General features: G+C 31.1%; 18 protein-coding genes and 1 pseudogene across 30 annotated transcripts; 10 read left to right on the plus strand and 9 right to left on the minus strand.

Moving 5' to 3' along the window:
- Nucleotides 1-58,728: 58,728 nt before the first annotated feature.
- Nucleotides 58,729-67,529, minus strand: LOC113520531 (signal recognition particle receptor subunit beta). Its single transcript, XM_026905886.3, has 5 exons — nt 67,321-67,529; nt 62,283-62,449; nt 61,387-61,526; nt 60,560-60,691; nt 58,729-59,856 (listed from the first exon to the last, which is right to left on the minus strand). Exons 1-5 carry the CDS (start codon nt 67,421-67,423, stop codon nt 59,646-59,648), a joined length of 753 nt encoding a protein of 250 aa, XP_026761687.2. The 5' UTR covers nt 67,424-67,529; the 3' UTR covers nt 58,729-59,645.
- Nucleotides 67,530-67,675: 146 nt separating this feature from the next.
- LOC113520610 (histidine protein methyltransferase 1 homolog) lies at nt 67,676-69,311 on the plus strand. The gene is made up of 4 exons (XM_026905994.3): nt 67,676-67,848; nt 67,927-68,169; nt 68,414-68,580; nt 68,666-69,311. Exons 1-4 carry the CDS (start codon nt 67,785-67,787, stop codon nt 69,065-69,067), a joined length of 876 nt encoding a protein of 291 aa, XP_026761795.2. The 5' UTR covers nt 67,676-67,784; the 3' UTR covers nt 69,068-69,311.
- On the minus strand, nt 69,052-71,167 carry LOC113520611 (pyridoxine/pyridoxamine 5'-phosphate oxidase-like). The gene is made up of 5 exons (XM_026905995.3): nt 70,674-71,167; nt 70,436-70,592; nt 70,125-70,224; nt 69,790-70,049; nt 69,052-69,311 (listed from the first exon to the last, which is right to left on the minus strand). Exons 1-5 carry the CDS (start codon nt 70,744-70,746, stop codon nt 69,146-69,148), a joined length of 756 nt encoding a protein of 251 aa, XP_026761796.1. The 5' UTR covers nt 70,747-71,167; the 3' UTR covers nt 69,052-69,145.
- A 1,511-nt stretch (nt 71,168-72,678) lies between these two features.
- On the plus strand, nt 72,679-76,947 carry LOC113520613 (proteasome activator complex subunit 3). Of its 3 annotated transcripts, none has more exons than XM_026905996.3 (5): nt 72,679-72,884; nt 73,176-73,313; nt 74,150-74,368; nt 75,273-75,488; nt 75,838-76,947. In XM_026905996.3, the coding sequence occupies exons 1-5, from the start codon at nt 72,864-72,866 to the stop codon at nt 75,979-75,981; spliced, it is 738 nt and encodes a 245-aa protein (XP_026761797.1). In that variant the 5' UTR covers nt 72,679-72,863; the 3' UTR covers nt 75,982-76,947. The 3 variants fall into 3 exon arrangements, with proteins under 3 accessions (XP_026761797.1, XP_026761799.1, XP_026761798.1); XM_026905998.3 differs by lacking the exon at nt 72,679-72,884 and adding an exon at nt 72,903-73,045; XM_026905997.3 differs by lacking the exon at nt 72,679-72,884 and having other exon boundaries at nt 73,167-73,313.
- Nucleotides 76,948-77,324: 377 nt separating this feature from the next.
- LOC113520680 (coiled-coil domain-containing protein 181-like) lies at nt 77,325-81,717 on the plus strand. 2 transcript variants are annotated; one of them, XM_026906085.3, is made up of 4 exons: nt 77,325-78,721; nt 78,868-79,117; nt 79,680-79,826; nt 81,400-81,717. In XM_026906085.3, the coding sequence occupies exons 1-4, from the start codon at nt 78,158-78,160 to the stop codon at nt 81,459-81,461; spliced, it is 1,023 nt and encodes a 340-aa protein (XP_026761886.2). In that variant the 5' UTR covers nt 77,325-78,157; the 3' UTR covers nt 81,462-81,717. The 2 variants fall into 2 exon arrangements, 1 of the variants encoding a protein (XP_026761886.2); XR_008252480.1 differs by lacking the exon at nt 81,400-81,717 and having other exon boundaries at nt 78,868-79,432; nt 79,680-79,747.
- A 21-nt stretch (nt 81,718-81,738) lies between these two features.
- LOC116413119 (E3 ubiquitin-protein ligase MIB2) lies at nt 81,739-87,876 on the minus strand. 2 transcript variants are annotated; one of them, XM_031910318.2, is made up of 8 exons: nt 87,738-87,876; nt 86,498-86,572; nt 86,282-86,409; nt 85,893-86,093; nt 85,083-85,287; nt 84,243-84,394; nt 83,370-83,579; nt 81,739-82,544 (listed from the first exon to the last, which is right to left on the minus strand). In XM_031910318.2, the coding sequence occupies exons 2-8, from the start codon at nt 86,544-86,546 to the stop codon at nt 82,365-82,367; spliced, it is 1,125 nt and encodes a 374-aa protein (XP_031766178.2). In that variant the 5' UTR covers nt 86,547-86,572; nt 87,738-87,876; the 3' UTR covers nt 81,739-82,364. The 2 variants fall into 2 exon arrangements, with proteins under 2 accessions (XP_031766178.2, XP_031766177.2); XM_031910317.2 differs by lacking the exons at nt 86,498-86,572; nt 87,738-87,876 and having other exon boundaries at nt 86,282-86,491.
- A 41-nt stretch (nt 87,877-87,917) lies between these two features.
- Nucleotides 87,918-112,212, minus strand: LOC113520751 (uncharacterized). 4 transcript variants are annotated; one of them, XM_031910316.2, is made up of 15 exons: nt 112,039-112,209; nt 104,743-104,951; nt 103,158-103,313; nt 102,369-102,567; nt 94,369-94,529; nt 93,775-93,906; nt 92,699-92,878; nt 91,600-91,959; nt 90,924-91,503; nt 90,535-90,668; nt 90,090-90,248; nt 89,822-90,000; nt 89,605-89,737; nt 89,416-89,530; nt 87,918-89,284 (listed from the first exon to the last, which is right to left on the minus strand). In XM_031910316.2, exons 1-15 carry the CDS (start codon nt 112,115-112,117, stop codon nt 87,921-87,923), a joined length of 4,140 nt encoding a protein of 1,379 aa, XP_031766176.2. In that variant the 5' UTR covers nt 112,118-112,209; the 3' UTR covers nt 87,918-87,920. The 4 variants fall into 4 exon arrangements, with proteins under 4 accessions (XP_031766176.2, XP_031766175.2, XP_052747678.1 ...); XM_031910315.2 differs by having other exon boundaries at nt 104,734-104,951; XM_052891718.1 differs by lacking the exon at nt 104,743-104,951 and having other exon boundaries at nt 112,039-112,158.
- A 3,347-nt stretch (nt 112,213-115,559) lies between these two features.
- Nucleotides 115,560-118,260, minus strand: LOC113520752 (uncharacterized). Its single transcript, XM_026906160.3, has 5 exons — nt 118,021-118,260; nt 117,812-117,942; nt 117,684-117,741; nt 115,929-117,596; nt 115,560-115,719 (listed from the first exon to the last, which is right to left on the minus strand). Exons 1-5 carry the CDS (start codon nt 118,145-118,147, stop codon nt 115,592-115,594), a joined length of 2,112 nt encoding a protein of 703 aa, XP_026761961.1. The 5' UTR covers nt 118,148-118,260; the 3' UTR covers nt 115,560-115,591.
- Nucleotides 118,261-118,901: 641 nt separating this feature from the next.
- LOC113520754 (putative gustatory receptor 28b) lies at nt 118,902-134,552 on the plus strand. 3 transcript variants are annotated; one of them, XM_031910428.2, is made up of 10 exons: nt 118,902-119,179; nt 119,896-119,964; nt 120,041-120,156; nt 121,921-122,109; nt 124,134-124,250; nt 124,376-124,444; nt 125,220-125,300; nt 133,575-133,643; nt 133,844-133,933; nt 134,324-134,552. In XM_031910428.2, the coding sequence occupies exons 1-10, from the start codon at nt 119,011-119,013 to the stop codon at nt 134,384-134,386; spliced, it is 1,032 nt and encodes a 343-aa protein (XP_031766288.2). In that variant the 5' UTR covers nt 118,902-119,010; the 3' UTR covers nt 134,387-134,552. The 3 variants fall into 3 exon arrangements, with proteins under 3 accessions (XP_031766288.2, XP_031766289.1, XP_031766287.2); XM_031910429.2 differs by lacking the exons at nt 133,575-133,643; nt 133,844-133,933; nt 134,324-134,552 and adding an exon at nt 125,515-125,683; XM_031910427.2 differs by lacking the exons at nt 118,902-119,179; nt 119,896-119,964; nt 120,041-120,156; ... (2 more) ...; nt 124,376-124,444; nt 125,220-125,300 and adding an exon at nt 131,895-132,957.
- On the minus strand, nt 125,713-131,373 carry LOC113520755 (malate dehydrogenase, mitochondrial-like). The gene is made up of 8 exons (XM_026906162.3): nt 131,118-131,373; nt 130,242-130,405; nt 129,744-129,851; nt 129,102-129,365; nt 128,565-128,774; nt 128,043-128,168; nt 126,987-127,133; nt 125,713-126,068 (listed from the first exon to the last, which is right to left on the minus strand). The coding sequence occupies exons 1-8, from the start codon at nt 131,278-131,280 to the stop codon at nt 125,862-125,864; spliced, it is 1,389 nt and encodes a 462-aa protein (XP_026761963.2). The 5' UTR covers nt 131,281-131,373; the 3' UTR covers nt 125,713-125,861.
- Nucleotides 134,553-135,909: 1,357 nt separating the features above from the next.
- LOC116413111 (gustatory receptor 68a-like) lies at nt 135,910-138,351 on the plus strand. The gene is made up of 5 exons (XM_031910264.2): nt 135,910-135,913; nt 136,630-137,138; nt 137,507-137,575; nt 137,662-137,751; nt 138,295-138,351. Exons 1-5 carry the CDS (start codon nt 135,910-135,912, stop codon nt 138,349-138,351), a joined length of 729 nt encoding a protein of 242 aa, XP_031766124.1.
- Nucleotides 138,352-139,999: 1,648 nt separating this feature from the next.
- On the minus strand, nt 140,000-142,863 carry LOC113520759 (uncharacterized). Its single transcript, XM_052891706.1, has 4 exons — nt 142,090-142,863; nt 141,298-141,363; nt 140,577-140,666; nt 140,000-140,080 (listed from the first exon to the last, which is right to left on the minus strand). Exons 1-4 carry the CDS (start codon nt 142,861-142,863, stop codon nt 140,024-140,026), a joined length of 987 nt encoding a protein of 328 aa, XP_052747666.1. The 3' UTR covers nt 140,000-140,023.
- A 4,256-nt stretch (nt 142,864-147,119) lies between these two features.
- LOC113520499 (interferon-inducible double-stranded RNA-dependent protein kinase activator A homolog) lies at nt 147,120-156,287 on the plus strand. Of its 3 annotated transcripts, XM_052891687.1 has the most exons (9): nt 147,120-147,203; nt 147,288-147,334; nt 149,062-149,256; nt 149,561-149,714; nt 150,435-150,552; nt 150,940-151,070; nt 152,047-152,207; nt 153,523-153,657; nt 153,833-156,287. In XM_052891687.1, the coding sequence occupies exons 2-9, from the start codon at nt 147,326-147,328 to the stop codon at nt 154,079-154,081; spliced, it is 1,152 nt and encodes a 383-aa protein (XP_052747647.1). In that variant the 5' UTR covers nt 147,120-147,203; nt 147,288-147,325; the 3' UTR covers nt 154,082-156,287. The 3 variants fall into 3 exon arrangements, with proteins under 3 accessions (XP_052747647.1, XP_026761647.1, XP_031765986.1); XM_031910126.2 differs by lacking the exons at nt 147,120-147,203; nt 147,288-147,334 and adding an exon at nt 147,454-147,645; XM_026905846.3 differs by lacking the exon at nt 153,523-153,657 and having other exon boundaries at nt 147,170-147,334.
- Nucleotides 156,288-158,502: 2,215 nt separating this feature from the next.
- Nucleotides 158,503-206,629, minus strand: LOC113520760 (probable ATP-dependent DNA helicase HFM1). Its single transcript, XM_052891707.1, has 21 exons — nt 206,616-206,629; nt 204,717-204,901; nt 204,480-204,560; nt 203,653-203,778; nt 202,447-202,576; nt 198,708-198,879; nt 198,045-198,238; nt 196,832-196,982; nt 196,095-196,229; nt 194,989-195,109; nt 193,844-193,917; nt 192,278-192,379; nt 171,378-171,609; nt 167,024-167,166; nt 165,350-165,534; nt 164,502-164,599; nt 163,738-163,973; nt 162,931-163,166; nt 161,968-162,074; nt 159,651-161,511; nt 158,503-159,342 (listed from the first exon to the last, which is right to left on the minus strand). The coding sequence occupies exons 1-21, from the start codon at nt 206,627-206,629 to the stop codon at nt 158,577-158,579; spliced, it is 5,349 nt and encodes a 1,782-aa protein (XP_052747667.1). The 3' UTR covers nt 158,503-158,576.
- Nucleotides 172,092-173,815, plus strand: LOC113520757 (dynein regulatory complex subunit 2-like). Its single transcript, XM_026906165.3, has one exon. It carries the CDS (start codon nt 172,160-172,162, stop codon nt 173,558-173,560), a length of 1,401 nt encoding a protein of 466 aa, XP_026761966.2. The 5' UTR covers nt 172,092-172,159; the 3' UTR covers nt 173,561-173,815.
- LOC113520834 (cuticle protein 10.9-like) lies at nt 181,388-191,311 on the plus strand. Its single transcript, XM_026906245.3, has 3 exons — nt 181,388-181,539; nt 186,982-187,089; nt 189,807-191,311. Exons 2-3 carry the CDS (start codon nt 186,982-186,984, stop codon nt 190,020-190,022), a joined length of 324 nt encoding a protein of 107 aa, XP_026762046.1. The 5' UTR covers nt 181,388-181,539; the 3' UTR covers nt 190,023-191,311.
- Nucleotides 206,630-207,437: 808 nt separating the features above from the next.
- Nucleotides 207,438-210,187, plus strand: LOC113520619 (uncharacterized; annotated as a pseudogene).
- A 171-nt stretch (nt 210,188-210,358) lies between these two features.
- LOC113520621 (geminin) lies at nt 210,359-212,138 on the minus strand. Its single transcript, XM_026906008.3, has 6 exons — nt 212,078-212,138; nt 211,913-211,997; nt 211,699-211,820; nt 211,490-211,624; nt 210,976-211,102; nt 210,359-210,633 (listed from the first exon to the last, which is right to left on the minus strand). The coding sequence occupies exons 2-6, from the start codon at nt 211,931-211,933 to the stop codon at nt 210,535-210,537; spliced, it is 504 nt and encodes a 167-aa protein (XP_026761809.1). The 5' UTR covers nt 211,934-211,997; nt 212,078-212,138; the 3' UTR covers nt 210,359-210,534.
- Nucleotides 212,139-213,432: 1,294 nt separating this feature from the next.
- On the plus strand, nt 213,433-227,472 carry LOC113520524 (inositol polyphosphate 5-phosphatase K-like). Of its 2 annotated transcripts, XM_026905878.3 has the most exons (10): nt 213,434-213,732; nt 215,599-215,718; nt 216,075-216,300; nt 216,717-216,892; nt 217,262-217,507; nt 218,745-218,898; nt 222,138-222,335; nt 222,968-223,111; nt 224,032-224,227; nt 224,826-227,472. In XM_026905878.3, exons 1-10 carry the CDS (start codon nt 213,719-213,721, stop codon nt 225,020-225,022), a joined length of 1,671 nt encoding a protein of 556 aa, XP_026761679.2. In that variant the 5' UTR covers nt 213,434-213,718; the 3' UTR covers nt 225,023-227,472. The 2 variants fall into 2 exon arrangements, with proteins under 2 accessions (XP_026761680.2, XP_026761679.2); XM_026905879.3 differs by lacking the exon at nt 222,138-222,335 and having other exon boundaries at nt 213,433-213,732.
- Nucleotides 227,473-232,302: the final 4,830 nt, after the last annotated feature.

Here is a 232,302-nt window from a genome sequence, read left to right on the forward strand (position 1 = left end):
TCAAAGAGCCTTCGTAAGCATCTGAGTAATCGAATTTTTCAAGTTCTTACTAGTAGACGAGTACAAGATTGTTCTTTGTAATTCCTGCGTCAAAGATCAATGTTTTTATTTCAGGCCACCGTAGAGTTATAGAATGAAAAACGCATCGATAGGTGGTCGTTCTGTGGTCCATATATACCTCAAATTGCAATCAGGATTGACCACCAACACTCAGAAATTTCTGGTATTTAGTTATTTGTTGTTGAATTTTAAGTAACTTTCCCAGAATAATGTCACAAGAACCGATTGAAATAACAATCATTTGGACTAATTTCTAATTTTTATCATCAGCAGTTCACTGTAGTCTGCTGCTGGATATAAATATCCTTCAAGGCATGAATGCAGTCTAGTTTCTTATTTATGAACATTACTCAATATCCTACATAATAATTTGCTTTTTTGATTCGATGTTTAAAGAATTATTTATTGTTATAATAGATGTATATCATTGCATCATGTCAGTACTTTCAGTTTCTTGGCGAATTTTTAGGTTTCGTATTCAATACCTCAGAGAAAATTCATGCATAGTTCGTTCTAAATATAATTCGCTGAGCGATTTTGAATTGGTGAAGTAGTTGTATCGTAGGAATCGTTACGATGAATTTATTATAGATTTTTATTCTAAGGATATGTGCCAAGACTTTATTTATATCTTGATTGCTTAAAATTCTATGTTGTACATGACAGAATTTAATTACATTGATGAAATTGAAATTGAATTATTTAATTATTGAAATCTTTAGGAAAATTTAAGGACCATCGCTATCCTCGCTTTTAATTGCTGTGCCCAAAAGGGTCTACAATGTACTATATCAATTATTAACATCTTTTATAATAATATTGTAGAATGCAATAAATAAATTGAATTGAATAGATAGGAATTCGCAACATAAAGGAAATACACAGAATGTACATAAGCGGATTTATCTTAAATAGATATATCTTCTAGTCAATTTTCACTTAAATTCTTTAAAAATTGTTCCTAACTGTCCATATTACCTGTTTGGTCGCGGTATAGAATAGGCCACCCCTCTCTGTCCCGTGGTGTTGTAAGAGACGATTAAGGGAATTAAATGATCGAGGAACGGGCAGCAGCGATCCTCTTATAAGATCGACGAAGCCAAACTGCGATTGACAACTCGCCTGCCACGCGTGGCAGCTATTGGCAACACCCCCGGATAAGGGTATCAGGGAGGCCTATGTCTAACAGTTAAGGGTTGATATAATAATAATATCCATATTATATATTAATACATATTAGACATTATATCTTAGGTAAACGTACTTCTGTACAATCTCGCGAAAGCCTCTAACTATTGAATATTAATATCTATATTGGAAACTGCTTCTAGGTTGCAGATAGATTTGTTCCGATTGTAGAACATGATTTGTATCAGCTAATCTCTTTCCAGATAATATTCGAGATTTTAAAAAATCTAGCATTGAATAGTTTCAGACAGTACCTACCTACAATTTGTAAACATTGGATTGTAAAACAGTAAATATTTAAGCGATTCTCGAATGAAATAATAGCGTATTAAGAAAACCGGGTGGTCTTCAATTGGGCCTTTTAATAATGGCAATTTGAACCAGTGAGCCCAAATCGGCAACCTCCGGCTCCAAACTTATAATTTCTACGGGAACTGTCGAACGATTTTTGTGATCAGAAAATTTAGTTATTATCAGACGAGTTTTTAATTAAGTCATTTTAATAATTGATTGTGTACAATTTTAAATCGATATTTGTATTACGATCAACTTAATAACTGGGTTTTGCAGTATTAGTTAGGTGCCAATTATCTTCTCTTCGGAACAATATTTTTTGGAATAATTTTTTTTATAAATTGTGTAGATATAAACTAACAAGTACATAGTATATTATATCGTTATTTTACTATCTTGGTGGTCTACTATGGTTGTTTATATAGGGATTATATATTGCGTTAGAAAAAAAAAAGCTAAAAACAAGACCGAAAACCACCCACGTCGGGCGAAACTCGCACGTGTGGTCAGTAAGATGCGATTTGACAAGCTGTAACCCATATTTTAGACCTTCGAACACATTGCAAAACACCATACAGAAAATTATTCAAACTCTTCAGGAGAAATAATTAACGTTTCTCTTATACGCTTTATAAAATTGTTTCGGTTCAGTAATAATGACATTCATATGATCTCACTCATACCTCGGGGGGAAGAAGGTTGTTAGTAATGGGGATTAGCAGCTCCATTGCTGACAATAAACCCTATCAGGTCGGCCATCATATTAGGAAACCATCATGATTGATTTATTGTTGAATTTATCACGATGGGCTAACTGACCTGCTTTATCTTTACCTGTTATCCCTCACTGGTACTCCGCCAGTATAGTATATCGATAGCGCAGGCGGGCTTACCATTCCATTATCATCAATAAGAGACACTCGTCCTTCATTTCAGTCATCTGATGGATTATATCCTACCTAACTGCAAAAGATGGCACACAGTTGATGTATCTAATTTTAAACTAGATGTATTACGTGGTTTTGCTTACATGAATAAGCACATAAAGTATACTATAGCTAAGTTAGGATATAACCTACACGTGAACCGAATTTCATTCATTCAAATAAATAATTTTTGCGTGAAAGGATAATAAACATCTATCCATCCCTTTATCCCCGTGACCAGGATATATTTACTAAAGGGGATAAGAGTAACCTATATCCTTTTTGATCCCATATGGTGTGTGTTTACTAAATTTTATAGTGAGGTAACAAATAAACAAACAAACATAATCACTTTCTCATTTATTTACCTTGAGTAAAACTAACAAGAACATTCTTCTTCTAACTTCTTTTTCAGCTTATTATGGATCAAGTTGCGATGATGTTTTACTCTATCGATGTTAAAACATTTATTTTTTTGAAGAAAAAATTGTCTATTCATTACGACATGATTTTGTAGACTATTTTGATTGAATATTTTTTTAATGCAACTTAGAATGGCAAACAAGCTGACGGCCCACCTGATGGAATGTGGTAGCCGTCGCTTATAGACATGAGCAGTACCATGGACATAAAAAAGTATACTGTTTCGCTCATGGTACCTCCCATGCGTTGCTATTCCTGAGGACTAAGATGTTATTCCTCTGTACCCTGTAAATCCACTGGCATATCCCACCCTTTAAGCCGAAACACAGCCATGCAAAAACAACTGCTTCACAGCAAAAACAAGAATGGGAAAGGGGTGCCCAAGCAAACGACTTTTGTACAATGTTTCCCTTTGGTAAACAATACAACATTCTATATGCAAACATTTCGCCAAAGATATTTATGAATAATCTAGACTAGCTTCTATGGTTAATTACGTTTATTAAGTGTTTTCTATCACTGGAGGATTCATTGGAATTTAATTGATAGTATATATACAACTAGACCAAGATGTTTTAAACTAAGCGAAAAATTAAATAAAAACTTTTTATTTAAAAATTTGAAGGTATTTACCGTGCTGCCATACTTAGTGTAAAAGGTTATTGTTCTGTTGTCTGACTGAATAAAGTATAATGGCGACAATTATCTCGAAACTACGACTTGTTTCTCGTTGCAGAGTAAAATATTTTCTATTGGAAGCATTCCGCACGTGCTGTTAACATGTTCGATCACAAAGAAAGAATCGATTTCAATGCCAGCTTTTAATCGTCTCATCCAATTACCGCGGCACGCCGCCGCGTCGATCGAAAGGTAGAATCCCTTCAAATTTATCGAATTTATAAACCAATTGAGTTTGATGCAATTCGGTTTTGTTCGTATCGTATCGCGCGACAAGAATAACGGAAACACAAATCTGTATTTCATGAGACACATTTTATATAGTTTAAAGTCTGTATTTTTTGCGACTTGAAATTTATTTTATACAATACACTGTGGTGTAACTATATTTCTGTGTCAATTAATTATTCCTAGATAGTAGGTAGAAAAGGACACAAACAAGCTGACATGACGGAAACGGTAAGCGACGCTTATAAATATGAACAGAATCATGGATATTACTACATATAGTATGACGCCCTTAATTTTGCCGAAACAATATATAGGTATCTTAGGTTATATAGATAAAGTCTCTAGACTCAAAAACGGGTAAATTTTTTGTCATCTAATTATGAAATTAGCTTTTTATACAGGATATTGATAAGGAACAGTACTTACATAAGCACAGTTATTTAGGGACAAAGATAATAGTGGAATGAAGTGTCCACGTAGATGTCTTTTTTATACTTTCGAATGTCCGTACCGTAAAGTGTTTGCTAAGCTAAACACAATATTGAATTGAATAAAAGTTGTGAAATTTTGTATTCTTACTCGATTATTAATCATTATCGCCACATAATAAAAATCCTAACAAACATTATCGATAATTTATTATTTACATAAATAAGGTTTCATTATTATTTAACCTTTAAATTGGCAAGATATATATAGATGAATATATAAATAAATAAATAAATATATATATATATATATATATATATATATATATATATACATATAAAATGGTCTTATATCTTAAAAAATAGAATAATGAATCCAGCTCTTCCAGATTTCAAGAAAAACTATGTACTCCATAGTGTACATTGCAATTACACGCTGATACACAGTACATTGCAAGGGGCATCGCCAAGCTCCCAGTAATATTTTTTAATAATAATTTTAGTTTTTGCTTAAATTTTATATAAAAATAATAATAATAGAATATAGATGAAAAGCTGGAGATGAAAGATGTTCTTAGAATTTAGGCATCATAGTCGAACAATTTTAGCGTCATCTACGGAGTTGAAATGAGTTCTGTTTAATTTGCAGAACTGTTTAGTAGGTTCAAACCTTCAATTAAATGAAAGTCTGAGTCATCCTCAAAGTTTATATTTTCATTTAAAAGTAATTTTGTTTTTAAATAAATGTGTAAGTATTTAGTTCGGCAGGTAAAACAACAAAAAAAAAATTCTATAACAAAAAATGTAAAAAAAGAAATAAAATTTGATATCTTTAACAAAATATTAACGTACACTGTCATCTACATAATTTATGAATGATACTTTATCGTATTATTGACAATGGTAACCATAATGCACACACAAGTTCACGAGGCAGCAAACACGGTTAGATTTCAGTTACGTACTTATAAGTACGTATATTATAGTACGTGGAGTACTTATACTACTTATATAGGCTAGAATATACTATCCTCTTTATGTCAGAATATAATAACCATCCGAATTATGCAATAACCAGTCAAAAATATAAATTACTGACGTCAAAAGTCTCGCTGTTTAAAAAATAAATTGAGCTTTTACGTTTATTTTATGGTTTTATCAAGCTAAATATATTTTCTATCCATCATATGATAGTTCAATATTGTTTAAAAAATTTAAAACCAAAAATTTATTTGCATTATAACGTGGAACATTTTTTTTTTTCAATCTTTGTATTTTGTGATGTACAGGATTGAGTCTGTATAAAAATGAAGTAAATTTATAATTTTTTCAAGTTATGGTAAACATGGAGAATGTTTTTTTTTCATGGTAAAGGTTGTACATGTATCGTTAATAGGGCGTGTTGCAGAAGTCATTACTTAGGGCGACGCCTGTGTACAGAATGGCGGCGATGCTTAATTACCGTCGCTGTTAATGCGCGCCTTAAAATAAAACGGCCAGACGGGAATTTTATCGAGGTTCGTCGAGTTCCAGTTACAGTCTTCAATAGTAAATGATGCTCAAAGTTTTGGAGAAAGGAAAATTTTAAATAAATTATTTCGATATATTTCTCTGAGTTAATGTGTTTTTTTTTACTTTTTGTTTTTTAATATCTGGTTTAGATATCAGAATAATATGTATCATAATATATCAGTCTGTAATATAATTGTCCTTTATTTGTTTAAAAATCAGGTTAAAGGTAGGTATTACATCATTTTATGAATATTAAATAGATATAATTTTAATCAAATTATATGAATAGTGAATAGTTTAAAGAAATAATAAGTAACACTTAATAAAATAGAGTTTCATTACTTACACTTACTTCTTAAAATTCCTATCATTGATAGGAATTAGCAGCGAACTTTAAAAAAGGGCGAGCACAAAAGATCATGAAAAGGTCGCAGTGTCTCAGGTTTATCTGCTTTAATAATAATAACTATACTTACTTACAACTTTGTTGGCAACATTACCCTTCACTAATTGTTTATTTTACAGGGGCTCCTGTTGCCAGGATGAAATCACTCAAAGACCCTGATTCTAAGTTGCTTAAAAAAATATTATTTTGTATATTTATTGCTGTTAGTTGAAATTTAAGAGTGATTTTCTCAGTAGGTATGTACACCATATTGACATAACAATATAACATTTGATATAATATTTGAGAACCAATGACTTGGTCATTTAGCACATTGTATAAACAAGGTAAGTAGGTACTTTGTAAGATTGATAATTGTCGTATTAAAACTATAAATATGAGCAAATATATTTTCCATAAAATTACATCGTATAAAAATAGTGACAATGTGCTAAATGTCAAATGCGTTATCAAGGCCTTAGTCTGGATTTATTTTTGCAAGGATTGTTTTATGATCAATTTTATGAGTCAATAAAATTCTAAATTTACGTATACGATGCTAATTATAAGCGGGATAAAGTGGTTTGCTCTGGTATACTTAGTTATACATAATGATTACGTACCCCGCAATGATTTTCATGGTTGTACTTGAGCATAGTTTTCAAAAACCATTTAAGTGTTTTTTTAATTAATAATATTATTTTAAATAATAGTTTTTTTAATTAAAAATAAAATTTTTACAAACTTTCACATTTATAATATTTGCAATATTATAAATGTAAAAGTTTGTAAAAATGTTTGGATATTTAGTACTCAATCACGCTGAAATGGTTGAACGAATTTGTATGAATATTGAATCCCGGGTAGATTATACACTATAAGTTATATATTAACACTTATGATATTTTAAATACCGATTCACACGAGCGAGACCGCTTAGCTAGTATATACATACATATATAGTATGTCTTAAAATATATCTTTCAGTTAAAAATACTATTACCTTTAATATTATTGAGATATAAAGAAGATATTAGATTAAAACTTAAGTCGGTACTTCTGACCACCCCGTCAGGAGTTATCGTTATAAGAGATGATACTTTACAAACATATATACTTTTCTTCCATAATGGGTTATTTTCCATTACATCACATATACGAGTATATTCCCAATATCCTTTTTGTAGAAGAGTTTTATTTTTAAATGTTAAAAAACGTGTTTTAAGACACACATATACATATATTTTTATACTTGAATGCGTTAAGATATAGCAATTTCCTATACAATTTTGAAATACTGCCATTATCAATACAGACGAACTAGTCATTATAGTGCACAAAGAGTTGCTTCCTTAATTTATTGTACACATTATTTGCTGCAATAACAAAAATTGCAAATGTCACAAATAATATAAACATATATTTTCCAACGAGCTGTATAATTATATTAATTTTACCATGTCTCGACACTTATGACAGTACTCGAAATTAACGTGTTTAGTTCTGTAAAGTTAGCATAAATGTAGATTTGTCACGAACCGAATAACTTTATCTGAATTATCACATCTAGTATCAATATATGTTTTAATTTTTATTTACAATTATATATATTTACTTATATTTGTGGCATTAAGAAAATAATAAATTTTTTACAAGAAAATTATAAATAAATCGAGTTTTTATTTTAAATATTTTTTAACAAGTAAGCAGTCCTGAAAAAAAATAACAAGCATTCGGTATTTCAGAAACCAATATTGTTAGGATTTTAAGTAGGTACATAGAATATTAATTAAATGACTTTATATAATACAATACCTATTATTTATTAATACACTCTACATAATATTGGTGGGTGAGACATGTTTTTATAAATTTCAAACAGTGAAATAAAATAAATTGATTGGTGCACATAACGTAAGGCAAGCATGATACAGAAGGCATCTGTTTCATATTTTGTTTGTTGCTTTCTTATTATCCGATGCACTCTATTTCAGTAGGCAGTAAATAAGTATGAGGTCGCATAGGTGCTATTTAGCCCTCAAGGTGGTACGGGCCGCTTCGTGACTTACCGGCGTGCGCGCACAAAAAGAAATATAAGAGGCGCGCATGCGCACCGCGCCGCCGCCTTTAAAAATGTTAAAATAAATAAAATGCACACGTCCCGGCTTATCTGCGCTGGCGCTGGACGAGGACAGCAAAGGGCGCTCGCTTACTGAAATCATTTATATTTTTTGATAAATTCACTATATAAGAATGCTCTGTACGTTCCAATGTCTGTATGAGATTATATGAACTTATATGGTGTATTTTTTTTCTAGATTGGTTTTTTTTTTATATAGATGGACTTAGATATAATAAAAAATTCTTAGAAACAATAAAGATATAATAAAGAATATAATAGTGATATAGTATAATGTTTCCAAAAATTTAGATTGAGATTTAATTCTGTTTACCTATTTCTTAGGTAATCAATAACTATTAAGTGTATGGTTATTTATATAAAATTAGAAACAGACGGCTATACTTTTTGTAATATAGATACGAGTATATTTGTTTATTACATTTTAAATTTGAGAATATGTATATGATGGGGTACGCGCCTTATTCGCGAACAACGCGAAAGTTTAAAATTAATCAATCTATATGTTTATAAAATATGCTGGTTCTTGTTGTTATATGTATATTATTATTTATTAATTATATTAATTGTAAGTAAAAATGCCTTCTGTTGACTTGATACAATATATATTTTGTTATAATTTATTTGTTTTTCAATTTTCTATATTATAAAAAAACTACAATTTATTAATACTATTTAATAATAATACTACAAATTATCAATGTATCTAAAAAGGTTCATTTTGAACAGTATAAATGCAATAGTGGTGCTCTCAACAGTATATATATTATCAATTTTCAAAAACAATTCTTTTAATGTAAAAATATTTTATAATCTTTTAAAAATATTACTAGAAGCGTTTTTATCTTTTTTGCAGAGAGAATAATGCAAAATAGATATTGTGAAGATAGTTCTCGGTGCAACATACGTATTGCATCTTATATTGCATGTAGCACGAGCGGCGTGTGCCCGCGGCAGGTGCTACGTCTGCGCATGAGTGCCTCCCTCCCCCGCGATCTATCCTCACTTTATCACTATACGTCTACCTTCTGGATTGAATCTATTAAATCCTATCGAAGCTGGTTCATACCTATTGTTTAATATAAAGCCCTCTGATGATTGTGTCTGTATTTTCTAACAATAAACGAGGAAAGCAGATTTTCTTATCAGTCTTATTATTTTTTTATTATTTTTGGAAAAATATTTTTGTAAGCAATCATTACTAATATTATGCACTTTAAAATGGGTTTGTTTTATATGCTCATATTTATGTCGAATTTCTTACAGGATAGGCATAGAGAATCCAAATGCTTTTCTAAAACATATTATATTATCATTCATACACTTTTATACTTTATCAACTTTTATAATTTATCTCATGCATACACGCAGATGTCTTTTAATTCATTTATTACTTTTATTTATTCTTTTACATATGTTATTATTGTTTAATTTAAATAAATATAATTAAAAAAGTGTATATTATAATTATCATTAAAAAAATATTAGCAATAGTCATTAACTTTTTTATGCAACTTAGAATGACAAATAAGTTAACGGTTCACCTGAAGGTAATTGTCATAATTGAAATTCTTCCGAAACATAAAGGCACTTAGGAGTTTGTTGACAATTCTTTTTGCAATCAATATGGTTTACTTCCGTGTTGATTCCATATTGACATCACCATGATTAAGTCGCCATTTTCTATCTATTTCTTTATGTTGTAGTTTGTTGCTATATATTAATAAGTAGTATGATGTAGTACGTGAACGAGTTTATGTCTTCAACACCTTCATTGCAATAATTTACAGCATTATAAAATTGATATTTTTAGCCGCGCGCACGTAGTACAAATATACCCCGCGTTCCTCCCGTAAAATAATTACGCTTGATTAAATTGCCATTATTAGTGTCACGTGAAAAAGTTTAATTAAAAATAAAAAGTGACATAAAGTGTAAGCTAAGACGCCGACTGAGGGCCTCACTTAACTCCACAAATCCGGTTTTGCGAAACGGCGGCCTTCCTACGACTCTTCGTTTGTTTTTTCATTCGCAAAACTGTCTTATTTACGTTAATTAAGTGAAGTATAAGTTCGTGACTAGCACTGTGGGAGAGCTGCGGAGTATCGAAAAACGTGACTGAAACGAACATCTCTTTATGACACACGGAAATTTGCACATTTATCTGAATATGTTATTTGTTTCTCATATAGTTTCAATTCCAATTTTATATATTATCACAAATAACTAAAATGATTATAGTTTGTATATGTATATAATTGTATGAAATGAGGCTTAGAAAACCGCGTTCTATTTTTATATTATTTATACCTAGTTACTTAATATAAGTAGGTGTATTAATCGTCGCTACAAGGACCTAATTGCAACTATTATTTCTTATAAGTCTTATAAGAAGTCTTTTTTATATTTAAAATTATTTACAAGAACGCTTTGTACTTATTATAAAAATATTATATTTTTAACGAATATACTCAAATAAATAATAAAGAGTTTTCATTCATTTATTTATTCATATTCACACGTCTCATATCATCATTGCTTTGCCTTTTCCCATTTATTTGGGGTCGACGCTCATATGTATTTTTTAAATTAAATATCGTATTTATTTTATATACCCAAAATAATTAATAATTAAAAAACTAAATAAGAAATTTCATAACGTTCGTTACATTGTTATTGATACATTGTATTGAGAGCTATAAAACTTTTAATATTGTCAGTTAATTCGCGTATTTTCATAATGGAGCCACGGCTTTATGGCGAGCCCAGTGACTTATGGAGCCCGTAGTATGTCTTATTACAGTTATTATATGCTCGAGGCCTCAACAAATTATAGAACCACTCTGAGAAATATTTTTTATCAGAATCGCTTCTCCCCAAGGGAATATAGGTACATGAATACCTTTCAACGTGAGTTTAAAATGATAGGTTTAAAGGAATCGGAATGACCTAGATATTGATTTTTATTTAACGAGGCGAAGATAACGGAATATTTTTGCCTTTTAAACGAAACAGAGCTTTTCATAAAGTATATATTCAATTGTTATTAAAATATTCTCGACTTTTATCCCACATGTAGTAGTTTGTAGTACTTTGTCGTTAAGATAAAAGTGACGTTGTACTTACGCAATTTACTATAAATTAGAAATATTTATTTATTACAGATTATATACCTGTAATTACAAGATTTCATCAGGCACTCTAGGCTATGGTTACCAGTTATGGTCAGGTGGGCCATAAGCTTCTTGGTCCTTTATGTCATATAAAAAAATTGCATGAATAACTACAAACAACAAGTCAATAGATCGTTTTATATCCTGGATCTAATTGAATCAAAAAAGATAAACTTTTATATATTTATAAGAGCATTGAATATTCTTATAAAAATATAATGCTTGCATATTTTTCAAATAATTTCGTTCTGAACGAACGATTCTCATAAAATTTCATCGCTCCAGTTTACTTGAGTTTGAAATGGCTGTTTGGAATTGAAAAACTAGGACTTTATAAAAGTTCAGCATTACTGAAAATATTCGTGAATTTAGCCGTGCAGCAAGAAAGAAAAGAGACACAATAATCTTGTTAAAGTTCTCAATTCGACGGTATTTTTTGTGTACATGACATGTGTCCACAATTGGTCCACAATTCTGAGTGTTAAATCTCTTTGTAATCTATATAGTTTATTCCTATATTGGTTATCAGTATTCTATATATTTACGCATAAAATGTATCTTGACGTATTATTTAATAAATAAAATGAGTGTTTTTTATGCATTCAAAAGATGCAGAAATTATAAAACAAAATAAATACAGAAGTTATAATGGAATCACTCAAAAATATTTATCACGCAAAATTCTATGAAAAAGTTGACTCGTTTTTCTCGATCGATCTCTATCTATATAATCTAAGGGAACAATATACTGAGATAATAAGCGGATAGAGTACAGGCTACAAAGTAGGTAGTATTTTATCTACTCCTCATTAGTACTCACCTATAAATAACGCACAGCTTTTATCGTGCACATATATACCATAAGTGATACTTAAGAGAAAAAAAAAACTTACCTCTAATGTGGTACAAGTCTGGGAAATTGTAAAGGCAGTCATAAGTCTGTACTCGTAATAAATATAAATATTTTATCTGAAGCACTCTCTCACCCATTTTCATCATATATTTTATTTCATTATATGAGGAAATATTGTCTTTCGCATCTTCAACAGTAATTTATTAATATTTCCGTAGAAGTAACTACATATATAGGCAAATTTTTTAACCGTATGTCCGTAAATAAATGATGTCAGCTTGTTATTTTTGTTAAGAGTATGTCTAAGTTAATGTATAATTTTATAGCCACTCTGTCCTTGGTAGTACTCTGATGAGTCCTTTCACCGAGATGAGCGGTATTTACACGCGTAAATGGGTAGTCATTTGAGTAAACACTTGTTGCGCATTCAGTAGCTTTATACGTACTTAATCTGATATGATTATTTTGAAATAATATTTTCGTAATATTGCGATTACATTGCCTCTTGCTAATGTCAACTCAGTACTCGTTAGCTTAATTCTGGAAATAAGTAAAGTAACAAAACAAATAGAAATAATTTTCGATCTCTGAAAAACTATACATTATCTTGTAACTTCACTAATTATGAATAAATTGGTAACTTATCTTTTTTATATTTGGAGATTTTAATTTAACAACGCAGTGATAGGTACATTGCCTTCCTCATGCCTCTTTGTAGTTATTTATGCGATGGTTTCAGGTGGTCGGAGTCTGAGTATTTTGGGTCGTGCTCCTAGATATTCGTTTACACCCATAAACCGCTATAAAGAACGGTCCTGAGCCACCCGCATTTACTGACTCTCTGCAATGCTTTTGCGGTCGTCACTTCATTTAATAGGAGATCGTCATATATAGCGTTTGCCCGTACAGGATGGCCACTCAAGAACCTTCCTTCTCCATCGGTTGTAGGTTCTAAGGGTAAACATCGTCATCATAATAGCCTTTGGACACTGCTAAATATAAGCCTCCCTATTAGGGGGTTTTGCCAGCAGTTTCCATGCTTGACAATCGGATGTGCAACCGTAGTTAGGTTTTAGAGATGTTTCAAGAGGGACGCTGCTGCCCATCCATCGCTCTTCCTTAGTCGCCTCTTACGACACCCACGGAAAAGGAAGGGGTGGCCTATTCTATGCCGGGGCCACACTGCCAAGGATTTAAGTGTAATCATCATCATCATTTCAGCCATTATCCGTTCACTACTGGACATAGGCCTCTCCCATAGACTGCTATAAACAACGGTTCTGAGCTACTAAGGGTATTATAATATGTTAATTATTTAATACGGTAATTAGTGTGAATGTATAGCACCTATTACTATTACTCGTAATCCCTTGTTAGTTTCATACAAAGGTCAAAAGTAAAGTCACACTTTGTAACGTTGTACAAAATCTTAAAATATTATTTTTTTTTGCAGTTGCAGCTACAAACAATAAAAACTTTAGTAAAAAGTATACTTAAAGCATAAATAAAGCGAAGTCACTGAAAATAACAAGTAATCGCGTCATTACAACTCGATGGAGATAATTCTCTCGATTGTACAGTGCACAGTCAAAGGTCCGCGGTATAATCACCTCGAATATAATGAGTGGGTGCAATTTTGTTTTCGAACATCTATTGCATTTGAGGACGTTGTATCTTGTACTGCTACCGTATTACTATTTTCGCCGACCATGTATAGAACGGTAATTATGTAAAACTATGTGACATATGGAAATTAATTGCAATTTTTGAGATGAAAACAATTCTAACAATGAAAAATTTAAAAATGATCGTTGTATTTATTTATCATCCCATTTCATTAATTGACGTTGAAGTTTTAACTTGATGCGAATTAAATTCGACATTTTAGAGAAGAACAGAAATATCTTAATAAAATTTTTGTGTCTGTCTAAATGATATTATTTTTTTTTGTAACAAGTTTCATACTTTTAATCTTTAGAAGGTACGCTAGAAGTAGAAGACTTTCATTAGGTATTTTAGAAAATGAAACATCATTCATAAAAATAAATTAATATATGTAGTTCTTTTGCCATAAAAAATGCCATATGCTTTAGAAAAATTCAACAGAAATACTAAAATTATGTATCGTTAGGTTAAAATTAGATATTTTAATTCGCAATACTGCAGGTTCTGTAGCTATATTAAATTTCATTTAATTTATCAAATGAAATTTAACATCTACAGACATGCTCTCATTAATATTATAAATGTGAAAGTAAGTTTGTTTGTTATCTTATAGAGCCTTAACGGCTTTATTAATCACTATGAAATTTAATATATATGTATTACATGGGATTAAGAAGGATATAGGCTACTTTTTATTCTGGTCAGGCGGATTTAACATGTCCCAGGCACGCGAAGTGGTTGACAAAAGTTAGTAACTCAATATTCATGCTAATTTATCATTTAAATGACTTCCAGAAGAAGAAGGTTTTAGTTGGCCTGGCCTGTTTTTGATTTTTATACATTATACGATATGTTGCTAACTCTGAACAGATTTTGACAATTCTATTAAAAATTTTCCATTTGATAGATTATTATGTTTATAATCGTTTTCCTCCTCATGTTTGTCCTTTATTCATTTTGCTGCTTTTTGGTAGTACAAAATTCTGCTCGTTTAAGTTACAATTTGGTTAAAAAATAATATGTACAGAAAGAGAACTGGCATTGTCGAAACAAGTACAATTTTATTTGGGTACCTACGCAAATAATATGGAAACCACGATCCATAACAACAACTTCCTACTCAGAGCAAAAACCCAAACATAAAGTCAAACATTTCTTATATTGTTGTTAAGTAAGCATAGTTTACACAGTACACAGACAAATCAATCAGTAACGGCTGACGTAGGCCGCTTATACCATACAGAATGCCTCCGCTGTATTTGTACAGCGTGACTGAGAAGTCCTCACGCATTGCCACACGTGCTGTGATCTCTTGCCTGTTAATATTGGCCCGAGAACCTTCAAGCTGTGGTTAGTGAGAGGTGGATATTGAAGGGTCAACGAGTTTTGGTCGCTTGGATGGATTCAGTCGCAGCAGGATCTAATTCTCGGTCGACTACGAGCGTCACGACTCATCAGCGTAGTGCGGGCGGCGGCTAGCGGTGCGGGCGGTAGGCGAGGTAAGCACGATCGCGCATAAATTATAAATGATACCCGTCGCAGCTGTAGCCTGTGAGATGCGCAAACTCACTGTACCTATTGTAGTAAAGAAATATCGAATGTATAAATTGAAGAAATAATTTGTAAAGGCGTAGACAACTGACGTCTATCTGTTGTCTAACTTGTAACTAGAATATATTGAATAATGTATGTCGATTGGCAAACTGGAAAATAGACTATGTAAATTTGAATAAATTAAATCTGTCACTTAAGTTTTAAAATAATGTAGGTGTATGATTTTATATATTTTATTATATTATTTTATTTTTGGATTTTTAACACCTACATTTCACTACAGTAATGAGTTTATCAACAATCAAAAAATTACTTGTTAGTAAATTTAATAAAATAATGCATTTTCTTCAACACAACGTCACTTCCTACTGTTTTATTCATTCAGTCATTGTATCACAATTTCTTTTCTGTGTACACAAGCAGGCTTAGTGGTGTGGCGGCGGCGGCGGCACGGAGACGCGACCGCGGCGACCTCGCCCGCTAATGCCGTTTCTGTCGGTCGCTGACGCTGTATGTGTACACCCACTGCAGACACCCATTTCTCTTGCAGTAATTATATTCTTATCATATTAATTTATTATAAATAAAAATCAATTGCCGAATGTATATAAGCAACATCATTTGAGAACAGCTACAACACCTTTGAAAAGTCATACCGAAAAATAAAAATATTGGGTTAAAAAATCACCATATACTCGTAAATATGTCACCATCGTACCGTTAAAGGAAAGATTTGGTCCAATTACATAATTAATTACTTATCACTGTCATTTCGGTCGTTAACTGTCCACTGTTGTTGACCGTGGACAATACTGTTGAAATTGTCCACGGTCTTTCCCATAAACTTTCATAAAAAACGGGTTTGAGTCACCAACATCCCAAGACTCCCTGAAATACATTTGAGGTTGTCGTTCCATCTACTGATAGGTCGTTCTACAATACATTAGACTGTACGGGGTTGCCACTCAAGAACCTTTTTTTTCCATCGATTGCCGATTCTTCGAGCTATGTGATCAGTCCATTGCAACTTTAGCATGCTTATATTTAATAATTATTAACTATATTTTTGTACTAATAATTACCTATTTCTTAGTAGGTAATATTTAATTTTGAGATATCCATGGTGCTATTTATATCTTATTACTAGTTACCCGGCTTCGCACGGAAAGATAGAATCTTCAAAAATAATAATAATATAAAATCAATCTTACTCGTTGATAATGTAGCTTTTTGTAAGTAAATTTATTTTTAAAATCGTTTGAGTAGTTTTTTGAGTTTATCCATTAGCAATAAACAAACAGTTAAATAAGAAATATCGGTATAGATATAGGCGATGATTACCAGTTTCTATTCGGTGGGTCGATAGCCATACATATGGCAAATACCATTACATATTCCATAATATAAATATATATATATATATATATATATATATATATATATATATATATATATATATATATATATATATATATTAATATATATGTTTAAATATGTAGTGAGATGTTACGCAAGGTCAGGCTCTTCGTCTTTCATTTTCAATACTACCTAACACCAATAAACATGATACCTGCAGCGTGTATGCGTGGTCGCGCGCTGGTCGCGGGCGGCGCGTGCCTGGGAACCGGCGGCGCGCGCGCGTTCTCACGGCCCCTTTGACCTGCACCACACGCCCTCTCCCCTCCGCCCCTCCCGCGCCTTGTACACCTCCGCACCACGTCGTGCCACACCGAAACTGCTTTTCTACTCCTCTCACGGCGCAGCCTCAGACGCTTCCTAATACCATAATACCGCCGCGCGGTTCGAGTTACGCGAGTAGTAAATTATTAGATGCCGGCGACATGAAAGTTTTTCCGGAGGTTTTAGATAAGTAGCTAGCTTAGCTAATACAGCTTTCAAGATACGGTACCTACTTAAATACATAACTAATAAGAATAAGAAATAATATATAAATTCTTCCTTTTCATTTAAGAGTTTCTCTCTCTCTTACCGGTGCAACTATTTCATGCATTTTATAGATAGATAGATAGTTTATTTGCATTACTTTTCTTTGCATTTTCTTCCAGCCAGCTATATCATATATTTCTCAGGCTATATCTTTGACCTCCCGATGCGACATGACACCTAGTTTAGTTTCCTTTATCTGTCCCATGTAATTTTTCATTGGTTTTCCCTTTCCTCTTTTGCCATCTATTTTTCCTTCTTCTAATTTATAGATTACCTATACAAAAATATATTACATGAATTTCTTACGTACTTCCATAAAAAATTTAGACAATAAGTAACTTTAGTTTGTAAGACCTGCACCGACGAAAATTGAAGCTGAATATCAACATAATTACTCTTATGCGATGAAATTTACTTTAATGCAGCTTCCTATATTTATATAAATCTCTATAATTTCGTATAAGTTTCTTTATTCAATCTCAATACATTACGTACAGAACGTTAAAGTAGCTACATTACTCAGTGTAGGTATGTAAAATGCCATAAGAATAATGCATCGTGTTTTAACTTTTTACGTTATTATAACCATCATTACGTGCAAAATGGCCTTACTGGTAGTTATAATACACTTTGATGGAACTCAAGAAATTCGTACTGAGCGCAACAAAAGATACCTACACATAATCAACTGCTATCAACTGTACAAGTCCTGCTGCTACTCGAGTTCCTTCATAATGAGTGAAGAGTTTCGTATTTTTTATACATAAAGCAGTTTCTAGACATCCTTCGTTCTCCATAAAGAATTTTATGGACTTTCCCACGGGCCCGCGGTAAGAGTATAACGCAGTTAATAACTACAAGGCACTCTCGAGTCTCGAACTTTTCCTTTTTATTTGTAAACCTAAATGGTTTCGTTTTGAGGGTATGGTATTAGCTGTAAATAAAGCAAATTGTATTAATGTTCTTTGGTTGATTGGTTTGATTTGAATTTAATAAGAAAAATGCATTAAAATTGTTCCACCTGTTTTTAGGTGCTACGACACGCACATTATAGAAAAAGGTTTCAAATTTAAAGCATTCTACATACGTATGTTTATATGTACCATATATTGGTACATAGTTAATAATTTCGTTTTTAAAAGTTAATATGTAGGTACTTATAATTATTTTTCTTAATTTTCTTAAGTTCTTATTTCAAAGTTCTTTAATTATACAATATTATTTTTATTTTTTAAAATAACATACAATGTACATGAAAAAGTTTGCTGGAAGAAATCTCTTATTAGAGATAAGCTCGCCTTTGTACATTATGTTTCAAATGAATTGTGGTTAACATTATATTTTGCGTACAATAAAGAATAAAGAGAGAAAGAATTATTATAAATACTTGTAACAATTACCCCGTTACTTTAAGGTTGCCTCGAAAACATTGCTTTCAGAAATAAGACCGCCTTACTGTATTTATACAACTGTATCGTTACATTTATTAATTGTCTTACTTATTCCCTATATTGTAGAATGAAAATATAGTATACTCATTCATTCATTCACTCTGTTTTTATGTTCTATACTTATTAGATCATGCATCTTCTATTATAAATACGAAAGTTTATGGGGATGAATGAATATTTGTTATTCGCCATTAATATTTAATCGTTACGTTAATTGGTATAGAGAAAGATATAAAGCAAGATATAAGCTATCTTGGTCAACATATCCTGGTCACGAAATCGCGTGTAAAAGTTAGTTAAATTTATTATTAAATACTTGCATTTTATAGGTCTGTACAAGTACTAGTAATATATTTTTAATTAATTTAATTTCATTTGTATTCATTGTGAAATTTTAGCGATACAAAAGTGGAGCTTTAATTACCTAACTTTTTATTTGTTTCAACGGCTAAAAATAAAACGTTTTGCATCTGCAAGTAAAAGGTGCCGACTTTACTATTTAATTGCATAACAATAATCGGATCGGGCTGGTTCAGATATCAAAGTGCACAATTGCATCCCCAGTATCTTATTCAATTGTAGTGTTACCAAGTATTGTGATTAACGCTCGGATGACAGGTAAAATACAGTCAAGTGGGAATTATTAAAGAAACACGTCAAGGTAACAAAATTATAAAGTGGCTGTATTTATTTTACATTAGTCATTATAAACCAATTTTGAAAGTCCTCTTTTTATCTCATAGGATATACTTGCACATTGATTATGTAGAAATTTTACTGTATTAGGTTCAGGAGTTTAGTTTTTAAATCAGTTTATCATTAGTTTTCTCACAATTGAAGTCTGTTTTTTATGAGTAGGAACACAATTTTAAATGACACACACAAACATTAGACAATAGTTATGTCCTATATGCTATTAAATTTCTGGGTGACCTATTTATTGTTATATAGATACCTACAAGAGTTATTATTAAGTATATACAATAGTTGAGGCGGCACGTACCACGACGCACTCGAGATGCAATCAGTTTGCTTTATGTTTCGCTAGCCGGCATGTTTTATGTTATTCTAGCTTCAGTTCTGCAAAGTATTGGATGTATCTATAGATATATTCACGTACTTATTATGTAAGTATAAAGTCCAGTTCTGCTAATTTATTAATACATAAATAGTATTTTTTAGTAGAAACTTTTCTGTCAACAAACGACAATATAGATTGTTATGTTGATATATTTGATACGTAAACTCTATTGACAGTTTGACTCATCTATTACAAAAAACTATTTCATCGACTCTCTGTCGATTACTTACATTATGTGAAAAACTAATTAAATACTTAAATGTATCAAACTATGAAACAGGGTATCTGTTTCATAGTTTTATATATTAGATGCGTAAAACGATTTTTTTGATGCTCTGTTATATATTGCGCATTAGTTGAGGAATATAATTAGCTAATCTCGTTTATGTACTTATATCTATACTGAGTTCATTTATAATAAGTTCTCCGCAATTTACTATTTAAAACAATTGGACAGCACCTTGTGTAAAAGTAATATAATAGTTTATATAATCTATAAATATTATTTAAGAACAGGTCTTCTTTTCTGTACAGCTGACAATTTAGTGTCATTCTTCGTAACACACATTAAAGGAACCAGTATTCGGTCTTAAAAATGTCTAAAGACATTCGAGCCAGAGCAGTATTTACATAAACAAAGTTTGTGACAGCGCTGCGCAGGGAACAATAAGTCGGCACGAACGAACGGCAGTCGGGGCACGTACTCCGCTGCACCGTCTTCATCTGCATCGCATGGAACACCGCATCTCCCTTAATTTACCTGACATCTTGTGCAATAATGCACGGTATCGTGCATGCGTCCGACTTAACTGCCTCCAACCTCTGCACAGAGATCTGACGATACATAAAATGCTCATTATCCTCGCAGCTTTACATATAAGTAGGTTTGTGTAAGTCACGTGTCCGGCTCGTGCGAGGTCACAAAACAAACAAAAGAATAACACCCGACTTGAAATTAAGTGAGTGAAGCCCGCAAAAACATGCTACCTGCGCATCACGTCATTTTAGGACCGCATTATAAAGACACCGCCTTATGCATCCAAGGAAGATGATGAATTCAGAAGCGTCAACGAACAAACGAAAGAGATAAATTATACGATCGCTTTTGTGATGGAATGAAAAGAAAAATCCCATCTGACCTAAGGGTTATGTCAAAGGCAGTGGAAGGCCGAAACGAGTTATTCGAATTTGTTTAGTTATTAGTTGTACGCCTACTCGCCGCAGGCGAGAGCGAGTCTTTGGAAAAAAAAATATTGTTTATGATACCACAAAGAAGAGGAAGCCGGCATGTCAGTTATGATCACAATGTAATCAGCGTCATGTTCGATGTCGCGCGTCTTGTTAAAATATGGCTTGATGTGCGTGCGACCAATAAAGTAATCATCGGGATGGCCTGGCCAATTACGCTGCTGCCGACTCATACGTTGGCGATCGAAAATTAAAATTTAATTGATGGCATACGGTGGATCATAACTTGTGGAGAGGCGTGCGCCCGCCACCGCTCCGCACCGCCCTGTCGCGTTCGCTCGGTGGCTTTCCTACCATTTATGCAAAATAGATGGTAATTCAATTTGCGCTTTTGAACATGCTATATCGGTCCGTACTATGCTAATTTACCACCATATTTTGGTACATATTATTATTTCAAAAAGGCATTTTATAAATACTTATTTTAAATTATTTTCGCCCGCTTATGTACAGCACCTTGTCGAATTGGAATATTGTTGGACAAATAAATTAAATACTAGGTGCCTGTAAGTGCAAATTAGATATAAAGAAAAATTACGCAAAATATATTTACGAGTATGTACAATTTAAAGAGTTTAATATTTATGGAGCTCAAGCAGCTCGGGCGGCCGTCGTCGAGTCGTTTGTTTGTAGAACTTATAAAAGGACTCCCATATAATGACACGGTAAGTGGCTGAAATCGTGCACCTCCTCTATATGGGTATGTAAATTCAACTTTTCAAACAAGGTTCTTTTACGACAATGATTGACTTTTAAATGGGTATAAACACTCGGCAAATGGACGTATCCCTCAGCGGTCAAATACATTTGGATCGGTGAGACGTCGACGCGCGGGTAGGCGGCGCATCACGTAGGTTGATATCTTCGCTCTTCTTTACATATAACAAATGACACAGTTTTTTTTTTTTTTATAAATAGTTGATACGGGCTTAACAGGACTACGTTATTTGGTAATATTATTAAGCAACTTCTGAAATGAGCATAATCACAATATGCCTATTTTTAATCTGTGTAACACGACGGTTTCACGATTTATGAACCTATTGTAATTATTATTTCTGCAATCGATAGTGCAGTTATGTTAGTTGTTATATTAAATTTGTCACAATATTGTAATATTATATGGTTGCGTAGAAAAATCCTTTCTATTGTTACATTACAATGATTGTGATTCTATAATTGTTTGTCTTAAAGGAAATCTAGAAATATCAAAAATACTAATTATCATCTAGTAAAGGTTCACATGTTAGTACTTATTGTTACTTATTGTTAGTTTATATTATAATTTCATAGATCGTATCCCTTTTGTTTTTTTATTGGATGATAATGGAACGGTGTCCTCGCTTGCGCTAACGGTGTACCCTAGCGGTTCACCAATGAGGCATGATAGGTGAGAATGAAAAGACAGGTCAGTGGGCTCATCGTGATGAATCACCAGGAATTCAGCACGATGGTTTCCAGGGAGGATCACGTGAAGGTCGAGCTGACAGAGAATATTGCCAGCGATGGGATTGGTAGTCCGTATTACTTACAATCCCCCCGTATCCCTTTTGTTAGTATAAATCGGCCCTTATACTAAATTACTAAAGCATTTAGTTTTATAAAAAATAAACGATATGTCGGTTTTTTACCAAAGAGTCCTAGCCGCGTTCTATTTTCACGGTCTGTTTGAAGCAATTTGTTTTAGATTGTGCGGCGTCGACAAATGGTCCAGACACACTAGTCAATAAGTAGCACGCCGCGTAGTCTATGCCTATGCGCACATATTCATATAGGAAAAAGTAAAAATTTATTTCTTGGTACATTAGATATGAAGAATGAAAAGTTAAAAAGCATAAAATTTTAGGAATTAAAATGTAGGAATGTATGAAGGAATTACGATGTTTTTTTTTTAATTTTTATAACACAGTCAATCAGTTTAAGTATCAATGTTTCTAAGATGTTTTTAAATAGTATTAATTTTATGAAACACACATAAGCGTCTTATGTTTCATTTTCAATCTACTACAAAAAGAAGGAGGAGCTCGATCTGTTTTTTTTTGTATGTTACTTCATAACTCTTTTAGTTGTAAGAAATTTGTAAAATTCTTTTTATCTGAAAGACTATTATTCTCTGTAAGTAATAACTTACAGATTGGTCCATTGATATTTTGTCAAAATCAGTATAACAGTTTTGCCACAACTGAAGCCGGTTTTTTTTTTTGTGGAACGCAATCTTATGATATATAAAGTTATTTTCAATTAGCACACACAAGTCGTAGACCCTATCAGTTATAAAAAAAAAATCTTCCTATGCACTAAATTCTTTTTTCAATAGATAATTTAATCATTTTTGTTGACTATCAGTTTTATAATTTAGAAAATAGGTAAGTAAGTGAAAATCTACTTACCAATCTATTTTTCTAAATTGTAAAGTCAAGGAACCTAAAGAACTTTGAAAGGTGAGACATATGTAAAAGTCTATTGATGAATTCAGCTTTTTACCTAAATCTATGTAAATAAAACAAATTTGGGAATTACTCATTCATGAAATTTTTATTTTTTTATTTATGACAATAAATTTAACTGTATTTTGAAAATATGATGCGTAATTTAATTCCTCCATTCATAATCTATATAACGATATGCTTAATTAATGATTGAAACTGCAAATAATAGGATAATATTTACAGACGGTTATAATGTTTATAATCGGAAATAATAAATAGTGCTTTTTTCACTTTTGATGGATGTCTATATTTAAAAATATTTAATAGGGGCAACACAAAAGCGTTTTAATGCTTATATGATTGATCATAAATAATTTTGAAATCATGAGTGTATGTAAATGATGTAAAAGTATGATTAAATTGTGTGCAATTTACTCTCATTGCGCACGGATATAATTTAATACGTGCGCTCGCGAAGTGAAAAATAAGAAGCGAATGGGAATTTTCAAAAATCGATTAAGAGAGACATGATTAAAGAGCCGAGTTTTGCATCCGTGGTGCGATTGTGTATTCTGGCTTAAGTTAAAATGTTTGCATATGCACCTATAAAGCAATCCAATGGTAAATAATTACATTAACCGGGTCTCTTTTTGTTGGTCGAGGTACCGTCATAATTATTTGCATTCAGGTGCACTGTCAGGTAGTGTATAATATGGCGACGTTCGCGCAATACAATGCACACGGGTTGTTACTACGACGACAACATACAGTGATATTAATATCCTGAATAATTTAAAGTAAATTAGCCAGTGTGTCCTGCTTTTTATTCTGATCGTTTGTTTTTCTGGTTTGCTACGACATGGTTTTGTTATGAATCTAGTTTTAATATAAAACTAAATGTTTGCATGTTTACCTTCGAGATTGTATATACTTCTATATAATAAAGAAGAAAGATTTGATTGTTTAATTATTTATTTGAAAAACCCAAAAATTTCTTAAACAAAATTTTAAATTTTATCTGCCTGCGTGAAGCTAAACTGGATCGCTAGTTAGGTAGATTTCAGTGTTCTACATAACTTTTGATATATTATGGAGTTAAAGATATTTAGGTATTAACTATAATGACATTTAATATTGCAACTAAATATTTACAGTATTAAATGCTAAAGTATAACGTAAGCATTTAATATTTTAGCTCTTTGTTACATTTACACTTAATCATTTTTTCTTATTAAATCTTAATGGAACTTTTATTAAGTTATAAGTCTTGAATTTTGCGTGATATGTCTCCATTCGATTAACTTCGAAGCACTCGTGATATGTCTTAATTTGGATATATAATCGATTATCGCTGAAAATCATGAATGATAATGATTCATATGTGTCAGTTTGCGCGGACGCGCCCACCGACGCGATTTAATTATAAAATCAATAATCGAATCGCTGGCGAGTTAATTGATTTAATTGATTGTCTACCGATACGACGAGCACCGTCGCAATTTGAATGCATGAAACTGCATGAAATCATACTTGAGATTTATTTGAACAAAATCAATTATTAGCTATAATGGCTGTTATTTAGTTTTAAAATGAAACACATCGATTTCCGCATTAATTTTTTTATACATATTAATAAATAATATTATGTATGTACAGGTATATTTTTAGTTTAGCAAGAAATAAATATAGTTGTATTATTATTTCAATAATACATTAAATTGAAAGAGTAATTTAAAACCAGTTCATACTATTATATGCAGTGGAAACGTATTTTTATTATTTAAACTTTAGTGTAACGTAATACAGGCCCTTGTGCATTTACTGCAATTGCGTGCAGATCGAGCAACTCGTGCGCATATTTGCACATGTTCTATTTTTAAACGTTTTCTTTTTAGTTAATCCGATACGCGACGGTGATAGTTTTGTTTATACAGAAAAAATGTCTTTTACTTTGCATTTCGAATCCTTATCGTATTCAATATGTTTCGGATCGAAAGGATTAAAGCTGGTAAATAATTCTTTCGGGCCTGTATAAACATATCTATTTGTTTTACTATAGTACTCTCTTTTTTTAATATAGTATAATTTCCAACCTGGCCTTATAATATAGATACATATAATGTGACATTAGCATAATTTAATGTCACGACTAGGTAGTTAATACATCCAATTAACCTGAGGAGCTTACTACTTGCTCGTCCATCAAATCTGCTTTTTGAGGGCGTATGCCACATCCTAGAAACTAGGCGGTTGTTTCAGCGAACAGGCAATAAAGACGACTAACTAAACATTGTCTAACTGGTTGTCGTTTAATAATGCCTTGGATACAGAACGCGGATATGTGTTAAGGTGCCGTGGATCAAGGTTTGATAATATTTGACAATGCAGTGATATATTATATTTTTTTTATCATAATAGCAGCCAATTCCACGTTTGTATTGTAAGATTTCAGTACGACTGATGATGATCTGAATATAAAATAACATAATAATAATAAGTAACAAATGAGATAAAAGAAACTACGCTACCTACTACAGAGTGAAATCGAAATCATCAGCGTCCTTTTAATAAGTATAGAGTGACATGAGTCTAAAATCCATAAAAAGATTTTAAAATTTCCATATTAAAACGGCGAATCAAGTGTCTAGTTAATAGGTATCAGAAACATTTAATTTTATTTCTCTTATCATGATTGAAGTTTCTCAAACTATATATTACTATATATGTAGCCATATTACTCGGTCATGTTGTTCTTTCACAGGTGCTACTTTATGTGTCTTTGTTTATCCTTCATAATATAATTTCGTTTGTGACTTCTACATATAAATTGTGGCAAATAAATTTGTCAGAACAAGCCGAGCGGCGGTCGTATTGGAAACAAATAGGTACAAGTTGCAATATTTTGATATGTAATTTCATTCTCATTATTCTCTTTTCTTTATTGTTTTCTTCCTTTTTCTTTTGTTTGTGCTTACTGCTTACTGGGTGTTGGAGTTTTATTATTAATCATGTATATATTTTTTCACATTCTTGTACTTGGCGTTTTTCGTCTCTACTGCGTCTTGTGGTCATTAAAAGCACATCAGCGTCCAATATATTTTATTAAATGCCGATTCACACCTTTGCCCCTGGTGGACCATGTCTAATCGTCTGGGCCTTGTACGTGTTTTACGACTTTAGATATTTTGTTGTTGCGGTGAGCAACCAGAGATAATGTGACTACACTGACTGTACTTTCAAGATTTGTTTAAACAATGCGTACTAATTATTAATTATTTTACCTATAATATTGTTTGTCTATTTAAAATAGATTAAGAACTAATATTTGTTTTAATGTGTCTCCTTGAAATCAGTTGGGTCAATTTAAAAAAGTTTAATAGTTTAGTTTTTAGTAATTACAGTTTTTAATGGTAAGGGAAGTATTGAGATGTTGACAGTACTAGATTTTTTTTTGTTATCACACACATGAGTATGAAATAATAGGAGAAAACGAAACTGTATATATAGTATAGTGTATATATAGTATAAATTATTATAAATTTATTGATAAATTCGATTGCCCCCCGTTTTAGGGCACATATGTTATTTTATGACTGCAAGTCTATTAAAGACTCTTCACTTGTGTTCATGATGCATGAAACTTGGTTACCCATCTACTTAATTTCAGTTAAATACACCTAAGCAATCAAATACTTTATAATTGAACAATACTAACTAATAACAATAAGTATGTAAAGAGACATTTTATAATGAAAATAAAAATATTCAATGTTCATTGTATAGAAAAAGGGATGGTCAATTTTATAAAGAACAATTTAATAGGTATGCAGTTGTTGATTCGTATTATAGTCTTGTTAATTGCCTGTAATACGATACGAAGATAGGGACATGTACATTCTTTAGAAGACAATCTGTTATTTATTCAGTTTTACATCATCAATTTATTCTCTCAATTGGGTTATTTATGATTTTTTTACTGCATTGTGATCCCCAGAGGTATTCAGGTTATCCGGTATCTCCGAGTCAGCTCTGTAGCGACGATATTATGATACGACCAAGTGTTTTATTTATACGAAATGATTGTTATCCAGCCTTCACAATGTGTTGGACACAACGTCTATATTAAAACTAAAGACTTGAATTGGTATTAATTTCTATTGATTTGGATGTATTCATTAGCCATTGGCGTTTTGGCGATTTGACTTCAAAGTTTTTTAAGATTTTTGTTATTATTAATGCAATTATAATGTTTTATTTGTTTTAATTCAATTTGATATAATTTTAAAATACATAATATTAAACAAATTTTGAAAAAAATGTCTTATTAAAAATTATATGAGTATGTTGCTAGTATATTTGACAGAACTTTGAAACTGCATATCTAGCATAATTTAAAATAAATGTTTTATATACCTATTTATATCAATGAACGCATTCAAAAAACAAAACAAATCACGGCAAAAATGTCAATTTCTATTATTAAAGGCATTAAAAGATAATAAAGTCGTAGAAAAGTCGAGGGTAAATATTACCTACAATTTTATGAAAATGTTGTCCACTTACACGTGACAGGATGGTGAATTCAAACACTGATGAAAAGTCTATTTCTGCAGCAGGATAGAAGGTGTTATCTATAACTAGCAAGATTTCATCTATGTTTGATAGCATCAAGAAAGGCTGCTGCATTTCAACATATAAATCTAGATTCGTATCTTGTTAATTGAAAGCGTCAGTTCCAACGATATAAATAACTATGAACAAAAAATATAAGCGTATAATGAGTTTTAAGTAATTGAAATTACTTTCTGTTAAAATGCAATACATATTTCTGTCCTCGTAACTACAAGTTTAGCACTCCAGCTAATGAAAGACATAAGATAATGATAATTTATTTAAAACTTAATTAAGTTGTTACTATTTTGTATATAAATTTGTTTATAGTTTGTAATATATGTTATGCAATTTCTTTGTCACCTCTGTCAGACTGACTTTGGTAATTTCTTTTGTAATGGATAGGGTTTACTTCCATGTTAATTTTATATTAATTTTATTACAATTGGACTCCTCTTTTATTTTTTGTCAACATAATCTTAAAGTATTTCATATGTACCTATTATGAGATATCACGGAACATTTTTGTGGACTACTTGAAAAATGTTTTATTTCAATTCAAATTATTAAAAAAAAAAATTAATAGTGCTACGCTATATTGGTCTCATGTTATGACAATTATCTTGCCTATGTAAATATGCACCAATATTGTGAGTAACAGGCTGCTTAAGCTATAGAATAATTATTACTAAAACGTGACATACGGATTCTAAAATACATTTGATTATGTGAAAGTATTCATTATCATTCTTTCAGATTGATTCCAAACTTCTGTACGTGTAACCTTCTTCTGTTCTGTGTAAACGAGTACAAAGCGTGGTGTTTAAATAGTGTTATTTTATGTATGACTAGGTTTTCTCGTAATTAACATTGACATTACTACCAGCTAGCGGCACGTCGCAAATAAATATATTTAGCATTATAAATCGTTCTGTGGTACAATCATCATTTGTTAGAGTACAACGCCTGTGGCTTTATGATCCGCGGCCGCTTTAGCCACTATTAATTAATGCGTCAGCTACTTCGGCGCACTAACATACGTTTGTAACGGAGAGGACCACAAGTCTAGGAAAACGGTTGTTTAGTTTTTTTTTTTTATTTAATTTACTCACTTCATGTACCAAAATGTAGTGAGCCATAGGGCCACTGTACTATCTTAAAAGAATTTAAACGACATTAAAATAAAACTTATCTGCATAATTTTGCTAGTTATTATCTACGACTTCATCCACATTACCAGGACATGACTGGCATAAAAATAGTCTCTATCCTTCTCCAACCCATTTAATACGTATATATAAAATTTCATAGTAATTGGTTAATGCGCTATAAGGTTACAAACAAACAAACAAACTCACTTTTACATTTATAATATTCGTAAAAATTACGGATCCTATCTAATTGCAGATAGTTTTAGAAATTGAAACTAATTTCTTTAAATAATGCAAAAACAATAGGATAATAAAGTGTGGTGAAGTACAAATACCATGTAACACCATTTCTTTTCATCAGCACGATATCAAGGTATGTATGTTTAAACATATATAAAAAGATGAGAAAAAGAAAGTAACTTCTAATACACAATATTTTTATTTACCAAGCCAAAGGTCAATATGGTAAAATAATAGAGCTAATTTCTTTTTATGGGAAAGACCTTTTATCCAGCAATGGGAAGTTTATGGGTTGTTATACTAACGATAATAATTTTCTTTGATCTTATGTTTAGTACACACTGGCTATCGTAATATCGTAACAAAAAGTTCCATCTTATTATTGCCACATACTATGTGTCAATGGTAAGATAACTTTTTGTTTTAAATACTTTTTTTTTTATTTTAAGGACTTTTACCTTCTTCAGACCCCAAACTGATTTCTCAGTAAAATTAGGTATAAGATGGACATTCATATCAGCCTTTAACTCTCCACTACTGAACTTAAGCCTCCCCTTGGGGAGTTTCGGCAGTAATGCGGTTGCAAGTGTGCCACGCTTTAAAGATGTTTTAAGAGGTACGCTGCTGCCCATTCCTCGCCGTCCCTTAGTCGCCTCTTGCGATACACACGGGAAAGGAAGGGGTGGCTTATTCTATGCCGGGACGATACGGCATAGAATAGGCCACCCCTTCTTTTGGGCATAATTTAATTTGTCCATTTAATTTGCATATATTAAAGTTTTATATTAGGCCTATAATTTATTTTAATATTTTACAAAATCATACCGCTTTGCTACAAACTTGTTTAATTGGTCTTCGTTATTTGTATACGGAATGTAGGTAAATAGATATAAAAAGTTATTCTATGCGTCAATATTAAACCAGGTAAATCCAGGATAAGTTTTAACAGCTTCATCCCTCTACTAAAATATGTTTTAAAAAATATTTTAAAAAGTACTTTTGGTTTTTTTTTTTAATTTGAAATGTTTATTTTCCCAAACCTTAGCTTAATATACAGTTTTTTTAGGATCTATGTAATACCTACATTATATTTTTTGTTATGAAAATGTATTGTTTTAATAATGAGATAACATTAAAACAACAACACGCAAGATAATGAATCTCGCCACACCCGTGTTGTTAAACTGCTTGTTGCTGTATTTTTTGTCGCCAGATTCGAAAAGAGGATAATTTCGAGTGAGGACGTGTTTTTTATCCATAATCATCCAAGAAAAATAATTATTAAAAAGATGTTGTCTGAAAACATTATTGTTTACATTACTACTATAGGTATATGCAACTTTGCAGATGATATAATTTGACAAATCAGTATTACAATCGTAATATTATTACCTATTTAAAATGGTCGAACACATATGTTAGAAATATTCTCTATAACTTTCGAGGTTTTTATTAACGTTTGTAGCATATTTTACATATCGTTTTAAAACCCTAAAAACTTATTTTGAGAGATTATTCAATATACAAACTCAAACTTTGTAGATTTTTTATGCTACTTGGAACAGCAAACAAGCAGACGGTCTCCTGTTGGACAGTGATAACGATAGGCGACAGCCTAAGTTATTAATTATATGATATCGAATAGATAAAGATTCAGTACTCAGTAGTTTTATTTTTTTCATATAAATATTAAGAATTTAATTATGATAACTCGCCAAGTTATATATTATGTCTTCTATGAAGAAACATATTGTTCTCAAAATAACAACTTAATCATTAATACACAAATCACTGCACAAACTGTGCACTAAATAGTAATCACGATTAATTTAAATGTATTGCTCCAGCTTGATTAATAATAACAAATGATGCAGTTGCCTTCACGCAAATTAAAGCTAATACCAATTGTATGCCCATGGAGGAGCAACGACTGTTAATTATTGCAGTAATTACTTTTCGAAATTATGTTATTAAGCTTAATGAAGTTACTCTATAGAAGTCGATCGTACAAAGAATGAGACACATACCTACTCGTTCTTGTATGTACACAATTATAGGTAAGCTATAATGTTTAGCGATTCCCAAAGAAACGAAGTTCAGACATTTATATTTAAGTGATATTTTTTATTTAATACTAACTGTATTACACAGCTTTGTCTGTATAAATTAACAAATGAATATTCCATGTACTAAGTTAGGATATAACATACCTGTGTACAAAATTTCAGTAAAATTCATTTAATAATTTTTGCGTTAAAGAGTAACAAACATTCATCCTTACAAATTTTCACATTTATAATATTAATAGGATTTTTAATAGATCCATTCCAAACTAATAAACTAGTTCATCATTTCTATTAATGAAAATACGAGCAATACATTAATGTACTTACTAAATGATATGCAATTATTGTCTCTATATTTGTGTATCTTATATTTTATATTAATATTTATAAATTGTAATAGTATTTTTGTTTAAAAATTGTGTGCTAACTTAATGTTTAATTAGCTAAATTAATACTCAGGTTATGGAATGAGCTTCCTGCCGAAGTTTTCCCAAAAGACTACAGCATGGGGTTCTTCAAAATTAGGGGCAAAGAGGTTTCTTCAGAGTCAGCAACGCGCGCGTAATACCCATGGCAGGGCTTTATAGGCTACGGTAACCGCTTACCATCAGATAGGCCGTATGTTTGTGTGCCACCTCAGTGGTATAAAAAAAAAGTAGCGTTAGTCTATCATTTATATTATAGAACCTAAACAGTAATGAAGTAATTTCAATAAAGTAACGGAAGTGAATACACGTACCCATTTTTTTACAAAATTATAGTGCAATTATGATTCAATTAAGAAAGAATCCAATATTTAAAAGAGTAACGGTTGTGTTGTGGGCTCTTCTCAACAGATAACAACTTTCCGAACCTTGTAGTAGATTTAAAAAAAAAATGACGATTTAAAAGGGTTTAATAAGTCAACACGTCACCAAGTCGTAAACAAGTCTATTTGAATAAAAATTATTTAAATTTGAATATTTATTGAATAGGAAATTTAATAAAAAAACCGATAGAAATTAACACGAAATAATTAAAATCGGTAAAAAAACATTATTTGAGGGAGAATCACTTCCAGAAATCGGTTAAAAAAAAAACTACAAGAAATAATATTCGCTTTAATATAATGGCAATAAAGTTACATATAATATAAAATGTGTTAAAAGTCTAAACTTTTCGTTGTCGTCGGTGGAGCGATCGTGTGTGGACGTAACAGAAGATTTATCGATCTTCGGAAATAATCGAGGCCGTGCTCAGAGCGATTATGTCGGGTCGAAAGGGATTAATGATCGATATTGTAAATGCCCGCTGAAAGTTACAATTAAATAACACATAATAAGGCTTATGTATTAATTAGAACTTTATACGTATATCCTAATCACTACGAGGAGAAACTGTTTTTTTAGATACATTACATATATATTTTGTAAAACTGTCATTTGGACACTGAATTAACGAGATTAAAATGTAAAATTGTTATAGAATTACAAACAAATACTTGTATTTGGTAAAATTAGTTTTGACAGTTATTATTTTGGTTTCATTATATCATCATATAAATTAGGTACGCGTAGATACACGTGACTTTAGCATGGTAAAAATACAAAAGAGTATAATATAACTACCTAATAAAAATGGAAAACTGTTTTTATTTTACTCAAATTTTGCTAATAGAAAACGGTAATTAATTAAAATGTTTTAGATATTTTAATGCTAATGGTACTTGTTAGAATTTAGGTTCTCTCCATTAGTAGCCTAACATGAATAACTATTTAATCGTTCCATAGGTCTCTATAACAGATTAAATACTTTATTGGTATCTCTCTTTATGTGTTTATGTCTGTTTTATAAAATTATAATTATTCCTGATAAAGAAAAGCAAAATATACTAATTTTACAAATGATTTATCACTAACGCAAGAGCCAAAGACATTTGCAAAGGACATTCGTTTAATGTAATTAATCGGTTTGTAACCACCGACTACTTGTTCTAAAGCGCTTAACGAGTTAGTCGGGAGCCAAAGCGAAGTTTAGAGCACACACTTGTTAGAAGTTCTCTGGATAAACGTTGGTAGGTATCCACCAGGGTTGTGTCAATGCAAGTTGTACATACTACGAAGGTGGCTACCATTCATTGACGATTATGTGAGTGCTTTGGTCTTGTTAGTTTAAGCATAATACTTGTTTTATCTTACAAATGTAGTATCGTCATATCTATATATATCATATCGTTATAGCCTTTAATTGTCCACTGCTGAACATAAGTCTTTTTCTTGGGGTATTTTGCTAGTAGTTGCCACACTTGGCAGGCGGGTTGGTAAGTACAGGTAGGATTTGGAGATGTTTTAAGAAGGACTCTGCTGCCTATACCTCGCCCTCCCTTAGTCGCCTCCTACGACGCCCACGAGAAAGGAAGGGATGGCCTATTCTATGCTGGGACCACACGGCACAAATGTAGTATATATTCTTTAATCTGTATGCTACTCGTATATTTGCATCTTAATGCACATTTCGCGATCAATATATAATGGGGTAGTTAATCATGTTTATTGGCCATAATAATATAATGTGCCTTGGGGGGAAAGGGATTGTTAGTAATGGAGTTTGACAGCCCCATTGCTAGCAATATGCCTTATTAGGTCGACCTCCACGTGGTTCCCCCTGGAAACCATCGTGAACGATTCTTGTTGAATTCGTCACAATGGGCTAACTGGCCTACTTCATCTCCTCACCTATCATCCTTCACTGGTGCCCCGCCGGTGTATACTGATAGCGCGGGTGGGGTTGCCATTCCATTATCATTCATTAAAAAAATATATATAATGTGCCTAATTAAAAAGGTATAATATAGTTAATTTGCTTTATGTATACATTTATGACTTAAAAGGGGCTTAGGTAGATTTCTAGCTGGATTGATGATAACGCTTAAATTCGACGCTCGTGCCGGGTCTATCAAAAATTAAATACTTTATAACAAAAATATTTCTTAGATATTTATATTTTAAACTAATATTGACTATGTATATGTACTAGTTGTTTACCGTAGCTACACTACATAGAATATGTTATCTCTAGTTTCGTGGTATTTCTGAGAAAGCCTTTCTTATACCTAGTGAAAAAATCTAAATTATTATAGTAGTTTATGATTACGACCTAGATATTGTCGTAATTCTGGTTCAATCTTATCACAGCTTTCTATACAAATACAGAAAAAAAATTACTAGTTTCAAAGCGAAGTGAACAACGTGTTAGCCCTAACTATGTAATTTATCAGTGGCATCGATTCAATTAGTGGCGGAACAATGGAACCGCCGCGACGGAACGAATCGATGGACGCGCCGCGCCACCGCACTGCACCGCCGCTGCTGGCCAGCTAGGATTGCCATCAATTTTAAATATGAAAAAAAAAATATTCACTTCAATATTTAAATTTTACATGGATATCCTTGAATTCTATTTGCAATGAAATATGTTCATATTGTACTAGATATGTTATATACTAAGGTTAATCTTCATTTTAAATACAAACAATTTTAATTACTTATCTAAAATGATTAATTTATTATTAGATATACTTTATTAGTTGATGAAGATATTGGTACATTTCACGAAGTTTGGATAAAAATATTTCACGTAACTCAGTAATAATCTAATGAGTTATAATTTCATTTTTACATTGAAATTTGTAATTCCAAAATGTATTTAATTAGTGATATTAAAAATTTAAACCTATAATTAGATCTTTATTATCAACAATTCCAAAGTACAGTCTGGAGTTCTCTTTTGAATTACTCATACATATAATATTAAATATGAAAGGATACATTTTAGGTAAAATTTTACACACATCTTAAGTAATTTTCCATTCATTATCAACTTTAGGAAATTGTAAAAGACGGCTAAAAGAACAAAATATAATACTAGTGCACTAGAAGGACAAATTGAAATATAAATTTATACCATTCTCACTGACTGGGGTTTTAGGAGAATATATTTACATATATGTTTTTATGAAACAATAAAATTGGTCATCTTGATAATGATAACATTAATTCAATGAGTAATGAATAATAATAAAATAAAGGATATGTTTTAAATACACTTTTGTAATATTGACTACAAACCTGAACTTCGAATACAAACACACACAGATCTGTGCGCAATAATTAATAGATCTATTACAATTATTGAAATAATATTACTATACATATATGATAACTTTACAGGTGATGTTAATAGACAACCCTGTAGGTCAGTCACTCGCATCGCCTCGACGCCACTCGCCCGAGACGCGAACCTCCAAAACAATGAACAAATACATGATCCAAACAATTTAATCTAGAACAATACCTACCCAAATTCTATAACGACCATCCCAGTTACATAATTCCACGGACGTAATTGTAGCAGAAAATGACCTCTAGATACAAATAAGATAATGTAATCTAAGTATACTTACTGTCCTTCAGTAAAAGTCAAATGAGTTCAAAGCAATTATAATTTTGCATATTTTGTGAAATACATGACAGAAATGGTAATATAATTTTGTTTTTGGTTTAGTACAGTTTGGTTAAACAATATAAACGTTCTTATGTACTAATATATATATCATGCTTTGTTATAATTTTAAAAATACACTATCCAAAGGAATTATAAGATGTAGCAGTTTAAAAATATATCTCTTCTTTAAATTATGTTCGTTATGTAAGGATGTGGCAAGATTTGAATTAAAAAATATCATTGTATCAGCCTTTAAATATCTACTGTTGAACATAGGCCTTCTCCTTGGTGGGGTTTTGTCAGTAGTTGCCATGCTTGGCAATCCGCTTGGATTGGCAACCGCCTTTGAAATATTTTAAGAGGGACGCTGCAACTCATCAACGCTCAACCTCGCCCTCCCTTAGTCGCCTCTTACGACACCCACGAGAAAGGAAGGGGTGGTTTATTCTATGCCGGGACCATACGGAACATTAAAAAATATACAACAGTTGAATATGTTTAGTAAAACCGTTTAAGTTTGCAAGTGTATAATCGAAAAGAAAACGTACCTTTATATTGAAAAACATTGTATTTATTTCAATATGAATTATGTAATATTTTTTTTCTATTATTAATTCTTTTTAATTTAAATTTGATTAATATAGACAAAAACAATAATTAATATAAGTAAATAATTAAATTAGATTTATATCATTAGATAAATACGAGTGATTATATGAATTTAAATAAAATTAAAAAAAAAGCATATAAAATACTGATAGGTTTTGAAGAACAAAAAAATCCTTCGAACTGGGCAAAACTTGTTATTTTGATGTAACTACTTGACCTATTTTGATAAAAAATTTATGTAACTAATCCGAAATTGGTTTATAAATGACGGTGTTATAAGGAAACAGACATAAAAAAGTACAACCGAATTAGAAACCTCCTCTTTTTTTGGAAGACGGTTGAATAAGAAAATAAATATTAAGATATTTTTATTTTTAATAATATTAAAATATAAACAAGAATAATTTAGACATAAAAGTACTTTGGATATAGGTGTGCTTTATCGTTATAAATCTATAAATTATTAGTCAGTAGGTTGGTATACACTTTTTATTTTTAGTTTCAAGTGAAAACGGAACGGCGGCGCGCGGCTCTGTGTAAGGTAAACAGAGCTATTCATAAGGCTCGTCGGGGTGAATTATTCCCGCCTGTGCTCAGCGGCGGCACCACTACGACGCGACGATATACTAATCCTTGAGACCGGCTGCAAAGGCCGCGCGACGCGTGGGCGCGGGCACACAGACCAGCAATCCTTATTAAAAAATTGATTCTACACTTATTTTTAAACACATTTTATTTTATTATACCAGCTTTTACCGGCGACTTTATCTGCGTGACTGGAATATATGAATTGACCGGGATATATGTTCTTCTTCATTCCAAATAATACAACTTTTATAATTACAAATTATACAATTTTGGAAATAATAAAAAGTAGAGTCGTCCTTTGGAATGTATGTACTATAAACATGTTTTGTCATGTGTTATATTAATCATGTTACCATTGAGGTTTGCAGCTTTAAATTAAAATACAATTTCATGGATAGAAATAGGTAATAAAAATATTTTAATACGAGTATCAATATTGTTAGTACTTTAAAATTGATGTTGATAACTTTAATTATTACTGTAAATTTATCAATAATTTTTTATTACATTAGAGAGTGTGAAAAGGCTGTTTGGCACTAATATCAATATATTTAAAATGAAAATTAAATAACGATTAGACAGTTCGTGTATTATTATACTACTGACATTTAAGAAAAAAGGAATGATAAAGTAGAAACCCCGGGAGGACATTAACGAGTGAGCGTTATCGTACCCAGCTTAACATTTCAATTAAAGGTACGATTAAGAAATTAAGCATAATGAGTTTGCGAAGTCAGGACTGCCGATTACAGTGCATCGAGTGGATTTACGACTCGGAGGAACACAGTAATTGGCAGCATTTAGGTCGTGAACACAAGTGCGATCGTAAAATGGCGTTAAGTGACACCCGCCTGTGTTATAATCGTGCGCTACTCGACACTTTTCGATTTTTAAATTTCATTTTTTATAACGATATGCTACGCTGTTACCGGCAACTTCTTCCGCTTGAATAAGGTTAAAAAGGAGCCTCATATATTATCTTTTTTTTCTTTTACGTAGCAAATTTCATTCGAATCTGTTCAACCATTCAGATTTATAATGACATTTTAAACTATATAAAAATAAAATTGAATCCTTACGTAGTTTTCCTATTATCTGAATCTTTCCTATTATCATATTATCAGAAATCAAGCAGTTATAGAAATAATTTAGAATACTCTATCTGATTAATTTTAAATCAGTTGATTTCGGCATGTTTCAGGAGCTCGTTAATATAATCAGGTTAATTCGTGTGTGTGTATATATATATATATATATATATAAAACAATTTTACATTGTATTTTTTACGATCTTTTGATTTATGTTTACGTGTCAGAAAGTGCGTTCAATTGAACCGACATCTTGCACTGCGTCCACTATACATTTTTCATAACAGAATCATTATTTTTTTAATAAAAATAAGATGGCATACAATAAGCACGCTCGTAACCGTCGGGTCTTTATTTTAAAAATATACTTCTAAAGCACACAAGTCTCATTAAACTGACATGAAAACAGTATACGTTTACGGCAAACGGTAACAGGACACTGTGTTGGGCATTGTTCGTCCTCGAGTCTCCCTGCACGCATACTGTAATTGGAACATGTTACTTCCACTGCATCTACTTGGATATTCGCCAAAAACGCCGCCACGAGCATACACGAGATGCCTATGTGCATATACCTCGATAGTGAGTAAGTACAGTTGTCCAGCACTTTATAAAGCTAATTGAAGATATTAAAATAATAAATAGTAAGCATACAATACTTATATAATACACGGTATACAGCCGTGTAGTTCTGATACAGAATGGGTCACCTCTTGCTTTCCTGTGGGCATCTAAGCGACTAAAGGAACTAAATGACAGAGGGATAAGCAGCAGCGTCCTTCTTTAAACATCACCAAATTCTAACTGCGGGTGCCAACTCGCTTGCCAATCATGGCAATTATTGGCAAAACCTTCCTTATGGGGGAGGCCTATATTCAGTAGTGGGTAATTAACGGCTGATATGATGATATACAGTTAATAGGAATAAATTACTTTCAAAATAAATTAAGATTTTTCAATTCTATTTCGACTTTTCCTATAGCTAAAAATAAAATTTTAGTAAACAATAATATATGCGATATATTTATTACTGTTCCTTTATATGAGAAAATCAGTAATAAAGAGTCGTCTCGTCTCAATGACAGTGAGTTAGTATTGACTGGCCGGGAAGTGGGCGAGGTTTTCAGAAGTTGTAGCAAAAAATTTGGTTTTATCTGATGAGGTTAAAGTACAGTATTTTAATGGTAGTTATATAAAGTGGCTTATGGCACATACTCGTATACACATAGATTTTTTTTCATGCAACGTTACTTTCAGTGTGAACATTTGTAGTTCTAGATCGAAGAACTCTTTACTATCGTATCCTATAATAAATAAAATTTGTGTTGATCTAATCGAATTAGCCTATGATATACGAATTGGCGCGTAGCATTGGTAGCTGGACTTGCATCCGCACAGATGACAGTCGGCTCGCGTCGCGAACAAAGAATAATACAAGAAATAATTACGCCCATTCATCGGAGCTCATTAAAATGAACCAATGGTAACGTTGGATACAAAACACAAAAGGAAAACAGCGGGTAGACGCAATTTGCTCCGGCGCCGTTGCCTGCCCTTTCTTATTGAAATAATTCGTGTTGGCTACCGCTGAATTCAATTAGACACAACCCGTTATTGAGGATTTATCAATTATGTGTCCATGGCATCAGCCAAGGTCACTTCGCTTATTAGAGAAGCTGGAATAAGCGACGATGTTGCTTATAATATTGTTGAATGCTACATAACTGTAAACAGAAAAAATATTATCAGAATAAAAAAAAATATATTTTAAAACTGTTATGTAAGTAACAGCAACTTAAATCATTATATGTCACTGTGAATTTTATCAAATTATATCTAAATTATTAAAATACTCTGTGGTGCTATATTTACCCGTATGGATTCATATTATGATGCATTTCTATTGAGCTGTAAAATTTCTAGAGTCGATATATAAAAAAATTCTATGAGATGCGCGTTGATGTCTTTAGTAAGTGTGCTGAAATCGCAATGTTGCCGCTAAGAATTGAACCTAATAGCAATTATAATAGGAAAGTTACTATATTTTTCTATCATAAAATGCCAAAGTAGACATTCATATCTATATTTGTTATTAAATACATAGAATACAAATGTAATCTTGTATATCTTGTATTCTTGTATATTACAATATAATATTAATTAACATACCTAATATAGGTTAATATATGGGTACTAAGGGCCATAAAAAAGATGGCCTTAATAGACTACGATAGGATGGGGAAATGGGGATTAATTAGGAGTGAAAATATTGATTTAGGTATTTATTTATTACAATTTTTTATAGTTTATTAGCAATATTTTGTATTCAGTGTTTTTAATGTTTCATTCATATAGTTAGGTATTTATTTTATAACAGATTCATTTCTTATTTTCATATATTATGTTTATTTATATACATACATTAATATAATTTCTTTATAATACATACATTAGACCAGTTATGGCATAACAGTAAAATGATATTTCTTAAACATCATTACCTTGATTACAGTCTGTATGTCATATTTTGCACCTTTGTGCTATAATGAATATCATTCATGAGTTATGTAAGTGAGCACACTTATTATGTAGTAGTATTTATACTGATGTTTCATCTTAAGCACCTACATTTTATTATTATTTCAGCCGTTAACAGTCCACTGCTGGACATAAGCCTTCCCCATAAGTGGATTTTTGCCAGTAGCTGCCACGCTTGACAGGCAGGTTGGCAACTGCAGTTAGGCTTTTAAAGAGACATCTCTAAAGACATTAAGAGGGACACTGCTGTTCATTCCTTGTCCTCCTTAGATCCTAGTTACCTCCTACGATACCCACGGGAAGGGAAGATGGCCCATTCTATGCCGGAGCACACACAGCGAAGCACCTATATACTTTTACATAATACATAAGCTATACTCTTTAAATGTACAAGTATATCTCTGATTCGTGTTATGTGGCATGAAACGAAGGCAATATAAAAGAAGTATTTCTTCCTTTATATATTCCTTTTTTCTATGAAAATATTTAACTTATTGGTTTAATGTTAAATTAAATTAACTTGTTATTTTTATTTTTAAAACTTACGTTTATTTTTTAACTATGTCTTAAATTTTATGAGCTTATTGTGTTTGTCGCAAAGTGTCTAAATAATTGTTTAGAACGACAAATATAGTTAATATAATTTATATATATATATATATATATATATATATATATATATATATATATATATGTATATATATATATATATATATATATATATATATATATATATATAGACACAAATTAACCTGATTATATTAATGAGCTCCTGAAACATAAATGTTTATTATATTATTACAATAACAATAGATACTGTTAATTTAATGTTTATTATTTACAAACAACAATTATAATAAAACATGTATTTTCTGTATATTACTCATATCGCGTCACTTAAATTTATTATTGGTTTAGTATTGAATTGTATATGGTCAATAAACAGTATTATAATATTGAAAAAATATTAAATTTTATGGCACTGTTCGTGTATAAGATGTGTTTACCACTTTCCATCAGGTGGACAGTTGGCTTATTTGCCCTTCTGAGTTGCAATAAAAAATCAATACTAAGTCAATTGTATTTTCATTATCTATTTCAGCATTTTTGTAAAGTTCCCAAATTCAACTATTTTATAATTTTAATAAACTGTTTGTTTATAATGCCTTAATTTATATTTACTAAAAATCTCACGCAATATTTTTGACAATTTTGAACAGACTTATGATATAAAGTAAAAAATTAATTTTGTAATTAATAAGATATACTCGTATAATGGTCATACATTAATTTTGTTATGATTGAAGTTACTTTCCAAACCGACTTTAAAAAGAAGGAGGTTCTCAATTCGGTTATGTTTTTTTTTTATATTTATTACCACATAACTCCATTAGTTATAAATCAATTTGGGAAATTCTTCTTTTGTCTGAAAGGACAAACTGATAGATTAGTTCTATAGAAATTTATTCAAAATAGATTCATTAGTTTTTAAATCAAAATATTTAGTTTTGCCACGTAAAACACAATCTTAATTATTTAAGAACTGAAACAATTTGTAGGTAATTTTTTAAATCTGTATCAAGAAAAGGAGTTTGAGATTGTCAAAAGTGTATTATTGGTTGCCAACAACATGATTGTAAATACGGACTTTATATATGGAGTGAGTAGGTGTAATTTATCGTCAGCTTTGGTTTATGCAGCGCGCTGCAGTAATGGTCTCTCCATCATTTATAAAGTATTCTGGCCATAATTTTGCGGCTCATCAGAGCCTTTAACAGCCGATATCGACTTTTATTACCTTCCTACAACGTTTTTGGCAACAACACTTATCAATTTTTATAATGCGCGTAAAACACTAATTAGCTACATGTAATATCAGCCGGTGGTAATGATAGCTATAAATTTACTATAATTTGTAGCATCATCAATTTATATATTTTAATGATTCTTTTTCAGAGATTTTTTAATGGTGATTATAATATTGTAATATTAATATACGGATACTAAATCTTTGTCAGTTATTTATTGATATTTTTACATACAGGGGTATAATACCGATGGTGCTTAAGACGCGTTATTACTCGACTGCTTACATATTGAATTCCATATAATATATATTTTATAGGTATTTGTCTTATGAATGTAATGTGAACATATAATAAATATGCTATGTTAATATAAATATGTAAATAATTTTCAAAACCGACATAGATTTTTTTAAGATTCACCTAAAAGCCACCTGGTCGTTGCAAAGCTCATATCTCAATTTGTTATTGTAATAAATTGCCTTCAGTGATTTATACTCCAAGCATATCTGTAGGTAGGTAGTGCTCTACAATTAAAGGCCTCTCGGCCTCACCTCGCCAAAACAAAAACCGATCACGTCCTTGTAAAAGCGGCCAAAAAACCGCAATTTTAGTTAGCTGCACTGAACGTACAATGTGCCGACTAGTTTTTGCTCGGTCGTATCAATGGAAAGCTGAATGGCTAAGGCGGCGAACAAAAAGCAGCACGCCGCGTGTCGCCATTAGTATGTGCAAGAGCATCCCAATGTGAGCATTAATTTATTGGTAAATAATAATAAGTATTCAATAATGCACGCTTCGGCACGCAGCGACGTCGGAGCACGCGCGTCTTCCTGTTCGAATTCTCCTGTGAATTGCACACGCAATTCAGTAGCTACACTTTGCAAGATAAATGGACAGATAAAGTCGTGAGATTTTTAATACTTTATTAAGTATATATTTTATACTAACTTCAACCTCCGATTTTGGGCACGCAAATTAGAATATAAAGTAACTTATGTGCTGTCAATTAGCAAATTTTATTGAAACCGCTTTAATCGCTGAAGTGGCATTCTCTAACAAACATATATAATAATGACAAACATATATATTATTAGTAGAATTACAATATTAGAAAAATTAATTTCGTCGTAATGAGCACTTAACTTATATATTCGTAGTATAACACAAGTACAGAAAAAAAAATACTATTTTTTGCAAGACAACAAAAAAAATTTCCGTTTTTTTTTAACAAATAGTTTAATAATATGTATGTATGTAAATATATCTCATTTAAAATCAACTTATTAACCCAATTGATACTGATTAGGTTTTTATTTTTTATTTTATTGTAACTTAACCCTAACTACAAGGGGGAAAGAATTGACAGTAATGCAGTAACCAGTTCCATTGTTAGCAATATACTCTATAAAGTCGGCCGCCACGTGGTACCCTTGGAACCAATGTACTGAAGTTTAGGTATTATATTATATATATTTAGGTATTCATATCACTAGGCTAACAGACTTGCCTTTTCATTCTCACCTGTCATCCATCTTTCACTGGTACCTCGCCAGCGTATACCGTTAACACAGGCGGGGTTCGACTTTTGTTTAACAATTCCATTATCATCCATTGAAAAAAAAAAACTGCAACTACAATGACGATATTATACCCAATTCGTTTTTTTATGTAATATGGGTAGCAAACAAGTGAAAATAGAAAGTGGGAACCATTCCTTATTATTATTTCAACCGTTACCTGTCCACTGCTGAACATAAGCCTTCCCCATAGGGGGAGATTTGCCAGTAGTTACCACGCTTGGCAAGTGGATTGACAACCGCAGTTAGGTATTTAGGGATGTTTTAAGAAGATTGCTGCTGCCCACCTTTCGATCATAAGTTCCTTTAGTCGCCTCTTACGACACCCACGGGAAAGGAAGGGATGGCCCATTCAATGTCGGAACCGACACGGTGAATTCCCTATACTTTATTATAATTAGTAAACTTAATAACGAATAAGCGACTAAATTTTAAAACACAAATAAGTGCACTGTATTCTATTACAACACTTAGAAGACTTTAATCCTAATTCATGTGTACAAAGCTATGAAACTTAACTGCTTTTGCATAATTGTAGGATAGGTATTTAAAGTTTTAAAAATATTATCATTTTAAAATATAAATGGAATTTTTCTGGCAACAAAATTATCTAAAATATTCGTCGTTAGTTGTTATAAAACATACGTTAAAAAATTATGCAAATATACAGCAATAAGATTTCTAATCGAATCTGTTTATTAGTTTACTAAAGTTACTATAACTAGTATTTTAACAGGTATGTTCAATGAGGCACAAACTGGAAGCTCGTTTAGTAAACATATAATAAAGTAGGCAGTATCAAAGTACTGAACACACTTTGTACAAGACTGATCCTTAGCACTAGACGATTAACACCGAGGTCAGAGAAAACCTTAATCAGCAAGATGAACTGAAAATTTATGTGGCTGTGGTGTGGCATTAATTAAAATACTTGGCGGGCGTTTCGCAAGGCACCGCACATACCGCAATCTGTCACGGACACTTGTTAAAAGGCGCGTTTCGATAAAAATACAGATAGTGACTTTTTGAAAACATTCTCTCGGTATATTTTAAGATAGAGTTCCGTTGCTTCGGGCGTTGGCGTTCCCGCTGTATTTTTGGCAATGTGGTTGTATTATTTGTTATCAGTAAGGTGCATCATCGAAATGAATGTATATATAAATTTTATACTTATTAATTTTAGGTACTAATATTACAGTAACTTATATATTGATCCGGAAATTTATCATATAACGGCTAATGAAATGAAGCGATCGAGAAGTCTAGTGAAGATCATAATTATTAAATTTTTTACTATAACGGAGTATATGGTGTTAATTTCTTTACAAAATCAAAGTAATATCAATGCTGAATTTATTCCACCAAATGTCAAAATCAAAATAAATATACAGTTTCTGCCAGAGACATCCATTGCTCTAAGCAATATATTCAATATTAATAACTCATGACACCGCAGGGCACTGCCTCATTCGTAATATCTGTTTATTTCTACCTATCCTGTATTCTACTTAGACTACATACGTCTAGATCTAGGAGAAAAAAAAAGTCTAGAATGTTCTTTCGTCTAAATCCATATTTCTGTCGATATCGAATATTTTATAATAACTGTTTGATTTACTTTAGTCGTCAAATGTCTTATTAAGGAATGCTGAGTCACATTAAATGAACATTAATTGTTCCGTCTTCTAGTCTTCTATCTGATTCACTAGACAAGTCGAGCCGGTCAGTCAACCATTGGCAAGCGATAATAATCAGCTTTAATTAAGTCCACTCGAACGCATCACAGCCAAATTGAAGATCGAATATCCACATTCACATCTATTCTCTCATACCGTACGTACGTACCTCATATCTATCTATATTAGCCAGTTACTTCCTCTTACACTATCTACTAAGGTAAGTATTACATTATATCACAAATAATTAACTATCTCAAAATAGCTACTTAGAAAAATATACTAAACATGTCATAAATAATTAATCTCAATATAGCTTCTTAGGAAAATAGATACTAAACAATTCCCCTAGACAGATGACAAACGTATCAATCAATCTAAGCTTCTAAAGGAATGCATGCTTGTGGTAGCGAAACCGCATCTATCAATAAATTTGTTTATCACTTGTCTAGGTATTGCATTTTTTCTATATTTTTCTTTGTGAGTATGTTTTAGACTCTAGCTTCACCAGTAATTCACTCGTATCGTATTCTCATCAGCATTACTTTTTTGTTACTTGCTGAATCGTATAAAAAATATTTTGTTTTATTTTTGTGTTATCAAAATGTAATATTACATTATAATCGTAGATAAATAATGTATCACATACATAGAGATACTGATTCGTTCTTGTATACTTACTAACTAACGATGCGATTATCTATTCATTGTTTTGTACAAGATATAGTAAGTATATTTGGACAGAATTATTTTAATCGATTTATATTTTTATGTGTATTTTTAAATACAAAATCCGAAATTCAAATATTTGTAAGTTGCTAGGAGTAGAGTATAATATCTAATAATAATAATAATGAAAATAATAGAGAATAGAAGAGGCAAAATGCTGAGCAACCTTATTCGAAATGACCAATTTTTAAGGGCACAGTAGAAGAACAAAAAATGGGCAGAAGAGGAAGGGGAAGACCGAAGAATAACTACATGGGACAGACAAAGAAAACGCTAGGTGCTATGTCATATAGAGAGCTCAAAAATATAGCATGGAATAGAGTTGGCTGGAAGGAAATTCATGAATTAGTTGCACCAACAAGAGGATGAAAATGAAATGATGCAATGAAAAAAGAGAGGAGTAGAGTAGTAACTGCACACTGCAGCTCAGTTGGATTGAAAAGTTAGCAAACTAATGTTTGAATCATGTAAAAGTGATTATCGCTTGGATCGTACTTCGGAAGATACATAAAGTAGTCATCTATCAAGCAACATTAGAAACCAAAGATAAAGTCTGGTATTAAGGCTATTTTTTTTTAAATCAGGGAACGCTACTCTCATACAATTAGTAGTAGTAATAAAAAAATAAAAGACTATTATTATTTGGCACATATTGAAAGTATTTGATACAAATATTTTCTACTAATATTATAAATGTGAAAGTGAATTTGTTTGTTCGTTACCCTTTGACGCCTTAACGGTTTAACCAATAACTATGATAATTGGTATACAGATACTATATGGAATGGAAAAGGATATTTACAACTTTTTGTCCTGATCATTTAATATATTCCGGGCACGATGACTAAGTTACGGATAAAAAGCTAGTACTCGTTTGTTATAATCGTTACTATAGTTGCCACTACAATCTTTGAGAACCTATTCATTACTTTTAATGTTATTACATTAAAGTTATTAAAGTAATTCACAGTAACCAAAGCGGCTGTCCGTCGTTACAAAGGGTGTCTATACAAAGACATGACAATGATTTATGTTTTAAACCGAATAAGATTCCCGAGTTTGTATTTTATGCGCTACTTTCTATACTATATTGAATGGAGTGAGCCATATCGACTTCAATAAACACATCGTCATTTATAACTGTCTCGAACATGTCACTGTATATCGACTGATTTTCGATATGGAAGACTTCATAACATTATTAATACAATGGAATCATATTCAATGTCATCTCTTCTAGGTTATTTATGTGCTCATTCAGAAGTGTTCTGTTTCCAAAATTTAATTAAATGACTCAATAATACAGGCAGTCGATAAAATACAAAAAACAAATATATGAAATGGAATCGAAATAGATTTGTTTTTAATAATGTATAGATTACTTGTAACCATGTCGTGGAAACCACAATGTAACTCTATCTATCCTATTTAAATGCTGTGCTCTGGTCGGTGGAGCTCAAGAGCTTCACCGACCAGAGTGGTAAGCCATTCACTACGATTTTCTGCGAGTCTCTTCACCTCAATTTATCTCTAGATAGTATAAAGTCGCTTCCCATCATTTGTACGTTTAGATCTTTAAAACTATGCAATGGATTCTATTATGGTTTTATCTTTTTCTTATACCTCTTCTAAACTAACTAATTAGTTTAAATATACAGTTTTCAGTGACATACTGTTTATATGGCTAAACTAGCTGTATACTACGGATTTGCCCATGGTCGCATCGTGATGTTGCATAGCCTATAATATTACCTTATTTGAGAAATGGTCTATCAAATACAAAATATTTACTTCTAAATTTATATTTAGTCAAATATACAGATCATTAATTTTAAAATTTTAAGAAATTGTTTTCGAATGACTATGGGAAGTATTCTCTATGGACATTTATAGGAATGAGAAAAAATGGACCTTCAACAAAGTTACTATTCCCTTTTAATTAAGTATTCAAGTGAATCTATAACCACTAGTTAAGTACAAAAAACACAAACCGTACCAACCAACGGATATGCGCATTTCATATGGAACAATTACGCGACTTCGAGATACCGACTTCCTTTTGTATATTCAGACGGTAAACCTGGACTGGAATCCAAAGCATCGGACTGGGACCAGCCGCAGTTTTCGCAAAAACAGGACCTTACTCAATGCTGGCCAGTTATTTGTCAAAAATAAAATTATATTCTGATTATTATTTCAAGAGAGCAGCGGCGCGCGGCTCGCGGTGTCCGCAACGGGCCCCGATCTCCGATGCGGGCGATAAAGAGACAATAAAATATATAAATAATTCATATAAGGAACGTGAGTATTGATTCGCAAGAACGTGTTTCAAATGTTTTATTGTCGGATATTAATAAATGGGAGCAGATGTATGGTGTTGTTTTTGCCGCCGCAACATGATTGCTCTGGTTGGCAGTTCAATTAATAAAAATATAATTTGTTATTTTAGGGAACATTGTTCTAGTGTAGATCAGCTTAATTTTTCGAAGAATTAAAAAAATAACATCTAACTAAAATAAACAACACTAACAATTAAGGTATGTGTGGAACTGCGGATGCTTGATGCATATTGGTCATTTTGCATACATTTATAATTAAAAATTACATACCTAAAGTACCTACTTAAACTCATTTTATAATATTTATGATTCCTTTAACCAAAGTTTTTGCTTTATTCGGTATTTTAACTTTGATTAAACAAATCTAAATATTTCTATTTGATCCAATTTAATTTTGCCAATGCATTCCCGTTTGAATTAGATACGTACTTATTAGATGGCTATCATTTACACTTTCATAACTTAGTAACTATCGAAATTAAAATTGCCGCGACTTTATTTTGTACATTATTAAAGATTCAGGATTATCGATATCCTAAGATAGATACACCCACTGGCGTAAAAAATATAAGGCTAGTTTTAATATAGCCAATCGAAAATGTCGTAGAGAATGGAATGTAAGGAAGGCGTTGCACATGTCCATCAAGGCCCGACAGCAACTACATTTGGTCGTACTTGATAAACCAGATTGCACCCAACCTATTATGGATGTCTCCCTACATTGTTAACAATAACGACAAGCGGTCACAGAAAGCAATTAATTTCACATGATATAGGTAGGTACTTATAATTAATTGCATGTCAATACATTACGATCTCGGTACTTCATCGTCCGGTCGCGAGTTCGGTCCCTGCACAATACAAACACTTTGTAATTATGACTGTGTGTGTTTGTATAAGTATGGCTCTGTTCTATAAATAATATGAATACATTAGGTAACTATAATATGTCTGTCAGTTGTCTAGTACCAACCCATAACACAAACTCTGCTTTATTTGGAAATAGATCTATATATTGTAATTTATATTTAGCCCTAACTTATTGTAGTTTTGTGCAGTGCATTATTGCAATTTTAATTTTATACAGATGTACCTTTTAAATTTACTGAACTATATACATATAATATATATATCATCATCATTTCAGACCTATTGGTCCACTGCTGGATATAAGCCTCCCCTATAGACTGCCATAAAGAACGGTCCTGAGCCATCTGCATCCACTGACTCCATGCAATGCGTTTCAAGTCGTCACTCCATCTAGTGGGGATCGTCCTACACTGCGTTTGCTCGTACGAGGTTGCCACTCAAGAAAAGTCCTTTTTTTCCCCATCGGTTATTGGTTCTTCAAGATATGTGACCAGCCCATTGCCATTTCAGCTTGCTTATCCTTTGGGCTATGTCGATGACGTTGGTTCTTTTGCGGATATCTTCGTTTCGGATTCTATCACGCAAAGAGACTCCGAGCATAGCCCACATCATATATATGTACATATACAGAATAAATATTAATTTGTAATATACTTGTATTAATATATATTATCTCCACAGATTTTATATGTATACATACTAATATATTATAATTGAATACATACAACTATCTGTGAATCATAAATGTATTTCGAATAATGTCTTCTGAATTTCTAAATAATTGACTTAAAGTAATTGACTAAAACTCAATGGTAAGGTATTATCAAATATTACAGCATATGCTGAGTGGGCGTCCCATTTGGTATTCAATGAAGTAAATGTAATGTTAAATGGTTAATAAGTGTTTTTTTATTTATTTTAAGTGTGTGCAATAATATCTATTATTTTTATGTGTTTAGTAAAGATTGAAACTTAATACAAACATGACTTCAAAGATTATATATATATAAAGGTTCTTAATTCAATTGCATTTTTTTATTCTAGGTTCTACTAGACGTTGATATGCAATTTCAAGTTATTATTATCAATAAGCTAAGGAATAAATATTTAATAACACGTAAGTGTTAAGGCACATAAACATACTTCCGTCCATTGTAGGTTGTATCTAATATTTACTTCCAATCATAGTTTGCAATTTGTAATACGGTACTTATACAGCTAACATTATTTAAACTACTCATAAATACCATATATCATAGATATATCTATAAATATGTAGTTCAGAATGAAATCCTCAAATATGTATATAAATGTTCACATTTTCGATACCTATATTCGATGTGATCATTATCACTACATCGGCAACTTTATTTAGTTTTTGCTGCAGCTGATTTACTTCACTGGTGGTTCAGAAAAAGCAGTACTTGCCATAATATAGGCGGGCAATTATTTTATTTATGGACTGCATGAGGCATACATCAAAAAATAATATGGTGCACCGGATCAAAGGCGCCGCGGAATGAAGATTTGCTCCACAAAATGTCAACAAGGCCGAGAGACCTACCGACAAAGGGCAAATATGACCAGCTACGAGTATTCGAGGACTGCCACGCTTATTTCACAGTAATCAGTTAATTGTACACTTCTTAAACGGCACTGTGATTACACACTCCTATTACATGAATGATTACCGAAATAAATATATAGCTCTGGAATCATAATCTGAAATAAATATATAGTGTAGCATAGGGCACTATGGCGCCATATACCATATTAGGTACATCTTTATAAAATGTTTCTAAAAACTTATCGTTATAAATCTAGTCAAAATGTATCTTGTGTAATATTTGGGAACTCCAAAAATATTATTTGTTACCAAATGGTCATTTATAGACATATGTGCAGTTTGTTTTATTTAAATTAATGGCATAATAGAAAGCTACTTTTTAATGTTGACGTTAAGTGCAAGAAGTAAGATATTATGACGTGGACATTAATTTAATAATTATGTATTCCTTCTAAATGGACGTCCAATATATAACGGAGTCGTTACAGCAGCGAATTTAACAAGAGACTGCGACATGCAAGTACCTACCTACATATAATATTGAAATATAGTAAATCGTGGTAGACGAAGTAAGTACGAAAGCACTTAAGATGTTTAACGCAAGCTCAACGTATCCGTGTCGCAATCTCTTTTACTGACAGACTGAACAGTAATGCGAATTTTACATAAACGCGTTGGTATCTTGTATAATGAGCGCTTATTTGTTGATAAATATTGAAATTTGCGCTGATTTCCATCCAGAGACCACACACGGCGCGGCGTGTTTGTCCAACTTTAACAGCGCCATAATTTAGCGGCTTACTACTCGTATTAATGCGAATGACATGTGACGACGGCAGAATCCCCTTTATCTTTTCAACAAAGAATGCGATTAATCCTTGATTAAAATAATTAGCCATTCGCCACAGTGACTGGTGTGCATCGGTTCTCAACTGCACCACTGCTCGCTTTAGTGTTATACACCCAGCGCTATGCCGTGCCCTTCTTCACGGATATCGAGCGATTTAAGATTTTTTGTTCTGATTTCATTAACTAATTAAAATCAGATAATAAAATAAATTAAAATGCTTTACTACGTAACATACAACTATTGTGGTACATCTAGTTCGTCAATAAAGTAAGGCTAATAAAAACCACAACTTGTTAAATAAACCAAAGAAAGAAAAAGTAATTGTTTTATCTATATCTAAGGTTCATTATTTAGGTCTTAATTATTCTTAATTTAAATTTAAATTATTAAAGCATTGTCCATGGATAGGTATAGGTAATAAGTACCCATCAATACGTAAAAGTTCTAATAAGTAGATACACAGTGTATATATTTACTACTCTCTATATATAGTATACACGTATATACCTGTAGCAAATATAATTTTATGTTCCTCCTGTACAAGACCTATTTTAGCAACCCACTCCACTAACATTTCATAGCAGTTCCAATGGACCCTATTAGAGGTGAATATAAGAATACCGCGACCTATTTATTATTATATGACATAATATAGTTTTTTTTCTTGCACTAGTGTAATAAGTATTTTGTCCATACTTATATCGCCTCTTACGATATTATTGGATTGAAAAGAATTACGAATGGCGAGTAGTACCTACTTCGTCACACTATACGGAATTTGCAACTGCGAAGACCATGTGTATGTATTTAATGCATATTTTACTAATTTAATTGTAACTCGATGATGTTATGGGAAACATTTAAGAATAGTGGGAGATATTTAAAATTTGGTATGAGGAATCTTAATAAGATCTTTATGTATTAGTAATACAAGTCAAGACAATATTAAAGTTATTTGACTGTTTTGTGTTGGACTTTTGGAATTTTGATACGCCATCTAGAAGAAGTTCATTTTATTAGTTTTTCCATTCCCACGCATACGAAGTAGCAAGTAAAAAGCTAGTTCAAATATAAAAAAAATATATATATCTAAGAAACAGAAAAAGTGTCTAATATTCAGATACCTGTACTAGATTGTAGTAAGTAATAAAAATGGTATAGAATTCATTATAGGTATGCTCTTTAAGATCTTATAATCATCTTAACTCTTAGTACCTAATAGTGTCGCTTAATGTCAACAACATGTTACGTGTACCTAACTGGTGGTCCTATCATCACATCACTAAACTTACTATCTTGTATAAATAATAACGAAACCGGCATCGGCGCAATAGAATCGATGAAAAATCATTATTGCATTGCATAAAGTGCGCGTATTCCAGATCATAACCATTTGCAGTGCGCAAGCTCAGTTGCAGACTGAATTAAATTAACCATCGCTTAAGATGCACTGATAAAGATTAAAACTACTAAAATTACATTTTAAACGTTCGCAAGTATACGGGTAATTAATGTATTGGGAACGATAATCCAAAATGTAATAATAATTTTGCAATAATAAATGTGTGTTCTTATTCATATTTGACCTACGCCGGTACGTAGACATTGTTGATCAGATTGTCCCACGATTCATTTTAAGGGGAATATGCCAACCGATATACAGAATGTACTTATCTCTTTTAAAACAAAAGCGATCAAAAAGTCGGTATTAAAGAAACAGGTATGTAGGTACTATTTACTTGAAAAAGCTTTTTCATCGCGTTAAGTCTCAATTGTGTTTATTAAAAAAAACGAGCACTTTTACAATAATATTTTTTAAATTAAAACTATCGATTGGAGCTAAAACAATAGCCTCGTGTGACTAGATTATTATTTATACTTACTAAAAATATAGTATTGCAGACGTTCATAGGCTACGGTAACCGTTTATCATCTGATGGGCCGTATGCTTGTTTGTCAACTCAGTGGTATAAAGTAGTTACACAAATTTAATTATTGATAATGCTGTTACATAGGCGGATAATAAATATACCTCTGGATATCTTTGTCGTATGTTAACTCCAAACTTAACCTACACTAGGGCTCGACAGTACCTATTTTAATAATTTTTAATTAAAATACGTAATTGAAATACAAATACATATTTGTTATTTGTATTTCAATTTAATTATAATTTAAGTAATTAAATTCGTATAATAGTAATTCGTATTTCAAAGACAGTTAAAATACATTTTAACATAAAAACATTTAGTTCTCATTCAGTAATCTTGTTAATGGATATTATGCAGAAAATAGCGCTCGATAGCGTAACGATTTCGTAGGCAAAACGTCATGTTCATGAAAGAAAATTTTTCTTTTTCTGATTTATAGGTTGGACTAGATTAGTTCTACTCTGTTGCATTACCTAATACCTGACTGTATTCTATAATTTGTATTTTAAATAAAAATTGTTAAAAAAATTAATTTTATATGTCAATTACATTACTTAAAAATATGTTATATTCCTTATTTTAAATATACATGAGATAGTAGATACTTTATAATTTATATTTTAATAAAAGCCAAGCATGTATTTAGCTCGACTCTGTCTTACACAAACATCAATATCGATCTTCAAAAACTGAGAAATATTTCTAGCTCATTCTGGGGTTTTTTTAATGGATGATATTGGAATTGTAGCCCCACCTCTATCGGTATACACCGGAGGAGCACCAGTGAAGGATGATAGGTGAGGATGAAGTAGGTCAGTTAGTCCATCGTGACGAATTCAACAAGAATTGTTCGAACCACGTGGAGTTCGACCTAATAAGGCATATTGCTAGCAATGGGGCTGTCAAATCCATTGTTAACAATCCCTTTCCCCCTCAATGTGGAGTTATCACGGACTATCTGCTTTCCTTTCCTTACCATATATGCCAAAGAATTGTAACAGTTAAAGATGATAGGTGAGAACAAAAAGACAGGTCAGTTAGCTTATCGTGATGAATATACCTGTAATTCAACACCATGGCTTCCAGAGGGAACATGTAGAGGTCGATCTGACTGTGTATATTGCTAGCAATGAGACTGGTAGTTCGCATTACTAATAATCCCTTCCCCCCATGCCAAAGAATTAGGTTACCTATAGCACAAAGCCAACGAAATGCTATATTATTTTAATGTTAACATTATATTTAACGTCAAATTTAAAAGAAAGTCCTCACCCTTTATAGATGATGAATACAGAATCTGTTACAAAGTTGTAAAATTACAACCATTTCTATATGATGGATTAGCCATTATAAAACTTCACGGAGTAGGTACATTACTTATTGCATGTTAGTTCCTGTGCGTCTAATCTTATGTTGTGATACAATAGGCTAGGTACAAATAATTGGAGATTGTAAGGGAAAAATTGGATATCATCCGATTAGAATTTTCTAAATTTTACTATACATCATCAAGCGGGCTGTATGCTTGTTTATCACCTAAAAGAGAATTTCGAACATAGTAATGAATCGAAATTACAGTTTAATACGGGTTCCATTTAAGGAAGACCGGGGACAAGGAATCGTTGTCTTACTTATAGGCGGCAATCGGCAAACTTGCGCGGCGGTCACTTTGATCAACAATTTCGGCTTTTTCAGCAAGTTTGAAATACTTCTCTGGCATTAATGAGACCAGTCAACGATGACAGTGGCCCTTTTACAAATATATGAAGACATGGAGATCGAACTAAAGCAGCGTTTTCATTATCTAATTTTCAGTACATGAACATAGATAAACTACATATGAATCTGAGATATTATTATTAATAAATCATCACCAAATCGGTTCAATCAAAAATATTATAAGTATCCTTCTAAAATATAACACACTACATGATCTATAATAATAATATACATCTATGAATAGCAATGCATGTCTAATAATACCAGAGGGAGACTAAAAGTCGATAACGTGTTTCAACCGTGAAGCAGTTGTGTTTGCATGGCTGTGTTTCGGTTTGAAGGGTAATATGGCGTGAATTTATGGATACAGAGGAATAACATCTGAGTCCTAGGAATGGCAACGCACGGGGGGGGGGGGTATCATGGGCGAAACAGTATACTGTTATGTCCATGGCACTGCTCATGTCTATAGGCGACGGTTACCACTTTCCATCAGGTGGGCCGTCAGCTTGTTTGCCATTCTAAGTTGTATAAAAAAAAATATAAAAAAAAAATAATATATAATAATAATCTTTAACTGTTGCCACAATGATTTAGTATTAATTTACTTTGCTCACTTGAATTCTATGGTTAACTAAATAAAAATAACCGAATTAAATTTAGGATGAATAATAGCAAAATTCATTGACTTATTTCCTATAGTGTAACTTCTTTTGATAATTTATTACGTAATCATGAATATGCAAAAAAAAGACATTATGTGAAATGTAAGGTAAATTTTTATCGATTATATTCAACCCTTCCGTAACTATTGAAGAACAAATGTTTGATCCTTTGGGTTCCATCCAATAACTATCTTAATGATAAAATATGAATATGCAAAATCAACAATTAGGATAATCGATACATCTATCGCCCCAATATATTGGCATTGATCTCAGATATGGGCCGAGTCATCGTATGATCATTAGATTAGAAATCATTTTGTTCTCTCAGACTTGCGTTATACCATAGATAAAAAATGTATTATTATTTCTATGACAGTTTCTTTCTTAGTGCATTCCTATATTTTAGGGTTGGATTCTATAGAGATTAGTAGCACCTGGTGTACCGGTGACTACTTAATCGAAGAACTGGTACACTTAATGGATAATAATGAAATGGTGGCCTCCTTGCGTTATATTCTGCTACCAGTGGTACCAGTGACGAATGGTAGATGAAGATGAAAGCAGCTTATTTGATCTATTCTAACGAATTTATTAATAATTAACCACTATAGTTAGTTAGTTATATTAGGTAGGATCGCGCGGAGGTCAAGCTGACAGGGCTAGCAATAGGGCCGTTAGTCCTCGTTACTAATAAAGTATCTATGTTCCTACATCTGATTTTATTTATTTATTTACACTTTATTACACCATTTAAAGAAAATATAGTAAATTTTAATGATAAATAATACAAAAGAGACTACCCTCGTTTGGGTTGCCTCTTTTGTATCATCGTTTGAGTTGGGTCGCCAGTTTTCTCAAGGAACGTAGCATTAAGGTCGTAGTCGACGGAGCATGCTCTGATTTAAAACCTATGAATGCTGGTGTCCCGCAAGGCTGTATACTATCTCCGACCCTGTTTCTTCTACATTTCAATGATATGTTACAGATCAGTAATATTCATTGCTATGCAGATTACAGGAGATTCGTGCCGGGACAGACTTGTGTCTGAAACCGAAACTTCACTCGATCAAGTTTCAAACTGGGGAGAACGCAATCTTGTCCAATTTAACGCTAAGAAGATACAACTCTGCGCGTTCACCGCAAAAAAGACACCGTTTGTCGTATCTCCTCATTTTTAGGGCACTTCTCTCGATTCTAGGGGTCCTTGGCGTTGATATATTTTGAGGCGTCCAATTTTGCGGTTATCTGGAGGAAAAGGATAAGATCCTACTTGACCCACTGAAACTGCGTAGAGATGTTGCATCTCTGTGTATCTTCTACCAAATTTATCATGGGAAGTGCTCTGAGAAATTTTTCGGTATGATATTCAGCTGCTGACTTTTATCACCGTACAACCTGTCATAAACTAAAGTTTCAACCATCTGGATGAGTGGAGGTCTTCTACCGTGCGTTTTTAAAGGGAGTTTCTTCCATGCATAACCACTCTTTGGAACCAACTTCCAGTAGCAGTATTTTCGAACTGATACGACATCATAACCTTCAAGAAAAGAGCATATTTCTTTTTAAAAGGCCGGTAGCACACCTGCAATGCCGTTGGAGTTGTGGGTGATCATGGGCGGCGGTAGTCACTTACCATAGCGACTCACTTAAGTCGCATGCTCGTTTGTCCCCTGTATTGTAAAAAAAGGCGCCCTATTGCTAAGAAAACGCTTCCAGACAAGCTTCGGGTATACGACTTTGAGAAAAAGAGTATTTAATAGCACACATACAACAGGAGAGAATGACGGAGGAAAATGAAGAAAGAACGCAGGAAAATAGTACTAAAAGAAAAGATAATAGGACTTAACAGTTTTAGAAGCTAGTGAATATTTGAGCGAAGCAATTTTATTTTTACTTTATAAATTTACGTATTTGTAACAAAGATAATAAGGTATAAAATAAGTAAATATAGAAGTTAAGTATGAAAGAATGTTTTATTCGTAAACTTATACTCGTAAAATTTATACAAAAATGTATCAATTATTCCTTACAATAAACTTTTTCACACTTATATCACACTTCATACAATAACATTTATTCAAGTCACAAAGAGATATGCTCAGCCCTTATACAAATGACGATCGAATCTATGGTTCTTGACATACTTTTTCGTTAGCTCTCGTATAAAAAACAAATACGACGTCTTACATAGTTCTATATCAGGCACAATAGCGACAACGTAAACTACAATAGTTTGTCACTTGTCTATAGGGGCTGGAACGATAACTACGAATAACCAGGTTATAAAATTTGTTACTAAATTAAAAGGGACTTTATGACAAATTCATGCATTTTACATTAAAAAAAAATCCTAGCGGAAAAATACAACATTATTATACGAGGGAATTATACTCACGAAATCCATAAATGTACAATATATACTTTAGTTATTACTAAATACTAATGGGAGCATTCCATATACACAAAAATATAATGTAAATTATTTAAAGAAAATCATAATTGCTCTGTGACAAGCTTTAATCATTTTTATAACTTTTAAAAATGATTAAAGCTATAATAATATAGAAAATTAAACTTAATATTATAATAAGTGAAATTATAAACCTTAGAGCTGTTACCACATAGTCTAAACGACTAATAAATTACTTTAACTTCTACAAGTGTACATATAATATTTGAGAAATCTTGCATTAATTGATACAGAAATAGTTTAGAATCATTCATTAGTACATTTGTTGAAAAGAACAGCCTATTAACGCTCTAAAATCATATTATAGCACCACAATTGAAATGCAGTTTGAAAGCAAAGAATTTGAAATAGGAACTCATTTATGACAAATTCTTTATTGTTGAGTATTTCTTGTTAAATATTTATAACTTTGAGATCCAATCTTGCAAGGTCTTAATGTCGGCAGGTGCATCGTCGTCGCCAGTATTAGCTGAACACTCAGATACATCTACACGGCATCCAAGATGAGAGAACTCGAAATCTTTTCCCAATTTGCCTATATATGTCGATTTGTTTGATTGTGACGGGTCTACAGATTGCAGCTGACTGGACTTCGTGACGCGTACAAGATTACTATGAAGAAAAGTATACATAATTATAATTAGTTATCTTCTTAAATATCACAATAATGAAAATAAGTAAGTAACAGGGATAAGTCTCAAATATTTAAATTTTTAATATTTGTCTACAGGCAAATAATTTAGTCCAATGACCTACACTTTTAGTTTTTACATCTCTTATTTATTTATATTTTATTGAACACAAAAAATTACAATCATATAATTTATTTTTATATAGAGGAAGACCAAGGAATAACTACAGGGGACAGATAAAAAAAAAAACTAAGTGTCATGTCATACAGGAAGGTCAAGGATATGGCATGGGATAGAACTGGCTGGAAGAAGATGCATGAATTAGTTGTACCGACAAGAGGAAACTTTTAAATGAAAAGAAGAAGAATTTATATTAAATAACAATGTACAACAGGCAAGCTTAACCCTGTAAAAGTTCTCTTCCAGCAAACCCTGAGTGGAAAGGAGCATTAATTACCCCAATAGGCATTGTGCATGCAATAAGAGATGGAAACAGTATTCTTAACTAGATAAATAGATGTTTTATGTCTTTATGCCTGTCATATAAATAAAACATTAATGTTATTAGCAATTTTACAGACATATAGATGGTCAGATATTTAAAGTGAAATTGATTAAATGTTTGTAATTATATCACATTATGTATATTATAAAAACTCAAGTATTAAATAAAATTTACTTACATTTCTTTTTCAAGAAGATTCTTTATGACTTGGCTACCTTTAGCCAATGGTTGATCTTGCTTATTGCATAAGATTAAAATTGGAGGATTGTTACTTTGGATCACAGGATCTGATAAAATTGTGTACAAATATCTGAAAATAAAATTGTAACTAATAAGTAAAGGTGAATAATAAGGGGAAAGGAATTGTTAGTAATTGAATTTAACAGCTCCATTGCTAGCAATATAACCCTATCAGAATGAAAGAAAGAAGAAAGAAAACATTTATTGACAACAACAAAAAGTTACATACATTATGAATTACCATTTACATGCAAGTTTCCATGTGCTGCAGCAATTTAATTGCTACAGCGCTGATATTCTGTGGTGCCCATACGTGACATTACGAACGACGACAGCAAACATACGCATATATATATATATATATATGCGTATCAGGTTTACCACATGCAGTTTCCAGCTGGAAACCATCATGTTTAATTTTTGTAGAATTTGTAACGATGGGCCGATTGACCTACTTTCATTTTTCTCCTGTCATCTCTCTAGTGCCCAATCAACATATACAGATGATGTGGGTAGGATTACAATTCACTTTTGACCCATTAAAAAAAAATAACATAATTAGTAACATACATAGTTCAAAACTCTAAATTTCTAATGTAGTATTGGAATCACTTTAATATCCACAATTTACATTATATACATCTACAATTTACACACATTTAAAAATGTTTTACCTGCACATGTTGAGATAAAAAATTGTTAATTAGTTAATTGTTTTTGCTGTATTTATCAAAGTACAAAAGAAGATGCATTTATTACACTTACTCAGCAACATCCCTTATTTCCTTCTGTATTATAACAGAGTCTATAACATAAACAATAGCTTTAGCACTATTCTTGTACTGATCAAAGAATTTGTTACGAAGCCTTTCTTGGCCAGGCAAGTCTACAATTCGAAGAGAATTCTGTAAAAATAAGAAACAATTCACTCAATTCATTTCAATTGTTTTTATAATTTATTATTCAAAGTTTTTATGAAATAATATAATAAAAATGTTTATTTATTTACATACACACTAGCTGACTTAGGAAACATTGTTAGGCCCCCTCATACCCAATAGGTCCATTTTTTTATAAAATCAAGATTTTTTTTATACCACTGAGGTGGCAAACAACCATATGGCCCACCTGATGGTAAGTGGTTACCGTAGCCTGTGAACACCTGCAATACCAGAGGTATTACGCATGCTTTGCCTTTCTTTTATATTCTTTCAAGTTACAGCAAAAGATACAAATTTATAAAAATTTCATTAAAATCTACTGAGTTGTTTAGGAGATTAGAGTCATCATCATGATTATATTAGCTGTTAATTGTACACAGTTGAATGTAGACCTTCTCCATAATGGGCTGTTTTGCCAATAGTTATTATGCTTGGCAGGCAAGTTGGCAATTGCAGTAAGGCTTTGAGTGATGTTTTAAGAGTGATATTGCTGCCTATCCCTTGACCATTACATTCATTTAGTTGCCTCTTAAGACACACATAGGAAAAAAAGGAGTGGCCCATTCCATGCTGAGAAACACAGGACATGAACAATATAAAAATATATATTCTAATGTACAGTATTTTACAAAAACTTTATAAGCCATTATACACATACAGTATACCATAACATTTTGCATACAAAACTACTGTTTTGTAGTAAAAGAAATCAAATCTTACATTTGCAGTGATGTAGTCCTCAACATTTTCCCTCATGGATGTGAATGTCTGCCTGTATTGTGAATATGCAAGTCTTACAAACAGCAAAGTTTTACCAGAATCAGACAGACCAGTCAGAAGCACTGAACGCCGTAAATGACGTCTACGTGAAAAGCACCACCAGAAAACTGAAATGTATATGTGGTATATCAATAATTCAATGTGTCAGAGTTTTTCTAGAACCACCCTCACTGTTATAACTTTTTATGGAAAAAGCTAATATTATGTAGGGTAATAACATATAACCGATCATCAATTGTAATAAGCCATTCTCAATAAAAAAACATGATTAATTTGTGTTATTTCTTATTTGATATATAATATTGGCGACGAGCATAAAAATTAATGTGATTACATATGTACAAACATGCAAGCTATTAAGTTCCACGAGTACCAACCCGGAAATGAAGATTTTAGCCACTACATAGATAGGCTAAATTTTTGCTTCGTGGCAAATGGAATCATCGACGAAAATGTGAAACTTGCCAATTTCTATACAATTTGTGGTGCAGAAGTGTTTGAAACAGTGTTAGCTTTGATAATACCACGAAAATCACATGAAGTTACTTTTACCTACGTTATTGACTTATTGACAAAACATTATACTCCTAAGTCTAATGAGATTACAATGTCATACAAGTTTTATAATCGTAACCAAAAAGAAGACGAAAAAGCACTAGACTACTTAACAGAATTGCGAAAAATAGCTGCACATTGTAATTTTAGTAACTTGGAACGCAATCTTCGTGATCGTTTAGTATGTGGTATGCGAGATGAGAAACTAAAATTTGAGTTATTAAAACGAGACACCCTGACATATAAAGAAGTGGTGGACAGTATAACAGCAGCAGAAACAGCTCATCGTGATATCAGCATAATGCGTGCAGCACAGCATACATCGAGTATGTCCAGTTCATCATCAGAGCCAATGGATATTGGTGCTATACGTGATAAAAACAATACTAATATTAAATTTAGATTTTGCTATAGATGTGGCGAAAAACATAATGGCATATGCAGATATATTAATGCTAAATGTAATTTTTGCCAGAAAATTGGTCATTTAGAGAAAATTTGTACTCAGAAACGTAAAAATCAAAACATTCGGTACACAACCGATAAAGATTCCAATATTCCGGGCAGTGATTCACTTAATGGTATATATTGTATGAATAACATCAATAATCTACAGAGAATACCACCTGTACAGGTCGATGTAATATTGAATGGTTATAAGACAAAAATGGAAATTGATGCATCTTATTCAATAATAAATATGACAACATTTTATAAATTGCCTAAATACTTAAAAAACAGGTTACAGCCAATGATATTAAGATTATCGACATGGACAAATGCATCATTAGATTTACTTGGGCAATTAGATGTTGATGTGAAGTACAAAAACAGCCAATGTCAGTTAACAGTTATTGTGGCAAAAGGAAAAGGACCAAATTTGTTGGGACGGAACTGGTTCGGACCTCTAAATATTTCTATAAATAATATAAATTTAATAGAATATGAGGGCATATCGTGTGAAGAAGTATTAATTAAATATAAGAATATTTTTTCAAACGGTCTAGGGATATACAAAGGAGAACCAGTAACCATACATTTGATTCCAGGAGCTGTACCTAAATTTATTAAAGCAAGACCGGTGCCATATGCTTTGAGAGGTCGTGTCGAACAAGAAATAGATAATTTAGTACAAGAAGGTGTTTTGAAATCCGTGCCATATTCTGAATGGGCGACACCTGTAGTACCTATTGTAAAAAAAGATGGCAGCATTCGGTTGTGTGGTGATTATCGCAGTACAGTAAATCAAGCTACAGAATCTGATACATATCCGATGCCGACTGCTAATGAAATTTTTGCACTATTAGCCGGAGGTCGATTCTTTACAACGTTAGATTTAGAACGTGCGTATACACAATTGCCAGTGGACGAACAGACGGCAAAGTTATTGACATTAAATACAACTAAAGGATTATTTTCCGTACATAGATTAGCGTTTGGAGTTAAAGCTAGCCCAGGTATATTCCAAAGGGCCATGACAGCATTGCTTGCGGATATTCCTGGAGTAGCCGTTCTCCTGGATGATATTATTATAATGGGCCATACACTGGATGAGATGAAATGGCGCCTCGATGCAGTTCTGCATCGTCTGGATGACAAAGGTTTAAAACTTAATCAAGAAAAGTGTAAGTTTGCAAGAACACGAGTTGAGTTCTTGGGATTTGTAATATATATATACACCCATCAAAAGAAAGATCGAGGCAATAATAAACACGCCACCTCCAAGGAATGTGCAACAGCTTCAAGCGTTTCTTGGCTTATATAATTTTTATGAACGCTTTGTACCTCATAAAGCAACAGTTTTGGAGCCTCTACATAGATTATTAGACAAGAAAAATAAATGGAAATGGAATAATGAGGAACAACAGTCTTTTAATACAGCAAAGAGCTTACTTACAAATGATGTCAGTCTTACACACTATGATACAAAGAAAAAACTCATTTTAACTTGTGATTCATCAGAGTATGGGATAGGGGCTGTACTAGCACATGTTATGGACAATGGTGAAGAGAAACCAGTAGCAATGGGGTCAAGAACCCTCCATCCACATGAAAGACGATATTCTCAATTGGATAAAGAAGCTACAGCAATTTTATTTGGCATTCAAAAATTTAACAACTATTTGTTGGGGAGAAGATTTACAATTATAACAGACCATAAGCCATTACTGGGTATATTTGGAACCAATAAAAAAATACCAGACATTCTATCACCGAGATTAACTCGCATATGTTTGACTTTATCTGCACATGATTATGAAATTTGTTACAAGCGTGGTAAAGAAATCACTAATGCAGATGGACTTAGTCGATGGCCAATGCCTATATCGCCTAAAGATATTGATAGCCCTGGAGAGATTCTCTTAATAGCCGAAACACCACATGATTTACCCTTTGGGCCAAGAGATATCGAGAAGGCAACCACTGAGGATGAAATACTAAAAAAAGTAAAATGGTTCATTTTGAAAGGATGGCCAGTTCGAGTCACTGATAAGAAATTGCATACTTATTGGTTGCATCGTGTGGAGTTAAGTTTACAAGATGGCTGTATTTTATTGGGAAATCGTGTAATTTTACCTAATATACTGAAAGAAAGTATGTTAAAGATATTACATCAGACTCATAGTGGTATGGTACACACTAAAGCGCTAGCTCGCAGCTATGTTTGGTGGCCACAGATGGACAGTGATATAGAGACGATGCTTAACAATTGTAAAATATGCCTAGAAAATAGGAACATGCCTATGAAGTCATCACATGAATGGATTATCCCGGCTAGACCATGGTCACGTATTCATATTGACTTTGCAGGACCATTCCAAAATAAAGTGTTTTTAATTGTAGTAGATGCCTACTCAAAATGGCCAGAGGTTCACATAGTAAATTCTACTACCTCTAGCAATGTTATAAAACATTTACGATACATTTTTGCGCAACATGGTCTATGTGAAACACTGGTTTCAGATAATGGTTTAGCCTTTGTGTCAAAGGAATTTGAAGACTTTTTAGCTGCTAACAAAATTAAGCATATCAGGACAGCACCATACCATCCAGCCACTAATGGCCAGGCTGAAAGAATGGTTCAAACATTAAAGAATAAATTAAAAAAGATGACAGAGGTTCCTTGGGAAATAAAATTACCTAGAATTTTGCTGACCTTACGTAGTACACCTTGTACATCCACTAAGAGGAGCCCAGCAGAATTGTTAATGAATAGAGAGCTTCGAACTTTACTAGATACTATTCATCCTAATATGAACAATTACAGGAAGACAGAAGAACAGATAGTAGATAATGCAAATAAAAAGCATCGTGAAACTCAAGTAGGAAAGAAAGTGATGTACAGAAATTATGCAGAAGGAGGGAAATGGAAACCCGGTGTAATACATGAAAAAGAGGGACCTTCTAGCTATAGAATAGAAACAGAAGACGGGGAATATATGCATAGACATATAGATCAATTGATAAAGCTTAAGGAAACTGAAACAGAAAACTTAAAAACTACAGAAAATGAAATACAAGACAATACTGTAGATCAAGAATTGACTAGTGAAAGATTAGATGAAGAACCAGATTTGGATATATCTCAAGACCAGGATATAATTGAGATACCAAGCTGTGACCAATGGGCCGACATGTTAGGAATACCAACAACATCTAATGTAGGAAAAATCAGAAACAAACCTAAAGTACATTTGAGACGTCCATATGAAAAAATGTAAAATTAGACTTAATAAGATCTAGATATACATGTAGGAATTATATTTGTTTTATGTATTATTAATATTAAGCTTGAGGGAAAGGTATGTGGTATATCAATAATTCAATGTGTCAGAGTTTTTCTAGAACCACCCTCACTGTTATAACTTTTTATGGAAAAAGCTAATATTATGTAGGGTAATAACATATAACCGATCATCAATTGTAATAAGCCATTCTCAATAAAAAAACATGATTAATTTGTGTTATTTCTTATTTGATATATAATAGTATAAAAATAATTTATATTGCTAACAATAAAGAGACTGGCTTCCATTACTATCCTCTCCCCCTTATGGTTACTTAGTGACTTCTTCCGCGAGACTAGTATATGTCGATTGAACAGAATAAATAGTAGCTTATGACCGTCTCCATCTCATGTAGTACGTGTATAGGTTATAGCGGCAAGAAATATATCCATTTTCCATTTGTGATATTAATAAAAATTACTAAAAATCCTAGCACCTACTGAATATACTATCCAAATTCCTTATCGTATTAAGAAATTACAATAATTCCGCGGACAACATCGTGCGTAATAGTTATAAATATAAAAATTTTCTATTTTTGTTTTTAAAGTTAGGGTATCCCCTAACTTTTTTCTTTATTATTTAATTAAGGAACTAAACTAAAATCCTTGATATATATGACCAAAAAATCTTACCTAGAGTAAAAATGAGGACAATTAAGCTAAGTAAAGTTATGTATCGAGGATCATTTAATAATGGTTCTGTTTGGATCTTCTCTTTAATGACTTCAGATTCCATATTTTATATTTCTAAATCAATTACTAATTATTATAAAAAATAATTTAAGTTGACACAAAACAACACGTCGAACGGACAGATTTGACTGACGTTGAAATTACGTTACACTTATCTGTCATAGAAGTCAAGCTTAGTGATTGAGTTTGACCCTGGTTTTGACAATTACAAATCAACATGTTTTAATCAAGCGGCTGACCTGTAGCATCTGTCAATGTCAATATTGTCAATTTATACTACTGTCAGTTTTGTAAAATTTTTGTCTGTACATTATTATATACCTAAATAAATTGCCCGTCTTAGTATGAATCTAAGTTATATTTATTCAATTTATTTCAATTTATAAGGTGTTTTATAATCAGCAATGTCTTTTCGTTTTAATTTTTCATGTAATGACGATCACAAAATCGAGCGCAACACTAATTTAAGTAAAATTAATTGAATCAATGTTTTTATAAACAAAATTTAACTTTTATAAACAATAAATAAAATCTATATTGTTTTAGTTGAAACAAATACTAAAAAAGTTCAATGGCTGGAAAGTGAAGAGATAACTGTCGACACCCAAATAGAACAACTGGACAGTATGGTGCAGCACGCGAAAATGTTTATATGTGGCGATAACATAGAAATTGGCCATGTTGTGGCTAATGAAGCTGTCGCCAATATCATATCTGAAGATGGAGTACAAAATGGCACAGAACTAGCAGAAAGTAATCACAGTGACTTGATCACTGGTAAATATGAAGGTATGCAGAATTAGGATAGGTACTTAATTTCTATCTAAGATATGTGTTTAAATTGAACTCAAACATACTTTAATAACCTTATTGTTAGTATAGGTAGTGTTTTTTTTTTTACATTATGGCAGTAGTAGTAGGTGACACAAAGTTTTTTTTTATGTTTTAATTCTTAATTTACCATATTTTGCTTCATAAGAACTGATTAACTGCTTAATGTGTCTAATTATAGTACAAAAAATATTCATTTTAGGAGGCTTAAAAATATGGGAAGGTACTACTGATTTAATAGAATATCTAATAGAAAGTGTAAATAAAAATCAATGGAAAGAAGCAAATGTCTTAGATTTAGGATGTGGTGCTGGTATTTTGGGAATTTATAGTCTTTTAAATGGAGCATATACTACATTTCAGGACTATGTGAGTATATTATCTAAACTATTAACTTTAAATATTGTTATGCTCATTATGTTATATAAATAATTATATTATTCTTGTTTTACAGAATAAAGAGGTTATTAAATATGTTACAATACCTAATGTATTATTAAATCTAGAAGATGACAGTGAAATGTGCATAACTAGATGCAAATTTTACTGTGGAGACTGGTCTTCGTTTAATAAAAAACTTGATAATTCTAAACCTTATGATATAATTTTAACATCAGAAACTATTTACAATGAAGAAAATTATGACAAACTAATTGAAATATTTTTACAAAGACTAAGTAAAAATGGATCAGCATATGTTGCAGCAAAAACATGTTATTTTGGTGTGGGTGGTGGAACAAGGCAATTTGAGAAGAGAATTGAAAAATGTGGATCATTAAAATCTGAAGTGTGTTGGAAGAGTACAGGAGGTATTCAACGAGAAATATTAAAAATAACTCATACATCACAACAATAAAACTTTATTACTACAAACAACTGTTACTTGGAAGACCTGTTTTCTATAGTTAGATAAAATATAACACAAGTCACCTCATTATGGAGACAATCTCTCATAAACCCAGCCATCTTCCCCTTTATGTAAGAGTTTCTCATCTGGCACTTCTCCTTCTTTTAATTTTCTGAATTTAATCCTATCATGGAGTCGATCACGTTGACCCTGCCAAAATTCTACAGACACAGGTCGAATTATGTATCCACCCCTGAAAATTATTTTTTTCTTATAGAATTTACATATTATAATTAACAATATGATGACATTAGACACTCATTGGTGTATGCCAATCAATAAAATTACATGTTTGCAGTTTATTACAAAAGCTTGAAAGCACTTTTATTTTAAATCACTATTTGTTATCCATTATTTATATATCTAATTATGATCATTATAACCATATTTGGTATTCTAAACAATGGGTTATAAAAAGAGAGTACTGTTTCTTTACATGAGAAAAACATTAGATTACTAGGTATCATCTTATAGAGCAAGTAACTCTAATAGTCTTTTTTGAATTTGCCTTATCTTGCACTGGTGTGTTGTTCATATTATTCAGTTCATACTACTTAGATAGCCAATAGAGCAAATTATAATTAACTAGAATTGTTTAGAGCATTTAACTGTCACTAAGAGGAGTTAATATTCTTATATAATATATAAATTACAGTTTTTAGAAATATTACCAAAAGTCTGGTTTAGGGATTTCCTTTTCAGGGATCATGTATTCAGCTTCTAGCTTTTTCTCCCGTTCACAAAGTACATCCCTGGATTCAATTGGAGTACTCTGATAGCTAGCACAAGCAGCTATCTGGCTAGGGACTGGACGTGAATGAAAATATGTTGTTGAATCCTCTTCAGACAGCCTTTCCACATAACCCTCAATTCTTACTGATCTATTAAGAACTTCCCAGTAAAATGTTGCAGCTACATTGGGGTTTTCCTTCTGAAATATATTTTTCAAAAAACTAAAATAGCAGAAAAAATAACCAAAATGTTATTGCAAAAACTAAATACAAACCATTTCCTTAGCCTTCCTACTTCCATGGTTAGTATAAAACTTATAGCCATCTTTGCCATACCCTTTTAATAAAACAAATCTTGCTGAAGGAAAACCCAGCCTGTTTAAAATAAGAGGTCTTCATAAGTCATAATATAAAATTACAAACAATAGAATTAAACTCATTACTACAATTAACAATAATATATAATTGTTCTTATCTTCTCTTCAATTGAGATAAGTATTTATCATAAATTTATTATCTGCAAAACATAATTCAAAACAAATAATGATGTAAGGTCATGATAATATCATAAAAATGCAACTCTTACTTTGATACAGTAGCCAAGCACATAGCATTTGGCTCTAAAATTTCTTTCCTTGAACAAGCTTCCTCGAACCATGCTTTAAATTGTCCAAAAGGCTCCTTGGAAACTAAATGTTTCTCCAAAAATGTATCATTTTTATCTTTGTATTTGATTCTCATTCCTATATAAAAAAAAAAAAGTACAGGTAAATCAAGTTATCAATTATTTTTAGGATATTTATATTTAATAGAAAATTTGTTACCTCCAATATCAATGCTCATTTTTCTTAAATGCAATTTGTTAATTAAAGGATATAATGGTATATGTTTACACATAAATTTACTAGCTAAGACTCAGGAATACTAAACTCGTTGGTAGGTAAGTACTCACTGAACCGAAAGAAAGCACAAGGCCAATTCTTTATCAGTTGTGTTGCCAAGTTGATGTTAAGATCTGATTAAATACTTGAGTAATTACTTGTCTATGTTCACTTTGTAATTTAATAAAGTTTTCAAGAATGCATACATATAAATTAGTATAGATACTTTAGAGATAAATAATTAAAGAACTAACAAGTTCCACACAACAATTATTGTCTACTTAAACGTGTGCAATTTATTAACTCACTAAAATAAACAATTTAAATTCCTTCCTAAATAGCTAACTAAATTGATACGATAGGGCTGTTTGTTAATAATAAGTACTAAGCGTAATGAAAAACATTTAAATGTTCTTGTTGGTTTGGTAGCAAAAACATAAAAGAATCATTCATCAGAATCAGAGTATATACAAAGTACATAAACCAAGACAAGAGAACGCACTTCATACAAGCTACGTAAAACGACTTGGTCAGGAATATCTTAGCAATCTATATAAAAACCAGAAAGAGCTGACGACGCCTATTGTCGCTCTCCTCTCGCGAGTTTGAAGTGCCGTCTGCGCTCGCCCCTGCATACGCGTTCGGTGAAGCTGTAAAGGTCATCTGCGGTCAACAGTACACACAGTTAAAAAAAAGAAAATTTTACTGCCCAAACACACACCGACTGACTCCCTGCTCGGCCCCTGGACTTGTGAGGAATAATAACAGGTGGGTTATTTAAAACTGTTCCGCGAACAGTATAAATAGGTGTTTCCCAACTAGGGGCCCACGCCTCACAGGGGGCAACTTGATAGTTGAGAGGGGGGGGGGGGATTGGGCAATTAAAAAATGAACTCAATGCTACAAGTAGATATCGGTCCCAAATTTAACAAAAAAAGTAAATAAAAAAATGCTGTAAATATTTATTAGGTATAATTTTGTTTGACATTACTAAAATATCAACTGGACGATTAGACTCGTCAAGTAAACTTTGTCGGGAAAAATTATGTATGAAGGCATAAAAATTTTAGAAATGTTCAAGTCGGGCATGGCACAAAAAAGGTTGGGAAACACTGGTTTAGATGGTAGCTATTGGCATTGCTTTTAACAGTATTGTTCTAAAATAAGCTATTGTGATTTCATCGTTTAACTAAACGTTGGCATGCTGTTTTCTGACCAAAGTCATACATTAGAAGGTAATATGGAAGTTACACAAGAAGTTTGGAAGTTTTTTGTATCGATATAGATCGATATATAGCACTGAATCGACACAGCAAATCAATATTTCACTAGAAAAAAAAAAACATATTTTTTTTTATATATTGATAAGAATCATAAAATTATTTACAGTTACTTGAATGTACCTAAATACATATAAATTCACAACAACGAATAAATTTGCAAATATTAAAATAAATACATGATATATTTCTATAAATAGCGTAAAAATAAACATAAAATACTGATTATAATTATCTTTCTTTACCCTATCGAATCTTTTACATATTATATTTAATAAAAATATATCCCAGAATAAATGTTTTCTGTATTTTAGTAAACATATTTTATAACTGATATTTAAATAAAATGTAATTAAATTCATAACGTGACGTAAATACATTATATAGTTTTTTTTCATTTATAGTAGATTCAAATAGGTAAGAATTCTACTTAATTTTTAAAGAAGATTGGATACTGGTGTAAAAAAAAGTCCATTCATAATAAATAGAAAATAAAATTAAAAAGTATATTATTTTACCTGCGTCAGACAAAGTTACAAAATAAGTGAAAAAAATATATGTTTATAATGGAAATTGATCATGTCTTAAGTGAAATGATGACCAAGGTATAAAGAACTTAACATCTATGTAATCAATGAACTAAACGTATTTCCCACTAGGAAGGGATCCGTTTGCGGTCTGCCTACTATTCGTGTTCGCTCATGTATTCCATTCGTTATCCGAATATCGCGCATTTTTTTTAATTTACTTATTTAACCGCACGCGATAATTGAACTTTAAATATTATTTTAGTTACCTATTAAGTTTAAATTTAAAGAAAGATTGTAACTAATTGATTTATTCGTCTAAAACAATGACAGACGTTGCGAAAAAGGTAAAGAACATAAAAATTTTAACTTCCAATGCTTTGTTTGCATGACTATTCATGCCATGACTTAGTAAGAGTGTGCGTGATCTTAGCATTTTGCCGTATTTTGTCTTTTATTACTATTGTATTATCACACATTAAAGTGAATTTGTATCAGAATAATGTTTGTAAGTTGGTCTTTCATTATTTTATAACTTACGCTAGAGTATATTTCGAATAAGACAACATAACCTCTTAATAAGTGCAGCCATTGACTAGTATTGGTTTTAAAGAATATGTTTACGTGTAATGATGCAGGTTCAAGAGTATAAAGACTCCCTTAAACAGAAGGCTGAGCATTTAATCATAAAAGGATTTCCAGAGAAAATAGTGAAGTTGAATGAATTGTTAGAGACATCAAATTTCCAAAATCGGGATCTAGCTGATGTTCACCAGGTAAATTATTGAACATTAAGAAATATAATTCACATTACATTGTCTTTTTTTTTATCACATGAAATATACCTTACAGTTAAAAATAGTTTAAGACAAGAGTAGGTACTTTTTAAATTTTATATTAATACTTACATTAAGGATAACGTAAGAATTGTTATATGCTTACTCATAGACTAACAAATATTTAATAATCCAATGTTATTAAATTAGTTTATCATTCTGAAATATAAAATGTTGTTTTTATTTTAATAAATATAAGTTACTGAGTAACTAAAAACTGGCACTAATGCCTAATATTAGTATTATTAATGTTTTTGAAGAAAGACATTTGAATTATATTATGTTTATTTAATAGTTTATAATAGATTCTGTTAACAGACTGATATCAAGAAATTAAACACTAACCATTCACAATATATTGCTGTCTCTACAACAGTAACAGTGTTGTGGTCATTGGAAACATTATGAATTAATGACACACAGAGGTATAAAGCAATCTAAATGGAAGTAACTCATTTGTTACATTACAATATTAGTTGCCTGTAAATTAGTTCATGTGATTGTTTTTTTTATTCTTTGCCAAATCAGTATTGACTAAATAAAAATAAAACTATATGTTATTATAACAGTTTCTTGATTGACAATATTAAAATGCCAACATAAATAAACTCATTAATTAAAGATGAAACATATTTAAATTATAAATATCAAAATAATCACTAAAACTTGATTTTGGGCAGTATACCAATTAAGTTTTAATTGTTATTTTTGTATGACAATCATTTCTATAAACATAACATAGAAAGAGTTGAATTAAGGCAAAATTTTTGTTCAAGGATTTAAACATTCCAATACCACCCCCAGTAGCGGCTTTGAATGAGCCAAATGCAAAGCGTGCACGACTGGACTCTTCAGAAGTATCAAGTAATACTACTATAGAGGGCACAAAGGTGTATGCTCTACCTAATGGAACAGTTCCATGCAACAAACCACTTAGTGACCTAATACATCTTGTTAAGCCACACATTAGGGAGTTGGTGGAGGATTCCAATTTGGTAAGTTTTATTTATTATTAGTTCTCTCTGCAGCTTTGCCCATGTGAAATAGTATGTATGTTTATATATATTTATACTTTTGTATACACTAAAATATGTCTACAGGGTGGACTTAATGCCTGATGACATTCTGTACCAGGCAACTTTTACACTAAACAGAGAGAGTAAATAGTGGTGCATAGATTTAAAAAAAAAGTATATTAAATAAATATGTTGAGAAATAACAATTTATGATAAATAAATATACAAACATATAGAATAATATACTTACAAAAAATATACATACTTAAATAACTCACAATACATATATAAATAACTATACATAGTACATATTAAATTAATATGTAAATCATAACTAATTATATAATAGCACCATATTGAGGCTTTTCATTGTTGTGATAAATTAAAATAATGTTCACTAATGTTGTTAGGATACAACCCATCCATACAAAAAATTTGATTAAAATTCATTTAGCTATTTAAGTGTATATATCTATACATTCTTACAAATTTTCACATTTAAAATGACAGTAGAATTATTTTTTTTTAATGAATCATACTTGTACAACAATATACTAGCATTTTAGATTAGATGGGTTAAAATGCCTATATGTGTTATGTTCCTCACAACTGTGACAGTCGGTATATGTTGGATAATAACTAGTGTGAATCATGTTGTGTTAATATGTGAATAAAGCCACTGCCTATTCTGTTATCATTTTTATGTATTATAATCAATGTTATTATTTTTAAAGACAACTTTTTGATGTGTGAATGTCAAAACATCCATGCCAGCAAATATATTTTAGTAGTTGTGCAATATTTTATATATAAAATATTAATTTATGCTAAAATACTATATGAATGATGGATGCTATAGTATAATTAACAAATTGATTTGCAGCTAAAAATGTGGATCTCATTTATGATTCCTAAAATTGAAGATGGAAATAATTTTGGAGTGTCAATACAAGAGGACACACTTGCAGAGATACAGTCTGTGGAATCAGAGGCGGCTGCATTTTTTGACCAAATTTCACGGTACTTCATTTCTAGGGCAAAGATAGTATCCAAAGTTGCTAAATATCCCCATATTGATGATTATAGGAGAGCTGTTAGAGTAAGTATTTATTTTAATCGTTATCACAATATTAATAATTTTACTCAGTATTTTTATAAAACAGATGAGGATGTTAAACTTCCTTCAAGGTAAAAGGTTCAAAGTTGTATAATATATAATACTTTAAGTTATAGCATCAAAATATTTTTTACTTTATATTTATAGTATCTAATTAAATAGTAATAATACTATATAAACAATTTCATTTTGAGAGATAGTTTTTATCCTAATAAAAAATAATGTACCTGATATGTGGCAGTAGGAGTAAAAACAAATGTTTGCTAGGTCATTGTTGTAATAAATTAAAAGTATTTGTTTAAAAAAATAATATGGTATTTTTTATTTACAGGAATTGGATGAAAAAGAGTATCTTTCACTGTGGTTGGTGATGTGTGAGATCCGCAACCGCTACTGTTCTCTACATGACATTGTCATCAAAAACTTAGAAAAGATTAAGAAGCCACGCTCATCTAACGCAGAGTCGTTATATTAAGCAACCTTAATCTCATTTAGTATTTTAGTCACATGCAATTGTAAGAATAATTCATTGTGAATTTAAGGGTAATTCAAACTGTCTCCATCTAATTTTTTATTCACTAGTTACGACATTTGTAAATATTGACCTCATTAAAACCATATCGAATTCAGTTTGACGATAGGCTTATTTATATTTTGTACCTTGACTAATTTGATCATAATATATTTTCAAATACTTAATTATTTATATAGTTTAGACATAAAGACATAATAATATCTTGATAAGTGGTTGTTTTACAAGTTGATTAAATTTCTGACTGATTTTAACGATGTAGTTTTGATAGTAATATCTAAAGTCATTATACTTACCATTAATTTTTCATTATGGCCTAGCAAAGTTTAGTTTCGTATCAGTATGTTGTAGGAGACAGTTATTTGTGCGGTTCACATTTAGTTAATGAATATTCATCCATTATAATTTTCTAGTGAGTAAAAAATTGATGTTCTGTTATAATTGTGGTCTCATAACAAGCTGAGAGTCACAATGTATTATATCATGAGACTGAATGTTAGAATTATTTTTGATTTCACCTTTACATAATAGGCACTATCACACAAGCATTTTTATCTGGAATTATCAATTCAAATCTCGAATTGCTAAATGAAACTGCGGTGTGTATGTCATTGTAATTTTTTAAACGCTGATTTAAAAAGTACTTCTATTTAGATTGTAATTTAAGTGAAAAAAAAAAAATTATTCGCGTAATTCTTACATTTACTTAATAATGTTCCCATAACGAACCAAACAAAAAGGGGACTTGATTTATTATTAAAAAATTTTTGTTATGAAGTGCCTAGATATAGAATGATATCGACAATTTCCAACTACCTTTAAAAGTGATAAAGATTGGCTGTTAGTCAACGTTTAATAAATATGTATCCAACTTCAATAAATGTTAAAATACATTTTTATGAATGTGTACACATTGTTTTAATTTTATTTGTATTGACCATTTTTTATTTCGTTGCTTGAACTTGGTATATATGTGGTACATGACGCAAATATTGCATTGCTTAAATTTGCATCATGTTATTTAGAGCAGAAACATTACATAGCAGAATACATATTTTTAAACTACAGCAGTTAAACAGTTTATAAAATGCTATTACGCAATTTTTTTTTTTTATTTTGTTGAAGTACTAAAGTTTAAATTTAATTAGTTTTGTGGTGTTATTAAATCTAGGCTCGTAAGAATTTGTATATATCTTATATACATTTTCAACCGATTTCAGAAAGAAGGAGGTTATCGAAGTATTTTTTTTATATTTTTTACCTATAACTTCGTCAATTACTTTTTATCTGAAAGAATATGCTTACAGATTAGTCCAATAAAATTTTTGTCATAATCGGTTCAGTTGTTTAATAACTGGTTTTGTCACAACTCATGTCGGTTTTTTTTGTGGGACATAATCGAATTATTTTTTATTTATTAGACATATCAGTTGCAGTTTTGTCTGAATTGAGATAAAAAATCCTTTATATATATTAATCGAGGATGTAATCCACATGTGTACCTAATTTCATTCAAAACTATTAAATCGTATTCATTTGCTTAACAAACATCTTAACATTTTTACTTTTACAAAGTACAAACTACATATGTAATGGAATAGTCTACCCAAGAGTAATTAATTAACTCTTATATATTTATTGCATTTGCAAATTAGATACAAAAATGTAAATTAGACAATTCTGAATATTATGAGAAAGACTTATTTATGGGAAAGATTCTCTTCTAGCCTATGTTTTACGAGAAGTGAACACCATATTTATTTTTATTTTCATAAAGATTTTATCATTAAAGTCCATCAAGTGGTTTACGCTAAAGGTTACGTTAAAGATTTGCACATATTTATCTATCTATATAAATTTATAGATCACCCGATACATATACTCAATGTTTTTGGCAATCGAGTAAAAAGAGGTGGCATACTGGTACTATACTATTTAGTTTATTTCGTAACTGGCTAAATGTAATATAACAATGGCGTTTATATTCAAAACCACAAATATTTTGACATTAGATGCATTCTTATAGGCCTCGATAAACTGGCTTCTTAATATTATATTTTTGGGAATTTTTATTCAAGAGCTTCTATTGACACATGTATAATTTGTCCATAGTGATATAATGGCTAGTGATATAGATAAAGGCGATTTCGGTGATAGTGCCCGCAATAGACCAGTGATCGGTTTAAAACTTAAAAGTTCTAACCATATATTCGACGGTGCTGGCGAAAATATACAGTACCACAGTGACTCCGAATCCTTAGGGTCTAGAAAGAGTAAAACACGATACATAAATCCAGCAATTTATATTGAGACTGTAGAAGCTTCGCATTCTGTGACCTCACTGCAAACCGACTCCTTTGTCGAAGATGTTACGCCTCACCCGCATAGTACTTACCGCAGTAATTCTACTCCATTCCTTAGTAGCCGCAAGTCTAGTGATTCGTCAAGTAGCGTACAGAGGAAGTCATGTCGGTTAATGAGAAATGAGGGGCAGTGCCATGTAGAAGACGATGAGGAAATAACGCCTCGGAATTATCGCACTTATCGAGAAGAAGGCCCAGAGACATTCAGACTGTCTGTTGCATCAATATCAACTACCACAACAGCAAAGGAAGAGCGGGAACGAAATGAAAAAAGGAAGCAAGAGGCCTTTCAGAAGTGGCTAATACGGAAGGAACAGGAAGTAATTGTTTCCTATTTTCTATTTATAGCATTATATTCGATCTACCTGTAATAAGTTGTATATATTTATTGTTATTTTGTCAGTAGCCTTACTGAAGATTTATGCTAACTTTATTTTTACACAATATTTTGCTTTTATTTATTTAGCAAAGGGCTAAGTTGAAAATGGAGAAATTAAAGCGTCAAGCTGTACCCACAACCACTCCAGAGCAACGGGAGGAGTCGTTTCGCCGTTGGTTGGAGCGTAAGCGTAAACAGTCTGAACAACGGCGCGCCGAGGAGATCATGCAACAGTATAGGGACAATGAACGCATCGAACGAGAACGTAGCAAGCGCGAGAGGGATAAGTATGAGAAACTGAATGAGTGGATCCGGAGAAAGGAAGAGGAAATCAAAGGTTTATATTATAAATAAAATTGTAAAACAATATTCCTACGTAAGCATATAGGTTTATTGGTGGGTATACTAGACTGACCCCTTGATTGGTTTATAGTAATAAGATTACCGTCTAATGACATATGCTTATAGTTTGCTAAAAGTACCAATGTCGAATTAATTGGCGTGACCCTTTTATTGGTATTTGTTTTCTGGCGCTCCTGGGTGGTTCTTAATAAATATACTGATCACGCTCAATCTGTTATAAAATTAGTAAAATATAATAAACTAAAAAGAAGTTAATACAACTAGCTGTTGCCTGCGGCTTCTCTCGTGCGTAAGTACTTAGTAAAGGATAAATAGAGAAGCTATGAACCATAGAAGTCTATGGTTTTCAAAGTAGGACCCATGAAATTTTATTCTGGTTACAACAGTAACATAAATAAAATATATTACGGAATTTTTATTTTTCTTTCCACATTTTCTACATTTGAGCTCTGCTTTGATGAAACATTTGGGACAAACGATTTTATACGTAAAGATAATGATTTAATTTTTTTTTTATTTTACAAATATGTCCGCAGTAATGAAAACTCAAGAAGAGCGTCGCGCAGCTCGTGCTGCTTTAGAAGAGGAACGGCGTCGAGCGAATGGAGATCGCGCGTACCGAGACTGGTTGAGAACCAGCAAAAATAAACCACTGCCTGTACCACTTAATCAAGGCGAATTGAGTAAGTGAATCTATATTATTTAATATCACCAGTATAGCGTATTAGCTGCATAAGTTACTATTATTGTAAATGTGAAAATGAGTTAGTTTATTACTTTTTGGGGCTTTAACCTCTCGAACAGCCGTCGTGAAGTTTGGTATACATGTATTTGGATTTAAAAGGATATAACGGGAAGGTTGGAAAAAGATAGGATTAATATTGATTGTTCTGATTAATCAACATATCTCATGTTACGTGGACGAAGTCGCGGGTAAAAGTTTACTTCATTATAAAACTACTGCTTATTTTCGATTTTTTTTTATGTAACGTTTAATGGCAAATAAGCATATGGCTCATTTGATGGTCAACAGTTACCGTAGACTATAGGCATTTGCAATTCTTAGATTGGCACTATCGTATTGGCAACCCTTAAAAAACATGCCGTTTTGAAGAATTCCATGTAGGTAGTCTGTAGAGAAAATCTCGGTGGATATTCACAGTACAGTTTGAATGTTCCAAACCTGACAATGATTGTTATATGTTCGTTCACGCTAATCTCCGAAATCATTCAACTGATTTTAGTAAAATTTTTTGAATGTGTATTGTTTACTTCATATTTAAAAAATAAATAGTTTTTATCACGATATCACTTTTTCTAGTAAATAAATAATTTCCAATTGACTTTCGAAATGTTTTTAAGATACATACAAACAGGAGGATTTTCTCAATCCATCCATCTATATTTTTGTAAAATCATTTCCGATGTAACCTTTAAGTGCATAGTTCTATAGGTACCTACTTAATTAAACGTTAAATAAATCTATTCGTTGTTGCTAATTTATTTATGGGAGTGTGTAAAACCATTTTTATTTAGTTATTGATTACCATGTTTCGTGTTTTTCTTGTGCATAGAAAAAGGTTAATTAAATTATTCATCGACCTTTGTAAGTACTACTGAGTGTGTAGGTATATCGATATTTTTATTTATAAATAAAGAAAAGATAGAAGGTTGTGTGTATTTTATGGATGAAAATGGAATGGTAATCTCGCCTGTTCTATTAGGTTTACCTATTCAGTTTTTTTTTTAAATGCATGATAATGTAACGGTAACCCCGTCTGCGCTATCGGTGAACACTAACGGGCCACCAGTGAGGGATGATAGGTGAGAATGAAAACGCAGGTCAGTTAGCCCATCGTGACAAGTTCAACAATGAACCAATCACTATGGTTTCCAGGGGGAACTGCGAGGAGGTCGACTTGATAGGGAGGGTATATTGTTAGTAATAGGGTTACTAATCCCCATTACTAATAATCTCTTCCCTTCTACCTATTCAGTTTTGTTGAACAAAATGAAGTTTGATCAATTTGCCCATGTGACGAATTTACTATAACAGGATTTAACCACGATCGTTTTTAAGAGAGATCGGGTGGAGGTCGACCTAACATGTTATATTGCTAGCAATCACTGTGCCTCTAGATCTCATTATTAACAATCCTTTACCGTCTGGTTTTAAATTTAATTGCTTCTAGCACGAAAATTGTCCAATCCTGTTATTGAGACTATAATTTTTAACATGAGCAATATGTGTGACAGGTATGCGAGGTTCTGTGTCACAAATGTACATAAACCCTGTTCCTTGGCAATCTTCTATTTAAGAATGTAAACAATTTACAAGACATAGTAACAAGATGTGATGGCGAACTATTTACAATATTATCATTTCATAATTTTATATATAGATATGCATCAAAATCTAGATGTCTGTGTTGTACCTATATTTTTCTGTTTAGTAATTGTGTATTTTAGATTAAATTTTGAATTTTTATATTAACATTTTGTTGCTTATGTTATTTATTCCATCAGGTTAACTATTGTAGTGAAATATCATTAATTTTTAATTACAATTTGATTTAAAATAAAACAAATTTGAAATATACTTTAGTAATTTTATTTCTAATATTAAATTTTTAAAGATCTTATTTAATAGGGTCCCGTCAAGTACAAATTACATGTAATATCATAGAAAAGGACGAACACTACTCGATATCATTCGGCACACGTCTAATAATTTGGTACAACCATTCATACACAAAAAACCCAAGACTCACAATGTCATATAAAAGTTTTATTTAAAACTGCCTTGAATTTAAAAGGAAAAAATTAATGGTTATTATAAGTCAAAGATGCTTATAGTAGGTAAATAAGAAACTACATGTCTAGATGTTATATTTTTATAGTTTGTACGAATATTTCGCTACGTTGACTACAAATGTTTATAGAATGATTAGAATATAGTGCATTGCTCATAAAATGCGATTAATTTTCAGTGCCCTTTTTAATTCTCTGTGTATCTAGGGTTTTTTATATATCAACGGATACAACATAATTTCTAACAAAAATATTGACATTTGCTAAAAGTGCAATATAAGAAGCGTCTATGACACAATTTCTGTCGATGTCGCGTATCCAAACGATTAGTTTACAAAAGGTTTCTTTATGCCGTCGCTGCACATTGATAAATATCACAATATTTTTCTTTATTCATCATTCAGTTTGTTTTAATACACTTCTTCTTCTTCCTTTAACCGCAATATGTCCGACTTATTCATAAAGTAGTAAGAGGGTTGTCGGCCCTTTAGATCTTTGAGTACCCGTTTTGCGCCAGCTCTGATCAGTACCCTGCTAAGAGATTCTATTTTCTCGACTCCCATTGCGTAGTGCAATGGTGTGCGTTCCAACTGTAAAAATTAAAATTAAGTATTGAAATTGTAAGTAAAATGTACCATGATCCCAGAAGGGGTAGACGGAGGCGTTTAAGATGTTGCTACTGTGCTGAATGTAACGCATTATTGAAAAGAGTTCTTCAGACTGTGGAATACGATTTGGAGTTAATAACAAATAGGTAGTCATACTGAATTAGTATTCGTTCACGCCAATCTTTAAAACCGCTCAACCGATTTTAATTATTCAAGATTTAATTAGAAGAAAAATTAGTATAATAAATAATTAAAGATTGTGTTCCATAAAAAAACCGACTTCAGTTGTGATAAAACCAGTTTTTGATTCCAAAATTAAATTACTGTACCAATATTGATAAAATTTCTATGGGATCTATATGTAAGTATATCCTTTCAGATAAAAAAAAATCCATTGACTGACGTAGTTATGAGATAACAAACATAAAAAAATGCAACTGATTTGAAATTGCGGGGTCAACTAGTGTTATAATAAAAGTAATTTTGTACAAAAGTCGATTGCTTGGGTACCTCTGTCCCATTCGTGTTTCTACCGTGAAGCAATTGTGTTTGCATAGCTGTGTTTCGGTTTGAAGGGTGGGATATGGCGTGAATTTACAGGGTACAGAGGAATAACATCTGAGTCGTCAGGAATGGCAACGCATGGGGAGTATCATGGGCGAAACAGTATACTCTGTTATGTCCATGGTACTGCTTATGTCTATACGCGACGGTTACCACTTTCCATCAGCTTGTTTGCCATTCTAAGTTGTATAAAAAAATAAAATAAAATAAATCAATAGATTAAATTGTGAATGTTTCACTCACGTTGTCTCCTATTCGTAGTAACTCTGAGTGAGTTTGCGCTAAATATGCCACGATTTCTTCATGTTGAGCCAACACAGCTATGTGAAGAGCGGTGCGACCGAAAGAGTTTTGGGCGCGAACGAGAGTTCGCCCGCCTTCTGCCGATAAAGCCTCTTCAACTGCTGCCAAATCTCCGCGTCGGACAGCTGCGTGAAGGGACTCTCTGGACTCCTATAATTAGAATGGCTAATGTAAGTTCTTTAAAGAATTACTTTTCTGAGTGTTCAAAACTATCCGTTAGAGGTGCAGCAATTAACATTATTAGAAAAATTATACTTTCGAACCATTTTCAATTTATTATATGTTCAGCATCAAATAACGAATGCAACAGTTTTGTGACAGTTGAGAATATTCCTAAAGAATTGTTTGTTGCATAATCAAACTTACAGAAAGAAATCTCTTTAAGAACCGTAAATAATTGGTTTTTTATGAAGTGAAGTGTTTTATGGTTATGAACTAAAATAATAACATTATTTTTAGTTACATTTTCATTAACAAGTATTGAACAGTCATCTCTATCGTGACCAGTCGAAGCCGAGGTCAGCTAAAATTAAACATGCAATTTATTTCCTTGGGGCTTATAATAGACCAAGGTACTGCGAACTCACCCACCCTATTCTTTACATAAATAAAAATTAAATGTTTTTTCATTGGTAAGCATATCACATGAGAATGGATAAAGATTGACTTAACTTTATTTTTAAATGATTATAATTAAAATTTTTAAGAAAAGAATAAAATTTAGAATTTGGACAGAATAACGTGTCCGACATATGTTGTCTTGTTTAAGTAAAAATTTCAAAATTTCAGTTGATCATTGAATAATGTAATCACCTCGAAGGTAGGTATAGATTCTAGTAGATTTCCCATCTCGCTATCGCCGCGCTGTGCAATTACTTCAGTTATAGGCAAACCGTCCTCGTCGACCACGTCCAAAATGTGATCGTAACCTTCTAATAATAATTCCATAATCTTCTCTTTGTTCCCTGCAAAGATCAATATGATCGTTTAAATGAGATAAAAATATTTATGGAAATAAAAATATGTTGTACAGTTGAAGTTGAACTGGACTAGATTAGAACTTTTAGGAGTTAACTCCATTCGTTGCAAAAGAATAAAATCCAGTTTTCAATCCAGAATCGGCGAAGATCATATCGTATCGTATCATACAATACACATACAAAAAATACAGGCGGGTTGAGATTATATTTTGGAACTAGTTTTAAAATAACGTTTGTATTATTTAAATATTACAATGTAATTAATATCTTGAACAGAATAAAAATGTCAATTGTAGGCTGTCTCAATTTAATGATGTACCTACATATATGGGAAACGTACCTGGGAATATGAGTATTGTTGTCATAAAAATTAAATGAATTCTACAAATATTTGTAACAACATGTGTAATAAGTAAAATTAATTGTTTGGATAATGTATATTCGCTACCACTGCCCTCAAACGCTTTCAGTTTTTACCTGATGGTTAGCTGATAGAGAATGCTATACTACATTAAACTCGCCATTTGTACTAATAAACTTGGCTTTATCCGTCACCCTCCAAATACATTTTTTAACGGGGTTTTGTTTTGCTGTTTTGTGTTTCTACTGATGTTCTAAATAAATGAAAAAATAAATGTATAATCAACGACAGTAATAGTAATTGGTGTTTTACCTCTCGCAGCTAAATGTAGCACCCATCTGTCTATCTCAGCAGTGTTCTCAAGTACGTTGGCTTGTATTGAGACGTCGCGTGCAGTTCTGTACAGTTCGTCTCGGTATCCCAAACTTATGTCGGACTCTTGTAACAATTGAAATAGGGCATTGCGAGTGTGGGTACGTGCCGCTGCGAAATGTAGCATTGATTGGCCGTGCTCATCCTGAAGTAAAATGTCTTCGTGAAAAAGATGAAAAGTTAGCAATTATCATAAAAGTGATTTACATGTAGTTATCGGCATGAACAAGTCGTGGGCTTTTTTGTCACATGTTAACATTAGTTAACCGTATCTATTATATCCTGTAGGCCGTAGGTTAGTTGCAATCTTGCGTTGGTCCTGCGACTCGCACAGATGGATCGTACAATCATTTACCGTCAGGTGACTGTGGAGCCAATGTACCGTGCCATTACATTGGCTCCACAGTATGGCACATAATGGCATAAAAAAAAAGAAAAAATAAGCATAACACTGATCCTTAGGCTACGCACGACGCTGTTGTTAGAGGTACAATCTAATTCTGTAATTTGTAATGATATTATTCATCTTCATAAGCGACTGTTTTGTACCACTGAGTGAACTATTTATTGTCAAATAGCAAGTATATAATAACCTAAATTTTTTTAAATCACTCGTATATATGTAAAAGTAACGAAAAAAGTATTTAAAAATATTAATAGCCATTAATATGGCATATAAAAATTACACTCTGAGAGCTCCATCTATATAAAAAAGGGAATTTTATGGGATTAAATGATATAGTTGTCTACCCTTGTGGCACTACTGAATGCTGTCTCCGGCCCATCCAGGCTGTTTTCGGATTGTGGGTCAACAGTGACGACGTCGATTGGTCGGTGAGGCTTCGTCGCCGTACGTGAGCCGCTCCTGACTCCTTTCGAAGGTTGCACCGCCGGCGGTGGTTGGTCATTTTCCACCTCGGCCGCTTGTCTTGTTACTATCAGATTTGTTTCCTGTTTAAAAGCATTACTGTAGCCGTAAAATAACATGCGATACTATTTAATATGAAATACATAATTAATAAGGTAATTTATCACGTACTTAAAATATAAGTTACACAAGGCATAAACAAATGTTGGAGTAATAAAATAAATGACCAATTACACTTGTAATATTTGATAGAAGACAAAAATCATCTCACCTGCGTACCTAATTGAGGCTTTTCTTTGTCTGGAAAATTGTGTAGGAAACTAGCAAGGAACGCGACCGGATCTTTCGGTTTCACGTTTGCCACTTCGGTCAGACCTTTAATTAAAGGATCGCCGAGAGCTGCAAAAACGTCGTCCAAGTGAGAGTCTGTTTCACTTTCAATTTTATTCATTATTCACTCACGGTTTAATAAAAAAAATGAGCTTACAGTTAGCAAGATATCTGCCCTCTTCCGTTCGAAAGATGGGAATGTCCATGTGCCCATTGGCGGCTTGATACGTACCTGAAACCGATCAATTATTCACTTTAACGGCCTTCGGTTTGTTTGTGTGGGTGTTAAACATATGTGTATGTACACGAAAGTGTACACCTGGTGGGGTAGTGGGTGGACACAGGGGATCAATTTGTGATGGTGGCGACGTATAGTGTGTCCGCTCTAACTGAATAGGGTGGTCATAATTGATATACCCTATATTTGAATCTACCTATGAGCATATCGATCCATTATGTTTTTAATACGACAACCATGGTATTGATATCTGTACTTTTTTATAGTTTTATATACTCTTCCTTAAGAACATATTTCGTATAGAGAAAGAAATAAAATTCGCGAGAAGAATTAGGTATTTAGACAATACAAATCTAAAAGTCCATTTTGTTTTTGCTCTCTATTTTAACATTCTATTAACGTCTAGCCTTTATTATTAAATAACACTTCATTCAAAAGTGTAGTAAGTACCTACAGATTTATTTTAATGAAGCAGCTTGAATAAAGTCATATAGATATTTAATTCCAATTACCTATTTCTATACGAATACTATAAATAGGAATGATTTGATTGTTTGTTTGTAATGGATGAACTCAAAAACAACTCGCTCAAAAAATTCTTTCAACTATAGAATGCTACATGAATTTTTTGAGTTGAAAGAATTTATAAACGAATAACATATTATATATTATTATTTTCGAAAAATTTATCTATCCGGCCGAAGCCGGGCTTCTCGCTAGTTCATTTATAACTCTGAAAAGAAACTATTTAGAAAACGTAAATGATCGTAACCTATGGAAGCAAAATATAACTCGAAACGTTCAGATTTATTCCGGAATCTTAAAAATTATTTGACCTACGTAGCTAAAATTTTACAAGTAGATTTTGGAGCATAAATATTCACTAAGAAAAGGTTTTAAGAAATATTCACGGCAATAGTAGTTATAACGGGCGAAGTCGCTACCTACACCACTGTGAATTGAACTAGTATCTAATGTTGGAAAGACGGATAGCTGGTGCTGAGCGTGCAATAAAATGGTAAAGCAACAATTATTATTAAAACTGATAGTGTAAAAGCGTGAACGGTTGCAATCACGTCAGTCTATTTTATTAGTAACTCACACGGACACGCGAACTCACATTTTGCACGAAAAAAATAATTATTTAATTTATACTGACCTAAACTTCATACAGGAGATCTCAAATGAAACCTAGTGGACGCTCATCTTCAGTCATAAGACTCATAAGTAATAACGTGGTCAGCACCTATACATCTTTCCAACATTTCATAAAACTACAAAAATAAAGTGGTGTAGAGTTAAGTGTGATTAATAAGAGTAATTTTTATTATTTATTAATTATTTATTGCTTCGGATATTTTTCCGGACTCTCCAACTCTCCTAAACTACTTCTTTTTCTTCTGAAAATATTTGTTAGCATTGTAGCTATTTGTGCCGAACTTTGCATCGATAAATCTTTTTCTAATTGCAACAAATTTGAGGATGCAGTAGCAAAGTCATTAAAACAGTTTACTTCGGTCGTGCTTAAGCATTGATAATTACTTATTCGGGCTATATCAGAACTAAGGGTTTCTCGATATTGCAACCCTCTCATAGCACAAAGATGCTTCATGTTATCTGAATCTTTTGAAAGACCCGGAAAATTAACAATCAGACTGATGCGTAGTCCAGCTCCTAAAAAAGTTGGCCTGCTGCTCAAATGTCCAAGCTTGAGGTCCCAAACAAAATCAAGACGTTCATGAAGATATGACATTATATAAGCTAGTTTGCTAAATGGTAAACCAATTTCGCCCGGCGAATCTGTAGGCGTAGAGACAAGAACTCGTAGATGATCATGCACATTGATCCATATAGCTACGGTTTTATCTTCACTAACAAAAACACCACGACCATACGGCCAGTGCTTGCCATGTAGTCGAGTGCAGTCATCAATCTCATCTCTATCACATAGGGCTATCAATAGACCGCTAGAAGCCAATGTAGCACATATTTCAGATGGTTTTTCTAGAACTTCATTCAATGTATAATACGTTCCACCTTTTTGATCAGACTCTGGATTTGAAACTTCGCTATATTTTGCAAAATCGTCTTGCATTAGAATTGTGGTCAAAATTCTTTCAATAGTTTCTAGTTTTCCAATTTTCAAATTTAAAGGTAACTCAAAACCTTCCAAATTTCTTGAACATTCGATTGTGCCCGACAGCACTAATTCATCACTCGGATCAATGTTTAATTCAACAAATGGTTCTGATGACATTGACGAAAATTTTATAGTATTTGTAAAATCAGAGGGAGGGTGTGTTGATAAATCAGAATGTATGTTAATATTGTGTAAATCCTTTATAAGTGGTGTAAGAAATTCGTGAAAAAGTTCATAAACGTAATAATCTGGGGCAGTTATTCCACCTGGGAAATCTTCTTCAACTGTTTGTATAATATTTCGATTATCTGGAAGTTTTTTAACAGCTGGCCAAATAACATCGAAAAGATCATGATCAAGTTTAGTAATTCTGTATTTTATCATTTCAAATACTGGTCGTTTCAAAAATCTGCCTAATACTATTGGGGGTGTTGCCTTGTTTGAAGATGCTGAAAGTGGTGTCCGCGATGGTCTAGCTGATGCCAAGAGACGATAGCAGCGTTCAAGAGTATCCAGTGCCTCAGGTACATCCAAAGAACGCCGTGACGATACATGATCCTCTGGTACTATATATACTCAAATTAGTTTTTGATAATTAATCTTAATATAAATACCTTATAAGTAAATATTTTACCCAATCCCATGATAAGATTAGGCAATTGTTTTATTATGTTTTTAATTCATCACTATTACATACCTTTGTCAGATAGCATATCTTGTGCTGCCTCTTCACTTATTCCGTAATCAGAGAGCAATTGACTAAAAGGCAGCAAACTGGGGTTTTTTAAGTAATCTTCAGCCGATTGTCCATTCTGTAAAAACACAATTGGAATACAAATATGTATTTATTTATGTAAAAATAAAATAACATTAAAAAATATCTCACATCATCTAAATCTTTTGAGTTAGCTCCAAGCTGCTGTAGTAAATTATAATAATGTCCATTATCAGGTAACACGGCTGCATAATGCAATGCTGTTCGGCCTTCAAAATCAACAGCAGATAGTGTTTCTGGGAATCTGTGAATCATTTTTTTAATAATATTAGATATATTTAAAGACTATTTTATTTAGTCAATTCAATATTATAAAACCATTGCTAACCTTCCTCCTAGATATTTTATTATATTTGTTTTCCCAAACACTGTTGCTACGTGTAAGGGAGTAGCACCATTAGGTGAAATGGGATCTCTTGCTATTGCAAATTTCCTTCTGTCTAATGCCGCTTGAAGATCTCGTATATTACCTTCTCTTGCTGCTGAATGGACTTTGTTAATTTTTTGCTGTAATTATATTAAAAATTCGTAGTCAGGTACAAGTTATATGTATGTAAATTAATGTACAGAATTTAGGAATATGACTAATATCTTACCATATAAGTTGGTACATTGTCTAGAAATGCTTGAAGTTCTGAATTTCCAGATCTTCTGCCTATTAGTCTTGATCCTTCACCGTTTAATACCAAAGTAGCTAACATTTCCATATTTGCGTTATTTATCAATTCCGTTACTTCAGGGTCTATTTCATTATCCTGTTAATTCAAAAACAAAATTAATGTATGGTAATAAATAAATTAATAAAGTGAATGGTTTTAGTAACAGGCCTACGCGAACTAAGTTATTGCTATTTTGACATATAACTAAGAAGCTAGCAAATCAATTCATGACAGTGGTGTTGGGAGGTGTTTGTGAAAAGAACAGAGTGCTACAATGATGCCTCTAGTCTAAAACACCACAATCAACCAATTAATTTACATTTTACCTTCATTAGTTGGTCGTATTTTCATGCTTGGTGGAACATTTATGAATTATACTTACAACTACTAGTACTTCTCCATGTACAGATTCATCTCTTTGAGCAATACTTGCATCTTGCGAGTCCTGTTCGGCTTCACCACTAATAATGCCTGCTATAAGACTTTCTTGTGTATTTCGGCCGTTGGTCAGGTTTCCTTAATTAGCAAAATAATCAAAAATATTGAACTTGTCAGGGACCCTCATAATAATTGAATAAATAGAAGCGTATTATATTTTGATTGTTTCGTGAATAGTACCAGAAGAGATGTCAGTACTACCCTTCTTGGCACTTTCTATAATACCCTTTTCTATATTATTTTTAAGATGAATATCACTACTATGTTCTGTGTGTGTATTTCCTTGAACTTGTACATCGTCATCATCTTCGTTAGGGTCATCACTGAAATTACCTTCATTTGCTGTATCACCAGCTTCTTCATTTTCTTTTACTTTTGTGTCTTCATGTATTGGTTCGTTGTTGCAATTTTCATCATCATTTGAGTCTTCATTAACATTGTTTTCCTGTTCAGATTCAACATTTTTACTGTTTTTATTTTCTTGGCTTTCTTCATCATTTATATTTGATGATTCTTCTTTTATATTGTCCATTTCAGGGTTTTCATTATTATCTTTATCACCATTTTCTCTGGTGTGGTCAGAATTTTCCTCCGAATTATCAGGCTCACTTTTAGAAAGATGTTTCTCGTCTTCAGAATTTTCCTTTTCCTCTTCATTATCAGGCTCAGTTTCATTATTTTGATCAATATTATCTTCTGATTTGTTTTCTTCATCATTACTTGTTTCATTTTCAATATTATCGTTTTTGTCGTGTTCCTCATCGATATTATTTTCGTCTCTATTTTTAGTTCCTTCTTTTGTAAATTCTTCCTCTGGATCTTTTTCAGAGTTATGTTGATCTTCAATATCTACTGCATCATTTTCTTTTTCGTTATTAATTTCACTATCGTTTTCTTCAGCTACATCTGAGTCCTAAAATGCACAAAATAAATTTTCATGCAAATGTTTACCAAAAAGCAAAGCAAATCAATAATAACATTCCGTGATAATAATCTACGCGATGCTTACCTCTTTGTTATTTACTTTAACATTATCGTCTCCATGTGATTTATTACTGTCATCTAAATCGGGTAAGCCTTTTATAAATTCTCGAGTGCTACTCATTTTCATAGCATTAGGTAAATTTTCTGTACTTTCGGATACCGTATTTGTATTATTTTTAGATGATATGTTTTCATTTGATGCTTTTAGATTCTTCCTTCTCGATTTTTTATTTAATTCTGCTATAACTTCAGTGTCTAAAAGTTTCCAATCCCATGAGGATGGGTATGCACTAGATGCAGTTCTAGGTGCTTCTGGTATAGTTCGAAGTAAATTTTTATCTATATCTTGAGGTCTATTAATGTAGTAACCTGGTGTTTTATTTTTCTAAAAAAATAAATTTCGTGTATTTTCTAATTGGATAATTAATACGTCATAAATGATAATAAAGGAACTTATTATAAAGGAATACAATTTATTTGTTTGTATATCGGAGTAATCTTTGGCTATTGACCAGACTCTGTAATGCCTTTTGTAATTTTTTGCCATGTGTAGTTCGTGTTAAAATTTACTGTATTTATTATTTTTATAAATGGTGCAATAAAGGGTAACTAAATAAATAAAATTGTTTTACTGACAGAAAGTAACAATAATCGTAACTAAGTTTACATATTGCCACCCATACGCAGGGCTCAGTGAAAGTAAGTTTATTTATTTTTAACGCTTTGGCTTCACTAAAGGGTTTGAGAAAAACTTAGCATACATTTGAGTCTCGCGAATGAAATTATAAGCACAGCTAGTACATAAATAAAATAATAAAATGTATTAACAATTTTATGGAATATAATAGAATGAATTTTGTTTTAGATTGCTTTTATGATATATATATATATATATATATATATATATATATATATATATATATATATATATATATATATATATATATATATATATATATGCTATATTAATAACTAAACATCAATAGGGTAGATATATTAAAAATTAAGCTACCATGTGATAAGTACCAATTTTATGAATAAAACTATAAATAGGTAAGTCAATTATCTGTGTAGTTTCATGCAAGTGTAATGTGTCCTATGATATTTAATATTTTTACACTTACGTTGTCTACAGCGCTCTCATCAGCTCCGAGGCTGACTAACGTATTGTATGTATGTTTTTCATCTCTTACAGTAGCAGCATAATGAAGTGGGGTACGTCCATCATTATCGATGTCATTTATTCCTTGTGGGTACCTATCAGCGATGTATTTCAGTATTCCACCATGACCAAGTCCAGCAGCCTGGAAATAAAAAAGAGAATATGATATGTTTATATATCGTATTAAGTTGCTATTAAGGAAGTTTAAAATTATTTAAAATGACTAGATAAAGTAAATTTTTTTAAAACTTTAATCATATCACATTTATGGTAAAAAATGTATTGGTAAAAATTGTATTGGTAGATCTTTTAGTATAATGCACGTTGATAATCCTGATAAAATTTTATCACGCCTTAACAACCCTATGCAGTAGTCTAAGTGTTAATCGTTGTCTATAAATAAGAATAACACTATGGACATTATAGAAAATACACTGTAACCCCCATTATATTCCTTATGTCTTGTCATTCCTGAGGACTGGTATATTATGCCTTCAATTGTAGTATTTGACTGGCATAATAATTCCATCCATACTTCAAATCAAATGCAGAAACACGAGTGAGGTAGATATGCAGGTGACTTTTGAACAAAGCCTCCCTTCACCATGTACGTACTTATATGATATGTTGTTCATGTCCATGATATCATCTCGGAAAATTAAAAGCACTTTCGTAGATGCTTTCCTATTATTTCGTAATCATAAAAATACGTACGCAGTGAATCTATGCACATCTGGGCTATCTTGGCCATCATTGGCCGACGGAAAATCATTTATGCAAAGCTATGTGATTAGTGCAGCGTCAAGAAGGTGTAAATATTTTTCCTCATAATGTAAGAAGTTAGCTTACTATTAAATGAAATACGAATAATTACGTGCTGAAAACAGGTGGTAAAAGATAATGGAAAAAGTCTTTATTCACATAAATAAGAGATGATTACGGTTGATAATAATAACAACGACATGTCACATTACAAAGATAAAAACCACGTAATAATTTTAATGAAAAATTGAAGCATTATTATTAAATTCTACTCACCTTATGCATAACAGTCATGTTGTTGTTGTCTCGACTGGATAAAGCTTGCGGTGGCACTGGATCTCCGGAATGCTTCATTAAACCTTCGAGATCGTTCTGGACCACGGTGGTGTGAATCTCGCGGATTGTATTCTGAAAGCACATTCAAAGTAATTGGCCTTAAGTTTTTGACACATCAAAGGATTTGATTGAGTCAACCTCACCAGCAACAGTACATAGTTAGTCAGTAAACCTAATTAGGAATACCTATAGCTATCCAGAACATGAGACTTCTGACAAACTTCACCAGGGAAAATTTTTTTAGTGATAATATTGCTATCATTATCTCTCGAGAATTCTTTCTTGCCATAACCTGTCGGCTCTTGAAATTATGTGGTCAGCTCCTTGCTATTTAGGGTTGTCACTTTGATTCTTCTTCGAATTTCCTCGAAGAAGAATCAAAGTATAAGACTGATAGCTCTAAATAACAAGTTGGTCACATAGTTCTGTAAATTGAAGCGGCCACGTCAATATTGGATAGTATTTTCAGGGTATCATAGACGCCCATGTACATTACTAAGCAATGAGTGCTCAAAAAGATGATGTTATTTTTACCATGATGTAAGGAACGGCTTCGAGAAAACGTTTCACAATCGGTTGATTGGAAACTTCGCTCAGTAGCCTGGTACCGTGTCCCTCCCACACGACGCGTTGCAGACGCGCCATATCGCAGTCGTGGCACCATATTCTGATATTGTGCCCTTTTATCACCAACCCTTCAACAAGAATTGATTACTTAGATATTTATAGACAACCAACCATTAACTGCAACTTCGTCGCTTAACTGGAATATATTCACTGAGTAGGATAAAAAGTGGCCTATGTCCTTGTCTATCCTATATATCAAATTTCATAGTGATTGGTTAACTTTTTTTTATATAACTTAGAATGGCAAATAAGCTGACGGCCCACCTGATGGAAAGTGGTAACCGTCGCCTATAGACATGAGCAGTACCATGGACATAACAGTACACACACATACTGTTTCGCCCATGATATCCCCCATGCGTTGCCATTCCTGAGGACTCAGATGTTATTCCTCTGTACCCTGTAAATTCACGTCATATCCCACCCTTCAAACCGAAATACAGCCATGCAAACACAACTGCTTCACTGTTTTTTGTAAAAATCCTAACTATTATTACATATTTTACTGAACTAGGTATTATTATTATTACTAGACGGAAGTCCATATCACTGGTTATTTGGTTGTAATCGTAGTGGTCAATCTTCGAGTGTTGGCAGTTACACATTTACTAACAATAGCGGAATTAAACAAAATAATTCTAATCAAATAACTACATTATTACATGTTCAAAATTGTTTCGTAAATTGTTTTTTCCCATTATGAAGGGGAGTTTCTATGCTATTTGATATCTACCCTATCTTGAAATTGTAAAAGTTTCGAGTCGTTACGAAAATGAGGTGTGGTGTCAATCTATCGTGATTATGTTACGCAAAAGAAAGTATGTTCCAAACTATGTCATCAAACATTTTATTGTCTTTGTATTATTTTGTTATATTAAGTAGTTTTATTAATTTTACATTTTTTGTTAATATAATCACTGATTCGACAATTAACTTTGAGTTATTATCCGAGCAATGTGTGGAAGTGTGAACGGACATATAAATGTCGGCTTTAAGGTACATTGATTTATATGTGTGCCATCTAACACATCGATTTTCATCGAATTAGGTGGAGACAGAGTTTGACACGAAATTGAATGGCGAATGTCCTCATTTCTGGAATTGATTGATAATTGTAATTTGTATAACTAGGTATATATAATATTACATCCTACTCATATAGATGTTTGCTACTAAATAATGTGTTAGATTAAACGAGTGAACGAATTTAAATGAAATTTGGTACACACATGGTATTCTCTGTGATAGAGGTCAGTATATATGTCAATATATATGATAGGTTTTTTTATAATGGAATGGTAACCTCGCTTGTACTATTGATATACATTAGCGGGGCGCCAATGAAATGTGATAGGTGACGATGAAAACAGGTCACTTAGCCCATCGTAACAAATTCATCGCAATTTGACCACGATGAATTCTGGTAGTGGCCGCGTGGAGGTCGATCTGATAGAAAGTACTGCTAGCAACGAGGCCGTTGAACCTCAATACTTATTCCTTCTCCACTATAAGGTAGGGTAGTTTAGATACGCATGAAAATGAAGCTAATAGGAATATACTCGCATATATTTATTTTTGAAGACAGTTCGATTTAGCATTACAATCTTCCGCTATACGCTCATGCAAAGATTAATGGACCCTCGATCTAGTTTTTAAAGACTAATAAATAAAAGTAGTTAAGAAGACTACTATTATCTATCTATACCGATACAGTTGGTATTGGAATGTTTTATCAAAAGCTACAGAAGAATGACTAATATCAAATTCGGAGAATACCTAATGTTGATATTAAAAGTAGAGGCTTCGATTCATTAGGAACACCATATAGCCTATAGGGGTTTGACAAGGCGCCCACTCTTCAAGCAAGTGTCAAGGACATATGTACATTATTCAGGTTCTAGCTTAGACAGACACGTTTTAATGTTTAATGACTGAGCAATCGATCGATAGCATACACCTGCCCACATGTCTTTTGTAGCATAACAATTAGGGACGGGTAGGTACGATTCAAGCCTAATTGAATAGGTCATATATACAAATTTCACAATTATGTATTTATTTACGTGAATCAAATTAATATTAATATTTTAAACTGCTATACCTGCATGATGTACTATTTCTTGTATGGTATATTTTGAGTCCTATGATATGAATATTTTAGTACCAAATAATGAGAATTATGTAGGTGTATTAGAGAATGTGTTGACCCCAATTTGTTTATTGATTTCCGATTTCATTGATCCGCTTGTTCAATACGTGTTATAATCTAGGTTGTTGTTATAGTAAAACATTTAAAACTAGCAAACAATATAATAAAATACCCAAAAAATATTAGACAGTTGTGTTTGCATGGCTGTGTTTCGGTTTGAAGGGTAGGATATGGCGTGAATTTACAGAGTACAGAGGAATAACATCTGAGTCCTCAGGCATTCCTGGCAACGCATGGGGGTATCATGGGCGAAACAGTATACTCTGTTATGTCCATGGTACTGCTCATGTCTATAGGCCACGGTAACCACTTTTCATCAGGTGGGCCGTCAGCTTGTTTGCCATTCTTAGTTGTATAAAAAAAAGATACAGTATGTCTATGGTATAATTTTTTTTTAATTTTTTCCTTCCATGTATTTCCTTATATTCATATGAGGTTAATAGGTTTTGAAATAAATGAAAATGGTGTGGTAATCCTGCCTGTTAACACCAGATACTAGAGTACAACTACAAGAACATTTACATAAAAAGTAGTAATACCATGGTGGCACTTCAGAGAGACCGTGAAAAAGTCAATCTGATAGGGTATATTCCTAGCAATAAACAACAAATAAAACAGTAGCTTGTAATAGGGTCGATTGGCCTCTTTACTATCATTCAGTAGTCGTAAAACCTAACTGATATTATAAAGATTAAAACTTGTATCAGTTTAAACTTTTACACATAAAGAATCAATAAGTAAGAGACGTAACAACAAAATAAGAAAATAACAGTTGTACAATATACTTACCTTAATCGATACTTAGTGACTAACTTTAGTAAACACTTCATAAGTCACTGTGTCATTTAAAAAATATAATCGATCATATTTCCACAAATAATCGATGGTAGTTTCATATGTATCTAGCTTTATTCATTTATTTAATTGTATGAATTTATGTAAAATGATTCAATGATAATGTCTATCAAATAGATAAGTCATCAATAACGATTAATGAATTTTATTTGTAAGGCCGTTTCGGTTATTAATTACGTTGATATATCTCTGTACAAGATAATAGACCAATTCTTGTTCCAAATATTTTTTTTTTTTTATGATGACATGTGAAGAGAAAATAATCGAATAGAAACTAGACATATCCGATAAAGTTCACGGTAGTTAGCGAACACATCTATAGGCGCTACGTAGAACACCATGGGTTTTTATATGATAAAAGTTCGGCAATACCCAGATTACTCTCTCCAGACATGTAAATCTCTGTGACAGATTTCCCCATGTAAAAAAGGCATATATGGTAATATCGACATGTTTTCTGCGTATCAGTTTCCATAACGCTTAAAACATTTCGGTGTCTGTCAGTTTAAATACCTACATTATACTATTGAACGAATTGTGTTAAAAATACCACGTAATGTATCTATCTATATTCACGATAGGTTTCTTACTGGGTCAATAAAGAGTACCCAATTCATTCAATTAGTTTTCTACTATCATAACTACTGTTATTGTTATACACAAATCTTTTTAACTACTTTACGTCCCCACCGAATTGTCTAATGATTTTTGAAAGACATAAACATGAGTTTTAAAAAATTAGAGGTTTAGGCTCGGCTATAATTAGGCGTTATCTGACGGAGCTATCAAAGCTACATTACTGTCGTCAATGGATGACCATACATTACTGTCACCCAGCGATGAACAAAATTTATATTGACTGCATCATCGACTTAATACAATACTACTGACATGCATGGATACCGCCAGCTCCATTGTCCTGATATCAATGATAGATTAAGAGTATCACCGATTGGCTAAACAAACCGTATTTTCTTGTGGCTCATTGATGACATAAAGTCATTCATTTACGGATATATTTGTAACAAAGACAGAAACCTAACTTAAAGCTATAAATTTAGCGAAGCAACAAGTTAGCGTGCGAGGAATTTCGAAATACTACCGATATTAACATAATAGCAATTTTACAAACACTCAGAGAACCAGCAGAGTTATAACTTCGATAAACATCTAAGAATTTCGAATTCCAGCGCCAATGGAGTAGTGTTTTGATTTTATCGATATTATGTTACTATTTATTATTAGAACCGGCACAAAAATAACCAGATTTACAATTACGATTAATTAGATAATGTATGAATAATAATTGGATCAAAGCTTGGGTCAAGAATGTACGTAATGCGTAGGTGCGCCATTGACGACGCTTCAAATTTTAGAATAAAAACGCTTTTATGAAAATAAATATTCATGACCACGCAATATTCTAACCCCACCTTAGGAAGCCGAGCCTTTTGGTTGGCACGCTAATGAAATTAGTGTATTATAAAATAATAGATAGTGAGATAGATGCACGCACTCTATCTAAAATTACTGATTGAATTAAGCGATTAAAATATATTTCATGTGTATTATTAATACTTGTATATACACCTGTATAGGTATCAATCTATATAGTTTTTTATAGTTTTTAATTTATTTCCATTATTAAGTAAGGTGATATAAAATTATAAATTCATACAAGCAATAAAACTAAATATACGCAATTGTATTATCAACAATTTTATACATACAGATTACTAATATTTAAATTTGCCAATATTGTAACATAAACAAAATTACGGATAAGTATATAATAGATATTAAGAAAAACTGTCAAGTAGACTAAGCAGATATACTTGATTTGGTGACCATCGTATCATCACGTACATCAGTCTGGGGTTTAATATTGGGATTATCAAATTTAAAAATCGATTGTAAAATTGACCTATATCGATATATTCTATCTTGTATATTTATTATTTATAGTATGGGAATCAGACAATGTGTTTATCTAATACCTGTTTAAAAAAGACAGTAGGTAATATATGTATAATTAAGAAAATAATATGAATTATGGATCTTTACAAACCAGCAAAATATACGTGCGATTTCATTCGCGTAACCAAAATACAAAACACTAAGTTCTGTCACGTTTATTGTGTTTGTCACACATGTTTGTCAAATTACATGATAATTGTTTGAACCATTAAGGTGCTAAAAATAACAAAAAAAGAAATGAAACAAACTCACTTTCACATAAGAATTTAAAGAGTGAAAAGGGAAAATAGCATGGCACTTTAATAGCTTATCAAAACCATAGGTATGTAAATATACCTACTGTAAACTTGCAGTATAATAATTTACATTGATCACAGAAGTAGCTATCTTGTGGTGGGTAAATCACTTTCAACTGACGACATTCAGTATACTGTTGGGGTGCATTTGCATAGATATAATACCGGATATCCGTTTTAACCTCGCCCCGGTGCAAACCATTTTCTTAGCTGCAGTAAAAAACATGTATACTTAATTATACATATTTATAGTTTTAATATTTTAGTACTTTTACGAACCAATTAATTTATACATATGTATATATCAAATATATTATATTTTTTTCATTTTAGTATTAAATATAAACGTTTTGTTGAATGAAACTTTACACGAATATATATCGCAAGTACTATTCTTAATCTATGCCTACATATTTTAATGGATATACATATATATACTGTATTTGTCTTTTTCGAGAAAAGTGATCACTGCAAAATATTTTGGGGCGACAGTCTCTTGATAATACTTTTTTACATACATAATTATATTTTAGTCATCTTTTTATTATAAAAATAGTTTTGATGGATTCTATTTCATTTCTTTGTTCAGAAAACGTATTACATATAACAAAAATATAGATTGCCTTTATTATTATATTTCTAAAGTGCGATATAGAGACATATCCCACACTAATAATCTTATGAATTATTCGCTCCTAACTTGAATCGTGACGGATCTAACTTCATTTATGTTAATATGCCTTTTGTTATACTACTCTAATTTCAACAGTCAAGGTATTATAATACACCTCACTTACGGAAAGCATTGTGCCTATAAATAGGGGCTTATTTTTTCAGTTTTTAATAGATGAAAGTAGAATGGTAATTCCGGCGACACTATTAGTTTACGTAAAGTACCAGAGAATTGTAGATGAGAATAAAGTCAAATCAATGGGCTTATTGAGACAAATTAGTTAGAAATTAATGATGATGAAAGGATTCTGCGTGGAAGTCACTCTGATCGAGTATACTGCTAGCAACATGGTCGTTAGTTTTACTACAGTCGCTTCTCCTCAATACATGCTTATCATTTACAACATCAAATAATTATTCTATTAAAATATAGAAAGATCACTATAATTTTATTTACTTTGCAATTATAAGGGATCTATTACATGTATGTATGTATTACATGTATGGTAATAAATATCAAGATCAACTTAATAATTTGTGAAGCTAAAGATATACTTTGAAAAGCAATAAAAATTTGTAAAATATCTTGTGTGAGGTTTAGTCCAGTAAGATACATACACTTGAATTACAAATAAAGGATTAACCTTTATTTGTAATTCAAGGGTATGTATCTATTATATTTGACAGTGTAATAAGGCCCTTAATATAGGTGTTATGTATTTTGATTATTGTAACCTGAAGTTAAGGGTTATTTTTAGAAAAAGATGTCGACGTAATATGTATTCATTCCTAATCAACTTCGTTTATTAATAATTGAAATATAATATTTATTGAAAATGTAGGTTTGTAAAGTATCTTAAAATAATGGAAGAAATTTAAATTTTCTATCTTTCCATTATTTGTTTTAGAGATAAACAGACAGTTTAAAATGTAAAATTTTATTATTTATATTTCAGTATATAAATAATAAAATTCTCTCTCTATTCATAAATATGTATACTTTATACTTTATTATAATAATTATAACCCATAAAAGAACTATTTATTTTTAGAGAAAGGATATTTATCCTGCTGTTTACGTGGTCTAAGTATGTAGGTTTTCATTTTCTCCTTTACGATTCTAAAATCGTAAGGTTTGTTCTGCTATTCTAGATATAGTTTCTGAGTATAGAGAGCAGTAATAACACATTATATTCCTAATAAAAATATTTCATTTACATATAGTTATAAAATTAACGTGAGTAATGTTAATAAATAATTACAACAGGTAATCGATGCTTAGAAATAATGTATGATTTAAAAGAAAATCAAATTTGCCTAGATAAAGGTAACAAACAAAAACAAACAGAACTTTTGCTGATACTGGTTAAAATCTTAAAAGTTATTCTAATTTATTAAGGTATGGCAAAAACAACTGGTTATATCTTGAAGTTCTGCGCATAAGTTCCATATTTATTAATTTTTTTTTCGTTCAAAGTTTCGTCTAATAGTAATTTGACAATTATATAATATATCTACTCGTTTACGTATGGATGAAGTCGCATAATAGTCCTTTAATTAATTTTTTTCATATTTTTCATTAATTATGTGCTTCAACAAATTGACATTAAATTAATTTGATAAATGTCAATAATCATTAAATTTTCTCCGATTGATTTATTGAAGAAAACTTAATAATGACGGTTTTCAGTGATAATCATTTTACATTGTCACATTTACATGTTTTAGTAGATATTGCGTCTAATACAAAAACTTGTATTATGTATAATTGTCGATGTTCAATTTAACTATTTGAAACTATTATTTCTATTAGTTCCTTTTACATGATATCTATGTGGATGTAAATTATTTTTATATATTAAAAAATATAATAAATTGGTCATTATAAAGGTACTCACCAGGAGGGTTCTTCGTCTCGCGAGCCATGTCGGTCGCGGTGGGCAGCGCGAGTAAAGTGCGCGCCGGTCCTCTGTAATGTGCGGGCGTGCGGCCAGCGGCGTCCCTCGCGCCCCTTGACGCGCCCGCGCCCTCCAGCAGCGCCGCCGCCGCTGCTTCGTCGCGGCAAACAGCCGCATAATGCAATGGTGTGCGACCTTCCTAGTGTGTCACCAAATAGCAATTAATTCTACACTGATATCAAGTTATGTCCCATTGTGAATTGAGCAACAGTAAAAGTCAAATATCAATATCAATTGCTCATACAGAGGTTTTTTGCTACCTATTTACATTATAAAGACACTAATCAAATAGGGATGAAATAATTAAAAATAAAATGAATAAATAATAATTTATATTACAATATTTACTAATAAATAAAAGCAGATTTATTATTATATTATATGTATTGAAGAAAAATATAATTTTATTGACTCAGGATCGAAACTAGAAATTTTTAATAGTCCTATTGAACCGACATAGCCCGAAAGATAAGCAAGTTGAAGTGGTAACCGACAACCGATGGGAAAGAAAAGAGCTTGAGTGAGCGATCTCGTACGGGCACATGCAGTGTAAAACGACCCCTCACTAGATGGAGTAACAACCTTAGATGCATTGCAGAGAGTCAGTCAGTGCAGGTGGCTCAGGACTGCTCCTGCTCCTTATGACAGCCTATGGGATAGGCCTATGTTCAGTAGTGGATGGATATTGACTAAGATGATGATGATGATGAGATAAAGATAATTGCTCACCGAATCCTTCTGATGTACAAGCAAGGGATACTGCTTCACCAACCATGTGGCTATGTCCATGTAGTCATAGTATATAGCCTTATGTAATAGGCCCACTCCGGCCTCATCGCGACATGTTATATACTTTCGGCGGTTGTAATCTGAGTCCAATAGCTCCTATGATAAATATTTGTTGTTATAATTATACCAAAATGTTTAACTAAATATTTAAAAGACATTACTATTACTTACTAAACTTGCCATTTATACTATATTAGCATTTACCCGCGATTTCGTTTGCATAATCGAGATATGTTTATTGATCGGGATAAAAAATCCTTCTTCATCACATAAAGTATCTGTATACCAAATTTCATAGTGATTGAACAAGCCATAAGGGTAACAACAGATTAACTCACTTTCATATTTATAATATTAATAAGGATACACACAGAATAAAGAAATAATCATTAGCATACTTTTAGAAATTGTTGTATTATTGAAATTGAATAAATTTTTCAAAGAAACGTGGATCAAAAACAACATAAAATTGATGATTTCCTATATTAAATTCTATTTATTGTTGGATACCCCGAATTAGTGTAATCTATATATCTATATTTTTATAATTACTTCTCAAATTTCTTTGAGAATGACATTTATTTTCACTGGCAGAATACTCCTTTAAAAGAACCCTAATGATTACAATTTTACTTTGTAAAATGTATACTATAGATAAAATAGATATATATTACTATGTCCTCTCTATCTACTATACAAGCGGCTTTGCTTGAAGATAGACATAGAATTGTTAATCACTACCAGCTACCAATACCCTAAATATATTTCTGAGAAGCTTCCTATTTGTTCCAAAGTTACTGGATTATTTAATACATAGTTTCGACTCCAGGTCAAATAGAAGTAGGTACATCAATGAGTTGATGTAATTATCATTATTGTCAACTCATTTACCTAAAGGTCAAAATTTCAAATATTTTATTTATCTTATCAAAGTCTAAGCTACACACTACAATAAATATTCATAAATACGTACATCTAAATTATATTAATCTCTTTTTTCATGGAGTCAGGTAAATATAATAACGGTGAAAAATATAAAATTTAATGAAAGATCGTGACGTCGTGATATTTAATAACGAATTATGTATGTGTGTCACGAATTCTGTATAGAGAACGCAGCATAACAACTTAGCATAGGCTCTACACACCTGCTACGGCAGCGTAGCATTCATGTAGCACCGTTTAAATAAATATTGTAGATTACTTGAAAAACAATTTAATTTATTTATTGTTTTAAAACTAATGAAATTTTAGACAATTTTAGCTAGCGTATACTAGCGATGTAGTGTACGACAATTTTGTGAACATTATGTGAGCACACCTTAAAAGTACATTAGCATTATTTTTTTTAAAACACCTTGAATAATGTATGATGTTATAATACTTCAAATGTTGTTGTAAATTAAGTAATTACGATAGAGTTATAAAAAATTGTAACTTTATTATCTTATGGTATGAGTATAAGTAGCGTTCATTTTGATCACATATCCTAAAAAACCTGCAAATAGTACTTTACCAGTAATACCTGAAGCTCTAACAGGGAACCCCTCTCAACGGCTGTGTGAAGGGCGTCACATTTTGCTATTAGGGTCGGAAGGTGATGGGCCAGGGGCAAAGGCTCCGTTTCAGCGAGCAGCCGCCGGCCCTGTCCTGCTAGCACCGCTTTCTCCAGCCTGCCTTCAGCCCCTCCCCGGGCCCACTGACGAAGTTGAGCTGGTGACACTCCTCCTAATACTAAAATACATTAAAAGCATAATATACATACTGTTATTATTTTAAACAGGAAGAAAATATAGTATTTATCTATTTTTAGAAGATTAGATATAATGTTATTATATTTATAGAAAAAACAGTTTTATATACAATAAATAAAAAAAAAAGTTGTTAACAATAACTATCTATTACAATGATTATAACATTTTCTAGTAGTCAATTTGCAAAGTAATATTTTTTATAAAAATACATACAAAAACTTTTTCTTAGGAACACAAAAACTATTTACTACCTATTCTGAAATACAAAATAAATTTCATATACATTCTAGAATTAAGAATTATTTATTAATTTATAAATTATGTACACTTTTCTTACTTTATTCGTAATTTCACCATAATGGCAACAAACATAAAATACAGCATTTATTTCCTCAATATTTTCATGCATAACATTTATATTTCCTACACCTTCTGATAAATTTGCAAATTTAAATAGGCAACGGTCTTGTTCTGTCGCGATCGCGAAGAAAGTATGCCGTACGGAGTTGAACCAAAACCACTACTGAAATTATCACGATATCGTCTTCTCCGATCATACGACCGACGATTCACAGATTATTTACAGAGTGTTCCTTTTTGCACATAATATATATGAAATTTTGACTCTATTTGTAACTGCTGTTACTATCTTATGCACTAGTTGTAACTTCACCTTTTCTCAATACGTTAGTTACATAGATAATCTTAATAGTAATAAAAAAGACGAACGAAAATTAGGCTTATAAAATCCTTAATGATGTTGTAAAAGTGAGTTTGCTTGTTTGTTTCTTTGTTACCTATTAGCGCCTTAACGGCTTAACCAATTATTTTGAAATTTGGTACTACTCGTATTGGGACGAAAAATGAGATAGGGTAACTTTTATTCCAGTCATTGAATATATCTTGGTTATGGGGACGTAGTCGTGGGTAAAAGCTAGTTTAAATATAATCCATGAGTTAAACTAACCGACCAACTATTCTCTTACTTCATAAAGGAGGAGGTTTCCAATTAGTCTGATTTTTTCAATTATATTACGCGAATAATATGCTGCGAATTTTGCATCGATTATTAAAATTTATCTTAAATTTGGTGGGGTTCGCTTCCATGTTGGGACCATTTTAGTTTTGTGACAACTGAAACTGCCATTTTTCTTCACGGTACAAATAATTGCTTGTTATCTAAGATAAGCTGTTTTAGTCAGTTTGAGATTGTAAAAGTTATACTTCCTGCTACTGAATATTCGCTTTCTATTTCTTATTACTTTTTCTACAACATAACATGCTAAAACACAATCCTATTGAGTATTTTTTTTACCTAATTGTTTTACCAAAGCACGACACGATTTTATCGTGACATTAAACGGAAACAGAATATATGTATTTGTATGGAGCTATTTTTAATTTAACGCGACGTTTTCGTGAACTTTATTAGATGATTTTGCAATTCTTATGAAATTTCAAATACTATTTGTGAAATATCTTGTCTATTTAAATTTTCAAAACGCAATTTCTCATAATTTTAAATTTTAAACATCCCACAAAAATATTTCCGCCTATTGCGTTATTTGACGTAATAAACGGTTTTATTGCTTTATTATTCAGTATCGTAAATGTCAAACATCCTGTTTAGAGAATTGCACACCACTAGCCATTTGTGGTAAGGCAAGATTGTTGGATTTATAAGCCTACGGTGGTCGAGTTATCGCTACATCTTCTGACCTTCCATTTAATGCGAAGTTGCACTGGCTATAATTGCCACTAGTTAACTATTATTATTTTTTATTTTTATTTGATCGATATGATTGTTGCTTGTGACGATTTTTTTTTGTTCTTTTTACATTTTTTCTTTTGTACAATTTAGAATAATAAATAAGATGATTGCCCACCTAATATAGAAGTGGTGCAAATTTTCTCAACTCCTCTAGTGTTACAAATGTTCATGGGCGACGGTAGTCGTTTTCCGTCATATGAACCGTCTGTTCGTTTGCCTTCTTAACAATAAAAAGAAAACTACTTTCTGGTTTTTAAAATTTCTCTGTGATAATTAAATTGGTCCGACTGAGAATCGGACTTAGGATCTTATTCTTGCAAAACAGCTGTGATAATTAAATGTTTGGTTGTAATGGATAAACTTAAAAACTACTCAACCGATTTTAAAAAATATTTCGTCCATAGAAAGTTATATTTTCAGCAAGTAATACAGGCTAAGTATATAATATTTTCAAAAATATCTATCTACCCGTGGGAAACTGAGACGGATCTCTAGTACCATATAAATCCCTAGATTTGAATTCCTTATTAATATTACAAATGTGAATTTTAAAAAAGTGTATTTAGTTGTTACTTTCTGGTGACTTAATGGTTTGAAATTTGGTAAACATTAAGTCAGTAGTAACATACGCTACTATTTATCCCAGTCAATCAGTATGTCGCGGGCACGCGAATGAAATTGCAGGTAAACATTAGTAAAAAATAAATAAAAGCGCATCACGTAAAAACAGGCTATACTCATTTGGTATTTTTGAAAATTGCATGAAAAGTTAAGTTTTTTTTTGGAGAAAGAACAAGTCAGTCTACTCGTGACCACAACCGATATAACCTGGTCGCAACGTCGAGATAATTCAGGTAAATTATTCATAATTTTTTTCATTCATATCAATCGTTAACTGTCTATTGTTGAATATAAGACTCCCCAAAAGGGGGATTTCCCTAGTAATTGCCACGCTTGGCAGGCATATTGGCAACCACAATTAGATTTTTGATGATGTTTTTAAAAGGACGCTGTTGCCCGCCCCCGGAACTTTGTTCCTTTAGTCGCCTCTTGCGATATTCACCAGAAAAGAAGGAATGGCCCATTCTATGCCGGGGTTATACGGCAGAAATTACCCATAGTTCACCTAAACGGTCGCGTTAATTCTCGTCTCTTATAAAACATAAAAGAAAAAGAATTTGAAAGTGAAGTAAATTACTTTTGATAAATTTCAAGAAGACAACATCTGTGGGGTCAACAGTTTTTGTAGTATACATGTACAAAGTTGTATGGGATAAGCGTTTTATTAGTATAAACAGACATGTAGGTTATAAACGGGTGAACAGCCCTCTGGTCATCGAACCTCCATCAATATTTACTAATGCTGCGCACACGATATGACGAATATAGTTGTCACAAGCGATATATTAGTTTGTTAGCTTACTAGCGTCGACGGACGGTAAAATTAGAACAATTATGGACAATTTGTATCAGTGACAGCAATATTTTTTCTTTATACCTTTTATAAAGCCAAGTAATAGCAATAATATGTAATAACTAAAACGACTAAATTTGCTCTTTACAGTACAATTTTTAACAAATAATTTTTACTTTGATGTGTGATTAGAACATTTTCTTTCATACAAACATTGCCCTGACAATACAAGTAAAACAATAATTTGTAAAATAGACGTAGTCATTATAAAGCGATGCGCTTACATATAATCGACAATTGTTATTTATCTATGTAGGTTTATCATTTTCATCTGTAATTTATTCTCACACATAGTGATCCTATTTTACTCATGGGTCCAATGAAACTAATTTTTAATTTCATTAATTGATTTATAAAAGAAGGATACCTCGATATTTTAATTACTTTTATTCATTATAAAGCACCTGTAATAATTCTATTTGCAATATAATAAAAATACGTTCGTGTTCCTATAATAATTTTGTCGTGAAAAGAAAACGACTAAACCGATAGAAATAGAAAGATTAGCAAGTTGAAATTATTGACAATGATTGGAGGATTTGAGTGGCAGTTTAGTACAAACAAACGCAGTGTACTGTTACGGGGTGGGTCAGATGGACTTTAAAAAAAAATAACACAAGTCTTTATTATAAAAATAGTAAAGCAACTTGTTCGTCTGAGGTTCAAATGTGGTCTGTCTTAAAATATAACGAAATATCGCTGGAAATTGATGGCATGACGCATACATTATTGTTTACCGTTGACTGTCTCGAAAATGCAGTTCAGCACTTTCATATTCGTATGTTGTACATAGCTACGGCTATGTAACAGTACCGTGACCCCTTCTCCCCCCATGATATAATGTGATTATCTATACGAAAGGGGAAAAGATGAATTTTTCTTTGTTTGTAGTGGATGAACTCAACTACCGTAAAAAATCCAACCGTAAAAAATTAAAAAAATCCTTTTACCTAATATAAAATACTAATTTATCTTTCTATTTGCCTTTCTGTGATGTGTGTATGAAGAGATGAGATCATTAGTTAATTATAAAAATATTTATTAAAAATGATTGAGTACTGACGAAGATATCGCATAACATAGAGCTTGGCTGAGAAAGTGATATGATTTTGGTGACGATTCGCCTGCCTTTGGCATTAGATAGGCTCTGAGCTGTAACTATGTATAGGTATAATCTTATTCCTATTTACGGGATGATAAAATCAAACAAACGTGCAATGTGCAAATTCTATTAGTCATAACTTGCGCCGTTTATGCAAAAATTTCTACGTCTCATGACATCACGCTAAGGTCGCGTCCACTCTTGTTATAAACAACGCCTCCACCCTCTTTTTAGAATTCCGCAACACATGAAAACTGTTTCAAATAACAGATAAGTAAAATAGATGTCTAGAAACCTTGATTATTTTCTACTTTTAGAATACTTCGACATAAATGAAAATGAAAAATTAATAGACTGCAAAGAACAAAGTTTTGCATAGGAATTGGCCAAGCTTTAGAAACATTTTAAAACTACCTGTATTTCGCGGCTCTGCTCTCGTGAATCATTACACAAAGTATCCCATGTGCTACCCTAACCGTGTACCAAATCTCATTCAAATCCGTTCAGCAGTTTTTGCATGAAAGAGCAACAAATTTCCTTCCATCGTTACAAACATTCGCATTTATTATATTAATAGGATGTTTCATAATTAAGTAGCTGTCTTTACATGGCAATTTTTTTATCATCATCACTTCATGAAAATATACATAAGTAATGCAATTAGGTACTGGTCTGTCACTATAGTAGGGGATATTTAAACCAGATTTAACATCAAAGTCAAGGTTTTATGGTGAAAACCCTCACCATATCTTAACCTTGAAAAATAGTTCATAGTTGCTTGCTCTTTTTGATTCTGTTTCAATCCCACTTTTCGAAACCAGAAAGTGTTGTCTCTTATCAATGTAAAGGTAGGTAGAGGTAGGTATCTCTCGATTATGTTGACTTTGAAATCGGTTTAAACGTAGTTATTTTTTTTTTTTTTTGTTAATTTTTCTTAATCACAGAACCCAGCCAAATTATTAATACATTGCTATGCTTTTGAACTTGTTGAAACCATTCTTCGCTTGTACATTACCTGTAGATTATACATTAACACGAGAACATATTATTTTTACCGCATAACACGTTACAACACTTTACAAGGCTATTTTATGTATTTTTTTTAATATTTACATTGTTTACATACCTATTAACTTTATTTTTCTTATTTTAAGTTAATAGCTAAAAATGGGCCTTTATACCAAGAATATGCCTATATCTACAGATACTGATACTTAAATAATATTAATATAAGGACAACATAATTTATAACTAAATATTTTATTTAAATTATCTCTTATTATTAAAGTCATCGGCATCTATTGTCTATACTAGATGGTAATCAGATGGTACTAGTAGTAATTTTGATTGGGGACGCTGGCACAATTCACAGGTTTTATCCTTATTGTGTGGACATAGTTTCAAGCAAAGCATATCTTTACAGATACAGAACCTAAATTAGAATCAAATAATAAATTATAGGATTATTATTTTAAAAAGGTTACTCTATTAAAATAATAATCCTTAATAAAAGCATAAATTTGAAAGTGAGTTTGTTTGTTTGGTAACACGTTAACAGCTTAATCAATCCTTATAATATTTGGTATACACGTACTACATGAGATGGAGAAGGATATATATCACTTTTTATCCCGGTTATTGTTCGGAATAAAAAGTAGCCTATATAAGTATATATAAAGTGACGGGATTGACAAATCCCAATCACGCGGACGAATTCGAGGGTAAAAGTTTAAAAAGTTTCGATTTTTTAATATATATATATATATATATATTATATATATATATATATATATATATATATATATATATATATATATATATATATATATATATATATATATATATATATAATATATTATTAATAAATATATAGATGAATTATTCATGCACTAAAATGAAAATATTATTTATTAGAACTTATTTAAACAGAAAATGCCAATCAATTTTATTCATTTACATGTCGTTCTTTATAAAGTAAAATATATCTAGAAAAGGCAAATCTGAACTTGTTTAAAATCCCTAATAGGTATACCATTTGGTATCTACGTATTTATATTAACTAGCACTAGTTGACATTTACAGGTAATTTTTTCAACATTGATTTTGATGTTTCCGATTTTCGATTTCATACTTAACTGTTGGCAAATAATATGTCCGTTATATTTTCTATTCGTTTTTATTCCAATAGAAAATATTTAAAATCAACAAAGAATTTTGATTGTTTTTACTTAATACTAAAATGCATATTTTTTGCAAAGAAATGTGTTTGTAACGGACTAGGATTTTCCAACCGTCAGCGACCGTTCAGAAAATATGTCTCGACAAGCACGCGATTAGTCATCGGGCTCGCTTTCAGCCGTTGTAATGGATGTTTGTAAAACATTTTATTCCGGCAGATATAGAACAATGTAATTTCTTTTTTTTTCTTTTAGTTCATGGTATAATTATATATAAGGTATATGTGCATTTAATAGAAATATACTTACTAATAGTATAATCTAAAGATATTTGTAAAATAAATATTCAACCTGTAACGACGATATATCAAGTATACACACATACAGTATAAATAAATACACAACGAGTGTTACTTTCGGCGCAATAGCAAATGCCTCTGACTAGCGCATTATGGATTTATAGTCGTAATCATATTTATTTTTATTATTTTCAAATGCACATTTTCTGATTAGGTATATAAAAATAACGCATGAAAAACTTACATTTTGGAGGGCTATAGTGTACGTAGAGTCCGTTCTTTTTGTTTGTTCTCTCCGTCAGCCACTTCTTCACACTCTCCATAACCAACGGAACCACTAGAGTTCACCACCGCGTCGTCTCGGCCATGTTAACGTCCACTATTTTTGAATTTCACTTTACTGATAAGGAAGTGCAATAGACATCTATAGTATTGATTTGAAGAGTGGGCCATAACAGTGAATATACAGGGTACAGAGGCATAACACCTTAGTAACGCATGGGGGGTATCATGGGCGAAACAGTATACTCTGTTATGTCCATGGTACTGCTCATGTCTATAGGCGACGTTTACCTCCTTTCCATCAGGTGGGTCGTCAGCTTGTTTGCCATTTAAAGTTTTATAAAAAAAAGTATTTGATTATTATAAAAGTAACAAAAATAATTGCCACCTATTTTATATTTGTCATTTCCTAGATAATTTGTTGGTTAAACTTTAGATATCAATAACAATACGTTAATAAGAAGTCAAGTTGGCAAATAATGTCTGAATAAACTAATAACATAATTAAAAACTTCGTAGGGTTTGAATCTTTTTGTTATAGTAAGACCAGGACACTGGTCTCAAAATTAACAATTGCTTACTATCCTCTTTTTAAAAGGTACTATGAATATTACTAGAGGGACACTAATCAGATATTAGAAATAACAAACGATGATTGTTATATTATTTTCAAGTATCGATGACTTTACATTTTGTTATTCCAGGATAGGTTTAGGAAATGTTATTTGAAATAAAATCTAGACAAATATTTATCTCTGTACATAAATAATTCATTGGTATCGATCCTGAATAATCTGAAAAGACAATTATAAACTTACTAATATTCATAGTATATGAGTAATGTCATCAGAATTAATAATATTTTTTTAGACTTAGAAAGGTGACAGCTTATTCTATATAATAAAAGATAAGTAATACAATGACAAGTATTGAACTGTTCAAACTCGTTTAGAAATATATATAAATCGATTCACTGCTTACGATGTCCGAAGCGATCGAAATTGTTTCCTATAAAATATTTACTGACGCCCGACTAACACTGTTCAACTTATTGGCCTAGAATACGAAATAGACATGATATCTACAACACAGCACTTTTTTATATTAGGTAAAATAGTATGTTTTATTATGTACATAATTATCACTTTTCCGTTTTACATTTTATTAAATAAATAGGTATGTATATTAATGTAAGATAAATATATTTGAACACACATAATAATACTAGGCTAGCAAAGGAACGATTTAAGAGAAGTGCGTGTGAACATTATTAGTTTCGGCAAGAGTTTGCCAAGTCCAATACGTCTGCTAATTTTTGTTAACATTGCGTTTAAGTAATGTTTAGTGAAATGATTACTGCGTCGTTCAGACAAGGTAATAAAAAAAAAATAAGAAAATAAAACGCGTTTCAAATACCTGTGTAAGGAGACAGGTGTGTTGCACATACTGACACGTGGTGCGATTAGCTTGGCAGCCTCGACGTACCTACCTGCGTTGGTAACAATAGGTACACCCCCAACGTAAAGTTGTTGAGAATGTAAATCACATTTAGCTAACTAGTAATTAACGGATTTGCCCAGGTCTAAACGGATACGAATAAAATGTATCAGTTGTTTTATGAATGTCATTTAAATCCATTTAACCGTTTATGTAACAAACTCCCAAATACTAGATAAAACATTTTAACAATCACAAATAGATATATAATCACAATAGTACCATACGGTATCCCTCATGTATTGACACTTGATGACTAAGGTGTTAAGTGCACCGTACGCGAAAGAGTAAAACTAGAGGTATATAAATAATAAAGTATCTTAAGTATATGAAAACTTCTACCTTATTTCTTATGACATAGATTGACCAAGTTATCTACCTTTTCAGACTGAATGATCACAATATACGTATTAAAAGATTTAAAAGTAGAATAAATGTCAATTTGTTTGTATTTTTTATATAATGTGTTATATTTCTGCTAAACCTGATGCGATCTTAGTAATTATTTTTGTCATTGATAGAGTTCTTCAGTATTGGTTCTACATATTTCTTATTTTATTTGATTAAATAAATAAAGTATGTGTTTATTTTGAATTCATCGTTTAATGTTTAAAAAATATAGCTCTCAAATTACTTTAAAAAAGGGGATTAAAATTTGCCTGTAATTTTTTTGTATGTTATATGATATCTTCACCAATAGTGGATCGATTTTGATAATTCTTGTATTTCATCACGATAGGTTTTTTTTCTACATACATAAAGAGAATGTGTTACATTCTCTTTATGTATGTAGAAAAAAACCTAAATAAGTATGTAGTAGCAAAGATCAGACTTTGAAGGGGGATTGTTCCTGATTCAGCAACATTTTAACAAGAAATGTAATGATACAAAGAAGAACCGACACTGTTATTAATGATCAAACTATGCGGTATTAGAATCTGAACCCGTGTACAAAGCGTTCCCATACAAAAATTAGGTAAATTGATGCGAAAATTAGGCAATTCACTACTTTTCGTGTATTCTTATATTATTATTTTCTTAAAAGAAATTAATATTTTTTAATTAGTTAATATCATTAAAAATTTACTCGTAATATATAAAACATATATTTCTACAGAATTAACTACAGATTTTTGCTACTTTGTCATCCTGGAATCTTTAAAAAAAGAGACAATCAAACGATGACATTACTTTGATATATATAAAATAATTAATCACAACTTTTTAAAGAAATAAATAGCGGCTTGGTAATAATTTTATGCTCTCATCATAGGTACACGAATAAATTAATAGTCCATAGAGGTAGGATGAAATCTCAACAATTTATTTCTATCATAGTAACAACAGATTCTTTAAACCTAGTGCTTTTGATATTAAATACCTTTTTAACTTATAATTAATACTATCCATTATATATATAATTAAATTTTCAGTTATACAAGGAATTTCCCCATGTAAGAGGTGTGTGCCATTATTATATTTTCTTTTATTGCTGACGTGGTTTATATTTATGAGTGTCATGTGCGATCGCTTATTTGCTTCTCAGTCTTGTCCTTGTAACACTTTTACTAGGTTTTAAATAATAGATAACTGTTTGACATACATATGATCCTTAATTGAGTCTCTTTAGAAATGGACTTCAGATTCTGGTTCAGATTTGAGTTTTGTGTATGCTTTTTGTGTATAAATTTATACTAAATAATTATTAATAAATATTACTAATGGTATTCTGAACAAATTTTTGCTCATCTCTGTTATAACTATCTGAGATTAACATAAAGCATGTCAACATATATTATATTATATACGATATAAAAGAGATAATTGTAATAATTTAATATTAAAGTAAATGAAAAATACCATGTTTTAATATTAAATTGAAAAAAGTAAAAACAAATTCTGTTTATGACAAATTATATATTGAAAAAAATAAGAAAGTGGATTTTTTCAGTATATTTACGAAACTATGAACAGTAATTTGTAGATATGACTATAAATTATAAAACTAATCATCATAATTATTTCGTAAGCAACTGTTCCGAGCTATTTGATAGAGTAATATTAATATTCAAACCGATATCTTTCATATTGCGGTTTCCATTTACCTCTTGTTCAGGAATTTCAGGATTTACATTACTATTTTGAGCTGCAACAAAAATAAAAAAATAATTATTAAAATTATTTTTACTTCTTCAAACGTACTTTAGATGTGAATCTATCGAATTATTCGTAAGTTTTGTAAATGTCCGATCTCAAAAGTATGTGTATCAATGGATGCAAGTGCCGCAGGATCGCATTTTGTGGTGAAATATGAAAGAAACCTATATTAAGCAGTAGAACAGATAAGATTCTTACTTTTATTTAGATGAATATTTAATATTCGGTGATATAGTTCGTTAAATTTCTTTTGCCGTTTCACATTGGATGGTGTTCGAAGTACTAAAGTAGGCAACAATATGTAATGCTCAAGATCAGGTTCGTCTTTGGATTGATATTTACGTCTTGAAGTATCTTTTTTTATAACAAGACGAGGAGTTTTACTACCAGGCTTATAAGTTGAACTACTTTCACTTGTTAATTCTTGCGTTCTTATATTACGATTTGCATTTTGTGATAAAATTGTATCTTTCTCAGACTTAATAGGGCTTGTAGTATGATAACAATATGTTGCTTCTCTGTTAGTCGATGATCGAGGAACGGCATAACTAGGGCCTGGCAAACAGTCATCTAATTTTGATTGATAATTTTGTCGGATATGTGGCATAATTAAGCGATCATGACTTCTGTGTCTTTTGCGTACATTTTGTTCATCCCAGCGCCTATCGGTCATTACTGCACTAACTGCATTGACATTGTTAATAGGAACACCTCTATCATCGTTAGCCTGTTTGTTTTTATGGCTAGCCACTATTATATCACCGGTTTTTCCGACAGGTCTGCAACTTTCATGACGATGATTTAATTTAACGATTCTGTAATGACGCCGTCGTCTGCGTTCAACGTGTGCAACCCGTTCTCTTAATAAACTGTCAATTAATCGCTGCAATTCACATCTAGTTTTGCATCTTTCAGGATGTGCTATTCGGCGACCTAAGCGAGTATTCGGCCAATGTGTACGACACACATCTTCCCATATAATATCACTGAGCACTGCTTCTCGAGAAGGTGTCAATTTTATACCATCGTCACGAGGAGCGAATTCACCTTGAGCTAAATAGTGGACTGTGTCCATTAGCCGATAATCACGAACAGAATTAAGTTTGTGGCGTATCTTATGCACTCTTTCAGCAGCCATTTTTGGAATATCGTCTCGTTTGCATGGTACAGAAGCACATTGTCTTCTACCTCGTGCCGTTATACCATCATAAGTCGTAAAATCACGGCTATATTGTTCAGAATTATGTTCTTTTTCAAGAGAAGCAGTTTTATTTAAGGATAGCGGTGCTGTTTGTTGAGCATATCTTTGAAAAGCTGATGTTTCTGGGATGTGACTGTATTGCTCTATATAGCTGCAACATGGATGATCTATTCCAGATGAAGTTTTAATTATATTATCCTTAGTTTCTTCATCTGATGAAGATAGGGGTATATTAGGATCAATTGAGCGTAAAACTTTTTTCTGTCTCATAATTTTGCGTTCTAAATAATCTATCCTTTTGTTTAAGTTATGCAAAGTACTAATATAAGGTAAAGTTGAATCTTCAGAAGAAGTATTTGTGACTATAAGAGTTGCAATATCCACTTTATTTGAGTTTATTTTAGGCTTATCACTATTAGCAGCAACTTTAGGAAGGTTCATAGTTAATTGCGGCTGAGTAAAGATATAACATTTTTCAGCTGCTTGCCGTGGAGTATTACATATTTTTTGAGTTTCACACTGGAAATAGTTAAAAACAGTTGTTGAAGTTTCTACTTGATCATTGATAGATGAATTTTCCTCTAAAACATCGTCATTTATTTCGTTTCGTTGCTCTGTTTCACATGCAATTGATTTCAGAATATTAGAGTTGTCGTCAGTACTATCTATAAAATAATATAGTAGTATAAAGTAACTATTTAATTACAATATTTTGTAGTAAGTATGTTATCAGTAAAAATAAAACATCTTACGAGTTGTAAAAGATGAATAATCTCCTATAGCTAGTCTAGAACCTGATTTATTCGAACCCTGCGAATAAAATTATAATTTGTTTTAATATATCCACACCAATATATAGAATAATATTTAATTTCTGTACCTTTTTAGCATAAAACCTACTCTTCTCAGCTATATATAGTGTTTTAATTGCTGGTGCTCTAGATTTAATAGATATTAGTACTCTTTGTGATGGCTGTCGATGGGCTGAGCCCTTTTGAAGTATTTCTAAATCTATATAACAATAAGTATTAATAATATATTATTTTTAGTTATATCCATCACTAAAAGATATTTATGTACAAATTGCACCTAGAAGTAGTTGCTTCTTAGATAAGTGGGGCAAACCTCCACCAAGAGAATCGTAATCGACTTCACGTAATAATTTCTCTTCTTGGATGGATATTAATTTCTTGGATGGCGAATGTTTATTTTCCATCACATTTTATTTTCGTTCTTTCTGGCATAGTTACAAAGTAGTAATTTAATATAAAACAAAATAAAAAGGACTATTTTAACAATAATTTAGATGAAGATATAAAAATGTTACATTATTTTGATAGATTCAGAGTTTGGCAATGTTTTTCAAAGATCGATTTCTTCTTCATAGAAATCTATGGTTATAAATTAAGAAGTCTGTATTCTAGAACTCAATTTTATGTTGGTGTACAATTGTATTGTATTATTTGAGGCAAGTGCAGATAAAAGAAGTCGAGAAGCCTTAAGCTGGTTATTTGTGATTACCGATCGGGTGACTGGTTAGGTTTTACTATTTAATTGCTCTAAAGATAGCTTCTGAATTCAGCAAATTAATGTTTGACTCATTCTCAGCTAAACTTGTGTATAACCTAAAAATGTTTAGCATTTTTTTTCTCTTTCCATAGTTCTTATGGTAACAATAAATATGGAATTTGCGCAGATTAAGCCGAGTGTTAGGACTAGAAGATTACTTCCGAGCCTTTACTAAAAATATATTAAATTGTATATTTACAAATATCGATTCGTTGGTAATATTGTTATAATAATCGTTTATTTTTCTGTTTTATCTGTGCTAACAGTACTTTATATATTTGCTTAATGTACGTGTACGAAATACCAGTACGAAATAGATCAGTTAGATCTATTTCGTGACATTTTTTGAAAATGGAATATAATAAAAAACAAAAAGAGTTAAATGTCAAAATTAGCAAAAAGTGACATTTTACTCATTTGTAATATCAAAAAAAAAATTAAGGAGATTTTGCCGACATATTAGTAAGGTTTTAGGGTAAATAGTACGTATGGATGTTTGAGTAATAGAAAATGTCGGACCAAGAGAAGAAAAGTAGCGGGGTTGCTGCGACGGGGTCTATAGTGATGGTAGAACAGACAGGTGCTAGTAGGCACAAGCAACCATATCGCCCCACTGAACTGCATGATGGAGCTACTTCTGATCTTCACCATAGGCATTCCAGAGTTCCGCCTGCATCTTGTATGAATTTGTCATTTTAATATTTTTCTAATTATCCAAATATGTAAATATATAAATTGATCTATTACATAATAATTGGCGATCCTGCTGCTAACTGGGAACTTGTATATTTTTTTTAGTATTGTACGTGTATATTTTTTTTAATTTCATGGATTTTTACTATAATATTTCTCTTTTTATTACTAGCAGTGTGACGATCATAAGAAAATATTATAAAATAATTATGTAATATTCTAATAGAAAGTGTCATGGTATTTTATTGGCTAAGTTTATTTATAGTAAAAAAGAACAATCTTAAATAGTTATGTACTATTTACATAACCACAGTATTGAATATATTTTTATTTATTTCTGTCGCATAGCTGAAATGATTTTGATAATTATCTACACAGTTTCATATTATTTACATTCTGGATTTTCGTTTGAACAGAATACTATTATGACAGGCCACACGTATCTTTTGATTATATCGCAGTACATACAAGTGATGGTGACCACTCACACCTTGCCAAACCCTGGAGATGACCTTACCACCTTGTCCGTGTTAAATGTGATTGTGTAAAATAGGCACCGCTTTCGATATATCACATTTGCGTGTGCCTATTACTGTGTTACTATGTATATATTGACAGCCGCAGATCACGCCATTTCTTATGACTATCCAGGATGTGGTTATATTTTAATGTGTCGAATTAATTGTGGTATATTATTTACAGCCTTAGCTGAAGAGTTAAAAGTTTTTACAATACATCAAGACATAGAAGAACAAAAGGAATGTGACCGCGGTATGGCAGATTTTGTTATTTATTAAAAAATCATATTATATTGTGTGTTAAGGATTAAAGGGTATTGTTATTCTAGCGACATCTTCAGAGAAACACAAACAAAGTGAAACTAAAATAATATCTGGCAACACTAAGAGGCGGGAGTCATCGCCTGAAACGATTGCTTTGGCTGCGTTGGAAGTTGAAACTAAGGTAGGCTTAATGTTTGAATTGACAAGCGTATGGATAGTTGTCCAACAATTGGATTTTTTATTCCAATCTGATTTATTGCTATATGTCGTGTCGTTTAACCATTATCATAATCCAGTAGAATATTTTTTACTAGACGCACTAGGTAAGAGCTAAAATTTAATTTATACTTATTTGCATGTTTTAAGTATATATTAATGTTATATTTAAATATTACTTATTGCTTATAGAGGGGGAAGGGATTGTTATTAATGCGGACTATCACTCCCATTGCTAGCAATATACCCTGTCAGGTCGACCTTCACGTGGTTCAACATGGAAACAATGGCACAATGGGCTAAGTGACCTGCCTTTTCATCTCACCTATCATCATTCACTGGAGCCCCGCCAGCGTATACCTACCGTTAGCGCAAGCGGGGTTACCAGTCCATTGTCATCCATTAAAAACACTGCTGCTTACTGCCTTTTTATCTAGCTTTCAAAGAAAAGAGAAAAACGATTGTTAAGTAAATGTGAATTCAGACTTTTGAACCAACATATAGTCCAAAATCGCTTTAGTTGTGTGACTCGTTAAGCCCATTTGTTTCAATGGAGAATAAAAAATGCATATATTATAGCAATCAAGCACTAAGGCAGATAATGTTCGCAATTTGACACGATGAAATAATAGCACGCCATGTCGGCTAACGACATGCATTTAGTAGCTATCTGTGACTAAAAATTCTATAAATAGAAGAGTTGATACAACTCATTATGTATATACAGAATGCAATTGAAGTTGTTAGCTGCACGTAAAACTAAAAATCTATCAGTGCTATAAAATATATATTAGGACAGAGATTTCGTGAATTAAAAATTCAGAAATGACAAAAAATTTGTGACTTACATATTGACTTGATAGTTGGAAAGGCCGTGTTCGTATATGTTCCTTTGGAAAAATATTTATTTTCACAAATAAAACAATCCCTTAAAAGAACGTGTAACTCAGGATACTGAATTTTGAATCAATCATTTCTGTGAAAGTTGTTTACATTCTTTCATCAATTACAGTATACCTGATCTTCAAAAAGTCAAATAAGAAGTTAATACTAAAATTCAATTAACTTTTAAACAAAAAAGTTAAATCGGTTCATGCGAGTTACGATGCCATATACAATTATAAAAAAAAACATCGTACAACCTTAGATTATATAGATATAGTATCTCCATAGAAATGCTTCGAGAAAAAAAGGTCAATTTTTCATAACAATTTTGCGTGATAAAATACCTAGTTAGTTATGAGTGATTCTTTTATAAGTTCTGTATTTTTTTTTGTCTTATAATTTCTACATCTTTTTAATGCGTAAACACTCATTTTATTTATTAAATAATACGTCAAGATAAATTTTATGCGTAAGTATATAGAACACTGATAAAAAAAGAGTCAGCTAATTTGATAATTAGCTGACAAAAAGTTGACTCATTTTTGAGGCTCGATGCTCTATCTATATACGAGTAATTTAAGCGTACGACTTATGTGTTGATAGTCAGAACAAACCAATTCAAAACTGTTAAGTCTAGAAAGTTGAAATTTAAAATATAGGTTTATATTATAATGTTAGCATACGCTAAGACAGTATTTTTGAAAATTGCCTAACTTATAGAGATAAGTCTCTATAAGTTAGGCAATTTTCAAAACGTTTCTTTCAATACGTATATATTACATGGCAGTATGCGTGTAAAGTAGAGAGCAACAGCTAGTATTCTATATTTATATTTTCATTACAGAAGGGACCCTTACCATTCTCATCACAGCCAATTCCCGCTCAAGCAGAAACAGTAATATCGGCTACTTCAAATCTTGTTCTTGAGAAGATTCAAGAAACGAGTCTAGAAAAAAAAGCCGACGATGACAGTATAACAGAAGAGGTAGCCGAGTTACGAACATCCGATGCAGCCGAAAATCGTTCAGTTTGGGTATCTACTAGTATCTTTAGTATTATTTAGTAAGAGCAAAAATAGGTTTACCTTTTTAAACATTTACTACTTACTATGACATACTTTTGAAATTATTAGTAAATTTTTTTGCCACTTGTGCAAAATTAGGAACAGACTTTTTTCTTTAGTAGCATTTTTGGTTAGTTAGCTATATACCTATATGACCGAAGCGCGGCAGCCCGCCACAATATATCTATTATTAGTTACGTATATATTAAAACGGATTAAGTACTATGAATATCTTATTATATAATTATCGATATTTGTGTGTCATCTTATGGTATTTATTGTTAAAATTTCGTAAATACACATTATATTTTAAATGTAAAAATATTCCAGTCACCTCATATGTATTTTTGTGGACAATGATTATGTCGGGAACCATGAGTGAGAACCAGTAAGGGTGTTAAGTTCACAGCTACTCACGATTAAGGGGCTCGGGTGACCCCAAAATAATCATTGCGAACAAAAATACACGTAAGTCAATCTGGTTATTTTTACAATTAAGATTATAATTTTATGATTGTTATTATAGTCTGATGATGAAGAGGCTGGTGGGCTGCCTCGCAGCGAGTCGCGCGCCTCTCGCGTCTCCCGGGCCATGCGTCAAATGTTCTGCTGCGGAGTGCGTTATCATGCCCCCTCTGAAGAAAATGTCTCCTCGGCTCAAGAAAATGCCACCGGAATATAAAGTTGATTTTCCGAAGCACTGCTTACGTTCAAAACACCCTAGCATGTCACACTAGCTGGCCATTTCCTATCTCCACGTTAGTATCTAAGACTACGTACACTTGTAACGATTAAGCTTTAAATGAAGATGAACATTTGTCTATTGTTTTGTACTGATAAGATATTGGTTGGGGGTTTGGAGATGGCCAGCTAGATAAATTGAGAAAACTGCGTACAGTATTTTTTATATAAATGTGTATATATGAAATTTATAATTGATTTATTCATGGTTCTGTCTATTATTATCTTAGTTATTATAGTATGATGTGATATATAAAGTATTGTTATTTACTATAATTAGAATGGGTGTTGCTTCTTGTTTTCAATTTAAGTTAAATTTATAAAGAGGTAAATGGGTATATTACATATAATGGAATAATCATCAGCTAGTAATATTCAATAAAAGCTTTTTTCTGTGGGGGGAATATTTAATAGTGTTTTGAAGCTAGCTGACTCCGAATAAACGGAGAGTGGCAAAGACAAGAAGAGTGTACAATTAATATCTTACAGCAGCTGGACGAGTACTACTCTCAAGTTCTTAACCAGAAACTTATTCAAAAAGGAGACTTTAGTAGATCTATGTGGATAAGTTTAGTAAGTCTAAGGTTAGGTATATTTAATCAAGATCAGAAAATTTTAAGTAATTTTTATGCAAAATACGTATTTCAAATTTACAATTGGAACTTAATGCAACGTGATGACAGGTAAATAATACCTATATACCTATTCGGTACGATTATAGATAGGATTATAGGTATTATTTAGATGTGTAAATAACGCGAAAGTTAAAGTAAAATACGTGTTGCAATTTTGTCTTATAATTTTTTTCCTATTCATTATTTTAGATTGGTAGCACTTCGAACATAATTTAAAAAAAGGGAAAGTTAATCTACAGTCAATACAACTTGTCCTTATATCATAACTGTGTGTAAAAAAATCATTATCGTCACAATCTTTAATTTCTATATACATATATGTATAGTATATTTATACTCGTAAGTAAAACGCTACTAACAAGTTATCAAAGTATTTCACAAATAGGTACATATCAAGAATTTTAAAAATTCAAGGATTTTAAAATTCAAGGAATCAAAATTCAAAATAAGATTAAGAACGTGTTATATATTTCATTTTAGAGGAAAACTACCTAATATTACAGAAAAAAAGAGTTCGGTAAATCTTAAGTAGTTTCCTCTATTACATATAATTATAATAAAGTGCATATATTCATAAGTATGTTTTAAATATAATCTAATACTTATAATTAATTATAGAATATAGAAACCCGAAGTCAAGCCTGGACATTGGAGGGAAAAGCTTCTATTGGTCCATGTTTTCAACCTGGAATGTCAAAGGAAGGTCGCTCTGGAATTATGATATGTGTACCTAAGGTATTACGGTATCTTATATCTAGAACTTCTTACAATAAACATTTAAATTTGCGTGAACATGATATTAAAACACTATATTTTTTAATTTGTATAATTTACATTCATTTGTATTTCAATTGTTTTAGAAATCTGTAAAAAACTTGAAGAAAGACTTCAGCTTGATACCATCAGTCATTAATATTTCAATATCAAAGGTCAGCATAATTTTTAAAAAATTTTACCTTTAAGAAAGCTAATGTCTAGATTTTGTGTCTATTTACTACCAATTTACATCTCAATGTACATATGGCAAGATTTGATAACTGAGTAATGTCAACCTGGTAAGTCCTAAGCAGGCGTATTAAAACATTTTTCTTGGATCATTTGCATCATAGAAGATTCACCAGCAAGCATTAATTATGGTTTTAATGAAATCATATAATTATCATCATCATTGTTTTACCTGGTGAGTTCCTCAGTTTGATTACGAGTTCGTTCATTGCATATTCAATTTAAACGTAATAAGGCAGTATGAGAGCGTTCATTATGTACACGATATTACATTGCATTATGCGATGAACAACAACCATCCATAAACAAACTTGTACTGCACAACAATATTCCATCTAAGCATCATACTTTATAATTGATTAATGTGCCACTACTGGACATGAAAATGACCGCAGGAGAATTTTAGCTTACTTATTACTATACTGATCAAGCAACTTGGTATAGGCTTTTATACTCGTGTACAGTTTAACTTCCTTTACATCGTGTGTATTAAGCTTTGTTTATTTATTCGCCTCTCACGACATCCTGGAAGTTTGACAGTATCTATGAATTGTTATAGTACCTACATATTTGGCTCTGTGGTTTGCTAGAAGCCCACAGGTAAATTTTTATACATAACACTTATTATATATTTGGTATCAATTTAAATAAAAGTAGAGTTGCAGCTATTTAAATACCATACAATATTTCTTTACACAGAAATGCTTAACAGCTAAATCTAGGTGTGAGATTAGTAATGGAGACGGGACTGTTTCGAATATAGAGGATCAACATCAACAGGTATATCTAAAGCTATTTTTCTATATATTACATTTTTATATATAATTCTTCTTTACACGGGTATGTCACTGAATTCCTAAACCTCTGGTCCATATTTGATTGAGCGGTTCAGACAGACGTTGCCCTGTCCGAGGCAAACGTTCGAACAGGACAACGTCTGTGAGGTTTGCTTAAATTATATTAAAACATTACAATATTTTTTTCCCATTCTCAGAGGCAGTCAAAGTCACCACATGTTCATTTTTGTGAAGTGGTCAAAGCCAAAATTGACGTGTTTACAAGCAAAATAAAAAATGTGTTAAATATTTAATTAAAATTTTTTTTTTATTGCCTTTTAGTAATATTTTTATTTTGGATTGGATTTTTATAAATTAAATATAATATCGACTGTAAATTGGATTTTATTGCTTTATAAATGAAGTCATTTATCGAGAAATAGTTTCAAAACTTGAACACTCAAGCTCTCTTGCCGAAATAATATTCAATATCTAAAGTAGTGGAGAGTAGACTTTTTCAAAATCTTAAAGCTTTCGTTTCTGTAGATTTTTGTTGTATGTTTAATTAGTAGCTACCACAGGGGTCCATTGCCTTCTCCCTTATCTCTTGTTCAATTCGTACACTCCTAGGTACTCGGCACTCGGAGCAAGCTGCGTTTTTAAGAGGCATTTGATGGGTGAGGTTGGCGGCTCTCGCCGCATCATAGTCTACTTCTCGAGGTCGCCAGCAGAGTTCTGTACTACTACACCTACAGGTCATTTCTCGGCATATCTAAATAAAAAAAAAAATAATTGTTTGTGCAGAGTTTTATATGCACTCTAAGATCATAATTTCGTTAATTAAATACATTTGCGTGAGAATTTACGCGATAGTTATAATTTTTATCAGGTAGGCCGTCAGCTTGTTTGCCATGCCAATGCCAAATTATGTTTTTGCGATAACGCAAAAACAAAATGAATAATCATTGAGTCTAAACCTAGACTGATTCTGTATTTTTTTTTTGCACTATTTACAACCTATTTAAAAAAAATTAAAAATTAGGAGGAGGTTTTCAATTCGTTTTTTTGTTTGTTACCTCATAATTCCGTTAGTTATAAACCGATTTGGAAAACTGTTTTTTATCTGAAAGGATATACTTACAGATTGGCTAAATAGAAATTCTATCAAAATTGGTTCAGTAAGTTGGTTTTTAAATCAAAATAACTGGGTCTGTTACAATGGAAATCGGTTTTTTTATGAAATATAATATAAGATTATTTCTTAGATTAACTCAACTTTAAATCTATTTTATTTATTACAGAATAGGTACTTAAAAAGAAGTGTGGTCGGTAAGACTTTCAGAGGTGATTCACTACGAGGAAATTTAAATAAGCTATACTAGAATTCAGATTAGACAATAGGCAATTTTAACATCATTATATTTGCCATTATCTGTCCCCTGCTGGACATAGACCTTCCCCATTTTGTCAGTAGTTACCATGTTTGGCAGGTGAGTTGGCAGTTAGGCTTTTGATGAGGTTTTAAGAAGGACGCTGCTGCCAATCCCTCGACCATTAAGTTCATTTAGTTGCTTTTTAAAACACTTACGGGAAAGAAAGAGCCTAGGGCCTATGGCCTATTCTATGTTGGGACCGCACGGTATATTTTAACACACATCAAAATATATTTGTCAATAGAATAGACACTAACAGAAGCTAGGTATTCATCGCGACAGGCGTCCGTGCAGTCGCCAGTCCAGTTGACTGGCGGCACGCATGGCGCTATAGGTGGCGTGTAGCACGTGCAAGGGTGCACATGACAGTTGGCGCAACAACATTGTTGGCACATCGAGTATACCTAAAGCATACACAGAGTTCGTTTACATTATCAACATTCTCGTATTTCTGCCACTCGAGTATACCTGAAGCATATACACAGCATTAACCCTTAAATACCTGAAGTTTCAAATTTGATACTGGGGTTATAAATCGCATTGGGCGCCTACACTCGATTTTATTTTAATATTTGGCTGTTTACATGTTATCAAATGTTTTTTGCAATATAAATATATAAAAATATCGTTTTGATTTTTTTACTATTTTTCCCCATTAGTAAACACAGTAAAGGGTACACTTATATATTTTTTAATTTGATTTAAAAAATCAGGCTTTTAAGGGTTAATTTATATGTTTAACATCGGCGTGTCACCGTTGTAAAGTTGCGATTCCATGACTGTACTGGTTTTGAAATATGATAGTAATAATAATATACGGGGTACGGGGCATTAAAAAAATCACCCTGGTCCTCAGGAATGCAATACGCAAAGATAACAATGGCACTAAGAAATATATTTTGTTTTGTCAGTTTATTTGCCATTATAAGTTTCCTAAAGAAATCTTTTCAAGGTGTATTTCATTAATTAAACTTTAAAATATTCCTAAGGCTCATTCAGTTGTCAAGTTAGTAAGAGGGCTTCAAATGTTTAGATTCACTGATAGAATACTCTATTTATTTTATCACGATATTGAAAACATATTGGAAAATATCTCACTTTTTGTTTATTTTGTTGTACTCATGATTATCATACATTCGGTGATTTAAATTGTTTTTATGATCAGTTTTTTTTGTGATCAGATGTTAAGTGAGGATATAACTATTACTGTTCCTACATTCTACAAGCAATCTATTTAAAAAGTGTATTGTTATTTTTTCTAATTTGTACTACTGTTATGTATTCTACGGATAATAGGATACAACTGTATTTACCAGCCATATGGCTCGAGCAATTTCATTCCTAACATACGGTAGACAGTTGCACAATAAACAATTCTCAAATTTCGACAGCTCTGGAATACCTAAGTATTTCTCTATTCCCGAAGGTCCCAACACAACCTGAAAAAGTAAACAGGTACCTACAAAATTCAGTCGATATGCGGTTGAGAATATTCTGAGGTAAATTTAAAACTATTTGTTTATGAAATAGATTTTGTAGTGATATAAGAGTCCGTTACATTTAATTTTTTTTTTACAAAATATATAGATATTAGTAGTACTGTTTACTATTAGATGTAATATAGGATGTGATGTAAAACAATCAACTAAAAACCAGCGATTCATAAACTTGAAAATGAAGTAAAAATTGTTTTGTTTTCGAAGTACCATCACTCGATTTCAAGACCTATAAAATTTCTCCAGTCTTTGCACCAGCAAATACTCAAGTTCTAAATTTACTTCATCATACGTGAATTGGCCTTCAAACGAACGTTAAAAATTTCTACGAAACCTTACCTCACTAGCAAAGAATTGACAATCAGGTGCGCACGTCCCTAAACTGTCGACATACGCACACTGCACTACTTCTTTCGAGCCTTGCAGTCCTTTTACCACATTGATAGTATTTCGGGCCACAGCGTAAGCACCAGCAAGACAGGCTGTCTCTGCATGGCATCCCTTTGCTGCGCATACAGCAGTCATTATGCACGACGTAATGCTTTCTATCTGGAATAATTTAAAATTTACATAGTTTCAAAAAAACCCGACTTCAACCATGGCGAAATCAGTTATTTTGGTTTCAAAATATTGAACTTATATTGATAAAATTTCTCTGAAATTTCTCCGAATATATATATTATATATATAATATATATATATATATATATATATTTCAGACAAAAAAAAGAAATCCAAATCGGTTTACAAATGACGGAGTTATGAGGTTACATACAAATACAACCGATTCAAGAACATCTCTCTCATAGTCGGTTGTAAATTAATAATAACGCCTTAAGATTTTTCGAAAAAAAAATCATAATTAGATGGCCTTACCTGTTCTTGCGTCATGGTACATGGATGAACAGCAGCCGAAAGAACTGGCACCATAGTGTTTGGGGTAGCACCACCAATAACCGGTACCCTCACTGCCTCGGGTGGGGCTCTCAAAAAATTGGCGAGGACTGTATTTGCACGCACACTGTTCAGTTCTACACAACCCAATAATTTACGAGGGTTGTATACATTGCGTAGCCTTTGGATTTCCCCTACGAGTGGCACCATACTTTCGATGGGTTCTGTTGCAATTATTGTGAAAGCCTAAAATTATTATATGTATATTTGTAAATATTTTTAAAGTTTACGCATTAATAAAAGTTACCTCTAACGTAATTTTGAATTCCTAAAATATAAATAAGATAATTAACAAATATAGTACTTCAGTAACATTTCACTTAAAACATAATTACAATTTACTGTATGTCGAGCAAAATATTCCATATCATCAAAAATCTCGTACAGTTATGACCTGTACTTGAATTTTCATACTACCCATCACGATACGTACTCGTAAATATCTGTAGATCCAATAGGTTGGATACTTACATTTTGAGATAAAATCATTACTATATTATCCGCCTGTTCTATAAGAAACTTGGCGTGAAGATATCAATACGTAAATAGATAATTTTCACTTACAGAGGGGCAGGTATTACAAATCTGTAACGCAATCTCGGTTACTATAGGAGCACTGTTTTCGAAGGTATCGCAACCATTCCGCGCTACTATTACCACTACTTTCGAATCCTGAGAATTAAATAAAAAAATATTACCATTATAACATAAAATCAAATACAATATTTATAGGTAATATATCTATAAATAGTCATCAAATGGTTTGTATAAGGGGATATGAGCAATTGAATGGATTTCAATGAAATTTGGTACCAAAATAAAGATTTTTTTTAATATATCTAAATTTAAAATAAGTTTAAATTGAATATATCATGCATAAACAGCTAAACAAATTTAATTAAATGGCAATTAACAAATAGTATTTAGGTCTATGCATAAATCTAGATCCCTAACTTATAGGTATTAATTATTTGCTAAATACTTTTCATCTTAATTGACGAGTGCATAATTGCGGTATTCAATAAGAAAATAATATTTATTTATAAGAACAATTAAAATTACCTTAAGAGCATCACAGAGCATGTGACGACCAGAGAATGATGACACTTTGCATTTTGTATCTACATGACTCAGTTCCATGCCATAACCACAAGTGGCACATACATCGTACAACGCTATCTCGTCGAGTAATGGACACTGTTTTAATAACAGAGCTAAAGGTTGTCCTGGAAACACAATATAATACGGTAGCTTTAGTGAAATATATTTGTAAATTCAGAGAGTTTATAAGTAGATAAACAAATAGATGATATTTATAGATTAATACAAATAAAAAATGTAAATAAACTTAATTAAAGTAGGCTTAAAAGGAAAGCTTTTTTAAATAGTATTTTTTAGTGATTCTACTGTAGTTTTGGTAATTTATGTATTCTGAAGAAACTAGAAGAAATTCAACAGTTCAGTATTGTGTCACACATATATTTATTTATAAAAAAAATATCAACCTTTATCAGAATATCTCTAAAATGATAAGTTTTGTGAGTTATAATCTTAAATTTTTTGCAATGGCTTATATGTTTTTTAATGAATGATAAGATATAATGAGAATAAAAAGGCAGGTCAGTTAGCTCATCGTGATGAATACACCTGGAATTCAGCACGGTGGTTTCCAGGGGAGGGGGGGGGGGGAGACCACGTGGATGTCCATCTAATAGGGTATAAAACAATGGGACTGGTAGTCCGCATTATTAACAATCCCTTTCCCCTTTTTCTTCGTGGCTTAGATTAGATGTTATCAAATCAAGGTAGGCATATGAAATTCCTGTTGATGTCATGCAATGGAATATAAAGAATGAGCTAGTGGTGGGCTAGTGTAAACAATGTAAATGTCTTTTATAATAAAAGTAAATAGTCATTTTTCTTCAACTATTCGTTTACCTGTGTTTCCTGCCGCTCCACAGATGGTGACTTTCATACCAGCTGGGCATGTACTATAATAGTGTTTAAAAGAACTTGTTTTGGGATAGTTCCTGATCTTGGTCCTCCATATTTGTTGTCCTTTCCATCGACAAACTTCATAAAAAGTTCGACAGTACTGCATTTTTTTGGGTTTTCTTAATTAATTTTACATGTCACTTTATCATAATTTTATTTTTTGTATGAACTGACGTTTTGTTATTTTTTCCACAAATATTTCTTTTGATTGTTCGTTATTTATTATTTTAAGTGATTATAAGGCATAAACTATTTAGGATAAAAGAGGCTTGTTTAAGCTTATACATAGTCACTCTGTACACGTTTATGCTTTTTAATAATTCATATACAGTATATACATATAGCAATGCACTTATTTTGATTTCAGTAATATTTAAAAAATCTAATCTAAATTTTGTACCAGCTTTCAACGAATTTGAGCACGTGAGTACACAAAAATAATAAAACAGCATTGACGCTGAAGTAATACTGTGCACCTAATGTAGATAAAAAATAAAAAGCAATAACATGACAAAAATAATCCTCATATTAGGAGTTTTTTACAATAGCAATTTTATTTTGTATCAACCCCTAGTAGTCATAAAACTGTTTCATCACAGTAAATCGTCTCATTAAAATAAAATTGCGCATTAATAGATATTTAATAATAGTACTGAAAGTAAAAAACATGTACGAGCTGTGAATTAATAAATAATGTGTGTACAGAGATATTATCTCTACCAAATAGGTACATTTACATAATTATCTTTCTAAATAATTTTTCATTTCGTTATTTACGCTCATACTGCCAACATCAACCATGTCCTTTGGTTTGCGGAATTATTTTCCATTTATACGTTCAGATAAAGTTACATTTCATAATATTTTTCAACCAATTTACTTAATGCTTTCTTTATTGGGACTATTTCCATATAGTGTAAAATATAATTCAAAAAGTTATAAAATTATATACAGATCACTGTATTTAAATGTATTATATGTCATATTGCTTATATCAATAATTTCTGTATTTGTTGTTTTGCATGTTCAATTTATTCTTTCTTACACTGATATCAGCCCTTTTACTAGTACCGAAATGACATACTCTAATTATGTATTAGAATTGCTACTACTATTTTGTGCTTGCATTACCGCATATCTGTGTGCTTTTAAGAACAAATATAAATATGTCGATATCTTAAACAAGTTGACTACTTTTTGGTTCGAACTCCCAAGGAACGGTTATTCTATTATGAGACAATTAAACTTTCATGTTTCTGTGTCTATAACGGTTTTATTCTTACTTCTTATGTCTCTATTTTTTTTAAATTTTACACGAAGCGAAGGATCTTGGAAACAAATACTGGTCGTTTTCTCTTTCATTATACCGCAAATTGCCCAATTTGTGCATATAGTATTCTATTGTATGTTAATATTTATGGTTGGAGCATTATTGAGTAATATTGAAGATAATTGTAGAGACGTAGCAAATGAAAAAAACCATTTTACCTACTCATCTGTAAAAAATACATCATCGAGTTTAACTCTGAAGGATATAGAGTTAGTATACGTTAAAGTAATTCAAGTCAAACGGGATATTAATGAAGCTTTTCAACCTTCTATTCTATTGACATTGCTGCAGTGCTTTCATGCTATGGTTGGTGAATCGTATACTCTGTACTACGGTATTATTTCTCCAAGATCACTTACATTACACGAATTATTTAATACTGTAGTTTGGATTAGTTATCAACTTACGAAAGTATTTGCATTTGCTTATACAGGGAATGTCTTGAAAGTTAAGGTTAGTAATTCATTCTTCTTTAATAATATAATATTAGAAATATGATAGTGTATTTATTTGTGTTATATTTTGACATATTAACAGCTGAACCAATAGTTACAGAATTTGGTAGTATAGTAAAGGATATAGGTTTCTTTTAACATGGTCAAGCAGTCGAAGTCGCTATTGTAGCTAGTCGTAAATCGTCGATGCTTAGATTTGTAATATAAACACTATTTCCATAGTTACTTACCTTGCATTAAAGAATCTTTTTTAATTTCTTTGTACTCTGGTTTTGTATTCAGATATGCATAAAAGCTCTACTATATTTCAATACTGTCATAAGCAATTATATCAATACATCGTCTATCTAATATTACTGGATATGATTGGTTTTGCCTCTCTAAAACATCATTTTGGCACAGTTTAAAAGGAATATATTTAATTGGGTAATTCCCTGGTAGGTTATTATTATTATTACAAAACTTATGTAAGACTTCTATTAGTTTTTTGAGTTTACTTTCCGACTTCAGTTCTTCACAATCATACAATAACGATACATTGTAATTAAGTGTTGTTTTTTATTTCAAAATAAGGATAAAAAATTGTAGTTATTATATATATTGTAAAATTTTCAGGTATTGAAAATAGGCCAAACCCTTCATAAGATTCCAACTGACAGACAAGATATCAGGTTGAATATGGAAGTACGTATTGTTAATAGAAATAAATATATATTGTATTTTTTTTACAATGAACATAATACAGTATTACTTAATACATATTAATTTTCATTAATATAAAATATTTATTATTATTTTGAGGAATAAATAAGGATAGTACTTACATATTCCTATTAATAAAATAAATATTAGGTATAATTTAATCAAAATTAATTTATTTACAGATACAACATTTTCTGTCATTGATTGCCCATCAAGGCCCCGAAGTGACGGTGTACGGATTTTTCTTTCTTGACGCTACCCTTTTTTTCAACGTTAGTAACTAATTACTACCTGCCAGTATATAATTCTAATAGATAGGCATCTATTATTCACCCAATATAGTACCTAGTATTATTATAAATCTGAAAGTGTGAGAATTTGATTGGATATTTAGATATCTGTCACTCAATTATGGTTAAATAGCCTTGATTTAGTCAATTAAATTTTGTACACACATATTTGGTTATAGTCTAAATTAATACATTGGATATCTTTATCCAAATTTACCACGTTACAATCACGTACCTACTTGTATTTTTCCTTATTTCTGTCCGTCCTAATTGCAAATTCAGTCTTTATAGATAAATTCATATAAATTCCCAACGCATTACAGATATTGTTTATAATAATAATAAACCTTATCATTTATAATTTTCTTTCAGGTACTAGCTTCTGCAACGATGTATTTAATAGTTTTGGTACAGCTTACCGGGTCTGATGATTAACTTGAAGGACCTTGAATCAAAGAAACAATATATGCTTGTCTATATAATATTATTGCAAATATTGAATTCCTTTTATTTTTTATATAAATTGTGTTAAAATATATGTTTTTATTATTTATAGCGGTAATATAAAAATGCAATAAGGAAATTAAAATATATAATTGTCTTCGATGTGTTTTTTTATTATACTCGTACAAATTATAGAAATACCCACATCGTTATCGTACTAAGGTAATATTATAAATGTAAAAATATGTAAAACTGTTTAGTAAATATATTTCATTATTATTAATACTTTCTTTTTATGATTTTATGATTTTTACTTCATAATGAACTGTACACTTTTTATTCTTAGAAGTAAGTACCTTTATAGTTGTTCTTTTCATAAATTGATTGATTGATTTATGAGAATACCATTAATCTAAGATAACCCAGTTCTCACTCAATTTTAAATGTTTATTTGCTAATTTGTCTGGAGCAAGAAATGAATCTCCATCCTCAAAGACAAGTGGCAAATAATTATCAAAAAACAATTCAGATATGGCGGTAGGTTTCGTCACCAAATCTTAAAGCTGGCACAGAAAAATAAACACAGGTGACTCGTAATAATTTGTTTACCTATTATGGATACGAGTATGTGTTATTTTTATTATTTAAATAACGTTATTAATTAAATTAAAATATAGTATGAATGGCGAACTTCATATTAGTAGCATTATCTTATACAGAATTCGTACATAGATTAGACGTAGAAATAGTAGGAAACGTAGTAGTTAGAAATAAATAAAAAGTATTAACCGTGATATATCATATTTTGTCATATCTTGTCATTTAAAAGACCTCAAAGTTTGAAGACGATGGTTTTTGTTTTTAATCAGAGCGTGTTGCCAATGATAACTTACGGAATCAAAACATGGTTTTCAAAAGCTACAAGTTACTCAACAAGCTATAGAGAGGACTATGCACGGAGTTTTATGATATAATCAGAATTAGATATCCGCAAAAGAATCAAAGTAACTGATATAGCTGGAAGGATAAACAAGCTGAAATGGCAATAGGCTGATCACATAGCTCGAAGAATCGACAACCGATGGAGAAGAAAGGTTTATAAGGGACAACCTCAAATGTATTGCAGGGAGTTACTGGATGCAGGTGGCCGGAACCGTCTATGAAGAGATTTATGTTCAGCAGTGGACAGATAATGATTGATGTAATGATGATTACATCTCACCAGGTTCCAAGTTTCAGGTTTTATCAAAATATATTTTACTTTTTGTATATCATTACATTTTTTACCGACTATAATAAAAATGTAGAGGCAGACCAACGATCTATCTAAATACCGTATGAATGTAATGTTTGCTGTTTATGTACCTTTGTAGGGACTTTTTATTAAATATTTAGGTATTCTAAAATATTATTTATTTAAGTTACACACACAGTTGTGTAGGTATTTATGTATTCAGTGATTTTCACCATAATAATGTTTTAAGGATAAGGTAATGTAACAACTATAAGTAACTATGGGTACTATAATTACGTGAAAATAAAATGGCACATTGATGGCTATTTAATGATTGCACATAAAAAACTACAAGGAATATGTCCTTTTTGTAATATCTACTACTTAATGATCAATAATAAATGAAGTAAATACTATGAAAAAGTTCAGTACTACTCGTATCTTCACTATCGTAGGTTTTACGGAGTAATTACGCTTTATTTTATGTCTCTGCTTTCACTGTCAACATCAAATATGGTTGTGCACTTATTAAACTCTATTTTATTTCCGTATTCAAATAAAATCACATTTCATGATACATTTAAACCAATATACATATTGCTATTTTTATTCGGATTACTTCCATACCGTCTTGAATATAATAAAAATCAGTATAAAGTGATTCACAAATCGCTCTATTTTAATTCCGCGATAGCAATAATTTTTAATTTATTAATTATTGTGTTTTCATTTATACATATTAAATTTACTTTTACATTAAGTGAAGCTAGCTCATATACGGACACAGTAATAACGACGACGAATTATCTTTTTGAAATGGTTACAATAGCATCATCGAGTGTTATTGCTTATATATGTTTATACCGAAGTAGGCACACCTATGTGAATATATTAAATAAACTAGCAGACACTTGGTCCGCTCTCCCGAACAACTGTTGTATTCTTAGAAAACTATATTTCCGTATTTGTATATGTATAATAATGTTGATTATGACAATAGTAATATTAATATGTTTAGCCTGTACACGAAACAATAGCCTGTGGAAAATTATATTAGTGTGTAACACGTTTAATATCTCGCAAACCATTCAATTTGTAGTTATATTATTTTACTATTGGTTAATGCATATGACAGGCGCGATATTAAACAATATTAAAGAAAATTGCTTGGCTTTCACAACTGAACATTTACACCGAGAGGGGTTTACAACACCAGTTGTAAGAAGACCCAATAGAAATTTCATAGTGCCCCTAAAGCAGTTGGAATTGATTTATATGAATACTATAGAAATCAAATGTGAGATCAATGATGTTTTTGAAGCACCCATTATATTCATAATGATTCAAATGTTTCACGCATTGGTAACCAATACACATATGGCATACCATGGAACTATACTTGAAGCAACGTTTTCAGTAAATGAATTCTGTATTATCGCATTGTGGACAATTTTTCAAATAATCAAAGTGTATGCTTTTGCATCTTGTGGAGAGTTATTGAAGTTAGAGGTATGTATAATATTGGTAAGTACTACTTTAATATAAATGGCCATTCCTTCCTTTTCCGTGGGCGTCGTAAGAGGCGATTTAGAGAATTTATCGTCCAAGGATCGGCAGCAGTGTCCCTCTTAAATCATCACCAAAGGCCTGGCTGCGGTTGCCAACTCACCTGCCAAGCGTCTATAAGGTAACTACTGACAAAACTCTCCTTATGGGAAAGGCCTATGTTCGACACCAGAAAAATACACTTATACTAATGAATTAGTTTTTCTTCTAAAGTCTGTAACGTCATTATCATTTTCGTTTATCCTACAAAGTCTTGTACGTACTCGTACTTGTTAAAGAACAAACATCTGACATATTTTGTTACATTTCAGGCAAATGAAATAGCCCAAGTTCTTTATAATATTCCAACTGATACACATACTGTAACAGTAATGACCGAGGTAATACCAAAACGTATTAATAGTTTTTTATACGATTTTACCCATTATGACGCTTAATTTATTTAATTTTTTTTATATAATTACAGGTGCAGCATTTCTCCTCGGTAATTTCGTGTCTTAGCCCTGAAGTTACAATCTACGGTTTCTTTCCACTCGATGCCACATTATTATTTAATGTTAGTACATTACCGTCACTATCGTAATTCATTGGGATACACTGTTGATGACAGGTCTTTTATATTTTTTTAGTAGGCGAAAATGGTATGGTAACCTCGCTTGCGTTAACGGTATACGCTGGCGGGGTACCAGTGGTGTATGTTGTTAACAATGGGATTTCCCCCTGATGACAGGTCTAGTACTGTCATGCTGAACTGAAGGCTAAACTAAAGAACAACAAAGGTTACGGTGCAGTAAACCCGTTAATCAGTGTTCCTTTAAGAAAGATCAGTTTCATCCTACTATTATTATGAAAATGAAAAAGTTTGTGAGGATGAACGGACAAATGGTTGTTTGTTACTTTTTTACGAAATAAAAGCTACTGTATAAATTTGACTAAAATCTGATACACAGATAGCTTATTTCCTCACTTAGAACATAGGATACTTTCCATATTGATTCATGAAGGTAACTTGCAGGATACAACTAGTAAATATTGTCATTTGAATTGTTACCATTACTATATTATATACTTATATTTAACTATAAATTTATCATTCCAGGTAATAGCTTCTGCAACAACTTATTTAATTATTCTAGTACAGTTTGATAACGATTAAAAAAACATAATATACATCGTGATATGTAAAATGTTCAATTAATTAAACAATAATGTTTGCACTAGTAAGCATATTATTATGTATAAATAGAAATCTTTGTTTGCACACATCAATGTGATATTTATTTAATAAATGAATGAAAATATTATTTTTTTATTTATTTATTACATCAAATGGATGAGCTTTACAGTCTTTCAATACGCTCATCCAGGAAATCATCAGTACAATATTATATATAAAAAAGGAATAATATAAAAAAAAAGATTTAACTACAGATAATATTAGAGCCTAAATTTCTGCACACAAACGCCTTGTGGTTATTCGACGAAACTCCAGCAAGTTGGAGAAAAATAAATCTAGTTGCGGATACCGGTTCAAAATATCATTGAGTAGTGTCAAAGCAAGAGATAGAGGAGCTTGCTTAACCAACTCTGTTCTTCTTAATGCAACATCAATACAACATTATATAACGCTGCATTAATTACAAACCTTTTTCGGATAGAATTTTAAGCCGTATAACTTAAATATCCAAGCCGAGCACATGTAACTGAGGAAAATTAAATTTTTAAAGTACAATTACCTCTACATTTTATACTGTCCGTACTTGTAATAAAGGACTTTCTAGTTTTTAATGTTAATTAAGATTCTTTTTGATTTGATATTAAAGATTAATTTTAATTTTTTTCTCACTGTGATGCGATATTCTTTTAGATGCCACTTACGATCCTATAGATAAGAGTAGTGTTTCATGTTGTATTCCTACTACGTCACGAAACTGTACTATAATAACTGTACGAATTTGTAGGTATTAGTCTTTACTTACCAAAAGAAATACTTAACTTAGATTATATTGTTATGAAGGAATGGAATAGCAACGCATGGGGGTATCATGGGCGAAACAGTATACTCTGTTATGTCCATTATTATTATAGCCGACGGTTACCACTTTTATCATACCGTCAGCTTGTTTGCCATTATAAGTTGCATAAAAAACATTATTCTGAATTATATTATAAATTAATTAAACACAATAAAGTATAATATAAATATATCTCATTTTAATCATTTATAATATAGTAAGGATAAGAATTTTGTCATCCACTAAGCGAGTAGGTAATCACACGTGATCACATTGGAATGAATTTACAAATTGCTTTATTGGATGCTATTACCGTGTGTTACCCGGCATAGAATAGACTGCCCCTTTCTTTCCCGAGGGTGTTGTTAGAGGCGACTATGGGAACTGAATGGTTGAGGGATGGGCAGCAGCCCTCTTAAAACAGCACCAAAGCCTAACTGCGGTTGCCAACCCGTCTGCCAAGGGTGATAACTACTAACAAAACTCTCCTTATGGGGGAGGCCTACATTTAGCAGTTAACGGCTGATATGATGATGATGATGATGATATTTGATAAATCAACAGTGATAGAAGGTATTATAATAAAATTATCAGTAGGTAATGGAATAAAATTTAATAATAATATTTTTATACTAAAATAAACAAACAATTTGCCTGTGATAATAATTATATGCATGTGTTTATACATAGTTATCTTAGTATGTATTTAATGTTAACTATTAGCTATTAGTTGCAATTAAATATATACCTATATAAAATCTACTGTATTTACGCAGACAATATAAGACATCGTACCGTTTTATATAATTTACATTAATTATTTTCAAATTGGACAAATATAATCAAATATGTTGTAGCTGATGCTAATACCTGAAATTATAATATCATATTAATATTAATTTTTTTAAATTTTGCACAAAAATATCCAGTAAGTTCAGTTTTTAACGCATAGAAATACACATAATGTTAACTTGAGATTCAAAAGAGTAACTGTTTAGCTTATTGTAGGTTATTCTCTGCAGATAGCAACTTTCTGAACCCAACAGTAGATGTTAAAAAATGTCGATTTAAAAGTGCTTGTAAACAAGTCTATTTGAATAAAGATGATTTAAATAAAAATGGACTAAAAACACCACGTGTGTTATTTGAATATACATTGAGTGATGATAGGTGAGGACGCAGGTTAACAGACCGATTGTGATGATTTTGTTAAGAATTTTTTACGATTTTAAAGAAGACCATATGGGGGTCAACTTCACTGGGAATCAGTGTTCCCAATACTAAAAATCTCTTTCTCTCGTGAGCGGTAAGTATTAGATATCTATTTATATAGAAAAAATAACATGTTGATAAGTAAAATACTAACGTTGAATATTAAAGTAGCATCGAGCGGAAAGAAGTCATACACAGACACTATAGGATTATAATAAGACATTAAAGTCGAAAAACGCTGCACCTGTTAAAGAGAACAATTTTTAGGTACAATACAAAAAACCGACTTCAACTGTGGCAAAACCAATTAAATAATTTGATTTTAAAACTAAGCCACAGAACCGATTTTAATAAAATTTATATGAGACCAATCTGAATTTTATTAAAATGTAAGTATATCCTTTTATATAAAAAAAAATTTCCAAATCCGTTCATTACTGACGGATTTATGAGGTGACAAACGTAAAAAGTACAACCGAATTGAGAGCCTCTTTTTTAATGACGAAAAAAGCATTAAACCCAACATTAAACTAAATCACCTGATTATTTTAAAATCATCTAAGTTAATCGTCCACTGCTAAACATAAGCCTCCGCCTTGGGGGGTTTTGCCACTAGTTGCTACGCTGGCCGGCGGATTGGCATTCACAGTTAGGCTTTGGAGATGTTTTAAGAAGGACGTTGCTGCCTATTCTTCGTCTCCGTCAGTTATCTCCTACGACACCCACGGGAAAGGAAGGGGTGGCCTATTCTACTACTACAACTACTTCAATGGTTTCTAGTTATAACCCGCATTAAATGAAAATATGATTGAGTGAAAACATTTTACAAACTTCCACATTTACGAATATATTTACGAAAGATTGTTTTAAGATACCTGCATCATTATATCAACATTCTGGTCGATAGGGATGTTATGAAGAGCTCGAGCTATTTCAGTTACCTAGAATAGAAGAATTAAGTATTATTATAACTATTTTAACACCACCACCTGTTCCTTATAATTTTTTTTAATGGATAATAATAGAAGGTAACCTCGTCTGCGCTAACGGTATACGCTGGCGAGGCACCAGTGATGGATGAAAAGGCAGGTCAGTTATTTCTATGTGATGAATAGATCTGGAATTTAGCACAATGATTTCCAAGGGGGACCACGTGGAGGAGTGACCTTACAGGATATATTTCCATTTCTTATATAAATTATTTGAAATAATTATCTCACTATTTTCAATATTATTTATTAGTAGTAAATAACAATTGCGTATTGTAGTAGTAAGATTTTACTTAGCAAAAAAAATTCATAAACAGTATCTTCTGTTGTGACATAAAGTGGCACTTGCAAGTATCCAATCGATTGTAAAATAAGTTATACCGTATGGCGAAGGTATACCGTAACAAATAATAATAAACATTGGTTGGTAGGAAAGAAAATATAACTCACCTCAAATTGTATCATGTCACCTGAAGAGGCAAATGCGTATAGTTTCAACGCTTGAAACGACAAACATAATGATGAAATAGTAATGTTATTTATTGAAAGATTTATTTGAAGAATAGTTTGATTATATAAAGAGAGAGCAATGGTAACTATTGCATGAAATATTTGTATCAATATAAGAATAATAGGCATTCTAAAGGCATTGATAATATCGGATTTAGCTTCAATAACTTGTACATAAAATAATTCCAAGTACGTTATAGAAAAAGTTGATTTTTTTGCCACTATCTTTATGGAGTATTTTGGGTTTTTCTTTTCTTTTATTGTATTTAAACAATTCTCTTTCATATTACTCAATATTGCCCTCACCATAAGCATTAACGTATAATAGAATACGATCACAACAAACTGAATAAATTGTGGCATATTAAAAGTAAAAGCTATCAGTAAAGTTTCCCAAATTCCTCCTTTGTACACTTGAGTGCAGGTAAAGCTTATTAGACTCAGTAGTATCATTGTTAGAATTAATAAACATATTAATACATGTGTATGCAATTTTTTCAATATATAATAATTGGTATTTGGTAGCGCGAACCAAGAAGATGACAGTTTGTTTAGAATTTTCACGTAATTGCATCTATTTTGGTATGCACAAATATAAGCAATAACACAAGAAGACATCAAAGTCACTATTTGTACGGTGTAATTTATTGTTGTCATCAAAGTTGGTGCGATGGAGCCATTTTTATTTGATACAGCGATAACGTGCACATGCACAACGACAAGAACAATAATAACTAAATTATATAACACTGCACATAGAGCATTCAAGTATATGGACTTATGCAAAATTTTGTACTTTTTAGTTCCATACTTATACTTTATTTTGTATGGAAACAACCCAAATAAACGCAGTGATAAATAAATAGGATAGAAAATATCTTGAAACTTTATGTTTCTTTCGTAAACAAATGGAATTTTCTTTTTTCTTAAATGTAAAACCATATTCGCTGTTATCTAGAACTGCTGGAGTAATAAAATGAGGTATAAGTACAAGTGATTACTACGAAGGGTGCAATTAAAATCGTGACTAGAATATTGCTAATAGGTATAGTTCCTGATAATATCTTATGATATAAAATATTCAACTGTTTACACTGAGTTAGTAACCTAACTACGTAATAACGTATAAGTTTTCTTTTATAAAAACATATATGGAGCTTGTTTAATCATATTTTTTTAAAGAGTAAATACATAAAAAATATCATTATTTTAATAATAATAGCTTAATTCGTAATAATGGTTTTTATCACAGCCGTTGTCAAATATCTATAGGAAAATATTTTTAAGGAACTGTCCTACATTTCCTCTAACATCTCAAAACATAATAATTATACAACGGAACATATTTCAAATATTTGTTACAAGGCAAAATTAAATTATTAGACGACTAATAGTAGAAGGCAGTGCTCGAGAGATTATATCAGAACCATAAGTTGCTTAGTTTATTATATGATTATGCTTTATCTTAGCTTAGCCTTATACACAAAGAAATATAGGGAATTGAATATCAAAATCCTTTACTATCTCTAGCATGATTATTGTATAGTATATAGTATTTAGGTACATTTTTTAAATTTCCTAATAATTTTATTACAATATTAACTATACTGGATTTATTTCCATTTTTTTGCATATTAGTTGGGATAAGAGAGAGAGGATTAAATCACTCATGCTAAAGTATGCGTGCTTAAGGTCCGAATAAATACTTTTATGCCACAGGCGATATTTCCTCCTCACTATTGCTTCATTTTGAGGCACCAGTCTCTCACAATTATATTTATAATTTGATTAATATAAGCATGTCTCATTGTATTTCACTGTAATGAATTGTGAAGAGAAAATAAATCTATTCATTATTATATTATTATTTTACCAGTAAACAAGGCAACACATTCTGTAGAAAATAATTTAAATATTTTAAAAACTTGTAGGATTGTTTATATAGAGATTGTTATGGGCCTGTTAATCTCCATTGCTAGCAATATACTCTGCTGAGGCGACCTCCTTGCGTTTCCCTATGGTGAGATGAATTCATCACTCATTCACAAACATCAGCTCATCTCGAATACGAACAAACGTCCCGAGTACACGGAATTGACACTCTCTTTGACTTGACAACCATTACTCGGAAACTTGGTGTACACGCTTCTTTTGATGCACTAACAAGAACTATCGTGCAAAATCATAAGAAATTAAACGGCGCCCAATTCATACACATATTTTTGCGACTGACGCGACCTCTATATCTTCAAATTTATATGTATATAATATTTATATATAATTTATTATATAATAAAATATGAATAAATATTACAAGTTATATTCGCATCTACATGTATATATTATGTAGGCAATCTTTTATATACATTATATGAAACACATTCCATTTAACGACTTATTTCTGCTGTATCAAATCGCAGCTCAAGTTCGTAACAGCAAATAAACACAACTGTACGCTAAGAACATAAGAAAATCTGCGAAACAAATCAATAAAATAATAAAAAACCCCATAACTCCGTCAATTGTAAACTGATTTTTAAAATTCTTTTTTTTATTTGAAAGGATATACTTACAGGTTGGTGCCATAGAATTTTTATCAAAATCGGTTCAGTAGCTTAGTTTTTAATCATAATAAATGGTACCTCAACTGAAGTCGGTTTTTTTTTGTGATAATAGTTAAGTACATAAACTAAATAGTGACAGTTACTATGCGTGTATTAATTGCGTGTACTTAACATAAATTATTTTATAACTAAAGTAACAAAACTTGAGTTGTTTTTTAAAAATGTTGATTGTACAAATTCTTTAATTTTTTTCATATAAAAATAGAATGGCAAATCTACCGGTGCTACCGGAATATGCCAGAGTAACCTACCATTAAGAAGTTAAAACTGCGCTCGTATAATGAAACTTCCGATATTTTTTTATTATATAGGTTTACAAATATATTAACATTATGTATTTATAGTATTATGTATGTTTTTTTTATTGTAAAAATAGTTAGGTTCAATTAAGAACTATTCACTTAGTTATTTGGCTTTAAAATAAGAATAAATTATTTAAAAAATGACAACTCTATAGCACACTGACTTCATATTAATTTATTAATGAATTACATCCCTATATTTTTATGTCTCGGTGCTTTATAATGAACAATTTTGGAAATTAGAAAGAAATTAAACGTACATGATGAAAGTATAAATTTAAAAAGGATATCTTTATAAAAAAGTCTGTCTATACAATAGAAAAATCAAAATGTATAGCAAACTTTTAATTGTTCTAATTGTTTAGAACAAGAACTTAAAAAACTTGGCTTTCACTTTGCTTTATGCAAATACATGTACGCCAACAATTTTACATATATTTTACTTATTTTAAACTTAATAATATGTGTAGACTTATTTTATATATATATATATATATATATATATATATATATATATATATATATATATATATATATATATATATATATATATATATATATATATATATATATAGATACAAACCGAGTACCGAAAAATGCACACCCCTCTATTAAAACCAAAATAAACAATTATTAAAAATCATAAAAAGAAATATTATTATTACATACCTACCTTAAGCGACTATTCTGGCTTTTCCACTTGCAGTACCTATAAAAAAATTTTAAATTTACTTTTTTTTTCTACTTTTGGGCTTAGATTTTTTGTATTACCACAAGCCAAAAATGTAGTTAAAAAGTAAAGGTGCAAACTCGCGTGTCTGCGTTACTTTGAATAAAACAAAATTTGTCTATCCGACTAATTTAAATAACTGAATTAAATAATTTTACATTATGAAGTACTTTATGTACGTTATTTTAACAGTGGTTAGTTAACAGCTGGAATAATAATGAAGTACTTTATTAGGATTTTTATGGTATTTTGTTGATATTATATCACTGTTACTATTTTATATACAGATATAATTTAAACTAATGTATTAAACTATAACCCTTACTCATAAAAACGCCAAAAACAAACTTATTTTAGCTATTATGGTCTTTTTCTTTTACACTGAATTCTTAATTTAAAAGAAAGTGATAAAACACTCCAATAGTTAATATAAATTTGTTGCAGGTACATTCATTATTTTATAGTGGTGATGCTTCTGGTTGTATAAATTCATTTTCCAGTTTTGTTGATACAAGGATGGTGTAGTGACTCGTAGTAACAAGTGAATACTTATTCAGTGTAAAGATTGTGGAGATATCCACTCTCTATGTATAAACTAATATTTTTATTGCACACCAAATATATTGCCTTGTAGCGATTTTGTATCAATAAAACCAGAAGTGAAAGTTTAATAATTTTAGTTCTTAAATCGCTCTGCAGAGGCGTCACTAAGTTTAGGCACTCGATAATCGTTTTTAAATAATATCACAGTATAGATAATAGTAGGTATTAGAACAGTAAAAATTTGTCATTCTACCTATCTATGCTATCGTATCATTTTCTATCTAAGCTATCGCAACGGTTTGCGATTACATATTTTTGCACGTACTAAGCATCCATAAATATTTGGAAAAGAATACATATATATTGCACAAGAAACTTTTTGTCTAAAGACTTCTGTATCCTTAGGTACTATGCCTGAAGTACGATGGAGCTTTGTATATGATGCTAATGGAATATTAAGTGGCATAAGAATCTAACCAAAATGATCTAGATAGCAATAATATTTTTGTATTATTCCAATACATCCTGTCGTCGTTAGTTCATCATGACGAATTCCATAAGATTTAACCACAATGATTTCTAAGAGGAACCACGTGGAGGTCAAGCAGATATATGAGCAGCAATAGGGCTGTTAGATTTCTATTACTAACAATCCCTTTCTCCCCTATTAAATTATATTAGGAAAGTACTACAGAGCAAGTAATTACTACGTTACTACGTTACGTAGTAATTACTAACTTATCTACCTAATATCTAAAGATTAGTAATTTCTGTAAATTACACTAATGCCGAAAATGGACACGCTAATACTATTTTATTTTTCAATTACCAATTATTCACAAACTGTTGCAAATGCGGTTTGATTTTTTTTAATAAGGGGCCAATATTTAACTGTATACTCTGTGATATAATTTCTTTTGTCAATATCGTTGTTATTCACCTGTGTCAATATGTGACATCCACTGGTACAAGATCGTTCAAAATATTACCTCATTCATTCATTCAATTTTTTCTTTTTATCATTATCATCGAATCAATCATTCTTTCGATTTATCATTCGTTTTCTAACCGGCAAATTTTGTGGTTTGTGTAGTACTTTTTTTGTAATGTATTATCTATTTTTTATTAGCTAAGCTTCCATAATAGTTAATTATTATATTTTTACAGCTGTCTTGAAAAAATTATAAATTAGTGTTCACTACTATATGAAAATGGTAAGTACACAAAATGTTTATTTTTATGTATAAGTTTCCATGCGAAATATATTTAAACATGTATTTTTCTTTAGTTTTTGTAGAGTTAATCTGATTATTGTTGTAAATAAATAATATTGATAAAGCCGGCATGCGGCGCAGCCATCTTGAGGTTCCTGTCGTAATGGCCGGCGGCCGCCATGTTATGAAATCACATGTCAGGATTATACTCCCTTGCTCTCGGATTTAATTTATTTCATTTTAATGTTATCCTCAAAAACATATTATCTGTCATAAATAACAGTTAATAGAGTAACGAAGTCGACATGTATGTAAGTAAAGCTTCTTTTATTATGCAAGGCCTTATTTTTTAATATTAAAGAAGCCTACTTAATCGCTGTTCACAATAAAATAAGCTTAATTTGTGATTGATTATAAGCACGTAATAATAATGTAAATTAATCGCTAATCTTAAGATACGTAAAAATACACTTAACAAAATTCATACAATTTTTTTTCCACTAACTAGGTATCTAGGTAGGTAGATCTATGATTTTGTGTCCAGCCTATATTTTCAACAAGACGGATAAATTTCTATACAATAACAAATTGATAAATACAATATTATTAAATTACTTGTACTTTGTCCTACTGTCTTTATTAAAATATTATCATTTATATATGCGAATAGAATTTGGTATACATTTATTTGTTTTAATTTTTATAAACACTGAAGGTGAAGTTTCAATACCGGTTGCGTGTATAAATAAAAAAAAAAAAAAAAACATTTAATAAAGATAGTGGAACAAAATACAATTATTTTTAATAATATTAATAGTCTATTTAATTATTTTAATTGTCATATATCCCTTAAGTACTAAAAATGGGTATTTTTTATGACAAGATTCTGTCTAGGCTTGCAGTTCTAGTAGGTAATAGTAAGTACTTAATGATTTTAACAAACTATTTGATTTTATTTACATATCTATAATACTTATGTAACTAATTGCCAGTGACAAAAAGCCTTCATTTGTCTAATTTTGTTGAATTCCCTGTATATATGTAATGCATATTTATTGTTCTTTTTTATTTCTGCACATTTGATCCAAATGGAATATCATATTATTAAATATATATGAGAGGCGAGATTAAGTTTTATAGTTAAGCAATGTCTTGTATAGCTTTTCTACTTTATTGACTCTATTTTTTTTAATGGGTGATAATGGAGTGGTAACCTCACCTGATACTAATGGTATATGCTGGCGGGGCACCAGTGAAGGATGATTGCTGAGAATGAAAAGGCAGGTCAGTTAGCCCATCGTGATGAATAATACCTGGAATTCAGCACAATGGATTCCAGGGGGGACCATGTGGAGGTCGAACTGACAGGGGTTATTGCTAGCAATGTGTGACTAGCAATCTGCATTACTAACAGTCTCTTCCCCTTATTGACTATTAGGTATGATCACATTATAATTTTTTACAATAACAAAAAAATATGTATCTCATAGATTATAACATGATATAGATAGCACATCTACAGAAATGAAAATTACTATACAATATTTGATCATGAGAAATAATCCATTATGATTACTTAATAAATTGACTTCAACACCAAATTATGGATATATTTATAGAAAAACTGTTAAAACTTATTTACTTATTACCTTGATGTATTATAGTTATCACATACATAGATATCACTGAAATGTTGCATTCATTAATTTTTCTTAATGTATTTGTAGATGGATGGTAGTGTAGTCCACCCACACCCTGGACAGGTCCTGGGTGGGGTTCCTGGGGTTGTTCATGGCATGCCAGTCCATGGTGCGGGGCCAGATGGGGAGCATCCTCCGCATGGCCCCCGCCGTCGTTATCAAAACAGACCGAAGCCATCAAATAACCTAGAGCGACTGCCTTTGGATGAAGCTGCTAAAAGGGTAGGTGTATAATGTGTTTTCTTATATCAATCTTTGTAATTATCAATTTACAGTTGCCTTTTTTAAGTTAAAAAAAAAAAAATTAAAAGTAATTCTTATGGTACAACTTTGTCCATCTATTTATCTGTCACAGTGTTATATCTCAGCAATTACTAATGCCATCAATCTGAAACTTGAATTTAATCGTTCACTGATTAGAAAGGTGTATAATGTTTGAATTACATGGTATAATAGCAGAACAATGTTACAAAACTTTTTTCATTATGTTGAATAAATATATTTTTAATGTTAAAAAAATGTTTAGGAAATGGAATCTCTGCCTATGAAGACTCCTGTATCAGTGCTCCAAGAGCTATTGGCACGACGTGGTACTGTACCGAAATATGAACTGGTTCAAATTGAAGGCATGATTCATGAACCAACATTCCGCTATCGTGTGACTGTGGCTGACTTAGTTGGTTAGTCTATAAATTATATTTATTAATTTAATAGATTAAATTATTACCAGCAGTGAAATTATCATTGAAGTTTTAAGTTAATTGACCTTTCTAAGATAAGCAATTAAACATAATAAAATCTTTCTTTCTATTTGTATTGTATTATTAATAAATTAGGGCAATTGTTTAAAATTAAGCTTTCTGATTAGATCTAGCACTTTGATCTACTCATACTCATTGATTAATTTCAAATTTGAAAACTGCAGAGTTAGTACTTTGGTGATCAAATGAGGTTTAAGATAAGAGTTTATTAGTTGGTTGCTTATAACATTGTCTTTAACAACTTTACTTTATCCTAACCAGAGGACCAGGCAATTGGTGTGATTGTGTAAATAAAAACCAAATTATTTCTATATTAATTTTAACGTTACTAATAGTTAAAGAATTCTGTTTTTTTACTATATAATTGCTCTCTTTGTTCAAGCTGTTGTTTAAATTCTTCTTCTATACTAGTCCATTCTATTTCTTCAAATGCTCCTTTAGAAATGCAATTTGGAGATTAGAAACTTCTAAAGAAAATGTTTGTTGAATCGAAATAATATGGTTTAAAATATTTTCCTTCATATATTTTTATCTATTGAAATTAATATGTTATGTTTATTTAATTGTATTGTAATATGTTTTTCTTTTTTATTATGGAGAATTAAATGCAACATATTTCAAATTATGCACTGTTCTCAGCTATGGGTACTGGGCGCTCAAAGAAGGAGGCCAAACATTCTGCAGCCAAAGCTCTGCTAGATAAGCTGACTGGTGCAGCCCCTGCTGATCAATCCACCAATGGCAATGTCCCTGAAACGTTGGTATCTCAGTTTTAGACAGACTATTTTATTATATTATTAACAATGGAGTATAAATAATTTATAATCTTAATGATAGAACCTAAATAGTGTCTAGTTGGTACTATATGCACTTCACATAATTGAAAAAAAAAAATTTAATTTCGTCTTTGAGTTATGATGGAGTGATTATACTGTGCGTCACCACTCCTCTTTGTCCTTAGGATATTGTAAAAGGTAATTAAAGGTGCTAAGAATATTACATCAGTATAAAAGTTTAAACCATATACTTTGTGACTAGCATGGTATTAGATGAATATATTCTAATAAAGAGAGAGCTAAGCTCAATAGTGGAAAAAGTTTGACTTGTTGCATAATTATTATTGATTTTAATGAAATCATTGCAGTGGTGCTGTGGTACCATCTTTTGAAGATAAACTTATGGGTAACCCTGTCGGCTGGCTTCAAGAACTTTGCATGTCGCGCTTTTGGCCGCCACCCTCCTACCACGCAGAAAATGATGATAATGTCAACAGGCGTAAGTAGTTTATTAATATTTTAATCGCAAAGGTATCCTTTATTGAAATAGGTTTTTTTTTTTAATCAGTGAAAATAGGTATCTCCGTTTGCATTTAGGCGAGAGTGAAAGCAGGTCATTTGGCTCATCTTGATGAATTCAATAAGACTGATGGTTTCCAGGGGAAACCATGTGGTGGTCGACCTGTTAGGGTAAATTGCTAGCAAAGGGGCTTTTTATTTATTTATTACATTACATCTACTGGATGAGCTTTACAGTCTTCCAATGCACTTACTCAGAAAATCATCAGTACAATAAAATAAATATAAAAAAGGACTAATACACATTAATAAATTTAATTTTTAAATTTTTGGACACAAACACTTTGTGGTCATTCAACAAAGCTCCAGTAAGTTGGAGGCAAATACATCCAATTGTGGAAACCGGTTCAAAATATCATTGAGTAGTTTCAATGCAAGAGATAGGGGAGCTTGCTTTTAGACCCACTTACTAATAATCCCTTTTTCATATATTGGTTTATATATATTGTTTTTTTTGTTGCTTTTTTATTTTCATTCTTTTATCTCTTTTACTGTGTATTATGTGTATGTTTTTTTTTATTGTAATTTGTGTGCTGTAAGTAATGTAAATAAATTATCTATTTATCTATCTATGTATATTGTTATTAATATGTGTATTTTATTAGTTTTTTAAATATGGCATAATAAGTGTCATATAATATGGGATTAATGAAAAGTAGCGCCGCACAAAGCTATTTTTGCATGATCTAATTCTACAGAGTATCTGCATATATAAAAATACCATGTCATGATATATGTTTACGTAAGTTATTTTTTTGATTACTTAAATTTTGTAATTGTATATTGTTTTTTCTAACTTGTGGGGTAGGTTTATCTTGATATTCTTAACGGCATAAAAGGTCTCAGTAGGGGGCATAATGTTTTCCGGGTGATCTAATTGTAATTATTGTTATCAGGTCTGCCTCACGAGCGCCAATTTACTATTGTATGCACACTCCTGAAACGCCGAGAAGTTGGCACAGGTAAATCCAAGAAGCTCGCTAAACGTCAAGCTGCATACAAGATGTGGCAGGCTCTTCAAGACAACCCACCAGAAGTTTTTCAGCCAGATGAAGAGGTAAAATTTAAATCATGATTTTTTTTTCATAATTTTCTTATAGTTAAAACTACATAAGATTTAAATAATTTTATGTAGTATTTCTTATCATAAAAAAGTAAATTTTATGTAGTTTTATATAGGGTTATATTAAAAAATCATTTGAATTTTAGACTACACCTAGCTGAATATATTTCACAGATACTCCATTGATTTGAAAATTTGGTAAATGAATTTGTTTCCTGAATGTAAAAATTCTTAAAATAAAACACTTTTATTGGCAACCTCACCCAAGTAAAGCACGCTTTGTCTAAGAGATGATGAAACTTATAATGGGTGTTAATTTTCAATTCTGCTTCAGTTCATTTCACTATAATTCAATGGAAAAGAATGTATTGAGTTTGTATCGGAATGTTTGGTCAATAACTGATAAACATTCTTACTTAAAAATTATTCACTAAAATATTAAATCTTCCAACTAAATGTAGTCAGTTTTTTTTTTTTAATTTTCCTTTTCAATACTTCAAGTATTTCAAAAATAAACATGATTCAATGAGGATATTTGTGAAATGAAGCAAACTGGAACATGATAAAAAAATAACATGTCTATTCCAATATTCTATACCGGTTAGTGCTTAGAAATTTCTTTGTTATTCATTAAACAAGTTCTTTATTCATTGTGCAAACATTCCTAATCACTTATATTGTCTCCATAGTTCCACATCGAAGCATACTATAATCATAATGTATACTAATCTCATTTAACAGCATTTTTATTTTAGATCATCCATTATTTTTATATAGTATATTATCTTTTAAACTGTATTATTCATAAAAAAAGTAAAATTCAGAATTAGAATTAAATTTTAAAGAATAAGATAGAATTTACAATTAAAAAATTTCTAGTTCCTTACATATTTGACTAAAAATAGTTTGTTATGAATAAAACAGATAATTTATGCTAAAATAATATTAACGGAATATATTCATTAGTAATTAAATACTGTGTATTTACCATTTCTAATTTACATTTGAAAATTTTGACAGTACATTATAAGAATAGTACAGTATTCATTTTTAACAGGAATACAGTATTAGTATATTATTATTAGTATTTATTTAAAATAATGAAAGGTAATTAAAACTCGTTGTCCTTATAATCTATCCACAGAAATCAAAAGTGCTATCATCCATGTTATATGGGTGGCATTTTTGTATCATTCCCTTGAATGGAATGCACTTGGCCAGGTGTTTTTACTATCTTTCTGTCGAAAGCTTGAATGGACTGAAGCATCAATTGAAAATAGTGCTATTTATAATTGGTGTTGTTTTCTAGGGCGGAGTCGCGGCCCGATATGCCGACTTGAAAGATAGTAAAATCTCCACTCTGACTACCAGTCACAGCCACAAGGTCTCGCAGTTTCATAAACACCTCAAACAATCTATCGGCCCCAACCTGGCCAAGTTGCAGGTACGATACATTTCAATTATTTTTGCATGAACGTCTGGTGAATGTTGATTGAGAAAAATAAAATTAATCTTAATGTTTTACTAATTTGCATGAAAAATATTTTTGTGTCATAAGTTTTTGTAGTTAGTGGTCATTGCTTATTTAAAAAGGAATTATAATAAACTCTCTGCTATAGGTTACGCCCCTGAACAACAAGGACTTCAACTTTGTTCAGTTCTTACAAGAGATCGCATCTGAGCAATCATTTGAAGTCACTTATGTGGACATTGAAGAGAAATCGATGAGTGGCCGCAACCAGTGCCTGGTACAGCTGTCGACGTTGCCGGTGGCTGTTTGTTATGGATCGGGCCTGACAAGCAAAGATGCCCAATCTTCAGCTGCTCAAAATGCCCTTGAGTATCTTAAAATCATGACCAAAAAGTGAATGTGTCATTATCTCGCGACATCAAAACAACACATCTAGTGCTCACTATGCATCAAATATTATTGAAGTATAATAAATAACAATGCAATCGGTTTATGAATTATATTAATAAAGATTAAATTCTAGATGCGCAAATAGCATAGAACGACACTCGAGAGCTTGTATGGTTGATGTCGCTAGGTTTTGAGCCTAAATTTATCTTTAAAACCACTTCCCATTTGAATATGGCATTTCGCCTGTGTGCCAGCAGCACTTCGGGCTATGCTTTATAACTGGCATATTTGCAGTATCTTACTTGTGATTCTTTTTTTCTCTTATCATAATTTTTACAACTTACATTTTTATATATGATTAACCGGTAACGAATATTTAGCTTAATTATGAAGAAGGGTGGTAATAAAAAAGAAGTCCCAAAGTTCGAAACTTAAGAGATGTGGATTTAAAACAGTGCCTGTATTTATTAGATACTGTTTTTGAAACTTCAGGTAAAACTGGTACATTAATCAAAATGAAGCAAAACCTTAATTTGAAATTACTTAGGTCGTAAATGCGCATTTGTGTGCGTATGTGGTGTAGCAAAGCATTTAAGGATTGTGTGACTGCTTACCATCAGGTGAACCAAAATTATTCTCAATTGCCACCTTCCCTCAATTTGAATAACTAGAAATATCACTAAAGATTATTTAATTTATTTATACTTTATTGTACACAAAAAATTATAAACAAATATATTAAAAAAAGATGTACAACAGGCGAGCTTATCTCTGTAAGAGTTATCTTACAATAGATTACATTAATAGAAAGTAATTTGAAACATTTATAATCGGGTACTTGGAACTAATTATATTGGTGTCAGCTTGTTCCCCACTTTACAAAGTGTCTACCTATTATTTTTTCCTTGTCTTATTATTATGCTTCATTACAATATATTTCTTACAATAATTCTGCAAACAAGTGATTTCTCACTTGTACTATTACTGCCAATGTGCGAGGATAAATTGCATAGCCCGTAAATTTAACGAAACAAAGTATGGAGTGGTCATATAACAAATACAAGCTATACTTTGCATAGAATTAGTGTAATTTTCCCAGCGTGGAAATTACTTAAAAATATAAAAAAAAAAATAAAAAAAATAATAAAAATATAAAAAATAAAAAAAAAATGTGGACTATATTTCCAGTTTAATATTCAGCATAATTTAGGCATGTTTTGCATTTGTATTAAATTAAATTATTATATACTTACCCAAGAATCGGTCTTAGCTTTTAATGTATATTGTAATCATGGCATAGCCAATCATATTTTTTTCTTTTAATTAAAACAGGCATCTTGTTTTTATATAATTTAGTTAAGTATGGTGTGTTATGGACTTTTCTTAAATGCTGAGCATTAAACGGAAAAAGTATTCTCAGCTAGTTTATTGTCTTGTTGACGAACTGTCCAACCTTTGCTTTGTAACAAGCTCCGAGAATGTGGTCAACTTACTTGAACTTGGAAATAACTTCTTACAAAGTGCAAGGGTTGGTAATTGCGAATAGCATGTGTCACGATTGTGTGGTGAGGCAGGATAACAAGTTTTATTTTATTTTAAATTTATCAGTAACTGTCTTGGTTTTCTTTTGTATACAAGATGGAAAACTTTGCAGGGAAGCTGAGAACTATGTGTTAGAGTGAATATATCACTGGAATTAGCGGTTGCGAAGTTAGGATCCCTTGCCTGTGAAAATGGGCATTATTTTAATGCAAAGTATAGAGGTTGTAACAATTTCTACTAGTACAGTGTCGTCGTCGGTGCTTGCCGTTAATTGCTAAGCAATGACGAGGATCCTGCACGCACCAAGTTTCTTTTAAATTGAATGGTGTGAGTTAACCTGCCCTTGTAAAACATCGCACTGTTCAAGTTAGAAAAGACTAACTGGAGTAAAGGATTGGAGTTCTGTTCAACCAAGACCAACTAAATAAATTGTAATGCCCTGTCAATGGGCCATGAGTTCACATGTTATTTTATGTTTAGTGAGTCTTGGTTCTACTTGTTCTTGTGAATAATCTCAAGGATAATATAATAAGTAATTGTAGAGTTAACATTATTACAGACACTTCCTATATATGTGTATGATGTAATTGTGAAAATGTAAGAAATTATAAATTTTTGCTATGCATTCTTTCTGCTCTAACTTGAATAAATATTTCGTGTTGCTTATAAAATGCGTTGTCTTTTTGTTATATTCTGAAGGGGGTTTTTTTATTGGAAAAAATTGATTTTTTTATGGATGCTAATTAAATGGTAGCCCCGCTTGTGCTAACGGGTCACCAGTGAAAGATGATAAGATAAAAGCAGGTCATTTGCCCCATCGTGATGAATTCAACAAGAATTACAGTAGATTTCATTTATTACGACCTTGGTTGTAGCGATCATTTACCTATAGCGATGTTAAATCTAAGTTCCTTGAATTTAAAGCATGCTTTAGTACAAAATTCATGTGGCTATAACGACTTTGGATGTAACGCCGAGTTCGGGTGTTGCGACTGTTTTTAATGAATCAATTGTTACAAATTCCTAGAAAACCCATGCAGATATTGCGACCGAAGTTGACCGCCAAAGAGACACCAAGATTTCTTTCACAAACATTTCTAACCTTTTGTTTACATCCACACAGATGGTCAGCAAGTATGGATACCTTTACATATTGTTTATAGATATAAGCTAAATAGGTAGGGAAACGTGTGCGTTTCGGAGTTGTTTTATGGTTCAGTTACAAAGTAATATTTTGAGTAGCAACTGAGTTTAGTAAACTTTTAAATAAGTATGACTGCTTCGACGCACATTCACTTAAAGAAAAGGCGAAAATCATTTTAAAATTGAAAAACGGTAAAAAGAATGCTGATTTGTGCGAAGATAAAAATATACATGTGTATGTGTCTGTATCTCTTAACTTTGCCTGTAACGACTTCCGAATATAACGACGGAAATAGAGTGGTTCCTTTATCATCGTTATACCCGAAATCCACTGTAATTATAATAGTTTCCAGGTATGAATGTCGACCTGATTAGATCATAAACATAGTATAACTTACAGATTAGATAGATACAATTACCTTTAGGACTGCTAGGCCCCATTACTAACAATCCATTTTCCGTAACCTGCGGTCCAAAATGTGGCTGGTCGGATATAAATATATTACCCACCGATAATAAAAGCCTTTAAAATCTACATTGCTAATGTGAAAATAAGAAGGTACCGTTTATTTTAAAATTTCAATTTATACTGAAATTTAGAGCGGATTTTCATTATAATGCTGGCCATGGTTCGCAATCGATATGGTTCCAGATTGAACGAAACTGTACCGGATTGTAATGTGAATATATACACATTGTTTTATGTGATTAGGGGACCGATTCTTAGGCGCCGTAAACCTCTAAACTTATTTCTAAAATTAAAGCTGGTTTAAGTCATAATAATTGTAATTTTAGTTTATGATAGCTCAAAACTAATTTCGCGAATCTTAAAATGTTATAAGATAGGTTTAGGTAAATGGCACTTCAGAATCAAGTCCGATATTTTACTAAACCGAGAGTGGATTAAGATTGAACTGACAGCAGCACTATAGTGTGGATCTGGCCTTATTGCAAGGATCACTATTATGTATTAATTTATAATACTATTTAGTACTAATGCTCTAATGTTAGTAAATTTATATACATACGTACAATAATAGATTTAGGGCAGAATTATAATATTCGTTTTATAAAACAGTAAAAGCTAAAACAGTAATTTTGCGAAATTAACAAATATTAAGGCACTACATCCTTTACAAGGTCAATTTTAAAACGTTATTCCTAGATTAGGGCAACAGTAAAAATCTGAATAAAATATATATTACAATTTGTATTATTGAAATGAATTTATTTAAATTGTAATTAACACATATAACAAAGAAAAAGTATCTATCAGTTTCTAAAAATTGATATACCGCGAAAAGTGATAAAAAGATTTTTAAAATTCATGTATGAAATTAAAGCTGATATATTTTTCCTTAATATGGGAGTTTAATTTTAAATTAGACCAAAATTTTAATGCAGAAATTTAAGTTTAATTATGTATCGAAGAACCTCATCGAAGACCTCTTCAAGGGTCTCTGCATGGGACACGCGCGATAGTGTGCCGCTGACATTCAGATGAGGAATCCGCTAAGAATAATACCGAAATCTTTGGGAATCCGTGTCGCAAAATGTCAAAAAATCTGCGTGACAATATTGTTGATTTTAATTTTGTTTGAGCGTACCCAGAATAGTTGCACAGGCCAGAGTGCAGAACTTTTAGAAATGGGCTTGGCGTGTGGATTTCGTTGAACACTCGGCTTGTTTGATATTGTTTATTTACATTACTTACATCACAATAATTAGAATAAAAAACCACTATAAATTAAGAAAACATATTATTCATTAATAGGTTTTAGCCTATAAATTAAGTAGCAAAAACAAGATACTTAAAACTATAATCTTTTATATTTATCTTTATGCATGAATTTAAATTGATTCAGTTTAGAATGTCTATTTGTGCCTTCAGTAAAGTTTCCGTCTACAGTCCAAGTATTTTGGCTAGGTTCTGATTTTTCGCGATATATTTCTTGTGAAATGGGCCATGTTTCAACGGTTTTCTGAGACCTAATATGTTCATCGTTCAATATTTCCTTATAAATACATTCGTCATTATTCAATTCAAAATCTTCTTCAATAAAACTGTTTTTATCACAAATTAAAAAGGGATTATCTATATCTATAAGGTAACTTTTAGACGGTTCTTGTTCATGACCTGGCGAATAACTAGTATCACGAAATTCAATAGGTGGTGGTATTATTAGTTCGGAGTCCTCTTTTGTCAAGCATTGCAAAAGTGTTTTTGGATTAAACATAGATTGATCGATTTTAAAATCGTCCCTATATAGATCTCCTGCTATAGTATCTGGCAGTATATCGGAGTCTGTGCTATTAGATTCGGTATTAAAATGTACTTCTTTTTCAATATTATCATTCGTTTGCAATAATTGTTTATCGTGATAATTTGTTTTTATTTCAGTTGTTTGAGATATATTAGGTCTCTTCGAGTCAATACTTTCAGTGATAACTTCAGGTAATGAGATATGAATTTTGTTTATATCGGTAATTTTGAACGGTCGCTTTTCTTCTTCAATCTTTACTTCATAAGTTTTATTATTATTAATTTCTGTAGTGACTTTTGCGGCATGATTGTCATTTTTTCTGAAATTTAAAAGTAACTCACTTAATACTAATAATAATAATAGTAGAAAAGAAATAATCTTTATTCAAATAAACTTGATTGCAAGCTTTTTTAAATTGTTTGTTTGTTACATTTTGGCGTTGTAATGGCTTAACCGATCGTCATGAAATTTGACATACACGTATCATTTGGGATGAGGGATATAAGTAACTATTTATCCAGGTTAGTTAACATATCCTGGTCACTGGTATATGAATAAGAATATAACAGCTGTAAATAGTTATGAAATTAAGTATAATTAGGTAAGCAAATTAAATAAGGTGCTCACTTTAAAATTTGGCTATATCTCTGTAATATATTTTCTAGTTTTACGTCACATGTAGAATTAGAATCCATAAGATCTGTTTTAAGATTCTGGCGTTCTTTTTTCATCATTTTAATTTTATTTACATTTTCCATATTATCCACTTTATTATTTATGTCACTGTATGAACTTTTAGATATGCTGCATTGACGATCGATATATTCTATAGAATCTTGGAGTTCAATACTTTTATTTTCCCTTCCATTATGTTTATTAAAAGTTTTAAAATTACAAACATTGTGGTCAGTTTTTTCATTTCTTTTTGAAACTATTTCTCTTACATCTAAATCTATAGACAAACGCTTCATAATACAAATCTGACAATTAATTGTGTTATGTGTAGTGATCTTTATTTCACTAGATGAATACGAGTATTGTTTAATAAATTTAGACATGGGTTTCGTACAATTCTCCATTTCCATAGGAGTAATATTAGACATACTCTGATATTCTGTTTTTGTATGTAGTTTTGGACGATGGTTGTAATGAAGTATTTCCTTCAAATTTTGATCGAAATTAATTGTAATATTAGGTTTATTACTAAATAAATCTGGTGAAATATTGCATCTAGTACTTTGCACCAAAATTGGCTGTAAATTTAATTGCTTAACTATCAGTATATCTTTAGTATTTGGCATTAAAGTTTTATACAGCATCAGACAATTGTTTAGGTCAGAATTACAATTATCATTATTTTGATTCTTCTTCTTCTCTTTATCTTCATTTATTGTTTTAACAATATTATTATTTGATAAATTATGGGTTGTCTGGGTGTTTCTTTTACTATCTACCACATTATGAAGTTTTATATTGTGAAATGTACTCATATTATTATTAATTAGATCAATATTTGCTGATAAAAGCGTTTCTTCTGATAATCTACTATCAATATTGTTTTTACTATCATAGCTGTCTTCTTTTTGCAAAATATTACCTTCGTCAGTTTCTTCGTTCAATAATTCATTAATTTGCATGCCACTATATTTAGGTTTATTTACAGACTCTCCTATTTTTTGTAAATAGTCATCTAATTGTAATTTTATTGTGTCTGAAAATTTTGTATCTCTTGAATGATCTTCGTGTTCATTGTCATTGGTTAGATATAATTGCTTTTCTAGTAAGTCTATAAATGCATAGTTCGTTTGATTAGTACTTTCAATTTTCTTAATATTAGAGCACTTTGAATTTGCTTTGTTATGTTTATTAATTATTGATCTATTATTATATCTTGAAGATTTTATAATATTTTTTTGTGTACAGACAGAAGTAGATGTTTTATTATTTAATGTTTTAACTTTTGATATTTCACTTTCAATTTTATTTAATATATTATCAATTTCGTGATTATCTGAAAACTCGTTATGGCCAATCTGCTGAAGTTCATTTTCTAAGATTGAAACTTCATTATCTTGCTGTTCGACATCCATACTTATTTCAGTAATATTACTTTCATACAAGTTTGAAGGTGGCGTAATCTCACTTTCTAATTCATTTCTGTTGGAATAAACTAATTCATTTAGCAAATTTTTTGAAATTTCTCCTGACTTTCGTAAATTATCTTTAACCTCTTTCGAAGTTTTCTCAAAAGATTCTTTTAAAGTACTCATTCTTTGTGCAAATATTTCTTCTCTTTTCTTTTTTTCTTTGGACAACGTTATGTCTATGTTATTATTTTTTCTTTTACGTTGTCTAAACGAATCTGTTGCAGGTATATCTTTTTGCATAGTTTGTTTCGTATCTACATTTTCGTTTATCTGCATTAATATGTTTGGTCGCGTATGTTCTAAGTCTTTGAATACATATTCACATTGTGCGTCTATACCAACTGAAAGGATTATAAATAATCTGTTTAGTAGTTAGTAGCGCATAAATCATTACTTAATGATTGATTAAAATAAATTAATTTCATCTAATAATTATACCTATTCATCATATTAACGATTAACTGTCCACTGCTGAACATAGGCACTCACCCTGATGGGTTTTGTCAGTAGTTGCCACGCTTGACAGGTGAATTGGCAACCGCAGTTAGCCTTTGGTGATTTATAAAGAGGCCATTAAATTCCCTAAGCCGTCTCTTACATTACCCATGGGATAGTAAGAGATAGCTCTTTCTATACTGGAACCACTCATCGACTTATATCTATTACAATTGTTAGTGGCACAAATAAATAGGTCAATAAAATTAGTAGAGAATAATATAGGATATCAATTTGCAAGGGATACATAGTGTATTTAAGTAACAATTAAACAAAAAACATTCATATATAGTTGACCTTACCAAAGTTTGAGCTAATACAATTAACTATAATTTTATGCTCGTAATTGTGTTTCCTCGTAATATGATAAGTAATACTTGCGTCATACATGCCTATTAAATCTTTATCTCTGAAAAAAAAATAATATTGTAACAAAATATAATTACTTAAAAAATTACCATAAATAAACAATGTATCTAACTATTGTTCGTCAACTTCGTGTACGCTATTGAGTCTCCTATAAGATATATTTAAAGGAGAGAGGGAGGGCGCCAGGTGGGAAGTTCCTAACGCAGAATTGTTTGTCGCCCACCCCAGGATGCCCAATGACATATCCGAGAGTACGTTATACCGCTTTTTTAAGGGATCAGCTGCCCACACCTTGAAAATATTTCAAACACGTCAATATTATATACCCGTACTATATTGCGTAGACAGACGAGAGTGTAAGCTCACAAGTTCCTTCACCGTTGCACAATCTATAGACAATAGACAACAGAGGGATATACGTGTTTCTGCTGCTAAGCAGCTGTGATTATATGGCAGTAAAATTAACGAAAGATAAGCATGCTGAAGTGGCAATGAGCTGGTAATATAGCTCGAAGGATCGACAATTAAAAGGGGAAGAAAACTTCTTAAGCAACAACCTCGTATATGTAAACACAGTGTAGGACGACTAGATGGAGCGACGAACTCCAATGTATTACTGGGAGTCAATGGATGTAGGTAGCTCGGGTTCGTTCTTTATGACATTTTTTGGGAGTCCTATGTTCAGTGAACATTTAATAGTCGATGATTAATGACAAAGATGAATGATAAATGATAATAACAGTAAAAATTGAAAAAGAGTTACATTACAATCTATGATGTTATGTTCATACCGAAAGGCAAAATAATATATGGATGTCGTATTTTGCTGGTTGCACACTCCGCGGACTTCTAGAATATGAATTTGACGAGTTATATTGGAATTTATTCCTACTTACTTGAAACTTGTCAACAACAATATATGGTTTTCAGAATCGCCTACAATAATATAACTTTTGTGGGATTCTCCTGCTGTCAAGTGTTCCATATTCTCGGACAAATAACTTTGATTTAATAATTCCACATGTACGGACACAGTTTTTTCATCTACAGGTGTCATTTTAATCTGATATTTCGGCAACAAGCTTATTTGTTTTCTTAGAACATTGCCGGCAGGTGGTCCTTTGTTCATAATCTAGAATTACATTATAAAGAATATATCTACTGACATAAAACAGTAAAAACGGTAGTATAGTGAGATCATTATGAGATACTTCGGATGGGAATCAAACTTTTTTCATTGTACTCAGTAAAAAATACTACATGGTGTGTCACATAAAGAGGTACCTATTAAAATAGAAATCTTAATTAAGGGAAATTTGAGTGGATATATGTATGTATGCAACATTCAGGCAAATTATGAAAGCTTTGTAATTCTCAGGAATGGTAATCCATGATTAGTATCATGGGCATCATGGCAATCATGGGCCCCTTCAATATGTATTTTACTTATTTGAATGTAATGTGAGGAATACTAAGGCTCGCAGTTTATGAAATTACTCCTACCTACTACTACTAACCTACTTGTATTCACGTATCGAATTTCATTCAAAGCCGTTCAGTAGTTTTTATATGAATAGCAAAATTCTTTTTATACCTACATCATCACGAACTTTCGCATTTATAATAATGATAGGATTATGTCTCTCATAGTTGCACCACTTAAAGAATAATACATATGGTAACTATGGTAATAGGATACTGACCCTCTCTAAATCCCTCGGATGGCTTTCTTCAAGCAACATGAAGTTAGTTTTGCCCGCCGTGGCGAGGAGTGTGCTAAACGTTGGCCCTATTCCCTTCATCTGTCTGCTCACGTAGGGCGAGTTTTCCCACAAATGTGCGGCTATACATTTCGCGAGCACTATAGAATTCACTATTGCCGTATAGTATTTCGGTTTTTGCGACATTAAATCTGGTCGTGTTACGTATGCGACTAAACCTGTAAGTTTATAAACTATGTATATTATTTACTTATTTATTTCTATATATATATATATATATAGAAATATAGTGTGGCCATGGCATAGGATAGGTCACCTGTTCCTTTCACGCGGGTGTCGTAAGAGCCGGCTATGGGAAGGCAAGGGATGGGCCGCAGCGTCCCTCTTAAAATATCTCTAAAGTCTGACTGCGGTTGCTATTCAGGCGGAATGGTAACCGCAGTCAGGCTTTAGCCAAGTTTGGGCATTTTGCTAATATTTGCCAAGCGTGGTAAATATTGGCAAAACTCCCAAGGGGGAGGTTTATGTTCAGCAGTGAACAGTTAGAAGATATTATGATATAAATAATAATAATAATTTTAATAAAAAAAAAAAATGAAACTGAAAAGTAAAATTATTTACGAAAAATTTGTAAGTGATTGCTTAGTGAACGATTACGTAGCTCGATTGCTTCCTAATCGTTAAAATGGTCTGAATGCGCTTTCCTTTAACAGGCAGTGCTATACTAAATTAGAATATGAACTTACACTTGCATACTCTCTCAGCAATTCTCATAATCTTCATGGCCTCTTGATTTAGGGATGGGTCTGGTATGGGCAGGCAGCCAAGGACCGCTTGTATAATACTGTAAAACATATGCACAACAGCCCAAATGAGAGGCTAAGCGCGGGAAATAGAGTCCTATTTACATTACATTTTACAATACTGTAAAACGTTTCATCTGATTTACGGTTATAATGACTAATGTTGCTAATACAACCATCAGACTGGAGTAGAAGACTGTTCGTATGGGAATTAGTAGCTTCAGTGCTAGCAATACGTGTACCAGGTCAGGTAAACACAGTGACGTAGCTATGATCTGAAAACCCTATAGGGCCTGTCCAGTATACTGTACTACAGAGAGACTACACTATCGTCTGCTTAAGTAGCTCTTTCTTACTCGTGTTTCCGTCATGAAGAAGCTGCACTAGTATGGCTGTGTTTCGGTTTGAAGGGTGGGATATGCGTTCAATAACAGGGTACGGAGGCATAACATTATAGTCTATGAGGAGTACTACGGGCATTGAAATGTACTCTGTAATGTCCATGATGCTATCTAAGACAAATTCTGTTTATCACTTTATATTATTTGTTATTCTAAGTATTATCTATACTAATATTATAAAGAAAAAAGATTTGATTGTTCGATTGTAACGGAGGAAATTAAAAAACAACTCAACCGATTTTAAAAAATTCTTCCACCTGTAGAAAGCTACATTATTAACGAGTAATATAGGCTATATATTATTTTCGAAAATATATCTACCTGTGTGAAGTCAGGCCGGATTGTTAGTATAAAAAATAAGACTATCCAAGTTTAAATAAGGAGACGAACCAGTTGAGCTTCATCTGTCGCGTGCTAATTTTGCCTTTCATAGGGAACCTTATGGTGGCCGCGGCGTTATTCCTGTTGAGCGCATTGAGGCACCTCCGCTCGTCGACTCGGAGGTGCATGTCCGCTAACTCGTGACTTTCGCAAACCAACCATAATAGTCGGTCGAGGCTCTCTGTGCCTTCTACCTGATTATGGAAATAGGCTTATTAAACAATAATTCAATAACCCGCTTGTAGGTACTTTCATGTAGGTATATAGGTAATTTTTTATTTATAGAAGATTATTAAAGATCTTTAAATGAGATTATAAGAATCAACTAAGAGAATAAAGAAAAAAAAAAACAAACTATTATAATAAGAACCGTGGTTAGTGCGGTAATACTAAAACTATTGTTGACTAAATACAAACTAAGCAGAACTTGTACTATGAGTATTATAAACAACTGGTGGAAACATAATATACATAATACATTCTTTTTAAATACATACTTATAATACATTCAGGCAACCTGAGCTGCCTTGCAAGAGTCCATCGACAAAGCACAAAATCGTGCAGCTTGCAAAGGGGTGGTGGCACAGGCTACATATCATAATTACGTCCCTTAGCCATGAGGATACGAAGAAGAAAGAACACATGGTACTTGTCTATGGCGAAGACTACCACTTTCCATCAGGCGGGACATCAGCTTGTTTGCCATTTTGAGATGCATAAAAGAAATGTTACGTCTGCACTCATGACTACAAATATTAGTACTGAGCAGAAATCAAGGTCGTCAAAAAATTGCTTCTTATAAACAGAGACCTGTATACACGGGGACGTTAACGTGTTATTATGGTAAGAATAATATGCTATATTTGAAGAATAGGAAACTATTCACCTCTGTGATAGGCACGTTGCCTTGTGTAGAAACCTAGTGTTCTATCATGAAATGAAATTCCGAATTTCGGACTCAATTTCGTGTTTTCGTTCACACCGAAATCGGCCCAGTAAATGGAACTTAACATTTTGTTCGTGCCATAAAAATCCAAAGGAAAGATATTTTAACATTTTAAAATTTTTTTTATTATGTCAGTTTAACATCAAATTTATGTTTCATTCGGCTCCGAAATTTCGAGAATAATTTCACGGTAGATTCTCTATCGGACCGATTCTCGATCAGACCAATTTATTAAACTGATTCTTGATATTTGAATATATCGATCATCATTATTCTGCCCTTATCCCAATTATTTGGGATCAGCGTAATATAATTTTATTAATATTATTCTACTTTTGGTTTTGAAACCTACCACCTGTTCGATGTCAACTCGGGAATGCATTTATTGGTGATATTCACCATCTACGGTAAATATTGAGGGAAGCTGAGGGAATAAATGAAGTTGGTAAAAAAGTAATAGAGGATTTATAAGGGAAAGAGAAAGGGGGACACTACAGTTGCGGAGGGATACTGGTCAGAAACTGCATTGGCTCAGAAGATCAGGGTTGTATATTTGTGTACCTTTACTCTAGAATCTGTCAGATCACTAGAGGAGAATACTCCTGACAGTATCAGAAAATTTGTAAAAAATTAACTATCTATACTACATACATAAACATTGATAGTCTGTGTTGTTAATGAAATAATATCAATATAATAATAAGAACATATAAACAATAATAGGTGTGACATAATACCTTCATTATATGTTTCATAGTTTCTAGATCCAAATAGAAGACTGACATAAGACGACCAGCTTCGGTAGACTCAATACAACTGGCTTCGTCCATTGTGATAAGCCCCGCGGTCGCTAATCCGTTCATTGCTCTAACGCACAGTTCTAAAAAATAATTGTATGAAGATGGATTTACCTTCGTGGGTAAATCCATCTTCATACAATTGTGTACTCATCTACACAATTGTTCCAGAATGCAAAGAAAACAAATAGGGAATATTAGTACATAAAATTATTTTAGATAACATATTTCTTAATTATATCATAACTCGTTTACAACGAATCTAATTATTTAGGTACGAGGAAAACTTTTATAGTCGTCGTCTGCATATAGATGTACCACTTTCTATTTATATTTTAACATCACCACATATATATTTGTCTATGGCTGTGTTTCGATTTGATGATAGGTTTTCCGATCTTAGACAAAAATCTAGAATCAAATCATGGAGAAATCAAGTTTCAGACGATTCAGAGGAGTGAACTCCTTTAGATTCGTAATTGAAATGAAAAGTAGAATTGAAAACAATTTATTTTTATATCTATCTTACTGAATTACATTCTTTTTTACATATAAAATACGTACTACATACACACTCTAGCTACTACATCAAATAAAGAGATGGCGTGATGAAAAACAGGTGTAACGTAGACAATTAACAATTAAAAACGGAACAGCTACCTAGAACACCATTAAAGGGACGTAAAAGATGAGTAATATCATTATAACATTCCAAGAGACATTTACAAACGTTTATTACAGTTTAACACAAATACAAACTCATTAAGTGCCTCAACTGCATAATAAATACCTTTAGGTAAAGGGCAATCGGGGATTGCTTCAAAATATAAGCGCAGCGATTTGCTTGTTTCATAATATGATTATAGAAAAAAAAAATTCAATATAAGATGTTTTTGATTAAGAGATACCAAAAGAAAAAAAATGGTTGTTTAGATGTTTGTTACACAATAACGCTTAAAGAGCTAAATGGATTCGTCCTAAATTTTATAATTTAGGACTCATGAAGACTACAATAATTTAAAAATAGATATCGCCCGCGACTTCATACGCATGGATTGTGGAAGTTTTACTCCCTTGGGTTGAATTTTCAAAACCCTTTTCTTATTGTTTACCTACGCTATGTGCTAAATTTCAAGATTCTAGATTCAACGGCTTTAACTGTGCGATAATGGGTTAGTTAGTTAGTCACTTAGCATCCTCTTTTATATACATACAGTTTAACACACAGGTTAATTTCCACGTCTATTTATTAGTAATTTAATAATACTATATTATATAACGACTTAATTTTTTTTATTAATTCAGAATTTAAAGTTAAAATATTTTTTGTATTTATATCTATCATACTAGTTATGATAGAAAGTACTTAGCATGTGACCACAATATATTCAAAACATTTAGAGTTTAATAATAAGTAAAGTATAAAAATTATTTTCGTATGATCAAGAATAAATATTGAAGCTAATGATGCACAAAACTTTTTTTTTCTTCATAACTATTTTCAATTATTGAAATCAATTTTCTTTAATATTTCAAGTACCATTTTCTTTCTAATTTTTTATTACATTAACACTCTGGGGTTTTTAACGGCACTTATTATGTTTCTAAATTATATAAAGCAAAGTAGCTGTCCGCGTCCATTTGTTTCTCCGCTTACTTCTAAAAATCACGTAATGGATTTTGATATGAATTTTACTGTAATTTAGTTATTTTTTAGGAAAAGTTGTATGTAACATCTTCAACCATGTGAAGCCGGGGTGGATCGCTAGTTTAAAATAATTAACATAATACGTAGAGATCGCGCTTAAATTATGTCAAGAATCGCGTGTAAGATGAATCACACAATAGTAATAGTATGCAGGCAATGCTCATCTATCAATCACGATCAGGAACAAACGAGGTCGTGCTATGGAGACATATCGTCTCCATATCCTAATTTTCTAAATATTGTATATGAGCAGGACCTGTTCCGTGTCCGTTCCTGTGTCAGACGTCCAGCGTATTAACTCCAGTAGGTAAGTATATATATGTATATTCAAAATAGTTTATACAGGTCTGTCTTCTGGTCCATTATATAATTGCAGATAAAATAATTGCATTACTAATACATTTATACAATAAGTACCTACTTATATTAAATGTTATATAACTATTTAGATATGCGTATAACTTAAAAATTAGACCTATCTAATTAAAAATTAGTAGCATTAGACATACGAGTATTGCACAATGCCTTCCTTTCCTTTCTTTTTTTTTTATTTGTAGAATTATTAGACATCAATGCATTATCTTATAGCCAGGTTAACTATTCGTTTATTTAAATTATTATTGAATTGTATTGAAATTCAAAATACATATCCAAATCAAATCTTTTACAAGGTAAAAATGTTTATTTAAATTATTAAATTGTATTGAAATTCAAAATACATATCCAAATCAAATCTTTTACAAGGTAAATGTAAAAAAAAAGTGTTTCAACGTACGAATAGAGAGCTGTAATAGTAGCATCTATGTAAGAGTAACTCATTGGCTTATATTACGAAATTTACACTTTGTGTATTATGTTATGTACCTTAAAAAATCACTAAAATACAACACAATTAACAAAATAACGATAATAATATATAGAAAAAAAAAAACGCTTCGTAATATAAAATGCAACACTGGACAGGAGTTGATGTAACCTTTATGTTTTTTAGATGATAAATACATGACAGGATATTGAGATTGTGCTAGTAAATCAATGCGCTAATTAATAGTATTTTTTATTGCCAATTATGTATGATCAATGATATCAGAGTTAAAAAATGTAATGGAATTTGCCTATGCCGTAGCATGTGGTCTTAAGTGTAATTGAATGCATATACCTACAATAATAAATTGGTATATATATATATATATATATATATATATATATATATATATATATATATATATATATATTAGTTCCCATTATTAACAATCACTCTTCCCCTCCTACAAACTTGGATCGGGTCTGGATGTTTTAAGTTGTGCCCTTAGGCATTCGTTGCCTGTTTCCTCATAACTAAGGAACCATGTAATTTGTATCATACAAACACTTATTATTACTATTATCATTATTTTGAAGTTCAGTGAGAAACTAGGCATAAAAAAAACTTGTTTGTTATGGCGGCAATATTTATTTAATGTTGTCGTCATCGTCAAAACATACGTCAACTTCCTTGTAAACAAACAATGCTCGATTAAATTCTGGGTAATTAAATCAACCTAATAATCTAAACTTAACCATCAAAGATATAAGAAAACGTCCGTTATTATCTTGTCATAATGAAGATATACGCATCAATCACGGGAATATGGCAAAAGTTCATGGTTTCTGCTTGTTTTAACGTAATACGTACTGGCTAGTCGATTAGTATAACAAACACATATAATAGTTGGTAACAAACAAAAAAATGAGTACAACTGAGGGAGGGAGACTTTGTACAAAAGTCGATTGCTTGGGTACCTCTGTCCCATTCGTGTTTCAACCGTGAAACAGTTGTGTTTGCATAGCTGTGTTTCGGTTTGAAGGGTGGGATATGGCGTGAATTTACTGGGTACAGAGGAATCTGAGTCCTCAGGAGTGGAAAATCATGTATACTCTGTTATGTCCATGGTACTGCTCATGTCTATAGGCGACGGTTACCACTTTCCATCAGGTGGGCCGTCAGCTTGTTTGAGTTTTTTGAAGAGACGCTTCATCTTTTTGTAGTCGAAGTCGATTGAAAATATGTACTTATAGGATTCAGCAAGATTTAGAAATACTGTAAAATATTAAAGTATTATGTTTATAAGTAAAAAAAAAATTTTTATGCAACTTAGAATGGCAAACAAGCTGACGGCCTACCTGATGAAAAATAGTAACCGTTGCCTATAGACATGAGCAATACCATGAACATAACAGAGTATACTGTTTCCCCATGATACCCTTCATTATAAGTAAAATGTTTAGTTAAAGAAGCATGGGTACCGTTGTCAGTAGTGTGGTTTTACTGCTAAATAGATGTGTTACCACGACTGTGTTTCGGTTCGAAGAGTGAGATACATATATATAACTGAAGTGAAATTACATAATGTGGAGGTATAATATGTTAGTCCTCCAGAATGTGTGATGTAAGGAGGATACCGTGGGCGTCATAGTATATTCTTTGATGGCTATGGTATTATTAATATTTATAAGTTATGATTACAACTTTCCATGAAATGGCCGTCAGCGTGTTTAACATTATAAGCTGTATAAAAAAATATAAATAACTATAACCATTCTTACCCTCAATTTTCTTCGAGATCATATGATTTGGAGCATTAGTAGGCAACCCAAGGTACCTCCTGGGGTCACGTGCTGCTCTAACGTAAAGGAATGTAGAACGCAGCCATTGTACGCACTGTGCGACATCACTCACTGTGCCTAGTGCTGCCTCACTGTTTAGGTTTTCAGCCAATCGTTTGTGAAGATAGCTTTGTAGCGGCTCGCTGCCACATACTAGAGCCTGATATCGGGGCTGTGGACAGAAAATATTAATTTACGAAATCTTTAATTACTTTAATTACACATTAAAGGCATGCCGTACTCATTTCCCATTTATACAGATAGACAAAAAAATCCTTACTAATGTTATAAATATGAAAATAAGTTATTTTGTTTATCTCTTGACGTTTTAATTTGAAATTTGGTATACAGATATTATATATAAGGGGAAACAATTTAAAATGCTTTTTATCCCGGTCAGTGAACAAATATATCATATATTCAACTTAAATAAAACTTATAAAATGTAATACAATAAAACTTATAATAAAATAATGTTTTACATATTACGATAAATTATAAAAGCACTCATTCATTAAAAAGGGAAATACATTTCAGATCAGGAAAAATTTAATTAGTGATCTTAAAGTAACATAGATAAAGAATAGTACCTACATAGACGTCATATAAATGTCAACAAAACAAAATCAAAATTAGAAAGTAGGATTCTGACACAATAATATTTACTCCTAACATATTATTTTCTAGTTTATTACTAACGTTTTTATTTTATATTATTCATTATGGCATTAACTAAAGAAGAGAAAAAGGCAAAGAAAGAAGCCAAACGGCTAGAAAAACTTAAAGCAGAAGAGGAGCAACGGAAAAAATTAAAACGCGAAGAACTTGAACGTGAAATGGCTGCTCAAGCCTTAAAGAGAGGTGAATTGGACAAAACCTGGCGCGAATTAATGCTAAAGATCAAAGAACCTGTTTTTAGACAGGATATAGAAGTTATGTGGCATACGTTTGAAAGAGTATATGATAAGAAAGACCATTTAATAAATCATACGATGAAATTAATGGACGTTGCCGATGATCAATTTCAACGTACTGTAGCAAGTTTTTGCGATACTATCGATACTATGATCAATAAATTCTTATTTGATTTAGAAGAAATGTCTAAAGACAATAATCGTAGAACTTCTGAGTTATTAAAACATGGCGCAGATGATGCAGCACAAATTATGTCTGATCATAATACGGCGGAAACACATTTACAACTATTACTATATCATGGACACACTACGGCTGACTCCTTAGCGTGGACAACACGTGGTGAGAATCTAGTTAAAGAAGATGAAGAACGTATGAAATATGTAAATGATAGAGAAAATTTACGCTCATTTCTTGAAAATAATTATAGTGGTCTATGGGATGAATATAAAGGAGTGCTTAAAGCATATGTCGTTAATACAGCTGATAACCAAAAACAGGTGCGTAAATTGCGTCGCAAAGAGAATTTGATGGCTGACATTATAGCATCGCAAAGTAAGAAAATAGCCAGTAGCGATGGAATATTAAAACGATTGCGGACAGAATTGGCTGCATATGAATCGGGAACAAAGCAGGCAGTATTCAGAGACCGCCGTAACAGACACAGAGCTGCTTGTTTTCGATTAAAGCAATGTCTTATTAATGGATGTACTACAGATTTAAAACAATTAGCGACTTTAGTTAAAGCTTCCGATAGTGCTGTCGAGTGGCTTGAACTAGCGGTTAAGAAGGGTGAAAAAATACTTAGAATGGCCGCACTTTGCAGAAAATTTGAGACGAGACGTGAAAAAGTACTTCCATTTGGGTCAGCAATGCCATATTCATCAACACAAGCGAAAAGTAACGTACGTAGACAACAGTCAGATGATTCATTAGTTGTTAATGCTATATCAACAACTTGTGGCTTGACCCGTCTTTGGCAACGTATCGCAAAAGCGGAATTAACTAAAAGGGCTCTAATTCGTGAAAAAATATTTCTTCAACATGAAAATGCACTTATAATGAAAAAAATACAAGATTTTAAAGAGAGAAAAATAGGTCCTGTAACACATGTGTGTAGCTGTAGTAATGCAGGGCCAGCAAAATCGATAGTACGGCCTACTGCTATTGAAGGTGTTTTAGAAGTTAATAAATACATCAAAAGTTAATATATTGTAACGACCACATAAATAACAATATCGGATGTTTTCGTGTACAAATATCACGATACTCAATTATGAAGACCGACTGCTTCCGCTTTAGGTATATTGTGATATAACAGGATTTATAAACGAGAATTGGGCTCATTGAATCACGGCAGAAAAGCGCAGACATTGCATGTCGCAATGACCTGAGATGAGATCCTCGTGAGACACTAGCGATTCTACTTTGGCATTACCTACTTTTTATATTTTGCCCCATATCACCTGCGGACAGCGATTTGTTCTGTTTATTGGTAGTAACATATTTTAATTTTATTATTTTATGTCATTAATCTACTATTGTCTTAATAAAATATTATATGTTCAATGAGCATTTTTAATATATATATATATATAATATATATATATATATATATATATATATATATATATATATATATATATATATATATATATATATATATATATATATATATATATATATATATATATGCAAGCTTCACTGCTATTTTCAAATTAAAATTATAAATCTACCAGAGTCGGACTTTGTACAAAACCTCCTCTACCTTTGAACCTACTCTTACCCATTCGTGTTTCTATCGTGATCGTATCGTAGCAGTTATGTTTGCATGGTTGTGTTTTGGTTTGAAGGGTGGGATATGGCGTGAATTTACAGGGTACAGAGGAATAACACCTGAGTCCTCAGGTATGGCAACGCATGGGGGGTATCATGGGCGAAACAGTATGTGTGTGTACTGTTATGTCCATGGTACTGCTCATGTCTATAGGCGACGGTTACCACTTTCCATCAGGTGGGCCGTCAGCTTGTTTGTCATTTGAGCTTGTTTGCATAAAAAAAACAACAAAAATAAAACTAACATATATTATTGGAACTGTTAGTAATGTGGACTATTAGTCCCATTGCTAGCAATATATTCTGTCAGGTCGACTTCCACGTGATTCCCCATGGAAACCATCGCACTGAGTTCCAGGTGTATTCATCACGATGGGCTAACTGACTTGCCATTTCATTCTCACCGGTTATTTCTCATATTCCCCGCCATTGTATACCGTTAATGCAGGCAGAGTTACTATTCCATTATCATAAATTAAAAAACAACATATATTACTGAACAAATTTGTTATGGAAACAAGAGGATAAGAAGCAAATAAGGTATTAAACACTCTTGCAAAAATACATAGTAAAGTATCTTTATATGTTTAATATTGGTCCACATCATTTATACTAACTCATGCCCTTTTTCTGTCTGCGTACGTATAATCGTTACTAATATTATAAATGTAAGAATGAGTTTGTCTGTTACCTGTTTGTTTTGTCTAGTACCTTAACGGCGGTACCAACTACTATGAAATTTGGTATACACGTACTATATAGGATGGCGAAGGTTCCCGATTAATTTTTATCCCGGTCAGTGAACATATCCCGGTCACGCGAATGAAGTTGCGGATGAAAAGTAGTAAGTAATATTTCATAATTTTTTTGGATTTCTATAAAATACAAAATAGTGATAAAAAAATTGCCTCCATCAATAACACCTAATCTATAATTAATACTCAGTAAAACTTGCATATACATTTTCAATCCTTCGAAACGGATGCTAGCACTAAGATGTCTTAAAGTTTCCGATTCCGCAGCTCATGCTGCGGTGATCTTTTGGCTCAGCTGATGGCAAAAGATAATCGCTAAGTAACGACTTACTTTTATGGGAAAGACGGGTAACAAGACGTCTTTTTCATAAAAAAGCAAATGCGCGGTGTATTTGGTTACAGAGTAGAAATATTCGTCGTAAGGTTAATATCTTAAATTATAAAAAAATTCGACAAGTGTAATTTCTATTCAGTTACAACGTTCCGCACATAATCCCATCGTATATTATCTATACATGTCAAAAACTGTTATGGAACCAATATGTACATGGTATATTTTTAAAAAATATTATATTAGTTTTTTTTTTTTTATTTAAAAAATATAAAACAAATATGGAATTAAGAAAAAAGTTATTTCAATATAAATATAGAATTTTTTTCTTAATTCCAGTCATGAACATATTTAGATGTGGTAATTACTTAACACGTAGGTAGATATATGAAACACTTTTCACTTCAGTTAATCGTGTCATTCATGATTTGTACAAAAAGTGGTTAGATTAAAAATTACACAGAACATACATAATAATTAATTTGCTGGAAGAGAACTCTTTTAGAATTAAGCTCGCCTTTGTACATTTGATTACCTCTTTTATATTTATATGAATAATTAGTGTGTAAATAAAGTATTAAATAAATAATAAATAAACAAATTTACAGATTTGAAAAAAGCTGAAGTAAGAAATTGGACATTGTATTCCAATAATTAAATCAACGCTGTTCGTAAGGCGTCCTCTGGTTAGATCGAAGTTCACACAATTGCTGTAATATTACTCACTTAAAAATACATAATTTAATATAATATATAGAGTTTACTAATTTATTCTTAACTTTTTGAAATATTATATGTGACATTGTCACATCCAGTTTATTGTATAGTGGGCAGACAAACGCGGTGAAAATGTAATGAATATTAAGGATATTACAATATATAAAAACTGTTGTAGATTTTATCGTTCGATGACAAATTACAGCATGAGTACTCTTAATAAAATGAAAGATGTTAGTTATTTTATTTTTAGTTGTTTTAAATCTTACGCAGAGAACCCTAAGGAGATCAGAATTTTGATAAAGTTTATGTTTGGTCATGAGAAAAATTATATATTTTATTGTATTGTACATGATGGCGAGTTTATAATTTTTATACGACCCAATAAAACAAAGAACAGAACCAACTATCAAATTAACAAAATGAGAATTTAAGCATAGCTCAATCACTGTTGATGTACTGCATCACAGTGTGGGGCGTCATCATCAAAATCAAAATCATATATGATTGCACTTGAAAGGGCACAAAGATCTGTCTTAAAAGTAATGTTTAGGAAACCAATTCGTTTTCCCACCTATCTTTTGTATCAGGAGGCTGCTGTTCTGACAGTGCGTCAACTTTATATACTTAAAGTAGTAATGATGCACCACAAATCTCCTCTCCTCCCGCAAAAACCTTCGGACCAGAGAAGGCGCAAAATAATCATCCCTCGCATTAATACTGCATTTGCAAAGCGCTTTAATTATTATTCGTGCCCATTTATATATAAAAAACTTAATAATCTCTGCAAACTGGATGGTCTTAACAATGCGGAAGCTAAACATAGGATACAAGGATATTTACAAAATCTTGATTACGATGCCACAGAATTAATATTATATACCATTTATTGATATTCGTATATAGTAGTGTATGTCTTTAGTATATTTAATTGTATGTATTTATTTATGTAATATTAGAGTATTTACATAATTTTCTGTTTTATGCGCATGTCTTCACGAAGCACTTCATTTTAACTTGTTGCTTTCGTAAAACTGGCTTAGTATTTTAATTTAATTTATATTTGTAAACCACCGTGTCTTGGTAATCTCATATGGACTCCCGCGATACAGGTTCTCCTAGTGCGGGGTCCAATGTACTCGCTGTTGTAATTTTTTTTTTGTATTTAATAAATAAATAAATAAATAAAATAAAAGATGTAACCTACAGACCGTCTTCACGACACAGATACTGTTTTGTTATTTCAGATATTTTTATTAGAAAAGTCATACAAATAGATTCATGTAATGATTTTACTAGTATCTAGAATTTATTTTAACTGTTAAGAAAACTATGTTTACTGTTTACTTGATTTTACCAACTAATAAATACATCATTTTTATTGTACTAAATCTAATCACATTAAACTATAATCAACATTAATCAACATATATGATTTACAAAATAGATGATTTTAAATTGACAGTACTAGAAATTGAAGAGATTTTAGAAAAGGTATACTTGCAGTTTCTTACCGAAGACAGAAGTTGCCTATATTTATAATAAATAATTTATAAGTGCCGAAGCGTTACTTTAGAATAAAATTTTCTTTTGTACATTTTACTGTAAGGAGCCCTAATGAGTACAAAAAAGAAATAAAATTATTTTAATGTTTAGACGAATGAACTATTATTGAAAAAGTTTAAATAATAGGTATATGTAGTATATTTAAGACCGGCCCTAGCCTTAGTAGCGACCTTGAGAATGTTTCTGAAAAGCATAGCCGTGGGATACAACTCGTATACCTATTATAACATACTTATAAAAATAATATAAATTCATATATTTTAATTATAACAATCTTCAAATATATGTATATATAATAATAAAATATAAGTCATAATAAATCATAGGTCATGAACTTCATTACACACAGTAATTGTATAGGGAATAATATAATTGTATAGGGATTGAAACAATGAAATTACTATTGATCTCTGATTACAATACATACCACAGGTAGAATATCGTTGTCGACATTATTCGTATGGATATAATGCAAGACGCGAATACATAAACATTAAATTATTTTAAACTATGACTTCAAGATAATCATCAACCAAAGCTTGGGCAATGGTCTCCGACAAACTTAGAATGTGAATAAAATAATTTGTCTATTTCAAAATTATCTTTATTGCTTTACTTTGTTCTTGTACGTTGCTATGACTCCAAAGTCAAGTTCATAATGAAACGTAGAATGACTAAGTTTCTTAATCTATGTAATTAAATATGTTAAGGAATAGAGTAAATAATTTTCAGTTGGTTGGTTTAACAATTCTAAAGTCGACCTTTATTAGGTGTATAATACATATATACGTAGGTATTTAATATTTTTATGAAAAAATATCATATTTGTGAACAGAAGAACATTTATAGTCTGTCTGATAAAGTCATTTGTATCCGTGTGTAGTATAATATATAGAACATATAATGTCATATATAAGAAGAAGAAGCCGAGAACCTTCATTTAATTTGTATTTCAGAGATCAAGTATAACTATTATCCAATTTATACACCACATTGAAGGATAAATAATGAGACGACTTCAATTTCTATTTTTAATTTAATACACTCATTAAAAACATGTCCTACGTAAAAATTTACGACTTCCGAAAGGGTTACGCGTTTTAAAACATATTTCACATTTTCAAAAGGTACATTTAAAATTATCCCGAATTATAATTTTAATAGATTATTGCATTAATAAGACAAAATAACAGTAGAGTTGAATACTTACTGTAAATATGAAACTTCGTGCCTAGTAGGTATATTATATTTTTACTTATTACATCATTTCTGCACGTTTGACAAATTGTAATTTAGTTGAATCTGCTCTATTTTCACTACCAATTTTTAGTTTTAGATTACACAACTTTTTGTACCAGTTAATAAATTTATTTTTTTCTGTGCAACTTAGAACGGCAAACAAGCTGAAGACCTACGTGTTGGATAATGGTAACCATCGCTTATAAACATAAACTGTATCATGGATATAACAGTATACTGTGCCGCACATGATACCATCATGCATTGCCATTCCTGAGGACTAAGTTGTTAGGTATATCTTTGTTTCCTGTAATTTCAGTGCCATATTCCTGCCTTCAAATCGAAATACTCCTGAGATGATGAACTCCTGAAATGGGACAGAGGTACCCAAGCAAATGACTTTTGTACAAAGTCTCCCTCTGGTTTAATTTAATTCACTGATATTTTATACCGATGAATGAAATAGAATAACTTAATTGTCGACAGGTGAACAAAGGCCTCCCCCTGTTGGGGAGTTTTGTCAGTAGTTGCCACGCTTGGCAGGCGGGTTGGCAATCGCTATTAGGCTTTGGTGATGTATTAAGAGGGACGCTGCTGCTTATTCCTCGTCCGTTAAGTTCCCTTAGTTGTCTCTTACGACACCCACAGGAAAGGAACGGGTGGCTTATTCTATGCCGGGATCACACGGTGGAAAATAAGTTATCATTCCATTTAATTCCAAAAATGAGAGTAAGAGAAAAGAAAAATAACTGAATGAAAAATAAAAAAATAACTAAATAAAAAAACAGACTTCTGACCACGCGTCAATGTCGTAATTGAGGGATAATATCATCCCCATAAGGACCCGGCAGTGTGACGTGAATGAGTTGTTATACGAGTACGGGGAATGGACAGGAACAGTACAGAACCTGTTAATTTATCAAAGTAAAAAAGAAATTTAAGATTTACTAAATAAAGATTGTACTACTAAAAATATAAGAATTATAAGAATATACCTATATTCAAAATCTCTATATTTGTTACAATAAGGAACAATTTGCCTTTGAACTTTTGATTATCATAAATTTTTAATGATTAAATTTCTACAACTGTAATGCATAAAATAAGCTGTCTATCGTCAAAACATTTCTAGATACGAGTATAAAGTACTTATATTGAGTAAGCCATAATATGATAAAGGTATTGTAAATTATGTGAGTCACTTCCTCATCATGAGCTAAGGATGATGAATACGTATATTCGCTTTCACCGTTGATATTGTAAGGATAGTTATCAAGGAAGAAGGGCCGCTCTCATAATTAACTCTCTTGTAACGCCGCCAGTCCTTTGCACAATCTGACTTCACTAATTTCAAATTGTCTTAATATATATACAAAACCTACATAATCGTTACCAGGTCGTCACGAAATGTCCACATGCAAATCTCTAAATAATCCTTTGAACTATTAAGCGTTTTGAGTTAAAAAAGTCTCTAGTAATGAACTTTTAAATACTTTATAATTGTTTTTAATAACGTTAATCGAGGATGCGTTATCCACGCTTATATGAGAGCCTCCCAATAATTTACAACAAAGGTTCATGGTCACTTATTTTGTTATTATAATTGGATGATAACCGCGAAGGCAAATACAAAGTTACGTTATAAAATAATTATCTACATATGTAGTTATCTAAAATACTAAACATTGTTAGAAAAAACAATGTTTGCAGAGATGATCACGTGATGAAACAAAATTGAACAATATCTAGGTAAGCAATCCATTGATGCCATTTTTATCTTCAAAAGATAAGTATTTAAGTATAATAAGTATTTTTTCAATTTATTTTAAGATTTTATCTTTCCAAAGAAGCAATTACTGTTGCGTTCGGTAATAAATTAATATGGTTCAACGCGAGAATAAATCCTATCAATTGTAAATAAACTGACAATATTATATATTAGGAAATATATTGAAGAACAGAAACATAAAAAAAAAATACAAGCATATTAAAAAATACAGGCGAAATCTTTAAGATGATACCTTAATGTCTTAAAAATATAAAACTATTTGAGCAAAATTCCTCTTGGTTGGTTGGTTTGGAATAGTTAAATTGATTTTTTAGTAACACTTAAGGATTTAGAAAAATAAAGAGTAATTATAATTATTGGCATTGATAAAATAATCTAGCACACTTTTGTATTTAATAACAAAAAATGTGCTCGTTACTGTAATCCACACCTGTCTTCAGAAATGGTAACACATGAGGGGTATCATGGGCCACTTAGTATACTTTGTCCACTCTCCATCAGGTGGGCCGTCAGCTTTTGTGCCATTTTAAGTTGCTTAAAAAAATTCCAGACGAGGTAGGTAACGGCAATTCGTAAAATGTTGCATTTAGTACTCTCATTACTGGTACTAAGTTTCATTTTTCATTTGTACTTTATAAGCTTATTTTATATCTAGGTATCTGCCATTTGTTAAACTAACACGGTTTGATACGATTTGACTTATACTTGGCGCTATATATGTTGACATCTAGTCATGCTTATATGGAACTAAAATCTGAGTATGTGGAAGTATATCCATCACGATGGATGTACTTATTGCGGCATCTTCGCGCCGCTGGGGAGTCGTGGGGTGCGTATATAAGGTGAGGACGAGGCCGGGGCGCTCCACCAGTCAGCTTCACACGCCATACGGCCATTGTCAACGGTTTTACAGGTTGTGCAGTGTCGTGTTTGTGTTTCGTGCCTTCTGTAAAGGTGAGTGTAATGAGCTTCGCTTCACCGACATCGGTACTCCATTAACTATAACTACGAGTATAATATATAGTTACTAACTTATAGGAATTTTATATTTTGAACTTAAACAACCGTACTTATCCCTATGGATGTTCGGATGGACGGATTATATTATATATATATATATATATGAAAATATATTTAAGCATTAATAATACACATGCTTATAATAAAAAGTGTCCTGTTATGGGTTCTATGCTCAACAATAAATTAGGTATTAATTTCAATAAATGTATAAAGGGACATCGCGCGCTAGCAAGATTAATCTTACTATTATTATAAATGTAAAATTTGTAAAGATGTTTAAGTGTTTGCACATATGTTAAAAACATTATTATGCTTAAAAGACTGTTATGATTGAAATTAATTTTGGTACAAAAATGAAGAGTATCACAGATTAACACTTCGGTATTTTTATTCAAATTCATGTGAGCATAGCAGTATAAAATTTGCTACTACTTTATAATTACTAGTATTGGAGTATATTGTGATAGTTGTGAACTACATTTACAGCTAAACCATAATGGTTATAATAGATTTTGATGAAATTTTGCAAAGAGAAGCATGAAGTCTAACAAACAATGTGATAATTATTTTAAGCAAAGCAAAGCAAGGTGGCATTCATATCAATGAAATGTAAATAAAATTTTGACTACCAACGAACAATATTTAGGATATTACATTGAGAAGTATGATAGTTTTTATATAACGTAAATGTGTACTAAGAAGAATAATTGAAAATATAGAAAATAAAAGATTGTACGAAGATTGCCGATTAAAAATCACAACCGGCTAACTATTCCTTTTTTAATCAAACTTAGTTATTCAAACTAATAAATTTACTTTAAAATCAAGGTGAGAAACCCAGAAGTTATAATAATGCACACTGAAATCTTTAACAGGAAAAATCTTAGGTATCTAGTCAAAAAAGAATTAGGCAAACAAAAGCTTTAAACACCGAGCTTGTTTCATTATAATACGACTTATTTCCCAGTAATCCGTAGATTGCCTATTATAATTTACGATGAATGTTATCAGAAGCGTAGATGTGAAACCAATTGTTTAAGTACTATGGCTGCACAACGAAAAACGTGTGAAGTGATAACTGTATTACAATATTGATTTATTGCAAACAAAATTAACACAGCAAAGCAATGATCTTGATTATACCTTAACAGTTATGCGTATCTATCTTTATACTATATTAACATTATTATTATAAATTAGTATTTTTATTAGCTTAAATAAAGGGTACTTATGGTGGTGAAATGGGCAGCAGTGTTTCTCTTAATATATCACAATAAGCGGTTGCCAACCCGCCTTTGGTAGGCGTGGCAACTACTGGCAAAACTCTCCTTATGAAGGATACTATATTTAGCAGTAGACTATCAGTAGCAGTGGATTATTTAATAGCAGATGTAACATTAGCTTTAATAGCAAAATTTTTGATATTGTGTTATTGTAAATTTAGTCGGGATTTGTAGTTTTTTTTTATAATGATATATAGCCCATGTTACTCGCTGATAATATAGTTTTCTAGGGAGAAAGTGATTGTTAGTATTGAGGTCTAATAGTAATATACTAGCAATATACCCTCTTAGGTCGACCTCCACGCGGTTCCCCCTGGAAACAATCATGATTAATTTTTGTCAAATTCATTATGGTGGGCCAACTGACCTGCATTCATTCTCACCTATCATCTTCCACTGGCGCCTGCCAGTGTATACCGATAGCACGGGCGGGGTTACCATTCCATTATCACTTATTAAAAACAATTTAGCTTTCTATAGGCGAAAGAATTTTTAAAATAGATTGAATAGTTTTTAAGTTTAACAAACAAATAATCAAACCTGCCTTCTTTGCAATTTAGTATAGATAAGGGAAATAAATTATATTATCATTATATCAATCTCATATTCATAGATCTATTGATTTAATTTGATCTCATCTTCTGTGATAAAAAACACTGACAAACTACTTTAAAAGGAAAGACGAAAGTGGGATCGCTTTCTGCAACAATGGATTCTAACAGGCTCTGCGAAATGTGACCTACTTATCCAGTGTTACCTTCACTACTATAGCGAGATTCGAAAAACGCTTCTGACTACCCAATTAGAGATAACATTCGTGAACATGTCACAGTTCAATCGACATAACACAAAAACTAACAATGTTAAGTTTAATAAATGCTATATTATATTTATTGTTTAAAATCATCTTATATTACATGCGTCACATGATATGATGCGATGTTCACCTCTAATGGCTGTTTAACGCATCGTCAACTTGTTAACAATAATTACGTTAGAGGTAAAGTGAAGAAAACTATCGGTTTGCACGCACACTTGTGGCTAATATGCAACTATGAGTACTACATCTCGTAAACCTACAAACATATTTAAAAAATTGCATATGAACGTGTGCATTGTAATATTAATATTTAAGTGGGTGTAAAAAAGTGCAAGTTTAAAATTTAGCTATATATTGTCTATATCTATACTAATATTATAAAGAGAAAATATTCGATTGTTTGTTTTAATAGATAAACTTCAATTCTTCCACCTATAGTAAGCTACATTTTCAGCGAGAATCAATGGCAATATTGTTATTTAAAAAAAAAGTTTATACACAGTAAAATAATATGTATAGGAGGTAAAGGTGTTATGCAATGTTTGTCGAAATAGTCACCGTTCAGCGTTATGCTGCAGCCGAGAAGCTACAGCGCTAATTTTTAGGGGGAGCGGGACTTTTTCTTATATAGATAGCTAATTTAGACAATTAATTTACACCGACTTTGCATGGGTAGAGTATTGTATATCTTCACAAACACAAATCCTTAATCCATTAATATTTGCGATCGATAAAGTCGGCTGCTATATTGATGACATATTAATTTCATTACGTTTAAATAATACTTTTTTGCAAACCAAGATATCGACAACACAATACAATTTTAAAGTCAAGATGTGATCTCTATAGGGAAGGTAACATTTTTGGACTTCTTTTTAGAATATATTTATACTATACTATAGACTATGGTTATACTAAATAAATTTATATCTGATTTCAATTTTGTCAAAAAATAATATATATGTAAATAATAAAGTGAGCAATAATAACCTAATGAAAAAAAAGAAACAAAGTTCAATGCTCAATCGGCGTCAATTATATTACATTTATATACATATATAAAGTACTGGTAGTCAAATTGAAAACCACCTTCCTTTCGTTTCGAAGTCGACGACAATTAATTTTGTTGCTGCTGCACTACTGCTCTAAGGAAATAATGATAATTTTTGTGTGAAAATTAAATTTATCAAGGTAGTTTCTATGTGGTAATTTTATTATATGTTGGTTTTGTATGCTAACTTCATTCGATGTGGATACCGTTCGTGCGTGATTAAATGGCAGATAAAATAACTTAATTTAGAAATTCTTAAAGTTGTAATTATTAATTTAGTAGCTATCATGCTTTACTAATGTTAGAAATATGAGAATAAGTTAGTTACTCATGATACATCACGACGAACAATAGTTATGAAATTTAATATACATGTAATCTTTAATATGAAGAACCACACAGGTTACTTTTTGCTTTCTTTATCAATTAATATATCCTGGTCACGTGGACAAAGTCCTGGTTAAAAACTAGTCATACTATATTTACAATTGACTATATTATCTGCAGCGAATATCAATTATTGTATCAACTTGTGACACTACAAATTACATGAGCAAAAAAAGGAAAAAGTGGTTATACGCAATCACGTGTCATATAGAGATTGCGTTGAGGTTGAGACAAAGCAATCGTTAGGACCCATAGGAACCGATCTCGCAAGGCCAACCTAATCTAAATTATTGACATACATATCTGCTATGTTTTGTATGTATTTTGAAGTGGTTAAATTATAACGCTAATCAAAATTTTTTATGAAACATATGTTTTTATTTAATTAGTTAAATTTATGTACTTTTTTTTACATATTATTGATCTTTAAAATATGTATAATTTTTTGAATGGATGGTATTTAAAAATGTTTAAATTTAAAAATGAATTAATTTTATTATAATGACCTATATCTAAATATATAAGTAAAAAGTAGACGTGACAATTTCATAAAATATCAAGTTTGTATGTACATCTACATCTTAATGAAACTTTTATATAAGTAGATAATTGCGTCCATGCTGACCTGAAAAGTTGAGAGTCACAAGTACTTACTGGATATAATCTATCATATTCATTTAAATGCTAAATGTGTTGCTGAACGCAGAACTCGAGAACGGCCGAACAAAATCCACTTTTTTTCAAACATTTATTGAAGTTCGCGGAATGTTCTTATAAAGAGGAAAATTTATTACTTAGACAAACGTAAAAACCCCATACAAATTGTTCATAATTTATGTTTGAACGACATCTGTCGGGTACGGACTCGATATATAGATATCTGTGCACCAAATCTCATTTCAATTCATTCAGCAGTTTTTGTGTGCAAAAGTAACAAACATCCATCACCTTTATCACACAGAATATACCTATTCTATGTGATAACGGAGTAAGAATACGTCACCACTTGTTTTCGTCTTAAGAATGTTCTAGAAAAAAAACTAAGATAATAAAACACAATACGACGACAGAAGAAAATTGTAAATAAAATTCAATACCGAATCACCTGGCCACCATAAACGTAGGCCTGTATCCTTCCTATATAGAGAGAGACCCATTTCTAACAGTGAGACTTTAATAGGTTTAATGATTTTTATACTGTTATATGTATATGTATTATTCAAACTCAAAACTAAATTACTTATGTAGCGCATGTGTATTTTTTACCTTAAACGATTTATTGATATCGAGACGAAGTACAGTGATTAACATAATTAACTGAAGGGCAGATTGCATGGACAAAAAAGCTAATACCGCAATTAATTGTCTAGTGCCATCTTCGGTCAATTAAAGGTGTTTATTGCTTAAGATGGATCACGGCTGATATCTAAACCTGTTTTTAATCCTAGATGAATTAATTCTAAAATGGTTATAATTATCCACACCTTTGTAACTTGCTTGACTAAACAATGTAATCATTTAATCTAACTAGTTACACAGATGTCTACAGTATTCAATATTTAAACCTTTTAAAAATACAAAACGGTATGGATAGTTTAAATTTTGGTTTTGTAACTGAAATAGAAGTCTGTACATTTTGTACTACAAAATTTCTCGTAGACTCAATGAATTAAAATATGTAATATGTGAAAAATTTCGGGTAACTGCTAATATTTTATAATTTGGGATAAAGATGGACACAGGGTACTTTTTACCCCAGTCCATCAGTACATCTTAGTACGCAGACAAAATCGCGAGTAAAATCAGTACAAGTACAAGTATACAATTTCTTTCAGATGTCGTCAACAAAATGGATAGTTTGCGCGCTCGTCATCGCAAGCTTAAGCGTGCGACATACTCGAGCCGCACCTGCGCCCCAAGAAGATGCGTCACCGCCTATGCCAGTGAGTATGTGTAATATTATGTACCCGTCACTTATGTTTTGGCGACAAAACAATCATCATCCAGTCTTCATCATCATCATATCAGCCATTAATTGTTCACTGCTGAATACAGGGCTCTCCTAATTTTGCTAGTACGCCGGTTTATGGCGGGGTACTAATCGCAGTTAGGCTTTAATGATGCTTTAAACGGGATGCTGCTGCTCATCTCTCCATCATTCAGTTTCCTTAGTCGCCTCTTACGATATACATAGAAAGGAAAGGAGTGGGCGATTCTATGCCATCTTAGTCCCATAGAAAATATAGCAATCGTTTTTGTTTAGAGATAATAATGTGCTTCCTAAACATCTATAATCGATGTGTTTTATCACAATTGAATTCGTTGTTTTTTGCGAAGCAATAAGTTTTTGTTTTCTATTGGTATTGACAAGAAAAAGGTCGCCGTCACATAGTAGATAATTATAATACTCAATTATTGCCATTTAGATCAGAAACCTAGACATGTTTCATTATTGCATTAGCTATATTACCCTTTAGATGAAAAGACATCAACGCACGCATTGCTGCTGAAGAAGCAAATAACGAAGTAAGTAACTGAACACGTAATAACACAATAATTTTAATTTAAAGGAAATTTATGAAATTAAATTTATGCATTATCAATTGTTGGCACAAAATAACATGTATGTTATGTAATAATTTATATCAACAATATTCATGACTCGATTGATGTTAAATAAATAGGAGAAAAGGACTTAATATAAAAGTATTCTATTTTTAATTTTATTTTTATTTTTATACTTTACAGTAAACTGTTTATTAAACATTTATTACAAACATTGATATTACTGCTTTTATGTTTTTAATTATTATTTATTTAAAGTTATGTTAATCATAACTTTAAATAAAGTTTTTTCACCTCATTGCTGTCTTATGTACACTGTCGCAATTCCAAGTTCTTATTACTAAATCAGAAGTCGTAACACTGTAGGTCAAAGGTATTCACGTTTTGTTTAAATTATTGCCGATGTGCGCCGGCGCATCCTTGTCGCTCCTCGATAATGTTAAGGTAGACAACTTTTATTTACCGTCCTATAGTTAGAGCTTAACTGACTATAAAACACATTATAATTGCACGTATAATAATATTTATGATACTCAGAATTATGATAGTATGATAAATGAATTATACTTCTTATGCATACATGCATATATATGTCTGCCAATTACAGCTACTTACATCATTATTAAATTAGTAGGTTAGAATTTGCATTTTTTTCTTAAATTAGTTATATTGTAAATGTGAGAGTTTGTTTTTTTTTTCTTGGTTCAACCAATCCTCATGTAATTTGGAATCAAATATGTATTTGGGATAAAAAAAGGACAAGAGCAACTTTTAAATGAGTTAACCAATTTGTCCCAGTCACGCAAACGAAGCCACGGGTAAAGACTAGTTTTAATATGTTTATATTATAGAGTGTTTACTCTATAAGTAAAGTACGAAGTGTGTTCAGTGAATATGTAGCATCAGTCAATGTTAATAGTATTAAATCCATAATATGTACGTATATCCCTAATGTGAATCATAAAATAAAAAATCTCATGACTAAATGAACCAGTCATAGTGCACTAGGGACAATAGGCCACTAGTCCCTTAATCTGTTTTATCTCAGTTTAATGTTAACGATGTGAATATATAATCAACGAACCCACTAATTGGACGTTGAACGCAATAATGTTTACCCGTCTTTGTGTGCTTCAACTTATCTCGTCTTATCTTTCATCTTATCACGATTAATTGCAAACACTATAGGCAAGTAAAAAGAGTAAATGAAATTAAATTGTTACTAGGACTAAGTACAAACTCGATTTTAATTCCGAAAATGTAATTAATGTGTAATGAGTAAAGAGATTAGTAAAAAGGTTGTCTAATAATTTTATTTTACATTTCGTTAGACATTTTATTTTGCATAACAATTAAGTAAAGTTGCAAAATTAATGTCACGCTCGGTCATAGTTTTGTGCAATTGTAATAAAATGCTTCCTTGTATTAAATTTACATTGAAATTATAAAATTCCGTGTTCATAATACACCTGCCTAAACTTGAATAATTATATGTTTCTTCAAATTTTTGTGGTTAATAGCCCAAATCATATTAGCAGTCAATTCTAGGCTTCTAAATCTTTCTTCATCATTAAATCATTATCATCATTCATATATAATATAAATAAGTTTTATATTATATGTGTATTAAACTAGGTCATGATTTCTTTATGTAACAAATTTCATTCATACCGTTTAAGTTATTAAGATAAGGTTAATACGGAATGCAAATTGATCCTGTAGTTTTTTTTTCATATTTAAATAATGTAATATGGCATAGATAAGTAAACAAATTGTAGTATAATTAGCTTCATATACTCGTAGCTTCCATATTTCAACTTGTAAATTTTTTCAATAAATTGTTCATAATAATTTCATTATAAAATTGTTCAATGTTATATTATGAGCCTGTGAACTATAGAAAATAAACATTGCGACAAAAATGTGACCATTCTTAAATACAAACAAAAAGATATGAATTTATTAAGCAAGATCTGACATACCGCTTGCCTTGAGTATTATTCTCAAGAGAATTTGTTTAATGTATATAAATTAACTGATTCTAAACTACATACTATTTTTAAAATAAATTTATTTTTACTTCTTTGTTTTACAGTATGAATATAAGTATGATGTGGAAGATCAAGAGAAGTCTCTCTACTTCGGTGCAAACGAATCTGGAGATGCACAAGGGAAAGTAATCGGAGGGTACAAAGTGTTGCTGCCTGATGGAAGACTGATGACAGTGGAATACACCGTAGAAGGGGAAAGTGGATTTGTTCCTAAGATCAGTTTTGAGGAAAATGCTAATCCCTTCGGAAAAAGAAAGTAGAAGAATAAAGAAATGTAACAAGTCTTGTGGAATGAATATACGATTTGATCAAAGTCTCTCTATGAATCAGTTTAAATACTTTTAACTAAGAACATAATAATTTACACAGCATCTCAAAATTGTTATAATAGCTATTTTATCACGACGACAAAAAAATAAATGATTTTTGATTGATTGATTCTATTGTACATTGAATATATTGTATAGATTGATTAATGTACATAGAAATTTAGTAATGAATAGGAAATTAGGACATTAAAATTACAGCTACAATACTTGTCTAAAAAAGTATTGTTGTATTTTCAAACTATTATATTCTGATAATTTGTTGAAGTTAGACAATTACGTACCTATTGGGGAACGCATAAAGGTTTAATTTTATTCAATTTATTTGTTGTTTTAAACTAAACACAAACATACCTAACATGTTTTTTGTTGCTTTCATCAGTTTCTATTTTTACCCGAATTGTAACATTATAAGTAAGTATTAAATTGGTTTAAAGAGATATTGAGATCAATTTGTGTATGTCGTATGGAGAGCTACAAAAGTCTAACAAAACAATTAAATAGCCAATTATTATGGACTGTTACAATTTGTCTTAGTAAGCAACATTTATATTGTTTCGATATTATTATTATATTAAAAAATCGAGACTGTTTAAATTTTACATAATAACAACGTAGACGTACATTGTATGATGATAGTGGGAAATTTTATAATTTATCACAGCACAGTACGATATCGCATGATTTTATCCTCATGATGTTATAAAGGAGCAAGATGAATCCGATTGTATGAAGACACTTTGAAATTTCCGCACATGTCCACGATATCGTGGCGAATAAATAAAAGAGTATTCATACTTTTGCTTATCCATAGATATCGGTCTCCTGTTATGGTGATGATAAAAATATAAAATATTGTATCGTGTGATACGATACTAATTATAAAAGCACTCATAGGGAATATGCATGGAAAATCAAAAGCATCTAATTGCGTGCTGGTTAATTATAAATTATAAAAACACTCAATAGTCCTTTAATTGTTTTACTAGATTTCATAGCTATGAATAGGAATAATAAAAGTATTATTTGCATATTTTATCAATTAATTGATAATACTGTGAACACGTGACGTTACCATTACTGTGATGGAAACATAGTTATAGTTAATAAGAATAGGCCCCTATTGCCATGTAAAGAAATATAATTTTATACTTTAATATAGATATATCATTACATTAGTAAGATATAATTACTCAAAATAAATTTTGTATTAAATAAAAAAATCACAAATTGTCTTTTTTTTTTCATTTTAGTTAAATTAACCATCTATCAAGTTAAGGAGGATAATGTTTTTGAGTTTAAATATTTAGCACCATCCAAGAGCTTTAGCTGGCGAACTGAATAATCAGCATGATGGAATATATTAAGGTGTAATTTAATTCGTATTACTTATGAGTGTTTCAAGAAAATATTAATCCAGGGTAAATAATATTCTTATGTTTATAAAGCAAAACACTGACTTTCAGTTACCGGCTAAAAAAAGTTCCCAACGGCACACGCAATGATATCGTTGTGTCTGATACATTTTGATAAATATAAAACAAAGATAAAAATACAAATTATTCAAAAACATTAGAGTATAAAATATATAACAGACAGCTCAAAATCTAGAGGTCTCAGGGGTAATGAATGTTCCCTATCAGATAGAATTTAACATTATTGTTGGTTCGAAGTAGAAAAAACTAATTAAATAAACCACTTTTAGATGGCGTATAAAGATAAAACAAATACCAGTATTGAAGTTAGATCTCCAGAAATACAACATTTTTTTTTCAATTTTATTGTTTTGGTATCTATTGGTTGTAATAATCACATTATTTTTTCTTAAATATCTCTCGTGTATAAACATCATCTAGTTACAATTAATGCCATATGGCATTAAGCTCGCCATTTGTACAAAGTTTTATTGTGCAATGAAGAATAAATAAATAAATTTATTAGCAAGATACCAAATTGTAATACATAGTATACGTCCAGACTAATAAAAACAAAAAAATATGGATACCATTATAATTTTTTTTTAAGGAAAAAGTCCTAAATTAAGATAACACAACTCTAAATAAATATTAATGAGTATAACACAATATTATTATAAATAGTGTGATTCTCGTTATCTTAAATGATGTGAACAATTCTCAAGTTCAAAGTACAGTTAGTGACTTTAAACTACAAGTAGGTACTATAGTTACCTTATCATTCAATCGGGTCATAATGACAGCGGTGGCCTCCGTGTCGTACTGCGGCCGACCAGCGCGGCCGACCATCTGCAGTACCGTGCTGATACTATACTCCTATAGGAAAATATCATTATTTATAAAGGGAATTAAATTCGTTGGTGTTCATTTAAGTGAGTGTTCTACTAGGGCAGAGGTGCCTGATTTCACTAGCACCAAGATCTACTGTTTACTGACGATACCCTGTGTGATCTACCAAATACATAGCCTCAAATAATGCAATCTCAAATGAAACAACATAGTTCACTACACAATTGTATAGCATTGTAGTATTTTTTATTTAATTAAGAAGGAAAACATAAAACTGAAAATTATTCTTAGTGAGCATTGCGTCTGAACATGTTCTACTAGATTAGCCAAATATTATATTTTTTGTCTTGCCACCATCGACCGGTTGGCTAATCCTGTACTAACGGAATTGATTATTTCACCAAAAAAAAAAACGGGTTAATATTTGATATAAAATATGAAGCCTATACTAACACGGCGCATTCTGCTATTAGGTTATTATGGGAGACTCAAAATTATTTATAGTTTATGAATTTTTGATTCAGGAAATTTCTGTCCTAATATGTCCTACAAGCATGGGTAGATTTTTAGTTAGAATAGAATACTTTATTTGCTTTGAGTATGTGATAACAAAGTTTTTTTTTAAACTACGAAAGTGGCAAACAAGCATACAGAACGTCTAATGGTAAACGGTTACTGTAACCTATTGTGGCTTGCAAGACTAAAGGTATCACGTGCGCATTGCCGACCCTGAAGAAACCTTAGTATAATCCTTTTAAAAAACCTCATACTGTAGTCTAGTAGTTTTTAAGGAAAACCTCGGCATTCCACAAACTAAGCGTTTGCGGGAGACAACTCCTTTGAATAAGTAAACAGTAAATCAGCTAATTGTAAGCATTCAAATTATAATTTAAGTTGTTTAATACATTTTTACGTCCTACTAATGATTTCAATTTCATCCAGTATATCTAGGTAACTTTCTAACTGTACCAAGCTCCTCGTGCAGCAGGCAGATACAACGGAGTATCAAAGGCATTTCATATCTTATATTTCATATACAAGATCTATCTTATCATGATGTGCCAGTATAAGTCTGCCGGTACCTATTTGTATTTTCATTTATACAACTTAAAAAAAAACTAGTGAATTTTTTTTTAAATCAATTTATATTATTTAAATTGCCAACACGAATTTTGTGTAAAATTGTTTGGAGAAAAATAAAAAGGGCATAAAGAAATTTGGATAGTTTTTTTAATACCTTTAGTACTTGTAATGAAGATAGCAACATAAGGTAAGGCTTAATTATTAAAGAGCTTTTATATTTTCGTTCACTTACTAGTTATATAGCAAAATATAATGAAAACTGACACGATTTGACGACTGGGTAAAACTGAAAGAAATCATATCAATTTGGAGGTAGAAAAAAATATTAGACATTTGGGTAAAAATCACAAATTGCATCTGGCAACACTGACAATGCGCTTTTAGTATCATAATACGTTATCCACTTACCTGATAAGCTCCGTTGACATATTGCTGCGTGTTTTTGATGATCACAAGATGCGCTGGGAGGTTTACACCCATTGCTAGAAAACAGATAAGGCTTAGTTGTACAGTAATAGAAAGTTTAGTATCCTTGTTCCTATGTAGGTAGAAAGAGCATTTGCTCGTGACATTCTTTTAGTATAATATTATATCATTTGGACAGATTTTGGCCGAAATGATGATTATATGAGTTTATTATGTATGTTTATATTTTATTTATGATTATATTATGTATGTTAGAGATTATATATTTTACATAGAAAATTTGATATACGTAATAAGACAGGTTGTGCATATTCATTTATAAATATAGGGTTGTTTCATCAGAATTAGCTCTACTATTCTAACATATAATTCTATAATAGTCTATACCAGGGGGGAACAGTCTGTTTTAAATATTTAATATACTGTATATAAACTATTATTTACATTAAACTTATATCTTTAATGATTAACTGTGATCGATTGGAGGCGGGATGGGCCAGTTTGTCAACTCTGGTCTACACACTATAGTATAGATAGGTACATACCTAGCATACTACTTATAATCTTATTAAATTGGGCGAAATAGAAATTATAAGCACCATTATAAAAAAAAAACCTATCAAATAAAACTGAATATTTTACCAAAATAAATGGGTCGAAAGGCAACAATTTTGAGTCTTAAATAAAAAGCGCATTTAGCTGCCTTGTTAATAAAGAAAGAATTATGTGTAGATATATTAAAAATATTAGGTGTCTAATAGATATGCTAATCAGTAGTATGTACAAGCACTATATAACTTAATTTATGACAATAAGTCGTTGTATTACAAAAATTACATGTATGGGAAGTTTTATTATTAGTTTTTTCTTTAAATCTGGAAAATGGAATGATTTGAGGAGGACTACCGATAAAAAAGTCAATAAAATATATTTAAAAATAATATAAGTATGTTTACGACTGTAATCCCTAATTCAGAGGTATTATTAAATGTCATTGTTGTGAACATAATATGCATATATTTCTCCGGTATATTAGATTCAAACGTCGCAAAGGGTGAGCCTACTGCCATTGCTAGTATTACTTTAATATCTAACGAAACATATTTAATGTAAGCAAAACAAAGTACCTAATGTTGTAGTAGTAATAAGTATTGGCAGATCTCTATTTCTAAAAGCTTTTTCTATATTATTTCTCTCTTCAAACAACAAACCAGCATGATGGCATGCAACTCCAGCCAGAATCAGTGACTGTAATCAACATAACATTTATTACAACTTCTACGAATATAGACTCTATAATGAGGCGCTGTTGAGCACATAACTCTCCCCATAAAATGGGGATAATAGCCTACTATCACTACCCCTTCCTTTCCCGTGGGTGTCGTAAGAGGCGACTGAGGGTAGTTAATGGTCGAGGAATGGGCAACAGCTTCTCTCTTAAAACATCACCAAAGCCTAACTGCGGTTTCTAATCCGCCTGCCAAGCGTGGTAACTACTGGCAAAATTTTACAATAAAGAGAGCCCTATGCTTAATGGTAAATAGTTAACGGCTGATATAATGATGATGATCACATGATGATGATTGCTAGGCAACTTGAGACAAAATTCTATTTCGAATAAATTTCCTTTTTTTGCACTGATATATTTAACCTTAATCCCTTGGATGTCTCTTACGACATTCTATGGATGACAGAAAATAGCATACATAATATATTTCTGTTCCACGACCATACGGATACACGGATTTACCAATATCGATTCCAAATATTAGAGAAAGGTTAAAGATAGATACTTCCTGGCAGTAGATACAGGTTTGATCTTAGCACAATATGAACACTGTATTTTTTTTTGTATGTATTGATCTGGGCATTTTCAATATATAATATACAAAATTATTTTATTATATAATAATTAAAAAAATATATGTAATGAATGAATGAGTATACTTTATTTCCATTATACAATATAGGGACAAAACACAAGTAATAAATGTAACGATATAATTGTATAAGTACAATAAAGCGGTATTATTGCTGAGAGCAATGTTTTCAAGAGATACTTAAGGCAACGGATTAATTGTTAAATAGGTATTATAATAATGTATAATTCAGAAAGTTATTGTTTTCAAAATTTTTAAAAATATTTTAATATTTTAGTATATCGTATCTCATAGCTGTCTTGTACCTATAACTTTGCTTAGTATAATAAAAATCTCACATTAAATAACTTTACCTGTAATTTCTTGTTCTTAATTGTGGAAGCTAATGCCATCAATTTAGCTTTCTGCTCGGAATTGAAATTGATCGTAATCTCTCGAGATAACGTTTCTGCTGTGAGTATAACGCTCTTTCTTGTATTGCAGAATATCTAATAAAAATATTACGTGTATATAAATAAAAATGAAATGCAAAATGTGTCACTACGTACAAAACTCAAAAACTGCTAGTAAAATTCCGCTATTTTTTTTAAATATAAAGAAGATTATTGTGAAAAAAAAAATGGTAAAAAAACCTAGAAAAATTTAAAATCCTCTTTTATCTCTTTCCTCGTTAAGTGAAAATAATTATACCCTGTTTTTTTTTTTTAATGAATGATAATGGAATGGTAACCTCGCCTGCGTTATCAGTATACACTGGTGGGGCACCAGTGAGAGTTATATAGGTGAGAATGAAAAATCAGGTCAATTAGCCCATCATGATGAATTCACTTGGAATTCAGCATGATGGTTTCCTGAGGGGACCACGTGGATGTCGACCTCTTTGGGCTGGTAGTCCGCATTATTAACACCCCTAATATACCCTGTTAGGTCGACCTACACATGGTCCGATTTGGGAACCAATGTGATTAATCCATCATGATAGGCCAACTGGGATAAGACTGACAACATAAATTCAAAACGCAGGCGGGATTACCGTTTAATTTTCATACATAAAAAAAAATACGTATAATAAAAATGATGGTATATTTACAAGTGTTGGCTTGCCGTTATGATATTTCTGAATAATCGGCCATAGTTTGTAATTGAGCGTAATGTCGAACTTGAATATACTGGTGCCCTCAGAACATGGGTATCCTTCTACCACACGCTTCAATTTAACTGGACGACACTCGTCGCCGAATCTGTATTATTTTTATTAAGTCTTATTTTGCATCTTAATAATATAATAAAAATGTAATTAGACGACGTCTGCACATAAGAGATAACAAAAGATAATATAGTTAATATGTGCAGTCTTAGTAAGAGACCAATACGAGTATATGTCAAAACGATAATTTTTAAATATTTTGTCTGTCTGTCTATATTCTTGTTCCAGCATCATACAAGAACTACTGCACCAAATTGAACGACGTTTTTACAAGTGTGTTTTTGAAGGTCTCATTTTCGATTTCGCGTATGTTTTATCTTGATACGTCATCTATAAATGATCCAATTTTCCTTCTGAAATCCATGCAAACGAAGTAGCAAGCAAAAAACTGGTTATAAATAAATATAAAAAAATCTTCTATTTTACATTTTTAAAAAGGTTGGTAGAGTAGGGTAGCGTTGGTACCTTTTATTATAATGAAGTCATAGTCATAGTCATTTTCATCAGTACCTACTATATTATTTATACAAATTGCGCTTACACAAACACCTATAATTTAAGCACACTTAGAGGTATTTTACGATACATTATCGTTATATAATTATATGGTTTTTCTAATGTCATATTTTTTATACCACATACTTATTCTATTCAAATTTTTGTCCATTACAAATACTAAGTATTTGTATTGCTTAGGATAAAGAGAAATAATATGTTCCAGTAAATTTCATGAGGTAAACCGTTAAGACGCCAAGTAGTAACAACTGTATCATCATCATCATTGCAACCATTATCTATTCACTGCTGGATATAGACCTCTTCTATAGACGGCCATACGGAACGGTCCAGAGCCACCTGCATCCATCCACTGACTCCCTGCGATACGTTTAAGATCCTCACTCCATCTAGTCCTCATTAGACTTCCTACACTGCGTTGACCCGTATAAAGTCGCCACTCAAGAATCTAACAACCAAATACCTTCACAAAAAACATATAAACTCACTTTCTAATTTGTTATTAAGATAAGTAGTAAAAAATATTTTATATAAAATATTTTTTCTTAAAACATTTTACTATGACAATCACAAAACTTACCTAAAATATACTGCCGGCTTATCACTAGTTCCCAACCATGTCGCAACATCTTCAGGATTGCTAACAGTAGCAGACACAGCTATGAATCTAATCCTAGGCGGTGGTGACTCATCTATAGCCACATTAGTTATATTTTGATCTGTACTATATTGTTTTTTAAGTTGTTCAATTCGATAAGCCGACAGTGCTGAAGACTAAAGGAATAAATAAGACATATGGTTAAAATTATTTATCGAGGACAAAATTAAAGTGATACATAAACATCATTGAAGTGGATTTATATACGTAACTAGATATAAGCGAGATGAAAACTAAAAGACAATACGTAGAATATGACTCGTGAAGGCGTCCTTTAGCGTCACGATTCTATACAGTTTTTGTTTACACGAAGATATAAAACTAGTGAAAATCATATCGAACGAAATGTAAATTTCAAAAAATATAATAAATTTTAAACGCTAGACCGCAGTAAGCATTGATTTTAAACATCATGCCATTGGCTGACACATTGTTGTTTTTCTATGGATAATGGGCATGTACTATATTTGTTATTTCTACAAAATATTTATAATACAAGTAAGTAGTTTGCTAGAAAGAAGCCTATGTTTAAAAATGAACTGTTAACGGCTAATATGATGATGATAATGAAGTAATTAGTTCTACCTCTATAGTTTTCATTCTACTGACGACCGCTTCCAACACCGGTCCGCGTACTTCGTCATTCAGTATGTGGACTTCATCGATGAGAAACAATTTTATCACTTCCACTAGCCCTCTATGGTCTCTCCACCTCCGAGTGAGCATATCCCATTTCTCTGGCGTCGTTATTATGATTCTATTTAAAAGATTATATGCAACGACAAAGTTAGAAATATGCGACAATGATTATTAATATAAATAAAGAACTTAAATTATATAGATAGAGTGTTTACTTTAATTGCTCTGAAAAAAGAGTGTCAACTTTGAAAAAGTTGCGTTTTACAATTTTGCGTGATAAATGGTTATGAATGTTTTATAATTTCTATATTTGTTTTGTTTTATAATTTTTGTATCTTTTAAATGAGTAAAACTAATTTTATTTATTAAATAACTAAATATAGATACGTCAAGGTACACTATGTGTATATAGAAAATAAAAGAAAAACGATTCAGCTAATTTGACTATTAGCTAACAAAAAGTTGACCCTTTTTGAGGCACGAGGCTTTATCTATATAATCTAAGGTAAAGAAATACTAGTGAAAATTATACAACTGTTTATTCTGACACTAAGAAGAGATTGTACTATGGATATTAGAATATAGATTAATACAAATACTAACTAACATCATAAATATCAACATAATTCTTGTACTGTGTAGGGATTGAATCCACAAATATAATAAGATGACGACAGTGTGTTAAACCGCTATACTACGTTCGTAATATTGAAGCCTTACAAATTAACATGTTTCATTATCAAGTTAGTAATGGGAGAAGAAGTAAAATTTATCATTTTTAAACTCACGTTTCTATGGGCAAAAACATTCAGTATCAATGCACGAACCTTACGTATGCAAATCATTAAATTTCGATTTCACCTTGTAGAAAATGATTAGGCATACTTCAACATAATCTTATATAAACAAGATCCGTTTACAGTAATAATTTCAAATGAAAAGAAGAAAATAGAAGAATGCAGGTACCCAGAGGTCTACACCAATCTATCATTTTATAATATGTAAACCATGTGTTATGTGAGGAAGTATTCAAAAAACCTACGTATTTGTGCGACTTGTTACGAGAGATTGAGCAATTTATACTTAAATTAATTAATTAATACTATAACTACCCCACATGGAACGTGGAATAAAAAAAGACGTATATTTTTTTTCAATAAGACAAACCAATTTCAAACTTGAAAAAATACATCAATATCTATATATTTTAGTAAGAACTCTTATTAATCCCATAATCAACAAGAAAATAATTAGTGCACTTTAATTTGGATCCTTTTTTTTTTTTTTGAAACAGTAATATAGGTACAATGTGTGAGTGTTGCGTCCTCTAATATTAAGAAATTCTAGGCCGCCTTCATTGTTCCAAACAATAGTATTAAAGTAGTTGTACAATATTGTTTATTGCCTCTGACGTTATTTATTTACATTTACAAGCCCCCCGAAGCACAAATCAAATAATTATCACTAAGATTTAGTCTGAAGTTTGATCTTGGTGTCCCTGGTCTGTGCTTTATCATTGTTTGACTAACCTATCATTATGCTCTTTAACATAGCACATAATTAATAAAATAGGTAGGTATTTCTGTGTCATAATTTAATTGTTGATATGTCCTGTTGATCAAGTTTTCACTACTCTTCCGCACGATTGTCTACGCGCCCACATTAAAACCCAACCCTTTTATTAAATCCAGTATTAGAACTATAACCTTGTATACTTGATTAATACCATATTATCATATTATTTGAAAAATATGCTTAATTTTCATTGTAAACAATAATTTCAAGAAAACTAGATGGCGTCTTTGGCGGCCCAATTAGGTTAACTACATTAAATTTACATTTACACAGATATTGATAAATTTGTTAAGAATAAACAACGTCAATTGTCTCATTGATTGAATTTTATTAAAATAAATTTTTATTTGTAAAATTTTATTATAATTAACTTCAATGATTATTGTGCTTTTTAATTACTTTTAGTTTATAATGGAATGTTTTGTTGTGTGCCAACATCATGTGAACCAAAATCAGAGTATCCTAAGCTCTTCACTTCAAAAAGGTTGAAGACCCTTGGTGTACGTATATATATTCTTTGCAACGTTTATCAGAAAGTGGGCTCGCAAAAGAATGTCTTTTGGACAAATATTTCTGTAAAATTGGCAGGCAATAATGTTAGAAAATTAACACAATGAAATACTTTATGCTATTCAAAACAAAAATAATATTTATAAATACACATTTTAAATCAAATATGAATAAAAAAAATATGTTCTTATTCGAGTTGAATAAGAACTGTTACATATTTACATCACGATCGTCATAATTTTAAGTGAAAGTATTCCTTCCTTTTGGGTCTTCTATTAGATTGTTCCAATTGTTCATGAAGCTTTTCGCCTTATGTGGAACACATAAAACCTGTATGTAATCCTAGGTTTTATTTTACAAATTCATTGATAATTCAATTGTCAATTGACCAGTTTTAGTATAAAAAATAACATCCGATATAATTTTATTAACGATCAGAACAACTGGTTCTGTATCTAGATCATAATTTAGCTATGAATGTTCCTAATATTTTCAAATCTTTATCTCTCATCTTCATTTGTTCTGTAAAATCCGTTTTGTTTCGTTAAAATATTAATACGTAGTTTTCTTCTTTATTTATTTAACACCTATAAATTATAGGTGTTTTAATTGATGCTATTCTAAAAAAAACCTATACTACGTATGTCGTCAGTATGAAACAGTTATGAAAACTATAATAAACATTCATCTTATTAATCATCATAAATTACCTAGTTCTTTCATATTTATGTAATTGTTATATATATATATATATATATATATATATATATATATATATATATATATATATATATATATATATATATATATATATATATATATATATATATATATATATATATATATTTTAAATTACAAGATTTAATATTTCATACCCAATTTTATAGCTAATAAAAATATTATATATATAATTATCTATAATTTGTACAAGTACTTACTTATAAAAAAAACACTGTTCAATACTTCTCAGTTTTTATATTTTCACAATAAATAAATACAGATTATTATATTATTTGAACTTATTTTTTTTATTTCTCTGTTGTTCTCTTTTTTTTAAGTTTTTTTTTTCAATATTCGAATTGTTAAATTACCAAATCCTTTTGCTTACATGTCTCTAACAAAAGCCTAAAACGTTTTTCTCTCATGAATCGATTTCCATAGTTTTCGTGGGATTTATCCCACAAATTTGGTACAACACAAACATTTGTATACACGAATATGCCTATTTGTAATGATCCGAGGGTTATATACACATGTATATTTTATAATTATATATATATTTACAATTATGTATATTACAAAAATATATTTAAGTGTCACTTATCCATTTTTTATTATCCATAGTACAAGTTCTGTTTAGTTTGAAATTAGATAGCGCTTTGTATTTTAATATATCCTGTGATGTTTATTATTTTATTATTATTATAAAGGATAGATCACCCCACATGTCTGCATCAGAATTCTTCTATTTTTTATATTTTTAAAATATGTTCCCTTATCATGCTACATTAGCTACAGCTATAATTTTTATTATACAATACCTACCATACGTAAATGTGTCTTTAATAACTTAAATATAAAAACTTTGTTAAGTACTAACCGGTACGGTTTTAACTGATTAAAATCAACATCTGTATCTCCAGTAACTTCAATACAGAGCAAACCAAGTTGCGTAAATTTTGGATACCATTCTGTTAATCTTTCAGTGCATAAAGCTTTTACAGGAGCCACTGCAAACGAAAGTTTATATAAAATATAAAAAACGTTCTTTACAGAAATTGAACAAAAGCAACTATAGGATTTTTAGGGAATCTAATAAATTGAAATTTTAATTCGATATCACAGCGAAATCTTGATTGTAAATTGACACTTACTAAAAAATAAAAAAAATTAACTCATTCCACAAATAAAACTACATAACCGATTTTGATAATTTTTTTATATTATCCTTTATCCTTATATTCTTACAGATAAAAAAGAATTTTCCAAATTCGTTTACAACTAACGGAATTATGAGGTAACAATTAAAAAAAAATACAACCGATTTAAGAACCTCTTTTTTGAAGCCGCTAAAAAATACGTATCGGAAATTAATAAATAATGTTAATAATAGAAGATTTTCTATCTCTTTCTACCAATATGCATGATTATTGTTCTCAAAAAAAAATACACAAGAAGCCTGTAATTTCACTACATGTTTTCTTTAGTAAAGTCAAGCCAAGTCCTTTATAGAGGAAACCGAAAACCTCCTTAATATTGACAATTGCTATGCAGTCACACTTCAATAAATATCCGGTAATGATATTAATTTACATTCTGAAATGATCAGTAGCAATGGATTCCGTTTAGCACTTGATATTCAATAGTTACAATGAAATGTAATCAAAAATTAATTTCGTTTATCACGATAGGCATCCATATAAATAATCAGGAGTCGTCATTGTTGGATACGACAAGGTAGATTGCATAATTGGTAACTTATCTCAGTAAGATTAATGTCACCTGAATAGATATGTCATTATTATTATTTTATTAATAATAATGTGTAATTAACTAATAATAATAGTAACGTAATGTTGGCCGCGTGGTCTCGACATTAAATAGCCCTTCCTATCTTGTGGGTATCATAAGAGCCGACTAAGGGAGGGCGAGTTCCTCTTAAAACATTTCTAAAACCTGATTGCAGTTGCTAATTTGCCTGCCAAGCGTGGCAATTACTGACAATACCCCCAAGGGGAAGCTTATGTTTAGCAGTGGACAGTTAAAGTCTAATATGATGATGATAATAATTAACAATAATACGTACTATAAATAATTTTGAAATCGCCAGTATAATTTTTATCATCCATGTCCATTAACAACTGTACTATAGCCATTTCAAAAACAACAGTTTTCCCAGAACCTGTAGGGGCGCTTACCACTATAGACTTGTCTGTAATTTTAATAAATTTAAAATAGCATATGCATATAACTGAGAACGTAAACGCAAAGAGTGTTTATTATATTTTATATTGGGGCCGATTCTGATACGCCATTTTTCTAAACTCTTAATATAATATTTTATTTTGATAGTTGCACGAAGTTACTGTTTAATAGGCCGTAATAAATATTATAATTTTTACACTTGATTCACTATTAGAAAATTAGTTCATATTTATATATATTATTTTTTATATACATATTAGTTCATATAATAAAGATTTTGCTATGATATCAAAGCTATATTTATTTTTAGAGATAGGTTTAGGGAAACGGCGCCTCAGAATCGGCCCCATTTTGTATTTTTTGCAACATTTTAAGTTTTCTGCTAAAAATTAAAAAAAGTCCTGCTAAAATAAAACGATAATGATAATCATGGTAGTAATCTTTTCGTTTATAAAATTAATACTCCAAATGGATTTCAAATTGGCAAAGATATTACACTTAAAAACAACTGTCCTATCTCTCAAGTTGGAGAAAATAAAAGGTATTGCATTAAAATCGGTTGAGTGGTTTCAGATATTAACGCAACAAACACCGTGACCACTATCCTACCTACCTAACCTATCAAAGCCGCTTAATAATTGTTCAACGCTTAAATTATAGGAATATTCTTATAATGGTTTCACTTACAAAAAAATATTTAAAATGTACCTGAATATAAAGCATCTTCTATTACCTTCGATTGTACTAAATTGAAAAATGGATAAGAAAATACATCTCTATATTTCGGATCTGAAAGAAGTCAGTTAGGTAAATAAAATTAATATCTATAAAACAAATATATCAACAGCATACCCAATAGTATAAATTTTTATTTAATAAAAAAATTTTAATTTATTTATATTATACACTACACTACTATTACATTTTATTATAAAATGTAGTTACCAATTTCATCTATACTTCTAAAGTCGCCGTATTGTCCTGTACGTTTAGAAGGTCGGACTTTTTTAACAATACTTTTTATATCATCTGTTACTTGTGTTTGAGAATTATTAATATTACTCGAAGACGAAAGCGAAATAGGTTGCGAGTCATGTACTTCATCACTCAAGATGTCCGTAAAACTGCAACTCAATGTTGGAAAAAAAATAAGTATGCAGTATAAAATAGTAAAAGTAGACAATAATAATATGTATATCACTGACTATTTATTTACTTTTATTTCTGTAGACTTAAAATTTTCACGATCTGGATTTAAAATTATATCCTTATAAATATTTACATTAATTCTAATTGTTATTATCACTGTATGTTTTAGTGCAATAAAGAATATTATAAATGTATAAAGTGAGTTTTTTTGTTATCTATTAGCGGTTTAATAGCCAAACCAGTCAATAAATTTGAAGCATTATGGAATGGAGAAAAAACTAAACTACTTTTTTTTTAACAATCTTTAATTTTTATTTTGCCTGACACTGATCTTTTTTTGGTTTTTCATTGTAAATTTTACTTTCAAATATACGGAAGCTATTCTTTGTTATAAGATAATTACTTATTTAATACGAGTATTCACCATAAAAACTGAGAAATCCATCATACTCCCTAATATGTATCTTGATCATGTAGACGAATTCGCGAATAAAAGCTAATATGAAGTAAAGGTTTTAAAACACTTCAAAGGGTTACAATTTCATTATCACCCATTAAACCACATTAGTCCACAGGAATTTTTTTAACCTTTGAGGGTTTTTTAATGGATGAATATTAAATGGTAACACCGCTTGCACTATCGGTATACGCTGGTGGGCCACCAGTGACAAATGATAGGTAGGATAGGTGAGGATGATAGCAGGTCAGTTATCTCGTGATGAATTAAACAAGTATTAACCATTGTAGCTTACAGCAGGAACCGCAAAGATGTTGGCTTGATAGTGTATAATAATAATAACAATAAAGATTTATTACGCATAAAAATATACAGTCATGGGGTACACTAATGTATATTGCTAGCAATGGAGCTTTTAGACCTCCAATACTAACAATCACTTTCCATCAGGTGGGCCGTCAACTTGTTTGCCAAAACTAGGATTATTTAAGTTTGTTGACATTGTTTTCTATCACCGGGAGTTATATGAAAACTATTTTAAATACATAATGCCTAATTGGTTGGTCCCTTCCCAAGTAACTAATAGGTACATAGATAATATCTGGTGTGGGCGGTATATACATTTTAACAAACAAAAAAAAAAATCATCACTTCGATAGGTATAACTTTTTTCCGCTCGCGCCAGTCAAATATTTTTCTTTAATATTTGGCAATTAGTCAAAAAGCCTATAAAAGAGTGGCGATATTCTATACATGACCAATTATATTATTTGTTGCAAGTCTAATTCGAATTCTAATGAATTTAAGTATCTCTCTTCCACGCCGTGCCACTCTACGCGTTTATACGAAGAATTCTAAGGCAGAATTATAATATTCTTTCTGCACCATAATCTTCTACTTCTAAATTTTAATTACAATAATTCAATTGTATAAACATGTATTTAATAGTTTTTTATTAAAATTTATACTACAATATATGATTATGTACCTATAAATCTTTAATGATTATATGTAAATATAATATAATATTTTCATTTTATCAATTATCTTACTACAACGGAACATTAGACACAATTATTTATCTAAGTATATGTGACCGAATAAATAAGTCGAACAGGATAAAAGTAGCCGAAGTGGAATACGCAACTATAATTTAAATAAATAAGATATTTTTATTACTACCAATTAAATTTTAAATTGCTATAAATAAAATTATACCTACGAATTTATTTACTTACAGCATAGACTCCATATTCGTCAGTGAACAATTTATTAAAATTGAATCACTATACTGATATTACATTGACTATTTATTATGAAATTACATAATTTTATATGCAAATAATATTTGTTTTTGTAGGTACTCAGGAGGTACGTAGGTAGAAACTATATAATATGCACTCAAAACTCAATACAAATTAAAATACTGTTCTTATGTCTATATGTTTGCAACCAACAAAAATCCAAAATTTCCATTCTTTACCGCCAATTTTTATTTTTTTTTTATAGTACTAAGTAAGTAAGTAAGTACTATATTTTTTTTAATTAAAGTAGTACTACTACTATTCTAAATCTATACAAGACGTAGTGTAGCGTACTATTACATTTCATTTTCACCCATTAAAGAAAACTATGCACTGTTGTACTGTTATTATACAAGTCGTAGAAAGAGAATGCTAACAATCCAGACTGCAGGTACTATACGTACTTTCTGAAATCCTTCATCTATGATAACTTACGCTTTGGGCTGCCCCAATTTGACATTGACAATCTGTACCCTTTATTGTGCCGTTCAGTGTTGCCAAATTGGTTATTTTTTTCACAATCTTAGGTAAAAGTAAAATAGGCATGGAGAAATAGAGATTATTTTTTTATTTTTGGGAAATAGTTTTAGTACTTGAAAAGTAGAAACAGAAGAAATTACCTTTTTTTATCACTCTCTTTATTGCACATGGTAAAATGTAGTGAAAAACGATACAAGTTGTATTGATAAATAAAAGAAAAATATTTAATTTTTAGGTAAAAAACAAAATTAATATTTGGCAACTGTGATGTTATTTCTTGTTATTTTCCTCATGCATTCCTTTGCTCTTATATTCTTTGCTTATCCATTCACGTATTTAAATTAATATTTTGTGTATATTTATTTTAGATTATTATCTTCCTGAACAATTTAATGGTTAATTTGTTATGCCGGGATTGTCGTTGTAGTTAACTATAAAAACTATAATGTAAGTTATTAATTTGTTATTTTAAGGAACTGACACTATTCCTAGTGGGATAATAATTCATTATTGCCTTTTTTATGAACTCTAAAATGGCAAACCAGCTGACTGCCTAAAGTGGTAGAATCGCCTACATACAAGAATAGTATCGTCACAGAATACACCATCATATTACTAAAACTTTATACGGGGTGTGGGTACATTTAGAGGCGGTTTACCATTGTTTTACCAAGTTAATTAAAGTTGACACATACTTCAGTATTGCTTACTCTATTTTACAGGGAACTTACAAAGGAATTTGATAATGCAGAAACTGTTAGCATTGACACATTCATTTTGGAACAATTAGTCCAGGAAGAAAGAGACAAAGAAATAACAGAACTCAATTTATTAAGTAAAAAAGTTTACAATTTGCATACTAGTGTTCTTTACTATCGAAATTCCAAGACTAAGATGGGGTCTCTTTGCTATGATGCATGGAGGATTCTTGTAAAGAAAGTTGGAGGAACACCAAATGGTTGGCGAGATCTTGGCTTTTTGTTGGGGATAAAACAAGATGATTTGGACGTAAGTTTGTTTCTCTTTTAAATTGCATTTGTCTAATAATATTTATTCAGTGGTGTTTCAAACAACATTCAGAGACATCTAAATAATTATATCAATAATCATATTACTATGGAATAGAATTAATTATTTTCTCTTACAAATTATGTGTATGATCAGTAAAGTGTTGTTACACATCATCATCATCTTCCTACTCTTATCCCAATTATTATATGGGGTCAGCATAATGTTTTTATCCATATTACAAAAAGATTTGGCTTTTAGTTTTACAACCGGCCGCCTGCCTGATGTCAACCCTCTTTGTTACACATATAGACACTATATAATTTTTTTATGAAGCAGCAGTGCATGTTTATATTTTATTCTTAAATATTAAGTAGGTTCCTAGTAGCAACAATGAATGAGGATCCTATAAGTAGCATGCATATTTTGTGTTATTTGTGGTCATCATATATATAATATAAATCAAAGTAATTGTCTTTATCTGTATCTCTGCTTCTAAACCACACTTTGTATATAACTTGCACCTGTGTTAAGCTGAAATGGGTTCCTAATTTATAATAATAATATTAATTACCTATTACTAGTACAGAAAAATCAATATACACAACATTATTAGATTTCTTTTAAATATGTATATAAATATTGCGATGCAGAGTGCATAATTGTATTTATATTACCTCCATACTAAACAAGCATATATTTATTTTCAGTATATTATGAATTCTATTCAAGATGATCCTATTGATATTGTGCTAAAATTGTACAGGTTAAATGAGAAAGCTACATTAGATAAGATTTTAGATGCATTAGTGAAAATGAACAGGTATGATATTTTAAAGGCTTTAGAAGGACCACTTTCAAATTTGGCTCAATGTTTTAATAAAGATGATAGTGGCTATGTTAGTAACAGTAAAACTGGACAGAAAGAGATAATAAGCTTTAAGAATCTTCCTAATGATTTACCACCTGCACTAAACAAAAATTATATTGCCACAAAAAATGAAAGAAATAGACCCAATATACCAAAACCAACACCACTTTTGATGACAGACAATGAAGTTAAAAATGAGAAACCTATCCTATTTTTAACATTTACAGAAGATGGTTTACCAACAGCCATAAATATTCAAGAGTATGTTTATAATTGGACAGATATTACAGGAGTTACTGTCATAACATTAAATGATAGAAAGGATGAAGTATACCAAAATCCCGAGAAGTTTATCAGAGAATATTTTGAAAAGGTAAGATTTAAGTAAGAGATACAAATTTGATTTTCTTTTTATATATACATATTTGTAATTTGAAGTGGCATTGAATTTATAATTTATTTTCAGGCTAATTTTGTGGTGCCAATCATAACATCTGGTTATCTGAATGAAATAAAGTCCAATAGACCTGGTGCACTCAACACCACTGACAATCTGGACTTGAAATATGCAAATTTTATTTATAAACTTATTGTAAATCATTATATTCATGCAAGTGGTTGCCTCAATAAAAAGTCAGAACTGTACTCCCTCAAAATGTGGATAGGGAAGTGTTCACAAATATTAGTATGTACCCAGAATTGATGCCATGGACATTTGAGACTAAATTTGATGAACAATTCAAGGCTTTCTTAAAAGCAGATCATATTATTTAATAATTTTCCTACATAATTATGTAAATAGTGCCTTTTTCCCAACTTATCTGTTTTATATTTGTTTGGTTAGAAATTAAAGATTATACATGCAATTATTTTTTTATGACATATACTAAAATATTATTTAATAGTATCATAATAGAACCTAATTTTTCTAGCAAATATAAATGTTTAATGTGAATTGTACCTGATATCTGGTAGCAGTTAAAAATAAAAACTTGTTTTTGTTTTTAAATTAAATTATATTACTGTTAAACAAACAAAAGCAAACAAAGAGGTGGAGTATGGATTTATACTGTGAACTATTACTAGTAAAAATTATAGTTAATTTTAGTATTAAATAAATAAAATCGAGAAAAGTGAAGGATAATAATTGTCTTATTATTTTACCCTTAACACACTAAAGCAACTCATTGTAATAATAATAAAAAATATGGTAAGTTTAAGATTGCATTTAAAACATATTAATCAGTCTAGAAAATTGTCACATTTTTAAACTAAATAAAAAAATATTAAGTATAGAAGTATTATTAAAATACAAAAATCATATTCTACTAATTTATTGATTAAAGTTATATTAACATAGAAGGTTTGGGTTTAAATGCCACCTACTTAAAAATTATATTTTATTTTTGGAATATAATTCCCATATTTTAATAATATCTATATTACAAATCTGCAATTATGAAATTGCCAAATGTCTAATATTAAGTCTAATTATTATTCATTGGTTTTAGTTTCCTCTTCGGTGGATACATCCAGAGTGCTGACATCATTAACATCAATACCAGTATCATCATTAGTGTTAGAAAGCTCCTCCTGAAAAAAAAAAAAAAACAGATTTTTAAATATCAACATTAGAAAAAAAAAACTTATAAATAACACTAGGAGTTCATTAACACCTGAGCATAGGGCATTCATTTGTGTATCGTTTTGATAAATAGTCCTAACAATATTTTTCATATAAATCTGACTGGGTTGATTAAAAGTAAATAGATTTACTTGTAATCTTATTAAAAAGTATCTTATGAGTTAATACAGAATATGATGGATCTCTGTTAAATTTTATACAACTGCTTGCAGCCATTTAGTTGTGTCTGAATAACAAACATCCTTATAAGCTTTCCTAATTATAATATTATCTAGCAGAATTATATATACCTTGACTACTTCTATAAAGGAATTGGCTTCTTCTAACATTTGTTTGATTTGTTGGTTCTCTTTCTTTAATTCTGCAATTATTTTATGAAGCTTTTCATTTTCCTCCAAGGCTTCTTCTAAAGCAACTCTAAAACATAAAAACAAAATATTTTTATGGAACTAATGAACTATTTTGATAACAGCAGACTGATAACAGTTGATATCATAGTTATGATGAATAAATGATTGATTTCTTATACAGATTTTTAGCAACTTGGTTAGCTATACGAAATGTACAAAAAAAAATTTCATACCCTAAACCAATTTATAGGTTTTTTTTGCATTCAATTGGATTTTTATATAACATAAATTGGGCTCTTATTTCTACACTGAGCCTCTCATTTTAACCCAATGTACATATACTTAGTAACTTTACTTTCATGTTATTCTCAGAATCTTTTTTATCAATTTTAAGTTGCTAGCTACTTCATGTGAAAGACATTATTATTAAGTCACTTTATTACTATATACTAACCGTCGTTTCTCAGCCAAGATTTTCCAATATTTTTCTGATGCTTCAGGGTTTGTAAGATCTTCAATAGATATTTTATTCTCAAGATTAGCCTGAGTTTCCTTTGAAGACAAGTTCTTTCTTTTCGCTTCTATATCCCTGTAAAGTTAAAAATAAATTATTGGGTATGTAACATATTGAAATGCCGAATTACCGATCAGAAAAGGCCTTACACGACAGATTCTTGGCTAAGTTGATGCTTAAGATTTTTTGTTGGTCTACCCACTAGATTCTCACTGTCGATAGCCGTTTGTTGCAAGGTTTTAAGAGACTTCCTTGCACTCTTCGATGATTCCTAAAATATAATGAAAATAATTACACACTAATTTAATGTAAATAAGAACTATTAATATTAGTCACCATATTGAAACAAAACAATGTTATAACCTGTAAATCTTGAGTACTCATTGTTATTTTGTATACAGATGAAAACGAAAGAATACAATGAATGGCTGTCTAAGATAATAAAAACCTGTAAACAAATTATATTTTTTTTATATTACTATATTGATTATGAATAAAAAATATATAAAGTAAATTAATAACACAAACCACAACAAACCAAATGACAATAAAGCATTTAACAGTGTTGCTAACTTAAAGAATCTTTTTCGGGCTAAATTAGATTATAAATAAATTTCTGTTAGAAAAAAAAATACGAACATGTTTAAAATATCATCTACGTACACCAGGAACACACTTTTTAAGTAGTAGTATAAGGTGGAGTTTGGCTTGACGGAGCATATTATACGTTTGACAATGAAGCCGTTAATATAAAACATTATTAAAATAATTCTCTAACTTTAGTTTTGCCAGTTTTTCTAATGGATGATAATAAAATGATGCTTGCGCTAACAATATACGTTGGCGAGGTACTAGTGAAGGATGATAGGTGAGAATGGAAAGGCAGATCAGTTGGCCCATCATAATGAAAATATCTGGAATTCAGTAAGATGACCACGGGGAGCAGGGAGGACCACGTGAAGGTAAATAGCAATGGAACTGGTATAACGCATTATTAACAATCCCCCCCCCTCCGACCCGATCGCCAATGAAGATCTAAAAAAAATGGAAAGGTTAAAGAGGAGAAAAGCTTAATTAGCTCATATCGTTTAGGTTGGCAACATTGTTGATGACAACGGATAACCTATAAAATATTCCCGCCTTTTTGGTTTATATATTTTTTTTATAAGCAAATTTATAAACATGTCAACAAACCTATGTTCAAACAACTATGTTTCAATTATTATTATTTCAAACTTTTTAGGTCATATAAAAGTTTTAATGGTCCTTTCTCATTCAATAGGTATCTATTTACAAGCAAAATTTAATAATTGTATATATATTTGTAATAATATATTAGTAAAAAATATTTTAAATATTTCCGCAATTATTTATTATTGTTGTGACTGCTTTTTTCTCTTTTGTTCCCTGAAAGAGATACTATCCTTAAGAGGATTATTATAAAATAACGATTTTCAAGCTTAGCTTACACGCATAGAGTTGTATAACAAATTTATATAAATTTATATATTATTACTGTTTAATCTATGGTTCTGTTTTTGATTTGTATTTAAAAACCGTAAGTAACGTGTAAGTAGCTAGCCTCCTATGAATTGACAAAATAGCAACTGATATATATATTTTATCCTCTTTTTACTAATTATATTTGCATGAGAAGAAACGAGACAACCATATAATTTACAGTATTTATTGTATCATTCCTTCTATGTAATTCCTTGTTTCTAGGTTTATGCTATTACTACTACTGTCAGATTGTTTTAATAATGACATATGACATTGTGTTAATCATGACATGATTCCAGACAAATTATCTTTTTTGTGTTAATCAGCCTGTTCCAAACGGAACAAACGTACTAAAAAAAAAAAAAAAAGTAATCTCATGTCAGTATACTAATTTCAATGTAGGACTTTAGGTGATTGCAATACGTTTATTAAATATCTGCAACTTAAAAATTAACTTTTTTTTTAGTTTTTACTCAACTTTGTAATAAAATTATGTTCTCCAATTGTGTAAATAAGATATAATGACGTGAAAGTGGTTCATCTAAAACAGATTCATTTTGCTAACACTTTCTCTTTCTTAATTTCGTTTATAAATTTACCTTCCTATCTTATCTGAAAACACTTATCTAGTACTTTAATAAATCAGAAACTTTGAAAGACAATACAATGGATACTTTAAGGTAATAATTGTGTTTTAAACGCTTTTTTCCTTTTAATAATTACCTGTTAAATGTACCTGATCTATATTTACTGATTTTTAATAATTAGATACCTACTACGAGTTGGTTGTATGTATTATCAATGTCAAGGTTATTTTAGTTTCTTCCGATCGATGGTTATTTATTCATGTTTAGTTGACATGATTTTATGGTCTACTGTGTTCTGTAAAGTACTTATTAATAAAATCAAGTTTTATGCATGGTCTCCATTGCAATATACTAGGTAGGCATAATTGAGATTATTTATGCAAATATATCCATAGCATTAGTGGTGTAGTGGTGTTATGTACACTGCTTCACTTTTCAATGGTTGTAGGTTTGATCTTCACACAATACAAATATTTGTTGATAAGTATGTCTGTTTGTATTGATGTGGATGTTTTCTGTGTATAGAATGTGTATATATGTACTAAAAAATATCTAGATATTTTTATCAGTTGTCTAGTATCCATAGAACAAGATTTACTTAGTTTGGGACTACATGATACTATGTAGTATGTGCAGTGATATTTATTTATTTATATTCAACATAACAAGCTTCAGTTATAGTCTCTATTGTTTGGACAATATTATCAAAATGGAACAGGTGTTTTGATTATAAAGAACTATAATTTTATTATCCTAAGTGATCAAGCAAAGCATAGCAAATACAAATGCTACTAAAAACTGGAAATAATGCACAATATGTTCATAATTCTCTTGTGAAATATTATTTAAATAAATGTTTCAGTCTGTAGTATATAAATTTATATATATTAGTTAAGGAAAATTATTATACAAGTAGGCAATACTTATAATATATATAGTGGATTTCATTTATTATTACCTATAGTGACATTAAATCTAAGTCCTTTGAATTTAAAGCATGCTTTAGTATAAAATTCATGTGGCTATAGTGACTTTGGATGTAACGCTGTGTTCGGGTGTAACGATTGTTTTTAATGAATCATTTGTAACAAATTTCTAAAAATCCCATGCAGATATTGCGACTGAAGTTGGCCGCCAAAAAGACACCAAGATTTCTTTCTTTCACAAACATTTCTAACTTTTTTTACATCTACACAGATGGTTAGCAATTATGGAGACCTTTATCTATTATAATGATGAAAATAGAGTGGTCCCTTAATCGTCGTTATACCTGAAATCCACTATATATATATATTATTAGGTATTATATAAAGTACTGTTTGTATGTCAAGTATGAAGATTTATCAGTGAAATGCCAAGTGTTATATTCACCATATGCATCAGTCAAAAAATGCCTATAACTACCCTGTTAGGAATACTATAATAATTACATAATACTCTTATTAAAATTTATAAGTTTTCTGGCATTTACATTGCTGTAACTTGACTAGTAATTATTAAACTTTAAATTATATAAAAAATAAATTTAGCACTCACATTTTATGTTGTTTCCAATAACTATCTTATCATAGTATTTATTAAATACTGATAAATAAGTTTCTATGAGATAGGTATGATGTATAACAAAAATTAATGTTTGCTAGATAGGTGAGGCTCCAACAAACTAGGTAGGTTACATAACTTATGGTGTAAATTATACCACTAATATTACAAATGTGAAAATTTGGTAACATATTTAGAACATAAATACACCATAATATCTAGAATTATTACACAGAATATGTTTTATTCTATTTCATATAAATAAAACAAGAAAAAAACTACTAGTTAATAAAATGTTTTGACAAATATGGTAACATAATCAATTATGTTTAATAATGTTTTAAAATAGTAATTACAATTTGTAGATATTACATTAATTGTTATAAATTTATATGTACACACTATGTTTCCATACAGATTCTATTTTGTGACCTGGAATGTGGCAACGAGGAACCCTGGTCAAGATCTCAATGCACTTTTGGATTTTCCATCACAATTTAATAAGAGTAAACCATTACCAGATTTCTATATAATTGGGTAAGCATAATAGTTAAAAATATTTTTTATTGACATAAAAGATGTTAACAAAAGCTTCAGATTACCCTATTAGAGATAGCAGTTGTAACCAGATTATATTTTAATGTTTGTCTCAAATATTAAGCAGAAGTTGGATATACAAAAAATAAATGTCTGCAAACTTTTCTACCTGTACTTAACACTTATTTGGTGTTTCTTATTGTTCTTGTGTTGAGGTGACTTGCAGGGTTTTTTAATTTGGTTTTTACTTTCACAATAGTCGTATTATCTTAAGAAATCCAAGCTATTTTGTATAAAGCACATTGTATAATAAACCAAGAAAGTAACTCGCCAATGTTTATAAAAAATTGTTTCAGCTTACAAGAAGTAAAGTCACAACCACAGAACATGGTTATGGACGCTTTGTTTAGTGACCCCTGGTCATCAACATTCAATAGAATATTGTGTCGTCAGGGCTTTGTTATTGCAAAGAGTACAAGACTACAGGGCATGCTTCTGCTAGTTTACACACAATTGAAACATGTCACACACCTCAGGGATATCGAAGCACAGTATACCAAAACTGGTTTAGGAGGAATGTGGGTAAGAAATATGTATCTCATGATTTTGCTGCTGTGCATTAGTATATATGTTATGTTAGGATTTAACATATCCATTTATCAAATTAAATAAAAATATGTTTAAAGGTGATGAAGCAATAAACATCCAAACATATTAATTTTACAAAAAAATATCATCTTCTATTTATGCGAGATTGAAACCAGTACTAGGGTTCTAATTTTTGACCCTCAGCCTTACCACATAGATTGTCCATGTACCTCTCAAAACAAATTTTTGGGGTAATGACACCTGTTTTTAATTGATTTAAAAACAAGGAAGTTCTCAATTTAACTGCATTTTTCATATGTTATGTAATATCTTCACAAATTGTGTATCAATTTTATGTAATTATTGTTGGACTTATAATAACAAAAATTGTATATTTTAATTTTTTTTAGGGAAATAAAGGCGCCGTTAGTGTTAGATTCAATATATATGGATGTTCAGTATGTCTGGTGAACTGCCACCTTACAGCCCATGAACACCTACTAGCGGATCGTATCAATGACTATAATACGATAATCAAACAACACATTTATCACGTCAGCGAAACTACAAATATATTGTATCATGAGTGAGTACCTTCGGCTGATTATAAAACATAAAGTTTTTGTATAAATGTCCGACCAATAGACATAAAGGACAGCATATATAAATTTTCGGTTTCTACGTATATTTTGTCCAACACCCACTTAAAGGAGTCTTTGTTTTAAATTTTAATAGATTATGTATATACAATAGATACCTAACTACTGATGTTTCATTTTATATTACTGTTTTCCATTTTTAGTATAGAAAAAAGAAATTATTTTACTTCACAGTTCTGTATAGGATTTGATTGTTTAATTTACTGTAGAGTACAAAGTTCAGTTTTGCCTTATTTTTGACTCAAGTCAAATTGGTTGATAAACGGTAATTAAAACGCGAATCATATTATTTTCAGCTACGTATTTTGGATTGGGGATCTGAATTTCCGTACAGACCACCCTGCCGGAAACAGTCCTTCATCGGAAGACATCGTAGCGTTACTGAAGAAGGTAGAAAAGGACAAATATACGTCATTATTGAAACACGACCAGTTGTTGGCTGTTAAGGATGCAGGGGATGCGTTTTCAGAATTCACTGAACCTGAAATCCAATTTCCACCTACTTACAAATTTACGATTGGCAGTGACGAATATGATTTGAAGTAAGTTGTTTTTATTACTATATTTTATGTATAGGAATATTTAGTTGACTCAGCAATCGTTGTTTTGCCCTCTAATGCCACCTATCGAGTCCCTTTTTTCTTAACGGAAATCGTAATTGTCCTATCAATTTTCCCTGATGAAATTTCTGAATATTTAAGATATAACAGTTGAATTGCTAATTTATAATATGTTTAATCAATTTCTCAAATGCGATTCAATTTTAATATTAGTGTGTTACAATCTTGTACGTATAGCATAAGAATAAATATCCTGGATAGAATTTAATTCAATAACAATAACTGTTTTTGATCGCTGAGTTCTTACGACTAAGTCGCGTCCTATTAAGACTGGCAAGCGACTAGTAACTCTTAAAAGCACCTTTAAAATGTCTGTTAAATATAAATAAATTTTTGTAAACCATATCAGTATAATTGCTGTGTGGTCCCGGCATAGAATAGGCTACCTCTTTCTTTCTAGTGGGTGTCGTTAGAATTGGCTAAGGGAGGGCGAGGGATGGGCAGCAGCGGCGTTCTTAAAACATCTCTAAATTGTAACTGCGGTTGCCGGGGGGAAAGGGATTGTTAGTAATGAAGACTAAGAATCCCATTGCTAGTAATATACCCAACCAGATCGACCTCCTTGCAGTTCCCCCTGGAAACTATCGTGGTTAATTCCTGATGAATTCATCATGATGGGCTAACTGACTTGTTTTCATTCTCATCTATCACCCTTCATTGGTGCTCCGCCAGCGTATCCCGATAGCGCAGGCGGGGTTACTATACCATTTTCATCCATAAAAAAAAAAACTGCGGTTGCCAACCCGCCTGCCAAGCGTGGCAACTACTGGCAAAACCACCCAAGGGGAAGGCTTATGTTCAGCAGTGGACAGTTAAAGGCTGATATGATAATGAAGAAAAGTACATTTTGGCGATATTGTTGTCGTATTCACAAAGAAAAGTAGGTATATGTGTGTCAGATATAGATGTCTGATTGTCCCTGTTTTGTATTTATGATAAATAAATATAAGTATATTAAATGAAGCTATATATAGTAACTTTCATAATTCCCTAACAAATTGCTTGGCAATTATTAATTACCATAAAAATTCCTTTTTAGATGTATAATAGGTAGATAATTTTTTTTCTATCCACAAGTGCTGACGATGTTTGTTTTTAATATAAATATTAACCGTAATATATTATGAATATAGATAGATATTTTATTTTTAATTTTTAGGAGGAAACCTTCATGGACGGATAGGATATTATACAAAGTGATAGCCAATAACTATGAGAATATAACACTGAGGGCAGACCTGATATCGTACAACCATATACCGCATTATACTGTAAGCGACCACAAACCAGTGGTAGCGCAATTTAATATTAAGGTCAGTATCACTGTATGTCTTATCAAGGCTACTCTACTTATACACTGATTGTAAAAACTAGTGTTGATTAAATGCATGCTTTACCTTGTAGCTATACATTTCTTTTAATAATTACATCTATTGTAGTATAGTAATTAAATTAATAATTGCCGTATGATTAACAGCCTGCTTTCTATCATTATTATGATTTGAATAGGAAATAATGGTATTAATTAAAAAAGGAGCAATGTTGATTTTCTGCATGAAAATGGTGAAATTGATAATACTATATAATTTTTGTATTACACTTTAATAGTACTTTTAGCAGATTCAGAAAACGTTGTTTTGATCCATTTCAGTCATTTATCCGGATAAAAACTTTCTCTCGAGTACAAGCATAAAATGTACGTTGACAACTTTCTTTTTTATTTTTAGTCCAAATTCCAAAAGGAGGAGTTCTAAATTCGTCGATAATTTTTCTCGTTTTGTCTAATATACATACAAAAAGGAATTAAACGCCATCTGATATGCTATATTTTCGCTGATTCTATACAATGATTGTACTTGCAATCGTTACGGTTTGCTTCTACTAACTCCTTGGTCCCTTATTAAATTTTATCACAAATTTTATAAATTAATACTAGTTCCGTTCTTTTTAATAGCTATTGTGAAAATTTGTAGTCATGATTTGATAAAAAGATTTCTTAAATAACTAATTCGTCAATACGTTACTAATATTATAAATGCGAAAATATTTACTCATAAATATACAATGACTTTGTTCAATATTTTGCACCTCTGTCCTTGTATAATAGTTTGCAGACATATAATAATAGTAATACGTATAAATCATAATAATAGATGTAGGCTAAATTACGTAATTGAATATTTCACGTGGGCGAGTCTGTTCATAGACTTATTATCAGTCTTATCGGGCGCACCGTATGTTATTACACCGTTACTAAATAAGTTTTTTGTTTTGGTTATTTAACTTGTAGGATTTTTATATTAACTTTAAATTTTGGGGAACAAAAACATAGTATCTAAAAATGTTTCTATATCTTAAAAAAACTTTTTAAAGATTATATAAAATAGATAAGTAAATTTATAAACAGGTACCATAAATGTTTCAACTCCTATAATATTACGTACCTAAATGTCGATCAATCTATTTGAGGAATCTTAGGAAACTAGGAGCGAGAAGGTCGGTCGCTTTCGACCCTTTGGAACAATAGAAGAACGTACCAGTTTAGAATTACTATGTATAATATATAACCATGTACAACTACGTATTGTATATTATAATGAAATTTTAGGTCAGTCGCTAACTTTATAACAACCCTTATATATTTTTAGATGGTATAGATATATCGTATTTAAAATTATTAAACTACATGGTTTAATAAACAGAAATATAGTATTTAATTATATGTAACAGAACTTTTCTGAAGTACTTTATTATTTAAAATACAAATACGAGTTCGTGTGTACACTGTATGTTCAGATTAGATATAGACGAGTTTCTATAAATACTTATCATTTCTTAGTTTTCGATATCTACAACGAGCTAGGGCTATACCTGTAAAATGGACAAATTTGAACATGTTTATTTATACGTTTATTAATAACATGTTATCACTTTAGTGCTCTGTCATTATGACCATTATACTTTATGTAGTTCAGACAATACTTAAGGTTATCAGTAATATCACTGTATACATTGTGTACTTACTCGGTCACTTTAAATTACTCTAGCTTGGGTAAAAGTTAAAGACAACACGACATAATAATATAAAGCAATTTACAGCGAAGCATTATCTATTGAGATATTTTTTTTTTTATTAAAAGCTGCCTATATATATAAGATCAATTTTTTTCCATGAAGTTTTTAATGTCGGCCACTATCGAAACCATTTTTATAAATTTTTATAGCATTTCCTTTGTGATAATAAAATTAAGTTTTCATTTTCCTCTATAATTTTCGTTGTATTGGTCTGTTTCGATTTTAAACAATAAACATATTGTGTAAACATAGATATATAATATCTTAAGTATATGGGTCAATTATTATTATCTCTTCTTTATCTTGGAAACATATTAATGTTGTGAATTGCAACACAAACCCAACATTGTTGTTTCATATGCTATATATCTTTTAAAAACCTTTATAAAATATATTGATATATAATTTACAGTATTTAGAATATTCTCAATGTGAGTCGTCATTTATAAACATTTCTCTTTGTCTAAATATCTCTTAAGAGCATGCTATAGTGATCGTATACCATCAGATAGGCTGTATCCTTCTTTGACATCTTCGTGGTATAGAAAAAGAATACAATTCTATAACTGAGAAGTAGATATTTTATAAAATCCTTCAGAGTGAACCCGATGGTAGTTGTTGTTGGAATAATTCTTTTTCCTGAGACATTGACATCAAATTTGACAAAATTAGCGAGATGCTCATTAAAATGGGACTAACACAATATACATAATTTTTTAATTTTGTTTTTTTTATACTACTGAGGTGGCAAACAAGCATACGGCCCACCTGATGGTAAGCGGTTACCGTAGCCTATGAACGCCTGCAATACCAGAGGTATTACGCGCGCGTTGCCGACCCTGAAGAAACCTCTTTACCCCCCTTTTGAAGAACCCCATGCTGTAGTCTCTCGGGAAAACCTCGGCAGGGAGCTCATTCCATAACCTGAGTGTTCGTGGGAGAAAGCATCTCTGAAACCGCGTTGTACGTGACCATTTAGGCTGTAAGGTATGAGGGTGAACTCCCTGTCGATGGCGAGCCGTACGATGATAGAAAGTGGCCGTAGGCATCATATTGAATAATTCCTCTGAGCACAATCCGTTGTATAAGCGGTAGAACACGCAGATTGAGGCAAAATCTCTCCTAAGACTTAAGGGTTCGATACCGCTTGCAAGCATGGGATCATCGACAATTCTCATAGCTCGTCGTTGCACTGAGTCGAAGGGTTCAAGCTGGTATCTAGGTGCTCCCGCCAATAAGTGACAGCAATTTTTAATCCAGTTAAATGACAGTAAATGTGAATAGAATTTAAAGATATATTTTTTTAATGAAAGGATTTATCTCTAATATCGTCTCATATTAAAATAAATACAAAAAATTATAATGTAGGTACTTCGGCATTTAAGTAGTATCATTATTGTAAAGGCTTCATGCATGTAGTGCACTTGTAAATTGACATTTTGGGCATGCATTAACTTTTTTTGCACGTGCACGGTAGATTCGTCAAGGCTTCACTTATTCAGCCCTAACCGAGTCGCCCAGAGCTGCCCGGTCTGCAATCAGAATGCGTTCAGCTGCCGTTATGCCTGCGGCCGACCTAACAGCAAACTCTGCACCTTTCGTCACTGTTATAGAAACTGATGGGCCGATATATGAGTCTGATTTTGCAGCTCAAGACAGAGCAATGGCTTCCAAGGTTTGTTACAGCTGCATGGTTTTTTACATCATCCATTAAGGCATGGTTATAACGTGTATGGTGATGGTATATTAGTATGTTTTTTTATAAATACATGTTAGAGCATCAGCTAACCCCAAAGTATAAATACATTTAAAGATTTATATATTATTTTTATAGTATAATAAATCACTCTTTATCACTAATGATTTATTTTATTATATTATTTTCAGTTATAATATGAAATTTTTTTATACAACTTTGAATGGCAAACAAGTTGACGGCCCACTTGATGGAAAGTGGTAACCGTTGCCTATAGACATGAGCAGTACCATGGACATAACAGAGTATACTGTTTCGCCCATGATACCCCCCATGCGTTGCCATTCCTGAGGACTCAGGTGTTATTCATCTGTACCCAGTAAATTCACGCCATATCCCATCCTTCAAACCGAAACACAGCCATGCAAACACAGCTGCTTCACGGTTGAAACACGAATGGGACAGAGGTACCCAATTAATCGACTTTTGTAAAAAGTCTCCCTCCGGTGATTGTGCGATATATTATAAGCATTTTCATGGTGTTATTATGTGCGGTAAACGAGTCCAATTTACTTTGTAATAGTTGTATAATCGCATTAATATTGTTACAGGCTTTCTCAAATTACACAGAGAAGACTGTGGAATTCGCGCCTATCAGTCGAATTTGGTATATAGGTGATGCTGACTTCAGGACTCAGTGTACGCTCTCACACGACGTAGAGATCAATCCTAATGACTGGATCGGCATTTATGATGTATGTAAATTGTAACTAGTATTTCTTTTTTTTTTTTATCGTGTTGTCTCGTTAACTCTATAGTTGGCCACCTCTTTATATTTCGTGAGTGTCGTAAGAGGCGATTAAAGGAATTTAATGTTCAAGGGATGGGCGACATAATCTTAAAATATCACCAGTTGCTAACTCACTTGCCAATAGTTGCTACGCTTGGCAAGGGGGTTGTTGCAACACCCTTCTTATGGGGAAGCCCTTAGCCCAACAGCGAATAGTTAACGGCTGATATAATAACAATAAAATATTTTTTATTACATAAATTGACCTCATGGTTTTTTTGAATAAATTATAATATCTATATCAATCCAGTCTATTGCAAGTGACAATTAGGAATTAGGTTAAAATTGGGAACAGGATCGTATTAGCAAGTTATATAAATATGCATACCATCATATTGAGAGTACCGAATATTCCGATTTTGATATTAATTCAATGTTATTTATGGTGCTTTAATTATAATAATAAATGGAAGCAAAATGTCACTGGTCTTCAATCAAAAAGTGCGAAAATTTCTCGATAGTGATCCTAGATACTTAGTGATTAATATATGTGCAAAAATTGTTTTCATATTCAGAGCCATTTTCCTTGGGGAAAGTTGTTCAGTCTTATATCATTACTAGATTTGGATTGCTATAAGCTGTATAACTAAAACGATATTATTCTTTCTCTTTCAAAAATAATTATAATAACCAATTTAAAATTATAATAACTATTTAATGACATTGGTTCTTACAATGTCTATGGTTATGTAAAATAGTTTTCTAATTTGTTTGAAAATGTATTTGAAATAAGATTATTCATATATATAATTGTGTTGTTATTTCAATACTGAAAGTTCAAAGTTTGAAATATATCATTCATTACTGTTATTTCCATTTTCACAGGCCGATTTTCAAAGTCTGGACGATTACAAAGTGTACGAGTATTTGGCTAAAGTGAGCCTGCCTCAAGGACCTATCACTGCCGGTCAACCTCGGACTATAACACTCAGCTTCCCGGTAGGCAGCGGAGTGCGGACACCTGGTTTTTACCGGTTTATATACTTTAGCCAGCCGAACAATGACGTGAGAAGTGTTTTGGGTAAGTTTTATTATTATTTGTATTATTGGGTAGAAGGTGCGGGTTTAAACTTCGCCTGCTAGGACGTAGGGATTGTTTATAGTGGGGATTAACGCCCTATTGCTGGCATTATATTATATCGACTCGACCTCCACGAGGTTTGACATTGAAAACCATCGTGGTTAATGCCTGGTGAATTCCTCACAGTAGGTAGACTGATCTGGCTTCATCTCCACTTATAATTCTTAATTGGTACTTCGTCAGTATAAACCAATAGTATAGGCGTGTTAACCAGTCTATTTTTATTCTTTAAAAAATCCTGATCACTTCAAACATTTCTTATTAACACAATAATAATAATTCAAATTAATACATTTCCATTTGTTTATTCCTACATAATTATTATTATAACATAATTGAAGGTTTTCTTTTGTCATAAAAGAAAACCGATTTAAATTGTGCCAACATTAGTACGGGATGGGATTTAAATAATTATCACGGATTCGTTATAAATCATTGTTTTATGAAGATTACTTACTTTAGCCCACTTATTTCATTGCCATATCACTCTTTGAACATATGAACTTTAATTCTATTTTTTTTTTTATTTATTCAACAGGTGTTTCAGAACCTTTTGAGGTTAGTTCCAAGGAGGACAGGTTAGTAACGATAGATCCCTGCGAACCATCGTCGAGTAGTTCGTCGCCCGGTCGACCCGCGGCCAACACGAGTACTGCAGATATATTTACTGACTTCACCGGTCTAGATGTAGCCAAGCTGTCGCGCCATTTCGCAAACGACTTGAGTATCGACTGACTAAAGACATACTTGCCTGGCTCACCGTCTAATGCTAGACGGAAGGACAATGGTGTTTAACTTGTATATATCATTAATTTATATTGTAAAATAAGTCTGTAATGAACCAAATTTAAAACAACCAATCAATCGGACCATGGACCAATCAGTGTGGACCTTGTTGAAGACCTTGGTCTTCGCAGTGATTTGTTTTTTTAGATTGTGTTTTTACAGATTCAGTGTATTAACCAAATTCTCTAATACTGTAAGATAAAGCTCTTTGTACGTACATATATATGTATACAAAAATTAAGTATTTAAAGTTGTTGATTTGCATATATTTGTAAAATAGTTTACTTAATTCCTAGTTACTTAAAACAAAATTCCTGGGATAGTAGTTCCTCTTTTAGTTTTTTTTTCGTTTTTTTTAGGGAACTGTAATAAAAACATAAATTTCCTACAAATCTATTTTAGAGTGTCTAGTCACTCTTTTAAATTGAGGAATTATCACGAAAGGTTAAGGCAAAACACTTCAATAGTTAAATTAAGTTAATAAGAGGTTTTATGACGTGGTTATGGTTTTACAGATACACAATGTACAAAAGTAGAAATTTAATCTTTGTGATTTAAGCATGTGAGTACAGATACGGGATCCTAAAATACAAATCAATCATTAGATTTAAGTTTTATTAATTCGATAAATATGCAATAATTATGGCAACAGTTCGTGTTGTATTTTATAGTTTTATAATCAGTATGAGTTTTAAATACACAATTGGGACTTAACGCGATGTAAAAGCTTTTACAGGTGAATAATACCCACATATCTGCTTTTTTATTGCCGCTGTTTCGACGTAGACGTTTACATCAGGTTAAGCCTTGATTGTGTATTTAAAATATGTGTAAACAACGTGAAAGTATAAAATTAACAGTATGAGTCTGTCACAAAAATATACAATATTAGCAAAGCTATTAGTGTTATAGAACATACTTGCTGTTAAAATATTGTCAAGTAACAAGTATGTAGCGTCAAACGCGTTTATTCATCTAACAATGTACCGTATGAATTACACATATACACCAAAGGGAGACTTTGTACAAAAGTCGTTTGCTTGGGCACCTCTGTCAGATTTGTGTTTCAACCGTGAAGCTGTTTTGTTTGCATGCTTGTGTTTCGGTTTGAAGGGTGGGATATGGCAGTAAATTTACGGGGTATAGAGGAATAAATTGCATGAATTAGTTTCACCGATAAGAGGAAACTCTTAAATGAAAAGAAAAGAAGAGGAATAACGCCTGAGTCCGTAGGAATGGCAACGCATTATCATGGGCGAAACAGTATACTCTGTAATGGCCATGGTACTGCTCATGTCTATAGTGCGACGGTTACCACTTTAAATCAGGTGGGCTGTCAGTTTATTTGCCGTTCTAAGTTGTATAAAAAAATAAATATATATCCAAATAGTTGTTACACCCAAGTTGACAGCGAATACCGTTTATATTTAAATACACCTTATAACATTTAGTAAATTAGAAATTTATTTAGAAATGAATATTCTGGTCATAACATAATTGAGTGCTCATATATAATGTTATTTTTATATCATATTTATATAATGAAAATACAGATTTACTTATGTAATATATATGTACCTTACCTGCTTATAATTATATTGCATTAACGTGAAGGAAGCAAGTTGGATGTACATACAGGAACGAATTTTCTAATGACATATCTAAAGTATTAACTATTGTAGGATTCATATTACTTATGTTGAAATTCTAACTAAAAGTTATTGACGTGGAATAACTAATTGATTAATTAATTTAAATAACTAAATATTGACCAAGATAAGGTATGGTACAAAAGGCGGGCTTAATGCTAGTAGCATTCTCTACTAGTCAACCTTTGCGATGAACAATGAATCACGAACGCGGTACTTCATTATAGGGATAGGTAAAGAAATAATAAAAATCGAGAATTTGTTTTTGCAAAATAATAGCAATCAAATCACTGATCTACCTAAAAAGTGGGGACCATTGCATACAGAAATTAACGCTACCATGAGAGATGCTAAGAACGTTGCAGTGTAAAGGGTTATCATAATGGCTATACTATGCAGTAACTCAGTGATGAGATGGAACAATCTTGCCCCAAGACCATAGATAGTCTAAATCTTAAATTCTTTATCGTACATTACGGGAATAAATTAGATATATCCATGAAAGTACCAAGAAAGTGGATTTATGGTTAGCAGATATTTTCCAGTCGCGTTTGATCTTGACAGTATGTTTTATACGTGCATTCAATAGTAAAAACTATTCTTTTATGTACAGTAAGCATAGCAAGCAGTATCTCGATATGTTAACTGAATTTAAAAAGAAGAAGTTCCCAATTCGGCTTTATTATGTTCATTATCTCATAATTCCATATGCAAGGATCTTTTCTATTTTATATTCTATGTAGTTTATATATATATATATATATATATATATATATATATATATATATATATATATATATATATATATATATATATAAAATACTTTCAATAATATAATGTAACAGACAAATAATTTTTACTCAATATAAATGGACATTAATCAAATATTTACTCGCGCATGTAGTTATTATTTGACTTTTAATGAGTAAATAAATGGTGCCATCTAAAAATAAAAGCGTACGCAGAGCAAGACAAAAAAAGATTTCCGACCTTTCTCACACTTTCGTGTTTTACATATAATGGTGTCTCGTTTTAACTATCGCTGTCATTACATGTTATATCTATTAGGACCGCTGATACCACGACCCTTAGTCTATGGGTATATAAAATGATAGTATTATGTCTTTAATAAGTAATATAAATTAGACGGTTATCATTATTTTATTTAATTTAAAGTAGATTTATAAAGTCTACAAAATGGAAGTGATTTTGTCAAATTTAAAATAAATTAATGAAATGAACATAATATTGAACAAATAACAATTTAAAACATCTACAGACTTTTTTTTAATTAGTTAAAATAGAATGGTAACCATGGCGAGGTACCAGTGAGAGGATGAATGCAGGTTAGTTAACCCATCGTGACGAATTCAACAAGAATTTACTTTGATGGTTTGCTGGGGTAACCGTGTGGAGGTTAACCTGATAGAGTAGGTATATTGTTAGCAATAGGATTTATATACATATACGTATTACTCGTGAACACGTTTACGTATACTTTGCTCGGCAATAACTTTGACATTCATACGTTAAATGTCAAGTAAAAGTGAACAGGGCAAGGTGTAAAAGTGTTGCGTACATCGGAACATTTTACGTAGACTATGAAAATTTGTTACCTAAATATACTTCGATACATTTACGTAACGAGTTATCATATTCGAAGTATTCCGAAATGTGCTGCAACTACATACTTACTGTATATTTATTTTAACATTTCTTGTATTTATTTATAATGTGATAACTGTATGTATATGTTATTGTTAATAAAGACGATATTATGACCATTTTTGAAACAAATACTATTAATCAGAATAGAAATTTTACTAATTCTTTTTCTAATATTCGAACATGTATATATTATTTTATTATATAAATATATGTTTTATTAGGGGTAGTAAAACTTTATTTGCAAACACAGACGTCAGATCTCCAGCTAGGAAGTCTCCAGTCGGGTAAAAGCTTAGAAAGCCAAAAGGAGTTCACATTTAGTTCTTGGGTATTTATCATGGGTATCATATATAAAATACAGTAAATATAATTTTTAGCAAAATAGCTAGATCGGATCCTGTATGTATTAATTAAATTGCATGGTAGGTACGGAATTATTTTTCCCGGCTCTCTGTTATTGCGTACAAATTTGTTAGATTTAAATATATGGAATGTTTCACTTGTATTAACAATTTAGAAATTAATATTATCCTCAATTCAGTAAAATAAGTTGCATTAAAATTATTTATCCATAGACTATGACATTTTGGCTTGTAAACGGTAATGGACCAATTTGCGAACAATACGAGTACATCACTTTTGCTTACGTAGTTAGCGACGTACGATATTTTTTTTTTTATTAATACACTTGCAATGGTTGGCGTTATACATCATTGAAATGAACTTTAATATCTGTAGTTAAGGAAAAAAAAAAACTACGAAGTGGGAAACCATTTTCTTATCTTTATTAGGGATTACATTATCGTTAAACATTCCAAATATTTTGAGTTATGATTAATGATTCTGTTTTGTACCGTTTTATTCTTGAAGTTCAATTGAACTGTACCACTATTAATCATTGCAAGTAGATGTAAAAGTAATAATTTACTATGTAAATAAAACTAAGAACTTTGAGTGATTACATTAGTACAATGTTTAATTTTATATTTTTATAGAGCAATTAGTTGTTTACAGTTAAAAGTTACGTGTAATTTTGGAGGACTGATTAAAAGCCCCACCTTAAAAAAACATATACGAAGCAAACTTACTAGAATGTAAATGAAGAGCTTGCCACTTAGAAAAAAAAATATATATATTATAAGTATTTACATGTTTATTATAGCCACTGCTAAAGTCCACACTGGCGATTTGGGGTTGCTAGTATTAAAAAATATGTTTATGTTATATGCTCATTATAACTTTATCAGTCATATAGAATATCGTTATTTATTACTTCAAATAAGTTTTAACTAGTTTCCAGCAGGCGGCTTAGGACAGTGGTACAAGTATGGTATGGTAAAGTTCAGAATATTAAATATTTCTTAATTTTTATGCCGTTGCTTTTAAGGGACTTTTGGTGAGTTGGTGTAGTCATTACTACGCTTTTTTTGATTTAATACACACTGTATTATTATGGTGTTAATGTCTAAAATTGTTTCTAAAATTATATAAATTCGGAATTGACCCCCATAACTAAAGATAGTGGAGTAAAATTAAGCAAAAGACCAATTGAAATTACATACGTGATAAACCTGTGCGGAATCATGACGACATTGAATTAGGACCAAATCGAAATTACATCTAAGATATTTTAAATTACCATTATATTTGATGCCTATTTTATGCGATTTCGATTTGATCTCGATTCGATTCCAAAATCAACTATTCATTGAATGTACAGATCAAATGTAATGCGGAGATTAATATATTATTTCACCAGATGGTGACACGGTTGCTTTTATTATTTACTGCGTGTTTCTAAAATGTAAGCGATAGTCGCTTGTAGATATATATGTCATGTAATATTAATTTGTAATTATTAGATTTTAATGCATAATGTCTAGTACCTGGCTTGGATAATTAGAGTAGTTAATCGTTATGTTTCATTGTTAATAGCTTGTTGAGGTAAAAAGGTCTTTTTGGACACAGTCTAATGTAAATTAAAACTGTAGCATTCTTTTTATTTGCCGTTTGTAATAATATTAACTAATTATTAGGGAAGTAATAATGTTTAAAATTAATAATCTTTGAGAAGTGTTTTGATTTCGTTCTGAAGTGCAATATAACAACTATGTATATTCAAGGGTGAATTATATATTTTTTTTTCATATTATAAATTTAAAACCAAAAAAAAATATGTGGTGTATGAATTAGATTTTTATTAATGAAATCACGTCATAATTTTTTTTTATTTCGTAACTTTGTAATAATTATTATCATAATGCATAGTAGCTATTTAAAATGATGTCAATAACTATAGGTAATTATATAGGATAGGTGCTTATTTTTTCTTTGCAGAAATATCATTTATCACAAATATATAACTACAATATAAATTATTTTATTCATTGATGTTATTAGGTATGCGCGAAACAATTTTAATAGGTAATTTGAACGTTAGCGTATACACAATCTGTGATACGTTTATAAAGTGATAGGTATACTTACTTATGTCAATATTATGTATCTTCTGTATTTATAGTACAGCAATAACTTTGTAAAAATAATAACTGGCTGAATCATTTCGCATTGATCGTATAATATCGACGATTTGTTATCTTTTTAATCTATTTATATAGCGACAATGGCAAACAAACATATGACCTTCTTTCTATTTCGCTTTTTAATTTTATACCTACATTATAATTATTTTGTCATTAAGTCCAATAGAAGTATTAATTTGGTGAAGGTTATGAGAGGTTAAGAATTTATTTTGGGCTCAAAAATGGCATAGGAGACAATAATTTTGTATAGTGTAGTGTATGGTATATTATTGATGTAGTGTGTGGCTTCACGACAGTTTATAATAATTAATATTTTGAATGCTATTCGTCTTTGTTTTAATACGAATACTAATATTTCCCCACAATTTAGATTAAAAGTCGAAACAATATAAAATCTTGTGTAATTGTTTCTTTTTCTTACATTTATTAAATAATCGTAGCATATCCTGTCGTCGAAATTAGTTATTTAAAACAAATGATAGAAAATGCAAATAAAGAAACTTATATAAGATGCTCATTAATATGACTCAAATATATTGATACAATGAAGCCAAATGTCGCCCGTCCTTATATTTACTAAATTGTTCATTTTACAAAAGATACAAATAAAACCACCGATTTTTGTATGTTTATTTTGCCGTTCTCTATTTAATTGATTTTAATAGAAAATTGTTCTATTTTTAATTTTGTTTATGAATTAATATTTTTATTTTTAGTATATTAATTTCAGTAGGTACTTAATTATAGATTATTATTTTTTTTATTTTTTGTTTATTATGGTGTAAAAGTTTTGACACAAAAACTAAATAATTGTATTGACAATGCTAAGTTAGCGGATTCCCTACTTTTTAAACAATTGGTAATCGAATTTTCTTTGTATATTCGGATTGTACTACCATACGCTGAGATGATGAAATGTCAGTTACATCCTTCCTTGTATCCTTAGTTACAGTTACATCCTTTATCTTGGTTCCACATGCGTGTGGTATGAATATATCTACAAAATAAATTCTTTTGTCACGTGTCTGAAGGTTCTTATTTGACTATCACGGAGTATAAGTAAAATATTTTAATCCTTTCCATATAATACTTGTGCAATTTAATTTATACCATTAGGATTGTTAATATTCATATCTGTAAACTTGCCAATTGTTTGTAACATGTTATGTAATACTGCATTTTGTTTAAATAGTATATTACGGGAAAAAAAAAAAACCAATAGAATGGACATGTGAATTTGGTCAAAGACGTTATTTATAAGGGATCATTGGTATTGGATTATGTATTGTATATTATACAGGGTGGTAACTATAAGTATTATAATAGAAAATGTTATAGTATAATTCAAAACTGAAAATGTACTTAATAT

Source organism: Galleria mellonella, unplaced genomic scaffold, assembly GCF_026898425.1.
Source record: "Galleria mellonella isolate WM207_F2 unplaced genomic scaffold, CSIRO_AGI_GalMel_v1 utg1432, whole genome shotgun sequence".
NCBI lineage: Eukaryota > Metazoa > Arthropoda > Insecta > Lepidoptera > Pyralidae > Galleria > Galleria mellonella.

Coding starts and splice junctions, on each gene's coding strand:
- LOC113520499 (XM_052891687.1), top strand. Junction 149,257..149,560: donor TGGATGAAGCTGCTAAAAGG/GTAGGTGTATAA, acceptor AAAAATGTTTAG/GAAATGGAATCTCTGCCTAT. Junction 149,715..150,434: donor GACTGTGGCTGACTTAGTTG/GTTAGTCTATAA, acceptor CACTGTTCTCAG/CTATGGGTACTGGGCGCTCA.
- LOC113520834 (XM_026906245.3), top strand. CDS start 186,982: ATGTCGTCAACAAAATGGATAGTTTGCGCGCTCGTCATCGCAAGCTTA. Junction 187,090..189,806: donor ATGCGTCACCGCCTATGCCA/GTGAGTATGTGT, acceptor TTTGTTTTACAG/TATGAATATAAGTATGATGT.
- LOC113520611 (XM_026905995.3), bottom strand. CDS start 70,746: ATGTGTAAACATATACCATTATATCCTTTAATTAACAAATTGCATTTA. Junction 70,225..70,435: donor TGCTTGGCTACTGTATCAAA/GTAAGAGTTGCA, acceptor TATTTTAAACAG/GCTGGGTTTTCCTTCAGCAA. Junction 70,050..70,124: donor GTAGGAAGGCTAAGGAAATG/GTTTGTATTTAG, acceptor AATATATTTCAG/AAGGAAAACCCCAATGTAGC.
- LOC113520751 (XM_031910315.2), bottom strand. CDS start 112,117: ATGGAGAGTGTGAAGAAGTGGCTGACGGAGAGAACAAACAAAAAGAAC. Junction 93,907..94,368: donor AAGCCGTTCCTTACATCATG/GTAAAAATAACA, acceptor ATGTGCTTTCAG/AATACAATCCGCGAGATTCA. Junction 92,879..93,774: donor ACATGACTGTTATGCATAAG/GTGAGTAGAATT, acceptor TTTTATTTCCAG/GCTGCTGGACTTGGTCATGG.
- LOC113520759 (XM_052891706.1), bottom strand. CDS start 142,863: ATGGTTTTACATTTAAGAAAAAAGAAAATTCCATTTGTTTACGAAAGA. Junction 140,667..141,297: donor ATGTTGATATAATGATGCAG/GTATCTTAAAAC, acceptor TCTCTTTAACAG/GTGCAGCGTTTTTCGACTTT. Junction 140,081..140,576: donor ATGCTACTTTAATATTCAAC/GTTAGTATTTTA, acceptor TTATAATTTCAG/GTATTAGCATCAGCTACAAC.
- LOC113520760 (XM_052891707.1), bottom strand. Junction 167,167..171,377: donor GATCTCGAAGAAAATTGAGG/GTAAGAATGGTT, acceptor ATTATTTTTTAG/AACTGTGCGTTAGAGCAATG. Junction 164,600..165,349: donor CGACAGATGAAGCTCAACTG/GTTCGTCTCCTT, acceptor TATGTTTTACAG/TATTATACAAGCGGTCCTTG.
- LOC113520613 (XM_026905996.3), top strand. CDS start 72,864: ATGACAGACGTTGCGAAAAAG. Junction 72,885..73,175: donor TGACAGACGTTGCGAAAAAG/GTAAAGAACATA, acceptor GTAATGATGCAG/GTTCAAGAGTATAAAGACTC. Junction 75,489..75,837: donor ATTATAGGAGAGCTGTTAGA/GTAAGTATTTAT, acceptor TTTTATTTACAG/GAATTGGATGAAAAAGAGTA.
- LOC113520755 (XM_026906162.3), bottom strand. CDS start 131,280: ATGCAGTACTGTCGAACTTTTTATGAAGTTTGTCGATGGAAAGGACAA. Junction 130,406..131,117: donor TGGAGCGGCAGGAAACACAG/GTAAACGAATAG, acceptor TTGTGTTTCCAG/GACAACCTTTAGCTCTGTTA. Junction 129,852..130,241: donor TGCTCTGTGATGCTCTTAAG/GTAATTTTAATT, acceptor TTTAATTCTCAG/GATTCGAAAGTAGTGGTAAT.
- LOC113520621 (XM_026906008.3), bottom strand. CDS start 211,933: ATGAGTACTCAAGATTTACAG. Junction 211,821..211,912: donor TGAGTACTCAAGATTTACAG/GTTATAACATTG, acceptor ATTATATTTTAG/GAATCATCGAAGAGTGCAAG. Junction 211,103..211,489: donor ATCTTGGCTGAGAAACGACG/GTTAGTATATAG, acceptor TTTATGTTTTAG/AGTTGCTTTAGAAGAAGCCT.
- LOC113520680 (XM_026906085.3), top strand. CDS start 78,158: ATGGCTAGTGATATAGATAAAGGCGATTTCGGTGATAGTGCCCGCAAT. Junction 78,722..78,867: donor TAATACGGAAGGAACAGGAA/GTAATTGTTTCC, acceptor TTATTTATTTAG/CAAAGGGCTAAGTTGAAAAT. Junction 79,827..81,399: donor ACTTAATCAAGGCGAATTGA/GTAAGTGAATCT, acceptor TATGTGTGACAG/GTATGCGAGGTTCTGTGTCA.
- LOC113520610 (XM_026905994.3), top strand. CDS start 67,785: ATGTCTTTTCGTTTTAATTTTTCATGTAATGACGATCACAAAATCGAG. Junction 68,170..68,413: donor GATCACTGGTAAATATGAAG/GTATGCAGAATT, acceptor TATTCATTTTAG/GAGGCTTAAAAATATGGGAA. Junction 68,581..68,665: donor ATACTACATTTCAGGACTAT/GTGAGTATATTA, acceptor CTTGTTTTACAG/AATAAAGAGGTTATTAAATA.
- LOC116413119 (XM_031910317.2), bottom strand. CDS start 86,461: ATGAATAAAATTGAAAGTGAAACAGACTCTCACTTGGACGACGTTTTT. Junction 85,288..85,892: donor CATTCAGTAGTGCCACAAGG/GTAGACAACTAT, acceptor ATTTTACTTCAG/GATGAGCACGGCCAATCAAT. Junction 84,395..85,082: donor GCTACATTTAGCTGCGAGAG/GTAAAACACCAA, acceptor TGATCTTTGCAG/GGAACAAAGAGAAGATTATG.
- LOC113520754 (XM_031910427.2), top strand. CDS start 131,974: ATGTCCTTTGGTTTGCGGAATTATTTTCCATTTATACGTTCAGATAAA. Junction 133,644..133,843: donor ATATCAGGTTGAATATGGAA/GTACGTATTGTT, acceptor ATTTATTTACAG/ATACAACATTTTCTGTCATT. Junction 133,934..134,323: donor ACGCTACCCTTTTTTTCAAC/GTTAGTAACTAA, acceptor ATTTTCTTTCAG/GTACTAGCTTCTGCAACGAT.
- LOC113520531 (XM_026905886.3), bottom strand. CDS start 67,423: ATGGAATCTGAAGTCATTAAAGAGAAGATCCAAACAGAACCATTATTA. Junction 60,692..61,386: donor GAAATAAGGGATGTTGCTGA/GTAAGTGTAATA, acceptor TTTTATTTTCAG/ATATTTGTACACAATTTTAT. Junction 59,857..60,559: donor AATCTTCTTGAAAAAGAAAT/GTAAGTAAATTT, acceptor TTTTCTTCATAG/TAATCTTGTACGCGTCACGA.
- LOC113520757 (XM_026906165.3), top strand. CDS start 172,160: ATGGCATTAACTAAAGAAGAGAAAAAGGCAAAGAAAGAAGCCAAACGG.
- LOC113520752 (XM_026906160.3), bottom strand. CDS start 118,147: ATGGAAAATAAACATTCGCCATCCAAGAAATTAATATCCATCCAAGAA. Junction 117,943..118,020: donor TAAGAAGCAACTACTTCTAG/GTGCAATTTGTA, acceptor ATTGTTATATAG/ATTTAGAAATACTTCAAAAG. Junction 117,742..117,811: donor GTAGGTTTTATGCTAAAAAG/GTACAGAAATTA, acceptor TTTTATTCGCAG/GGTTCGAATAAATCAGGTTC.
- LOC113520524 (XM_026905878.3), top strand. Junction 215,719..216,074: donor CCAGATTTCTATATAATTGG/GTAAGCATAATA, acceptor AAATTGTTTCAG/CTTACAAGAAGTAAAGTCAC. Junction 224,228..224,825: donor TGACGTGAGAAGTGTTTTGG/GTAAGTTTTATT, acceptor TTTATTCAACAG/GTGTTTCAGAACCTTTTGAG.
- LOC116413111 (XM_031910264.2), top strand. Junction 137,139..137,506: donor GAGAGTTATTGAAGTTAGAG/GTATGTATAATA, acceptor GTTACATTTCAG/GCAAATGAAATAGCCCAAGT. Junction 137,576..137,661: donor CTGTAACAGTAATGACCGAG/GTAATACCAAAA, acceptor ATATAATTACAG/GTGCAGCATTTCTCCTCGGT.